The 288358-nt window shown below is 44.7% G+C and overlaps 2 protein-coding genes across 2 annotated transcripts in view; one reads left to right on the top strand and one right to left on the bottom strand.

Moving 5' to 3' along the window:
• The first annotated feature begins 6937 nt into the window (after positions 1-6937).
• Positions 6938-143633, top strand: robo1 (roundabout, axon guidance receptor, homolog 1 (Drosophila)). The gene is made up of 29 exons (XM_071524662.1): positions 6938-7034; positions 24664-24990; positions 96635-96792; positions 102130-102250; positions 103982-104120; positions 104320-104447; positions 110146-110270; positions 111022-111193; positions 112906-113111; positions 114967-115048; positions 115571-115739; positions 115833-115999; positions 116415-116536; positions 118322-118553; positions 119497-119618; positions 121503-121674; positions 123819-124022; positions 127347-127373; positions 129106-129148; positions 130976-131130; positions 133487-133888; positions 134694-134810; positions 136070-136214; positions 136528-136758; positions 137343-137848; positions 137966-138127; positions 141256-141531; positions 142011-142213; positions 142356-143633. Exons 1-29 carry the CDS (start codon positions 6974-6976, stop codon positions 142368-142370), a joined length of 4989 nt encoding a protein of 1662 aa, XP_071380763.1. The 5' UTR covers positions 6938-6973; the 3' UTR covers positions 142371-143633.
• Positions 143634-164297: 20664 nt separating this feature from the next.
• robo2 (roundabout, axon guidance receptor, homolog 2 (Drosophila)) overlaps positions 164298-288358 on the bottom strand; it is a 164206-nt gene continuing 40145 nt past the window's right edge. The window contains 28 exon segments of the mRNA XM_071524663.1: positions 164298-167463; positions 167605-167799; positions 168663-168674; positions 169688-169954; positions 170737-170895; positions 176056-176270; positions 177394-177657; positions 179160-179316; positions 183923-184048; positions 185172-185434; positions 186504-186656; positions 190908-190950; positions 195137-195325; positions 196494-196665; positions 196846-196970; positions 199998-200229; positions 202138-202259; positions 203663-203829; positions 204013-204175; positions 204312-204393; positions 205583-205788; positions 208532-208703; positions 210452-210576; positions 214755-214766; positions 216056-216179; positions 222783-222925; positions 223561-223681; positions 223769-223926. Of these exon segments, the coding sequence (XP_071380764.1) occupies positions 167462-167463; positions 167605-167799; positions 168663-168674; positions 169688-169954; positions 170737-170895; positions 176056-176270; positions 177394-177657; positions 179160-179316; positions 183923-184048; positions 185172-185434; positions 186504-186656; positions 190908-190950; positions 195137-195325; positions 196494-196665; positions 196846-196970; positions 199998-200229; positions 202138-202259; positions 203663-203829; positions 204013-204175; positions 204312-204393; positions 205583-205788; positions 208532-208703; positions 210452-210576; positions 214755-214766; positions 216056-216179; positions 222783-222925; positions 223561-223681; positions 223769-223926 (4169 nt within the window). The 3' untranslated portion in view covers positions 164298-167461.

Here is a 288358-nt window from a genome sequence, read left to right on the forward strand (position 1 = left end):
CATTTTCTTTCAGTAGACCCCTGTCTTTTTTATCATGTCTGAAAGCTGAACAGAGAGGCTATAGTGAGGAGAAGAATGTTCTCACTATTCTGTTTATATTTTCTTTCACTCTGCTTTGCATCTTACTTCCTTTGTATAGCCTCTCCCTCCTCCCCGTCTCTTCTCTTACTCTCTCTCTTTGGCATTCCCTCAATGTAATGTTGACAAGAGACATCTTTAGCCTTGTCCAGTTTTGAAGACACTTTTTGGCTTATTTGTTAGGTTTGTTTCAGTGGGATTGATGTATTTGCGCTGGGCCGGAGCCCAGGCAGATACATTCTTGGGCTCTCGCATAAAGCTCAAAGACCAGAGTATTGTCCATGGTGGATAGAAAGGAAAAGATGGCCTGACACTCACTGAGGTTTCGGCCTCAGATGTTCCAGAAATATGACAGCACTGCACTTAGTATTTCACCTTCAGTCTCTGCTGGTATGTATGTGTCTTGGTCTGTGATCATAGACTGACCAGCCAACTGTGTTTTCAATTAACCCCACTGGCTGGAATCCCTTGGCCATGTGTCAGGCAAACCTCCAAATATTGATGATGTGTGTACTATGCTTCACCCAGTATTGATTTACCTAAACCATGTAATTTGTACTTGTTGACCATCCTAGCTATTAATCACAAGGCATTTTTTGTTTTTTCAAAGGAGATAGAAATCAAACTGTTTGGCTGGTGTACAGTTCATTTCATTTGCCTTGAAATCAGACATTGCAGACTTCTAATCATGGCTGGGGCTCATGCAGTCAGTTGTGGCATGCTTTGCGCTTCCTGGAGCTTCACCACTCCCTCAACGTCCAATCAGAGATGATTTATAGCCTCCTGGAGGGGTACAGTGACACCAGTATGATTTGTAACTTCCTCAGGACTGCAGGTCATCTCCCTCTGAGCAACAATATGAGTCTGAGACCGCGCCCAAATTGTCCTCCCTCATCCAACTTCTTTTCTACCACCCCCCTCCTTTCGCTCCTTGTCAGTTCCATGTTAAGCATCTGTCATGCCACTTGAAATTCATCTCTCTCTCTCAAGAGTGCCATGACAGAATGTGAGAGTTTCTCTTCCTAGTGAGCCCGCTGCATGACAAAGCACTCTTCATTCAACATGATATATCCTGCAGATTCAAGTCACCACACCTATCAATCATGCAACAGTTACTGCCTACAGGAAGTTGTAAAAATGAGAGATCTCCATATGGTTGTAAGAGATGGAATGAATGTTGGCTTAGTTGGGTAAGCGTAATCCCATCTGTTTGCACTATTGTATATTCTGCCTCTGGTCATCCACTGGGGTTGGTGAAGAGAGGAGGACCGAGCTTTGAAATTATGGAAATTGATGCCATCAGCCAGACGATGTTTTATCCAATCTCATAACTTCTATTCCACACAAATTCCAGTCTGTCTGTGAGCATAAAACAAACCATAGAGTGTTGCCCTTTCCTGACGAAGGACAACAAGGTCCTGATGGCTCACTCAGTCAGCACAGACACTGCCTCTGATTTGTGATGGGTTGCCTATATGTAACTGTAAAACGGATCACAGCCCAAAAACAGAAACATGACAAATATACCCTGCAGCTATTTACTGATTGTCTTGGAAAATGTTGAAAGAGCTCAATCAAATGCAATCCTTTTACCTCATGTTATTCAAGTTTATCTTTCCAAAACACCTTGGAGACGCGCTGCCCATTGGCAACTGACAAAGCCTACAAATTTCGATTCCTGTCTTATAAAGAGGAAAGTATCACAATAAATAAATAAATGGATGGTTCCTCAAGGACAGGACCTGAATGATAAAAGGCTGCAGTGAATGTGAGGCGAGAGAAGTATGGTAAGCATCCAGCGAAAAGTGACTGTGAAAGGAGCTCAAACATACCTGTGACTCCCACATTCTGTCCAAGGTGACTCTAACGGCAACTTTGACAACTTTCTGTTTACCTACTAACTTATTTATTTTTGGGCATCATAAAACATCTTAGCGTGTGGAGTGTCAAGTCCCAAAATGCACCATTCTCTCTGAGGAGGGAAAAATGGTCTTATTTTTCTGTCTCTGGGATAGAGTGCTATGTTTGCCTCTCAACAGGGAGTATCTTTTTTGAGGGGGGAAAGGTTTTGTTTTATGCCATCTTGTTTTGTGAGCTGGTGAGCTGGGAATGAAAGCCATTAAATAGTCTTAGTCAGGGGGAAGGGAATGTGGGCTTGCCTTGCCTCGCCCCGCCTGCGCGTCACCCCATCACCTCTATGCTGAGGCGGCCTAGGTTTTGTGAGAAGTCCAACACATCTGAAAGGGACTCACAGCATGTAGTCTACAGGATCCCCCATCCTGCTGTACGCATAGACACATCATAAGAAAAGGCGGAACGTCCACAAACTCCCTTTGAATATTAAAAGGAGAATTATCAGAGATAATAGGCCGGGAAGATGAGAGACGGTCGGCCCATTGAGCGATGAGATGGTGAGATGGAGAGGGGAGTGAACTTCACCATGCACATTGTATACAGGGTTCCCCTCATTAAGATCCCATCGTACTCTGGGGGGAAACATTGTCACTGGATTTAGGAGACTAGCGAAGCCTGCAGGGGTTTATGTATTTGGCAGATCTCAAGGGTAGCAGCATCAAGGACTCTTGCTGGGAAGTACGCCACACTCTTTGCAGTTTATAGCTGTTATAGAACATCTTCAAGATCATTGGAATGGGTTCTTTCTGCATTTTTCTTAATTGTTACTTTTGAAGGAATACCTGTGGTGTAATGGGATAAAATATGGATTTTGCGTGAGATTTTGCGTGAGATTTTGCGTAAGGGAGCAATCTGCAGTCTAAACCTCGTGGAGGACCTATTGAAGTAGCACCATAAACTTGTTTTTTTATGATAGTTGGATCAAGCCTACCTAGACTTGCTAGGTTCTGTGTTGCCAGTCACCATGCAGCTTGTATGTTTGCTGGTGGTGCTGCTTGCCATGCTGGTCATGCTGGGGGTCCCTAAAGACCATAAGGGACTGCATGGAGCCCATCGCCACACTGGGTTACAGCACTCCCAGTCTCACTGGTGCAAACGGCTGCTGGCTAACGCTCTTGGACTCCACCAAAACCACCAGACTTTGAGGCATTCCCACAACAAGCCACACAAATGTAACCAGGTCTCTCACAGTAAGTAAAATAAGTGCTATATTACATAACCAGCATACCAAAAATAATGACTCTTCAAATGTTTGACAGCATCAAAAAGTTGTTTTGGTTTCCTTTAGCGGTTGCTACAAATGTAACAAGTTAAAGCCCCGGAGTGCTTTGCAGTCAAAGATGGAGAAGTTTGTTGTCCTTTTATACCTTTTATATTCTTGGAAGTTGTTTTGTGGGAAAGTGATTTGGCGGTAGTGTTAAAAAGCTCTCTGCTGTCTCCACCTCAGGCCCACTGCCATCATAGCCAAGACAATATGTCAGTTTTCCTGCCTCTGTGCTGGTCTGATCAAGGTTTCAAGGGAGGGGAAGAGAGAGAACAGAGAGCCTCACTGTTCAGAGAGCTCAGCTGTCGCAACTTGTGTACTGTGTGGCTTTTTTTTTCTTCTTTTTTTTGACAACCAAGGAGAAGGGTTCAAAAAAAGCAAAGTACAAAAGGGCTTGGTCCAGCATTTACATTCAATTGGTGGTGGTGGAGGGCAGGGCCAAAGAGTAGCCTACATGTCACCATTTATTTTATATTTTTTATGATGGAATGTTTGTATAAAATTTAGCACTGTGCTTTATCAATCTTTCAAGAAACAGAAATTCTTTCAATTCCTACATTGTATACATTCCTTTTCCTTTCATTCTGCTGTGTGCACACAATGAGAGAGCGCCAGAGAGATGAATGTACTGTGAGTGAACTGTGACAACTGTCTGTTTTCTGTGGCACAATTTTATTGTGCCACAACATTTCACTCTTTACTGTGCAACATCAAAAAAAAAGTTGAGCTGCTCACATCCTCCTGCAGCAGCCAGTCCTCCCATACAACACTCCTATGCTGGTGGGTCTAAGTGGGGGCTTTGCTGATAATTGCTTCTATGTTACAGTTCCCTCCTGCTGGCTCTGGGAAAATTTACTATTCAATTGGAAGTGTTCAGCTGAGCAGCCAGTTACAGATCCAGGACAAGTAAGAGCTTTCTAGAAAACAGGGCACAGGAGGACCAAGTGGGAATGGACTGTGTAAAACTGTAATATAATGCACATATGGATGAATGAGAAATAAATGCATGGTAGGAGATGAAAGCTAGATTTTCGTCCTAATATGTCAGTCTGGTAGGCCTCCCTCATCACTCAGCATGAGGTAGACTAGATCAGTGGTTCTCAAACTGGGGTGCAGAGACCTCCAGGGGTCCAGCAGCTCTCAAAGCAAAATAACAACTAGTTCAATTTCACTATTATTTCATTAAATAGATACACTGTAAGTTAGCACTCTATGAGAGAATGTATAGCAATGGCATTTCTTGGACCAGGTCTCTCTTGAAAAAGAGATTATATCTCTATCTATATAAATAAATAAATTCTGATCAAAGGTTTCACTCTCTCCGCTGTTATCGCCCGCCTAGCATATATACAGACAACAACATTTTTAACAGGGGTCCCTGAGACAAAAACCTTCATCAAATATGGGTCTGTGGTCTGAAGCGTATCTATTTCTGGCATTGAAAATTGGAATCCCTGGACTAGTTGCCTAATAGGTTCATAGGCCTGCATATATCTTATACCACAACAGATACCCTCCATAGAAGGTATGGTGTGTGCATTCCTTGCTGGTGAAAACAGCCTTTGTTAGATCAGGTTAGATAACCTTCACTGGAGGGCGCTGTTTGGTAACGAATGTTCAGCATGGAGTCTGAACTGCAGCTCGAGCGAGCTGAGCTGGGGAACTGTGAAATTCCCTCTTCAGGTTTATGTAGTCATTTTTTTCCCCCCCCCACATTTGTGATCTATCTAGACTTTTTTAATACAAGATTTATAATACGATGGCGATGAATAATGTATATCCGACCTAATAAAGTTACTGTGTCTAAAGTTGGTTATGCCTCAGAGTGTGTGTAGGGTGAAAGGAATTAGTAGACCATAAATTTTTATCACATCATTGAAAATGAATGTTCACAGATAGGCCTATTCAAGTCATTCATTGAGATCTGAATTGAAGGACCAGATGAAAAACCCTTTGTTTCTTTTTTTCGGACAGTAAAAGTTGATCTCACATAACTTAAATTAATTTAAATTGGGAATATTGGCCACCGGATAAATCCTTAGACCAAATTTTAATTTTAACCAATTGCACTCACTCATAGAGCACTATACTGATGTATGAATAACCTCTCTTGTACTTTGGATTGTAACAGGGAAATATATAGGGTGTGTGCCATAACAATAAAAACCCAACAGACACCTGGCTAACCCATGAAAATCGCAAAGTACCACTGTAATGAGGTCTAACTTGAATTATTTGCTGTAGGCTACACTATGCCTTATTGTAAAATGAGAAGATCCTTATATTTGAAGCAGGATGGGAGCTTTGTAGAAGCAGTAAGAATTAATCTCACGATGTAAAACAAGATATAGAAGCTTTAAACATTAAGCTCACGATGTAAAACAATACATATGGAAGCATTAAGCATTAGACTCACAGTGTAAAACAAGATATAGAAGTATTAAGCATTAAGCCTACAATGTAAAATAACACCAAGTTGGTTAGATCTACGTTGTGTTTGGCCAGCCTTACGACAACGAACCATAGTTAGCCTATAATACATTTTAGATGGATGCTATACAAATCTATAGTCCCTAATATTGGAATATTATAGGATTATTATAGGATACCATAGGAGATCACAGACACACGAAGTCCCCTGTATATTATAGAAATATTATAGTGATTTTGCGTTAGGGACCACAGAAGGATTATAAAAAAAACTTGTCCGGTTACTTTCGCATGGTTTCCCTCATCTTTTGGTTTAGTTTACCAAAATCCAGTAGTCTGCTGTGCGAGCTGTGACTGCGCTGCTCTGAGGGATCCAGGCGGGAAGAGGTTAAATTTCTTCTCTGTGAAACATTGTCGGGTCTATGGAGGGGGTAGAAAGGCACATACCAATTGACGAGGCATTCCGCTCTCCTTGAATGAAATGCTGTGAATGTGAATCGTATTTCCCCCCTTGCCTGAGGTTCGGGGTCTGCGACGCACGTACGGATCAATCGGAGTTGCGGCAGAAGTGAATCGGGGGAAAAGTGATGGAAAAGTTGGACTGATCTTCTGTCTGGATCTTGCGGATGAGGGAGGACAGGACTAACTTGCAAAGTTTCCGATCTCAAGTGACAGATTCAAAACTGGACTGAAATAATGTGACTGCAAGGACAGAGAGCCTTTAGCCTGGACTACAGCGACCGCTCACTTTATTTTACCCACTTGTGACTTAACTTTCAGTTCCAGGGGTTTTATTATTTTCTTTTTGCTGTTTTTTTTTGCACAGCACAAAGGAACTAAATGATTTGAATGAGATCGCCTGGCTTGGCCATTGAGCGCACGGCAGAAACGGGATGAATTCAAAGAAAGGACAGAGCCGCGCTACTTATCTGCTAAAATATTCTTGCATACTTTTAACATAATCATTCAGTTCAGTTGGACTACTGATACATTAGATCAACAGCGTATGTTTTGAGTTTTGGGACCGTTTGGAACTGTGTGTTTTTTATTTTTTTTTTTTTAACCATTTTTCTCATTCATAATAAGAAGCCAAAGCAAGCTGTTCTTGGACTGTAATGATATATTGCTGTTTTTTTTTGTCTAACAAACTAAAACCTGGGTATTACATTTTCAAACTCTGGATTCTGAATTTTTTGTTTGGCAATTTGACATGAAGGAGCGGATGCCTAAATTGTTTTTCGAATAATTTGGATTACACAAGACATTTTCTCATACGAGAGACGTTGAATGATGTCTCCAACTTCTATTGGAATTGTATTTCTAGTAGGAATTCTCCATGTGTGCTCAGGTAGGTAAATGTTATTCTGAAGTAATCTGGTCCTGGTATATTGTGTGGGTTTTACACGCTTGATTTTGAGGGGTAAAAAAAGAAAAAAACATGGAAAAACAAACCAGAAGAGAAAAGTTATCCCAATACAACTCTTATGAATGGCATACACCCCTTATATAACTTTATTATTCAGTTAGACATGCAGAACAAAAATATTTAATTGCAAATCAAGTAATGAGCTATGTTTTAATTACTGAAATATCTGCCTGTACAATGGGGTAGGTTAGTTGCATGGCAAATGTAGACACAGACTTATTTCAGGAGAAACAGGAGAAAATATTTTTAAACATTAGACTTTGTTCAAGCTGAGTGTGATAAAGGCCTTGGCCTGATGTTCGCCAGAGGCTCATCTCCAGTGTGTGTTTAGAGTTGCATGCTTTGAAATGAAATGAAATGAAATGAGAAAAGCCTGTTTTGATACACAAAAGTTTAATTTTCTCTCTCTTGCCCAAGAAAAGTCAACTGTGAGGGTGAAGGGGATGTCTAACTTTAAATAGCTGAGCACACATAAAGTCACACATAAAGTGCTGAAGCCATGTGGGATAAGTGGAGAGAGCAGCTATCATCAGTCATATAGACAGCAGGAGCCCCGCTGGAGACCAGGTTTCCATGTTTGTCATGATTCTGCCCATGGATGACCATTATTGCTGAGTGCAACTTTTTTTTTTTTTTTGTAATTGGTGGCTATGCAGCACATCAAATGACACATAATATAGCTTCTTATTGTTTTAAATCAAGGTTTTTGTTATTGTGTGATTGTTGAACTTGTTTTACTTGTCTTTTGCACCTTTTATACAACTTACTGAATATGGAGCTACAGAAGCTTGGTTTAAATTCTCATTTTCTTCTAATGCCCTCTATATCATTCCTTATTATCTAACACATACTGCCTCCCTCATCCATCACATGGATGTCTTTATAGAGTCTTTATAGAGCTCCTGGATCATGCTAGCTGGGGTTTTCCAGGTCAGTTGCTCCTGTGTTGTGAGGAAGCGAATGCCTGCCACCCCATTATGAGACTTTATAGGGGAAGAGCATCCTGAATGTAAGCCAGTGGGGCATTTTGGACAAAGAAAAAGTTGTACAAAACCTGTAAAAATAGGACAATTTAAGGCGAGAGGAACATTTGTGTAAATGTGAAATGGATGTTATGAACAACTAGTCAACCATGACTAGTTGTTTTTTTAACACTACTGTATTTATTTATTTATTTAGTTTTAGTACCCATAGCAAACCTACTGTAGAATAAGTCACAGTGATGACTTCCAGACTCTTTACTGCAGTTTATTATAGCCCTATAGCACAGCTATGTAATTACCTATAAGTAAGAGTCAGGGTAATTGTTTTCAAGTTTAAACCTGAAAAAGCATCATGGCTTACCTGCACTAAATACTTAGTCTGGTTCTTAATGTGCCTAAAAGCAACATCTTTCAGCACCTAAAGCACCTAAGCAGAATGACAACTCAAGACAAGAATATGAACACAATATACCCTCATTAATTTATATTGCCACACCTCTTATTGTAGCTCAAACTGAAATTATTGTATTTTTCCCCAATGGTTTTTAATGGGGCATCTTAAATCATCCCAGGAAAACGCTCTCAGCTGAATTGTAGTTAAAACTCAATTCAGAAACTGAAGGCCTCCAGTCTCAGTGTCCTTCTGAAGGATTTTATCGTTCCACAGTTCAAATGTTAGTTGTGCTTCCTGATTGGTTTCCTGAATTGCGTCTTTGTTTCCTGTGGAGTTAAAAGAGCTGGCGGGCCGGGCGCAGACAGACAGAGAGACAGAGGCAGGGATGTGGTGGTGAGGTGGAGTGTGGGAGCCGCAGTCGATTGAGGAAACGCTGTAACACCTAAACAGGATGTAGGGTCAGAGGTGAGAGCGGAGAACGAGGCGGCGGCTCCCTCTCTGCTCCGGGCCGCTCTGCGCCCGGGCCGAGCCAGGAACGCTGCTGTCCCGTCTGAGAGGGACCTTCAGACACCAGGGTTTCCAATTACACCTGGCAGTGGGGATGTCTGTGTTTTCTTGGGGGAGAGGCGTGAGAAGGGGAGAGGCGTGAGAAGAGGGCCCGCTAATAGAGATGGACTGGTCAGCAGATGCTCAAAGGATTAGATACTAGTTGTCAGGAAAATTGGATTACACGCCACTTGCCAGAAAAATATTTCATATTTGCTGCTAATGGGAGGGTTAACGATTTCATTTTAGTGTAGGGATGATATCAGGTCTCTGTAGTGAACTCCTAATGGTGTTTAATAACATCTCTGGGTTGTATTGTATCGGATTATTTTCACGTTGCTCGCGCTGTTGTAAAAATGTATTGTGTTTGCTTTTGTGAAATATATTCTTGTGTGTGTTTGTGAGAGGGAGAGAGAGCAGGGGAGAGAGAAGGAGAGAGATGGGATGATCTTTGCCCTTGTCAGACTTGTGGTGACTTGCTTATTGCTGCCTTGGTCTGTCTGAAGGTTGTAAATTGATGCCTCCATCCATCACGTCTCGCCCTGTTATCAGGTGATCTATCCTCCTGCTATACACTAAATGGTTGTTATCTCTCCTCCAAGCGCTCATCAGACCTTACTCACCTCAGAGGGAACGAGGAGCCCACACTTCTCACAATGAATATGAGACTCTGGATTCCTTTGCTGAGATAAGGAGTGTTGGTAATCACATTTGTTACCGGTTTGATATAATTGCACGGCAAATACGGCAGAATTAATGGAGCTTCTCCCTGCGCAAAGTTGCATCAGTGTTGCTGGAGATTCTCAGCGCAGTTATTTCCAAGCGTAGCGATGTGTGTGTGTGGTTTGTGTGTGTGTGTGTGTACAAGTGTCAGAGTCAGAGTGTTGATAAAGATATGGGCAGTGGGAGTGGTGCCCTGTTAATCAGCCACAGCCCCTGCAGCCCCTAGCAGTTGAAGTCTTGACAAATTGACTCTTAAGTGCTGATAAATTGCGGAGCCCTTCCACCTCCTACATCATGATGATATGACAGGACACAGCAGGCTCCAGAGCCAATTAATGACCAGAGACCACAGGTGAGACCTGTCTCCGTCTCTTGCCTTCTTACTTTCACATCCCCACTTGCACTGAACACACACTCATTACAGCCAGCCTCTTTCCCTTAACGTCTCACACACACACTCACTTTTAATCGGTGTTGTGAAGCATGCTGTGGTAACAAATCACCCAAAAATGTGATTTTGAAAGTATTTCTTTCTGAATGGATGTTGTGTGAAGGCAGTGGGTGTGCTGCACAACATAACGGGGTACCCTCAGGACAGCCGTGTCGCCCCTCTCTCTCTCTCTCTCTCTCTCTCTCTCTCTCTGAGGTGCGATAAGTGACACACCTGTGTGAGGTGACAGTGCCCACAGAGCTCTATCTCTATAACTTCCACTAATGCCCATTAATCTGATCCTAATCCAAATCAAGCAGGGTTTACACCCTAAGATCCAGGATTAGGCCGACTTTGGCTTAGTGAAACCACACAGAGGAATGTGGGAGGGCGGCCCGTGTCCTCTTCCCGCTCATGAGAACCATGGCTAAGTCATTAGTGACTGACTAGATAAACATTTCAAAGCAGTTTGTTTGAGGGGAGATAAATTAGGCGGTGACACTTAATGATCTGCTTTCTCCCAACTGCTCTTCCTTTAATGGGCCTAAAAGAGCTCCTTAATTGGATTAATTAACAGATCCATTTGACGTCAATAGTTTGTAATTTGCCGTGGCTGCAGTTTGACTGATAAGCATGTCTGCTAGGAGACTCTAAGGATTTAGATATTTGAGATAATTTTATAAAACTAAAGAAACATCCCCATGCCCTGAGCACCAACCTCTTGGCATGTTAAATCCCTCAGGAATGAACTGGTACTTCTTCCCAGGCTTTTTGGTTTGGCAAGTGAGAATTGGAGAGGGCGTATTGGTCACTGCTTGCTGATTAACTGTTTAAATGTTATTATAATTCACTTAGCCAGCATTACTTGGCCTGTCAGCTTGTCTGTCAGTCTGAGCTCCAAAAAATGTATGGCCAGACAGAGTTAAGCCCCCTGGAGTAAGAATAGCAGGAGCACTCTGACCATTTCAGAACATAACTTCACATAAGCTTTTTAGTCGGGAGCCAGCTGATAATAGCAGGCAGTAGGCGTGTCACTGCGACCCCACAGGATATGAGACTCACGGGTCAGTCAGTATAGTTAATGTATCTTGTTTTGACAGTTGACGTGGAGGACAAACATTCCCTATTGGCGCTGTGTGTGGAGGTGATAAATGGCATGTCCTTATAGGATGAAAGGTGTTGTCTGGGTTCTGTCTCAGCTCACTAATGGCATGCTTAGAAATCCCACGGCTTCGCTGCCTATAATGAAAAATGCAGACACAGTAATGAAAGAGCGAATTACATAATGCCTAATGTAGATTTGATACTACACTGAATATGCATATTTACTCAATGTAGCTTCACCACGATTTCGTTTCCACTAATATAGTTGTGAATGTGAGAGAGAGAGAGAGACAGAGAGAGAGAGATGGGATGTGTGTTTGTGTGTATGTGTGGAAGTGGGGGAGATTTAGTTTTCTCCTCATCCTCTTACCCATCCCCCCTTCTACATTTTGTTTTGGCCCAGTTTTTTTTAAGACTTGCCTTTTTTGTGGCTGGTCAGTGCAGAGCCTTTTCTTAGATAAAGCAGGCCGACATGCAGAAAGAGCCCATGGGGACGGGGATGGGGAGGCCGCATTGTGTCGCCTCAACAGGGCGATTGTAAGGCATGGAGGAGGGGAGGAGAAGGGACTGAGGGTGTGTGGGGGGTGTGTGTGGGGAGGGTGGTGGTGCAGGGGGGGGGGAGATACACAAAGGCTGCCCCAGGGTGTGGAAGGGGGTTGGAGGGGAGAACGGAGGACGAAGGGGAGGACGGAGCAGGCAAACATGCATGAGACACTAGCTCAGGGAATACTCTTGATCTGACTCTCTCTACGCTCACATTGCATATTCCACCGGTCCCTCATGGCACAGAATGTGCTGATTAGGGTGATAGTGGTGGAAACTGTGAGGCAAGGACATTGGTGTGTGTGTGTGTGTTTTTTTTTTCTTTTAAAGGTGGACATCTGGGAGGAGGTGAGGTTGATTTTTAGAAGTGCTGAGTAAATAAAAGATCCTGGTCAGAGGGCTTTAATGTGGCGCTGTGGGTTTGGTTTGGTGTAGTACGGCCAACATCCCTCATGTATCTAAATTCTGCATACTCAGGAACTCCCATAAGGCTTGCCCTGGGCCCAGCGTTTGCTGTGGTGGAGAAGCTATGCTACGGTGGGGTGCTCTGCCTTGTGCATTTTAAAAAGGCTCAGACCTCCCTTCCTTTCATTTTCTCCACTGGGGGAGACTGAGAGATGGCATTGAGGACAGCTTTAGCCCTGTATCCTTCTTTTCTTTCCCTCTCCCTGAGCTCAGGCCTCCTCCCAGCCTCGGTGACCATTCTATTGCCCCCCTCATTGCAAGGCCTGGATACACTTTTGAAATGCTAAAACCTCCCTTTGGTTATAACTGACAGGGGAAAATGCCATTAAAGAGATTGAGAGGAATAGATTAAATTAGCAGTTAAAAGAGAGACTGCTAATTAGTTGATTAATATCCTCGGTTCCTCCCCCTCTTAGCTGCTGTAGTCGAGATTCCCACTGGTGACAAGCCCTCTCCACCCTGATGCGTCTTGGGTTTTGACCATGTTGATGTTCTTGACAACTTTCCAAGATTTCATCCTATTTACTTTGCATTTTGAAACGTCACTTTTTAAATCCACACAGTGCAACCGAGGTTCATGTTCAGAGCCTGCTCTCATCCAGAGCTTCATCAGCAACTTTATGTAACAGTTCCCGTTATTCCAGTTATTCTGTCACACAAAAGACGGTGATAAAAAGAGGAGTATGCTTTATTTAAAAGGAAACGCTGGAAAACATAATTAACGGCAAGGTGACCTTGAAATTCACCACTACAGGCCTGCTGTTGGAGGAGCTCCCACCATTCAGCTGTAACCATGGTGAGGAGGCTTCAAATAACTGGGTGAATTTCCAACATGTAAACACACTGTCGCTCTGAGTTAGGAGATTAACACTAATCCTGATCTGTTATCAGCCTTACCTGCTTTCTGCAAATTGGTGACATTTTGCTTAAATCTGATGTCCCCATTGAATTGAACACAATAATCCCAAACATTAGTTGTTTTTTTTAATGCCTTTGGTCTAGAGAATGTGTGTGGTGCCACCATTTATCTGTAAAACAGACAGACACTGTAACCTTTTGAAAAGGAGTGATACATTTAACTCATAATAAAAGCTTCAGGATTTCCACCTCTTCAAAGAGCTTTTCAACTCTAAATACTGCTTTGAAAGACTTGCAGAGCTGTTTATCACTCTTCTCTGTCACCCCTCACCGTCTCCTTCAACTGTACTGTTTCCCCTTTTCTGCAACCCCTCCCCTCTCCCTTTGCTGGTACAGTGAAAGCCCTAATTGAATAACAATTGTAGTTGGCGGGTGAGAGACAGGTTCTTCAAGCTTTAAGCACAAGATTGCCTTTGCATTCCATTTAGCCTCTGTCACTAATTCTTAATCGGAAGCTTCATAGCTCAAACTATGAAAAGTGCACTCGAGTTTTAGAGCCTCTCCTCTATTTCCCCAACACACACTTGGCTTCAGTAATCTCACCTTTTTTGGCTCACAACTTATTGCAAAATGTCTGTAGGCGCTCTGCGATGAATGCTGTCCTACTTGACTGTTGTGATTCTTTCTGACATTCAGCCTTGACAGCCTGTGTTTTTCCCATCTCATTATGCACTAATCACAGCAAACTATTCCCTTCTCCCTCCACCTCTACACCCTTCTTTAATGATAATGATGGGCACCCTTGGGACATGCAGGAGTGCTTTTGGCCTCCTCCCCTAGTCTGGATAGCCACTGCTAAAATTATTTCAAAGCATTTACTGTTTGCTGCTGAAGTATGGATGATGTCAGAAATTCAGTGGTTATATTCAGAGACGTCAATAGCATGGGCCTTATATTATGGGCTCATGTTCTACTTGTCTATTTTTAGTATGGCAGGCCAGATTACACCCTTCTTGATAGATACAAATAAAGCATAAATGATAGATTACAAAGCATGTAAGTACTTAAAAACGTCTCTTTATTAGTTGGAGTTCTGCTGAGCATTTTGCCTCAGTGTTGATCACTTTTGAAGGGAGTTTTCTGGAAAATCAATAAAATATCAGTGGAAGGGAGAAGAGATATCTTCAGGGTGACTTTTTTTTCCATTTGCAAAACGGTTTGAAAGGCCGTTGGTGATTAGAATAATTCCTCTCTGGTATTTGTCATCACCGCTGATCTTGCACAGATCTGACTCCTCCTCCCCCTCTGTCTCCCGCTCTGGAGGAAAACAGGTTTTCTCTAAAAATTTTGGTCAGATGTCTGATAGTGTTTCTGCCGTCAAATGGAGAAAACCGACAGATGGGAATTAAGGAACTGGGATACGTTTATGATCAAGTCATTTTCAGTTATAGCTGGGAAAGAGAAGAGTGTTTGGCTGGACATAGTGTGTACCTGGACAGTTGGTATGTGTTCTGAGGAGAGGACGTGGTAAGTGGGTGCTGGAGAGTAGACAGGATTGTGAGCAGTCGTCTGGAGAAGGAAATTTCTTTTTAATGCCAGACTGGGCACAGTCTCCCCTCTGTGGACGTCTAGAAAAGGCTTCTTGGCAGACTTCGCCCCTTCATTAATTTTGACCAAATATTTACTGTGCATCACATGGCATGCCTTACATCCCAGTTTCATTTTTCCAGGCCAGGTTTTAAAGAGTTTGGGGCGATTTGTGTTCCATTTGGCTGGACCCGGGCCATGCCCCACTCAGCAGACCCATGCTGGTGTCTCTGGGATTCTGCCACAAGAGGAACTGGCTCCACTGAGTCTTAACCTACGGCATGCCTCTGGGAGCCACGTTTCGCTTTAATAGTACCTTGTATCCACAGCTACAGTATATGAGCCATTGTTCCATGTATGCGTGCATGCACATACGCAGGCATGCACACATTGACACTCCTATAGTATGTGCTCAGCTCTTACCCTTTTAACCTAAAGGGCACCCTAAGGAAATGTGCCAAGATTCTTCACTCAAACATTACCGTTGTACCCTTGACTGAATGCTGTAACTGAAATTCCCTTTCAACACCCAGCTGTCCGAGATTTGTTTCAGAATGTGTTTGGCTGAACATTTAGAATAGCCTACATAAGCAGCTAAGGTCATCAGCTCTGCTCTCGGAGACTGTAATATAACACCGCTCCAACAGTAGGCCTGTATCAGCCACTGCCATCAACTAAATAACATTTAAAAAGCATTAGGTGCTTTTTGGCCGTGCCTGCCCCGATTCACTTTGGCATCTCTTCAGAGCTGTTCTTTTTCTTGGCACTCAGCCCAAATGCCATACTCTCTGTGGCTGGGCTGTGCCAGCTGAGTGTGCTGGTCATGCTTACTCCCCACTGCTCCCCACCCCCGGCCCCTCCCCTCCCCTCCCCTCCCTCCCCTCGTTCCCTGCCACCTATCACAATCCCCTCATGGCCAGTCACAGGAACAGAAATACCGCAGCCAGTCCAGAGTGTGACCTTGGGAAGAGCAGACCACCGCGGACTCTGCACCATATCCTTATGGACACAAATCTGCATAGACAGCAGAGTTTAAACTACAATAAGTGTACTGTTTATTTACATTAACCCCAAATGTTGTACTATCACCATTCCTCCTCAACGGGTTGCATAATATATACAGTGTAGAGAAAAAGAGTCATATCCATCCAGCAAGTGTTAAGTGTGTTTTTGTAATTTCTGTTTTGAGCCATATATTTGTTTTTCAAAATAGTATACAAATTGTAGTGCTGAAATAGACTTCTATTAATCTCTTGAGGGTTTTCCATCTAGCAGCTCCGAAAGGAGAAGTCAGCAATGAGACTCTAGCTGTTCCCTGTTGGGAAATAAATGTACCAGTATATTCAATTACCCCTTGCTTCTCCTCTCCTGCTGCTGCAGGCTGCTTTGATGTATCACTAAGATCGCACTGGTCAAACCTCATTAAAAATTGGCAATGCTGGAAAACAAAAACAAGAAGTAATTGCCCACTTGCGCTCCCTCTCGTGCTTCTTTTCCATAATCCGCATACGCTTCCAAACATTGACTTTGCTGCATACGGTATAGCTTCCTTATCGAGGGTCTAAGCCTGGCATCTGGGCTCCATATTAATTACAGCTCAGGTCTCTTCTCTGCTGTGTGAATGACATCCTTGACACCGGTGTTGCAGTTCTTCACCGAGAAGTAGTGTCTGATTTTTCTTCTGGGGCCATCAGGGTAAATACACAGGGTCAACTGAGGAGTGGGCTGCTGAAGTCAGACAGACGCAGACAGACATACTGTGTGTGGATAGACTGATAGGTAGATACTAGACAGACAGACAGGCAGAGAGACCGACTCTTTGCTTACATCCGGCCTGCTCTGTTTAGCCCATCTGCCTGTGCTCCAGAGCCATTTTGACAGGCTGCTTCCTAACAAGCATCCTAGTCCCTCCACTACAGATTTCCTCCTTGTCTCAGTGAATGGATATAATAAAGCGCAGGAACTGCATTTATCCTGCAGGAATGAATTCTGCCCTCATGGCCTTCTGCAGAGTTTGACAGCTTTTATTTGTGTCTAATGACATTCACTGGAGCAGCTTGGTATCAGGAGGAGCTACAACTCATCCCCAATTGTGTCCCCTGGGTTTCTGTTAAAAATTCATTATTGTGTGGTATATTTTTTTCCCTGGCATTTCTCTTCACGTTCCCTGCTTGTTTTTATGTTGCTGACACTCTATGTTGAATTACTATAGATATTCAAAATATAAGAGGGAAAGCTTTATTTGTCATATTCATGAATGAGTCATCTTGTTATATAGAGACTCTGTTCATAACTCTTATCCATGAACTTGCAGAATTAGTGAGGAGAGTTTTTGTTGACAGATTAGACAGAGATTTCTTTGCTGTCTCCTGCTGACTTACGAGGTGTTTCATGAGCATCAGCACTCCCCTATCACACATGCTATCGTGCCTGGTGTCTTCCAAATGTATCAGGCCTGTATGGAAAAAGCCTGGAGCAGAAGGGGAAATACTGCGTCTATTGTCTTGGCTCCAGATGGGGGCCCCGGAGCAGGATGGGCCCCAGCCTCCCAGAGGAGCGCTCTGCTGGGCCGTCTCACTCCCGACCTGGCCTCCATCGCCAGGGGAGATCCAGGGATGTGTTTCCCAGCTGACAGAGCCAGGAGCTGGAGCTGGGGCGGGTGCTCCAGGCCTCAAGGCCTCCGCTGGGTCCTCTCCTGATGACTGATAGTGATTATGCCAGCGCCCTGGAGCTTATACTGGTACCCTGTGGCCCTTGGCAAGGGAAGGAGGGACGCTTGTTTATAGTATCGTCAGCAGATTTGTCACCTTTGAATTGCATATGACAAATGATCAACAGCACGCTCAAAGGCAAAGACTGTCATGATAATGTGATGATGATGGAATCTTAACAATACTGTTTTATGCCCCATTTACAAAAATATAGCTACACTATCAGAAGACTGAGGCAAGTTTTATGGAAGTGAACAACTCAATGGTCTGGCACTTGAATACTGGTTCATTTCCTGTGTATCATACTGTCTTTCTCTTGTTGTTTGCAAAAAAAAGAATAAAATCCAATCCTGGCATAGATCCTACAGTTGCTGAACTTGTTGTTCATTTGTTGTCATTACTGTTTTCAATGTCTTCACCTCGACAAGAATAGAGAAGCTTGGAGCCTTTGGCATAATGGCTGTCTATGGCTGACTTTGGAGAGGCCATGTTTCCTTCAAATATCAATGGAAGCATTGTAATCATCTATAAACATGGAGACTTAGTTTCTATAACAACAATTACTACAAAACAAACAAATAAACCACACTTCTTTTTCATTGCCCATCTGTTCTTGTAGTATTAGGTTGCAGTGTTGTGTATAAACCCTTAGGTAGTGTTTAAGGTGTGCTTTGATTAAAAAAGCAGTAATTTGGATGGTGGCACTATTTTTTGGTAACTGATATCTGTTCTCAAGTGCTGATTTAGTATCAGCGGGGTAACCGTACCCTAGTCTGTTTGGTAAACGGAGACAAAGAGATGAGGAAAGAAAGAGGCCATGAAGATATCCATCATCCCCCTCCTTCACCCCACCTCTGTGTCCCCATACACACTCACACACAGGGCTTTAATCCTGCCTCTTAGGAGTGTAAGTGATAGCCTTGTGTAACATTAAAAACAGGTCTGATCTGATGCAACTGGCAAAGTCATTCAAGCAGCGCATTCCAGGGTGGGATCCTGACGTTGAAACGGCGCAAGATTCTGTTTCACTTTCCTGCTAATGTCATCTGATCAGCAGGATTACGGTACCTGCCCTTCTCTCGCTCTCTCTCGCTCTCTCTCTCTCTCTATCTCTTTCTCAATCTTATCTCTGCCCTCTCTCTCCGTTATCTTTTCTAATTCAACAGAAGGGAGTGCTATTTATTTTGCATTCGGCCGTTTTGTTGGCTGGCCCCGTCCTGAGCAGGCGTGGCTCCTGTCTCCGCCTGGCTGCCCCGAGGGACACACCCTCTGCTCTTATCTCTGCCATAAATCCCTCTTAAGTCCCCTAATCACAGATTAATGGGCCTGCAGATAGGGAGTGCCCTACCGTGCTCGGCCTGCCTTATCGCAGACCCATATTCCATATCTCTGCCATTGCTCAGCTGGACGTCTGATATGGGGAGAGATGATCTGGCTTGGGTTCCGCAACGCCTCCCAACTCTTCAACTTTAGCATCTCTCTTTATGAGATTCTGAGACCTTGAGCATCTTTATGGGGGAAATTAAACTGTTGTACCCTTCATAATACATTTACCAGGCTATTGCTCACATAATCACATGCAATTCTGGGCTGGATCGTTTAGTTCTATGGGGAGAATCGGAGTGAATGACCTAACATTGTGAAGTTGTTTTATCGTTCAAGGAAGTAGACACATTATCCTGTCTCGCTGCCACGGGGGACCACACTGACAACAGATCTAAATTGCCTCACTGTCCTTCTCCCCTGTGAGTTCTCCGGGGTAAAGGGCAGGTGGCTGGCTCCCTTCCTCTTCCTAACTCTCTGCCAAGACAGGAGCCGTGAAAAAGGGCAGGCAGAGAATGAGGCACATTTCCATTTGAAGTTAGGGAAGTCACTGGACCTGAACTTATTACTGCAACCCAGTGATTTGTTTTTGTCTATTGCCTGCCTTCTTGCTTCTGTCAGTCTGTCTGTCTGTCCTCATATGCTCTTTTCCCCTTTTTTGTGTATATGGATTAATATAGCTGACAGTGAATAGTAATAAAAATGGAATATGCATGATTTTGCCTTGGGGGTACATGGATTTTTAATTGCAAAGGGCAAACGTGCTGAGTTGAAGGCAACACCCCGACTCTAACAGAGCTGACCCTGTCTGCCTCTCTCCTGTCCTGAGGCTGCTCAGAGTCTACAGTTCCAGTGTCTTCTTCTATGGTTTCCTACATCTAGAGTAGTCAGATCGATGGCTGCCTCTCAGACATGTAGCCTATGACGCTAGAGCACCACACCGATCCACAAGCAGCGCTATCTTATTGATCAGCCGGTGAGTTAGGGTTTCACAATTCTGGCTAAAATGATAATTGTGATTATTTGGCAAGATATTGTGATCACAATTATAAATCACAATTATTAGTAGTGATGATGCGGGGAACAAAATAATTTTATTGCATTTTTGGCGTCTTGTAGTTGGCATCTCAACTATTTTCTCGGACAGCAGGAGATCTAAAAAAAAAGAAAATAAATGAAATCTTGCCAATACACCAATATTCTACGATTATTAACTGTGGAAACTAAAATCGTGATATGATAAAATGATTAATTGTGCAACCATAGTCATAGTAATAGTGTTTGTAGTTTCCCCCAATGAAGTCTGTTACAGTACGAATGCCTCCATTGTGGGTCAGATCATGATAATACATATTTGCATGAGCCAACAGTCTGTCTGCTATGCATATTGTGTTGTTTTATCAGATTGAATCTTTAAGTACGATGGGTTATCTAGCAGAATATAGATACACAGTACATCGAGTCATGTTGCATGGTGAAAATCACGTTTCGCCCCAAGACATAGATAAATCAATATGGAGCTAGTAGCAATAATGTTAATATACAGTGAGTGCATGCCTAATGATCTGATGGAGAGCTGAATGACCTTGGTTTCATGAGAACCATCACAAATCTCGTGATCGTACACTGCCTATCAATGATTGGAAAAAAAAATCTTGATTTTATAGTGGGCAAATATCACAAAGGTCTTTATGAATCCAAGGATACATACAGAGAGTGTGAGTATATACTGTAGGTCATTGTCTAGGTCTAGGCCCTGGTGGTGGATGTATGGATGGGTCTGAAGCTGTTCAATTCTGTGTGCCTGATGTTGCTGTTGGGCTCCCATGGCGTGTTGTTCATTACTGAGATTGGTTTTTAGAAGTGAGAGAAAAGTCACAGAGAATTGTAGGTTTTTTTAATTACCTCCACATCGAGCAAAGGCTCCCTCAAGCCTAGTTTAACTTTCTGTGTGTGTGTGTGTGTGTATGTGTGTGAGAGAGTAAATGAGAAAAAAGAAAGAGAAAGCGCTCCAGCGAGCGAGAGGGTTAAGGGAGAAGAAGAATCTTGCCTCAGGCGCCAATCGATCAGATCCTTGCAGTAGAATTCCCAGCTTCCCTTCGGTGAGGCTGTGGATTGCATTAGCTCATCTCACATTCTCTGTCTGCAGGGGAGGAGAGGGGGAGAGGAGGGGGATAGAAAATAGGAGAGAGGGCAGTTGAAAGGAGCAGAGGAGAAGGAAGGGCAGTGCTTTGAAATAAAGGGAGGGTTAGACGACTTTAAAGCAGAGAGAGCAAGAGACGCTGAGCAGCTTGGTACAGTAGTAGAAGTGCATACTCTCTCTGCTGCTCTCCCGCTTCTGTCTCAGTTTTGGTCTTTCTCGTGTGTGCTGTGTGTGTGGGGGAGGAGGGAGGGGAGTTAGCTCGCTGACAGTCTTCTGAAAGCACACACCTGTAGAGGGGGCGTGGGAGCGTTTGTTCCATGACAGAGTAATCCCTTACACTGCCTGTGTCCTTTTTCTCCCTGGCGAGGGGTAATGGAGCTGAAGTAACCGAGGTCACACAAAGTGTCTGTGGGGAGCATGCGGAAGAACACACGCACATACACACACGCATACACACACTGAATTTAATCACGGACAAGGAAAGCATAATAGCATTGTGTAACTGATACATGCATGCACCCACTCACTGTTCAAAACATTACCACACACACCCACTCTAGAATCGCCCACGAAGCACTTTTGATTTATAAACGAATCACTGAACATTTGTTAGTTTTTGCCAGCTCCTCTGTGAAAAGATACTATATCATACTGTATACTGTATGCACAGTCTGTCTTTTAATTATGTGGATCAGCTGTAATCATCATCTACAGTAAACAGAGTACTGCGTGCTGCACAGCTCTCCTCACAGTGGGCCACATCTGAATAGTTAATGGTTCCCCCGTAAAACCCAAAGCTTCAGACCGATCCAAATTAGAGAGGAGCTAGCTAAATCAGGAGGGGAGCGGATAGAGCAGATAGCGGCGGAGCTCTTCAAAGTCATCTTTAATAAAACATATTAGCCTACGTTCTCTGGTGAAGGGCGGTGGTGGTGGTGCTGCTGCGGTAGTGATGGGCTTGGATGTGCTAGCCTAGCGAGGGGTGTTAGCGCAGCTCTTTGCTCCAATATGCCTTCCGACCAAAGGACTGGGCCTCGTTAGCATATGGGCTGGAGGATCAAAAGGCCTGTGATGGGGGCAGGTTACAAATGGGGGTTAATTAGCCTAGTAGTGCTTCAGACAGCTCTAATAGCCAGGAACCATAGTTACTTATTTTTTATGGACTTTATTCAGCGCTGGATAGCGGACTAATTCATTCTTGCTCAAGGCTTGATATCCCCCCTCTCTCTGAATCTCCTTTTCTTTCTGTCCTTACTCACTCTCTGTCGCCTAGACATGCTTTCATTGGCACAGATATACGTTTCACACCCACAGAATATATATGGAATGGAAACTCTGTATTAATTACAGCTGCAGACAAATCTAAAAACAATTTCAGAAACAACAGTACTTTCTTAGCAAGCCTTTCTCAGCCTTGTTGCCTCCTAGATAATGGAACTCCAATTGATTGGCCACCAACCTCTATCGGCAGATAATCACATAGTGGTCGGTCTGCCGGCAACACTCTAATGCAAATTTGTGAAGCATTAAATGTATTTTCCATTAGCGCATCTGTGACATTCTGCCACCTAAAGTGCAGGATCTCATTTATTTAAACATATATCAATTAAATGTAAATTTCTGTATGTTTCACTTGAACCTGCCTAGAAGATAAAATCTTGAAACTGTTTTATTAAAACCTTTTTGAATTAACCTCTTTGATTTAATTTAACTAAAATAAGTCACTATTGCTGCTTGAATCAAAATGATTTTTTACTGGAATAGAATAGAGCTCCTTTTCTCCTGCGGTAGCATGTTTATGCCTGCATGATATAGGGATGTGGATGTCAAAAAATGGTCTGAATGTGGATGCACAATCCCTTTTTTTTGTCCGATCATTTGTAACAAAATGCAGTCCATAAGTGGGTATGAGAATCACAGCCATGCAACATTTGGAAGATGTCATCCTAATTCACTAATGGTTCTTAAAAAGAATTGCTCAAACATGACATACGTACCTTCTTTAAACTCATAACTGTACCAGCAGAAGCTTTTCCATGGGTTGAGATGCAATGTACGTTTTCATTTTTCATCATATTTTATTCAATATTTTAATTGTTAAAGAGTCTAAGTTTTTCTATAGGGCCGTAAAAAGCTAAATGTGCAATAGCCATAATGTCCCGTCTTTTGAAGCTGGCCGCACAGCTTCAAAAGACGGGACATTATGGCTATTGCACATTTAGCTTTTTAGGGCCCTATAGAAAAACCACAGTAAAGTAAAGCCTGTGGTAAAAGATTGTTAAAGAATGCCTCGAAAAAAAAGTGTGATGATCATGATGTCCTACATAGGGGTATTGGATTAATTATATTTCATTGACTGCACTACACATTTACATTGAAGTGATTAATCTTGCCACAGAGCTGTCACTAATTATGCTGACTTTCCCTAAAATCTGTGGCGACCACAGGAAGATGCACTCTCAGCACCAGATTTCCAGGGTAATGGGGGATGGGCGGAGGGCACTGAAATGAGGCAGTGTGGCAAGTTCACGGGATGCTGGGTAAATTAATTGCAGGCCTGTGCCTCCAATTAGACCCAGCTCCCTTTAATTGGTGCTGAATGGGCTCCAAAGCCCTATGCTGGTAGATATGGCGAGTAGGGATGCACGCGCGCACACACACACACACACATGTGCAGGCACACACAATACATTCATAACCACCATGTCCCACCCTTCAGGAATTAACAACAGGAAGCTAATTTGCATGTAAAGCAGGTCTGATAGCCACAGCTGACTGGTCTGAGAGCAGTAGTAATGACCTGCGATAGCATTAGGGTGTTAACCCCCTTGGCACTGCTGTTGGCACTGCTCTTTCTTCCTTGCATAGTGTAATCAGTGGCTTTCTGCTCATGCTTTGCCGCAAAGCTATGAGGTGTATCTATATCTTATCTTTTATCTCATAATTTCCTTTTACCTTTAATGTTTCCACCCTTGTTTACTGTTGCCTTCTTTTTCTTCTTTTTCTGTTCTTTGATCTATGAAATGACAGAGTCACATAGCTGGAGCATTGCTCAGCTTCACTAAAGGACACGTTACTGTAATTAAAGGGTGACTTCACTCACAGACTGGTAGTTTATTTGCTCTTCGCTACTTGTATCAGTAGTACCTGTTTTCTTACCTAAAAGAATATGCTCCACTTCACATGTGGTTTCTGACCTAACAGAACGTACTGAAATTGTTCCACATGTACTGCATTCAAATTTCATTCATTCGTGTATCTAAATTATCAGTAAATAGTGACTGCAGTGGAGTGGAGACAAGCACATCCTTGTGGAATCAGAGTCATGAGTCTCTAAAGCATGTTACTCATCTTAACAAGTTGCAGCTGCAGCTGGTCAAATAGTTTAAAAGGCAAAATAATATTAAATACTGAGCTCTAGTTGATGAATAGAACCTGAACATAGATGCAAGAGGCCTTTAAGTGCTGCAGAACAGAGTGGGGGCACAAGGACACAGCATCCGCTACACAACTGTTGGCCCTGTGTGGTAGACTGGGTCCAGCTCAATATTTCACAGATTGGTTTAAACTAGCTGCTAATCACATATATACAAGAGAAAGTCGTGTAATGACTAAGTCCAAGGCAACAGGCCTGTAATCCCTACCTTTCATATTTTTATCATACCAGTGCTAACTATCCATTCAAGGGGTACAAATCCTTGCATGTGTAAACTGAACTTTCCAACCCTTTTTCTCTTCCAGGATCTCGTCTGCGCCAGGAGGACTCCCCACCCCGGATTGTGGAGCACCCCTCTGATCTCATCGTGTCCAAAGGGGAGCCTGCCACCCTCAACTGCAAGGCGGAGGGGCGGCCCACCCCGACAGTGGAGTGGTACAAGGATGGAGAGCGGGTGGAAACAGACCGGGACAATCCCCGTTCCCAGCGCATGCTGCTGCCCAGCGGCTCCCTCTTCTTCCTACGCATCGTCCACGGACGACGGAGCAAACCGGATGAGGGCTCTTACGTGTGTGTTGCCCGCAACTACCTGGGAGAGGCAGTGAGCCACAACGCCTCGCTGGAAGTAGCCAGTAAGTGCAGCATGTGTTCGGCCTTTTCTTATTTCCGCTTTGGCCTCTAGGGTGGGTGTGAAAGGAAGAGTTTGGGTTTAGTTGTAGCTGAATAGCAGGCTCCAGTTTCCTCCAGTGTTTCTGTCTTCAATGTGCTCATTGAGTTGGATAATCTCTCAGGAGATGGGCAGGATGTGTTTGGCCCAGCGGTCTCCATAGGCCTGGGGAGCCTTGGGGGAGAAGTGGCCTGATCATTCCAGGGTGAGTGCTCCTCTAAAGAGCCCCTGGTAGGTGGTCAGGAGCCACAATGGGAACAAAGCTCTTTCTGTTTTGGCCCTGATTCTACTTTTTGTCAGAGAGATAGATATGAGGTTTTATATACAAACCAGTACAATCATTGTATCTGCGTTTGGTCATCTTTTAATGAAGCGCTTTCTCACTCATTTCATTGAAGTAACAGCGATGCCCTTCATTTCCTGTTACACTCATATGACAACAGGCTTGCTTTGATGTAAAGTGGATTTCGCCATCTCTAGGGTCAGCAAGCAAGCTGAAAGACTTAGTAGCCAAGAATCTTAAGCAGCCAGTGGGTATACAATATATGAAGAGAAAATAATCTTTCTAAACCATTTAGCCTTTTTGTGAGCGGTGTCCTGTGTTGACAAATTTGTTCCCATGATTCTTTAAAGGCTACTTTGGTTGGTGAGGTCAGCCCTTCAGACATTATCTCTTTACTCTCTTGACTGGCTGAGAGCGAAGGCTGAGGAGGGGAGCTCAGATATCAACCACTCCTCCAGCATGCCCAGAGGCTGTCACCAACCCGCTCATTGTAATCTAATCAAGATGGAGAAAGAAAGAATGGTGTGTGTGTGTGTGTGTGTGTGTGTGTGTGAGTCTGAGAGAGAGTGAGTGAGTGAGTGAGTGTGGGGTTGGGGGTTGGCTTTTTTTTAGGGGTGATGGGTTTGGGTATGAGGTGTGGATCAGATAGATAGTTGGGGTGCATGCTATGTGTTTCTGCTGTAAACTGTATGACTGGGGTCTCTGGAGTGTACAGAGGAGACTTTTTAGATATTTACAGTGTTCAATGTCAGCTAAGTGAAATGTAAAGCAAGAATAATCGGAGATGTTTTTCCTGACCATAAATTGGAATTAGACTGGGCTTTTACGGTTTATTCCATGAGCTCTGCTTTTGAAATGAGAGAGTAGGAGACATTCTTGGGATGATCACAGATGAGTTGAGCTGCAGCGATGCAGCGCACGATGGTGGTAAAGATGGTGCCTTGTCTTCATATATCCTCTCAGATCTAATGCCAGCCAGGCTTTGCTGCCCAGGAATGAGGGCTAAACTTATGCTCTCAATTTGAAACTCACTTATTTCAAACTGTTAGAAGCCAGTGAAATATAGAAAATATAAGTATCAAGGAAGGAAGAGAATCCATGTGCTTTGGCACATAATTCAACTTTCCATAGGTCAGAATGCTAAAAATGTTTCTCCCTAAAGTAGATGATATAGGGTGTTTATTTCAGAGGTGGGTTTTTCAAGTAGAAAAACAAGAGACTTGGTGGGACTGGTGTAGACCAGAGTAGAGAGCGCCACTGGCTCAGTCTCAAAATTGGGCTGCTTATTCTGTATAAGGTTCAAACAGACCCATAATGACAAGCCACTGTGCTCCAGCCCTCTCTCTCTTTCTCGCTTCCTCGGTGTCTCTCACTCCCCTCTCTGCAGCTCATGCTTAACTACATATAATTATGTTGTCGGAGCAACCAAGATGGAACCCTGCCGAAGAAAAAAGGCCATAGAACAGAAAAAGCAGAAAAGCACTGAGATTTTTTTACAAGGCCTCATTTAAACTCTTGGGTAAAGAGACTACACGCCATAAATATAACTCAAGATGGCACATAAGAAAGTTTTAAAGTTTTGGATTCTGTTTGTGTTCGTTAAAGATGCCTGTCATACCTATATTCTTATGAATGTCATGAAACATATTAGACACGGTGAAAACTATGGATAACTGGATGTATCCCACAGTGAGTTGAGGGAACATGCAGGCTTTTAATTCCCAATGAAACTCCAGAGAAGGAAGTCATGGTTTTAACTGTGTTTACTCTGCCTAGCTCTTCCAGCCCTCTAACGTTTTCACTTTAAAACCTAAAAACACAGCTTTTTGGAGATGTTATTCTAAGAGCCTGGCTCTTACAGTTTCCCTTACTCACCAGCGATTGTTAACATAATCCAAGTTTCAACAAGTCCTGTTTTGCCAGGCTAGCAGAGCTAACCCAGTTTGTTTGGTTTATCATTAACCACATGTACTGTACAGCCCACAATCTCTCTATCTCAGCCTCTTAACCCGAAGGCTGGGTTAATGCATTTACCGTGAATCCTGTTTGCCTTGTGTATTCAAACAAGCTTAAGATAGGATTCTTTCCCGCTTATGTTATTGTTTTCTTTGTATTAGAGATGTAGACGTCAAATAATGAGCTTCCTTTGCGCACAATGAATGCCATTTGTTAGAGAACTAAGAGTAATAGAACATTAAGGTTTGTCCTACATTGTCACGAAAAAGTAGTCTAACACTGTGATTGTGTTTCGAAAGTAAATATTGCAACCAGGCTCAGAAGTAGAGCAGGCAGGTTGAAGGTAAACCCACAGTGTGCTGACTCTGTACATTTTGAAACGCCATTCAAGTTCTCTGGAACATCAAACAAACCCCCCAAAATGCTAAAAACCTTTGTCTGAATTTTGGTTTGAGCTAACTACAGCTAACAGCAGGACTTCAAAATAGCAGGTGCTATTTTTCAGCAATTTCGGCAAACAGAGTGAGAGAACAGCTAAGCAAATGACAGTTTCATTATTGTCCTCCTATTCACTTATTTTGTGAAGCTGTGTCAATACAGCTATCATATCTATAATATCTATAATATAAAACGGCCTAATGCTTTTAAAGAAGGTTGCACAGAAAAGTAGAAAACACTGTGAGGCGTGTTACATGTTACAAACACCGTCAAGCTTTCTCCACCACATTTTTTATGTGTTTCACTTCAAAATCCTGGGATGTTTTTAGCTGCACTTGTGAAAACAATGATCAAAGCCTGTTACCGTTTTAAGCTGGAAATAATGATAAAAATACAGGCATTAATTCATATATTTAGCTTTTTTGTGTATATCAACACAATGTAGCTGCCAGTAAAAAGGAACTGTCCTCCCTCTTACTTATCAATCACTGGCACATACACATATGCATTGCAGAGTATGTGTACAGTATGCACTCTGTGATCTATCAAAGTAGTTTCCTCTTAGCCACTGCTCTGCATGGGGCCCTGAGAGGCTCTATGAATAGCTTGTTTCCCTTTTCCTGGACGGGGAGATAGTGAAGTGAGGTAATGGACGGCACACTGCTCCACTTCAGCAGGCGATAACCCTGGGGCCGGCTGTCTAGTGGCCTGGCTGACTGCACAACGCTGACCGCACAGCGTTGGCTGCAGGCCTCACATCCACACACAGACTCCTCTCTCCACGGGCTGGGTTCACTCTGCAGCCGCTGACAACAGAAGCAAAGGGATGTTTACTTGAATGTGGTCCATTGCAAATAACTCCATCGAGCCAAGTTTATCTCAGAATCTCATTGATCCCGATGCTCCTGTGAAGTCTCAGTCACCGTGTGCAGCCAGCGGGCCACGCCGCCTCTGAGCGGTGGGGGAGGGGGAGGGCTGAGGATGTGTTGAGGGAGGCAGGGTTCATCCTGACAGACTTGGGGCCGTGCCTAAGGGTCATCTGCAGAGCGGAGGACAGTTGGCTGGCATGCGCCAATCTAAAGGCAGCACGGCCACCTCCCACTGATCTGAGCACCAGCCTGTCTCTCTCGCAGGAAATCCCTTGTACTACATCTGTTGGCTCTCAAAGACCCAGGGGTCTTCATGCTGTCCCCCCCAAACCCCTCCCAAACCCAACCCCTCCCCTCCACATATAAAATCCAAGTGGTTTTCATCTCATATTTCTTCATTTTGTCTTTCCTTCCCTGCCCTCTCCCATTTATCCTCCATTGTTTCTCTCCTCTACTACCCAATGGCCTGTGACTGAGACTGCTTCTTTCACTACCTGGTGGCAGAGTAATTATTTATTTGCCTCTCATGAACTTATTGCAAAACTCCTAATATAGCGTGGCAGCTCTTGTGTGGACCTTTTTTTATTTCAGTTTTAGCTCACATCTCTCCCTCTCTTTTCATTCTTTTACTTATCACATAGAGTTATTTCACCCTCCTGTTTCCTCATTCCTTTTTGACAGGACATTGTTAATTCTAAGGTCCAGCAGAAAATGAGACCATGAGGGGAGAGAGAGAGAGAGAGAGAGAGAGAGAGAGAGGGAGAAAGAGAGAGAGAGAGAAGAGAGAAGGAGAGAAGAATAAGAGAGCAAGAGCATTGAGAGAGAAAATCAGGACAGCCAAACCCCAGCAGAAGCAGCAGTGAGCGTGCTGGCGAGCTGCCAGGGGACTGGAGGCAGAGTGTGTTACAGCTCTGTGGCAGTTATTTGTCTCAGGGAGGTTCAGAGCAAATTGGTGCAAACGGCACAGCCAGGGTCTGCTTCATGAGTCAACACGCAGCTGAGGCGTGGGCTCCACACCACAGACACTCCTTGGCCTCCACTCCAATCTGTTTTATGTTGGAATGCAGACCCTCTCCGCAATCTTAAAGGCCAATGCTGTGTGTTGTTTTGCGGCTGAGAAAACTGAACTGTGCCTCGCTGTGAAAACTCTCAATTTCGTAGCAGCATGAGAGAGTTGTGCATGCCTGCTGTTGGCTTTAAAACATCATTATAATGTTTTCATTACGCAGTTGGCTTGTCCTGGTTGCTGGGTGTGGGCTGTAGTTTGGGGCTATTTCAGTCAAATACTGTTAATCCTGAAATTACATGGGAAACAACTGGCTACTGTCTAATTACACCCCCCCCCCCACACTCCCATCCCCAGCACATAACTGTCAGCTCCGTCTTTGTGAAACCTCTGTAGGGATGATAGGAACAACACATGCATTTCAATTAGTCTTCTATTAATCCATATATGCAGAGAGAGATTTTTATCATGCATGCTGCATATGGTCTGTTGAACTTAGCCTATTTTGCACTTCAGGGTGTTTGCATAAATCAATGCAGGCCATGTAATTAAACTTGCTTCATCTCTTTGCTGTGTTTGGTCGATACTTATATGCCATTATGAGGAGCGGATTTGTATGATACATGACAAGTCTGGCATTACAAAAATGTGTGGTGCTCCTGTTAGCATGCTGTGCTTGCTAGCAAGCTGGATGCATACTTTAATACTCTGACCATGTTGACTAAATATGCATAAGATAGATAGATAGGGCAAATATTGACTGAGCTAATTGACCCAGAATGCATTTTCTCGCTCCCTGCCGTGACAACAGCCTGAGGTGTGGAGCTGGACGATGCTGTTGTCCCTTTCATTTATGTCATGATGTGTCAAACGTCACACTGATGTTGGGGTTTTTAGAGCATGGTTATCACAAACACGCACAGACACACACACACACGCATAACCACACCCACTCACACCCCTCCCCCACACTCACCATGGGAAAAGGAGCAGGGACCCAGGGGTTAAGGGCCAGAGAAGGCAAGCAGGACGTCCCGTTAACAGAGTACTGGGGGCTTTGTGTTGCTTTGCGGGGAGTTTGACACCAGGCCTTAAGAGATCACACACTTGTGCTATAGAGTGAGGGGCCGTGGTATGGATGGATGGGTTGATATAAGAATGAAGCCTTCAATAGAACAGGATCGGGTGAGGCAAGACACCCTTTATTTGGGGTTGGTGTGTGTATGTGTCCGTGTATGTGTTCGACTTCATCAATCCGTCAGTGTGTGCACACTGCTCTGCTGAACAATGTTTGGTGGAGTGTTGTGTGAAGGAGTCTGTCCACCAGCTAAAGGAGCAGGTGTACAGAAGTGGGTAAAGGAGCCTGCCCAGAGTCCCATCAATCACTGCATGCTCCGCCCGTCTCTGACAGCCTACTGGGCCGGGGAAGACAGACACATGCCCTCCAGCAGTACAATACAACCCCCCTTTATCCTCCTTTTCTGTCCCTTTTTGTACTTTGTCCCAGAGAAAAGCAGAGGGCGATGACAAAACTAGGCACAGTTGGAGATCTTGAGACAAGCCAAATTACATAACAGAGCAAGAAACGATTTCATGTGATTTCATGTCTATTCTCCGTATCTGATTGTCTCTTCCCCATATCATCTGCCTTATCAGATTGACACGGGTGGAGTTTAGGAGGAAACAGCACCATGAAACAATAAACGCTCGTCTTAGGTGATTGAGGAGCCGTTTATAGGAGACCCAGATTACTTTTCAGTGGATGAAGCTGAAGTTAGTCTCTTTAGTCTGATAGATATCTGGCTGTTTGATCTGTCTCTATAAAAATAGAGAATGAAATGCATTAGATGAGCTAAATAGGGTACCGCCACACTGATGTCCTCTTCTCTCTGCCTTATGGTTCTACTCTGATGGTGTGCACTCATGTAGGAAATGGCTTGTCCCTGTTAACAAGGAAGGGTGCGTTGACTCACCGAGTCTGCTTAAAGCACTTTCCTCGGTTTCCTCGAGTATTTTTGCAGTCTATCCTCCTACACACTACGACATTGCCCAGATATCTAGGGATGTCTTTGAAAGAGCAGAGCTAATGCGTAGCTTTCCGCCTGGGTGCCTGGGCGCTTCCCTGAACCCCTTTTTGCGTCACAGCTCTTTTTCTGGTCGCCACAGTGACTGCTTATTCATCACTATGTAATCCTTGCCTCTGGCTACAGCGCAGAACAGGATCGTGGGTAGGATGGGTGCTGGGTCCCAGGAAAGTGTGGTATGATATTAACATCATGAAGTACTGGCCTACGGCAGATAAGAGGCAGCATATGTGCTCTTGAGTCCAGTGGTCCTGTACTAGCACTCAGGAAAAGCTCTGATAGCAAAGTACTCTCACTCCCCTTCCTCTTACGATGTAACAGTGTCTGTTGTTTGCGTGTGAGCGTATTTCAGTGTGCACTAGGTGTGTATGCATATTTTGTTTTTGGTGCGTTTTTATTAACATGTTCCCGTATTTGTTTTAGGTGTGTCCTTGGCTATACTCCATATGTGATAAAATGCCGTTGGTGGTAAGCTGTGTGTCAGTGCGTGTGAGAGCCAGATGAGTGTGTGCTGCTGACTCTAATCTCCACTTCTTCTGTGGAGGCCTGGGTATTACTCTTGTTGTGGGGTGTAATCCCCTCTTGGTCTGAGCCGCTCCTGTGGCCAGCGGGGTTGTGAGGACTGCGTGAGTGTGTGTGTGTGTGTGTGTGTGTCTGTGTGTTTGTGCATGCGTTCCTACATTCTGGTGTCTGGTCATATGACGAGGCGTTCTGCTCTGTGGACATGCTCTGGTTATTAAACCTGGGTTAAGCCCTCACTTGAAACCTTCTATCAGGCTCCTCGATCCGAGACGATGGTGTTACGGAGGATTAAGGGGTTTGGAGACTGGAACTTCAGGGATTTTCAGCCAACATTTTGGCAAAGTTCGAAAAATGTGCTCAAGGTGTAGACTCAAGTCCACTTGAGGTTAGCTTGTGCTGAGCTTGTGATGACTGTTTTTTTTGCTTGTCACTGTTTACTCCCAGGAGCCCGACCACCAAATCACCCCCCACTGATAAGTTTCAGCTACCCTCTAACTCTCAGCCAGAGAAAAGACATCTAGCTGCAAACTCTCTGGGAAAGTACAGCAAGATCTCTCTCGGGTACAAAATAAGACCGGTGCAATGTCAGGCACGTATTTGACAAGTTTAGCTCCAAAATAGAGATATACACCATGTGAAAAAGTGACACTTGCTCTTGAAAATGATTGGTAGCACAAAACTTAAAACATGTTATGGTACTTTTTAAAGGAAGTCTGCAATTGACAAATTGGTAACAATTACAGACTAGGTCCTCTATATTTAAGAGATATTGTTAATGAACTGAGATATGTTTTTCCCAAAATTGATTTATATAGCATACTCTCTGTTTCATCCGTGACATGGACTAAGATGCTGGGTGGTACATGTGTGATTTGTAGATTTGTAGGGTCAGTGGGGTGTTGACAGGCAGAGTTTCGGATGCCCATCGGTAGCCACAGGCAGGCAGACTGACTCTCCTAATGTTCCACAGACTGATAAGACAGGAAACAGTGTCTGTGTGTCTTGTGCTATCTCAGCCTTTATCTGATAGATCTGCCCTTCCAGCCTGCTATCTTCTCTTTTCCTCTTCTCTTCTCTTCTCTTCTTCTTCTTCTCTCTCTCTCGCTCTCACAAGGCAGAGGGAGAGAGAGAGAGAGAGCGAGAGAGGGAGAGAGAGAGAGAGAGAGAGAGAGATTGAGTCAAGAGACAAGGTATATTTCCAATGCTTCTGCAGGGGGGAAGGGAAGGGAAAAAGGGGGGAAAAAAAGACATCTGAAATTTTATCACAGTTGTAGCATGTTGCTGAGCCTGGAGCGTGACAGGCAGGAAGAGCTGGTGAGGTAAGCAATAGACCCAAACAGTGATAAAGATCTGCCTTTTGCTATCTGACTACAAATGAAATGCAGTCTGCCACTGCTGACTGTGGATAGTCAAAGCACTGCCATCAGTCATTGACACATGCCAAGGGGGGAGTGCATGATGGCATTCAATTGTCATCTAATTGTCCTTGGTTGCTGTGGTAGCTAATCTGATCATTAAAGTGACAATTGAGAGAAAATTAGTTTCTCCTTGTCGTGTCATGGATACTAGAGCGCGTCCTAAAATAGGACTGGTAGGAGAGAAAGTGTTGCTCATTATCACAATGTAGCTCTCATGCAAACTCTGTTATCCTGACCTCTCTGTAATGCTCACAGTTCCCCTCTAAGCCCCAAATACTCAGCATACTAGGAGTCACATTACAAATGTTGGGGTTGTCTCCATTACTACAGTAATGATCTAGTAATGACAGGGCACAAAAAAAGGATCAGATGCGTAGGAAAGGCAACACTAAACAAAATGGAAAGTACGCAATTCATATCTGGAAGGCTTTGTTTGACTTGTTTAAGCCTCTGTCTCTTCTTATTAACATACAGAATGTTGTTTATGCACCTCAGGCTTAACTACATGTGTGGTGAACATAATCATTCTCAATGGAGTGTATGTAAACATATACAATAGCCTAATTAGGACCATAAGGGGAGCTGCGGCTTGACTGCGCAGTGAATAGACTAGATACACCCTCACCTCTGCTTTGTGTCGACATGACCTTTCTGAGCAGGGTGTGGCGTGGACACAAAAGCATCTCTATGTAACCATACACTGCAAAGAGTTGGATAAAAGACAGACAGGGGGACGTCATGTGTAAAAGGAGAAAAGTAGAGGGGATCCATTCAAAATTCAAACAGAAGTCAATGTTGCTGTGGGTAAGTTCGAAAATAGCTGACATCTGAATCAGAGAGGCCCGGTATTATATGACCATAGTGCTGCTGTTAGGCTTGGGGGTGACATTTCTACTCTCCCTTATATCTCTCTCTCTCTCTCTCTCTCTCTCTCTCTCTCTCTCTCTCTCTCTCTCTCTCTCTCTCTCTCTCTCTCTCTCTGTCTCTCTCTCCCCCTCCGCCTTGCACTGGTATCAGATTCTAATCTGTCATTGGTGCCACAGCTCCATTTAGCCGATTGGCTCACGTCTGATGGATGGGATAGAAAGCCCTTCAGTGACAGGGTGTGATGCAGCTAGTCCTCTTCCCAAAGCTTCTACTCTTCACTACTAAAAATAGCTTGATCAGGATTTGACACTCACCTATGCCGGTTTTTCAACACTCTTTTAACCATTTTCTTTTTGTACTTGTAGCAGTGTTACTTTCTACAGGCCCACACAAACCTACTCACTCACAACAGGCATCGTACTACAGGCCTAACTTGATGAGTGGCCACTGCACCACAGCCTTACAATGTAAACACTAGTGCAGTGGTTGAAGTTGTGTTTTACCTTGCCCTATTTGGGCCTCAGAACCAGTGCTGCTTTCTCTATGAGCATCATAGCATCATCGGGGCGTGGTAGCAGATGATCTCGGGACCTGGCCTTTGCGTCCAGTCTCGTTTTACCCTTCCAATGGGATTAGTGGAGAGTGCCGACTCTGCAGGTGGGGCCGTAAGTTAATTTGCCCCACTGTTTGGAGCTATAATAGCTTATTGATTGGCTGACAGAGATGCAAGAAGCCGCGTGGAAGGGCACGGAAAGGGGAGAGAATAAGTTAATCATCGCTCAGTGTGTTGCCAGGATTTAATCACATTACCCAAGGTTCACCACTGCCATGTAAATTCACTTTCAACCTCCGAGGAGTTGGAGTGACTGCTCTGAGACAGCGAGGACCCTGCTGACTCTCTGAAACTGGTCCTCAGCTGCAGTCTGGTCCCTGCCGTCCTGCTACTCCCTGCCTGGCTCCTGCCTCAGTCCTGTGGGAGACAGGCTCCCTGCCTGGGGGCCCAGCTTAATTCATGCTAAGCTGTTGGGTTAATTTTAGCCATGCTGCCCAGTGGTGGTGACCTCCATCTGTTAGTGCTGCTCAGGTTGTCTGAGACACATCAGCTTGCCCTCCATTTCTCAGACCCCTACTCCCAAACAGTTAGCTGGCCCTTCACTCACTTCTTCCACTAGTGCCTCCCGGGCCAAAGTGCTCCTGTGTGTGTAAATGTGTGTACAGTATGTGTGTGAGTGCGTGTTTGCAGTTATGTGTGTGTGTTTCTCCAAGGAGCCCTGGTCCATTAGCGCTGCCATCATATGCACATTCTCACACTATGGCCCGGTTACCTGGAAACTGCACATGCTGCTTTTATTTGACTGGTGGCCCTCTGGCTCCCCATGCAGTATTAAGTCTGGCTGCCAGCACAGATTGAGAGAAAGCTCCCCTGCTTCTGCGGCTTAAAGTGAAGCTGCCATTCACACTGCACCCTTAAGTCAACACATGGACTGTGGCTCTGTTGATCAACTCTTGTTTTAACCTCAGACTTCCAAACCAGTACTGATTGTGCTTTGAGAGTTGGGATCAAACTCGACCGCCCCTCTCGACTCAGTCTCATGCCCCTGTGAGGGTATCACATGGGCTGGTGTTCAGATGGAGGGCTGCAGACTGGGTTTAGCTGTGGTTGGACGCTCTGCATGCTTCAGCCTGGCCTCTATCAATCTGTCTGCACTCAAATGCTCAGTTAACCGAGAGAAAAACAATTGCCGAGGGAGGAGAGAGGAGAAAGAGGGAGATAATGTAAACAGAAAGGCAGAGATGTTGACCTTGCACCTCTCTCTCCCCACATACACACACACACACAGACACTGACCTGATGGCCAAATTCTTATCTGGCATCAACATGTGGCAAAACCTTGCAACTCACCCCTCATCTAAACCTCACCTCGTCTCATCTCTACCACCATTAGATTACTCTCTCGTCGGGAAAGGCTTGACGCGATTTAAAATAACTGCGTGGAATCTGGGGCTTTGAGATCAAACGCGCAGAAGGAGAGATGGGAAGGAACAACAAAGAAAGGGATAAATCGTCGAAGAGAAAAATAGGGAACAAGCTGCCATTAACCGTGGGATGAGAGAGTGGAAGGAGGTGGCTCCAGTTGGACGGAGAGTCTCTCTTGGCTTGCGAGGGGGAGATAAGGGGACAGGTGGTGTTCTGTTCTCTCAGAGATCTCCGACAGCTGGCAACTCTCTTGCTATTAGCTTGTTGTCATAGAATGTATGTGTGCATCTGTGTGCCACGTGTGTGTGCGCGTGTGTGTGTGTGTGACATTCATGTGGTTATGTGTGTGACATTTGTTTGTGTGTGTGTGTTTATAGATGCATGTGTCTGCATTTGGTGGTTGTTTGAGCCTTTGCCAGCTGAGACATCTCCCTTAAGTCAGTCTCAACTCTTATACCCACGCTTTTTTTTTTTTTATCCTTTCTTTTTGTTTGTTTTTTGCTGGCAGCACTTGGCATTGGGCTGGTTAATGCCAGTCTGTTCCACTATAGAGCATTTTTTCTTCTTAGTGGGCAGCAGCAACGTTTAAAAGCCTGTCAGGTTGATTGCTGTTCTGACCCAACTCAGACTTTAAGGAGTGGTTCTGCTCATGTTAATGAAAGTGTAATGTTTATTTTTCCTTGCCATTACTTCCCTGCCCCTTTTTTCTGCGGCTTTGGACTTTGCCTCTGTCGTGCTACTAATGACTAATGTTAATATTTGTGTCATGGCTTCGTGGCTTCACAGTATTATATCATTTTAAAGCTGACATATAGAATATACATTGCTGGGCAACCTAGAAACCTCTAAACGTCTAGTCTAAACAATCCAAGGTATTCATTTGTGTTTGGTTTGTTTTTCTTGTAAACTTGATTTTATGACCAATGAACACATTTCCATGCAAAGCAGGCGCTGGAATAAGAAATGAGCCAAGACAGAGGGGACTCTTAAAAATGCCTCTCTGCTGGCCTGGCAGTGTGTTATATTCATGTACTCTGGTTAGTTCAGAGTTCTTTACTATGTTGGCTTTGGGCTCGTTCCACATACAGCACTGTGTTTGATCGGGCGGTGTAGTGGTAGCCACTGAGAAGAGCTCATGTCATCTCAGTGGCAGAGTGCTTTGTTTGCAGAAAAGAAAAAGAGATGGTACTAAATGGGCCAGAGGCGGTTATTTGCTGTTGGCAAACAGACACTGTCCTCAGCGGTGAAGCACTCTGCTGCCACTGTGGCCTGACAGCTGGCTTTTATCCCCAGCGCTGCAGAGTCTGGTCACAATGCAACTTTTAATTCATGTTCTTTAACTCTTTGAGGCTGTTGTGCTCTGGTGGAGGCTTAGAATAAAGATCAACTCATATTCCCCTCTGGTACTGCTTTGCCCCAACAGAATGGGAATCCATTTCTTAGGCCGTTATTGATTGATGTCAACTATAATATGTGTCCTCTTTTTTCTCTGTGTTGCACCAATGGTCCCTTTGAACTTGGTATGATTCCTTTCAGCTTCCCACCTTCAATAGAACAGTTGGCCTGCACCTGATCCATTGATGTTTCATGCCCCCAGAGTTCACCTTGAGTGGGACTTCCTCTTTGTAGGGAGGAACTTTTTCATATGCAAAACAAAAATTAATTATATTGTTTTTAGATGAAAGCAGTCTTTTATGTGCCACCAACACTATACCACCCGTCACTGTATCCAGTCTCCCCCTCCTTTCTCTAAATATTTTATTCCACAGCTGTCTTGATTATTTGTATAATCAGATAAAGCTATAGCCTTTACCTATGTATGGATAATAGAGATGGCAGTGTATTCCTGATCTCTAATCAGCTGTTAAAGTCGTCCCATAATGACACTGAATATCCCTTCAAGACCATAATTGACACTTACCTTCAGCCCATCAGGTAGACGCATTTCATCATTTACGCACATTGACTCTATCATGATTCCTGTAGGCTGATACTCTCACTGAAATGTGCATCTCATCAGGCAACCAGTTAGACCCAAACTCTTCCTAATTAACAATTGTAGACTCTATTCTGCAGATCAATAATTCCTAATTGCTTGGGGGTGGTTTGCTTACATCCCACTTCTTAATAGTAATTGCGTATAAAAATTAATGTCCTTTTTCAACAGTTGCAAGATAACAGTTTAGCTTGTTGTTCTTTAATATTTCACAGCACAGTGAGCGCTGAGATTCACTCCCTAATGTCCCAGTCGCTTCCTGTTACCCCATAACAGAATCATACTTATCTGTCTTCTCATCTTTGCAGTGCCATAATATTTTGCACTGAAAAACAACAGCAGCCGCAGCAGCAAGGACAGAGTAGAGTCTCATTAATGACACTGGCGCAGCCATGCTACAATAACAAATCCTTAGGAATGACTAGATTGCATACTACTTGGGTTCTGTTATCGATTCAGACATGGTCACTTTTTCAGATTCAATTTGCTGCAAAAAGGATTTCTGCTGCAGTAATGTCAAACTTGAATTGTTTTAGGAAATATGGTTTTCTTTCATCCCGCATAGGATTCCTACTATTTCCCCTAGGGCTAAGCCACTTAAAGCCAGCTTTGTCCTCCAAAAACCCCAAAGTTATTATAGCTGTCCTCATGTTTCAGAAATGCATTCATTTTGTACATCAACAGTTATTCATCTTTACCATAAAGTTTTAAGGAGGCCTATAACATTCACTTTGTCATTTAAAATGAGCGGAAATGTCAGCATTTTTTGTGATGCAGACTAGTGTACATTTATAAGCTTGCTGTCTGTGCATATTATTATTATAACATTGTGCAGTGTCAGTTAATTATGGCAGAGTCATAGTTAGTTCTGTAGCACTTCTGCTCACCTGCCATGCATTTGCCTTGGTGAGCCTGTAAAATCCAGTTTTTGCTGGCTCTCTGCTGTTTATGTGTGAATCTGGAGAATCAGATGTTGTTTTCCCCTGCCTGGCAAAAACAGCAGGTTTTCTGATTCTGTTTAGACCACAAAACAAGCATACGTGACAGGGCCTTAAGGTGTTCCCAGGAGAGGCGAAAAATCAGCGGCTGGTCAGAGAAAGAGAAAAACTAGGCCAGGTCCTCAGCAGAGAGCCCTTTGTCTCCCGGTGTCTGGGAAGTGTCACGGGAGAAGAGATCAAGGTGACCATCCTGCCTGTTCCAAACAACCGTGGAGCCCGTGGCCCTTGGCCGCTCATTCCTGGGGGCAGGCAGAGCAGAGCATAAACCCATAAAGCAGGTTTAAAACAAACAGTCTGGTGAAAAGGCTGTGTGTGGCTTGTCTGTTCCAGTGCCTCTGTCTGTCTCTCTGCTCCTCTGCAGAACAGTGTGTGAGCAACGCTGTGTGTCCCCGTCTGATTTATCGCTGCAAGGTGAGATAAGACTCTCCTTCAGCCCGTCTGTTAATCCTCTCAGCCATAGTTGAAGAATTGGTGTGAGAGAAAAGGGTTATATAGTGGTTGCTGGACGGTAAAGGTAGACTAGACACTGAACACTGACCTTTATTACCTGCACTATATGGCTTTTCTGAGGAATCCAATGAATTGATAGGAAAATAAGTTATCTTAACAGGGTTTCCTCATTGGTCCTGGAATTTCTAGAATATCCTGGAATTTTAAGAAGTGTATTCTACACAGGGAAAGTAAGGGGATTTGATAAATTATCTGGGGAAGTCAGAGATTGTCAGAGAATTTTACAAACGGGTCATTCATTTTTACAGGAATATATTATCAGAGTGTATTTCCCAACTCGTTTCACACATCCGTTGCATTAGATAAGCTGTTTTTCTCCACAACAAGCCCAACTGTAGCAGAAACCAGATGGTTTACCCCTTTAGAACTTTTCTGAGCTGAAAAACAACATTAACAAACCAAGAAGGAATACATTTTTTAGGTTATGGAAATGCTCCATGCTTAGTAGTGGAAAGCGATGGATTTTTACTTCAAGGCCATGGTGGGAACCCTGTCTCAAGGTGTACAGTGCTGTGTCTTTTTTTTCCCCATAATCGTACTTTCTTTGTTCGTCACATATCCTCGCTCTAGCTGCAGGAGTGCTTATAACTGTTATAGGGACTATTCATTGGTCATTTTAAGTCACCGTGTTTGAGGCAGAAGAGTGCTGGGTCATGCTGGGTCGCACTCCTTCAGCACTAAGTTAAACAGATGCTTGGTAAGATTTTTTCAGCAAAGGCTTGGAAGTGAGTTTGTGGACCAAAGTGAGACGGATGAGACCCAGGGGGAAATCTTTCAGCAGGGATGTGTGTGTGTGTGTGTGTGTATGTGTATGTGTGTGCGCGTGCATGCATGCATGTGCACTTTGTATCCATGGACAGTTTCCAGATGAAGCCGACTGAGTCCCTCGGCACGCCTTTATCCATCAGGGAGCTTCTGCATCACTCCGCCCTGCTGACAGCATTGGCCTGTAATTGGTTGACACAAGTTACTTGTCACTGGACCGGACCAATAGAAGAGATGCTCAGTCCGATATGGACCTCGCTACTCATCCTGCCCCTGGGATCAGGAACACAGAGCATCACAAATGTAGCCAGCGTACAGTGGTTAAGTTAGAAAGAGAAGAAAAATTACTCATATTTCTTCGACTTCATTTCGCCCACTATGCTGCATCACTGAACTATAACGATTGCCCCCAGCTGTCCTCTCCTTACCATTGTTATTCCTTTGTTCCTGATCCAAAGAAGTGCCATCACCGTATTAGCGAAAATTACAGGGATTGGCGTCGAGTTAATGAAATTGTGTTGTGCTATGAGTATAGCTCAGGGTGAAATTACTTTACATGCTTTGGGCTGAGTGAAGGGTGATGGAGGCAGTGTGTTAATGCTGTACAGCTGTAAAGCATAAACCTAGCTGGATGTCATCAAGGTAATCAAATGAACTGTGTGATCAAGCAGGGTTCTAATGAAATACGGCCCGTGTTCCCTCGTTCACAAATAAAGTACAGCTTTACGAGACTCTTCAATTATTTATGGAATCCAAATGTGCACTGTCAAGGACTTAGTGCCTCTGATAATATGGAAGCGGACATAGCCAGGTACAGGATCATCCATTTCAACAAACCTATGCACCTCTCGCACATGCATATGGTTACTGTCAGAGAGCGGGATATGGCGCTTCCATAGACAGCGAAAGTACTTAGTGTGCAGCAATGGAAATGGAGGCTCTTACACTGCTTCTCTTTGATGTAGTAGACAAAAAGCAGGGATTGTATCCCTGAAGAGCACTTATGTTCAGGACACATCCCTCCCTCTCTAAGGCCCAGCTGCTATCATTTGTAAAAGCAAGGTTTTTACTGTACAATAACCACCATTTACATGATAATGCTCCCTGGGCATATAACCCACTACCTCTACCATGTATTCCACTCTTTTTTCCCTTTTTTTTCCTCAGTGTGGTGCTTATCATTATATCGCCCATACTGGTACAGAACTGAATGATAAAAGAATGATAAGAATAGATGGAGCGCTTCCACACAAACATGACTGTTCCTGCAGTCCTCAAAGTAGTTTTTCTACAGAAACGTGGTCTTTGTGAGCCACTTCAGCTTTCATCAGTTGGCGCTCTGCGGCGACTGGTATCTGTCAGTGAGAGAGTTGGGGGTCCTCAATCTCCCCTTCCCTCCTCTGTGACCTCCCTCCTTGCACCTTTTAACCCGGTCTGTCTCTGTTTATAAACTTTATACATTTTGACAACCGGTGTAGGGAGAGGGCGAGTTGGGGGGCAAAGCCACTTTTTTTTTTTTTTTTTTTCTCTGAGCCCCACTTCTCTGTCAGCGGGGAGAGAGACGTTAAGGGCTTAAAAATAATCACTAGCTGTTTTCAGTGAGGGGCTTTCTAATTGAGCCTGGACTGACCTCTGAATGTGACCGTGCCGTCTGTTTTCCATCCCCGCACTTGATTGAAATGGGAAAAGTAGGCAGAGACTCAACTCATTCTTATTTATTTATGTTTGGTCGTCCCCTGTTTTGCATGGCCCAGCGGTGGATTAGCACTCTATAGATGGATCCGCGGTGGAGGGGCCCCACTTCCCTGACACACTCAGGGGGGCTGGAATGTGCAACACACAGCCAGGACTAATGGTGTATGAGAGGGGGGTGGTATGAGCTGTCTACCTCAATACACCTCTTTACTGTGTGGGGGCTGTGCGCTACGTATACCCAGCCACACTCTGTGATTCTAATGTTTTGTATTAATAGCTCAAGCATAATATTTTAAATGCTGTATTAACCCATATATGCCCACAATTGAATTTTTTATTTTCCTTTTATACAATTATTCTCTGTGCTTATTTATGCACAATTCTGAAATAATTTTTGAAATTGGTGGAAATGTTTGCCTAAAAAGTGATTTTTTGTAAACATACTATATTTAATACATGGGCACAAGGGGTAGCTGTTTTTTTTAAAGAATGACAGCATAAAATATAACACAATGCAGCATATGCAGTATGCAGAATGAATGTGACTTCTGACACTGGCCAGAGAGCGGAAGTATTTAGGCTGTGAAAAAGACCTCTCGTAAACAAGGTTGACAGCATGCTTGTGTACCAGGAAGTGCAAGCAGGATGCAGGATCTGTGCAGGTTAAACACAACCGACTTGACCACAACACTATGTCCATTTATCCCTGCTTTACATGCTGCATATCCTCAAACACTGAGTGACAGCTAAATCTGCTAGCAAAATCTGTTGGCTTATATTAGAACTGAGCTTGTGTGTAATTGAATATTAGTTAAATCCTCGCCATACTACTGGGATCTGACCTCAAAAACCCGATCTGTAATTGGAGTGCAGCGCCGCCTCAGGCACCGCAGTTGGCCCTCTACCGTTTTCATTCATTCACCACACCCGCTTATTCTTGTTCAGGGTCACTATCCCAGCATGCATTGGGTGGAAGGCGGGGAAACACCCTGGACAGGTCACCAGTCCATCACAGGGTCACCACATAGGCGGACAAACCTACCCAGGTGAACATGCAAACTCCTCACAGAAAGAACCAGGACCGAGATTCGAACCCAGGACCTTCTTGCTGTGAGGCGACAGTGCTTAACACGGAGCTGCCATGCCGCTTTTCTCAAGTCTCAAATTTATCGTCTGAGCTCTGCCTACAAGGACTAATAGTGTGATAGATGAGCATATGTTTTAAATTTATTTTAAAACTGGAACTAGTTTGTTTACAGTTGCATTGTTTGACATTGTCAAAAAAAGACTTATAATCAATCCGAAAATTGCGAGCAGATTTTCTTCCATTATTAGCTCCTCCTTCGAGAATCTCTGCACACAGTATATATCCAAATAGATAATGTCACGGGTTTTAATAACCTTTATTATTATTTCCTTTGCAATTTTGCAGCAATGAAAACCTCGCTGATCTAGATGCCATGCCTTTTTGTAAAACCTCTGGAGTAATATTCACTGTAATGAGGACAAAGTAAGAAGTATTGTCATTGCCGCTGAAGTTAAGTGAAGAAAAAGCAGAGAATTGGTGCCATGCTTTAGAATACTGTGGAGAGTTACACTGACATCTCCTGTGCATAATCTACTCTACAGTGAGCCGCCTGATTAATACAGAGGAGTATTTAAATGGTGCCAGGAGGACATGGGCAGAGACGCTAGAGTTGTTTGATAAAACATCTCTAATTAAAATCTGTGTTTCCTCTCCGTTGTTCTTTGTATATATTATCTGTATTTTACTTTGCTCTTGAGGGAGCAAGATAAATTGCATTAATTAAGTTCAGCTCCAAATGGACCATCTTCCTGTGTTTAGTGATATTTGTTGCTGTTGCTGTAGATTGCCAAGCCTGCTAATTGAAAGGCTTATTAGCTAGGTAACAGCCAAGAGACTTCAAAAACCCCATCTGTATCCGTCAGTTGTTTCTCCACATCACATTCCCCATGCAGATGTCTGCTGCAACTGTTCAGTTTGTCCTCTGTTGATCTGCCGAGGTGTGTGTCCTTCAGGGGTGTATTGGGAACTCTGCGGCAAATACACAGGTCAGTAGTCTAACCGTCCCTCTGGCAACAGCCAAAGGAAAAGGCAGAGAGAGAGAGAGAGAGAGAGAGAGAGAGGGCTAGAGAGAGAGAGAGAGAGAGAGGGTATCTTTGCCAGAACTGATCGTAGTGAAGGGTTTTTTAATCATCTTTCATTTTGTGCCCTGGGGCTCCATAAGTTTTCCCTGCAGATTCTTCCCCCATTGCTGTCTCACTTTCACCCACATTCCTCTCAAACTTCCCCTGCAGTAGCATTAGATTTTATGATTTTAGGTCATTGCAGCCTCTTGAATACTGTATACCAGGTTTGGATGGCCCCCTATACCTTGAAGGTATACGGACTGAAAAAATTCAAGGCACACATACCCCTCGTCTACTGAATAGCATGACACATTTTGGAGAAAAAAGGCCCCAGATACTTGTACTGGAACCACCACATTGTGTGAGTAGTTTTTGGCTGGGAAAAATTGACCAAATCCATGTTTTGAATCTTCAGAGCCTCGGCAGCTAGGCAATAGGAAAGACAGAGAGACTTTAAGTGACAGAAAATACAGTAATAAGGAATGATTAAAGAAAAGAAAAACAGACAGACAAACAGCAACCAAAGTGTCCCTCAGCGACCCATTACAGTAATTTAGTAGGATCTGGATTGCAGGGGGAAGGGAAGGAAACTGACATGATGGATGTTTGGGGAGACTCATCCTAACACTCCCAGCAGGGGAGCCAGATAATGCGGGCCACTTAGTAACTACACAGGAAGAAAGCACTATTCCGTTTTTTTTTTCACTCTGCCTATTGTTCGCGTATTCTGCCAGATCTCCATCTGTTAAAGCCATATTACGGTAGTGCTGTATGTAATTCCTCTGCATGCAGAAAAATATATGCATTTAGTATATTTTATCACTGGATACATCTTACAATATCTTAAAATGTAGCACAGTAAGGGAGAGAAATTTGTGATTAGTAAAACATTTTAATTGAAATCTTTCTTTCTTTCTGTCAAATGCAGGCTCTTTTCTCTCTTGTCTCCCAATTTCTCCTCCTGCCTGTCTTCCTCTCAGGACTCTGTCCAAGCAGTGGTTGAGTTGACATTTACCCCTCCCCTTGACAAAGAGGGCTGGCAGAGTGAATGGGGAACGGAGGGAGTAGCTGGCAACTCCGGGGCACAGGCCAGATGGATTAACTTGAAAGGCATGGCATTGTAAACCAAATTTAAATTAATCCCTTTTTTGTGTCCCTCGATGGAACAATGCTTCTTTCCTGGGCCTCGGAGAGACGTTGACGCTGAGGGGACAGAGTCAGGCCTTCACCATATCCGACACTCTATTCACATCACTGCTCTCAATTACCTGCCTCAGAAAAAAAAAAGGCACTTTCTCGGCACTGGCAAAAAAATTACCTCACGTAATTCAAGACAGAAGCCCTGAACTGAATCTCTTTGAATATTAAATTGTAAGTCACATCTTATAGTAAATATGCAGAAATCCGGTTTCATTAGCTGTGCAGTATACGTGTTTTTGGTCTGACTGTTGCATTTTTAATGCAAACACAGTGTCAGGATTTCCATATAAAGTAGTTCTCAGACCGTTTGGCTCTGTCCAGTTTGCTGGTCTGTTTCTTTCCCTTGTGGCCTGGACCGGCTCCTACAGGCTGACAAAGAAAAGTGGACTCTAACACCCCTCTGCAGGACAAAATCTCTGCCCCAAACCACTGGGGTTGACTATTAACTCATACCTATTTTTTTTCAAATGCAGTGTGGCCTAACCATCATCGTTGCGAGAATGTCCCTGACTGCCAGCTTTTCTCTGTTTTCATTGTCTTTCTCAATGATCCATGCTGCTTCATAATTTTCTTTCCTGAGGACATTTTTATGGGAAAGTCTGTTGGTAAATCACTATTAAATGCCTTTTGGAACTGGTTCTTAATTCTTCTTCCTCCCCCATATTTTGTCTGTGTGTGTGTGTGTGTGTGTGTATGTGTGTGAGTGAGTGTGTGTGTGTGTGCGATATTCAGCAGAAGTAGGACAAGAGGTCCCACTGTTACAGCTTGTATTATTTGACGCAGCTATTCATTAATTATCTTCCCTCCACAGTCTTCCTTATCGCTCATTGTTTCCTTTTTTTTGTTTTTGCTTCAAGCACCTTGTTCCACACTGTTCTAATCCCAGCTCATTGTTAAATCATTTGCCTATACAATAGCCTTGGGAAGCTCTGACAGAATAGAAAGAGCGTGGCGGCACATGCGGCTGCATATCATGAGGCTCTGTGTCTCACTCTTTGTGCGTGAGTGGCCTGCCATCCTTCCATTTGAACACAAGTATTATCGCGATCCTCGTGCGCTTGCTGGGTTTTCGTCATAGTCACACTTATAGGAATCTGGAGAGGATAGGGATTGCGAGTTTGAAAGCTTTAGTGAGATAAACAGTGATTGCTCTAGCCACGAGGGGGGACACATTGAGTGGAGGATAGATAGCTGGCTGTCACCCTTAGCTTTTTTACTTTACACATCTGTCCCTGAGGCCGTCTGTTGCTGACTGGCTCCGAGGACAGATTTACGTTGTGTTTAAGTTGGCCAGAAATGTTTGGATTTATCACCACAAGCTTTGGATGAGTCTATGAAAACACACACACACACTCACCTCTTACTCTCTTGAATGTCACCCACGCTCTCAGTTCTGCTGGCCTACTCTGTTGATGGTAGACTAAATGATCCATGGAGCCGTGTATATGGACCGCACCTCCTCTCATTGGTCACACACACTTGCTTTTTATTGAATCTACCAGGTCAGTGTATATGAATGTTGACTCATATTTTATCGTCATAGCCTATCAATGCAGCACCATTTACTGTCGTGTTATTCACAGTGGCATCTCTTGTCCTCTTCCAACCCTTCCTCAAATATCAAACAGTCCCAAAGTCCCACCCTGTGTATTAGACTCCCAATCCCCACCTGCTGTACCCCCCCCCGGGCTCCGGAGCCATTCTCTGGGGTTCGGTCCCAGAGGTGACCCCTCAGGCATCCACCACCACCGCCTATGTGGCATTACACTAAACCTCTAATGGTTTAACCAAAGAGCTATTAATACGAAACCTCTGTGACGAGCACATCAGTGACAGACAGCAAGCATGCATGGCAGTCAGGGGGCGGCATACAGTCAGTAACGCACGGAGGGAGAGAATTACAGAGAGTGGCAGACAAAAGTGTGCTGAAACCTGTATGTGTGCGACAGAGCCGGGGGAAATGTTGATGTTTGTGCCCCCGCTGAGCGCTGGGTGCTGTGATGAATGGCGCCGTATAGCGTTTTACTGCCCCGCACATTCCTGTGTCTGGACTGTTTACTGTTACCGCACCTCGCTCCTCCTGTCCCTAGCGGTAACCGGCAGGGTAACACACGGCTCTGTCCGTGCCAAGAACATCGCCCCACCGCAGCTATTCTGACCCCGTTTCAAACCTGTTTCGCTCCAGTGCCCGGAGTAGTCGCATACCAGTGGCATAGCTTCATAGCATAAAGCTCAGGAGATCTGAAGTGTGGAAAACAAAACACTGATGCAGCTGTAGGAGGGAATCAATGGGCACATTTGCGGACATGACAGAGAGGATTTAGTGTTCAGTAGCATTTTAAACCGTTAGCTCTCTTGTCTTAGCTCAAATGTACTGTATGTTGCACAGCTGTATGTTGTTTTTTTTTTCTTCTGTCAAATAGATTCCATGGCTTGTTAAGACAGGATTTAGTGTCAGTAAATCCACATTAGCTGGAGGAAAGACACCCTGGACCTTTCTAACTGTAATTAGACAGGGAGTCAGCTCCAACTCTGTCCCTTCAAGTCCAGGAACAGACATGACTTCCATCCTAATGTGTGGACATTAGCTGATGGGCCGGGGACAGGTGGGGATGTCATCATGACCTTCAGTGTGCATGTGTGCCTCTGTATGTGTGTGTGTGTGTGTATGTGTGTGCGTGTGTTTGCATATGCGTGTGTGTCTTTCTGAGGAGTCCCTTGACTTGGTTCTCTGGCTTCATAGAGGGTCTCTTGTCTTGTTAGTGAGATGTTGATGGTTATAATATCAAGTGAAGGACATGAGCTGGTGTGACCACTCTTCTGGCTCACTAAGGGACAGCCATACCACTTTTCACCTGCTGAACGCACAGACATGACACTGTTAACTGATTTTTTTTTAACTAAACGTTCTGGAGAATGCCAACAACCGTCAGGGAAACATTTGCCCGTTTGAGAGACACTAGCTTATTTTTCCCTCTCTAGCCAGCCATCTATCTTGGCGCCATCTTGGCATCTCCCCCAGTTAACATTTGTGGGAAGAAAGAGGAAATTCAGCGTTCAGTGACAACTGTGAAATCATCTGAGATGGAGGTAAAGTGGAGGATTAGGCTGGGCTGGGGCCAGGGGAGAGCAGAGTGACTCAGGGAGACAGGGAGAGACAAGGAGGAAGAACGGTTCCCAGCAAAATGCACTGAATAGATTTTTAGAGCCTCTGTAATTGTTTTTCTTTTTGTCTGCTGTCCTGGAAAACCACCCACTCCCCCTCCTCTACTTCTCTTTTTCCTTCCTACTTAAACCCCTTGGGCTTTGTAGTGCTGTTCCGAGAATCAACCCTGTAGGTGCTACGCCATAACCAATTAACACCGATTAGTTTACTCTTTTTTGTTTGTTACAGAGACATTTTTACAAATCCCCTTCCAAGTCTGAATAACTCATGCTTATCATGCGTTATTACTTTACTTTGTTGTTGTGATGTTGTCTCCCTGCTGTCATATAGTGCACTATTTCTGGGTGCTTTTTCATTGCATCTTCTCCAGTTGTTTATCTCCCCCCTAGCTTTTTCACAGGTACCACTGTACACACAGCTATGTGTTGTGACACACCACACACTTCCAAGCTGCTCTCTTCTTCCCTCTCGCCTATCTGTTCCCCTTCCCCCAACATCTCTTTTACTCAGTCTTTACCCAGGTTGTTTTCCACTAAATTTATTCCACTTTCTTTCCTGTGCCAAATAGAGAGGAGGTTCGTTTTGAGTTATTAGCCCACCAGTGCAGTCTCTGCCTTCCTTTCAGTCTCCCTTCACCTTTCTTCTCTCTTTCTCCAACCCTCTGTCCATCCTGTGTCCATTCTCCCTCTCTGTTTTTAACTCTGCTCCAATGTTTCTCGTCTCCCTCTTGGCGCAGGAGCTCTTGACTCCTCCTGGCACCTCACTGTGGTAACGTTTCTTCCTTTCCTTCCAGCCTGACTCTAGTGGATGACTGGAGCCCTTGTTGAGGTGTTGTTGTGGTTGTTGGCCCCGGCCATTTCTCAAGGGGCTCCTTCAGCTTGTCTCTCCTCCCTGAGTGTCCCTGGCCCCTGGCCCCCAACTCCCACCCCCTCTGCCTCTGCCACAAAGCTGCTGTCAGTCCACAGGCCACATATGTCAGGTCTCAAGCCCTTATTTAAGGCCCAGGCCCTGCCTAGGCGTCACTGCTCCAGCAACAGCGAGGGCACCATGAAAGAGAGGGTGTAGGCAGCTATTCAGCAGCCCGGAAAGACACAGAGGAAGACTGGACCAGAAAAAAAGGATGGAAAGAAAAGCAAAAGCACTCTCACTGGAACAATTGCTCTCAGCCCAGCTGACACTGTGAACTCTAAAAAAGTAGTTTGTGTGTGAAGAGGTAGAGTGACTATTCACCCACACAGAGTGCCCCCAGTTCATAAGGCTTTATAAAAAAGTGTGAATATGGTAGTTTGGCTGGAGGGGACAGTGGAGCTCAGCCAGACCCATGCACAACAGCCTCTCTGTTAGGCTTTCTCTCTCTCAACAGAGCAGGAGCCCAGACACATTAACAAATACAAGCCTCCAATAAAACACCACCGCTGGACAATGTTCCGCCAGCTCTGCCAGTGGTCTGATAGGCTGTGTATGAGGCATAGAAAACTCATGCCATTCATTCCATTCTACTCTATTCTGGGGTCTGTTTTCCTTTATTAGGCTTTGGTTAAATAGTGATGACTCATGCCGTATCTGACTGTGCCAGTGATTTGATTTTGTTTTATTATTTTTAACACGCTGCAGTCATATCGATTTTCTTGCCATCGGGCGCTGGCTTTGTACATAATATTGTTGGTAACAACATTTGAGACAGTGACGCAGGTCTCTTGTCCCGGCAGCTCTGGAGAGACTCAGCAGTCTGTGGATGCTTTGAGATGACGCAGTCTTTAAAGAGCACCCGTACTGTGACTAACCAGGTAGAGACGACTGGGCCTGTCAACAGCTCCTTAGAGTGTGTGTTGGGGTCACAGGAGACAGAAGCTCTAATTGACAATCAGTGATGAGTGTCCAAACAGGCTGTTATTAGAGGGCTCCTGGGGCCTTGATCAGCCGGTGTGGAGAGACAGACGGGCTGGTGGGGGGGCAGGGGGAGGAGAGAGGGACAGTCAAGACGTAAACAAAATTGTCCTTTGGCTTCGTGGGAACAGCGGCATTTAAACCTTACGACTGCTGTGGCTGTATACGGTACAAATGGTGTGTGGTGCGAATGATAAAGGCTATGTTTAGGCCTGACCCTCGGATGTGTATGGGAGTGCGACTGGGTTTTGTCTCTGCTGTTCCCCTCCTCAAAGGAGCAGTGTAGTGTGGGTGGGAAGGGTGGTTGGCAGGATAATGATGGTTTCCACAGCCATAAAGGAAAGAAGAAGGAAGGAGCGTCCCTCTCAGTTGCAGGAGCAGAAACAGCAGCAGTTCGCACACAGAAGTAAGCACAGAGTAAAAGAGGGGCAGGGGAAATTAACATTTTTGCCAAGGCCCAATTTGACTAGTCGTTATACTTTCCTCGCTGTGGCCAGGAGGCAATATTGGGCATGAAAGGTTTGAATTAAAATGTCCAGCATGAAGACTGGTAGATTTTTGTGGGTAATGCCTATGATGGTAGTCATTTTTGGTGGTGTATTAGTGTTTTTGTGTGCTTTCACATTTCATTACCTCCCTAACCGATAATAATAATCTAGTAATTCCGAGCAATATGAGGTTTGAGCTTTCTGTCACTTAAGCACTCAGATATGCAAAGCCAACAGCTCTTTTTTCTCATGTTGTCCAGTGAATTCATTTGTCCTTTCCAAGTGCACCAATTCCACAACACTTCTCCATTGTGAAATACACCAGGACATAAAATATAAGTACACGCTTCACACATTCATTTCTAGTTGTTGTTTTGCATGCTAACTGGAAGCTTAGCAATCATGGATCTTCTTTGCTGGCAGGTCTTTCAATACAAAGCCTTTATACCCTCCCTTGTTGCCTTCCATTATCCCCTTTTAATTAATGTATGTATCTCCCAGGGCACAATGTAATTAAGGGCTAATTGCACCCAAGGTCAGTGGATTTATACATTTATCCGTTCATTTATTTTGTGATTAGAGTGATAAGGTAATCTTATCTCTCTTGCTGTTGTTTTTAGTCCTTGGCCCCAGACCTCCTGTTCCAGCAGAACAGTCCCTCAGCTCCGTGTGTTGAGCAGAAGTGGTGATGGCCGCGAGGAGGGAGCCAGTGACACGTGAAGGCGACACTGGTAGCCAGGGAGGCCCGAGGGCCGGTGTGGGGTGGCTGGCTGCCTCAGGACCAGCAGTCCCTAGAGGTGACTTGGGGCGGCTGATGATGTGTTAGGTGTAAACAGTGGTGTGTTCCCGATGCTGCCGTTGCCTGGCTGGGGTCACTGACTAACGGAGCCGCTAACGGATTCCTGCTTTGTTCAACAGATTGCTCCTTTCTCCTCGTATTAATCTTTTCGAGGCGGAGAGATTTGTTTTGCCTCCTGGTTTCCTTTAATCAAGCAGCTCTTTTGTCTGTGCCAGATGAGGAGAGGGAGGGAGGGAGAGAGAGAGAGAGAGAGAGACAGAGAGAGAGAGGGAGGGAGAGGGGTCCCCTGTGATCCCCACTGCTCGCATCTCTCCCTCTGTCTGAGTGCTTCATTGTAGTCTGATTCATGTTCTGCCAACACAAACCTTGGGGTTTATTCTCCAATATGACTACATACAGTACATGGGTCACAATCACACAACTACACACATGCATTCTTGCACACCACCCACACATGCACGCATACATACTCAGGTGCATCCACACACACACACACACACACACACAAACACAGACACATGCATATTCCCCTCCATAAAGGAATGGCCAAACAGACAACCCGCATGCCCTTGCACGTCGACAGTCAGTGGGGTTCCTGCTCAGCGTGTGCGCAGTAGCCCACCTTGCCTCTGTCATGTTTTCCATATTAAAGTGCTGGTGTGGTGGGCTCCTGCTGGTGGCAGGGTTGGGGGCTGTCCCACGGCTGTGCATGTGGGCCTAATCCCCTCATTAACTCAGCCAGTGCTGGGCGCAGATGGCAGGCTGGCACTGGAACAGGGCGTACACCCCCCCTGTCTTTCTGCCGCTGTCAGACACCGAGATCCCCCTGACTAGTATACGCTCATTACTGTTAATGGATCGCTGTTGCTCTGGCTGGACTGTGTTTGCGTTGTGTGTGCGCGTGAGGGGCGTGCACGTGTGTGTTTGTGCGCATGTGTTCTGTTCCTGTTGTTTCACCGAGGGTGTTCTGTTCAGTTGTTTATTTAATGAACACTGATGAGGGATTTGATTTGTACAGGGCCATTGCTTCAGCCGTCACTTATAAAACTTTTACCAAAGCCCATCTGTAGCTACAGGAACAGCTCATCTTATCTCAATGATGAATAAGAAATAGAAAATTATGAAACAATAATGGCAGAGGCGCTCTAATGGCACCTAATTCAAAATGGCCTTGCAAGAGGCATGGAGAGGAAGTTTCACATACTAGCAGGAGGCTGATACACACACACACACACACATGCTCACACACACACACACCCTCCAATTATTTTATTCCTTACCCTCTGTGTCAGTATGATAGATTATTGGAAACTACTACTTCCTTGTCCCTCTTGTACCTCTCTCTCTGAAGTGCCCATAGTCCCCCTGACTGTCAGAGGTCCTAAAAGACATTTACTAGGCTCTCAACAAAACTGACTCTGCCAGCTCATGAAATAACAAACTGTTAAACACGTTCTTGTAAATTTTCCGCCAACAGGCTGGGGAAAAAATGAGCAAACTGACAATCCAGACAGAGCACTTGAGGTGCTAGGAACTATTGGATTGACAAAAACCAGAAGCCCTTCCCTGCTCTGAGAGGCTGCATTTGTAGGCACTCTGCTGTGGGGTACATGGGCGGGCTCTGCAGTTAAATATAGTACATGTTTACAAAATGTCCAATAGCACTTTTTCATTCACTTAATTCTCATAGTGCACTGACAGAATTTATTTCTGTAGTTCCATTTGCTATTGATTCATAATAATAACCCAGAGTGTTGCTGAACATGGCTGAATGTTAACTTTTATCATGAGTATGTGGAACAGATATATAGTGCTGGTCTTGGGCCAATTATGGGCAGATGAAAGACTGGTGTGTGTGTGTGTGTGTGTGTGTGTGTATGAATGTGTATGTGTCCCTTAGAGCATGTGTGTGTGTCTGTGGAGGTCACTCTGGGCTTCCTGTTGACAGCTGCAGGCTGTGGGCAGATTTACTCCATGGCAGATGCTGCTGAGGGACACAACTCAGTCTTCAGTTTATGTTGAACCATTTGGCCATGTCTATTTATGGACCAGGACTATACAATGTAAATAGGTAGACTAAGCAAAGCTGCTTGAACCGGTACAAATGTCTTGATGGATTTTGTGTGTGTATGTGTGTGTCTGTCTATTGGGGTGGCAGTTGTAAGCTTGGTTGGACACCCTCATTACCAGATGTACACAGGAAGGCATGGTTGATTTCCCTCTACAGTAGGGCACGTTGATCTCGAAGGAGTCCACAATAGACTCACTGTGACATCCTGGTGCCTCCTTTCATCTTCTCCTTCCTCCAGTCCATGCCTCCTTCCATGCCACAGTTCTGCTCAATGTCTTTCCAATGGGATGTCACATGTAATTTGTATCCCTGTCTGACATTTTCTGAAGGAGGATAAATCTGGATATTCTCAGAGGGGGAGCGAGCATGGACATAACATGAACACAGCCACATGACTCTGAGTCTGGGCAAGTATGTTTTAGACTGGTACCAAGCACGTTGTCCCTGGAGATAGGAGGGAAGATCTGGCTCTCCTCATGTAAATATCAAAGCCTGTTTATGTTGCAGGGACCTCAACCAAATCTAGAAGACTTTAGATTCGACAACCGAGGAGAGCAGTCAATATCTGTCCTCTCCCAAGCCTTCATCAACTTCGTTTTTTCTTCGCTCAGACTAAAAAAAACACTCACAGTGGCTTGGTTCCCTCAAGGAGCCAGCTGAGTGACTTATGGATTTGTACTGTATGTGTTGGCAGTCTGAGATCAGGGGCCCAAATCCAAACAGCACATGACCTTGACCGAAAAGTTAAACTAAGGCTTGTCGTCAGAGGGCCAAATGTGGAAATATGGCCGTCTGGTAAGCAATAAAAAAGCTACATCCCGCAAACAACGTCTTCATTCCAAACTCTTAGGAATAAACAGGCAGTCTGATAGAGAAGAAAGAGGGAAAACAGGTGAAAGTGACATTAGCTGGTTATTTAGTGAAGCAGTGGAAATGTTCTTGGTAAGTTCTACCGCTTTGCTTTACTTTCCTCTCCTCTCCCCAGACACATAGAGAGCCTGCCAAATAACTGAACAGGTTAGGCCTTGCTTTGAGCAATGAACACGGATTCAGTTTCATTGCTCAAACATTTACCATTTTGTTTGCTATGTATCAGCCTGCAGATTGACAAAGGCCGCCATTGTACCAGAGGGACATTTTTGGCTTTTCTTTTTCTTCTGAAGGCTTCAGTGCTGCATACTGGAAGGGGGCTACATGACAGATACAGTTTCACTTCATGGCCACAACAATCACGGCTCTATTGTTCGAACGAGGCGGTTTTGTTTGCAAGCCCTTGTCAAGAAAATAGATGAAATGGAGAAAACAAGTTGATTGCACGTTACTCTAAACCAACAAGACACATGCCAGGCTTTTGCTGCTTTTTCTTTCGCTACTGTCTAGGTTTAATTTTAATGTCTTGGCTCGCTCTACATTTCCTTTTATTTTTAGATTCTTGAAGCTACACTGGCCAACTTCACACGTTAGCGGCTCCAAATGGCAGCGAGAGGTAACTGTTTGGAAAATGTGAACTTTAACACCCAGAAATCATGTATCGGCAGTAAAACATCAGTAAACTGCACACAGCACGCTTATGTTTACTATGTTTACCAAGCGAGTCTGTCATGTTTTATGCCAAAGTATACTAAAGGGACGAGAACGTGGGTGAGTCCAGCTTTCTCTGGAGGGAATGTTCACTTGCTGCTGTTTAGGAGACATTTTGTATTTCACTCTTAGGTTTCGGAGAAGTGTCCATACATGACACCAGAATTGAATTTGGGCAGTCTACACCATCTCAATTACAGGGAATGGGACACTCTTCTCTATTGTGATTTAGTATTTATGTATTTTTACATAAATGTATTGCCTAGTACAGATTTAAGTACATATTGCCATTCAACCAGTTGGTACTGTAATCAAATCCTGATTTATATTAATTTTTGGTTTGTGTTTATATACATGCATACACTGCTCAATTTCCCCATGGGGATCATTTAAGTTTCATCTGATCTTACATGTGTACATTTGTTTAATATTTGCATTGGTTTTGAAATATCATGAGTCCATTATCCTAGTCCCTTAATCATCATTATGCTCTTGACCTAATCACCTATCATATGTGGAACGGAAAACACACAGCACATCAACGAAACCTCTCCATTTTGAATATCCATTTTGAAGTGCTGTTATGTTTGTTGTACTACGGTTGCACTTTAAGAGACAAGGACAGGCTAAATGAGAGCCAGACTGTTTTCTGTGAGCCCTGTGGGGTTAGTGGTGTTGACGAACAATATCCTGGCCCCCTTGGTCCGCGGCTCCTAAGTGCCTCTCAGCTATATGACCTCCTTTTCTCTCCGCATCACTCTGTCATCATACTACTTATGCTGGTCCCCCACTATGACAGCTGTCCTTTCATCAAACATGGCCCTTTCAGATAGATGAAGCCTGAATAACAGTGACGTGGCTTTGTTGATGACAGTCAGAATGAATGATTTTAGCTGCCAGTTAGGAGCTCCGAGTCAGATAAAGTAGCCTCAGGGCTGGTCTGATCCTGTCCATGTTTTATCAAATAGCAGTCAAAGCTCTCTGAGCCCAGCCAGAGCCATCTATGCATCCTCTCAGATACAGGGGCTTTGATCCTGGCCAGGCAGACAACCATAAACAGGATATGAGGTCATCTTATTTATGAATCAGGCTGACTGGAAAGTACCGCAGTGTCAACTCTGCTCGTCCCGCCGCCTCGACCTCCTCTGCCCTCTCTTTATCACCCATTGGTTCCTTATCAGAGTGGAGTGGCTCCAATATTGACCTTGTGGGAGAGGCTTTCGGCCTTGCCCTCGACACAGAGCTCACAATGATTGTGGGCCATTGTTTGCCGTTCTTTACTGCGCTGAAGGAATCGATTAGGCCATTTGTTGACTCCATGGGCAGAGGTTAAGTGTCCTAAGGCCGCCTTGACTAATGCATGCTCCCCTAATGACGGGGGTAAGGGAGATGCCCTTTGAACACATGACTAACATGAGGGATTACAATTTGTAATATGTCAGAAATGGTTGTACTATTGCTTGATCACTTTCTGCTTCCAGCTTCTAACGTCTTGAATAGGCGAAAGATCTCCTCCCTCCCTGTGTCTGTTTTCTTCAGGCTCCTCAGAGGAAGTGTCAGTGCACATGTCAGGAGATGCTATCTTGTGTCGTCCTCCCCAGGGAGTCCAGCTCCTCTATGTTTCATTATAATTAGGACCTTATATTTTCCACATACACTGACAGCTGAGAGACAGGAAGATTGGATGCATACTGAGACAACCTGTCAAAAAATACCTATGGAAAGAAACCAAGAAAATAGAGAAAGCCCATGTGTTTAATGGAATGAATCAATCCCCCTTAGGAGAGTATCAGGAAGAGGCACCTTGTGGCTCTGCCTGTAATACCGTTTTGTGTATAAGTTTGTGCCTGTATATATATCTGGCAGTATCATTTTCTCACAATAAAAAGTTTGGGTACTCTCTGTATTCTTGGCAAGCCAAGGCAAGTTGTCTACGTAGTGTGTGTATGATTGGATTCATTGTCCTCCCAAGATATGTAATATCTGCCTCTAGATATTATCTTTTTTTTTTGAGTGGTTCTGTGATTGGAGTGCTATGGACCATCCCTTTGTGTGAAAGAGAGAGAAGGGGAATTTGGACCGGCTCACGCCACAGAAAGGATTCACTCGGCTGGCTTATTGATTTTCCTCCCTCTTCCAGCCTCCCTCCCTCGCTCTGCCCTCCCCTCTATCCATCCATCCTTCCTTCTCCCTCCAATAGACCTCTGATGAGCCCGCTCCCCACAGACCCGCCGTGAGCCACAGTCAGTCAGGGTCTCTCCGTCCATCTCCAGCCCTGCTAGGCAGTAGATTTCTCCCGAGGCCGGGGGAACAAGGCATATTCTGTTACAGCCAGCGCAGGAGAAAGAAAAACGCACTGTTACTAGATATGAGTGAAATCAAATCTGTTTGACTTGCCCGGCGGCTATGACCGTTTTCCACACAGACAGAGAATGTCAGGATTGAGTGAACGGAATGCAGTTACTCACAGTTCACCTGACAGATTTATAGACTGTCAGTATTTCAAGTAGATCTGATAAAGAATTATTTTATTTCCATGGGGAGCAGGTTAAGAAATGAGCAGCAGCTACACATACCATTCAGAAGTGTCCAATATAGATCATATTTTAGCGCTTCATTTTTCTTTAATCACGCTTACTGTTTCCTCCCTGCTGGGCTGCTCCGGTTGCAGTCTTTTCTTGGTATGAGCTGTATGTGTAGGAATGATACAGCCAGGGTCGGCTGACGGTCAGAAGTCTGAGGCAGTGAGTGGTGGAGTGTTTTTCCTGCGTTCCTCATACTTGGAGTGTCCTCTGTGCTGGCAAATGAGTGTGTGATGAACGGGTGCAGAGCAGACAAGAGGGGAGAGCGCACTCATTCTAAAGCTGCTCTCAGATGTCTAAACTAACATTCAGCCTGCACTTCAAAGGCCTGTGGGCGTTGACACACTGTCCTCCTTTGTGTTAGCGTGTATTTGAGTAAATCGAAATTGAGGAGCGAAAGACAGGGCAGAGAAAACAATGGCCTTTAAAGCAAACTTAGAGTCAGGGCTCCGGAACAGCTGGTGGTGTCTTGTGAGGCTACAGTGTTTGCTCCAGCAGTGTGACAGATGTAAGACTCTTGTCTGCTTTTTATTGTCTGTGTATTTTGTGTGTGTGTGTGTGTGTGTGTGTGTGTGTTGTACTGTTCTGGGTAGATTGGAGAGGTTGAACGAGTATGGTAAGGAGGAAGAAAATGGGAACATTCCAGAGGAAGAGCTTGGCAGATCAAGCCATTATGTGCACTTCGCTGACCATCCTTGGCTGTATCAAATCAAGAAAATGAAGTTCTCTCTTTGTCTCTCTATCTCTCTCTCTCTCTCTGTCTCTCTCATGCATGCACACACACACACACACACACACACAGCTGAACCAGTACTGCTGTGGCCCAAAAGAGGATATTTTGCTAATGAGAGCGTGTAGAACAATGACAGTTTTTTTTGCTCCGTGGCTCAGGTTTGACAGAGTCCCGCTCAAGCAGTCATTCTCTTTTTTTTCCACCCACCAACATGAGGCTGGATGGCTGGCAGCCCCACTAATTGGATGGTGCTGTGTGTGTGTGGAGCTCAGTGTCCCTCCATAGCCCTTCATCTGGGCAGATGCTGCGGATATGGTGGATGTTAATGTGAGAGGCCACAAGCTTCATCATCTGGTATCAGCCACTCTGTAATTGGAACAGCCCCGGTGGTTGCTTGTAGCCTTCCCGGGCCTGTTATAACCCAACCCACGCCCTAATAGTGGATGGGGCTCTCCATTGCCAACCATGTGTGGAGAGAGACTCTCTAGGAGGAGGAGGAAAAAAGAAGGGAATGAAAGGGACCCAGCGGAGGAGTGTGATCTCTTGCTTCCTGTTCTGGTCTTGATGGTACCCGTCTGGTTGCCAGGCTGCCTGCCCAAATCCAACCCCCCCCCCCCCCCCCCTTCTCTCCCCCCCACCCCCCACCACCACCCATCCCCCTCCTTTCTGCCACTGAAATGATGATGGATTGAACTCGCATAGCGGAAATGACTTTGTAACGCCCACATTTTCGGGTGGTATTTGGATGGGGGTTGGGCTTTGTGAATGGCATTTGGTTTTTTTGTGTGTGTGTGTATGTGTGTGTGTGTGTGTGTGTGTGTGATCTACTGTGACAATAAAACAGTTAACTCAACAAAATTCTATTCACCCATTCAGTTTTCGAAGTCTTGAAATTTGGCGCTGATTGCGGACTTTCAAGATGCACGATTGTGCTTGTGTGTGTGCATGTGTGTACTGTATATATGTGTGTGTGTGTGTGTGTGTGTGTGTGTGTGTGTGTGTATGTACATGTGTTTGAACATATGTGGATATAACCGTGTGTGTGTGTGTGTGTGTGTGTGTGTGTGTGTGTGTGTGCACGCGCTCTATAAAAGGCAGCTTGTGGAGCTAATTAAAAGGCCTTGTGTAGGACAGAACCATTCATCTTAGTGATGGGCCCAAGCTGTCACTAACCCACAGTCCTGTGGGGGAATGAACTGCCGTTATGGGAGTAAAGGACACACCACTCTCTCTGTCTCTCTCTCTCTCTGTCCCTTTATGTTCAATTCAGGCATCAGTCTAGTTTTGATTTCATTGGTTTGCTTTAAAGTATTCAAAAGACTGATTTTTCTTTTTCATTCTCATCTCTCTTTTGACACTTTGCCATGATGAGGAGGCACACCCACCTGCTCCCATATGCAGAATCAACCTTCCCTCCTAAAGGTGACAAGAGCAATTAATGTCGAGATGTGCCGCCTTTGACGCAGGGATCAAGATATGCAGATATTCTCGCTCTAGATTTTCTCTGCTCAGCAGGGTTTTATGGATCACAGGGCATTTTTATTAGCTGTGATTGGACTGACAAGGAATGCTGGCGCTGGAATTCCTAATGGACGCCTGTTTAGTATGGATCTCAGGCCCTCATATCCTTTGGCCTCCTCTCGCCTGCCCCCTTGCCCCTTGCTCCATGGGTGAACCCAGGCTGCCTGTCCCCTTGCCCTCTCATTACCACCCCCGGCCCAGGGGTTCTGCCAAGGGCGGTGAGAGGTGAAGACGCGGGGTCAGGGCAGTGAGACCCAGCTACATTGTTACAGATCACATGTCACATTTTCATGGCTGAGCAAACTTAATACTGTCCGTTATTGATTATGGATGATGAAAATTGATCGAGCCTCTCTTCCCTGCATCATATTATCCGTGTGCGTGCATACGGTAACCGCAGTCGCCGGTGTAGCGTAGCAGTGTGTACTCCTCTGTCACGACTGGTTGGTAACGACCAGCCCTAGGATACACACATCCATCAGTCCATCAGTGGCGGTGACACTCTGTTCCCCACATGGAGGGGGTGGGGGAAGAGACAAAGTGACACAGTCTGGGAAGAGCAGAGGTGATGGGTGAGAGGTAAATGGGAATACACACACGTCCCGGATAGCATGTCACACTGCCAAACTATCCTTTATCACGTGTGTCAGGAGACAGGCGGTGCAGTGAAATGTTTGGTGTTTTAAACACATTGTGACGTTCTGACTGATAGTTCTCTCTGCAGCACTGGGTCATCCAAGGTCCTAGGTCCCTAGGCCCTTTGCCCTAGAAATCCCTTTCACCAGTTAGTTTCTATTCTTTTATCTATGTTGTTGCACCATTCAGGATCAAATTACCACCATTAACTTGTCTGAACGCTTTACGGCACACCAAACACCGTCTAAATCCTTTCAATCCATTCATGGACAAAAGGGCACATACTGTACCTGCCATTTGAATCGAAGCCCAGTATTTTTGCTCAGGTCTTTTGCCTTGTTTTTTTCACCCAGGCTCAGCATAGGTATTGTCAATTGGGGGCCTTACCAGATTGAAAACATGCAGAGTAAGAGCAATGTCAACTCCTGCCTCTTTTTGTTCTTAGAAAGGGAACAATGCATGTGGTCTGTCACCCTGGTCTCTTTTTCTCTCGCTCTTTGTGTGTGTGTGTGTGTGGTGGTGAGGTTATAAGCTTGGCTGCGTGTTGCAACACCTGCAGAGCACGGCAGAGCGAGATGTGTGTGTGTGTGTGTGTGTGTTTTGTTTGTAGGGGAAGGAGGTCGAGCCCTGAGGGGGTCTGTTGCATGAGACACGTAGGGAGCAAGGGGTCACCAGAGAGGGAGGGGGGGTAGGAACCCTCACCTCCACATGAACCCTAAACCAGAGAGAGAGAGAGAGAGAGAGAGAGATGGGGGGTTGAGACTTGAGCTTGAACATACGTCTGCAGGGCCCTAGACAAATGATGGGGATTTCCTCTGCCTTACTGACCACGTCTGACTGTCTAAGCCCTTATCTTTTATCTGTCTGTCTGCTGTCTTGAGGAATGGAAGTACCATCTAACTGCCCTGCTTGATACCTGTAGTTTGGAAATATAATAAACAGAGAGCGAGAAACAAAGTCAGACAGATCAGCGTGAACATTGCCCTTATCTTTTTTACAGTTCATTTTAGCCTCCTCTTTATGTTTTCACAGAAAGTTCTGGCAGGTGGTGAAAAGTCAAAAGAAGTTCCAGCTAGTAAGGAGATTTTCTCATGGACCCACGGGTTTTTAGCACAGCACGCATTTTATATTCCACGTCTGTTAACAAGCAGGTGGAAAGCCATTAAATCTGTTTTTAGAGAAAGAAAGTCTAAAAACACTGTTCAGTTTGAAGGCTGCGGATTCTCAAGCATCTTTTTTTACTCTCAGCCTGATCAAAGCATATGGACGTGCTTGGCCGGAAGAGCTCTGCTGGATCGTTCATGGTGTGAACTCTGTGTGTGTGTGTGTGTGTGTGTGTGTGTGTGTGTGTGTGTGTTTTGTAACCGTTAATGGAGTGGAGCAGCATGAGGCTCTCCACAGGCTAGGCCTCATGTCGACAACGCCGAGATATGGTCTTCAGTCTGAGAGAGGTAGTGGTGTGTGTGTGTGTATGTGAGTGTGTGTGTGAGTATGTGTGCGGCGCTGGGTGATGGATGGACAGGGCCAGGGTTAAAGCGGGGTCACCCTGTTTGTTTTGTTGTGTTTGGGTGGGGATGAGGCGAGGAGGGCCTCAGAGCTTTACCCTGTGTGTTAATAAGGTCTGTTTGCCACACTTCATCACCATACCTCAAAGTCTATTGGGGGGTGTATGCGATCTCTCCCTACTTCTCTCTCTCTCTCTCACGCTACCCCCCACCCCACACACACACACACACACACACACACATAAACACACACACCATTCTAGATAAAGCAGGGAGTGTTGAAAGATACTTAATCATTATCTTCAGGTAAGTGTGAATGATTCTAGTTCCTAATAACTAATTGGTCCCACTTGGTTGCAGTTGGCAGGATATCAGTAGAGTGCCACACTACTCGTCATTCTCCCCATTTATCAGTGGAGGATCCTTGAGCCTCCCGGTCTGTTCTTAGACTAGCTATTATTTCTAACTGTAATGTCTTACCTTCACTGAAATCATCAAGTCTCAGCGGGACAGGAAGAAGCGCACTGATGGAGGGGAGACTGATGAAAGTGAAGACGGTCCCACGCGCTCAGAGGGATAACCTAACCTTTCAGCCCTGCATATCGTCTATTTCATCACTAAGCTATTTTTACTGATATATGACGGTGAAATCGGTCACCAAGGTCAGCCTTATGACCTGGGCTAGCTCCACTACAGCGCTGTATGAGGATCCGTTATCCATAATGGTTTATAATTCACTCTTGCTTCAGTAGGTGCCCTGCTGTACACTTTCAATCACATACGTTACATTGACAGGACGGGCTACCAGAAGGTTAGAGGGAATTGCTGACCCATCATCGTCAGATTGAGGTTCCCCCTCTCTGGCTCGCTTCACCAAGTTTGCTCTCTTCAATCAATGTTTTTTTCTCGGGCATGAAATCTATATACTATATTGAGAGAGTGAAGAAAATTGTTCTCCAAGTTGTTAATTATGGGGAGGTGGTAGCCTGAAGATTAAAGTAGCACACCTGGAACTGAAAAGTTGCCTGTCTGAATGCTAGGACCAGCTAGGTAAATCTGGACAGGGAAAGCAACACAGTAACACTCTCTACTCGCTCAACAACTGCCGTTGAGGTGCACTTAATCCCCAGCTGCTCCAGTGGAGCTGCTCAGTGGCTAACAGTAGAAGACTGTTGCAGCTCCCAGGTGTGAATGTGAAGCATTGCTGAAAAAGAGCCCACATGTCTGCCCAGTCAGCTTTCCCTAGATAAATAAGGGTTAAAAATCCTGCTCTTCAGCTTTCGGGAATTATTCCAAAACATGAAATCTAAGACTTGAAAGCTATTCCCTCGTCATCATCTGTGTGAGGGTGCTCCTGGTCTATCTTTGCTATGGCTCCTTGTGCATGGATGTCAGCTGCCGCTGTAATTGAAACAAAATGTAATAGCCAAAGCTCTCACCCGGAACAAGGAAGTTCACTGTGCCATATCCACACTTTCACGCCAGACTGTCCCCGAATAAACTCCGTATATGTAAGCAGTGGTCTCCTGCAAACCCTGTCACATTTATCTTTTCAGCCTGACTTGGCTTATCTAGTTTCCAGAATGTCAACAGCAGCAAATTATCATATAAAGGGAGATAGGCGAAGCATTTCATGTCATATTTTTTGAGCAGCGATTGGAGCTATGTGGGAATATATCCATTATTAGGGGTTTATTTGGCTATTTCTGTGTTTGCGTGAACACATTTAAATGTGTTTGGTGTCTGTGATTGTGTGTTCACATGTGACAGAGCATTGTTTGCACCTACAGAATAGTTATTTGTCAGTTTTCTTTAGGATGAAATTTGAGATTTTAGTGAATAAGCAGACTCAATGAAGATGAATCTGTGTGGCATTGCTTACTCCAGCCTGTATCCACCTATGGATCAGATAAATGGATATAGATACTGTTAATTTGTCTCTGTCACCTTTGTGAACCAGGACACCTGTTATCAGCCGACTCCCGAAGCCAAGTGCTAGTCAGACAGCTGGATTAATCCGCTCTTTTTAACAAACCACCTCCCTCTTAACCTTTCAGAGAAGAGCAAAGGAGTGAGTGAGAAATGAGAGGGGCAGATTCGGACGGGAAGATAATGGTGCTATTAATTAGCTCTGTGCTATCATCGGGAGTAATGACTTTTCATGGAAAGGCTTTTATTCATGTCTTTCTGCACAGCTACCTGTACACAGTCACCTCTTGGAACCCAGAGCAGTCCATTTGGTCTGAACTGTCTGAACCTTGCCATCTCTTGAAGGGCAGAATCTCTGTGTGTATCCAAGGCAGCAGTGTTATGATAAACTCTGTACAGAGAGAGACAGTTTTCCGAGGGATGAAAGCATTCCCGTCATATATTTCCCTTGGGATGCGGTTGCTCTCAAAGCGGCCCTCCTGCCGACAGAGATTTGGGAGATTCCAGAAGACCTTAAAATCTCGCTGAACATGAGGGAGGGTAATAAAAATACGACACGGGGGAAGACGTCCATAACCAGCATAAATGTGTTCTCATCAAAGTGAATATTTCCCCCTTTTGACTCGCTCGCTTCATCTTTTATGTATTTTCTCTGACAAAACGCTTCTTTGAGGCCTCGTCTTCTGACGGATGTGTTGGTGATAATTAGGTTTAGAATAACAGAGTGCCAGACTTTGGAGGATGTCCTCCCTCCTTTAAGCAGTTTTTCCGAGAGGAACTTTGGGTTACTTTGCCTCTTGAGATGCAAAGTGATATAGGCCGTTGACAGCAACAGATCTGGCTGTGAGTTCTTCCTCCGTCTTCCTCCCTGCTTATTTAGCTCACTTGTCTTTCCACATCTTTGCCCGCACCTACTCATTTTGAAGCCCTGCTCTGTCATTACCTGGGACGGAGGTGGGTTCATGGTGCATTTTGCCCTCTGTAGTTTCCCTTCCTTCCTCTCCCATCTGCCTCGCATGCAAATGACTGCCGTGCTAATGGAGCACAGCTTCATGAAATGTTAGCATTTTCTCTCTCTCTTTCTCTCTCCACTGCCCCTCCAGTGAGAGAAGCAGACACAGCTGGGAGTGAATGGTATTTACACTCATCTCTGTTCTGTTGGCCATGAGCAGCTGCATAGCATAGACTCATTACATGAAAAGAAGCAGCCAATGCTCTACAGACTGGAAGAGCACCCACTGCCTCGCTCAGAAATGATCCACACATTATATAGGGAGTGCTTAACCTACTTACAGATCAGTCAGGTATCATTTTTGTGTGATTTACGACTGGTTTATTAATTACAAGCTGGATCAAGCCTATCTTTTTATAACAATTAGTCATTAGAATAGGCTCAGAGAGTCAGCGTATGGTTTTGTTCAAAGTTTGACACGTCGGTGTCTAAAGGTGAGAGTTCACGTCTTAAAATAGTCAGGTCAGTGTGCGGTGTTCTTTTCCACACTTTGACACTAAAGCTCCTCTTAAATAGCTGGTTCCAGAACGTGCTTGCCTTTGAAGCTAGGTCAATACGCATGTGTGTTAAACATATGCACTAGCTGGACGGGTTTTTCTATTTTAAAACTCTCCCAAGGATGAAAGCAAGGTCAGCGGCATTACTGTTCAGCGCAAAACAGGCATTTGAATGTTGTGCCGCATTTAGACAGGTGTTAAAAGGGAGGTAAACGCGTCTAACCGGTGTTTACACACATATTCTAGCAAACCCACCGCCTTCCATGTGCTATATTCCCTTGGTAAATCATCAACAGTGTCTCTCCTACAGCGCTTTCCACTCATTCTATTATGCTAATTGCAGTGTATTCATGGTAGTTTTATGCAAGTGTGTGTGCGTGTGTGTGTGGGTGGGTGTGCACCCTCACACATATGTGGCAGCGTGTGCACATACGTGTGTCTGTGTGTGTTTATGTGCTCAGAATTTGAACAAGATTTAAGACTTTGCCTACATAAATTCCCATGAGCTCTTGCTTTGCCTTTTCATTACTGTGTTCCCCCCCCCCCTACTCCACCTCCACCTCATCTCATGTAGCTTCCCTGTTTTGTACATCGCTTGCTGAAATGCAGCATTTGGCTACTAAAAGCCTCAGTTTTAGACAATGGGATAATAAAGCATTTGGAATACATAGAAAGTGAGTCAAGTCGAGGATACAGAGGCTAGCGGGGTACTGGCCTAGAAGTGAGAGCTTTGGTAGAGATAATCTCTTTTATGCCTTTAATTTGGGAGGATTAGTATCCTACATTCTCTCCACTCATCTCTCATAGGCCAGGCCTTTTATGGATGGACACTGCTACCCTCCTCGTTCCTCGCCTTTTTGTACGCCTCCGATCCTTCATTCTGGCACTTGGCAAAAAAACATAAAAATGTCCGGGACTCTCCTTCAGATATTACAGATTTGGATTGCTTTTAGGAATTTGGTGAAGAAAATACTTGCACAGATTGAAGCATTCAATATTTATTGAGTCATAATATAAATTTTCATAAGATATTAATTAGTTCAGATGAGGCTGTAACTATAGCATTTTATCAATTTGTTACATATTAAAGCACATCATTACATAATAATTTGTGTTTCTGTCTTTTTTAATTGAGCTGTTTCTTTGTGTGTGTGTGTGTGTGTGTGTGTCTTCATGCTTGTATGTGGATGTGTCTCCTGGGGTGTGATTAGTCAGGGGAAGATAGCCGGCCATCCCTCATTCTTCTAGTCAGCCACGTGGGTGTAGATGGAGGGCTTTTTTAGCGCTGTTGTAGCGCATGAGGATGTTTTGTGATTATGTGACAAACTCCCCACCCCCCAAACCACTCACCATGATAAATCCCTATCACCTGCTACTGTCCTCCATTGATTTGGCAGACAGAGGCCTTCATTGATTGCGGTCGTCCACAGATTACAATCAGAGATGCATGGCCTGGCACACACTGAGATCTTCTTTAAGCCCGGGGACAGGGAGGAGAGACGCCAGGCTGTAACATTTCTGCACCTTAGTCTCTCCAGCTGACACCCTGCGCGCTTCTTTTTTCAGTGTTGTTTTATCTGTCTCATTTTTTTTGTTTTGTTATGTAGCCCTTTAAGTGACTGGGAAGGGGATGAAATTATTAAAGCTATTTGGATCTGCATACACCATAGTATTTGATGATGAATGACTCTGAATGAATGCCCCGTGCAGCTTTGTAGTTGCTGACAGAGAAATAGCTATTTTCCCCCAGCATAGAAATAGATTGATTTATGAAAAGCATAGTTCATAATGTCCTTTCAGTCTTTGTACTAATTTTTATTGATGTCTTCATTTGATATCCCCATCAGCACATTATACAAACTGCTGCTCCTCTGATGATTTATACTGAACCCATCTGTGTGCCTGCTATAATTCAGCTCTTTATTCTAGTGACCTGAAATGGAGAGGGCCCATTATAAGCCCTTTTCGTGGCTGTATTTCTTATAGTATAGGAGGGATATATCCCATTATATGGGATTTATATGTAGCTTTAGTGTGTGGGAAATCATTTACGTGGTTTTAAGAGCCACAACACAGACATTAGAGATAGATGGAGTGAGACAGGAGGCCAGGGGATAAAGAGGGAGGCAGGGCACGGAGAAAAAGTACAGAAAATTGAGAAAAAGAACAAAAGAGTGGATAAAACGTAAAACAGTCGGCAATGGTTAAGACTGAGGAGAAGTAGATCGGCACAGATTGACTAGTTTGGTTTGTGTGTGTGTGTATGTGTGTGTTGTACTACACACAGCTGGAGCAGCTGCACATCACAGGAATCCTCCCCTCAAGTATACACAAAGTTTTGGGCAAATACACATTTTCTCAACACTCATCTCTCAGCTGTATCTTCTTCCTCTTGTGTCATATACAGGCACTCACTTATAGATTCACAGCATGCTTAATTTCAGCCTATTCTCCGTATGATTTCTATTTAGCACAATTTTGCACACACCAGTGGCTATGGAAGTGGATTTTATGCTCTCCGTTTCAGGTGAGAGGGGGGAGTGGGCTTAAGACTGATGACCCTGTCCTTTCCCCATTGACTTTTAATCTCTTTTCTGACGTGATGTAAATTGCACTGCTTCGCACGTCGCCAAGCAGCCCCCTGCCCTTCCTTTCTCAGCCAGCGCACCAGCTCTCCTTGAAGAGGCTTGTTAAAGGCTGACCACTGATCAAGCACCAAGGCCCTTCCCAGGTCAGGGCAGAGTGCCCTCTTGACCTTTGTCTGCTTATCTCCAAATTATGATGTATTAAACCACAAAAGACACCTAATGGCTTTGCATGTATTAAACATCTGTGCTGCTCCTTGATCAAAGGGCCATTTACAACAGGACCCTAAATATGCTCACAGGAAGTAGTGGTGAGTAAAAAGGTCAGGGGTCAAGGCGAGCGTGTGAAGTGGACCTGTGGCTAATTATTGGCTTGTGGGAGCCTTTGTACTGGGAGCCAGCTGTAAGACCAGGGGACTAAGGTCTATAATATCCTGTTTGCTGCCCCTAAATGTTTCCTTGTATGAGAGAGGAGCATTCCTGGAGCACAGAAATGCAGGCTGCTGCTTTGATGATGATTGGGCATGTCCTCCAGCCCTGGAAGCAGATGATAATCTGCAATGCAGGTTGCCGGAGAGAATGCTGCGGTCTTGATTGCACTGGAGACCATTTTCTGTTTTTGCCATGCATGATAGTAGAACGGCAGTCAGAATTCAGAGCGGTGTTGCTCTCTTCTTCCAAGGCGAGTGTGCATTGTCTCAGCTTAGAGCTGCGGCTCCATTCCTGTGGTGTTAGAAATTATACAGTTGGTCTGAAACTACCGAATCCGCTGTTTTGACTTGACTTGGCCATGCAGTTCAGTGCTGTTTCGATCAAAACCCCTCAATTTGCTCGAACTTAAATGAGACATTGAGAAGTCACCAGACATTCCTGAAATGAGTGAACAATTATTCTCTATTCTTTAGGCATAGAGATGATAGAATAAAGTGATCAAATAATTGAAGGATGGTGAGGGTGGAGCACAGGTCTATGGGTTACCGCAAATAGAGATTGCGTTTACTGGAATATGAGGTTTTCCGGGAACTGAGGTGTTTAAACTGTTGGGGATTTTCAGGCATTTCAATCATGCTTGTTGTGGGTGAATGACTAAGGACTTAAGTAAGTAGTGCAAATGCTTGATTCCATTATTCATGTCTGTGCCAGTGCGCTGCAAGTGAGTAATCCTGAGTAGATATTTGTTAAAGCCATCGTTAAACTTGGGAATTCAGCATGTGCTTTGATTTTTGAATAAGTCTCATGTGTTTACAATAGGGAACAAATTATACAAAATTGGAAGTCCTTGAAAGAGTTGCAGTATTTTTTAACCTGAGCAATTAGTCATGTTATGAAAGTCAACAATAAACCAACCACCCCCTTAATTAGAAAGTGGGAATGGATGATTCTTGATTGTTCCATTTATCATATCTCCAGATGCGGTGGAAGGATTGTGTAACGACAGCCGCTTGCCACTTCAGAGGGGATGAATTTCTCAAAAAGGGGGGATGGCATTGCCTTAGTGAAAAGCAGACTTTGTCTTCATCTCTGTTTACCCCTGGATATAATCCCCAGTCACTTTGACAAGTCTCCTTAAGAGATAGGGTAATTATAGTCAACCTCACTGTAAATTATAGTAAACCTCATAAAGACTGGCAAAGGCACAGAGAACTTTTGTAGGAGTGGATATATGACATTCTTTATTAAGTAATAACCCTATTAAGTGATATTCAGTCAAGGATTTGGCTGACTGTATATATTCTCATAGGTTATAATCATCATTTTTCTCAGGCTGACTGTCAACACATGGAGCTTGCAGAATGGTAATTGTAGTGTATCCCAGTGTTGCCCCTATATTCCTTAAACAGTGGCAACACACACAGCAGGAAAGTTGCTGCAAATTGTTGCTGAGAAAAGAAAAAAAGGTCAAACATATCTTTTTAACTACTTGTTTAACCAAATAAATCCAATATAAGACTATTATAGCAGAATTTGTCAATTTATCATGATAAAAGAATTAAATATAAAGTGTTTATAAACCACAACAGGAACTGGAACAAGTCCTAGAAGCCACATTATTACCTCTTTCTTTCTTCACCTTTTGTTCCCTGCACCTCTCAAAAAAGTATTAGAGGGCTGAAGGTATCGTTCTGTCTCTTTCTTTCTCTCTATCTCTCTTGCGCGCATGGTTTGACCTCCCATATCTCTCCGTGCCTGTCTCACTGTAGGGTATGTTTCTGTCTGGCTGCCTGTCTGTCTCTCTATGGGGGTATATACCAGCTCTGTGGCAGAGGTCTCTCCCCTTTCCCTCTAATTGGCCAGCTCCCCTCTCTCCTTGCCTGCTAGATAATTGGACATGCACCCCCAACCCCCGCAACCCAATCCCTGGACTCTCCAGCGCCCCTCTGCATTCCACACACTTCTCATCCCAGTGTGAGGCTCTCTATGGGCCTGTCTTTGACCACTGGATCAAAGGGAATATACAATCCCGCACCGTCCAAAAACAGCGAGGCTCAGGCAACTCTCCCCTCTCCCACAATGCCAAATATCAGTATGAGACAATGTGCGAGATGGATTTTTATGTCCAATATATCGCATCCAGCATCTCCTTCCCCTACCTGGAACCCCTGGAGACAGAAAGCAGCATCTCCTTCTGCAGTACATGGAGAACAAGGTAATCCATTTTAGGGAAGTGCTGCTGGAATTATTCATAAGAGGGGGTTCAATATCAAAATATTCTGCTCTGCTCTGGCCCTTAATAATGCATGCTTAGCATTCGTCTCCATTGCTATAGGGAGCAGAGGAGTCATCCGTCACTATGGGGAGCCGCGGTTTAACTAGTGCACTCCCCTAGTGTTGGTTGTCAAGGTTTATGGAGGTAGGGCAGGAGGGAGGGAACAAAAGAAGGAGGCGTGTGGCTTTGTGACGGTGACGAGTAGGCCCCCCATCTCTGGGAAGGAGGCGGCTTGCAGGAAGAGAAGGCTGGGCTGTTGACCTTTGGGAAAGGACCATTGGCTTCAGATTGAGTGATGGTGTCAGCCGCTAGTGTAAAACACCTCTATTAGGAATGCCTGGCATGCTTGGGCGCTTCTAATTATGAAGAATGCAAAACAAGAGTCAGGAGAGACGAGAGAGGTCGGTTCGCGGCCAGCCATACGCCAGCCTTGCTCACCAGCTACTGCTGTGTGGGACCCACCACCGCGTGACGACCTGCCTCGCCTCACACACTGCTCTACTCCAGCATACACACACACACACACACACACACACACACACACACACACACACACAGTCATACATGCAGACAGGTCAGACACATTCCCTGCCTAAGCTTTGTATTGCAGCCTTTTTTCCCCCCTCCCCATTATAGCATTATAGGCCTACCACAGACTGCCACCCATTGAGAGTTTTTGTTCTGCAACTAACAGGGCTTTGTTTACCTAGGTGTAGTGTATCACTAAACCAATTGCACAAATGTGACAGCTCTATGCTGTGCTGTGTACTGAGGTTAGTATCGCACAGCCACACAGTGCAAAGTAGCGGGCGGGCAAAGCCAAATCCACTCACACTGAGCTAACTGTGGAGCATTCAAACAGTCCCTGGAGTCCATGTAAGAGCAAACTGAGGACAAGCCAAAGACCCTGGACCCAAAGACAAATAACCCAACATTTGTCTGTGCTTGAAAACAGCCAATGACATAAGCCATCTGTGTGCAATTTGGCTTGACTGGTGTTGTCATCCCATTTCTCTGTAAGGTAACATTACCAGCAGATATGCATAGCTACCGTGCAGACAGCGATGAAGGGAGGAATGGACATGGAGGATGGAGAGACGGAGAGTAGAGGGGGGAACCCCAGAGATTTGCCCACTGAGAGACGGAGGTCAACAGCGGAACACAAATAGGCTTTTACTTCCAGGAGCTGTGAGGGAGTGAGACAACCATGCCCCCCCGGCCTCCATCTCCCAGTCTCCATCTCCCAGCCTGATCAGCCACTGAGAACTGAGAGCTCATTAGCACAGACCACATACCACAGGAGAGGTGCTGGGACCAAGGCAGAGGCCAGGAGGAGAAAGGCAGGAACATGGACATGCCATCGCTAGCTGTCTGCTGGCTGTTGTCACTGTTCAATAGGACAGTGTGAAGCCAGTTTACTGTATATCAGACTGATATTTCTACCATTTCACATCTTTCAGTGAAAAACAATGTGATGGAATTGTATATTTTCCAAAGAAGTGAATCTGAATAGTGGTATTATTCACCATCCTCGCTTCAGCTGTAAAGAAAAAAAAACACATATTTCCCCTGTGCATATTCGGAATAACCCAGCAGGCACATCTGTCATCTCACACTGCTTTAGTGTCACCAGCGACCATAAAACATCTCTATTTATTTAGTGGCAACCAAGCGTTGCAAAGACCTGTGCCTCTCTGCTTCTCTCAAAGGAATGTCCTTGTGCCCGCCCCAGTAACCTTGAGAGCCTAATGGAGGAGGTCAATCTGAAATAGAGGGAGGGGGGGCAGTGCTATCAGGGAAGAATACAGAATAGAATAAGGGAATAAAAGACTCAGGGATGCTAATGATAGCAGGAAGGAGGGCAACGCTGCGAGCCAGGTGATTATTCAAGATCTGGAAATTCATCTATTGCCCTCTCTCTCTTTCTCTCTCTCTCTGTCTCTCTCTTTCTCTCTCTCTCTCTCTCTTTCTCTCTATTTCTCTCATTCTCCCTCGCTCGCTCTCTCAAATGGGTCTGAAAAAGCTATTGTTGGAATTTCTCAAGTCTCAGCAAAAAATTAATTCCTTTTGCATTTTTGTCTTCCATTAGAATTGTTGTCTTGGTGTCTTGGATTTCATATTCGAATACTTTATATGCATGTCCCTTTAAAGCCTTTTTTTTTTCTGTTGGTGGGAAATGAGCAGGGCCTGACAGAGAGTCACTGACAGAGGAGAGCGAGAAAAATGGAGTCACAAATGAGGTCCAGGTGTGTGGGTAATCAATTTCATGCAGTTTGGTTTTGCAAGGCTGCATGCTGAAGGAGACTGTCATAATTGGGCCACCATTTCAGACAGGTAATAGGTTTACAGCGTTCATTCTTTTTGGGACACACACACACAGACACACACACAAAAACATAGAAATCACAAGCCATTGAGCACAATTGAGACAGATAGGTTTGTGGCATTTCCTAGTAACCCCCATTGCTTCAAGGACTCTTGCAACCTTGTTCATTCATCATTAGGGAAGGGCTGGTTGGAGGAGCGTCTCTCTGGCAGTGGTCAGATTTATCACAGGGTGCAGCTCCCGTATTGCTTGTTAACATTAGCTAGATGAGCTGTCCAGAACTGCAGGTGCTGCAAAGTTAAAGGGGCTTTTATTAAGGCTAAACTGTAAAGGGATTCGCTTCACTGAGCTGGCATACACAGGTGGACTGCCCACGGATCATCTCAATCCCTTACTCTTATTTCTCCGCTCTTTCTCCGCAGGCTAACAGGCTAAACCTGCTACGTTTTAGCCACTAAATAGTACGCATACAAACACACATGTATGAGTCTATTCTGTACATAAACCTCCTGACTGGCTCATTAAATTGTACAGCAGCTGATTATATGACATAATAACATCATTGATCATTGATGATTGTATCCTCTACTTCAGTGGTTCTCAATGTGGGGTCCGGGGACCACCAGGGTCCTTGAGGGGGTTCCAGGGGGCCCCCAGCAAATTGCTGAATTGTTAAACTAAAACACAATTAGAGAATGTAGAAGAATGACTATTTTCATATCTAACAATAAATATAATCTCATCAAATGGGGGTCTGTGGCCCTAATGTGTAATAAATTAGGGGTCCTTGATATGAAAATGGTTGAGAATCACTGCTCTACTTCATGTCATAAAGAATATAGTGAAAATGAGAACGTGTATACATAAACTGTTGTTCTCTTCTTTCTACAACACACTCTTTCTCTAGAAGCTTTTCATTCTCCTTTACAGTGCTAGATTTTGAAACAGTCTAGTATCAGATCAGTCCCATGTCTATATACAGTATTATTACAAGTTTTGGGGAGGACACAGTTTTGCACAAGAGGCTTCTGAAAGGAACAGTATCAAGCTTAATACAGAAGCGTATGCCTAGAATTTCAAGTATATTCTTGATTATATTCTGTATGGTGCACTGGAGCCCCAGTAGGCATCGGCGTCGCTCAATGATGCTGGAGTGGATGCGATGTAATGTGGGAAATCTTTTTTTAGATGTGTTTTCAAAGTCACAGAACCTCTTCCATCAGGCAATTCATACTGCTAGGAATCCTAGTTTGACTGGCAGAGCCTCATTTAGACGTCTGTTCGCTGCTGCTGTTGTTGAGAATTGTCAATAAAATGACTTGCTGCCTTTGCTTTAAAGAACATTCTAAATTAAATTACGAAACTTTGTCTTAATTTGACCCAATTAACCATTGTTCTCCCACTGCTACACAAATAGTCGACAGTAATAGACAAGTACTGGTACTTACACAGATATGTACTGACACACACACACACACACACGCAGAACATGCATCTCGCATTCTCGTGCATTTTTTTCCTGCCTTAATGGAGCCAATTACTCTCTCAAACACTGGTAACGCTGCACCTTATGGTGAGCCAATTGAGATGGTAATTCGGTTGTTTTTAATGGACACTCTCAATAATGAACCTGTGGGGGGGAAAGATTTTCCAGACAAATTGCAGCTCGTGTGGTAAACGTAGAATATGCTAATGTGAGGTGTAGAGAGGCTGTCATGTCTCGTGAGGTAGGGGGTGTCATATAGTCCCCTTTTATAATGGAGGAGCCCTTTCTATAATTGCCCCTAGTTTTGTACATTAATGGGAAGCGAGGGGTTTGCACAGTCGTGCTAAAGTGTGTCACTGTCACTGTTAAAATAGCACAGAAATGGCCACATCTCTGTGCCCATCCCCTAGCGAGATATGGCATGTTTTACCAATGAGCATCATTTATTAGTCTTGGATCTTAGATATACTCTACTGCCTGGTTTGAAGATGACAGCAGAACAGATAGAATTTGGTCCAGAGTTATTGAGGCACTGTCAACATAAACTCTCCGCAGAACATTCCTGCTGGTCCATTTACTGAGGTCCAGTATCATATCTCTGCGGTGCCTGACAGGCTCATGTTCTAGGCCTTTCTCCTGGCCGGCCATCGGGTTACCTCCCCCCACCCCTCCCAGGTTCCCGTTCTCTGACACTCACCAGACAGGAGCCTGGGACGGGGACCACTGGACACAGAGGAGGTCACTGTCTCCCGTTTCACCGGAGAGGATGAATAGATCTGGGACAACCAAACACACACTGCCCCAGACTGCCTAGGGCACCACAGTCCGGAGAAAAGAGGGAGGAAGAAAGAGTGAAGTGCATTCCTGAGAGGAGGAGAGCTGGGATTGAATGACGAGGGAGGACGGGGGGCCGCTGGTGACACTGGCAGTCAGTAGGATCGGGTTCTCTCTCTGAAAAGCAGGCTCGCAGCAACAATGACTTTGGCATCTGTCTGGAAGGGGGAAGCAGAGACTGGGATCCTGTTGCCCGTGCGATGCTGTGGAGTGCTGAGGGTTCACGGGAATGCCTTTAATGTAACCCTGCCCGCGCTCTCATCCGATACTTCATGGCTCTCCTTGTAGAATGTCACACAAAACAAACTCTATCGCTACATCAATTAAAGCGGCACACTCTCGCTCGCTCGGCAGCTCCCCTCTTGAAGTCGAGAACAGCCCGAATGAGAAGATTAAAGTGAATAACAGAGGTTTGTGTGCCAAGATGACTTGTCTTTGTCCCCGGGCCATATCCTACATTAGATAAGGATCAGCATTCCTCCACTCTACAGATGTAGGTCATGTAGCCACAGTGGTGCAAACACCATTTGAGTCTTGCTTCATTTGTTTTATTACCCATCACTGTGTACTGTGAATTTTCTGCCTTTGCACCTCGTACATCAAATCGACTATCTTGCTCCACTTTGTCTCTTTTGTGTATCTTCTATTTCATTGCACCCACAGAGCTTAGATACACTCAAGAGCCTCTCTCTCTCTCTCTCTCTCTCCGGGCCATACATGCATTATACACACACACTAACACACACACACTGAGGAAATGTTACAACATGATGCCGGAAAGAAAACTAGGAAATGATCCATGCGGAGGAGGGGGCAGGCCTTGGGGTAACTCCTCTGATGAAGTATGGACGTCTGTATGAGTCTTTATGGTGGGAACTGCCAGAGACAGAGATGTTTATCAGTCAAGCCTGCAGAGTAGAGGCAAACACACGTCAGGGCCTCAGCACCCAGTAGCCCAGTAGCCCAGCCAGGGGCCCACCACACCCTACTGATAGGGCAGTCAGACACACAGATACAGCCTGGGATCAAACCCAATGTCACACTTCCCTGCTGCTGATTGCTGCTGTGTGTTGGTGGTTCTCTGTGAAGTGGGCCAGAGAATATTCCCCCAGTGTCCCCTACTGCTCCAGGACAGGAAGAGGCTAAATAGAAGCCAATTATGCTTTGATTTCAGGTCAATTAGTTGCTTTCTTCTTCCACATTAGAGTGTATATTATCTTTGGGGAGAGGAAGTCATGGGAGGGCTACGAGGGAGTCCTTGGAAGGCTGTTGGGCTCATGTTGTCTGTCCAAAACAAGTGCTCAAACACAAACACTCTCAAAGGAGTAAACAAACAGATTGGGATGTAGACCGAAGGCCGGCACAAATCCCAAGATGTATTCCCAGGTGTTTTTGTATTTTTGTGCGAAAAAAAATGAAAGCCATACTGTTCCTTTCCTTATGTTTTGAAATGGAATGACTGATTTAATAGAACATAGTTTTAAGGTATGTTTGTTGCTACAAGGCACAGGGATATATTTGGCACATTTTGCAGCGCACTAAGAGGTGGTTGACATGGGAGGAGGGAAAGTTTGGGCTATGCTGAAAAGGAAATTGAAAAGAAACAGAACATTGGGAGTCAGATTTCATGAAATAATAGCTGTGACAAAAATGGCAAGGGAAAGGCAAGGCAGCGCGGAAACCAGAATCATTTTCTTCTTGGCCCGGAGAAAAGAGAGACAGAGGGAGACAAATATATCAGGGCTGTAACAAATGTGCCATTGTGTAGACAACTGAACTCACACACAGTGTAGTTAAATGCAAATATTGCTTCTGTGAAACTATTATTGTGACTTAAGGCTGGCCCATTAGAGTGGGTATCTTGGATCTTGGATTTCTTTGACTACAGTGCAGCAAACTGCTAGACTGGGCCGTATTTCCTTTTCTTCCATGATTTTCTAGAGGGGACGGTTTAGTATTTTTTTTCTCTCTTTATCAAGAGAGGGTTCAAACCAAGCGTGGCATCCTGGATCAGGTCCATGTGCCTGTGGCTTTTGTGTTTCATGGTGACCTGCCAAGGATTCTGTGCCAGAGGGAGGAACTAACTGCAGACCAGCGCTGCTGTCTTATGCTAGGCCTTGAGGCTGCAGGTCAGAGGGCCACTGGCTGGAGCTGTCAACCATGCTCCGCTCCTCAGAGCCACACACACACACACACACACACACACACGCTCACAAAATGCACACACAAGTGGTCAAGCTAATCAGGGAAGCTCACATCATAGGATACACAAACACATCAGCACAGTGAGTGCTCTCTAGCATGCTCATGCCTGGACTGGAGTGGGGAGTTGTCCATTTTGGCTTTGATTGTGTTGTTCTATGCATTAGCCCAGGGCTCATTATGGGCTTATACAGGGCGTGGGTGGGCGAGGATGGATGCAGGAGGCAGTGACAGCGGGCTTTTAGTGGACAGATGAGAAGGTGGAGGGCCTCTTCAGCCTGGGCATGGCTCTGCTATCTCATGTGGAGTGGCCATGGATTGCTCTTATTACACCATCATGTTTGATCACTACCAGTCCTTACTTTGGCCATTCAAAACAATTGCCGTTGTCAGTGGTGGTAGGGACTCCTCTGAAGCACATCATCTTAAGTACATTAGTGATGGATGCATCAGTGTTGTTGTGGCAGTACATCCAAGGAGATTAGATTGGATTGGATTGAATTATATTTAAAAAAAAAAAAAAAAAAAATCTCTTGACTCAGACCAGAACAATGCTCTGCTTTAGAAAAACACAATGTTCTGCCAACACCTACATGGCTTGCATACATGTGCATATATGTAGGACCATGTGAGTGTTAGTGAATGAAACAGAGAGTGAATCAGAGCATGTGCCCTACTTGGTGAATGGATGTCATGCTCCATCTATTCCTAGAAGTTATTTCATTTTATTTCTCATTACTGGGGTTATTACAGAAAGGAAGAAAAAATGCGCTTTGGCTCAGGAAATTAACTTTTCATGGATTTTATCCTGCTGTTCTCCTCTGGCTGGCCCTGTGCCCGTGCGTACTGGACTGGCACAACAGGGGCATGTGTAGGTGATTTAGTAGGAGGTAGAATAGAGACACAGCGGAGGCAGAGGAGAGAACAAGTCAGGACAAACGACTTGAACAGAATCATATTGTACTTAGTCTCTATAGAGGCTACATAACATACAACAGATACTCAGCGTCTGGCCCAGGGGGTAACTTGTCAAAGAAGTGAAAACTTGGAAACATAAACACTTGTAGAACACATTTTCTTGGTTACGTTAATTACATCTATATTCAATAAAACGTGTATTTTGAAGTGACCCCAAGTAAATTCTTGTAAATTTTTGTCTAGGGTTCAAGTTGGTATGCTGAATCTGAACTATGCAGGTTAATACAAAAGGACTTGTTTACTACATTAATTTCCTTTTAAGAAGTTCGACGCAAAACATGATCTTGGTGCAGTGAGATATGCAGTGGATATTGGTGCAGTGAGAGCAGAATACCTGTTTTGATCAACATAACTTTGACTTGCCTCAACCGTACACCTTAAGCTAACATAGTGCTTTCAGCCATTTTGCTAGCAAAGTAAAGTGACAACCAGCAACAACCACTGAGAACAGACAGCTGCATCGGCTTGCTCCTGGCCTGCAGTCAGTCAACAAAGTGACCCTTGACCCTATATGACTGTCACTGCTGTAAGACTTAGGAATTGAATCATTTGCAATTAATGTACTGTAGACATTATATGGCTTTAATCACTGACATCAGCAGTATATAGTGGAAAAAATCATGAGACATCAACAATAGGTGCTATACTTGTGAACAGGAACTGCCTGATTTTCATTTTGTGCAAAATTGTACAACCTGAAAGCAGGCTGCACAATAAAACCTACTGTATGTTGTGAGTAACAATGAGATACTGAGAGTCAAAGAACCCCAGAGAGATCATTACTCATATCTGAGGGGAGACGTATGGCCTTATCTGTCACCGCTGAGGGAAGGTGCACTTCTGTGACTGTCTTATTCCCCACTGGCTCCTATCACGCTTAGGCAAGCACAGCAAACCACTGCGATACACAATAAGACGCATATTATTCTAAGGCCAAGTGCTGATGGTGTGTAGCTGTGAGGCTGTGGAGGTTGAGGAGGGATAGTAAAATAGCTGGTGACAGACAGAGGGTCAGACACAGGGATTGTAAGGAGAACACTGCGAGGCTTTTTAGCCCCACGATGACAGAGTTGACGCTGGAACAGTGTCTGGCATGCTTGGGATGTCTCTGTTCGCTAGTCAAGGTTTCCACTCACTTGACTTTGTTGTAGCCCGGAGTGGTGGCACTGTCAAGAGGTGAGGTGTCCACTTTAGCACCAGTCAATCACAGCGTTACACTTGTTTTCCAGACACTGATCTTGTTTTTTTTTTGTTTTTTTTCCTCTCCTCTTTTCCCTTCTCTTCCCTCAACACTTCTAGAAATTTTTAAGAACCGCAATTTTATTTTAAGCCCATCTCGGGAAGCCGGGTGGTCGGAACAGTCGTCCCACTCATCCCGCAAGATGGAGAGAGAGAGAGGGAAAGAGATAAAGAGAGAGCGAGAGAGAAGAAAGATTAGAGGAGAGAGAAAAAAAACGAGGGGAGTGATACAGAATAAGATATATAGAGAGAAATTGAGACGGAGAGACTGAGAGAGGGAGAGAGAGACAGATGGAACAGGGAGAGAAACAGAGCTAGAGGGAGAGAAAAATATTGCCATCAGTGCTTTTTGAATAATTCATAGATTCTTCATAATCGAAAAACCCACTGGCTTTTATGATGTCATATTTCACAGCTAGTTGATGCTTAGGAGGCCTGTTAGACAGCACACTAACATCACAGACTGTTGGAGGAGAAATTAGATGTAGCTGTGATATTCTGGTGTGAAGTTCCCTCTGTATGGCGTCTAACCCTCTCCCCAAACCCAAACACAGCTCTCGGGTCATCTTCCATGATTGGCTGCAGCAGCAAGCCAATTCACACTGTTATCTCCCCCCCCCCCGCCCCTGATAACCTGGATATTTACACTGTCTCTGTTTTGATACCTGACTCCACGCCAATTCACTGTGCTATGAAAATTCAGCGTATCACACCCCTTGTTTCTCAGCAGATCTCGATTGTAAGCAAGCATGTATCCCTTTCAGAAACGTCTGTCGTGATTTTCGCTTTGTGTGTGTCTCATGTGAACACGTCGTCTGATGTGGAATTGCTGGTCAACCAAACTCTTGAATGTCCTTAAAAGCTCCGGTCGACTCATCTCAAAGCCCTCTCTCATCACAAAGGCTGTGCGCTGAAACCACAGTGTGATGTATGCGATAAAAGAGGTCCCGGGGTATTGAGCTCACATCCATCGCCACTTCAAAGAGCCGGCAGCATCTATAGGAGCCACTGCCATTGTGTGTTGTGCAGGTGTGCTGCCTACCACAGGCTCTGGAGGTCTAGGAAAGCCACAGATCTCCGCAGAGAGGGCTTGCCGAGATGCTATCTCTCACAGATACAACTTGAGAGGGACTCAGACAATAAAAGGCATGTGCACTTTTACTGTAGGGGGAGAGAATGTTTGCAATCAAGGCTAAACTTTGTGGGCAGATCCAATTGGTTGCAGGGAAATTGAATGTTTTGCTTTTAGTTAAGTTGAAATATGTGCAGTGTTTACCAGAGTTTTTATTCTGACATAATGCAACCCGGGTGCTCCAGTTTCCATCCACATTCCACACACATGCAAGTCAGGTGGATTGGAGACTCTAAATTTCCCATAGAGTGTCTGTCTATCTTTTTTAGCCTTGCGATGGACTGGTGATCTGTCCAGGCTGTCTCCCTCCCTTCTGCGCAATGCATGCTGGGATAGGCTCCAGCCTCGTGCGACCCTGAAAAGGAATAAGCAGGTAGAAAAATTAAATGAATTACATTGCAACCCCATAGAATAGATTTTACACTATTTACATATGTATTTTACACTGATACACTACACTCAACAGAAATATAGGAGGAATATTTTATAGACGTGACCCGTATGGCCTGTGCTCCCAGGCAGGTCTCACCCGCATAACATGTGAACTGCTCTGTTTTATTTTGCTCTTCTCCACAACAAACTGAACACCCCCATCGGCCCGTCTCCAGAGGGCAACAAGCCCTATCACATCCTTGCCCTGATTTGTTTTCCCCCTTTGTTGAGCACAATGTAGCTTTTTAGCTCCACGCTCTCTTATCGTGCCTTTGTTGTCATATTTGGGTCTGGCAGAAACTAAACACGGGATGATTGGCCCGGAGAGCGGAGGCCGTACGTGGCAGCAAACTGTCTTCCCCTGTGAGGAACGTTAGGCATGCCTTATCTCAGGAGGGCTGGGAAGCAGAGAGGGAGAGTTTATCTGTTCACTGAGTCCTGACCTCTTTCTGCTGGGGATGTTCAGTTGGTTGAAGAGATACTGAGGGAGAGACCGGAGCGGCGGTGGTGGGGGCTGCTTCCTCTGTTGGTTAATCTCATCCTCTCTCTCTCTCTCTCTCTCTCTCTCTCTCTCTCTCTCTCTCTCTCTCTCACTCTCTCTCTTTCTCTCTCTCCCTCTCTCTCTCTCTCTCTCTCTCTCTCTTTCCCTCTCTCTCTCTCTGTGCCAGGGGACAGTTTGTTTGCTGGCAGAGGAGTGTGTTTGGTGTTTGGTTTAGCGCTTGCTTGTTTTACGCCCCTGCCCAGTGAGTGTGGCGAGCCGGTGGGGTCAGCAGGTGCTAATGAGCTGTACCACTGACCACACAAGCCGGCAGCTCTTAACACACCGCTGTGTGTGTACACACAACTACTGACCTCAAACACACACAGAGCCCTTCACCGCCTCAAACCTGTGTGTGTGGAAGCTGGATGCACAACTACCCACACTACTATCTCTGCCAAGCATCCAGCAGCAGCAACAGTTCTCTACAGGTTTATATGTGTCATCTTACTGGAGTTCATGAGATCATATTTCATTTCTAATTGAATGATGACAAGGGTTTTTTTCTCTGAAGTACTCCAAACTGCCAACTGTCCTTCAAATGAGCTCCTATTTTATCCTGTCTTGCCTTTTTCATGGCCTGATTAGTACAGCACACTCAACTCGGCTCTCTACCAGTCCAGATCTCTCATGCATCCCTGCATCCCCGTTTGGCAGGAAGACTCGAACATCTGCCCCCGCCCCCACCCCCATCCCGTCCCCCCCACCCCCCCACCCCCCCCCTCCCCCAACCCACCCCTTCATTCTGCCCTGCTTTCCCTTACCCTCCAAATCATCCAGCCTGTTCTTTTTCTTAAATTTCCTCTCCCCCTCGCTCCTCGCCCCTCCTCTGTTCCAGATGGGCTCCTCTTTTCCTTCCAGAGTAATCCTTCTACGATGCACAGGGGCTTTGGGCTGACCACATGCCTTTGGATGTTGGGAATGGCATCCACGTTGAGTTTGATTCTTTATGAAGGGGTGATCCAGAGGTCCCGGCTTCCGGTGCTTGTCCCTGTAGACACCTGCTCAGCAAAACGCAGTGGAGAAGTTGTTAGGAACAGACTGAGAGATGAGGCCCAAGGGTCGGGTTTTAAAGCTTGTCCATTGCACAGCCTTGCATGATAATGTCAAGAAATATGAATATGCATTAAGCGGTTTATGGCTTTGCATGGGAAGACGCCCTTTGGCATTAAATGTCGCACAGTATTACAGGCTATCTGATACATCTGTATCTTTAAAATCCATTTTTGTTCAAAGAAAAACAACAGTCATACATGCAGGCAGATTAGGCAACAGAGAAAGGAAGAAAAGAAAATAGAACAGGGGGATAAGTTTTGCTTATTAACAGAAAATTGAAACATACATCAAATGTTTAATAAGTTCATAATACATTTGACAGATTTCATACCATCCATGCCAGGGTTCTTTCCTATTTGAGAGGATTTAACTGCCATGGGAAGCTTATTCTCTGTGATTAGGTGTTCATGTATTAATTTTTGAAGAGACACATCACAAAATGTATTACAGAGAGGAGATTGGTGGGGATGAGAGGGAAAACATTTGAGAATAATATTTAATATTTTCTTTTAATATGTCACCCGATGAAACCAGCATTTGTCCGTCATCTTTTAATCATTTCTGAATATTTTTTTGCTTGTTTTAAAAAAATAACTTTTACATCTCATCATCATGACCATCACCATCATCACCATCACTATTGCCAATACCGCTTGCAAATTCGGAATTACCAACCTGTACTTGTCACAATATAATGACATAATAACACTGTAATACTAATGTAATAATACGTCATTTTAATGGACAATTCTATGGCTAAGCTGACTTTCATTAGACAAACATGTCTTGACTTGAGGACTGGACGAATAAACATTGTGGGGGACGTTTCCTCCTGCGGTTTCTGAAAGATGAGCTTGGTGAAACGGTTGCCAACTCCACAGCAGGATAAAGAGATGGAGTAGACAGATTTTGAGTGGACAGGCAGAGTAAACACTGAAGCAGAGGTGCATTAAAGAAACCAAAATTGCCGCTACAATATATGTTTAGACAGAATGCACGCTGACACTCCTCTCTCTCCTTCAGGCCAATCCCAGCCTGTATTCAGGGAGTGTGCCTCTGAGACACACAGTACCTCAGAGGAGGGACGAGAGGGAACGATTTCTCTCCCACTTCTATAAATCTAGTGGATATTTTGGAGTCCTCTGTGAGTGTGTTGGTGTAGTAGCCTTAAATTTCCCCCGCTGTGGGGTTGGGCTGTGTGCCCTAGGGAGACGGATCATAAATCAGTTCGCCAGGATGTTTCAGCCATGTTAACAGTAGCAAAGAAGCCCATAAAACAAAGGAGAAAAACTATGAAGGCACTTTTCCCGGTTTTCTTTTGTCTGTGCCCCATCTAATGAAAACGTAAAGATGGAAAATCCAGGGCTTAACATCAGTCTTGAAACCTTACACAGTGTCAATTTCACAGGGATCAGGGTAATTTTTGGCACACTTACAAAACTTTCTCCTTGGCATCGGCCATGCTTGATATTGTATGTTGGACAACTTGACAACTGTAGTGTAAATCTATAGCACCAAAGTGTTTTGGCATTGATAATGCAGGAGTACATACCCATGTGGTAGGGCTAAGCTAAAGATGAAATTTCAACTCCCTCTTTCTCTCTCTCTCTCTCTCTCTCTCTCTCTCCATCTCTGACAGTGTTCCCTCACTCCGTTCCCTTCTGTATCTCTTCCCACTGTAACAGATCCCCTCTTAGATAGGGATATGGACATCTTTTCATCTTCTCTGGGTCCATCTGGGAGAGTTTAGGGTCCATGTGGAAGCCATTGAGATGGGGACGCCGACTGATCAGAGAAAGATGTGCCCCTCTGGAGCTGCAGCACATGTTTGGATCCCAGGACCCTTATTTGCTTTGTCTCACCCTCTTTAACATTCCTGTGCCCTATATCTCTGGAAGACCTCGCCCCCCCCCTCTTCCACAGTTTTACTTAACCTCCTCAACCTCTTCCTCCCTCTTTCTCCTTCCTTCCCTCTCTCCTTGTCTCCCCGGTGCCTGGTAAAGTGATTGGAGAGGGATCAGCATGGTGGAAATGAAAGTGGCCATGACGAAAGGCTGAAGGATCTGCTGTAACATTGCATTGGATCCCCTTGTGTTTTTTCCTTCCCCATTTTCCTCTCTGGCCGCCTGTTTCCCTCCACACAGCCCCTATCATGTTACTCTTCCCCAGTCACCTCCGCAACAGCCGCTGATGTAATCCTAGTTTATGGTCCTCTCCCAACCAAGAGACAGCGTTCTCCACAACAATCGCTCACTCCTACTGTTTTCCAGCCTTCTTAAACCTCTATCAAATTAGACTTTCATTGGAAACTAAGTGTATTAGGCTAAGATTTCCATTGCGCCAAATTAAGATGAAAGGGAGACTTCCAACTCGTCTGCTTTGAATTACATTGTTTGACATATGCTATAGAGAGAACATTTGCGAACCTCATGTCCACCGGATCTCATTAAGTATGCTTTAATGCCAAAGCCCAAATAGACTGGCAGCACAGGCAGCAAGGAGTACTAAATACAAGTAGTCAAACACACCTGCCTGCAGCTGAGTACTCAACAGAAACACACTACCATACAGTATATGCCATATAATGGGATGCTGGTGAGCGGTGGAAGCTGTCATGTTAACCACTGGGAGGTCCAGCTGAGCCGAGGCGTGGGCAGGAGCTGGATCATGTTTGTGATATCCATTATCTCTGACATGAAACACAGCCAGAACCTCAGACACTGTAGATGGCCTCCTCTCTAGTTCCACACCAGGATCTCATTCCCTCTGCCCTGGTCCTGTTTGCACAGCACCACTATAGAATAACACTATATCAGTCTCCGCTGTTGTCGGTAATATATCTGTGTTTTTGGAAGATGAGTGAGAGACTGGGGAAGGTACTCTAATCTGATCCCGAGATCTCGGGCTAATAGAGAAGTGAAAAGATCTGGAGCAGATGTTTGTATTCCAGAAAAGCGGGATGAGGGTAAGCGCGGGGTCAAATGCCGCTCTACAGGAACACACGCTGTGTTTATGGATGTAATTTCTCTGTGGTGTGAGTTAGCCGGCTGACAGGCTCCTCTTACAGTATTCTTCCTGCTCAGGATCATGAGGTATCCACCCTGAGTGAGCGAGCCTATATCATTGCATGTCACATCATATTAGGAGCCTTTGTGATGACTATACAGTCCATAAAGCATGCTGACTGGTGCACTAACTCACTTATCTACCCCTCTAGAGTCTGTAGTTGCCCTCTCTCTCTCTCTCTCCCTTGCTCTTTCTCTCTCACACGCAGTATACTCATGAAGAAACATGCAGACACACACAAACGTGTACAGACAGACAACCACACACACATACACTGCTTTTGGTTTCTCCCAGGAGGAAAAAGAGGATAAAGGTGCCTCACATCCCCCTCCCAGTCCAATCACATTCAAGGGTCCCGTGGCTGGACTGGGTCCTACACAGCTGCTTTGTGGTCGTAGGGATGAGGAGGGGTGACGGGGTCTGGAGGAGCAGTAGAAGAGGTCCAGGGGGAGGGCCGGTGGGGCTCCAGGGGCCAGGAATGTTAATTGGGAAGATTGTTTTAATAAGGCCCTCATTGCAGATGCTGGGAGAGAGCTAGCTGGTGGGGCCACACAGACAGGGGAGAGCAACTCACAGAGAGACATTGTCAGCAAACATCACTGGCACAATATGAACTGAGTTGCATAAAAACACGTAGCGGGAATTTGATAAGTGTCATTTGGCAGAAGTGGATTAAGATATTCTATGGATGTTTGCATGTTTATGCCTGATTTTCCGGAAGTAAAGGGATTTACTCTAATGAGCATGCTATGGTTACAATTGTGTGATTTGCATATGCTCACCAGTTTTCAGTTGTGGAAAATCCTATTACACTGGGAAGACCCATACAGACTAGTGTAGCATAATACAGTTACACAGAGAGAGATGAGAGAAAGATGGAAGAAAAGAGACAAAGCAAGAGAGAACGAAAGAGGAGACAGAGATACACTAATTAGGAAACACTTGCACTGAATAGTGGATACACTTCCACTGAAGTGTGACAATCATAGAGCCAGTACAATAACAGACATAGGGCATGCCAAGACAGAGAAGGTGAAAACCAGCATGCACACATTTGTGCACGCACACTCTGATACATTCACATTGTGGCAAGGTATAACAATGGAGCACTTTTCATTTTTCCATTAATAAAGAATGGTGTTTAGAACCTGGAGATGTGCAGTATTCAATGTAGCTGGCATGGATTTATTCTTCTCTAGCCTTTAAGATTTTCCTTGATGCCACTACCACAATGCACAGTGTGTATATTGTGTGTGTTGCTTGTGTGTGCATAAAGCAGTAAATTCCCTTGCCCCACTTCACAGGGGGCAGATATGTTGTGAACAGAGCTCCATTGCCTCTGGGTACCGTGTGTGTGTGTGTGTGTGTGTGTGTGTGTGTGTGTGTGTGTGTGTGTGTATGTGTGAAAGAGAGAGCATACATGCATATGTGCATGTTTTGTGTGCGCTATAGTGTTACATCTGCTCTTTTGTATCTCTATGAAGAGGGCTTCAGGCTTGAGGCTGTACAGTGAGTGGGGAGAGCAGGGTTACTGGGGTTCTTGATTCCTCCTCCTCTGCAGGCAGTGAGCTGTAGAGCTCCACCTATAGACAAGCCTTGAAACACTGCGAACAAGCTCCACTGTCTCAGTCAGTCGACTCGTACCACACTGACATCTGTTTACCGAGAGCCCAGGCCGAATGAGGACATATCACTGACATGCTTCTGTATCTACTGAGAGATGCCATGACAGTGCGCTTCAGTGTTGACTATTGCTCTGTCATCAAGTCATTTGCTGTGAGGGTGGTGCAAATGAAAGCAATCCTCCGCTTGTAAAAATACATTTATTTACCTGCCTCTCCCTATCTTCATCTCCCTCATTATTATTTTACGGCAGTGTGAAACTCCCCAAGGCGCTGTTTGAGAATGGAAACAGAAGGAATTCCACTGGCTTCAGCTCTATGCTGGGTAAACGGAATATTTGATTTAGCTTGGCCAGTCCCTAATGAGAAGGCTATACTTGTCTGAGTGCATTTAGTAACCATGATCCTTGACGCAGTGTTTCCACAACAGGTAACATGCTCTCCTCCAGAATCAAAACAGCCCTGGAAATCACTTTCATATGCAGATAGAGAGTATGAGCTGACTTCTCAGGAGCGGACAAGACTATAAATTGTTCCTCTCTGTGTTTTTCAATCATAAAATTTAAACGTGATAATGTCGTGCAGATGTTTGTTACACAGTTTGCATTGTGGCAGCGGGTGTTCCTATCAGGACTTTATGGGGATTGTATTTTTTTTTTTCTGTTTTTGGAGGGAGGGGGAGAGTAGTTCTTCAGTGAGGTTTTTTGCTGACATTCCTGCCCGCGTAGCTCCAGCACTTGAAACACTCTTTATTTTAGTCCAACTCCTGCTCACCCAGCACTCCAATCAAATAGGCACTGTTTATTGAACTATGAGGTGCCAAGTCACTCACTCACTCACTCACTCACATAAACCTGCCTCCCCGCTGCCCTCTGTGCCTCTCGCCGTGTTCGCCAAACGCCATCTCTCTCTACGAGCCTGACGAGAAGACTTATGACCATTTAAACAAACACAGGCACTCAATGGCCTCTCTGTCTGTGAGGCTGTGGGGCAGGGTTTCCTTTATGTGGTGCTTGTGTGTGTGTGTGTGCGCATGCGTATGTGTGCCTGTGTGCCTGTGTGCGCACACATGTTAGTGTATATCCACGAACGGACATAATTGCTTTTGGGATTCTCATGCACATGAGGCCTGCATGTGTTTGTTGGAGTGTATAACACAAAGAATGAAGCTGAGATTGAACCCTCTGCACTCGGCTTCCTCCAGCCTCACTGTGGCATGGCGAGTGCTGACATGCCCTCTGCTGTGCCACTGAAAGGTCCACGAAGCCATCTGCCCCGACTGCCGGTGCCAGGTATAGACTGTAATCACCTCGCACAGCAGAGTACAAATGCCTTTACCCCCCCCCCCCTCCTCCCTCCTCGCCTTACCCCGTCTTCCAACTACACACACACCAGCAGGGCCAGCCTCGCTCCTCTCCCTACATGGCATGGTTTACATTTGTATCTGTAGATCTCTGGAGCTAGTAGCACATGTGCTGCTCATTCTCTGGACGCTGATCAAAACACAGTGTCACAGTCTCGTCTCGACATCTCTGAATGTCGAGACGTCTTCGAGTGATTTTGAATCTCAGTATGTTTCTCCATACAGTCCAGTATTATATCGTAGCAAATTAGTAAACCGCAGGGAAAATATTGATGGGAACCTTTTGAGGGTCCCGTATTTGCCCACGCTTTGTTTATTTACAAATGGAGTCGCACAGTTTATTGTCCTGGCTCTGAATGTTTATAGGAGTTAATAAGGGGCATCCTGTCTGTGTTCTGTGACATGACATCACATCTCAGTCTAATGGATGACCTCATGGCATTCAGAGTGTGCAGGTGCAAACCCTAAAGGCCAGTTGGGTAATAGTGTGTCTGCCCTTGTTGACATATTTACGGGTGTCCACAAGGCGTCTTGCGGTCAACCAGACACTTAGGCTGTCAAGCGTTTTTAACCAATGTGACTCTGCAGATGTGACCTCATATTGAATGTCACGGTTGTCTTGAGAAATACTATTATTTTGAAAAGGGTTCATCAATACTGCATTGGAAAAAACATCTGAACTCCATAAACCCAACACCAAGGAAATAAAACATTTAGGATTGGAAAATGCCTGATGGTTTTATCTGTGGCGTCCATTAATCACAGTTGCCTTTATACCAGTGGTTCTCAACGTGGGGTCCGGGGACCACCAGGGGTCCTTGAGGGCGTTCCAGGGGGTCCCCAGGCAAATTGGTGAATTATTAAACTTCACCATTATTTAATTTACAAGAAGTTAACACAGTTAGAAAATGTAGAATAATGACTGTTTTGATCATAGTTTCACTGGTATCTCTCTAACTAGAAAAAAGATAGTCATGGAATTCTGGACAAAATCATATCTAACAATAAAAATATTCTCAGATTTGGGTCTGAGAGCCAAAATCTCATCAAATGGGGGTCCGTGGCTCTAATGTGTGCAAAATGAGGGTCCTTGATATGAAAAATGTTGAGATTTACTGCTTTATACTGATCGCCTGTGTGTTTGTCTACGCGTACATAGCTGAACCATACTGTAATGTTTATAACTATAACCCTAGGACCCTCGACCCCTCACAGACAGCTCCGTGGGCATGCTCACTGAGACTTGCGTGCTGCAGGATAGAGTGTCTGCAGGGTGGGCGAGAGGGCATGAGCTCAGAGCCGAGGAACGAGAGCCAGACTGAGAAAGAGAGAGGGGAGGCTGCCGTGTCCAATCTCATCTCCCTGGTGGTGGGGTCAGCGGGGGAACAAGGGAACGAGAAGGAGGAGGAAGAAAGGAGGGGTTAGATCTCCAGAGTACAGTATGAATCCTGTTATATTTTCACACCCACCAGCGAAGCTACAGATTTATGCAGTACAAACACCTCGCACACACTGTACGCACGCCTCTGGCAAATTATCCACCCCCAACAGCCTTTGCAATGGCGTGGCAAGGGTTAACACACCATCGCTACGGGCCTCTCTTTGATGTAAGCTGTTGAGAGTGTGTGAGCTGAGAGAGAAGTAAGAGAAGGGGGTCAAATGCTGAGGGGGTAGAGAGAAATTTAGAGACAAAGTGGGAGATATATAGAGGGAGAGAATGAGAGGTGTTTGTCCCACAGGACAGAGCTGGAGGCAAGGTGAAGAGCATCAATATGGAAGGGCTCACCACACAGCACAGCTGCACTGTGAACAAGCCGGCTTTTTGCTTATGGCATAAACAACACTTATAGAGGAATAAAGTATTGTGTTTTACAGTAAGCAGAAATGGGTTGTAGGGTAGAGTTCAACTATTATAAACCCCATTTTACTACATGTAAATCTGGCATTTGACCACACAAAATGGGTTCTGGCAGATATTTATGTGCTGCAGCTCCTGTGAATGTGGGACATGTCTTTTTTTTCCCTCCATCAGGAGGTCAGATGTGGAATGAATGATTGACAGCTGAAATAGCACTCAAACATGGCTGCCTCCACCCACTCTTTGATCTGTTTTACATATTTGTGTGTTTCTATTTTGCCGTTGCTCAGACATCAGCTTGTCTTGTTACTGCATGTGACAGAGACCTTGGCGGTAACTCAGGAAGAGAGTGAGCTTGTGAAAGAGACTGAATAAGAGTGAAAGAGAAACAGAAATTCTACTGTAGTCTAGGCCATGAACATGTGGGGCTGATTAGCCATTTCATATTTTCTCAGTGTTTGCTGTACTGCCCATTCATCCCCACCTTGTATCCTCAGGTAATATATGACCATGTTATATGGCCATGTTTGGCCAGTGATAGCCTCACATTGTGCCGCCCTGTGGCACAAATCAAGCAGATTCCTTCAGTTTATTCAAAGCACAACTAACCTCAGAAAAGAAGGGAGGGACAGAGAGAAGAAGGGAGAACAGATTCACTTCCAGTATATGGAACAAATTTCCTCTTTTCCCTTGCTCCTCCCCTTCTCCTTCCTCTCTTGCTCATTCTCTTTTCCTTTCCTCTCCTCTCATCATTCAATTTGTATTCCTTTTTCTCCCTGTGGCTAGCCATGTCCACTCTGTTTCGAGGAAAAACCCTAAGCCAAAGGCTAGACCCATGCTGTGCTCTGTGTCTCTCCAGGATTGTCTTTGGGTGCCTTCAGATAAATCTTTAAGTCCCCAGTGGGCCTGTTTTTGTATACTCTCAAAGATTTAGGGGGAAGCTTGCTGTACTCTGTTTAATTTCCTCCGAACAAAGCTCATTTGATCTTCCCACCCAGACTTGTGTGTGGCATTAAGTCTTCATTTTCATTAATGTTGGAGGCGCAGCACAGGAATCTCATTTTAATTTGACATTTCAGCATCTGTTTTCAATTTCCCCGGGAAAAGAGTGTGTGTGTGTGTGTGTGTGTGTGTGTGTATGGGGGATGGCTTGTGGGGGTGATGAACCTGAGAGTTTGGAGAGCTGAGAGCAGCCATCTCAGCTGACCTTTAAAGGGAGTGTGCGAATGTAAGAGATGATGGCAGCTAATTGTGTTAGCCTCAGCACAGCTCCAGCTTGCTACTGTGGACCTGGACAGTGATTTATCATACAGTACAGTAGAGTGTGGTTACACTGGGCTTGGCAGGGCCTTACAGATGTTTGCCACTGCAGACAGAAGCTCTGCAGTGATAGATATGGTTGTTTTATGCACAGTCAGCTGTTTGTCTGGCAGTGAGGCATGCCAGCCAGATGAGATAGGATATGTCTCAGTCGTAGCCCATTGAAAACCAAACAGAGAAAATACATTGCAGTGTGTATCGCTTTACCTTGAGATTGCATATAGTCAATGATGTACGTCCAGGTCCGGATACTCACACTGTTTCATCCCATCATCAGCATATTTGAGCAAATCCAACTCGGACAAAGAGGCGTCTTCATGCTGGGACCTGTGACTTTGGCCCATTTCCACATATTAAGCCACAAACCGAGAATCTCTCAGTACACACACACCACCCACACACACACACACACACACACACACTGAGCTTGGCCTCCCTGTTAATAGCGCAGGAAATATTATCTGCTAGGGGACAGCTGCAGGCTCACTAGAGAGAGACAGAATGGTAGAGTAGGCTCATTATCCCAAAAACAGACACAGACACACACACACACACACATACGCACATACACTCGGGACAGCACACAGCGTGAGAGCCTCTTTCCCATTTTCTACCCAATTCTATGTCCCAGAACAGAAACAGCCAGGCAGGCAGACAAACAGGGCCTCATATGTATAGAGGAAGGAGGCATGTGGAGGTGGATCCCTTACTGAAACCAGGGGGGCCAGAGGCAACCGGTTCTGCCATGGCTCTGGATCTGATAGGGCTTCTGGCAGAAGAGTTGGGGGCTTTGTACCTCATCCAGATCTACTGTATATCTGTCTAACTGTCGGACAGACTGTCCGGCTCTCTCTCTCTCTCTCGCTCTCTCTCTCTCTCTCTCGCCCACTCTCCCTCCATCCCAGAGGATTTTGTTTTCCACTGCGCAGATGTTCGGGGCTGTCTGCTGTGCTGCACTCAGCTGTGTTTATAACAAAGAGGTGTTGGCTGGAAGGAGGAGAGAGGGCAGCGAGGTGGGGGGAACGAGGAGGGGTGGAGGTCACTGTGCTGTTGGTGTAAACACTGGATGATGCCAGCTCTCCCCTGGGCTTCCCACTAGTCAATACAGCATCCCTTTTTCCAATTTCCCTCCCCGCACATCCCTCTTTTATTTTTCCAGAGAGACGGATGCGTCTGAATGTTAGCTTGTAGCGAGTGTACAGTGGCGGCCAGCAGGGGAGGCAGAGACCCACTGAGAACAGATGAGGTGCACTTAACGTCACAGTCAAACTTACTGAGCTCGCTCACCCGAGCATCTCTGGCTCCCGCCACCAGCAGAGCAGGATAAGATGAAGAGAGAGAGAAACAAACATGCATTCACACAAACACACACACTTTCCTTTTAATTTCTTCAGTACACATAGACCAACATAGACCGACAGGATGTGGCTCACTCACCATCTGCTGATATGTGTACACTCATTTCAAAAAACAAGAATGAGGCATTTGAACACACAAATACACAGTCCAACATTATAAAAGCTCCCCAAGGCTGAATCGTTGGCTGTCGCAGATGAGAACACCTTGATTTTCAAGGCTGACTCTTACAATAGCCCCTTCAGAACAGGCTGACCTTGCTGATACAAATGGAGACAGTGTTTCCACAGATGGAGCTGGCACTCTAATGAATCGGATGTTTACTGTTTACGTTCGCATTCCTGGATGACCATATCTGCTCTTGACCGCGGCAAATGAGCTCACTCAACACACAGCTGTATTGTTGAGTTTGAGTTGGATGAGAGTGAGTGAAGCAAGAGTAGGGTGTCACACACGTAATGATTATTCATCTGTACACAGTACGGTGAATACATGTCTGTGAATGTGAATGCATGTCTGCCGCTCTCCTCTTCAGTGACACCATATGAGGTACAAAACATTTAGTGAATTTCTTTGTTGTTGTTTTTTGGGAGGGGGGGGGGGGGGGGGGGGTTGGTTTGTTTTTTTAGTTAAACAACAAGATATCCATGCATCAGAAGTGAGTTCATGTAGTTTTTCAGCTCTACACAGGGAGGTGTGGGGGTGATTTAGCAGCAAAGCACTGGGGAAACCATTACCTCCCATCTTCTTCTAAAACCGATTTCCTACTGTGGGAGTGGGTTCCCACTCGGCGTTACAAGAAGCAGAGAGTAGTATCTGGGCTTGGCAATGGCCAATTAAGTGCTTAAAGGGTTTAGGCAGGAATTTGTTGGCTGTCAGTAGGTGAGGGCTCCTGGGGTGAGCCTGACTTTGATCTGTGGCGGAGGTGACTTGGAGCAAGTTGAGGGGCGTGAGACGATAGACTACGAAGGCTCTGTTCATCCTTCCAACAAAGACAAAATAACGCACACTCACTCGCATACATGATAGACTTCTTTAGGCATGCATACTTATGACTTTCTCACAATGCCCACGCACACATTTTCATGTTTTTTTTTTATTATTTGTATATGCAGGGGAAATGGAGCTGGGAAAATGATTACTGGCACACTGTCTCTAAAAGGGAGGTTGTTGCTTTTTCATTACTTTCTCCCCTCTCATAAATCTCTTCAGTTTATCTTTAACACCAGAGATATGGAGGCAGCGCGTTGCATCTCCGACCCTCACAACATAGATATACATTGCTTTGCTTTGTTGCTACTACTAGTTTGTAATGATATTGATGTGATATACTGTAAGCAAAAAAGATTAATTATTCAAGTGGGGTTCATTTGCGATTTCAGGTGAGGCTGGTTTTATCATTTTGCACTCAGCCCACATGAAAATCTGAAAAGCTCAATTATTCTCCTTAAGCCCTCACATTTACTCAGCATCAAGCTTTATACCTTTTAGACGTGGATGGGAGGCTATGGACCTCCTGTGTCCACATAATAATGTGAAAATCCATCGCTGGGTGTCATCTTTTTTTTTTTTCCATGACATTACAGCACTTCCAGCAGGGAAAATCAATGCAAATAGGAATCATATCCAACCATAGTCTTCAGCAAGGCAGCACTGGTAGATTGGATCTAATGCAGATATCCATCTATGTCAAGATATCAGGGGTGTGTGAGCGCAGGAGATGTAAACCTGGTGTCTCTGGGGGAGATGAAGAGGTGATGATGGGGAGGTGATGATCAGTGTGTATTGAGGTGTGTGTGTGTGTGTGTGTGTGTGTGTGTGTTTGTATGTGGGTCTATGTGTGTCTGACGGTGACAGTCACAGTTTACAAAAAGAAAGGTCAATGCTATTGGAGATGTTGATATGTGTTTATCACCACCGGTATAAAGCTTATTGACAGTATGGCCAAATGGAAGAAAGCAGGCCGTTCAATGTAGTGTGTGTCCAACACACTCCTAACTATCTGCAGAGACATGTTCATCACATTGTTGTTGATTTAGTCGCTGTGTGTATGCTGTGAGCAAATCCACGTTTTGATGGGATTTTTATAGTGTCCAATAGCAGGCTACATTTAGTAAATTAATAGCAATTTGTGTCCAAAACGTTTTGTCATCTGTCTATAACTACTGTAATTACATGCATGTCAAAACAGCTTGACTGCCATTTAACTAGCTGCCTACAGGTTTATGAACAGATTTAAGTGTTGTGCCTTTTTTACCAACGCAATTATCTGCTTCCTCAACTGTTCCTTTGCTGTACTTTTCCTAAGCAGCATGGACATTTTGACATTTTGTTAACCTTTTCTTAATCTTTCTCTGCCCCTGCAGTTCTCCGTGACGACTTCAGACAGAACCCTGCAGATGTGATAGTGGCGGCAGGAGAGCCGGCGGTCCTGGAGTGTCAGCCCCCACGTGGCCATCCTGAGCCGAGCATATCATGGAAAAAAGATGGTACCAATATTGACGACCGAGATGAGAGAATCACTGTAAGTAGATGTCGAAATACTGACCATTCACTCTTTATTTTCTTCTTTTCTCTGTAACAATGCTTTACATATATATATAATATACTACTGTCACTGCAACGTTAACCAGATCTATCAATGCCTGAAAACTGCCTTGTGTATAAGGATGATGTGTTTAAATGTATTAGATAGAATGACCCAGTGAGCCAGGTCAAGTCATTACCACCACTTCAGTGTTTGTTGAAAGATTGATTCTTTTGGCTCATTATTCATATATAGCAATTACCAAACCCAAAGCAGCCCATTTGGGTGGCTGCAACCTTTAATGAGCGAAGTATAGAACCAGTCTTGCTTCATTAGTCAGCAGCAGTGCATTGATTGGAGATGGCTTGCTGATGAAATCAACCAGGAGACGCACAGATTGGGATGAGCAAATGAGCTGACTGGAATCAAAGTGGAGAAAGTTGTTCTCAGCAGCAGGAGCAGCAGCAGCGGCAGCAGCAGCGCCTGCAGAATACAAACAACTCTCTATCTGATTTAGAAGCACACCAACCACCAATTAGTCAGCTTTAATGAAGACAGTTGCACACTGAGCGCTGCAGAATCAAACAACGCTGCGTGCTTGCTCACCAAAGGTCTGGCCTGAATAATCCTCCCTCTCTCTCCGTTTCACCCAAACATAACTCTCTATACATAGTAATTCTCATCGCGCAGGAAGAGACTTTTAGTTGTTGTGTCTGATTACTCTGATTGGATGTGTGCTTTGGGGAGGGAGAGGCCCTGAGTCAGCACACTGCTAACACAAGCAGGCAGTGAGGAGGAAGTAGTTAGCAGTGGGTCTGGATCTCATTCTTATAATCTGACTCGTGGGGTTTTAGGGTTCTGGCTGCACATTGGACAGTTGTTAAGTAGTCAGATAGTTTGGCCCTCAAGTGCTCACCACGGCCAACTTTACAGTACAGTTATGGAACATCAGATCTCCCCAAGACAATAAATACAACCTACGAATAAAGATGTTGTTCCACCTTCTATGCCTTTAGCACTGAAATCCTGCCTGGGCTGGTTGTGCTCAATACATTTTCATTACCGGCCAAGTCAAAACAGTGATTTATCACTGTTGGCTGTCTTCAGCATAGGATTGTTCATGACTAAACACAGGGTCTTTGCTCAGTGAGGTTTGGTCGAGGTTGGGCGCATTGAGCCTTAATCACAATTCTAACTCATAAACAGTGTGAGCTCTCTCTCTCTCTCTCTCTCTCTCTCTCTCTCTCTCTCCTTCTCTCCCTCTCCCTCTCCCTCTCCCTCTCCCTCTCTCTCTCCCTCTCTCTCCCAGTTTGTAAGATGTACTGGCAGAAGATTAAGAGGCCACGTCTGGCTGCTGAGCAGTATAATTGAAAGAAACAAGCGCATAATCTAGTTTAAATTGAATCAAATCATATCCGTCCTGAATTCAGTCAGTAGTCACTGATAAGCACGCAACCTCTACACCAACTCCTGAACTCTCGTGGTCTTTGAGAGCTTCACTGTCGGTCTCTCTGTGTTTATCGGCCTACATACTTGCATTGTGTGTGTATGCACACCTGGCTTTTCCTTGTCTTCATGACACGGCCACTGTCACACTCTGGATGGCATATTTAGCAAAATGCAACAAGCCGTGGCATCCTTTTTTCTGAAATTTAAATGCAAGATGAATCATTTTAGAGATCTGCTCTTGCTCTTCTGTAAAATAAAAAAAAAAATAACAACACTGCGGTCATTAAGTGCTGCTTTATGTTGTGTCACATTTTCAGTTCTGCTTACCATCAACTGGCAAACTAGCCTCACGCTGCTGACTGTAGTGTGTTAAAGGCGAGGTGCTTTGAGGACAAAGCAGTGCTGTTTCGAATATTATGCATGGCTCTCTTGCACATGGCCGTAATTGTGTTGCAGCCCCACTAAATAAAACACACATCAGCCAGTTCTGTTGTATATAAATGGTTTCCACAATAACATCCGTCCCACCCCCTGCATGGTGGAAGTGAGAGCTTATTCTCACTGTTATATTTGTGATTTTGTGCAGCGATGTGTGAAATCCTTAAACGTTGTGAACAGTGCGGCTTTGACACAGGCTCATTGACTTAAAGCTGTGTCCTTGTAGCCTGCAGCAGTGTTGGGCCTTCTGAGGAATTGAAAACAGGGTCTGCCTGGTTAGTGATAGATTTAACAGCACCGCCTGGACCAGCTTGTATCACTCCCTGTAAACTGCCTGGCGCAGACGAGATCTCGCACAATGAGTGTTCCCACATGAGCACTTTTTAAGTAGCGCTAGACATAAAGTATGACCATCCATGTGTAATGTGTCCAACTGGGCTGACAGATGGGAGAATGGACGTTGTCTTGTGGATGCCCATGTTGACAGCTCAAGCTGTATTCTTAGAAGGCTGATCATGGGATAGTGTCTGGAGTATGTTTATAGTGCTGGGAGCTTGGTCTGAGTGAATATAAGTTTGTAGGAAGGGAAGGACAACCAAGGCTCCATAATGTGATGAACAGCTGAGCTCATCAAAGGGCCCCTCAACCAGCCCGCATTGTTGGGTTCGGTTCAGACCATTCCTCCCCACCACGCAACGTGTTGGAACGTGCCGTCGCCTTGGTGATCACTGGTGATCAGAGTGAGCTCCCTAACCACCTGCAGTGGGGATTTACTCTCTGTGCCGCACTCGACTGGGATGAGTCGGCCCGGCTTTGGTGGCTGCAACATGAAGAGCAGCGCAGTAAACTTCAGAGAGGCAGAGACATCAGAGGGAGCCCTTCTGTTTTCCTACCTATTTTAGTCAGCTGTGTGTAAACACCAATGACACTCTGTGTGCCATCTTGCACATATTCATGCCTGCATATGGAGGGGTGGTGAAAAGTTTCCCACTGAGCCATAAAGAAAAGTAAGCAATGTCTTATATCCAGTAATGCTGCTGTGCCACTAGAAGCAGCTGGATATGTTTTTCACACCTGTGTTAAACAGTTCTTCCAGGAACGATGAGGGCAGGATAAAGGAACAGAAAGAAGGGAAAAAAATCTCAATATTCTCAATATTTTGAGTCTAGACCACAGTCTGCTGAGAGCGAGAATCAGTCAGCGGCATCATAAATGGCCAACATGCAGCGCATTGTCCTCCCTCCTTTTGTGTAATAGTTGTGGCTAATTATCAGTCTGGAAAATGAACTGCTGTGTGAATACCAACAGAGTGCATGCTGAATGGGGGCTTTTGCATTATCAGCATTGCCAAATGACGTGAGACAAAAGGCAGCGGGATAGAGCCATCTCCCTGTAATGCAGGGATAATGGTCAGATTGTCGGGGCTTTCAGCAGTTCTCTATGTGTTGTGTTGTGTGGAGAGAGGATATGCATGCAGAGAAAAAGAGGACCGCTGCTGCATTCATTCACTTTAGGCGACTCTCCCTGCTGCTCTGGCACTCCAAATATGCCTGTGGAGAATGGGAAAGCGCCACAAACACACAGAGGTAAGAAAATGGATAGAGTGGACTGAGCCTAAAGTGGATCCTCATGTTAAAACTCTATGGAACCGACAGTACACCCCCGTCTTTCTCTGCTGTATGGTCTGCCCTGACCTTGGGCCTTTGTGAGTGTCACAGTGTTTTAGCTGTTAAGCCTTTCCTCAAACAAACAGTAACATAATGACACTTCAAACCCCTCCAGCACCACGGGGTGTCCTAAATAAGCCTGCCTTCTGCAGCCTCCTCATGTCTCCCTGCCTCTTGTTTTACCATGAATATTAAACAGTGGTGAAGGGCTGAGGAATGCCTTGGAACCCAGAAGAATGTGTCCGGTTGTGAAATGGGTTGAGTTGTCCCTCAAGGATCCTTGACTTCCCCTGGCTACTCTATAAAAAATAAATCCACTTTTTTTGAATATATCAAAATTTAGTATATACAGTACACATTGATCTGAGGGTAGGGACTGTTTACAGCAAGATACATTACAAATTCACAACTGAGAACTTAAAAACAAGTAAATATTTTTCAGAAAGAAACCCATCTTAATTCCAGTAAAATGAAGACACTGGTCCACAGGAGTGCTACAGGGGGCGCTATACTCAAATTTCAGATTAGTCCTTTAATAGTGAAATAGGCTCTATATTTAAGGCAACTGATTACCTGTGGCATTTTGAAATCCCTTTCTAGCTTTACCATACACACAGCCTTTTAAAAACCACTCACAGAAATTCTTCATGTGCCAAGGATGAAAACAGCTTTGCGCTCGCCTACAGTGTGGAGTGTGGGCATGTGGAGTGTTTACTACAGTGAAGTAGATTGAGTGAGACATAGCATAGCATGCAAGTCAACACACATGTAGGAGGGCTTAAGGAAAATACTGTAGTCAAGGGGAAAGCAGATTTGCAGTGCTTTTACAATATGGTGTGTCAAGTACTCAGTGATCAGTGGTTCTCTAATAAGGGGATCGATTACATGCATGCAGATGGTGGTCCCGGTCTTGCGGGCTGAGGTGTGCATTTAAAACCTTAAGCCCCATCAGAGCAGAGAGATCATTGGTGCACCATGCTATTGTCTGTCTCTGCTGTGACTGGCATGGTTGTCAGCTGAGAGAGGGGCTGTGGGGCCTGTGCCGGGGCCTGAGCTGCCTTTCTGACTGCCTGAGAACAAAGCACCTCCTCTGGCCTGTAATCAAAGCCCTGGGAAATAACAGACATCACATTCACCTGGACAAACACACACGTTCACTGTTGGGTGTGTGCGCCGTTCATGTGTGCATGAGTGTACGTTCGCTTGCTCTCACTCGTAGGCGTATGCGCGCAGAAAAAAACCCCCAGGAAAAGCGTTCTTTGAGCAGAAGATGGAGCTGTCCTGAAGCTCTTTGCGGCAACTGGAGAATCGCTTGCAGTCCTGCAGTGCCTCAGGTGTTCCCTCAGGGAGCTGCGGTTGTGTTGGATTGGGAAAGTGATTTTTGGCTAGGCTTACCCTGAGGAAGAACAGGCTGACTGATAGTGATTTAGACCTCAAGTGGAAGTTAAGTGGGAACAGAACAAAATGGGTAGAAAGATATAGTGGTCCACTTGGTCTCTATCTGTGTGCGCTCAGAGCAAAGGCCAATAAAAAGAGTTCTTGAGCACCGGGACATTTTGTTTCTGTGAGTGCATTTCATTGTGGTGTTGTAATGGTCTTTTGGTACGGGAATGCTTACAGGCAAAAGAAGAAGATTACAAGAAATGCTGAGATCAATCAGGGAATGTTTTGAAATGTTTAAACTTTGCTGCTTTCTGTTCTCTTCAAGTCTCTCTCAGATTCTGCCATTACTGTTAGTTCTCTCCAGGTTTAGCCTCTCACCTCTTCTTCTATTCCTCAGATACGTGGAGGGAAGCTGATGATCACCAATGCCAGGAAGAGTGATGCCGGGAAGTATGTGTGTGTCGGCACCAACATGGTTGGCGAACGAGAAAGTGAAATAGCTGAACTTACCGTGCTCGGTAATTAACCCTTTTCTCTCTATTATCTCTGTCTGCTGTCTCCTTCCGTCTCTCTCCACATACGAACCCACACACACATTCACACACTCTGACCTTTCTGTTTGTCTGCAGTGAGAAACAGAGTCCAGATGTTGAGCTTTGAGTGTCTATCTCCCAGGAAACTAAATAGTGTCACTGACCTTTATCAAATGGAGTATGAGATGACCTCCAATCTCACATTTACCTATGAATCCCCCACTGACCTCATCAGCCCCTCTCCTCTGACCAGCTGTACCCTATTTCATCACGAGTGACCTCTGACCCCTCCACTCTCCTGTGTCCCAAATATAGAGCATGGCCACACTCCAGATTTTCACTTCCTCTACTTCTTCTCCCCATAGAGCTTGTATAATCTCTGCCAGAAGGAACAACAACATAGTCTGCATAGTCCTTCCCTTATAAGATAAATAATTATACATACCGAAATAATACTGTCACGGCTTCAAAGAGGACAGCTCATAGCTAATGTTTTTGTCTGTCTGAGTGAGCATCGTAAGACAGCAACTCCAAGAGTTTTGGGGCCAAGTCTGAAGGGAATGAGAGGAACTGAGAGCTGTGACTTTTGAGCCCTGGGAGATATTACAAAAACAAACACTGGAAGAGAAAGAAATTGACAGAATTAGGAAATCTGCTAAGTACTCCCTGTGCAGCGTTAGTGTACTGTTGCATGCTTTTAATGTTGTGTTTGGTGTCCAGAGAAAGAGTCGGAGCTGGACCTTAGAGGGCTGGAGTTAGCAGGATGGCTGTAAGGGTTAGATCCTTTTGTGTCAAGCCCTGTGCAATGTCCTGTCCTGTATAATTTAGTGTCTTGTCCCGTGTAATGGGGGCCTTGTACCATAAGGTAGTTGTGTCCTGCCTTGTGTCCATTTCTGTACCTTGTCCTATGTGATGTGTGTCCTTTACCATTAGGTGGCTATTGTCTCATCATGCCATATCTTTATATGCATTTAGATTGGCAGCCTTTATTTACACATTTGGAAAAAATTTGCAGATTTATGAATATTTTCCAAGGTTGTAAATGTAGCAGAATAATGCACCATTTGACAGTCTGATTTCCAGTGCCTTTCCCAAATAAAAGTTAAAAAGTGCTAAATGTCAGATGTGGCATGACAAGACAATATACACCTAATGGTACAAGGCACACCTTAAATAAACTGTTCTGCAGCTATTTCGTTCTACCATCAAGTTGCTTAAACAAAAGCATAAACCAGAAGAAAAGAAAATGTCCAGCAACGCAGGTAGAATATAGAGTCCTTTATTTAAACCAACGTGTCTCGACTAAAGTAGCCTTCATCTGGGTTCAACAGGACACGCCTTACACAGGACAAGACACAAATATGGACAGGACAGGACAGGATACAGTAGCCACCTAATGGCACAAGACCCTTATTACACAAGATAAAACAAACACTAAATTACACAGGACACAACACTGCACTGGAAATAAAATGGTCTAACCCTCTCTCCAAGATGGATTTTTCCATTGTGCTTAATCCAACATGCAGTTTGATTTCAAACCGAGCTCTAAAACTTCAGAATAAAAGCCCAAAGCCAATATTTTTTTATAAGATTTAGTAAGGGAAACTGACTCAAAGCCAGAGATTTGATGACTTTAATTCAATCATAACATTAGCTCAGTACCACCACACTGTGCTCAGTGTTTTACTGTGTGTACTGTCTATGTGAATGCAGAGCGTCCCAGCTTTGTACGTCGGCCGGGCAGCCAGGTGGTGTTAGTGGACCAGAGTGTGGAGTTCAGGTGTGAGGCCCGCGGTGACCCAGTTCCCACCGTGCGCTGGAGGAAAGAGGACGGAGACCTGCCCAAAGCAAGGTATGACTCATCAACTGGTCCCCTTTCATCGCACAATACATTCCTCCCTCATTTTCTCCCTCTCTCTGTTTGATCCGTTGCTCGCTTTTGTCTCTGTCAGCTGATGCATAGTGCATGAGTAAGCTCTGTGGCTCTGTTTGTACAAAGCGTATTCGTACCTGACCAGCTTTGTGATATATGAATAACCATTTTGATGCAGATATGAGATTCGTGAGGACCACACCCTGAAGATCCGTCGACTGACCTCGGCTGACGTGGGCTCCTACACCTGCGTGGCAGAGAACATGGTGGGCAAGGCGGAGGCGTCGGCAACGCTCACCGTCCACGGTAAGACCAAAAATCTCTGTTACGGACCTCAGTTTCACACCCAGATGGTTCAATTGGCCAAATCGTTCATTTATAGTCCCTCTGAGTTAATAGTTCTGTATGTTTTAAGCCATATCCTACGTCATTTGAAATTCCAATTTCTGGGTTATTTTGTGGTTTGATTCCGCAATTTAGCCCAGCCACATTGCAATAATAGCCCTCAGCTTTAGTGCTACATGGTCATCACTTTCAACTATTCTCTCTCAATTAGCTGATTGATTTCTAATAAAAAGAGAATGCAAAAATCCATAACAGCCGTAGTGTTGTGCACAAGGGAGCTCAACAGTAATCGATTTCATTTGGCCTATACAAGTGGCATTTCTCCGGAGGCCGGTCTTCCCTCATGTTTAAGACGTACAGTACCATTTGTGAGCCTGTGGAATATCTGTGTGTCTCCTGTGGTCCCTTCTCCATTGGACATCCTATTAACACAGTTAGAATATAAAGCAGCCGGTCACAGAGCGTGAACATTCAGAAAGAAACCATTCAGTAGAACTGGGGGCTGGGATCACCCCCAAACCCTCCTGAGAACCAGAGGAACACAGGGGCCATTTAACGCCAAACTAATGGGAATGTTGGGAGTAGGGTGAGAGAAGGAAGGGGGGGGTTCAGTGCATGGGAGATGGGGATTGGGTGGAGGGATAGTGAGTATGTTGGTTCTGGTGGCGGCTCACCACTGGTGCAGAACGGGGTGGGAATTGGGACTGGGGGCGATGGTGGTGGAGGGGGATAGAAGGGGGGAACGAGGTTTCTGTGGTGAGGTCAGTCATATTAATGTCACTCCCAGCAGTCTACCCAGCAGAGATATAAAGAGACAAGATAATTCTATTCTACTGCCAACCCCCCACCCACAAACACAGATACTTCATCTTCACATGGCTGCCCTTTGCAATTATTTCTTCATTTTCTCCACAAGCCAGCAATCTTTGGATTGCTTTGAGGAGAAATATTAGGTACACCTGTCAATACACCCATCAATATATCTACCTCTCTTATTGCCTTTTTTCACTCTTCCCCTCTCCCTGATGAAAGCTTAGCTAATGAAAGGGAACAGCATTGATGCGCTGGTTCGATAAGCTGTTCTCATGGCTTAGAATCATATTTGAAAGGCTAAAACCTCCTTCCCTTGTCTTCAATGGAGCTGACTGTCCTGACCACAGGCTAATTCCCCCAGGCCTGCATGCAGAAGCAAGGAGAAGATATGGTAGTTAATGTAATTGACCCTCTTTTCTTACCAATGATTCTGCAATGCCATGCAACTCCTTATCTCAACTCCCCGTGTTATGAGAGAGTTAAAAAGGCATGGAGATGGAGGAAAAGGCATTTCAAATTGAATAGACCTCAGCATCGAAGAAACTGCCACAGGTTTAAAGGATGAAAGCAGATGCTTTCCTAGAGTGCAATATCAGGTGAAAGGCATAAAGGTTTATAAATGGTAGTCATCGTCTTTCTACTCTCATAGCTAGATCGGACTGATGCCTCGGCCTCTAGAGTGTCAAGCTTTTAAAGTTACTAGAACCTTTTCCATCTACTGTAAGATCCACGAATTTCATCCAGACTGGGACACGAAGAGGCCAGGGAGGTTGTGGGCACTAAGTAGTCCAGCTAATTAAAGACAAGCAGGCCACAGTCCCACGCCCGGAAATGACATGCTTCTAATTACAGATGCAGGCATAGGAAAGGAAAGGAAAGCCGGGTAATTGTAGGTCTAAATGGGCCGGAGTAGCAGAGCCGATGTGTAGGGAGTAAGATGTCGTTGAAGTAGTGAAGATAATGGTAATGTGGGGGGAGAGGGGGGTAGTCTGTTGGTTTAGTCGTGACCTATTTGTCTCCTTCTTGATGGCTGTCAAAAGAGTAGGTAATGAAATGAATGTGCTGTCAGCAGTGTCATGGGATCAAGAATATTCTTGCCCTATATCAACAGTCAAAGAACAGCAAGCTTGCTGAAGCATTGCGTGAGATTTGCCGAATACTTGAAACACTGGCTTAATAATATAATTTCAGTGGTAGTGAACTGCTGGCAGAGATACTGCACCGCAATATGGGTAATCAGATTTTTCGAGGCCTACAGTAAGTGGAATTAATGTAAATATTCCTATAACTCAATTTTCTGCCACATCTCCTCTGATGGATAGATGCACAATAAAACCAACTGAATTTAAAGTGAAAAAAACAAACAAAAACAGTAAAACATCAGAAATCGTTCCCACAGGAACCATTATGCAATTCATTTATCATGGCAGTACAGTATGTGAAAATAATATAAGCAATATAGTGTTGCACAAAATATTGAAAGATATGATCCTTTCAAAGCAAATCCCCTGCAAGACTTGGACAGTTTATAAGAAGAATCCAGCTCTGTGTGGACGGAGGGGGATTTTCACACCTTCCTCGGCCAGATTGTCAGTGAACAATGTGGACATTGTGCAGCAGCGCCCCGGGCTGTTTTTCTTTCTATGTGCTCTGCTCTCGTTACTAACTTAATCAGTGAATTATTGTCTTACACATGTGTTTGTCGGTCTACTACACCTCCTTTGGACTTATAAATATGTCAAGTCAGATATTTAATTTATTGATGGAAGAAACACATAATTGGCCAAGCCACCAGTCATATTTATGGTTTCATTGTAAAATCATTAATCTAAGCCACATGAGAATGTAGTACTGAGATGGGCTGTTCGGCTATTCAGTAGAGTCTGTGTGCGTGTGTGTGTGCGTGTGTGTGTGTGTGTGTGTATCTGCGTCTATGTCTGTGTGTATGTGCGGACGTGTGTGTATGTTTATAGATATCAGAATCAGATAAAAGTATTATGGTATGGTCTGGTTGGAGAGTGTTTATGTTTTGTTAATTAAACCTCACCCAGGGATTTTCATCATATAGGAATGTGAATACATTATTTCCGAATGCATTGGAAAGACAATTCTGAAACCCAGTGTTTTTTTTGGGGTTTTTTTTTCTTCTCAGCTGGTTAAGTTTGCCGTTAGCAGTGATTTATATGTAGAAAGGCCTTGAATGGAATGGTAGTCCCCAGAGCAGCGTTGCTAATAACCCATGTAAAGGGACTGGAAGCAGACTTGGAACTGGTGCCAAAAAAGACTGAATGGGAGGAACCTTCTTGTCAGCTGCGCTCATATTAATCAGGTCGGCAGAGGAGATGATAAATCCCAAAAAGCGGTTAGGTGCCTCATACGGAACTGACATTCTTTGCATCACTTCCTCTCTGCATCTGCGCGTTTGATTTGTAAGAGAAGGTCACATTTGTCACATTTAACCATCAAATTTAGCCTTATTGTGAAGTGTTGGCTGTCACACAGTGTTGTGATAGCCACGATACAGTTGATATACAGTACAGTATACAAGGTCTCAGTGTGGGGCGGAGCATTTAAAGCCATGCACTCGCTGCTACAGGCCTCCCAATGGGAGCTCCTATTAATCACGCTAAATCCTCAGCGTGCGGCTCTGCTCTAGTGTTGATGTCAGGCCCGCCGAACAGCAGCGCCCCTCAAATCCCCATTAGTATCTCTGCTGTGGTCTCTGGCACATAGCCTGCCCCCCGGTGGGCCGGAGGCCACACTGCTCAGTGCGTTTTCTGTATTCTCTCTGATCAGCTTATTGATAGAGACTCCCCTCTGTGCTGTGTGCCAGCAGAAACCCCACACCACAGTAACCCAGTCAGATTTAAGGCTCACCTCTCCCTCCAGGTCCACTACTGTGATCATAGCAGCATGGGAGAGGTAGAGTTACCTAATTAAAGGCTTAGACACACATGAATGAACGTGTGTAGGGGGTGTGGGGGTTTGTGTATTTGTATGGGTGTGTGTATGTGTGTGTGTGTGTGTGTGTGTGTAGTCAATAGCCTCTCGTCTGGTCCAGCACACGGATAGCGTCTTCTCCTAGGAGCTTTTGATGTGAGCCTTATCTGCATTTTAAAGGCCAGCGATAGGCAGGGGGAGGAGGGAGGGGTCGGTCATTACTCTGACTGACAGCGTTTATGTTTCCGTGGGAGCCGTTGAAGCAGACAGATTAGATAAGGTGAGTGATTGGCTGGGGGAGATTTATGGCCAAAGAGTGACAGTTAACATTCACCTTGTGTTTTTACGGCCCAGGCTTACATATGCAAGGCTGTGTTTGAGAGACTGTGTGATCTAGCTGCTCCTCAGGGTGCTCTAAACCTCATTAAGGGCGCAGAGACGTTCACCTTCACACAACACCTGGGAAGAGAGGAGGAAAAAATAACATTATGTCACAAAGCATACAACATCTGTCTTGTTTATCTCATGATGATGTCTGTGTGCCTGCCTTTGTCACTTTATTTTACTAAATCCTATCTACTAACATTATTTCTGTCCTTGAGCGTGTCCCAAGACCTAGAAGGAATGTTGAATCAGATGTTCTTCAGTATTTTCTTGTGTCTGTACATTTTTGAAATGCATTGCTCATCAATCTGATTATTATTTGTGGTTTCTTTAGTGTGTGTATCATGTTGTCCCTAGGGTTTGAATGAATACTATACCATGTCTCATATTCACTGAATAATAATGACATGATTATTTTTACCCATGAACATCACATTGTTATCTTCCTTATCTCTCCTTTTTGTGTCGTGGTGTTTATTATTTATTTATTCATCTTTGGGTTTCTGTTGTTGTGTTTTTGTTTCCTTTTAGTCGTGTCTGGTAAGTTGAAATGTCACCCGTCACCTATTCACCGCCCTGACAGAGACAGGAAGCTGTCACAACCCCCTCCATCCTCCTCCCATCACCTCTCCACCCTCCAATCAGCACTCATGTTTCTGTTGTCATGGGCAACAGTGACAAAAGGACATTAATGGGTAAAAAAAAAAAAATGCTCAGCTTGGGCATCCAAGGTAAAGCCGCATCATTTCATTCTATTATTTCCCCCCTCTTATGTGTTGCTTTATGCATTACCAAACACCCCATCTTATACATGGACAAATTATGTCTGTATTTCAAATGACAGTTTTCAGATTGCTTTTATTTATGTGTTACACGGCCCCTGAATAAAAAGCATTAAGATGTGAGCAGAAGTATGATATTTCAAGGACGTATCTGCTGTCCTCTGAAATGAAGGTGTAAATCGGCCAGCCTCTGGACCTTTGCATTCAGAGTGTGTCTCCTCACATAGATGGCCTATTAGTACAGCAAGGCCTAGTGTCACCGTAGAGCAGCGCGGATGACATTGGGCTGTGACACCACGCTTAGTCTGAGATGGAATTCGTCATTAAGATGCATGGATACTGCATCCTGGTCGAGGCCTGCAGTATTGGAGGGTGTCAGTGTGGACAGATGGCTCAAATTTATCCCCCATTTCCATGTAAATTTTAATGGTCCGTGCCCTTGCCCATGCAAATGAAGGGGCATGGGAGTAACCCTTGTTTTCTCTATTCATTACATCTGAAATATATATGCCCGCATTGTGGGTTTGATCACCTCTCTGTTTAATGTTCTGTACACGCGCCATGCAAAGTTAAAAGAGAAACAGCCTGAATCCTCACAGCCAATTTGAATACAGGCACCATAGCTGCTGTCACAGTCAAATTTCTTTTGTTTTTCATTCAAATAACTCAGACCATTTGTAACTGTAATAGATGATACAATGCCATTCCCCCAGCTAATCATTCTCATGCCTGTCCCCCAGTGCCCCCAGCATTTGTGGTGAGGCCCAGGAACCAGGTGGTGGGTGTTGGCAGAACCGTCACCTTCCAGTGCGAGGCCACCGGAAACCCCCAGCCGGCCATCTTCTGGCAGCGGGAGGGCAGTCAGGTAAGGGGAGCAAGCGTACATTACGTTCATTAAATATGAATGCTTACAGTATAGAGGGTGATGATGCTAAAAACTAACAAGTCCTACTGAAACCAGGTGCACTAAATACAGAATAAGATAATTCAAGATAATTCCAAAATGCTCTGTATCGACACTACCAGTCAAAAGTTTGGATACAGCTGATTGAATGTACTATGTTTTTCATTATCCTAAAGCCATTTTGATCTAAAGGCTTATGCTTAAAAGCTTGAAATTTGTTTCTTAGGAAAATATAAATAGTGAAGTTGATGCCTATGTATGCATTTCTTTCCAAAGCCTTTGCCTTTTCCATCAAGGCAAAGGGCGGCTACTTTAAAGAATCTAAAATATAAGAAAGTTTTGATTTGTTGTTGTTTTTTGGTCATTGCATAATTCCATTTGTGTTATTTCATAGTTTTGATGTCTTTGATTGATAACTTTTATTCTAAAATGTGGAAAATAGTAAAAATTAAGAAAAATGTGGTGTGTCCAAACTTTTGACTGTTATTGTATTCTGAGAAAAACTATTTTGCAGACATAGATAGCTAATAGCTCAAGATAGATGCTTAAATTTCATACCAGGAATCGTTTTGTAAGAGTAAGTTCCAAGTTTTTCAAATGGTGGATATCCCATTTTGGAGTGAAAATATTTAATTCATCCTCTGTCATTCTAACCATATAGCCCATGAAAGTACACGTCTGAGTTCATGTGATCTCTCTTCATCCCCGGCAGAACCTGCTGTTCTCCTACCAGCCTCCTCAGCCGTCCAGCCGTTTCTCTGTATCCCAGACCGGGGACCTGACCATCACCGACGCCGAGCGCTCAGACGTGGGATACTACAGCTGCCAGGCTCTCAACATCGCTGGTAGTGTCATCACCAAGGCTCTGCTAGAGGTCACCGACGGTGAGCGACAGCCCTTTAAACAGTTTCTGGGTACAGCAAAGCCTCAGAGGGAATAAGAAAACTTGAGTGGATAAATATTGGTATTTCAGTAAATCCTTGGCTCATAAGGATAATACTGTACATCTGATATGCTGTGGTCGTGCTGTAGAGCATATTAATATCCGAATTGAGGTCGGTGAGGTTTGGTCTGGCCTGCTCAGTGTGTTCCTGTCAGAGGTAGAGACTCTCTGGTGCCTGTGCACCCAGACCCTGGCTCACTGTTTGGCTTCGTAGCCTTCACACTGGCTAGTGTCTCCTACGGTATTCCATGGCTGGCTTGCTGCTGTCTACCGTTGGAAGACTGCGGTCGTGTGGTGAGGTCTGGATTGGGTCCTCTAATTACTCTGCTGGCCAATCCCCGTCAGCCTGGTGGACTCACCTTGGCTTCATTCCCACCCATCCCACAGCGATCTGGGCGGCTATTATTTCGTGTACGACACACCTAGATGCATCCCTTCATTTACCAAGTGTCCCTCTTCATTTCAAGCTTAGACCGGTACGCTCTCTCTTTCTCAATCCTTCTCTCTCCTTCTCTCTCATTCTGTCTTGCTCTCTGGATAATAATAACAGTTATTAAAGTGAGCAGGCCGCTCTGAGGCCACCACTTCTCCGCAGGCAGATCTGGTAATTACAGGTCATGCTGACAATGTTTTAGTAATTGCACCATCTCCCTACCAAAGCAAAGACAAAGCCGCCCAGAGATTAGACCACAGTATGGTTCTGAGGATCTATGCACACATGCATACATCATTATGCGTCGCCTTTACACTGCATTAGGTATTAATTTGATTGCTTCTCACTGAATAGAACTTGCTTGTAAATCAGCAGGGCTGGCAGCAATGGTCATCAATAGCGGTATGAATAATAATGATCAGAGCCAGCCAGATAACCTACAGTAGCAGGAACATGATGGATCGCACTCACTAGAGACAAAATAAAAATGAAAACGTGGTGGGGTGCATGTAATTAAATTCTCTCTCCTCTCCCCTCTCTCTCTCTCTGTGTCTCCCCTTTCTTTTTCTCTGTTGTGCATCTCTCTCTGTATCTCAACCTTTCTCTCTCTGTCACATGCATACACACTATCTCTCTCTCTCTCTTTGTTTGTTGTGTGTGTTTGTGTCTACTGGTGAATACCCAGGGTTCACAGACTAGCGGGGGGGTGGGGAGTTGAAATGTCCTCATGCTAATAACATTGTCTGTGCTGCCTAGATGGGTTTTTTTTTAAGCATTTCTCCCCTTGTTCTGTGTTTTATGGCTGGGGGATGGGCCAGGGGGTTGTTGGCCACGAGTGTTCATGTGCGTAGAGCCAGGCGTCTGCTGGAGCTGCAGCGAGAAGACTGAAGTATCTGAGGCCGTTTCATTTTAATTACGCTGCTTTTATTTGGCTAAGGTCAACTCCTGCTGCTGAATGATTAGAAAATTGCTTCCAGTTGTTAAAATTGGATTTCATTCTCTCCCACTACCCTTGCGCTTTTCACATGCTTACATAGCTCTATGCTGTTTGTCAGATTCTCACCCTTCTCTGCCTTTTGTGTATTTCCTCAAACATCCTGGATATAATTGTCTGAATCCTCTGTTCCTCCCCCCACTTACAGCACATCATTCTTTGCCATTTTTCTTCTCGTGTTCCTACCTCTCCGCACAATTGCTCATACTGTTTCGTTCTCTCACAGTTGTGTCAGACCGCCCACCGCCAGTTGTCCGTCAGGGCCCGACCAACCAGACGGTGGCTGTGGATGGCACGGTGGTCCTGAGCTGTCTGGCGTCGGGTAACCCCACTCCCACCATCCTGTGGAGGAAGGACGGTGTGCTGGTGTCCACCCATGACTCCAGGGTCAAACAGCTGGACACGGGGGCGTTGCAGATACGCTATGCAAAGGTAGTACACTTGTACACATAAACAAACATGCACAGCTTCCTTCTTAAAGCTACTCCAAGCAGAAATATTGCTAAAGATAAAGGAAAGGCACAATGTACAGACATCAAATGTTGCACATGAATAACAGAGCATCGTGTACTGCCCCAAGCCCGATATTCACTGTAGTATTTGGAATTGGAAAACCATTTATTACTTAATGTATGATAAGACTGAATGTATCAAATTACTTTAATATGTTTGGCCTTTGACGCCTCCCGGTATATTTATATATTTATATACAGTACATATACGTAGGTTTTCAATCAAGCTTTTCCATTAGAATGCCTTTAATTTCTAAATTCATCCAAATTAACTTCAAAGCTGTCCATATCAAATCCATAATGTGGCGGGCAAACCCCTGCTGGCTGGTAAATAAAGCATGTGTTCCCTGCCAGCATCCAGCCTCAGTGAGCTGTCAGTCAGTTGTCGTGGGTTTGAAGCGGAGTCTGTGAAGTCGAACACTCTCTAGTTCTGTCAGTCAGCAAGCGCTGTGGGTTTTGCACGTGTGTGTGTCTGTCTGTGTGTGTCGGTGTGTGTATGACGGCAAGCTGTTTTAGGCTGAACACACTCTTACGGAGAGACAAGTAGGGGGTGCTGACGTGTCTTCCAGATGGAGGCGTCACAGGGTCAGAGTTCGCGTCAGTTTGCGGCGTTCTGAAGAAGGCTGGCGTGTCTTGTGGTGACAAGACTGCAGTGTGATTGGGCCGCCAGTGAGAGGCAGGCGGGAGGAGGGGGCGCGTCTGAGCCCCCGCTCACGTGGAGCCCAGCAAACTCCGCAGGCACTTTACATTAATGAACTTGTCACTTGTCCCTGAAAATATTTTAATGAAGATGTTTTTTGATGTGTGGGGTAATTTTTTTTCCTTATTAATGCGGTCATGATGTTGTGACCGTTATTGTTATTGAGTTTTAATACATTTTCTTAGCTGTCAGTCGGGAAAATACTCCGCTCACCTTGAGGGTCGTCGGCAGGACAGGTTCACACTCAATTATGCGAGCAATCTATCTCTCTTTTTCTTTTGCTTACACACACACACACACACAGTGGTCCTTGCCTTGGCATACTATACATCACCTACAAACCACAACAGATTTATTTGCCGTAACCACAAACTTCGACTGAGCAGACATGTTGAAAAAAAAATGTGAAAATATATTTTTTCTTATGTTTAGTTATTGAAATGATGTTTATACAAACAACTAAAAGCTGCTTCCAACCTACAAATTAGACTGCAGAGAGCGTTTCAGCTGGTGCATGAATGCACGTTTTGGATTTGAATAAGCTTTGCTCTGGAATTTCAGCGTAGTGAACATTTCAACCACCCGAACAAACTCTTTTCCAAAGGTCTGGGAATAAACGAGGTTCCACCATATATCCCCACCACAGATTGTCACCACATCTGTTGCATGAAGCAGTTACTTCCATTTTTGGTACTCAAGGGGATGGTAGAGAGAGAAAAAGGTCTCCAATTAGTCTATGATCCTGTGAAAATCTTTTCCATTTGACTGGGAATGGTCTGCCACTTGGCCTTTCCAGCTGCTTTACCCCAGTTTCTGCTATGAGAGAGATGATAGTGAGATTACCAGGCAATGACAGCTGCCTGCTAGAGACTACACCAGAATGTCAATAAGCAGACGAGTGATGGTGAGGGAGGGAGAGAGAGAGAGAGAGAGAGAGAGAGAGAGAGTTAGCAAGAGACAAACAGAGACAGAGAGAGGGAAAGACCACTACCACTTGAGGAAAATGTGGCACACGGTGCAGTAATTTGCATTTAACTGAAGGCAACCAATAATTTCTTCCCCTCTCTTCCTCCAGCTTGGAGACACTGGCATGTATACCTGCATTGCCTCCACTCCCAGTGGTGAGGCTTCATGGAAAGCCTACCTGGAGGTCCAAGGTAAGCCTAAGAGACAATGTCTGCTGGCTGCGTTCACTGATGCTGCATAGTAAAATGAGTCGGAAATTAAATTCACTCTTGTAATTGCTTTTCTGTTACAATCTTGGCTGAGCATAATTCTATGTATGTATGTATGTAAATGAAGGGTTTCATATCTATTTTGTAAAAAAAAAAAATGTTATCTGATGTTCAAAGAAGCAGATTATTATATAATCTGGAATTATTATATGACATTATTATATCATGTTACTAGAACATCCCCCACCCCTATCCACTTTATTTTAATGTCAGTGTCATTTTCATGTCATTTTCAAAGAATAGGTGTCACGTTTTTCAATTTGCAGTCATGATTTTGTATTATGATTCTAACAAATGCAAAATTTGGTCCACATATGTGACAGAACAAAGCAAAAAGTGAGAGAAATATAATGAATGAAGATGTTTATACCTTTAGTCACTGGGCAATAGGAGTGTGCACCAAATTCTCACCTCTTTCCTTCCCTCTCTCTATTCCATGTGTAGAATTCGGCGTCCCGGTACAGCCAATCAGACCTACTGACCCAAACCTGATCCCCAGCTCTCCCTCCAAACCTGAGGTCACTGACGTCACCCGGACCTCTGTCACCCTCTCCTGGAAGCCCAACCTTAATGCTGGAGCCACGCCCACCTCCTATATCGTAGAGGCCTTCAGGTAAAACTAACCAACTCGGCCACCCACAACCTCATGAATACGTGACCTCATTAAAACCTTTTGACCTTATCTCTGTCTGCTGTGTGTCCACAGTCATGCGTCAGGGAGCAGCTGGCAGACCCTGGCAGAGCATGTGAAGACTGAGTCATACGTACTGAAGGGCTTGAAGCCCAGTGCAGTCTACCTCTTCCTAGTACGGGCAGCCAACGCCTATGGGCTGAGTGATCCCAGTCCTATCACTGATGCTGTGAAAACACAAGGTATGGACCCTCTTTCCACTGGTATCAGTCTAATATATACACTACCAGTCAAAAGTTTGGACACACCTGATTGAATCTACTATGTTTTTAATTATCTTAAAGCCATTTTGATCTAAAGTTGATGTGGATGTATGAATTTCTTTCCAAAGCCTTTGCCTTTCCATCAAGACAAAGGGCGGCTACTTTAAAGAATCTAAAATATAAGATAGTTTTGATTTGTTGAACACTGTTTTGGTCACTGCATTATTCCATTTGTGTTATTTCACAGTTTTGATGTCTTTGCTATTATTCAAAAATGTGGAAAATAGTAAAGAATTAAGAAAAATGTGGTGTGTCCAAACTGTCAAATATTTTTTTTTCCTGTAGTATCAGGTGAGGTTATTCATTTTTGATGTATGTGTGTGTGTGTGTACAGATATCCCCCCCACCAGTCAGGGTGTGGACCACCGTCAGATCCAGAGGGAGTTGGGAGAAGTGCTCATCCACCTACACAACCCCACCATTCTCTCCTCCTCCTCTGTCAGGGTGCAGTGGACGGTGAGTGTCTTTCTCTCCAAAAACTCCCGAACATCGATGACTTTTCATAACACATGTGCAGCCAGCCACGGATTGTCATCTGGATAATTTGTATAGCTGGTCTCTAAAGCACCAAGGGTAGTTCTGGAGCGTTCTGTGCCTATGGTCAATTTGTCTGGCCACTCAGCAGAGCTAATGCGCTAACGTCCTAGCGCCCTACAGAGGAAGGACACTGCGGAGAGAGCAGCCTGGAACACAGTCCAAGTGTTCTAAGTGTCCATCTGGCGTGGGCCAGAACCGGTCGTCTGGCTGGAGACCAACTGACTCCATCCTTGCCCACAGCGGGCCACTCACAGCCACCCAAACCCAGACTACAGAGCCCAGCCTTCTGCCATAAGCCATGCAGTGCTGCATAGCACTGTGTGGCGTGCCAGTCTGTGCCCTCTCAGATTGAAAACACTTGACGGCTGTTAAAATAATACAAGTGAGAAGGAAGAGGCGGCCAACTCATGCTCTTAAGTGGAAATAGCTTGCAGATGTAAAAGCGGATAGGTGGAGGAGGAAGAAGAGTGGAGACGGAGAGAACTGGAGAAAGGTTAAATGGAGCTAACGTGTTCGGACTTTGCTGGTGCATGCTGAATATGCAACACTGTGGTCCACCTGCAGATCAACTGGCTAATGGTCCTTCTATTTAGAATATGACAAAATACAGATTCTAGCTCTCCACTTACACAGTAGATATTAGACTATAAGATGGCCTCAGTTAGAGCCTCGGAGTTTAACCCAATCCCTGCTTCCCCCTTTGACATAAGGCCACCCCTACATTCCCAGGTATAATGAAGTGCCATAGTGAGTGATGAATGGGACCGGGGAAATGTGAAAAGGATACTGACATGCCAAGACTGATTTAAAACACCATTGCCCAGTTACCCTGTCTCACTGGAATGTTACAGAAAAATTCAGGACTTTTTCATGAGTAACAACAAAACACCATGGTTTCCTTGTTTTTCTATGGTATCAATGTGGAGTTTCTTGGTTTTACATTTGCCTTTGTGTTGTGGTAAATGGTTGCACAGTTTTCAGGCTAATGAAGACCACCTGAGCCAGCAGCATATTTTACAGGGGAGGGATAAAGAAAATCACTAAAATCTTTACAAGTCAGAGCTGCCTGCCTTCCACAGGGACTGGTAAGGATATTAGCATACTGGTTAGCGGTTATCCTTCGCTCCAATCATGCTGGATCATATTGCATTAATTATTCCTAGATAAAACCAACCAACAAATGCCTACCAACCATCCCCTTTTTATTAAGATAAATCGGACGCGTTTGACTTACCATTTCACTTCTCATATTCTCATGTTCTGGTATTCTCAGTATAATGTGGCTCAGGATAAAGGTCCCCTCTACCCCCCTCCCCCTTGACTCCAGCAGCCAGTCAGTACACTAGAGAGCAGGACAGGATGAGACAGGCTGTTCTGGGAGCCCTGGCCCTATTTAACCAGCTCCAGACTTAGAGGAACCTCTGGCCGATGACCTCATACTGCGGTTTGCACAAATCGCTGCTGCTCCAAATGGCGCATAGACAGACAGATGAAGAGGAAGATGGAGATGTGGATGGATAAACAGAGGAGCGATGTGATGAGTTAGCACCCCATTCCAGCCAGGGCACGCTCTATCAGTCACACTGCTGTCTATTGATGCTATATTCCAATACACTACTGTAAGAGTTTCCACTGTAAACTACGAAGCACCTAATCGAGTCAAGCTGACCCTATCTTTTTCCGTGTTCCCATGCCATCCACTAGGTGGAGCAGCAGTCTCAGTACATCCAGGGCTACAAGGTGATGTACCGGCCTTCCCCGGAGGGGCTGCAGAGGAGCGAATGGGCCGTGTTCGAGGTGCGCACCCCCGGGGAGGACAGCGCTGTGGTGCCGCAGCTCCGGAAGGGAGTCACCTACGAGTTCAAAGTCCGCCCCTTCTTCAATGAATTCCAGGGAACAGACAGTGATGTCAAAATTGGCAAGACGCTGGAGGAAGGTGGGAGGGATTTGTCTTTGTAGTGTGTGTGTGTGTGTGTGTGTATGTGTGCATGAGTACTTGCATGTGTACTTGCATGTGTGCGCATGTTTTCATGTTTACACAATTTTATATGCACAGCTTGCATGTGTGTGTGAGAGCATACAACAGCTGTTCGCAGCAGGCAAGGAGATGGCAGGATTATGCTATGTTAAAATGTGGTGTATTCAAGCATGCTAGGGTGGATTCTCAGGCCTTTGAAAGCCTCATGGAAACCCATATACAACACTCCAATGAGTGCCGTACTAATTTTTCGTAGGGTGTGGTTGTGGGAGTCTCATGAGGTTTGGTCAAAACCCAACTCCTAATTTTAATCTGTAGTCAACAGTTTTGTGGAATTTAAGAGAATGTGACTAGAAAGTGTTTACTAGAGAGTGTTTACTAGTGTGTGTGGGAGTGTTTTGATCTCTTTCTGCTGCATTCTGCTTTGTTCCCAATTTCGTTGATAATTGTTTTCTGGGCTCCAAACATGATGCTTGTTCTCCCATGAGCGGAAAAATGCCTGCTTTCATTACACTCAATCAGCCTGCGATTAAGACGTTTATGTTGTGTTCATAATTAATTCACTTTAATTACCGTAGGACTCATCAGGGTGGCATTCACACAACACCATACACCCTGTCGTCATAACTCCCACTCTATTTTGAGTAAATAGTGATTTCCCTTTATTTACCCTCAGAAACGCTGTTTTCTGACAAAAGCATCCTAATTATTATTATCCTAATAAAAATCATTCCTTTGTTCTCACCTCCGCCTCAGTCTCACTGGGAGATAAAAGAGCCATTCTGACAGCTGAATGGGATGAGAGAAGACGGGGGAGACTTCATGCAGTTATGAAAAAAATACTGTATATTGTATGAAGGTGTGTTTTTATCTTTTGTCTACCCCCCCGCCCCCCCTCCAGCCCCCAGCGCCCCTCCTCGTGAGGTTACGGTGACGGAGAGCGGGGACAATGGGACCGCCATCGTGGTCTCCTGGCAACCCCCTCCAGAAGAGGAGCAGAATGGGGTGGTCCAGGAGTACAAGGTAAAAAATCAGCCAGCAACCACCTCGGGTCTGAGCACGTGGGACTCTTACTGTAGAGAGACACAAAGGAGACAACAAACACGGAGATAGACGCAACAGGGATGCAGGCGCTGTAGCGATAACAGAGAAACAGACAATGCCCAGACACGGCGAAGTAATGAATTCCTGGTTGAGTCACACCTTTGTAGGATCATCAGTTCTCCTCTGTGCGCTGACAGAGGCTCAGGGAAGGGGGGGGAGACAATGAGACAAGCGGGGCAGCTGGTGGAAATTGTTGTGAAACAGTGCCATCTGGTGGAGAGGGCAGACTCACACATCTTGTGGTGATTTACATTAAAAATGCATAGCAGTAAAGGGTTTCTGTGCTAGCTACTAGTGGGTTACTTTATTTCACTGATGGTAGTTTAGGTGGTGATTACAGATGAAATAGCATTACAGGTATAGTTGAGATCAAATGGTTAGTCATGCATGACAGATATGTTTCACGTGGAAACTGTAATTACTTGAACATGAGTAACATTAATCTTTACACAAGCATTAAGGGGGCGTAATTCAGTGGTCTAAGGCATGTACCATGTAAACGCGATGTCCAGGGTTCGAATCCAGCCTGGGACCTTTGTCGCATGTCATTCCAATCTTTCCTGTCTCTACTTTCATCTGTGGAATAAAGGCAAAAATGCCAAAAAAAAAATAATCTTCAAAAAAATAAGAATTGAGCATTTAAAGAGCAAGAACTATACAAAACTTGAATAAAGATATGAGCAATTAGTAGAGGCATTCAAGTTAGAGGCAGTGAAGTAGAGGACAACAAGCTGAACAAGAATAAACGAACAAGGACAAAAGAGTGAAAAATGCAGATCTCTGTTATTATAATTCCAGTCATTTCTGAGGTCTGGGCTATGCTAATGCATCCTTCAACCTATAGCACCTCTCTCTAAGCCCTCTTTTCCTCTGCCTCAGTTGATAATGTATGCTCTTTGTGTAGTGACCTCACTTTGGGCAGCACTCTCCTCCTCTCAGCACTCATACATTATGCCGTGGAAGTCCTGCCATTTTAATTGGAAAGCCTTTTTTTGTCACAGGGAATATAGGTTAGTGGTGGAGGGGGAGATGCGGCACAGTCAGTTAAAAAGTTAAGCCACTGTTAATTTTCCAGGTAAATGTTTTCTGGCGATAGTGTTTAGAGTAATTTCATGGTTGTTAAGTCCAGCTCGAGAGCGTTCCTCGCTCATTACTGCGCCTGCTCCCTAGCGGCGCTTCCTCCTCACCGCAATTCAAAGATCCACACAAACTTTCAGGGCTTTGTAGCGCTACCACACACATACACACACACACACACACACATGTATACACACGCCCAAGGAAGTGTGTATGTTAACCTAGTTAACTGGTGGGAGGTGGTGGGGGGTAAAGAAAGCAGAATGTCACAGGTTCAGGATGTGGAGGTCTGCAGGCCGCATGCTGAGCTGAATGTATGCGGCTCTTTGTGAAGCTGGTTTGAGTTAGCCTGGGAGACCAGACTGCTCTCCTTCCTGGGAGTGACAGCACCTAGCTCCCGCTGTAATTGGGTTATGGAGGTGATTACTGATCCCCATTTGTTTTTCATGGGCTTAAGGCTACACTCCGACATGTTATGGCTACTCCAGCTAATACTGACTCTGTGTTGAGCACAGCCTGTAAAACATAAAGCTATGTTTTAAAATGTTTTCCTACCGAGGCGACCTGAGAGATGTAAGGCAATACCTACGGTGTGCTGAAATGTGAAATAGCAGCACCAACCAATTGTCAGGACAAACATTAGTGGTAGCTACCAAACTAAATGTTGTCACGAAGCCTTCATAACACAACCGTAATCTCCTCTCCACTGTTTCTCTGTTCTGGCAGATCTGGTGCTTGGGGAATGAGAGCAGGTACCATATTAACCGCACAGTGGACGGCTCAACCTTTTCCGTGCTGATCCCCAGTCTGGCCCCGGGGATCCGCTACAGTGTGGAGGTAGCAGCCAGCACCGGGGCGGGTCCAGGGGTGAAGAGCGACGTCACCACCTTCCAGCTCGGTGAGTAGCGACAACCTTTAAATTCCCTCCATATTTGTATCACAGGAAGCCACATTATCATTTCATTTAGCCTCAGGTGGATGGATTTGCTCTATGGCAATCATTGCACTATACAACCCAAGCCTAATCATCTGACAAATAATTATGGCATTACTGCAGTTTTCATCTCATATGAAGAGCACTTAATCCATAGGAATTCTTGCCAGGTGAACATTACATAATAATTTTCTTTGTAGCAGTGGACGCTTTCAAGCCTCTGCCTGTTTCCCTTTCCATTGTCAATAGCAATGTTTAAAACTGTAATTGAAGTAATTACAATTCAATTATACCAACATCAACATGATGAGTTTGAATGACAGGCAGCTCTCACAATGTTAATCTGTCTAAAAGGATTTACTATACAGTCTGTATATCCTGAAATGCCTTTTACCTAGCTGGCAGTGTGATCAAAACGGTTGCATTAGGTTCCTGTGTGGCGGAGCTGTTCAGCTGGCTGCCCCACCCTGTTCTGTTCTCCAGTCAAGGATGCAATGTTTTCTGCCTCAGCTCCGCTTCAAACAACAAAGGCAATAAACCCGGCAGTCTGGGCTTCGACATGACATGCTATTAATGCTAAGAAACGCAGTATAGGCTGCATCAGTGCTACTTGTTATAATCTTTCCCTGGTTTTTGTCTTTTCAGTCTAGACAGACAGAAATTTTTAGATATTTTGTCAGTTTTATTCCCCGAAGCTGTGAGCCAGCCTACTCGAGACAGGGATGGAAAACACATGAATAGCGGTATAAGGCAGGGAGAGAGAGAGAGCTCCATCTGGTTTTAAATGTGTGTGATTGAGTGGGCTGGGATGGGCATGAAGAAGCATCGGCTGTGACTGATACAATTTCTCTCACTTGAGGAGTTCCTGTGGCGATTGTTGCCATGTTCCAACACTGGAGTGGAACAATGTGCCTCAGGGACCAGGCGCTTCACCCAAATGCATTTGTCACACTCGGAGCTTGTATGCGTCATCCCAGCCTAGATACCTGTACAGTCCCTGTGGGCTGCTTAGTCACATTGGCATACTACGTTCCCTCGGCCATGATAGAGCCACAAATTGCACAGAGAACTGAGAAGAGACACAGATGAATGGACAGACAGCGATACAGACTGACTGACTGACTGAGGCAAAGACAGACAGAGGGAGACAGAAGGTTAGAGGCAGAAAGCCGGTTTCTTTGGAGAAACGTTTTTTTTGCCTCTGGCTGGTTAGAAAAGCCGTGGCTGCAACATGAAACACACATGAGAAAAAGAGATGAAGACAGACAGAGAGAGAGAGAGTAACATGAACATGGCGAAATTTCAGAATGGGGGGTGGGGGAAGGCAACTCGGAGCGGTCTTTCATGTATGACGCATGAGGGAGAAGCACAGAGAGAATAGACAGATGAGAAAAACAGACCGAAAGCTGGTTGTTGTGAGCGATCGTACAGACGGTTCCTTTACAGTGCATTTCACAGCAGAAACAGCTTCGAGACATTCACACCCCAGCTATTCACAGATGTGCTTCAGTTTGCTAATTACTGTGGTGTCTGTGTTTGAGGATGATCTCATTGCATGTATTAATATGATTATGAAAGCGGCATTGCTCGGTGTAATCATGCCTCTCCGTGTTTTCCTATCCTGGTTCATCTGGCTTGTCTAGTGAACAGGCCCTGTTTGAATCTCTTTTGGTTGAGACTAGCTTTTGTCTGCTCACCTGCCATTGTTGACTGGGATTTGCTATGAAAGCCTTGTGAATAATAGAGAGAAACGACTCCATCTCCACAACCCAGCCTCATACTCACCCGCTGAGATGAAGAAGCTTTTTGTGTGTCAGAAGAAAAGAGATTGTTCATATTTATGTACTCTCCTGACTCCCATTGACTTTACTTAAATATAATTTCCCCATTTGAGGCTTTTCCATTTGAGTTTTACATTTTGAAAAACATGCCTTTCCCTTTCCTCTCTCTCTCTCTCACCTGTTTCCCCATTTCCTAACTCTTTATTTCTTCTCATTTCGTGAGCGCCGTCCAATTCTTGCACCACTGTATCTGCCTTCACCTCCACCTCATCATTTCTTTTCATCCCCTCTAATCCTGCTCTTCCCCTTCCCGCTCCCCCTCCTCAGATGCATCCGGCCGTATGACGGAGAGCGTGGTGAACCAGGAGAACCCCCTGTCCCAGCAGATCTCAGATGTGGTCAAGCAGCCGGCCTTCATCGCGGGCATCGGAGCCGCTTGCTGGATCATCCTCATGGTCTTCAGCATCTGGCTGTACCGACACCGCAAGAAAAGGAGCGGCCTGTCCAGCAGCTACGCAGGGATACGCAAGGGTCAGTTCTCTGCAACAGCACACATTTTATACTGCCAGAGCTCTACACTTGAATGTAAATTTGCTGGTTTAAAACTTGCAGGGAGGTCGCTTGGTTAAGAAAATGCAGGGTGCAATATTTGTTAGTGCAGTTCGGGGGTTTATTTCTTGCTTCAATCCCGCACCCTCTACCCTCTTCATATGAAATGCCATCAACCTATCTCACATCTCCCCTGTCACACACACACACACACAGAAGTCTTTGTAGAAGTCACTAGGTGAAGTCTCTAACTGAAAGTACTCTCCACTAGAGTACTTTCAGATGTGATGTGAACTCCCGCAGAGAGTGCTGCATGAAGACGTCTTTTATTTCTTTTTTCATATTTCTGTCACACTGATTCTGCCGGAGTGTGTGAAGAGTGTTTTCAGTGAAGTACGTTTTGAGGTCCAACAGCTCCCTTTTTAGCAGCTCCCCTCTGACTGCGCCGGGAACTCTGGGAATGTCTCGCCATAATCCTTCTTTATCAAGGACATACTGACATTTTCACATGCTTGAAGTGCTCTTGCTGTTCTTTTAGAGCCATAGCTTTTGATGTGGAGGAGTTAACAAGTATTGAGAAGTCCTCTTAATAGCAAATACTTACCATATATTTTTGGAAGCCCAAGAATCCCTGCCCATGTGTGTTTGGGCTGCGTTTCAACTCTCTCTTTTAGAGTGGCCTGCAGTGGCCGGATAACCTGCACTGGGTTTGTACCTGACTTGAGTTAAAGTGACAGAGTTCATGACATGCACAACCTCTGCCCACAATGGTTATATTGAGAGAGTATAAAGAGAGCTATTAGGCTTTCTATGTGAGTCTCATTTATGTGTGGGTTGGCTTAATGTGTGGCCTTGGGCTGTGCAGCTGCTGCCTGTGAGCGCTACCTGCACCATCCCCACTCCAGGGCTCAGGTTTACTGCTGACTGCCAGGGTTAGAGGAGATCCAGCCTTCAACCTTGAGACACACACAGACAATAGGCTGGCTTAGCTGTTGCCGCTGTTGATCTGTGGCTGTCACACAGAGTATACAGGCTGAATCCCAAGTTTTGAATCCACTGCAGTCATACGGATACTGGGAGTTATGAGTCACGAGAAAGACGGAGACACCTCAGCTAAGCTTTTCCTTAATCTGTGGAAGACTTTGTGGTCTTTTTACATATACCTGTGTGGTCTATAATGGTCAAAACTGTTGTCTTTTCCATTATGGTGTAGATTACATTGAGCACTCTCTCAAAGACAAAAATAACATTTCAAAGGATCTGATAGAGCCTTGATGCCAGTGTCAGGTTGAACGGTTTGCTTTCTAGTGTCAGTGTTGCTATGGGAAGAGATGATGTGCTGGCAGGCTGGGACATTTTCGTACAAAACGGTTTGCCTGCCACAATCAAAATAGAACAATACCCATATTCTTTTAACTGAAGTTGCTTAAAAACAGAGGGCAGTTAAAGGGAATGTATGGCTATAGAATGGGACCTCTGAAGACTTTATGAGTACAGTAATGTTCTGTGGCCAGGGGAGAGGAGTATACTGAGTAGGCTGAGGTTTACCCTCTGGTTCTATGACTCTATAGGTCGATGTTTACTCACATAAATGCACAAAGCTCTTCAAGGGCACAGTAGGCAAATATGTTGCTCCCCCGCCTCCTCCTCCTCCTCCTCCTGCGCTCCCAAACCACAAGAGGCCATGGTCTTTGTTGGAACTGGTAACTAAGAATGTTTTCAGAAGAGGAGAAGAGTATAATTGCAACCACATGAAGCAACAATCTGCACTCAGGGTGAAATAGGTTGAATTGGGAGGCTGTACAGAACTCTTAAGTGAGTGTGTGTGTATGTGCATATATGTTAGTGTTGTCTCCAACAAATGAAATTCAAATTAAATAGTCCCTAATAAAAAAAAGTCCCTTAACAAAAAAAAAACATGTCAGATTGCTTTTTCCTCATTATTTCCCTGCCAGTGAATGCAATCATGCAAAATAACCTCTTAGTCAACCTCTAGTGCTCTAGTGTTTGTGAAAAACAACACAAATACAGTACAATACTATGCAATACAAATTTCTGAATATTAGTGTGATGCCACAGATGTACTCATGAATTTCCATTGTAACTTAAAAAATCCAAATTAATCAACTAAGTAAAGTGAAGTCTAACAATAACAAGTAAGAGGAGAGATATGCGTCTTTTGGAAGTGTGTTTTATTTTGTGACAGTTGTAACACAGTCACTGTTTCATCCGGCCTGAGACTGAAAATGTGTGACAGTCTTGTGTCAGAGTGGTAATCTGATTTATTTATTTCAATCACGTTAGCACTTCTCACAGAGTGTCTTGCATACCAAGTGTCAGTATTTTCTCCCCTTCAAAGGCTTGCATCAAACAGATAAAAACCATCCAAGCACTCAAATCTGTTAGACTCCTTTGAGCTTCAAGGGGCGAGATCCAAACATGATGAGATGATTGTGGCATTTACAGGACATTTGTTGGCGCAGGTATGAAAGGATTGTTTATAGAAATGAGAGGAAATGAAAATGTGACAACAGCAATATCTCGGTTCTCGGGTGTCTCAATCAGATGCATTATTAAGTTGAAGGCAGACAGCAGCAATCTTAAAAAAAAACACATATCTATGGCAGTATACTGGATGACAACATACTGCAATGCTGTATCAATTATGATGTTTATTGTAGTATCACATGTTTAGTACTTCAAAGAGGCAACAACAATATACTGAAACTAATTACAGTTTTATGCTGGTACAGTATAGATACCCAGAGGCCACAGCAGCCGTAACAGAGGCAAACCAAATGTACTTAGGTTGAAGTTTTGCACAAGTGCTCCTTCCATGCCAAAGTGTGAGTAATTGAGCTGTGTGGGCGATGATGTGTGTGTAAGAGATAGCAACAGATATCTCCCTGGTGTGTGACCTCCTCCCAGCAGGCCTCTGACAGCCTGGGCCTGAGTTTGAACCAGCAGCTGGCTCCACACTCACTTTCCCCAGTTGGGGTCCGGGGATGTCTGATGGGATCAAAGAGTAGGGGGCAGCAAGTAGCGTGTGAATACAGCTCAAAATACACAAAATACTCAATATACTGTTTTGTGGAAGTGCAGTAAATAACTGTGTTATGCTTGTAATGAGTGTTTGTGTACTGTAACTGAAAGTCTGTGGTAATAAATGAGAGAAATAATCTCACTGGAGCTAATTCCAGAGAGTAGAAATACATGCTGTTCATGTCGGTGTACAGTAATTGAGTGTTAATTCTTCCTGATGTTATTTCTCCTTTTTCTCTCCTCTGTCTTTGCTTGGACCAACAGTGCCATCCTTTACTTTCACACCTACAGGTAAGCACTCAGATTTTTCTACGCTTTACCTCACAGCATCTTGTATACAAGTGACATCTCTTTTTTATTAATTTCCCATACCTGTGAAACATTCCCTTTCATGCTCTGAACAGCCGCAGTTACAGCCGATTAGAGCAATTCAGTGACTGGAGAGAAGTCAGAGAGGGACACTCACTCAGGTATCACCAGAAGGAGCCAATAATTGTCACATTTTTAGGATCTACCAAGAAAAAAAGATGTTCCACCGAATGTTTGGGTCATGTCAGAATGTAATGCTTAAAGAGGAGCACACCACACTACTAAGAAGCTGTTAAAACTGGTGGTAACTTGATCAAAGGGCTGCTGGCAACCTCAGACGGGATTTAAGAGAATGACACACCACTACTCCAACACACCAATTAGATAGGCGAGGAGGAGCGGAGCTAAGGAGGTTATCTGTGAATTGAATTGACATGGCGTAAACAGATAAAAGAAAAGCGTGCTCTCTCTCTCTCGCTCTCCTTCTCTCTCTCTCTCTCTCTTTCTCTCTCTCTCGCTGTGTGCGTACGTGAGCGTTTGCATCTCTGCGGTCCACTCCTCCTTTCTCTTCTTTCTCACTCTCTCCCATGCACTTTCATCCATCTGACATTCTTTGTCCCATAGAGGTGTGTCAGAGGTGCTGGCAGGGCTTGGTGTGAGGGAGAATGTGAAACAGCGAATGGGTGAAAGGTAGTAAAAGTGAGAAAGAGAGAGAGAAAGAGACTTAGTGTGCGTGTTTGTGGTTGAACTGACTAATCCTGTCTGTGCAGAGGCTGTGTCTAAACTGTAAGAGCGTTGTTTTCCTCGTCCGCCTCGAGGCTTGCGATCAGGTCTAATAATTTTACTGTTGCAATCTTGTTTCATGAACTGCTGGAACTTTTTCAGGTGGAACGCATTTAGTCAGCTGGTGTTTCATTGGCTGAAGTCCTGAGTGCTTGAGGTTAGGGTTCTGTCTGTTTAAGCAGAAAATCCCCCCGTCTTGGCACCCGGTATAAAACCAGGCTGTTACAGTATATTATGCTGATTTTAATCTAGAACCAGATTGTGATTGGAAAGGCTCGACTTTGGTTTGCATTAAAGAGAGCTAATCTGAGAGCTCCTCTGGCTATCTGCAGAGGCCAAGTCCTGCAACTTTTTTCTCACTTCCTGTTTTGAAAGGGAGTCAGAGAACCAACACAGCTGAGGCCCTGCCACTCCCCCCTCCCCCTCCCCACCTCCCCGCTCCCACCTTCTCTCCTCTCAGGGAAGAGATTGTAATTAAAGTTGGAAGTTTATCTCTCCTTCACACACCGGCAGCTTAGAGCTCCTTGAAAGAGTCCAAGTTGCAGTGCAAAGAGCTTCAAACACACTGAACCCATGCCAGACGACCAAAGAGCTCTGCATCTCCGTTCTTCATAAGCCTCTTACACATCCTCCCCCTGTTGCTGTGTGTGACTCAGCCTAAATTATGCCACACACATACACAGCCTCATACGCACAGACACACACACACACACACACACACAGACACACAAAGAGAAGCATAACTGTTATTACACACTAGGCTGCCAATTCAAAATCAAGTTAATGTTATTCTGTTTACCTTGCACTTAGTCCCTGGCTGATGATGATGGCGATGATGATGATGGTGATGATGATGATGTGATGATAGTGGCAGTAATGATTAAATCATATTGGAAACTCATTATTGTGCTAATGTGTTCCTTTTCTACAGTGGCATATCAGAGAGGTGGAGAAGCTGTAAGCAGTGCTGGGAGGTAAGGAATTTATTAATTGTTTGTAGATATATGAGTTTGTATCGTGATATTTCAAATATTAAAGACATTTAGAGGAACTGGATGATGATTGGAACTGAATCAAGTTTAGGAGCACAAATAAAATAGGGTGTTAAATCCCCTGAACAGATGAGGATGGGTAAGTGTACTTTTGCCAAAGGAACACTAGGGGGAGTGCTGTGACTTCCTAAATCAGCATAGAGCAGAGGAGGGGTAAGGAGGCGCATTAAGTATGTTATGATACTAACAGGAACAAAGCACCATCTAGTCTGCCAACCGCCCATCCTCATCCCAAATGGAGGAAAGCCACATCTAACCACAAGGCTGTGCCATAGCGTCACCATAAAACATGAATGGAGATACAAGCACCCGCATAGCAGTGATAGCTTTTATGTGTTGTGGAATGGCGCATTCTACAGAAAGAGTGAGAATGTACAGAGAGAGGCTTGGCAAAGACTGCATGAACTTGCTTAACACCCACATTTGTTTATCCATAGGATGACGTTTGGCATGTTTTCATACAGTTGGATAATACAAATGGAAATTGAGTACTCATAGAGGCAATATGTATTCATGTGTTGCCCTCTCTTTACTCACAGGGTAGAGAATGCACATCACAGTATGTGCGTATGTGTTTATGGGTAGTTTGCGTCGAGCCACCAGTGGTGAATCTATACAGCCATCGTATTATCCAATTCTATGATTGAATCCCATACGCAGCATGGCTATGTCGGCTCTGCACAAAGACAATGGCCATTCAATATCAACACGCAACTGCCTGGGTGATTGAGGAGCTATTGTGAGATTGTATTTGGCTGTACAAGACAAATGTGTTCATTACTAAAAATGAATCCAACAACTGAGTCAATTGAATGGGAATAGGGAAAAGAGAGAAAATGTAATTCAATGCTAATTTAGTGTTGGAATATGCAAACTGGGAGTCATTCTGTGGAGATTTGAATACTGAAACAATATATGGCTCTGGTAGAGTAGCCTGCGGGCTCTTTGTACGGTAGATTGATTCATTTCTTGAGAAATAGGAGGCTATTTAGTCTCAGCTCTTCAAACATCCAATGTTTGGCCTGAGGTCAGATTGTAGAATCCTGTTGAACAAGTGATTGTGTAGTGTGTTGGGATTAAAAGCAAAAGAAATAGCTGCAGTAAGGAGTCAGACATGGACACAATGGAGATGAATAGCCAGATGATCATGTGAAGGACTGGTATCCATTGCTTTCTCTTCTGTTGCTTGAGTTTCACTTCTTTCCTTCTGTGTAGCTACAAAACTTTTAAAATGATAGAGATGTTCTGTGACACCATGGAATCTACTGGGGGAACTTTCGTGGTTCACTGGCTGTTGAGGACGTGCATTTCGCAACATTGGGAGTGAATTCTATCTGGCTGTCTAATCCAAGCGGATCGCTAATGCTCACGAGGGCTCAGGGAAAGTGTCATCGGCTGTGGGCAAGTCAAGCGCACACAATCTATTTAGCTGGGCTTCTCTCTAATGTGCACCCTGGGCCAATGGAGGAAAGGGGGGGTGGTGGGAAGGAACAAGAGAAGAAGTTGGGAAAGGCGATATTTATATATAGGCAAAAAGTACTGGAGCAGGAATCCTAGTTTTCCTATTCTTAGCCCTGCTGAATAGATAGACTGGGTAGATAAACAGAACACAAACTCAACCCTAGTCTTCTCTTTCACATGTGTTCTATATTTTGTTACTGTAGGCGTTTCAGTTCACTGAATCCAATGTCATTGTTGTGTTGGCCCAGTCCCGTGCTATTGTTAACCATTTGGTCCCATTCACTGCAGGCCTGGTTTGCTGAACATTGGGGAATCTGCTACTCAGCCCTGGCTGGCTGACACGTGGCCCAACTCCTGCTCCAACCACAACGACTGCAGCATCAACTGCTGCACTGCAGGCAATGGCAACAGTGACAGCAACCTGGCAACGTACAGCCGCCCAGGTATTTTTATTTATTTTATTTATTTAACCTTTATTTAACCAGGTCGATCCCGTTGAGATACAAAGACCTCTTTTTCAAGGGAAGCCTGGCCAAGATAGCAGCATAAAGAGAGATAAAAGTTGCAACAACATTAAAACAGGCAAACATTAAGACACAGAACATGCAGTAAAATAAATAAAAACAATTACAACGTTCATGGTAAGTGCCGTAGACCCTGCCAGACTCGGGCAACACACCTCATCAACACACCCCTCAACTGCACTGATGCAGTCCTCGACAAAATACTCACCGCAAATGTAAAGATAAGAATCACAGAGACTAGCGGATCTGCAGTGCAAAAGGAAGTAAAATCTGATATCTGGGTTAGCTCCCCGGAGAGTTGTTCTGTGTATCTCTCTTTTCTTCAGGTCTCCAGAAGAAAAACCTGGAGAAATATTAGGATTAAGAGTGCCTGTGTGCTTGTGTGTTTGATTTATTTGAGGTTAAAGTGGAGCTGTTTTAGGCAGGAAATAAAAGGAGCTCACTGGAAGGGGCTTATGGCTTTACTCTGTTGCTAATCGAATTGCTCTGCTGATTTCCATACTGTTGTTATAGCCGGTAATGTAATTTCCCCTAAGTGCTCAGTTATTTAAGAAATGTGGAGCGGGCGTAGAGGTCAAGGCTGGACTGCAGACGGTGGCCAGAACCAGAGAAAGAGATGGAGCGAGAGAGAGGGAGAATGATGGAGGGAGAAAGGTGCACCTGGAAGAGCAGATGGAAGGGGGAGGAAAAGAGTGATGAAGAATAAATTGTATATGCTGAAGCATACACTGAAATGTGTAGGGAGAGGGAGAGAGCGTGAGTGGGGGTAAAGTAAAGGAATAGGGGAGAGATGGACAGTAGCAGAGGGAGAGAGAGTTATGGTACACCACCAGGTGGCCTTTTAGTTTAGTCAGCACTACGGCAGCTTTCACCAACAAAAGGGAGCAAAATCTTCGGAAACGTGGACGCCTGTGCACATACGCTAATGCACACACACACACACACACACACACAGAATGGTGACCTATCTGGAAATAGAAGAGAGCAAAGCTGGCAGCAAAACTCTTGATACAGATTGGATGACACAGGACTTAAGGTTATTAATTTTTACCCGTGACCCTAATTTTAAACAGCCTCATCCTCGGAAACTTGGACTACATTGAGATGCTTTATGTGCAAAATTCTGCACGTTGGGACTATGCCTTTGAGGGCAGCCCATAATTTCTATCCAGCTGTTCTGCCTAATATCCATCCAGCCATTCACTAGTTTCTCACTCCAAACCTTTCCCAATGAGGCTTAATAATTCATGCTGTAGACTTAAGCCAGTAAGTTTTGTACATCATTTGCTTAAACATCTTACCCTGGGTCTAAAAGACATTGTGAAATCCAGGTGTAGGCTATCTGTCAAACCAAACCCATCACCATCAGGATAGGGAAAACCCTAATCTGACTTCTGAGTTTGAAGTGTTTAACCTTAACATGGTGTGAGTTGTATGAGAGGGAATAACATGCTACAGGCAGCCCTCACTCATCGCATGACACCCCCGTTGTATGACACTAAGGAGCTTGCCAGGCGCATGCTTTGTGTGCGTGCCAAACCTAAACTCTGTGAACATTAAGAGGATCACTGACTAGGTGACAGAGCAAAGAAATAGGAGTTAATGTCCCTTTATCTCAGCCATAGGGGCCCTTTCACACATCAACCTTTGAAGTGTTGAGCTATTCCGCGCTGCTGAAATGTGAGGCGGGTGGCACGAGCAATGTGCACCTATGGCTGTCCTTGGTATTTACCGCAAGGCTGGCTCTCAGATCTGCTGGAGGATTTGAATATTTTATGAGCCAGGGAAAATTGGATCTGTCAGTGGAGCTGTGCTTTTACTGCGCGCCTCATTCCAGGTCTTTGATACAGACATGTCTCTCTGTCCCTCTCAATGAGCAAAGCCGCCCCCACCGTCAGATGGAAAAGAACAGAGATGACACCCACGTTGAGTCATGGGTGAGACTAAGAAGAGACTGAGATAGAAAGGCAGAGCAGAAAGGTGTAATACCGACCGTGTCACTCACCCAAAGCAGATCATCATTTGGCAAACAAAACGGAGAGTTTGAACTGAAATAGACGTGTCTATCTGAGAGTCACCTTTCAAAAGCTAGAAATGAATATGTAAATTGTTTCTCAATTTGCAACACTCGCTTTCCTCTAGTAACTTCTGTCATTGCTACATCTGATGATCCCCTGTTGTTTCAAACTATACACCCTCCTGGCACACTGCTACTAAGATGATCAGCAGTAAAAGCCAGGCAAGATTGACTAAATACCCTCCCCATGTTCTCCAGCCGACTGCATCGCCAATTATAACAACCAGATGGAAAACAAGCAGACCAACCTAATGGTGCCAGAGTCAGGAGTCTATGGAGACGTAGACTTGTCCAACAAGATCAATGAGATGAAGACCTTCAACAGCCCCAACCTGAAAGACGGGCGCTTTGTGGGGCCGGGGGGCCAGCCTACACCTTACGCCACCACCCAGCTCATCCAGTCCTCCATCATGGGCAACAACATGAACACAGACAGAGGAACCGGAGGGAGCGGAGGAGGAGGAGGAGGAGGAGTCGGGGGTGGAGGGGAGGTGAATGAGAAACATTGCTGGAAGCCCCCCCCAACCCAGCAGCAGAAACAACAGGACTTGGGCTCCCAGCTCCAGTACAACATCATGGAGCAAAACAAGCTGAACAAGGGTGAGTGTGCGGAATCCCCAGCAGCCATGGTTAAAGAGGTCAACTCAAAGCCATGATCTTCCTCCACTTGATTTTTCCCTCCGCCCTCTCCTCTCCCGGCTCTTTCAGCCTCACTGTGGAAGCCTTTAGAAGAATTTCATGTTCATATTTTCCTTGGTTCTGTCCTGCTCCCTTTCAGTCCTATCAATATCAACATCATCACTCTTTCTTTCTGCCCATCTTTGTCTGTATGGCATTCATGTAACCCCTCGTCACCTTCTATGCAATCACATATAATCTCTGCCTGGACTAAACTGTGGGCCAGGCCTGAATTTCTATCTCTGTACAGTATCTGGGTTGTCTTTCTGTGATGAAGACAGGTGTGAGGGTTTATCTCTGGTGTCAGATTTCTCAAGGAAAGACAAAGATAACTGGTGGCTCTTAGATGCTTTGATTGAAACTATCATCACCTTGTTTCGCCTGCAGAAAGGAACCACATCTGGTGTGATAGTTTCGAGATTTATGTGCAGATATTGCATGTTTTATCTCTAGTACTCACCTGGAAATGCATGAACTGCATGTGTGTTGCCTTCAATAACATTCTACATTGTGTTCGGTGTGTAATTTCAATGTATAGTTTCACATTGCCAATGTGAAATACTTTTACACTGCTAAGAACAGAGATTTCTGCATTCTCCGTTCTCCTTCATCTCCCCCTCCATTACAAACTACAAAGTGGATGCTATGCTTTGCTTTGCTTTGCTTTGCTGGAGAGATATCCGCCCAGGGCCGTACTAACCATACACTCCATTCTCCCCACCATCAGACCGCTACAGAGGAGGTGACAGCCCAATGCCGGCCACCATCCCCTACAACCAAGCCCATGAGAGCCACACTGGGGGCTCCTACAACAGTTCTGACCGCGGCAGCAGTAGCACCTCCGGTAAGGGGGGTGGGGCTAAAAGGACAAGGCTGGCCGGGGGGGAAGGGCAATCAGAGGATATCAAATCCACATTTTTTCAACACATCCAAAGACTCGCTCTCTTTTAAAGTTGTTTGGAGTTTTATTGTTGAGTTGAGGTATTTTTTCTCGTTTTTTATTTAATTGCCTAAGTGTTTTTCCAGCTTATTATTGTTGTGAACCACGTAATCACATTCACCCCCCAAGCTCCATTTGAAAATCCCAGTTTTCCTCAAAAGCAATAAATCACTTTGAGACGCTAATAATGCATGATGCTTTAAAATGGTAATTTGATTAATTTCCATGTCAGCCTATCTTGAAGAGAAATTGAAAAGGAGATGCCTTCAGAGAGTGGAAAATTGCTAAATAAAAAGAGATGAGGAAAGCAACAACAATGCCTCCACACAAAGGCATGAGATCCATGCCAGGCATTTGCTTGTCCCATTGTTTTGTGGGTGCAATGTCATCCAAGGGGTGTTTAAAGTAAATTTGATAAAGGGAGCTTTTTTGTTTTCTCTCTTACTTGATATCATTTTTTTTTCTTTTGCATTCAACTGCTTTCTGGCTATTTTATTTGTCTGTTTGTCCTTGCTTAGTTTGTGGTGCATCCATTAATTGGCTTTACTTTAATTCTGGTATAGAGCAGCTTAATTTCATCATAGCCTCAGTGTCTGTCTGTGGACAAGGACAAATGATAACACATTGCAGACGGCATGCAACACTGCCACCTTAATGCCATGTATCCATTCTGATATTGCATTTGAAGTTCAAGCCATTAAAGAGAAGCCTTTAGTGCTCCCAACACCTCACAGCTCATTGGCTCGCAAGTCTAATGCTTTGGTATTAATTGGCCCCTTTTCTACTATTTTCTACCTAACCTTTCTCTTGGCTGTTGAAAAATTGCTGTGTTTTTGATAATATCTCCCATTAATTACAAACTGAGAGGTATGTGTGCACATTTTGCAGTGACTACATAAAGTGGGGGGGGGGGTTGCATTAGCCTTAGCACTCTCGTGTAAAATGACAATTTCTTTATCAATGTCAATCTTTAGCCAAAAGGCTTATTAATACATTTTATCTGCTGTCAATTCTTTTTTTTCTTTTTTTTGCCTTGCAATTTCATGGACATTAATAATGGAGGTGTTTTTCACAGACAGAGAGAATATAGGAGTAATGAGGGGTGTGCATGTGTGCGTGGGTGTCTTTTGACTGAAGGAGTTCTTTTTTTCATTTTTGAGCAGGGAGTCAGGGTCAGAAGAAGGGAGTGCGCACCCCCAAACTACCCAAACAGAGCACAATGAATTGGGCTGACCTGCTGCCCCCTCCCCCTGCAAACCCACCTCCATGTCGGAACACAGAGGAGTACTCTCTATCGATGGATGAAAGGTGGGACATGTCTGCACAGACACATACAGACACAAAGACACAGACAATCAGACAGGCACACACATGCACACACACACGCACACTGCATTTGAATACTATTTCATTCTTCCTGCCATTTTTCCCGTGTCTTTCATTCATTGCAAGTATTTGCCCCAAGGGTTTTTCTATGTATTAATGCTAGGTATGTGTCAAACCTTGATAGAAGGACGGCATGAATATTTAGTGCATGTTTTCCTGGTTTCAGTATATAAAAACGTTCATGTTTTCAGCGAGTGATATGAAGGTAACGAGGCTTGTTTCTCTGTGTTGACAGCTATGACCCAGACATGCAGTGCCCCATGCCCCCCTCCCGCATGTACCTGCAGCCCGATGAGCTGGAGGAGGAAGAGGAGATGGAGAGGGGGCCCACTCCCCCCGTCCGAGGGGCGGCCTCATCCCCTGCTGCCGTTTCTTACAGCCACCAGTCCACGGCCACCCTCACCCCCTCACCCCAGGAGGAGATGCAGCCCATGCTCCAGGACACAGCCGACTGCCATGAACGCAGGTACACACACATGACGTCACATGGTCTACTAAGAGTTTTATGAGCCTATGTTAAGGTGTTAGGGAAATGCATCTCCTCTGTAACCTCCTGCAACATGGTCTGCAAAGCATATAAACAGTCAGTGAATCTAAAATGCCTTTTATGCATATATATATACTACAAGTCAAAAGTTTGGACACACACATTATTCCTCATTTTTCCTTTTTTTCACATTTTAGAATAATAGTAAAGACATCAAAACTATGAAATAACACAAATGGAATTATGCAGTGACTAAAAACATGTTTAACAAATCAAAACGATCTCATATTTTAGATTATTTCAAGTAGCCACCCTTTGCCTTGAAAGGCAAAGGCTTTGGAAAGAAATTCTTACATAGTCATCAACTTCACAAAACTCACTATTTGTCTAAGAGGCAAATTTCAAGCATTTAAGCATAAGCATTTAGATCAAAATGGCTTTAAGATAATGAAAAACATAGTACATTCAATTAGGTGTGTCCAAACTTTTGACTGGTAGTGTATATATAAAATATTCTGGGATTGATGGGATTCTGATGCCGTGTGTTTTCACATTTTATGCAGACGCCATGCTGTGAGCCCCCCACCCCCTCCGAGGCCTCTCTCTCCCTCACACACGTACGGCTACATCTCTAGCCCGTTGGCCCTGGACACCGACGGCATGGAGGAGGAGGAAGAGGAGATGTTGGAGGAAGAGGAGGAGGAAGGCGACGAGACAGACGCAGAGGTGGCCAAGATGCACCACCACCACCACCACACCCACCCCCACCCGCACCCTCACCACCCCCAGATGCATCCGCGGAGGTTGCTGCTGCGGGGGCTCGAGCAGACGCCCGCGTCCAGCGTGGGCGACCTGGAGAGCTCGGTGACCGGATCCATGATCAACGGATGGGGCTCGGCCTCCGAGGAGGACAACGTCTCGTCGGGGAGGTCCAGCGCCGTCAGCTCCTCGGACGGATCCTTCTTCACAGATGCCGACTTTGCCCAAGCGGTTGCCGCGGCCGCAGAGTATACAGGCCTCAAGATGGCCAAGTATCCCAACACGCAGGGCCCAGAAATGGGAGCTTCAGGTAAAGTTTATATTGGCTAAAGAGGACCACATCCACAAGAAATGGTACTGCATGTCTGTTCAAGCATTTTGAGGATTGGAATAATCAAAGTTCCCCTTCTTTTTTTGTTCTTCTCAGCACGAAAATACCAAATGACCCCGTCGGGCCACCGTCCCGGCAGCCCAGTGTCTACAGACAGCAACATGAGTATGGCAGCCGTACAGAGGAGGCCTCCTAAAAAGCAGAAACAGCATCCTCCAGCCCACCCAGCGAACCAGCGACGTGAAGTCTACAACGAAGGTACACTTATTATTACTACACTACAGGACGTTTAAAAAAATACAATCAAAAAGTAAAATAAATTAAAATACACTTTGCTATGTCAACTCCAAACAAATTCTGAAAAAAACAACACTAGCTGGATATACACATGTCCCTTGCTTGTAGATTCCTCCCAACTGAAGATATTAAGATTGTCAGTGAGCCAAATATCTACTTTGTATTTTCTGTGTGATTGTCTGTGCTGTCAGACTGCAAAATGGTAAGTATTAAGACTTTGTAATGCTAACAGGCTGAATGAGAGCCTGGTAGCATCAGTAGCTAGTTAGCTGTATCCCTCCAGTACACAGATGGCCAGTTTGTATCTATGGCTCTCCCTCTAGCCCCTCTACAGATATGGAAGGGAAAAGTGCGGTTTACTGCGATGCACTGTCCACAAATGACTGAGTACGGGTGTGTCGTAAGCCAGAGTTTTAATCATCTTCCCTCATGTGTTTATGCGCACGCATACATGGCATCACTCCTAATCTGTGGCAGTGCTGAACAGATCGGGCTGGCGGTGGGCTGGAGGCCAGGGGCACGGTGGGGAAGAGGGGGGGGGGGGGGGGGGCTTTGTCTCAGGGGAGCTGTGCCCAGCCCGGCTCTGCTGACACCGGGATGTCTCTCCACCCCAGCCACTAATGAAATTGATCCAGGTGCTCTGGCTCATACAGAAGTGCCACCCTCCACTCGGCAGGAGCCGTGCATAAACCAAACCGGGGCTAAATACAGGAGCAGCAGTACACAGACAGAAAGGGTTTAGCCTTGTTAAAGTAAAGGAGAAATTGACTTTTCCCAGCATCATTCTTTGTGACGAATTCCAGTAGAAAGCTACTCTTTTTCTGTCCGTTTCCTCTTGTAATTGAGCTTGTGGATAGATCATTCTTTAATTTGTCAATGTGTGAGTGTGTATGCGTGTGTGTGTGTGTGTGTGTGTGCGTGTGCGTGTGTGTGTGTGATCGTGCAGCCACACTCATACTCATGTGTACAGTATGTGCTGTCCCAGAGCTGGCTCCCCTCTTAGTGTCAGGTGTCCTTGAGTGTTGGAAGCACTTGACAGGGAGATTTAATATCCAGCTCACTGGGAGCCAGACCAGCTATATCACTGCAGAAAATCCTACACCCCCCCCCCCCCCCCCCTTCCACACACACACACACACACACCCCTCCACTGTCCTCCACCCTCCTCCTGCCATCATCCTTCTATCCTGCCTTCCTCTCCCCATCCGCTTGCCCCTCCCTTTGAAGTGATCTCTCCATCCCTCTCCACTCTCTCCTCTAGCTCTGTTCGCTCTCCTCCGTCTTTGTTTGAGCGGTGAGGGGGCGGACTGACAGCTCCGCCGCTCTGTCTGTCCATCAGTCCTCCTGCTGATTGCATTTGATCTGAATGGATTGTTTTTCATTTGGAGGTTATTGCCTCAACCCATCCCCCATCCCCACCCCCACCCCCGAATACGCCGTCTGTGGTCTGGAAGAGTGGTGTTGAGGTGATAGGTGAGGCAAGGTGATTTAATGAAATTTAAAGGAGGGCGGAAAAGAAATGAAACACTGACCATGCGTACTAAACAAACACACACACACACACACACAGTATGTCATGTTGTGTATTCATATTCTTATGAATTTTATGCATTTCTGTGATTTTTTTTATGTGTCTCCACCTCTCCAATTACTCTGTCTGAAGTCCATCCTAGTGGAGGTCAGACTGAGACCAGTATCCCGCCAACATGACCATAAATACACATAAATACCATTGGTTAAGACAGCGGTAAAATGGCAGAGAGACAAGTGGAGCAGCATGGGAAGCAACCCCCCGCCCAGCCCATCTCCCCCTTACCCCTCTTTGACCTACTCATTTCTCTCTTGTTTGCACAGTGGATGTGGAAACGCCCAGGTTATATTCCCCACATAATTCATATATGGCCCTAATGCCTTTGTCTACCTCCTCTCTGAAATTAACCCCCTCCTGTCTCTTTTCATCAGTCACAGCCCTCCTGCCCTACTCATCCTTAGCCATCAGCAGCCTCCAATACACCTTCCTCAGCCCAGAGATCCTCTTCAGACCCGAGCTCTGTCCTCACCTATATTTCCTCATAAATCTAACCGGCGCCCCACTCCTGCCTTGTAGTGAGCTATATCTCACAGACAGTGGCATTGATCGGACTCTGACTGAGGCTGGACTCAGGAGGCAAGGGAGATATTAAAAAACTGCAGACGCCTCTCTGCTGTATGATATTGACTGGCCCCTTTTGTATTCAGGAGGAGTGGATGGAGGTGGAGGATAATCAGGAAAGTGTATTAAAGATGCCTGATTCAGCCAACAAGACACGGCAAAGACATCACCTGTCCCTTTAGCCCTGAGTGTTTAAAAAAGCGAATAAAAGCTTTGATTCTCCTCAAAGTCTCCCCCGTTTCATACAAATGTTTAAAAATGCAAAAAGGTGGACATTAGGATGCTAGATGTAATGAGTTAGCGGCGATGCTATGTTTATTAACTTTCTAATCCGGTGTGGATTAAGGGTCCGGCCACCAACAAAGCCATCTTTCAAGTCGGAAGCTGATTAGAAGATGAAAAGCCATCGATCGCAGGCGTTTGCTAGCAGACAAGGCTTTCCTCTGTGTGTGTTGTTTAGATGGCTGTGTGAAGTGTGAGTGCTCGGGCGGCCCACTGGCTGGCCTCATATGAATAATGGCTCAAGGACAAGCGGCATTGATTCATCGACGGGGGAAGTAGTGCAGGTCAAAGAGCCAGCTGCTGACCGTCACGCTCCCCTCTTCCCTCTCTCTCTCCCCTCTCCTCCACGGTCTCTCTTTCTCGAATCTCATAAGTCTCTCCCCAGATTCCGCCTCTCTAATGTCATCTGCTCTGTTTACTGTGTGTCTGGAGGAGTTTCCGCTCAGCGTGGCTGTGCGTACAGCTCTGAGTGCATGTACACACACTGCAGCTGTGTTTGCGTATCACCTTGCAGGTGTGGGACAACTGAGTGACAGATAATACACATTAAAGTTCCTAGAGTACACAGATTCATGTTCCCCAGTTTCAGGCAATAAAACCAGAGTTTTTGATCTTGCCGGCTAATGTTATCTTGCTTCCTGTGTTTATCCTTCAGATCTTCCACCTCCGCCCATCCCACCTCCAGCAGTGCTCAAGTCTCCTACACACCCTTCCAAGGCAGCGCTGGAGGGCCGGGGAGTGATTTCCCCCAAGGGAAGTGAGGGTCGGGACAAGAGAGGAGGGTCAGGGGGCTACCGGCCCAGAGAGGGCTCAGACCCCAGAACCAGCTCGTCTGAACGCAGAGACGCTCAGGAGAGACAGAAGGCGGCTCACGGAGGGAAAGGGAGTAAACATGAGGGTAGCACCGCCAACAAGGCACGCCAACACCCAGGTACAGCACCAAATGCAGTGTTAAAGGGGAATGTCATCCATTTTAAGAACTCACAAATGTTATTCCTGTGCCCCAGGACAGTTCAGTCAGTACTTGTGAACATGCACCACTCTTTCCTGAAGCTAGAAACTGGAGAACTAACCCTTGAATTTGTGATGTCACTGAGTAAAATCTGGCACTGCTCTATAGACAATGAATAGGGCACAGACTTTGTTGACCCATAAGGTTTTCTCTCTCATTTCTGGTTTTCGGAAAGAGTGGTGCAAGTTCACAAACATTAACTGAATTGTCCCGAGGCACAGAGATAACAAATGTGGATTCTTAAAACGGGTGGCATTCCCCTTTAAGGAGTCCCTCTATTCATGATTTATCAATGCCACGTGCAATATGTTGGATTATAGGCTTCTTGCGAGTCTACAGGGATAGATTTTATCTTGATACAGCATACAATGTAAAGTAATTGTGTTTTGTGTCCCTAGGTTCAGAGGACATTCTGCCCTACAGCCGGCCACAGTTCCCCACAGTCAACAGCCCGCGGGACCCAAGCTCCTCCAGCTCCATGTCCTCCAGGGGCTCAGGGGGCCGGCGGAGAGGAGAGGGGGGTCCGGGAGGCCGCAGGAACCCTGCAGACATGGGCCTCAACACCACAGGGGCCTTCCAGCCAGGAGATGAAGACCTAGAGGTACTGGACGACATCAAGTATACAAGCTATGCCTCAACAGATTTGACTGTAGCAAATTTAATCACAGCTGACAGTTATGAAAGATGAATGCTAACCGAAATGTCTGTTTTGTTTGTTTTTGTTTGTTTTTTTTTCTCCCCAGATGGTGGAAAGCTGAAGAATAGAGAGGAGGAACAGGAGGAACTGTCCTGAATTTTCCCAGAGTGGAGCGCCATTGTTTCTCTTACAAGTTTAAATATCTCAGTATTTCACCATCATGTTGGCTGACATCATACTGTACATCAATAGTGTTTCTTTACATCCGGAAAACAGACCAATTGTTTTTTCTAACTTATCATTTTCTATGTCCATTTTGAAAAAAAAAAAAAAAAAGAAAGAGTGTCAGAGGATAAAAGAATGGTGCATTCAAAGCAAAATACGCAGTAGTATATTTATGTTTTATTCCAATGCAATATGGAGTGAAATCGTACTCCAGACATTGACATGACTCGGCTTGCCTTGACAAGAACTTTGGAGAGCCCATACAGTCAGAAGTTACTGTAATAAAATAGCTGCAAGCAGAGAGGGGTGGACTGTCCTGTAAATATACGTGTAAACATGATGTCCTTTTGTTTCACCCATTGTGGTACCTCAAATTTGTCTTCCTTGTTTTATTTTGCGAATTCTAATTTTATTATGCCAGTAAATATAATTATTTTATCATTTCCATCCATGTTGTAAATTGCTATATTATTTAGCCGCCCCAAGAAAGTGCCACTTTGGGATAATTTTTTTTTTTGTTTTTTTTTTTGTAATGCACTGTTATGTTTCGTGTTGTCGTCAATGTTTGTTATTTGTTTTACTTTGGTTTTAAAAGCACAATCACTAAACTTTATTTTAAACCATTCTATCTATTAACCTTTTTGTCTTACTGGAGGAAAACAGGTATGACAAAAGAGTCTAGTTAATCCTGATGATGATGATGATGATGATGACGATGATAATGATGTAGGTAAAGGTGATATTCTGTTTACGATGGCTGTGTTTGAAAGGAGACTCCTTGCGTTATGATTGTCTCCCTCTCCGGTCCTGACGCTAGCTCAAGTGATGGAAAAAGACAGTTAATGTGAGTCATAGCTGCAATGTAAATATCTTTTCGCATTGACCATAAATCCAGCTATTGCACATTAATCCAAATGGTTACGTTGTCTACTAATGCACTTAAACGAATGTTAGATACAGGAAATAGGAGTCACTTTGGGAATCTGGAGAGGTTGTGATTGGACAAGGAGAGTCTCTTTTCTTGGAGAGAGAGGGGCGATCGAGCCCTGTTCTAAAGGAGAAAGGGTGCTGTTGTTTATTCATAGGACATCTGCAAACATTTGTTTCGTAAAGCAAAAAAGTAAAAAGAACTAAAAAAAAAATGATGAATAAAAAAAGTTCAAACTACACATGTTCCTTTGGTCCTTTATCATGATTCTTTTAAGTCTAAATCATTTACGATGCAATATCATAAACCTCCTTCACCCTGAACATGAATGCAGTATCAATTTCTCATGATTTAGTATACAAGAATATGAACCGTGTGTGAGCAGTATACCAGATAAAACACCATAAACACCTGTGGAGATATGAAAACCTATTCATAAAAGTAATGGCAAGGGAATATTCTGACATGAATTTACTTTTATTGACACGTTTATCATAGCTATAATTGAAAACCATTGCCATCATAAAGCTCAATGTCACTGCATCTATTGCATTTTAATTTGAAATCCATTTGAGCCAGCCTCGCCCGATAGACCACAATGCACCTCAGCATCCTTACACCCTGTCAAGGGTACTAGGGAACTATCAATATCCTTGGCTCAGTGGCTAAACAGCTATTTCTGTTCTATATGGTAGCTATTCAAATGTATTACCCAATGCCAATTCCATTAGCGCTCTCCATTATTCACAATATCAGCATCCCATGTCATTCAGTAAAGGCATTTGGAGCCATAGAGAGCAGCTAAAACCAATGGTGAAGGGATTATATCCAATTTGACAGGCCTAGATTGCTGCCAATTAGGCGTAAGGAGGCTTCAGTGAGGTTACATAAGAGAGTGCATACAGTAGTCATCTTTTTTCTCTCATCACTTACCAGCCAGTGAGATGGCTGCTGACGCGGCACAACAAAATATCCATAAAATCAAAAGATGACATTGTCGCCACAGAGCGACTCTACGCAGCGACTTGTCCTAATTGGAGACCGAAATACATTTGTTCCAGTTTATTACATCTAACCTGCCTACCGCTTGTTCTCACAGAGGCAATAACCTGGCCTATGGGAGTCTTTAATGTCAACCACTCTCTGTCGGGCTTATTCAAACATCAGTGATGGAGAAAGGGAGATGGTTCCTCCCCTCTGTACTCCCTTCTGAGCCTCAAAGAATTGGAATGGAAGTCCTGTTTTTACAAGCTAATGACTAGTGCTGCCCACCTCAGATGGCGGAGTCTCCAGAGACGCTCCGAGTCCTCCACTGAAATCCAGCAGAGCGATGAGAGACTCTACAGTTATATCCAGTGGGCTGATTTATGGTGACAGTGGTAGATTTTTGGCCATTTATAGATATTAATAATGGACTCTGGATGCGGGTCATTTGTGTTGTGGCCGCACACATTTTAAATGTGAAGGAGGAAGCAGAAATTAAATGTGCAGATTATATCTTCTAATCAAAAGCATAACAATCTTGTTACTATATTTATAAAAAAAAAGATGCATGGCTTGTTATCTTAAGAAAACAAAATAATCTAATTTATGTTGACATTTGATGTTTACAGAAACAAACTAGAAATTGTAAAGACAGCAGTGTGTTTCAGTAATGGTTTTATTTTAAACGGTTTAGGCATGACGACTGTGGTGTGTGTGAATTCCCACTCTCCTCCCCTCCTCCTCCCTCTCGGTCTGTGCTTTTGGAGCTCCTTTCCCCCCTTCATTCCCCCAGGTGTTCTCTAATAAGCACCTTTCTAAACAAGAACAAATTTGGAACAGGGGAGAGCATCCCCCTTATGCCTCCATCCATCATTTTAATGAGTGGAGGTGTGTCCAGGCCTCACAATGAGATGCAGGTGATTAAGGATATTAGGCGGATGCACATGCTGCCAGGGTTACTCGCCCCATAATGGCATGAATATGCAGGATGTGGAGATGAGACTGGATGGCGTTTGGTTCGGTCTGGTCCTTACAGTTAGTCTACCTGTCTGCTGGTGGAAAGGCTCCAGGATGCAGTGGCATGTTCAGGGTGTGTTGAAGCGGGGGAAGCGGGGTGGAAAACCTGTCTGTGTGTGTGTGTGTGTGTGTGTGCATGTGTGTGTGTGTGGTTACATCCACGTCTGTGAGCACATTTAAATATGTTTAGCAGGTTGTGTAAGCAGGTTGTGTAACAGTATGTGTAAAATAGCATTGCTTATAGGTTAATCTTTTTGCATTCATTATATTTTTTTCCCCATTTCCTCCTATAATGTGTAACAGGCAGAATTTATGTATATTCCTATCTTATTGTTTGCAAAGTATTCTCAAGTTTGGTACCATGGTATTTCACAACAGTTTTCATTTTATAGTGTCTTTCACATAGCTTTATTGCTGATAAAATAGATATTCACCACTTCCCTATCATTAAAGGGAATAAATGTTTTTCTATAAACCTTGAATTATATTAGAAAAATTCCTCCAAGGCAATGATCCTATGATCCTCAGCCTGGGGTTTTTGCAGCAGGGAGACAATGGCTCTGAGACAAAGAGGTTGGGAATCACAGTTCAAGGCAATTTGTTTTAATCTCACCGTGTAAACAGTGACTTCTAAATTGCGGACTAAGTCATCCAATGAGCCTATATTTTTGCACGTTTAAGTTGGCAAAGATGACAAAAAATGGCCTGATTAGCCGTAAATCATTTTTCAAAATGATCTTTACAAATTTAGAACATGCAAATAAGGGTGAAAATGAATATTCTTTGGAACTATTTTAATAGATTCCGTGGCTTAAAAATTCCTCCTTAACAGATGAGGTTCATGGTCTTCTCAGGGTTAGAACATGTGTAAAACAGTGTACTTCTCAGTTGCAGATTCCCCGTTCTTTACACCTTCAATTTTTTGTTTCAGTTTTTACAATCAATAGTTTAAACCGCTGTTGCTTCCAACTCCTTCACAGTTGCGACAAACTAATTTCTTTTGTGCAAATTCAGGCAGTCTCTCAGTTCTGGTCCCCAAACTGCTTCATTAACCTCCTTCCCAAACTAGAAGGTAATTAAGTGAACAGCTGTGTACTGTCTGACAACTCATCCTGCTGTCGCTACCCTCCACAAGGATGCCAGCGAGGAACCCATCATCACAGGTGCACACTGTTTAGACAGCTTACCAGCACCTCTCCACAGCCATTTACACTGCAGCTGCAGGTCAAACGCCACCTCTTCAGACAATCAATCAAAACTCATTTAGGTTTAATGATCTTCCCAACCAACTCATCACAAATTCACATCATTACAAAAAGTTGTTTTTAATCAATGTTAAACACTTCAGCTTGTTTCAACTTCTAAAAATTTAACTGAGATGAGTTATTGTAAAAGATAGCCGTCAGTGGCGAGACTCCCAGACGTAATGAGAGAGGGAGCGTGGAAGCAAGCCAAATCCAAGTTTTTTTAATAACTGGGAAGTAATCTGGGTGATTTGTACATCCATTTGTCACTTAGCCAGTCATTCTAACCATCCTTATTTAGTGCCGATGGGGTCCGCACAATTAACCCAGAGGAATATAGCCTCCACATCCCTCCCTCAGCTTTTTCTCTACTATCCTCTGTAGGCTGATCTCACCCTCCTACATTTAACATCTCCAGTGAGTCACGGACATAGTCGTTATCAATATGCTTATGATATTCATTAATAATGATATAAGCCTTTTCATTGGTGCAACACATAGGACAAATTCACCAGATTCACTGCACCAGTGCTGTAGATTCTGGATCATGGCGTCCTGTCCGAGACAATTTAGACCATGTTTCTCATTTTACAAACCTGATTTCTGCTTAATTATCAACAATAAAAGCACACTGATAAAAAAAAATACCCTCCCTCAGACAGAAAGAAACAGTGTTGCAGAGTGAATCTGCCATCTAAAATTATTCAGGGAACTGTTGCAGCTATGGTTAGTCGTTTCGTGTGATTGGGAGCAGGTGCGTAGGTTCCAATTAGAAGAGATTTCATGAGAAAAGGCAAGGAATCCGCACACTACTTAAAATCACAAAAACGAAAAAAGGCATTTATTGAGCCATGCTCTGCTCACAAAAAATGTGCAAAAGTGAAATACAAACGTTTTGATACTACGTCTTCATCAGTTTATTGCCTGTCACAAGACACTGATGAAGCACATTTTTGCAGATTTTTGCGAGGATTCTTTGCCTTTTATGAATCTGCCATCTACCCATTTTTCCCTGGATCCAAATGAATTCAAACAAATCCATTAGAAGACGGCTCTCAGCTGAGGTCTTAGGTATACCCATAATGACAGCGCTGAAATAACCCTTGAACCCATGTGACACCTCCTCAAGGTTAGGAATGTCCAATGCAAACACACAATCACACCATTGAAAGCGGCATGTTTTTACAACAACGCTGCCGAACGCGCTCCGCCAAAAAAACCTTGACACGACCAATCACAGAGGCTAAATGTAAATGATGACGGACAAAAGCCTGGCGGTGCTTGATGTTCGGCGAGGGCACATAATGGGGCTAAATTAGAATGTTTTCTTAGTCAAATGACCTGGGGAGCGGTGGTGATTTGAATGGCGGGTGATCTTCAGGCATTGATGGATGGAAGGTGAGGACATGGGTGAGGGAGTGTGCAGGGAGGGGAGGATCGTGCTGGTGTTTTTTTGAAGGGTGTGTGCACCATGGGGAGTTTTTCTGCCTCCACCCCACCCTCTCTCTCTCTCTCTCTCTCTCTCTCTCTCTTTCTGTCTCTGCCTCTCTCTCTCTATCTTTCTTCCTGCTGCTGACAGGCTGCTGACTGACGGAGTCGGGGAGATGAGACATGGGTTCATCACGCTTTGTGTGGCCTTGGGGCGGTTTTCGCTTCACATAAGATGGCTGCTGTGCTTGTGTTGCCGTTTTAGCTGTTGTTTCACGGCCCCGGCTATTTTTCTCTTTTATGACGGTGACCTACTTGAGAGCACAAGCAACACCCCTTTTCCCTTCATTTTTCTTTTTGTTTGATGTGTTTGTATTTGAGCCAATTAGAGTAATGTGGATCAAGGGGATAATTGCGAAGGGCAGGACAACATCATATCAATGGCTTAAGGTTGTATGTTATTGGACTGCAGTATATTTCTAGATCATGTCCAGAGCTTGTTTTATCGATTATTATTTTTCTCCCCCTCAAAAAAGACTAATGAGCGCCAAGAATTCCACTAGAAAGGTTAATACAATATTGAAATGTCAGGAGATTAATGATATTGTTTTTTCTTCCTATGGACCTGCAGAAGAGGGTGACAAATGTCTTGCCCTTTTCACTCCGTACCTCCCTATTTGTGATCTCTTTCTCCCTCTCATTCCCTTACTCTCTCTCTCTCTGTCTCTCTCTCTCTTTCTGTCTGTTCCTCTTTTATTCTCCATCCCCCTTTTTTTTCTCCCTTTGTCTCTTCCTTGTTCTCCTCCGCTGACCATGGTCTCCAGACACCAAGGACTTATCCCCACTTCTGTGCGTAAATGCTGTTGCTATATGCGGTGACACAACACAGGAGATGGGCTGTGCTGTACACTGTGTGCGGTTGTCAGTAAATGAATAGCATTGATCCATCTTCATTAGGAGGCTATGAGATTTCAACACCAGGAGTTTGCCTTCTGTGGAGAACGGAAATGCTTCCTTATGCACCAGACCATCAAGCTGTATATTGTTACTCGCTGCAGCTTCACACCATGGCCATTGAGACTTCTGCCTTGCTAGAGATACAGAAATTCCCTCTCATGTGTTTTGGTCTTCATGGTGCAGATGTTAACTGGTCTTATGTGGTCTAAATTTCTATGGTCCAGATCTTGCCTGAGACGATTGACTCCTCCCATGCTCCTTCAGCACCCTGGCATGGGGTCCAAGTTTTAATCAACTCTGCATAATTGGAGTGATTCCCTGTCTTGCTGTATATTTCAATCCATCTGTATAATTACGGTGAATTAAAGTCTTTGTCAGAAGGAACGGGGAGGGAGAAGGCTTACACAGACCCTCCCCTGCCAATTCCCCCTCTCTGTACCACACACAATTACACACCATCTTGAGAGAAAGAGGAAATTACCTCTTTTGTCATCTCATTTTTCACTGGTGGGGGCTCAACATGCGCACGACTATTCACCGCTACTGAGCGTCAACAATAATTAATGCTTTTCTACAACATGTGCGTGTGAACATCCCCTATATCCATTTCAATACTGCACATTAAACAATTAGCTCCAGACTTTACGTAAAGTCTCACAGTGTGTGTAAGGTATTGTTCTTAGAAGTGTTTTTCTGCTTTAGGACTAGCGGCACGAAGGACGGCAGGGAATTGCGGTCTTCCTCCTTGCTGCGGGGGCTTCTGCCCAGCCATGCCTCAGTGCAGTAATTGCATCGATGAGAAGAAAAGCAGTAGCTTGAAGGCGAGCATGGGTCATCATTACTCTGCGTGAAGCTACCAGCCCTAAGGTAGGCCATTACTGCAATGTGTCAATAGCTGATGCTGCTCTATGATAGAGGCCAAACGGTAGACCTCACAGTATCATGTGATCACTTCCTGCCTCCAGGTTGAAGGTCCAGGCAATTACAGGTACAGCAATTTATCTTCTGTCTATACGAGGTGATCGCCTGAAATGGTGGAACTAAGGTCTTGTATTGCTGAGAATCGGAAACTGGACTAAAAATGCTGTCTGACTCAAAAGAGAAGTAGAGATGTGACAATCGCATCTTTCCTCTGCTCGCTGTTCTTGGCATTGCTCCTTGGAGAGGCGTTGCTTCACTACAATGTCACTGGCATCCCAGTCGTGGGCCGATCCCTGGTCCGCGTCTCTCTCATTTCCTCATCTCATCCATCCTGCAGCAGACAGCCACTATCTCTACCCCTATATGCCAGACATCTGCGGGGCATCGCTAAATCACTTTACTACCCCACAAGGGGAACAGTCCCCAATAACTTCCACCTCAATCCAGGAAGTCCTGCATTAACCATGAAGCTACTTTGCCAACTCAAGGATGAGGTTTCCTCGCCTTATCAGACCTGCCAGGTCCTTTGAATAATTACTATATTGTAGTGTGGCTCTATTCATTTTTGTTATGAATTCAAGCTAGTCATTGTGCAACACTGAGGTTGCGATAGTGTTTATGATTTAGTTCACAGGAGATAAGGTGTATAATTGAAAGCATATAAGCAATAAAAAAAACATGGTTATTATGATAATGCTAATGGTCGTAGTTGCAGCAATAATAATAACCATTTTGATGTTGACTGTAGATGTATTTCATCATGGAAATATAACTCCAATAGCTATGTGCTTTCTTTGTCCGTAATTGGATATAACATCTTCATTCATTCATCTTCATTTGTTGTCCTGTCTCTGTTATCCTCTTCATATCCTGGCTGGAGCATCAATTCCTGTCTCTCCAGTTCTTTTAACCTGCAGCAGTCCTCTCCCAATCTCCAGGGCTTCGGTGAAACATTTAACACTGACCTTCCCCTTTTCCCAATTCTCACCTCACTCCCTCTTCCCTCTTCTGACCCTCGCCCTACCTTTCCCCCCCTTTTCATCTCTCCATCAGTGTCACTCCCCTATAACTTCCTAGCAATTGCCACGTTCCTAGCACAATGGTTTTGACAGCCAATTTACACAGTGGCAGGATGCATCTATCTCCAGTGTGGCTGAAGAGTGCCTGGTCTGTCTCCTCCAGTTTCCTGACTCGCTCAGAGTCTTACCTGGGCCCACAGCTCTCCATGACTTCATCTGAGCGCTCGGTCTCTGCTGGCTCTGCTTTGAGATCAGCATCTGTGAATTCAGTGGCATCAAATGGGAGGCAAGGCAAGTCACAGAACCAGCAGAAATGGTCAAGTATCCATCTAGGATCGTTGATGCAAACCTGGACGAGGTTAACGAGTATAGATGCACTATACTTGCATAAGTCTATGAATTCTAGGTGAAGTTAATTAATTGACTGATTATTACCAGAAAAGCGAATTACTGTCTATACCTCTGTTGTTGCTAGATAACAAAGGTTTCAATGAAAATTAAATGAAAAAGTGAAATCCGTTTCAAGACAGCATCGGAGGTATTAAATAAAGAAAGCGAGGCGTAAAATGTCATAGTTTTAGTAGGATTGGAACAGAAAAGATTAAAGAATAAATTACTTGGGTATGGTGGAAATAACACATTTTCAGCAGACACTAGTTAATCAATTATGCAGCAAGAGCCACCGCAAAACTTTTTGTGCTCAAAATGATACCTGTACTTTATTTGAGACCCCTAAACCTCCCATCAAGTCCTGTGCATAACAGTTTCAGCTTTTGTAGGTTGGCCCTGTCCCTCAGCGAGACTCAGCGTTAAGAACAAAGGACCCATTGGATGTGACTCGGAGTTCACATGCATTAATGTCCCACTCAACGCTACTGGTTCTCTCCTCAGTTACACCGCGATTGGCCCTGACTCCCTTGCTACCCGGGTCCTCTGTTACTCCAGGCATGACATTTGTGCAGCCAGCAGAAACAGCGACACTGCAGTGAGCTTGTGCAGCAGCAGTAAAAAAAACAAAACAAGCTGTAAGTTTACACTGGCTTGTGGTGTCTTGTTAAAAGTTAGCTCAGACAAGTTCTTTGTTTCTCTGCTTACAGCCTTTGTAGCTTTACACAGTGCTATGAAGCACTGCACTGTATTTGACACCCTCATGTTCTGTCACTCTCTCAGTGTATCCTATTAATCACTCGTGTAATGAACTACAATGGTACTAGTGTTTAGAATAATTAGACATCAGTTCAATTAGATACATCCGTGCTACAACTTTATCTGATTACAAGACCAATAGAAAGATCAAATAAGTCTTACTCATCACATTTTATCATAAGTAGGCCTACTGCTTTTCAGAGAGCAGTTATCTCCTTGAGGACACAGAGTCGCAGTAGATTAGTGTAAATATTTTTCTTAGAAAGGAGGACAAATCACATGCTACATTTTTTGTCACAAGTTGCGTTTTTCCAATGTGTGTTTGTAATTAGGGTGTGCAGCACCCAGACATCCAGCGGATAATCTGGCCTTTCTGTATTAGATGGGAAGTGGACCGTGAAAGTAATTGGTGAGTGTAGCACAAATTGGATCTAAGCGTGATGCGATTTTTATTCCTCTGAGGCAATATTTGCAAAGCGATTAGAACAATGCTGCTGCTGCACATTTTCAAAAAGCTTTATTACATACATGTAACGTTTATGATCAAATGTTTAACAGGTCCAGCAATCAACCCCAAGGTGGGAGGTGTCACACGAAGCTTACCTTCAACTGGGAGGAAGGGAAAATCTTGAAGTTTACAACCATAGCCTTGGCTGCCTTAAATGAGGATTAAATAAATAATGAAAATAAAATTCAAATGGTTTTCACCACTCAACTGTTTCCAAACTGTTCCAATTAGAATTCCTATTAGATGCCTCTGAAATAAACTGCCAAATCAACCACAAAAAATATGGATTGCAGAGTTGTGTTACAACAAATCCCACAGAGCGAAAAGGGCTTATTTCTGTTGCGTTGGGAACCAGGGGGAACTGCAGCATGTTTCACCGAACGTTGTGTGAGACACTTACAAATAACATGATTAGAGACAAATTCATTAGCCAGTAACACCACTCGGTAATGAGATCTTGAGCTTGAGCGGTAATCACTGGGGGGTTCGGTAAGCCAGCCAGAATCATACTGGTGTGACCCTGGCATCAAAAGCACAGAGATTGGATATATCTGCAGTCCACGGACGCTTCCAGCTGATAAATGGGGTTTTATCACTTCGGCAGAATCCTGGCCAGCATGTCTGGATGAATACTGAACAGGACTATTGTGTGGCGAGGGAGTGAGGACTGTTCTGTTGGGAAGTGGTTTTACTCTGAGGACAAGGAGCCGTGGGAGAGCTGATGTCACCTGAAGCGTATTGGTGCTGTGCTAACACACAGGTAGAGATGAGCTCCTTCACAGATATAAGAGAGGGACTGCAGTGGTGGTCAACAGGTTTTTGTATACAAGAGGAAGTGGAGTTTTAGCTTGCATTGGCAATGTTTTGCAGAGCCCCCCTCTCTCTTTCCAGCCTATTGCTAATCTAATTGGTGGGGTTAAATTGGTAGAAACTGGTGGGGTTCCTCCCACATTGTGCTGGGTGCCTGTGGCAGTAAGCCCCCATCAATTACCTGCTACAGTCTGTTTCATGCTGAACACGGAGGAACGTGTCAACACCCCTAGATACTGTTCTGCACACACATGAAAGCCTGGCCATCCAAACAGAGGAAAACCCCTGACAGCATAAATTACTGGATGAAAAAAAAAAAAAAAAAAAAGGTGAAGGCACTGTACATGTATCAAGCCTTGTCTCCTGTCAGAGATGGAAGAGAGGAAAACAAAGGAAATGCAGAGGAGTCCAGCAAAGCAAAGAAAAGAAAGAGCCGGACAGAAAATGAGCGGTAGAGAGGAACAGAAGCGTGGGGAAGGCAGATAGAGGAGGGCGGGCAGAGCGGCAGACAAGCAACTGGCCAGTCAACAGGCAGAAAAATCCTCCGGTAGTGTCTTCCAGGCGACTGCCAGCTCCCATAAAAGTAACATGGTAAACAGAAAGTAAAAATAGCCTTCAGTCTCGTGTGGTGGCAAGACAAACAACCCCCAGCGCAAAAACCGAGTGTGCTTATTGTGTAGTTTGTGGAAGGAGGAGCGGTGGAAGTATTTGATGAGAGCTATGTCTGGGTGCCTCTGCCATTGTGAAGGCGCAGTTGAGAATCATTTATCACAATGGGAGCACCTGGTGTTCAGGAAAAGCTTCAACAGAGCAGGAGCTGGAACACCACGAGCAAAGCATCCCCGGCTGACAAAGAGGGTGAAAATAGCGACGCCTCTCTCGACATCCGCCCCTGTTCCCCTTCGCATCGCTCCCTCTTCCCTCCATCTCCTGCCGTTCCCTCCCTTTCTCTGATCCTTTTAAACGTGCCTCCATCTCCTCATGTTAATTTGCTGCTTCAGTGACACGCATCATTGGGGGAGTCATTTCTAATAACCCCGCCAGCCCCCATGCAAGTGCCTTTGAGTCATGCACAGAGATGTCATTCAAATTATTAAGCATAATGGTGACAATGATGCATCTCTCGAAGCCTTGACTGCAGTTAGCTCAACACCGCCAGCCAATCCTCCCAACATTTTCCCTCCCCCTGCTCTTCAGATGTGAACCCCATGTCCTCCTTCTCATCTCTCCGAGGAAGAGCACGTACTGAGCCGCTCTTTAGGGGTGAATCATTTCATTTCCCTGAGCGGCTTGCCACGAGAAAAATCTTTTATTTCCAAAGGATCTCCGCATGTCACAGCCTCCTCAATGTCACCTTCTTATCACGAGTCATGATGCAGGGTTTTTTTTTTCCATTTTAAGGGGGTTTGGAGGAAAAAAACAGGGGTTTTTCTTTACCTTCTTTTTCCTGACCTGAGTCAAAGTAGAGTAATTATTCATTCTCGCAGGGCCGTCAGGGATGATGTGCCGGTGACATTTCCTCTCCGCTGCTTTGTTGTTGCAGATCCAAGGCAGAAAGGATTGTCAGAGCCCAACATCTGCTGCCTCCTCCCTCAGCCTCAGCCCAGCACATACCGTATCAGCTAAGAAAGTACCTGAACAGAGCCAAAGGGATTCTCTTTCTCCCATATACATACTTTTGAGTGTAAGCAACACATGTGTGGCAGATGGTTAGATCCAAACATAACCACACAATAACATATTAGATTTCATTAGGTTTTTTTTTTTTTTATTGGAGCAACACAAGCAGAAGACTCAGCTGGTATGTTATTGTGGCATCGTATCAAATTCAGCAATTCTTCTGCCCTGGAAAAACAACTTCATTTGCTGAGATGTGTTTTCTGCAGTGTCCAAAACAGTACAGAGGGGAATTACCGCAATCTGATTGAGGAACTGTTTCCAGAGGCTTTGAATTCATTCATTCGTCCGTGTTTACTTTGCAACTTCTCAAAATGGCCTTGACTGCCTAGATCATGCTGCGGTGTTCGGGATTAAAAAAGCAGAAAGCAGATGCCTTGGTAATAAAGACAATTAAACCGGCAGCTGCACCATCTGCTATTGTCCGTGACCAAAGTAATGAGTGGAGAAGGACTTGAAGTGGGATTTTGAGAGGACAGCGGTGAGCCGGCGACAACCAACATCCTGAGTCTCAAGCAGCAAATAGCCTACCCACAATCCCTCATCAGCACCAGACAGACACGAGAACTAAAGGGAAGAAGCACAAATTTAGACAGCTCAAATGTCCGCTTAAGATTTGTAACCTGTAAAAATATATATATACACTATAAGTCAAAAGTTTGGATACACCTTATTGGATGTACTGTTTTTCATTATCTTAAAGCCATTTTGATCTAGATGCTATATGCTTAAATGCTTGAAATTTGTTTCTTTGCCTTTCCATCAAGGCAAAGTGTGGCTACTTTAAAGAATCTTAAATATAAGATAGTTTTGATTTGTTTAACACTTTTTGGGTCGCTGCACAATTCTATATGTGTTATTTCAGAGTTTGTGATATCTTTACTATTATTCTAAAATGTGGAAAATAGTAAAATGTGGTGTGTCTAGGCTATGTACTATATTATAAGATCCATTTTAAACAGTTAAACAGTGCTGACAAGTACCTTCATCTATTTTTGAGGAACCAACACAGATTATAGATGTGGCATAATATGAAATAGCTCTTTAACCCCGTCTCTTGCTTCATCCCTCTCTCCCCCTTCCCTCCATCCCCAGCCCCTCTCCTGTCTCCTGTGTGGCTTGAGCTGGAACAGATAAGTGGCGGGGCAGTGTGTGTCTACGGTGACCTTGCCCGTCTGGGGGTGATTAAGCGATTATGCCTCAGAGAGTGGTGACGTTCATGCTCGGAGGCCAGCGATTGTCCTCCTCACAATGGAGCTGCTTTGGACAGAGAGAGACCGCATCACTTCCCAGGAACATGCAGCAGGTAGAGAGGACACAGTGGTGGAAGAAGTATTCAGATCTTTGACTTAAGCAAAAGTAGCAATACCACAGTGTAAAAATACATTCTGCATTCAAAATCTTACTTAAGTCAAAGTACAAAAGTATTAGCATCAAAATATACTTAAAGTAGCAAAAGTAAAAGTAGTCATTATGCAGAATGGCCCATTTCAGAATCATATATATCATGTTATTGGACTATAATTATTGATGCATTAATGTGTTCATCACTTTAATGTTGCAGCTGGTAAAGGTGGAGCTAATTTCAATTACTTGATATACTGCTGGGGAGCTTAACCCTATAAAAATATATCATAATTTATTAGTTGATTTATAATTTGTATTAATAATCTAAATCTGCAAGGTAACTAGTAACTAAAGCTGTCACATAAATGTAGTGGAGTAGAAGTATAAAGTAGGATGAAATGGAAATACTCAAGTAAAGTACAAGTACAGTACTTGAGTAAATGTACTTAGTTACAGGAGGACAGACTGTTATCTGCAAGACAAGACCAATGTGCTTTACATTATGACTCTTCTTTTACTGTCACTATGAAGTGTGTTTTTTTTTTCCAGTAAATACCTCATGCAGCTTTGATTGTATTCCATGAATTTGCTTGAACGAATAATGATCGCCATATGAACTGGGCTGCAGACAAAGCTTACATCATCACACATGGAAAAAAAACACATGTGAAAGTATTGTTACTGTGAGAGCTGAAATATAAAGCACTGTGCATATCTGATGATCTGGAATGAAGCCTCAAATTCGTACAATAAACAACAGTATAGGAAGTCGTGCATATAAAATATTGTGGACTCTGCGGTGAATTAGTCCTGCAAAATGAGGCGAACATCTACAAATCTGTTGGGTTGGTTATTAAAAAATCCAAACTGATTCAGTGTGAGATGATTGTTCAGCTGTGTCACTGAAAACAAAGCCACAGCCTTGGAATAGTCAACAGCGAGTGCAGGTTGTCACTAAGTCCTTGTCAAAGTATTCCATTTGCAAAGCTCTGCCCATCACACATGATGCTGGAGCGCTATTGTGTGGAAACCAAGAGCAAGCCTCCATAAAAGTTCTGGGGGTTTTTTCTCAATCTTATCTTTTATTCTTAAGTGTGTGTGTGTGTGTGCGTGAAAGGGAAAGATGGATATTTTTGCATATTTCCACCCCACTTCTTGCAACAGGAGACAAAAGCTGGCCTTGGCAAACCAAATGCTGCTTCCTTTTTCCTTGACATGTTTTTCAAGTGTAGGGAGAAGCGCCGGTTTAGAGAAATGGCTCTTTATGGAAGAAAGGATTTGATGGACACACCAGACGCACGCATGTAGTTTGGGCTCACATTCAGTGAAACCACTATTGAAGTTATCCTTTCATTTACTGTTTGATTCCTTTAGATATTACGTTACCTTTACTGTATAAAAGAATCTCCCGATCTCTCCCGATTGCATGCTTGGCCATTTATCAACCAGAAATCATCAGACAGAAGATAATAGAATGATAATAAATTCCAACACTAAACTGGCCTGCTTCACAGTAGTTCTGCCTTACAGCCATAACACAGACATTAAACTGAGGATATCAAATATCTCTCAAATTCACTGCATATTCTCACTGACTCGCCATACGGAATAATCCAGTCCAAGATACTGTGGTACCCAGCCTTTAATTAACGAGAGTCAGTGAAGGTTTTGGGGTGTCTCCCACTGTGTTCGTTAACACACATCATTAATCAAGGGGGTTTTCCATTAAGCGGGTCAGTCAGGATCATGCTAAACAATTAGGCCTTGATTAAGAGATTGTTCATCAAGTCATCCCACTGGAAGACAATGGCCTGTGAAAGCCAGAGGGACAGGATGCCTTGTACATAAAGCAATGTACACAGTAATATTGCTACAGCCTGTCAGTAAATATCATGTGTACTCACATTCAAACGTGGAGGCAATGTGTATGTAGTGCACACACACACACACACACACACACACACACACACACATACACACACACACACACACACATACACACACACACACACACGCACACACTCATTCACATGCAAACACACACATGCACAAACACACAGACCATTCAAGCCAAGCAAAGTTAAGTCATGCAAAGTTTCTTCTCAACATCTTTTACCTTCCATGGATCCATTACAAAACATGACAATCAATTACTGTTTATTTCTGCCAAACAGACTTTTCTTTTTCCCTGAATAAAATCTCTTTGCTTTCATGAACATCTCTGCTCTCAGCGTGTCTGAATAGTCCCTTTTGAAAAGCACACAAGGTGAAACATAACCCCCCTCCCACTCTCCTCCACCTAACTGAACCGCAATCCTCAAGGAGAGCAGATGAGTAGAGAGAAAGGAAAGCGAAAGGCAGACAAGAATATTGGTGAATGTGAAAAGAGGAGAGTGGGATGAAGAATGAGGTAGAGGAGTTGCATGGAAAGCCAATCTCAGGGTTACCATCACATAGAAACAATATAGCTCAGCGGTGAAGGATGGGGAGGAGGCACCTGTGGGAAAATCATAGAATCTATCTATCTATCTATCTATCTATCTATCTATCTATCTATCTATCTATCTATCTATCTATCTATCTATCCATTTTGTCCATTTGTATGCTTTTCAGTCTATCGTCAGTATAAGGGACTGGTAATAATTATGATACTGTCTCCTCTGAGAAAGATAGAGTGCATTTCCTGCATGTCTTTTGGATATTAAAGAAATATGCCATAAAATATATTTGTGGTGATTAAGCTCAAGACCAATTGCTTAATGTTTTTAAAAAAAAAAAAAAAAGAAAGAGAAAGACCGTTTGTGGTTCAGGCAACATAAATTGGTGTCATTTCCTTTAGACCTATAGCAAAGGCTTTGTGTAATTAAGCCACATGGCCTTTATGCGGTCCTCAGTTGGTCATCCTAGAAATACCAAGTGTCAGTAAAGATGTATGCAGATGTTTCCCAGTAACCTTAGCATGAAAGAAGACTTAAATGAGATCATGAGAGAGAGAGACAGCGCTAGGAAATACAGTGAGCCTGCAGTATCACAGCCTCTTCCTGAAGACCGCCAGCTATCAATAGTATCAACAATTTTAAAAACATGCATCCAATGATCTGCTTCATGCTTTCATTTTGGATAATTTGGGAAATTTTGAGTATGATATTGGGTATGTTGGGATTGTTTTTTGTCCCTATGAAATTGGGGGAGGACAATGGATTGTTTCTCTTCTGTTTGTTCGTTTGTTCATCCATTCATTCACAATATCTCAGCCATATCTGATTCACTGATCAAATTTTGACAAAACTCAGAATAATGATGCATCTCACCAACGTTTTAGCATTTTTAAAGTTGCACCAATTCGCATAAGGGGGGCACTAAAATTGCAGATTAAAGCAAGGTGACATACTGTATTTGTCACTGATTGGCTGTGAGGGAAGACTGAACATGTTTACCTTTATTTGAGGTAGAGACAGGTAAGAGACATTTCTAAAGCAACAGAGGGATGAGAAAATGAAATATATTGATCGAAAGCAGCTTGCTTACAAGGGGCTTACAAAGGCTATGGAACATAACAGTGATAGTCATTATAACATTATATTTTTCTGTGATGAACATCGTACAAGTAACGTTTTCCATTTCTATACAAGCGAAATGTTTAGGTGGGAATACATTTGTGCAGTGTGTATGGAGAGCTCGGTTTGGCCACTTAGCCCTGGCAGCACATGTATTACCCTCCACATTAACCAATAACATGGTCATTATCATTCCCACAGCCTGTCATTAAGGACCATTGATCCTCCCACAGTCAGCAGGACGGGACAGTGTCTTATCAGAGGGGAACTGCATGGAACCAACTACTCTGCTGTTTGACACTGGGCTCAATACATGGAAAGTGTACAGATGATTCTCTACTCCTTGGTCAATAACGTCATGTTTTCATCCAAACAGGTGGAAAATTGTGTGGCTTCTAGAGTCATTTATCAAACGTGGGCTGTGAAGGTAATACATAGAGAGATAGAGGCTGAGACGGACAGAGAGAGAGGGAGAGAGAGAGAGAGAGAGAGAGAGATGAAATGCTAATTTTCGGTGCTTGTCCCCAGCAGCTGGTCTAGCTGGTTGACATGTGTGATGAATGGTGTTGCATTGGTACTGCTGCCCTCTCACCTCCACTCATTGTCACCAGTCCAGAGACAAAGGGGAGGAGAAATGCGGGAGGAAAAAAAATCTCCCAGCACCAGCAGTGGATGCTTCCTTTGATCAACACACACACACACACACAAATACACACATGCACACGCTTCCTTCTCTCTGCGCAGACACATAAAAAAGTACACATGCAGACATCAACACACACCTACACACCTACACACACAGACGCTCCCTTCTCCCTGCACAAACACAGGTACACTAGTCAAAGCATAAACACATGCCACACACAGACACATGCTCACTCTCAGTCACACACACACACACACACACACACACACACTGATAACTGTATCTTACTGCAGTATGCATTTGCTGAGCAAAGCTTATTCCCTTCTGCCTGGCTAACCGCTTTCTGCTCTCTCCACAGACCGCCTCCGCCTGATGTCTGATGCAACAATTACACAGCCATATAAATACACTGTCGAGACAAAGACGCATCACTGTGAGCCGCACACTTGGGTGAAGGAGGTGAGAAATGAGGGAAGTGGAACAGCGCACACTGGCAAACAGTTGGAAATAAAAGATGGGAGCGGAGGGGAAAAGTTGCTTTGTTGGCAAAGAGCGGAGCAGTCATTACTCGTCCGGCCCCCCAGGCATCAGCAGAGGCAGAGGTGTGAAATAGGAGCAGCTCCTGCCTAGTCTCCGCTGATGGGTTTGTTTAAAGGGTCAGGATAGATTGGTGAACCTTTGCCATAAATATGAATGCAAAGATTTCCCAACCATTCCAAAGAAATATGTCTTATATCACTCTGAAGGCCCTGATCACGAGGGAGTGTGTGTGTGTGTGTGTGTGTGTGTGTGTGTGTGTGTGTGTAGGGGGGGGGGGGTCTGCCACAAAACATCCACCATTGGCTGTTTTCTGCTTATACACACTGTTTAGTTGGAGGGAGGAGAGTCAAGAGGAATAGAGAGAGAAAAGGTGATGTAGTGGCTATCAGAAAGAACAAGATACACATCAATAATTGCTGCCATTTACTTGATGAGGAACAGAGAGAGTAAATTAAACAGAGTGAGGAAGTTAAAACAATCCTTAATTAGTTTGCTTCACATGTGTCATTATTCCTTAATGCCAACAAATTCTTTAGTTTATATATTTAAAATGAAGTGGGGACCTCCTTCGAAATCTTGATCAAACATCATGGAGAGAAATGGCACCGACTTAAAGCCATTGCAAAGTAATCTCACGTGCCTGAACAATGACATTCCTCATTGATCAGTGTAAAATACAAAATTAGAGATGTAAAAAAAAAAAAAAAATGCTTGTGTTTAAATAATAATAATATTCATAAATGAGAGGCACCAGAACAGCTTTCCTTCAGGAGCAAAGATAAGACCAAACTGAGAAGAACAAGCTTTCCATGGCGGCTTCCAAGCATCAAAGGAGCAGAGCCTTCATGTGCATCTCACACATGATGCTGATATAGTTGTTCCTGGGGGTTTTTTTTTTACTTCCATTTTTGCAACATTTCTTTCCCAAGTTATTTTTCTGTGAGTTCCATGTAAGGGAGCTTGAAAGCTAGCTGCCTGTCTCAGTGATTTAAGAGATTTGGATTTGTGTTTGAAGCTGGCCCTCTAGAAGGATCAAGTTAGGGATTGGTTTGACATAAAAAGCACAGCTGAGTCAGGAACTCTTTCACAAACACACCCAGTGCACATATATAGCCGTCAACACACACACACAGACACAGACACACACACACACACACACATGTACACACACACACATACATGCACACATACCCATGGACACACACACACACACACAGGCACGTACACACACACACACACACAGACACACACACACATGCATGGACACACACACACATGCATGGGCACGGACACACACACACACACACACAGGCATAGTGTCAAAATAACACAAAATCACACCATAAAATAACAGTGGAGCGAGTCACAGTCAATGCCAATTTTGATATTGTTGTACAGTATAAGGAAGTACAAAAGCTGAAATATTAAGCTACAGCTTAGAGATGTAAAGACGTTTTTGGCCACAGCAGGAAAAACGGGTCTCCAACATCAAAAGTGAAATGTTTCCAGCACACACAAAAGTGCATGAGGATGCAATGAACAGCTCAGAGGGGATTTTAGCCTCTCACAGACGAGGAGCAGCAACATGGGCAGCTTGCTAACTTCTACCCCGAACCTGTCCTCAGCTAACTCCTGGCTGCTGCTGATAGCTCCTTTGTCCCCCTGTCCATCAAAGCCCTAAATGGCAAGTTAGCCTGAGGCCAACCCCTGTAAAGCTGCTTTTAATTTTAACTGTACATTTGTAGATTTTATGAAGACTCTATGTTGATGAGGCTGTTTTATTTCGACTACAAGGGGTGTTGTACAGTGGGCAGTGTGCAATTTGTTGGTTGATGGCAGTCTGTGCATGTACTGTGTGTGCATGTGTATAGGTGACAGCCTGTGTATGTATGTTATTTGTATTTTAACAGCAGATACTGTGTCCAAGACCAATTTCCTTCAGGACAATAAAGTCTATCTTATCTTATCTTATCTTTACAAATCTCCTGCCATAGAGACAGTGTAAAAGACAATTCACATCTCCTTATCTTGTATTTTATTTACTAAATATGAATCAATTAATACATTACATATAATTATGTAACTATTTACATTTTGCAATGTAATTTGAACATAGTTCTACATTATCGGCCTATAAGTTGTATATGTTTGTTTGGCTCCAACTTCCACTGAACTAATAAAGAATGGAGAAGGAACTGTCAAAAAATTACAGTATTACAATGTGTGGAACAGGAGCACCTGCTAACAAAATTGTTTTTTACTAACTTAATACACGTCTGGATCTCACACTGCTATCCGTAGCTTAACATGACCTTAAACCTTTCACTGTTTTACCCAAATCAAATAAGCCTCACAGATAAAAGATATTGCTCTGAATGTGAGACACTCTCACTGACTCCCAGCCAAAAAAGAAGCAGTCTAGTCTGCCTGACGGTGTTTTCAGTGAAGATGGAAATAGTCAGAAATGAGATCTGCCAATAACGTAACCATGGAGACTGCATTTTTGGTGTAACAGTTTGCTGACTGTTTGGAAACAGCAGTGACAATTTTGGGCCTAGATTTTTGGTGTTACTATTTTTTAACAGGTGTAGTAAATGTGCAGATTTTGAAATTTATTCAAAATATGGGAGGAATTTGGGGGAAAAAAAGAGATCATCATGTATATAAGGAGTCTCCCGGGAAAACTGAGAGTGTTAGTGTAAAAAGTGTGTCCATGGCACTGTGCCTGTAAGACAGTGTTGAGGGCTCGAAAAGCCTTTGAGGTGGTGCTGTGGGCGAATGAGCATGTTCTCAAGCTTTTTATTGATTGTTTTATAATTAGTGGTCAAGCCAAATGGGTTCTCATCAGCTCTCTAACAAGCCACCAATCAATTAAATAAAGGAGGCTTAAAATGAATTTTGCAAAAAGTTATTTAAGAGAGGAAATTTATTCAGGTTGTAGACTAGGCAACAACAATAAACAAGCTATTTGGATAAAATAGTGTAAATATATTAGCAGTACCTTGGAAAAACACCTCAGTGTATCTTTAACTCATCAATCAGAGAATTTGAGGCATTTTCATTTTTCAAAAATATTTTATTTGATAGTGATCCAGGTACAAGGAAAGAAAAGAACATGGATTTATCTTACAGGACATGGGAATGAGACTGTAAAAGTTTATTTTCTTGATCCACTCTCTTCTTGGACAAGGACATGCAAGTGAATACAGAAGGTTGTTTACAGAAAGAAAAAAGCAGAATGTACTGTAGAAATGGCATTGGAGCGGGGCGTCACCTTGCCCCATACTGTACAGAAAGACTTCACCCAACAACTTTCTCTTTTTGTCATTTTTAATCCTCTTTTATAGCAAAAAGGCAACACACAGATAGGCTACAAAGAACCAACAATATTGAGAAAATGAACAAAAGAGAGGGAAAGCCAAAGTACTTTCATCCTTCCAAAAAGAATTTTTTTCTATTGTCTTGACAAGCAAATTGTGAGCGTTTTTGCTCCTTGTGTTCAAAAAGGTTTTCAGTTTCTTTAGTTCTGACATGAGAGGAGCAGTGTGGTGAACATGCAGGACAAAGAGTGACTCAGTATTTTGGAGGACTACTGACCCGGCATTTCACCGTGCTGTGAGCGCAGAGAGCCTATCAACTCCTTATGGCCTTGCTTCTCTGCTCTGACAGCAAACTTTACAAGGAACAAAAAAAAAGACATTTTATATTCCACAAATCTTTATGCATATTTCACAATATACTTTTATTATCATTTTAATAAATACAAAACAACAACACTGTGATTTAAAAGAAAACAATGAGTATTAAAGAGACACTAAAACGCATTAGACATTAGAAATATCAATATTAATTTGGTATGTTCTTTTACTGACATCTTGTCTTAAGGTGGATGAACCAGCACATTATACTCGGAATCAAAATCCACAGCCGAAAAATAAAAAGAGGGGACGACAGTATCGGACATGAAAGGGATATTTTTCAGCAATGAAAATGGAATGGCATAATCAAGTGGAGATGCATATGGATATATACACATATATACACACACATGAACACCACCAGAATGTAAAATAACCTGAGATACTCTTTGCACCTCATTTCCAGAACACTGGCCACTGGGTGGATGATATGAAATGACGATGGCGTAAAGACAACAGTACAACAGCATCTGACGGCCTTTAGTTTCCACCCCCCTTTATCAACATTAGCAGTACAAAAAAAGACAAAACAAACAGTCATTGAACCAGAAAAATCCTGAACATTAATATCGAAAACATTATTGTAAGCAGCGTTTTGGAGTCCATAAAAGGCATACAAAGAAACAAGCTTTTCATTTAAAAAAAAAACAAAAAAAACAAAAAACAACATTGTCTGAAAAGATAGAAATTGAGAATCAGAAGCTGAGAAGTTGAAAGTGGCAGATAGTAAGTGTGTGTGTGTTGTGGCGGTCAGGCAGATAGAAAGTGGTCTGCTCCAGACTGTGGCTGTAGAGACGGAGGCAGTGGGACCTGCTAGTTAATATACAAGGCTTTTTCTCCATAATCACTACACCTTGCTGTTCGGGATCAAACAGCGGCTCAAAGCTTCACTGTAGACTGTACACACTGCCATTTCTTCTCAAACGAGACTGAAGGTTATTGACCCAACACTGTGCTAATCATAGTATACTGGCAACCGAGGCACCAAGCTTCAGAGCGACGGCTGTTTTAATAGATCAGCTGATATACATACAGCACTTCAATTGGACCGAGCAGGTCATTGTGTTGTTTTCTTGGATGATTCTGTACCATGGAAAGTATAAAAAAACAAAAAAACAATAAGTGCTCTAAAATAAGCAAACAATATTGAAAATGGATGGAACTAAAAGACACAAAAAATGTTAAAATGGGATCAATGTAAACCAATAATGTTGCTCCATTGATGATGTTTTAGGTAGTGTGTCATCTCTACTGTCAAATCTAATAGTTACTGCACATGGTCTACAGTGGGATGATCGTAAGAAACACTCCTTTGTCTGTAATGTCTGCTTTCTTATTAAGGCTATTTGAAGAATCACAACTTCTCGAATGTACCGATCGTAAGTGCCATGACTGAGCTATGTGGAGAGACGCTGCCTCCCTTCCTCTTTTTACTGCGAGCAAGCTGCAGTTATGTTGTGTAGGGGAGCGTAAACTCGGTGCAGTAATATTACGTAGGCAGTAAAACATATAAAAATGAAATAAAACTTGAAATGCTCGGAGACCCTTGTATAAAAATAATGACTACACTCCCTCAGTCTGTTTCTGAAAACAAGACAATGCCTGGAGTCGCCCCAAACCTTTTGAGGGCTGCATGATTCTGATATCAAACTTCTTTTAGGACAGTTTGTAGGAATTAAATAATCAACTCGCTCGCCCAATACAGTACCCCTCTGTGCGCAATTCTTCCAGCCTCACATCTGCCCTTTTCCTAAAAAGACCCTCAGGAACTCTATGTCTGCCACCCAATTAGTCGCAACTATGGAAATGGGCGTCTTATTTGTTGCTGTCCAGGAGCAAAGCCTTACTCTTTAATATCTCTCTGTACATTAGTATATATTTTCTTCTCTCTACTTTACAGTACAGAAACTCCTCTTCACATATTCTTCCGGTTCTTCATGTCAGCAGGAGCTATGTTTTTGTGCTTATCACCAAAATTGCAGTGCAAAAACAATAATTAATAATAATAATGATAATAATTAATGGTAACTATTAACAAACAATGGATTATAAAACAATTATTTTATGGCACAACAGCCACTCAATTCACATATAATACAAATAACCAGATAAAACCAACTGTACCTGTATATGGAAATAAAAAGCTCAAACTGAATTAGGCTTGCATAGCAATGCAACAACAAGGTAAAGAATATATTTACAAGAAACAAAATTCCCTTTTTTCCCCAAGGGCAGTTACTCAGAAAATTAGTTGTTCTCATATAGATGTTTTCTTTTTTTTTTGTTTAACTTGCCTTTTTCTAACAAAAAGAAAATTACAGTAAGGTAGGAGGTGGAAAATATTTTCTTGAGGACGAAAACATAGTGAGATGTACAGTATGTCTGTGTCTATACATCACATTTACAGTTCTGTGACACTGCCGTTCACTGGTTCCCTCCGCTGCACTCCTTCCCTCTGAGAACACACAAGGTAAGGACAAAGTTCATTGCCCCAACTAGCGAGGCATCTTTCTTCCCAGGACGGACCAGGCTTTCTCCAGTTCACACCCCAGGCAGGTCACTCTGTAAGAAGCAAGGGAAATGAAGGTTAGTCTGAAAAAGGTCTGTTAAAATGAAGCGAACAACATTTTCATTCATAATAAGGAGTACAGCCAACAAAAAAATGACTCATTTAATCATATTCGAAAGACTTGAGTTACGCACATAACTCCCCCAAGTATTGTCCCTGTCCATTGGTCCCCAGGAATTCGGCGTGCTCTGTGGCGGTCCACTGCTGCGGCTGTCGTGGGCCCTCGGCCTTGCGCGGCCCCGTCGAACCCTTGGAGGAGGCTGTGCCGGAGGAGCTGTGGCCGCCGGGGGAGGGGAAGGAGGGTTTACTGTAGGGCAGGCACCCTTCCTCTGAAAAACACAAGGACCCACAGAAACCCATTAAGTTGGAAACTTAGCCAGAAAAATTGGACTTTAAAGTGATAATACACAAGATTCTTGTTTTTCCTGATTTTGGCGACACCTTTGGTGATAAGCGGTCATTACATTGGTGTTTTGCACTGGCCCAACATACTGTAACACTAAAGACACTAAATGTAGACTGCAGCTTCTTACATTTCTTCAACTTTCTTATATTTAGTCCGAAAAAAAAATGCTGTTGTTGCTTCCGTAAACATAAAACGCATCACTTTCTGTGCAGCAGAGGATTTTCCCGCAAAATATGGACCATATGGTACAAACTTGTTTTGGTTTTTAAAGCGCTATATAAATAAACTTGAACTTGAACACCCTCGTAGGCGTTTAGAATGGCAAATGTAAAAGCTTAAATGGATAGAGGTTGAATCACTATTGTATGGTATCAATCGGTGATAGAGAGTAGCAAAATTTGCATTTATTATTATTAAAAAGTTGCTGATTATTACTTTAAGTTTTATCAATGCACTGAAAAATGCCTGACTAACTAACTACGTGACCTACGCGCTGTAGAGATTAGCTGTTTGCTGCAGTATGGCGGGCTACACGGAGACAAAGAGTCTGCACTTCGCAAACCCCCACTCTCCCTGACATCTGCAGTGTGATGGTGCCAGCAGACAGTGCCAGGGCGTGCCACAGAGAAGACTCTCAGCCTCACACATGGGCCTTACAGCTACCAGCCTTGGGAGGGGGTAAATACAATAACAGAGGGACCACTGGCTGCTGTGGCACCCCCCGCTGCAGGGCAGTATAACATTGACCCTCAGCAGTCTCCCCCGTTGCATGAAATCTCATCATACTACTCCCCACCGCTCCGCTAATGACTGTAATAGAGCCTGCCTCGACCTCAGTGGATTCTACTGTGCATCAGTCAGCGCTGGGAGCCGTATGGGAATTCACTTATGTTTTTTTTTGCGAAGATGCTGATTGTGGCACCTGTCTTTGTCTCCCAGGCTCTCTGTCTGTCAGATTGACTGTCTGTGAAAGTCCTGGCACAAGGAGGGCAGGGCGCACAGCATGGAGATATCTAATGATCACACGCACGCACACACACGCACACACAGATGGGGTGTGTGGTTTTCAGAGTGGCTGCTGTTTGTGTGAGAAAAGAAAGCTGAAGCGATTAGAGTGCGTCTCAGTTGCTGGGGCCTCCTGCCTTGGTTGGAGTGGAGCAGGCCAATGTTGGCCACAGTAACAGGGGGGAGTGGGGAGGCTGGGGAGGGGGGCCGAGGGGGGCATTCTGGAAACAAGCAAGTGGCAGACAGTGCAATCTGTTCATGGGAGCACAGTCTCGACTCAGCATGAAAGCTAACTTCAACACAAGAACTTAGTGGAAAAATCCCTCACTGCCAAAGCTGCAGCAGCAACAAACTTCGGTGTCCTTGTTTTGTCTTCTTGCTATTAATGCAATGAAATCACTCTTTAACACAGTGAATGCTAACTACAGACAGTCAAAAAAAAAAGTCCTCTTCCATTTTGATTTCATTATTATTGTTAGATTGTGAAGCCTAGAAGTTTTATTTCCTTGTCATCAATAGACTCATCAGTAAGGGGAATTATGTAAAATGTATGATCAAATTTAAAAGCAAATTGAACACTGATACAGCTGATGGATGCTGCCTTGTTTTCATTGGTTACCATGGCATTTGGGTTAGCAGTGTACCAGCTTGGCTTTAGGATTTTGTTGGGCTGGGAGGTGATGCAGAGCTGGCATAAATCACACATCTTTTTGACATCTTTATAAAGAAATAAATGTCAAGTAGACGTTTATGTAAAGCCTGTTTATGTGTTTAGCTTCTTTAAATCTTATTCACTCGTACAGTACCTGTTTTGTGTCCCCTGCGCCCATCGTCCGCTCGGTCCACGGAGCCCAGCCTGTCTTGCGCCTGGCGGTGATGTTCCAGAGAGGTGCGTGTCTGTCTGTCAATGGAGCTCTTCATCTCCTCCAGCCCAGACAGGGGCCCTGACATGGGCTGGCGCTCCAGGGATGAAGCCTTCCTGTCTGAAGGGGGTCCCATGCTGCCTACACTGCGGGCCCCCTGGATACGGCCCTGTCCCTGGCAGGGAGGAGGCTCAGGGGGAGGAGGTAGGTCTGCACGGAGGGAAAACCACAAAATAATCAATTACCTGTCCATAACATGCTACAAAAATGCATGCATTACTTTAAATTGTAGTATTACTTGCAAATAATTGTGAACAAAAATCGGAGACACTCATCACGTGTGGAAACATCTCCACTGGGAGCTTTATAATTGCTACTTGTTTAAAGTCATTAAAACAAAAGAAATAATGTTTTTCTCTGTCAGTTTTGTATTTTCTTTTCTTTTCTTTTCAAAATCTTTTATTGAGATTTTCAACAAAAGTTCCCAGGGTTGGGCAGGCATATTCCACATTGTTATAATATATATATATATATATAATATAGTATATATAAAAGTATATATATAATACACACCAATGTAGTATCATATAAAATAAAAACAGTGACAATAGTGACAGTAATAAAGTGAGACGTCCCCCCACCCCATCCTCCCGCCCCCTTGATTACCTAGAATAGGTTCGAGGCACAGTAACAAGAAATAAAGAAATAAAACTAAAGATGTAGCTATTTCCATGAAGTCAGGTGTTATTATATATAGAATTTCTCCCCAGAGCATCAGTTTTGTATTTTATGATTAACAAAATATGAAAAAAGCAATTTTGATCAAAATGTTAACCCATGCTAACCCAGTTCCAGTGATAAATGATCAACAGTAATAGCAATTGTGGCAGTACACATAATAACACAGATGAAAATGTGAAGATCAGTTAAAAAATGTTTTAAGGCAATCTCTACATAAAATATCTAAAATGTGTCTTAAGCAACGGACTGACCGTCTGCGCTAGCATCTCTCCGGTGGGGTGCTGTGCCCTGGCTTCGTGGCTTGCGGGTGGGCCGGGCGGCCCTCTGGTGGCCCAAGCTGTGTGTGCCCACTGTGCTGCCATCTGTTGAGAATGGACTGCTGGGCCGGGGCCTGTGGGACAGGCCTTTACCTGCAGGCAGAGACACAGGCACACAGGTCAACTTGTTAGTGAAGATACAGAGGAAGGGAAAAAGCAAGAAACGAGATAGTAGGGCTGAGGCCTTAGCTGTAGACTTAAAAAGGTGCAGTTTATTAATCAAAGATCCAAAAACCTATTAGAAATCAAAGATAGAGCTTTTTTTTTTAGAAAAGAAGAAACACTTGTTAGAAGCCTGTAATGAGGTCGCCAGTGTAACATATCACCCAGTTATTCCTTCAACCCAAGTAAGAGTGCAAAGCCAGGGGAGTTAAAGGGGAGTTGAGTCAAAGTTAAGGATAGCGAGACATCCTCGGTCCAGCCAGGTACAACAGGTGCCATGCACAACCTGGGCACAGCATCCACAAGCGGCAGCAACAGAGAGGAAATCACCAGCGAACAATATGGGGGAAAACACCAGCCAAAGGACGACAGAAGAGGAGCAATCAGAGGAGAAAAGAGGAAATCTTCATCTTCCAGTAGTAGAAGTTCCAGACCAGCAGGTTGTGGGCTGCTGGGCTCCACACACACACCAACCTCTCTTGCTGAGGCTAGTGCCCTCCAGGCGGTAGCCAGCCTTGTCTGCAGCGGCCACCAGGGCCTGGGCAAAGCTGCAGTGGGTAAAGATGGAGCCATCAGACGAACTGCCCAAACTGGACCTATGGCTGGAGAAATTACGCTCATCCTCCGAGGCCGAGCCCCACCCGTTCACCATGGATCCTGTGGAACACCACAGCTATAGCTTCAGCAAGTGTGTGTGTACAGTATGTGTGTGTGAGAACTTGTAAGCCTCTGTCTGTCTGTGTGTGTGTGTGTGTGTGTGTGTGTGTGTGTGTTTTTTACATATTAAAACATTCAAATTCCACCACGTCATATTTATAGCTTCTGGCTCAATTGGAGGAAATTCCATGGCCACAACTTTTATGAATGTATGACCTGCCATACTGAACATCTGTGCAGTGACTATACATTTGGACGGATGAATGCATTGTGTAATCTTATAATGAGAGGTAATATTAAGTCAAAGGTCCCAGACTTAAATGGTTTTCTGTTTGCTGCAGGGCATTACTGTTCTTGCAGGTGAAGAGCGCTTTTGTACAGTCATTCTGTTCTGGCCTGCCCTCTTTCATCTGCTACAAACATATGCATACAGTGCATACAGAGCACACACACACACACACACACACACAAATGCACACAGTGGGACAGCAGGTCTGGGATCTACTGAGTTTGCTCTTCTTTTGATAAAGAAGAATGAGCGCACCTGTGCAGAGCGGAGTTAGCTACAGCACTGCCTCAGGTGACACAGATGAAGCAGCTCACAAAACAGTGTGTTGGATCAAACACCTGGTGGTACACACACCTAGCTCTCTTATTCCTGTTTGAAAACGCACAGGGACTGTTGTCTAAAATGGGTTGCATGTTTAAGGAAAGATATAGTTTGAATACAAAATCAAGGTAGCTCAGTTATAGCTACCTTGATTTTGTATTCATGCTATTATGTTATAAAAACCCTGAAATATGGAACCCCATATGTCACTTTCAGGATTAAAAGACAGGAGGAAAATGTTGCACGGCTGATTTAATCAATAGCCTAGTTAACATGCTAGCAATACTGAAAAATGATGGAAAATCTGACAGGACTGACGGGGTTCCTGGAAGTTCTTGCAGCTTTCTGCTTGTGTATCTGTGCTACTGTAAGTATGTCTTCATGCTCTGATTTTTTTCTCATATAAAGAGCCAAGCCAGCACTTTAAATATAAAAGTATCAGTCTGCCAATAAAAATATGCCACTTTGGCAAGCAAGAGCACAGAGCACAGTCGGCTAATGTGACAGCTTTCTGTGGGACTGGTTTGGCAGACTTTGCAAAAGTGGCACTAACCCAAGTGCTCTGTTCACACACACATACACACATACACAGACGCACACACACACACACACTCACAGTGAGGTGAATGAATAGAATGGTGGTACAGAGAACTAGGGAGGTGTGAGGGTAAAGGTCGTGGAGGGAGAGAAGGGGACAAAAAGTTAGCAGCGGGGTTTAGAGGAGGTCAGCGGAGTACAAGAGGTGACAGTCAGAATCCTGGCCAAGACAGGCTGGCAGAGCGGCTGAGAGATTCAAATTAAGCCAACTCACACATGTATCAGCTGTGGTGAGAGAGTTTGGTCTCTCAGATGGCACTTCTCATTGGAACACAATACAACACATTTAAAAATGGGCATAAAACTTAAGAAATATGATTGTGGTTTATTAAGCCAAATACATCGGGATATCCCCTTGAAAGTGTTTCCATTTTCTCCATCTGCGAGTCTCTACATCTTCAACCACATATCACAATGATGTGGTTATTCAGCCACTACATGTGACCTTAGGGAGTTGCACCTTCAACGGCTAACGTTTCAACAGCTTCCCGCCCCTACTGCAGCAAAATTTTCACAGATTAAAGGAAACTCCTATAAACTATAAGCTTGCATAAGGCAGAGAACCCCTTACACATTCCATTTTTACAGCGCTAACTGAAATCCACAGGCAGTAACTACTTTCAGTCCTCTATCTTGCCAAGCTATTTTCTTTGAATTTCTTTTCTCAGAGTTTTTCTCTAAGAAAGAAAGACAGCAATTCCGCTGGGTCCAATCCTCCCACAAAGAATAGAGCAGATAATGAAGTATAGGCAGTGCCAGCCAAAGCACTGAAGCTTCCAACTCCTCCGGCTCAGCTAAGGAACACTGCCTCAGCAAATCACATCACAGAATGACTTTTCAGTTGCACTAACTGCCACTTTCTACTGCTGCACCTCTGGAGCACTTCTATTCTCAGAAATCACACTCCAATCAAACTGTAATCACTGTAACATAATTTGATAAAAAATTCAATCTAGTTTTCTCTTTTTGCCCTAGAATTGTGGATTTTTTTCTATAGCCCTAGACCAAGGTTTGCATTATGGATCTGTCATTTTATCATGTCTTGAACCAGAGCAATGGGCCAAGCCATGTACTCTAAAAACCACTAGCTGACACCTTCCGTGCTCCACGCACTAATAGACCAAGGCCAGTAAATGGGAGCTGGTTGGGGGCAGTAAAATCCAGCCTAGGTCCCTCCTGCCACTAAAACTGATTTATACTGACGGAGACCCTCATCTGCATGTCGTTAAGCGGCGAAATCATTCCCCCTGACGAGCAGGCGTCTCTACCTGCCGTCAAGAGACGTGACCCTGCTCCTCACAAACCTGGCAAGGCTTTATGGGAGAGTAATCGCCCAGAACAGCCCAGCTTTCAGCTCATTGTAGACATAACAGCCTTACCGCTACCACATCTCAGCTTTACGCGACCTATACCTCCTGCTCTACACACAAAGCCTGGTAATACCTGTGTGTTCACTTCATCTCTCTGGCTCAGGCAAAACATGGGCCCGCGAATACCCACCAGAAGATCGGGATTTACATTTATCTGCTGAAAAATGTGTTGTATTATCTCAGAGCATAGAATAACACATTGGAAAGCCCGAACAGACAATCTGCTGGTGAAAAATGGCCCCAGAGGAGAGGGTTGGCTTTTTTCTGGGGCAGCAGGAAGAATGTTTGATTTACTGGCCTTTGGTGTAACATTAAGAAAACAGACCTATTTCCATATTATTAAAACAATGACAAATCTATCAAGTGGGGCTCGACAGGAGTCTCACTCCTAACCCCCTCTTCGCACAGCCTCAAAATGGTGGCCACAATAAATCTCAGCGGTTTTCCCCCCTATCCTCCCTGTGTTCCTCCCGCTAACCCTGGAGCTGGGACCGTGTCTGTGTTGTCAAACGATGGGGAGCGAGGCAGACTTGCAGAGAGATAAGAAGAAATAGTGCTGTCTTCAGAGTAATACAGTGGAGGAGAGATGCAGTAGATTAGGGCCCAGTTGCTGCTTTATATTCCTCTAAATATATCAGCAGTAGCATGTGTCAGCGCTACCAAAGCCACTGTTCCATCATCCCATGGAAAACTAGTCTTTAGGGCTGCCACCGACAGGGAAGACCAACAAGCAGCGCTGTCAACCCTTCTACTCCCATTCTCTCTCTCTCAACTAGCTCAGCTCTTCTAGCTTCAGATATATTCTCCGCTCCCTCCCTGTTCCTTTCCACTCATAAATTTCCAAATACCTATAATGCGTATTCTTTTTTTTTTTTGGTATCCATCAGCCTTGTTGGAAGAGCTGGAAGATAGATACAAGATGTCCCGGGGTCGCACTGCAAAGGCGTTTTGTATCACCTCCTGTCCCCACAGTACATGATAGTCCGATCCCCGACATTATTCAAAAACACCCCTGCAGTTTTAACCTGGAGTTTACGGAGGGCTAGTGTGGCCTGGTCAGTTGGTATGAGAGCGGCAATGCGGGACCCAGCCCCGCTGTCTCCACCGTTCCAATGTCATGCCCTTCATATGTCCCTCCGACAGACGGCTGTAAAAGCTTTCAGCGAGTTGTAAAAATGGAAATGGTGCCTCTGGTCTGGAATGGAATATGCCGCACGTGAAATTTATTTCAAATCTCCTAGGGAAGATATGGGTGGCGCTGGCTCCGGTGCCGTGTGCGAGTTAAATCACAGTCACTCTCCCCTGCTCGCCTTGCCTCTCCCTCCTCTTAATTTCCCTCTCACTATCCTGTTTAAAATTCATGGACTTTCTTATCTCTTTTTGGGAAGCGATAATTATAATTCCCCAGAGTCTGCCAAAAGTGCTTAAAAAACTTGATTGAGGCATACTCAGTAAGCATGTTCACATACAAATTAGCACATAACAGGCTCATGAAGAACATGTTACGGACAACAACCTGTTCACTGCAAAACAAGACAAAATAACAACGGAACCTGAATACATTTTACTTATACATAACGGTTAAATCACAGTTAGTAGCATTAGAATTAAAACAATAAAATATATAACATGCTGACTGAAAAGTACCTAAAAATAATGGCATCATAATTTTCTGTTTTGGTGAAATGAGTTCATGTTTGTTTGTTGAAATTTTGCACAAAATTACCATTAGGTGTTTGGAAAATATAAGGGGAAAACCAGAATATACTACAATACAGTTCACATTTGTGTACATCAGAAAGACAGAAAGGTAATACGGACTACAACTAAACCATACGGCTATGTTGACTATCTCACCTGTTAAAGAGCTGTCCAGGTTGTCCATGCTGGAGCCTGGTGTGTGCTCAATGCCGCGGGGATGCCTGGCCCCGTAGCCTTCATCCTCCTCCTCCTCCTCCTCTTCCTCATCCTCATCAGGCAGGTCAGTCTCCAGGTCAGAAACCAGTGTGCTAGACACATAGCCCACTGGAGGAGCCGGAGCCTGGGGAGGAAGAGAGCCGCTCTGCATGTGCCTGGAAGACAGAAAGAGAGCGTACTGTATGTAATTACCCGACTGGTATGCACATCTGTACACACCCAGGAATGTGGAGGGGTGATGAATGCAGATAAAATAAAGGAAATATGACATTCAATAAAAGATAGGATGGCATGAAAAAAGGAAAGACGGATGGAAGTGGAACTGTCAAGCTAATTTTAGAGACCCCTTTCACATCCGACGCGCTGAATACATTTGCACAATTTCACTAATTCTACGGTGCTGCTTGCATGCTAACACAATGACCCACTAATTGCAGCTGTAGACGGTACAAAGGCACGCTCTCCAGGCCTGTCGACACAAGGCTGTCACCTCACAGGCAGCCCGCTCCACTGACAGCCGCGTTTGTTTGAGGAGTGCAATGTCTTTGACGCGGTTTGCACTGGGATTTGGTTGTAATTACTGGCCCTCTCCTGTTGTCAGAGATGCTCTCTAACCAACATAGTCATTACTGGGTAACATGACATCTCCTTCCTGACAAGGCTTCCATGTCCCCCCCCTACACTATTATGAATGGATGCCAGTCTCTCATTCTCTTTGCCATGCCGACAGAATGAAGCATGGCCTTCATCTGACTTGCATGAGCACAACAACAGTGGAATGTGCCGTACGGGTGTGGGGGGGTGGGGGGAGTAAACAACCGTGGGTAAGAAATTGTGTCTCTTAGAGTGAGCAAAATACAGTAGTCGCGTAAGTGGTAGCATTGGCCCATTAAAATGAAATGATTAATGGGTATATCGCCACAGCACAATGCGTGACTACACACTTGACATGAAGAATATTGTAGAACCAAAATAAATCCTTGAAGCAATAAACACAGAACAAAATGTACAGTAAGCACTTTAAAATAACAGCAATATTTTTTTTTAAATAATAACCATATTTATATGGTGCTTTTCTTAATAAAGTTACAAAACTGAACAAACCATATTGGACTCCCAACAAACAAATTAAAGTTACTATTACAGTGTAATGCAAGCAATAACACAGCTGAAGAAAATTCAGTTTGGTAACTGTATTTCCTCCAAAGTTTTGGGGTCAAAAGTAACCCAACTTGACTCTTTAAATGCCGTTTTAACATGACATTTTAACGTGCTTACCATGTCTGTTTTGCCATGTCCAGTTGGTATGCTCTAGTCAGCTCATCCAGATGTGCTTGGAGCATGGGCTGCATCTCCTCTCTGGGGGAAGGGGTGAGGGTGGCCGTGGATTGCTGGCCAAAGGACACTGCTGCTGGGGAAGAGGCAACCCCACGGATGGGTGGGGTGGGAACCCTCTCCTCCTCCTCCTCCAGCTCATCCTCCATGCCCTGGTGAAGGTAGGTTTGCACGGGCATGGGCGGGCCCCAACCATCACTCTCATACCTGAGGCCCAGAAGATAAGTTTAATTCACAAAAGTTCTCACAATCACTTGATGTGTGAACGTGTGTGTGCAATCTTTTATTCTGATCATCTGCATCCCACAACCAAAGGTGACAACTAACTATTAAATGCACCTCATCAAATTATTACTTATTCTAACTGAACAAAGACATTTTGATTGTAAAATATCTCCTGTGGACAGAAACAGAAATAGAATAAAGTGCAGCATCCATCTCCCAAAAGTCACCAAATGTAATGGGGGACAAAATATAAATATGGGTATCCATGTACGCTAAACAAATTATTACTCATGTACTATAAACAAATAACTTACACAGGAAGCTCTGTGACCTTGTCAAACTTTGCACAGAATTTGTTATATGACAGTCCTGAGTGGAATTACAGAGGTACTCAGGCTTCCATTCCCCATAACTGTGCTTATACATGCTGAAATAATACTGGTCATAAAGAAAATGTTCATTAAAGGAATTTGTCAGTGCACACTCCATAGGACATAACTGTTTTAATCTGCTGCCATTAAGAGCAGCCTCAGATTTACAGTGCACAGGACTCTTCATTTGCCAGATAGCCTATTAAAGCAGATGACTCTCCCAGATTGGAAATGGGAGTGAGAGGACAGAGCACCTACTGGACCAGAGAGAGACACACACACTATCACTTCAATAAGCTACTCTTAGTGTGCACGTACTGTATAGTATGTTTGGGAATGTGCAGGATTTACTCAATGAAAAGTTATAGTTTCAGTATACCTTCTGAGTTGAACCAGTCAAATAATTAGCATAGAGTTAAACAAAAGAAGTGATTGGTTTTGCATCAAATATCTAGAAGGTTTTTATTTCTACTTCAGTCTCAGTTCGTGGATATGACTCCCTGTGGATAAATTCCCCAGTCTGTCTCTCTCTCTTTCTCCTCTCTGTCTCTTTTCAAAACAATGCAATTATGATTTTTTTTTTTTTTCCAGTGTGGGATTCAGCAAATAGATTAATCTGAAACCATCTGTGTGCCTATGCGGTAGTAGCAGCAGGAGACTGCTAGAACAATGTTTTTTTTTTCTTTTTCCAGTCATGAAGTTTTCCCTTAGATTGAAGACAGGATCAGCAGAGAGATTGATCTGCAACCATCTGTATGTGAGTGTGTGTGTGTGTGTGTGCGTGTGTGTATCTGGCTGCCTGAGGAGACTGTACACACATTGATCCTTCAGGTTTTCTCCAGATGTACTGTAGTACAGTAATTAGCTGCAGAGAAAACAGACAGTCTCGAGAAAAGCAGAACCCTGTTATTACACACAGCAACTGGCTGGTGTTGTCATTCACATTAACATTCACATTCACAAGCGCTGTCTTGTTCTTTCAAGCAAGCGAGCAACTTGTTTCCCTACTACTAAGGTGGCCAGGGGGAAGAAACATTTGTCATAATAGCAAAAATGATGCGCACACAATTTGTGGTGTTGAATATCTCTGTGAGTAAAAGTTAGCAGGCATACCCTCCTTCGTGGTGCTCATTAGGATAGTGGTCCATCTCAGTGCCAGGGAGAGGGTGAACAGGGGGAGGGGGCAGGGGAACGTTGGCCCAGTTGGACCCGTTGGCCTTGGTGGGTTTGGAGCCAGCCTTGGTCTTCTTCTTCTTGCCTCCCTTTCCACCTTCAAATGGAGAGACAGATTCACATTCAATAAAATTGTAAAAAAAAAAAAAAAAAGGAAAATCAATTCTAATATACAGGTGGGATAGCTTTGCGAATTATTTGCTGTCGCCATATAACAAATAGGTATTCTAAACAAACCACATACTGTACTTCGAAATACAGATCCATTTTAAGTCAAATGCAGCATAGCCTACCCTTGGAAAGTCGTACACAATTTCAAACACAAGATTTCAATGGGCTCCTGCCTGTCAGCGCTTACATAGAAAATCTCAAGGTTGCTTGATGAAAAGCATGCTTCCATTGATTGATTGGCTGAAAAGCCTCAAATCTCCATAGAAACAGGAGAAAACGACAGTAAACGAGGCTGAGGCAGACCTTTGTGCTCCACCCATCCCTCAGTGTCCCCTTTCACACCAGGCTTTGGGTTCCACAATGAAATATCTCACTTCACGGCATCATCATAATGAATGGCTTGTGTAGTGTCAGTGCGGCCCTAATGGAATTCACTGAGAGTCTATTACTACTTTCATTTCTTTTATTACACCAGAGAGCCGCTAACCCCATCCATTTCCACTCATATCCCTCCTACACCAGATTCTCCTCTGCCCCATCCATCTTTATAAATCTGCCAGCTAGGGCCAGGTCAATACTGGGTTTTATACGATTTGGTCATTGTGGAAGAAACCCTTTTTTTTCTCCAAAATGACATTTGACTTAAAGCTCAAAGCTGTTTTCAAAGCAGAGGTATATACACATATTCCTGAAGGGCAGAACTTACTGATGGAAAACAACCTCTTCACCAGGGTCAGATCCCACCACAACTCCAAAATGCAAGTCTATTTTGCTCCAAAGCTTACAAACGCAAACAGCTTACTTACAACCTCAAAATACATTTAATAGGTTTCTTTTGCTGTCACATACTGCCAGTCTTCCTATCAAAAAATCAGTTAATCAGTTGGAGAATAAAATATTAAGAAAAAAGAAATCTCAATAAAGCACTCAAAATTATCTGTTTCTGGATGGGGCCTTTAACGCTTCTATTCTTTCCTAGCCAGTCTATTCAGCTGACAAACTGTGGCAATATACTGTTGATGCCTCCACTAGGGCAAAGCGCTCTCCCTTTCTATAATTAAACTGTACCTCCTGCCAGTCCACTCCCTGCGATTCAAAAAACTATAAAGGTGAGGTACTGCAGTCTTGTGCAACTCACTGGGTAGAGCATGTCATCCATGCTCAAAATGTATTCACTCATGGTTTTGTTAGAAGCTTTGGGATAAAAGCAACCACCAAATGGCATATACTGTACTATTATTATATTACTTTCCTATCCTATGTTTCTCATTGTGTGCATATGGAAGTGGTGAGAGAAATTTGCATGTATGAATCCATTTGTGGCAGGCTACAGTATTTCTCTGCCAGTAAACACCTTACATCTCAATCCAGAAAACACCCCGAGCTGACGTCGCCAGCCACACAGGCTAGTGAAAGCCATCTTTGGGAGACTCTGTTGTACACATTTGTATCTGTCATCTGTTGGTTAACCCTCACTGCCAAAGGCCTGTAATCACTTTTCCCAGTGCCACAAAAAAGCTCCCGTTGAAGGAATCTTGCATCTTCTGCAATATAACATCATGTAATCTAATAAACTGACTTGACTCAGGCACAGCTACAAGTTAGGTCAATGTCATCAAAGGAAACTTACAGAATCAATCCGATACATTTCTATTGATCCACATAGAAGCCAGATGACAGACAAATCAGAAATGCTGTACGATATGGCAATTCTTTTTGCACATTTCTTTTTCAGGAAATGTATATTATTATTCTGTTACAATCTAAAAAAAGGTATTTTCTTTGACCAGGAAAAAGATGAGTGCATGGCCAAACTGTTTGGGCAGGAGACGAAATATCGGGCATGAGGAGGAGAGAGAGGTGTCAGAATAAGATTAATAAAGAATGGGAGTAATAAAAGAAACAACTGTAAGCCCAAGGCAGGAGGCACCACAGTGTAAGTACAGTCTGAAAGTAATTGGGTTTCCTAATCGTACCTCTGGGCGACGCTCGACTTTTACCAATAAATGGTGAGTTGACGTGATTGTTCAATCACCCCCAGTCCCCCCACACAAGACAAGCCATCAATATTGTAAATGAGCCTCTTCTGGGGAAGGATGGTCTGGCACTGGAATTACAACAGCTCACCCCAAATATGAAAAATACAGAGAGAAAAGCTGTGGCTAGGAGCTACACAGGAATTACACAGCAAACCCATCTCCTCTGACAAAACTGGGCCTCTCTTCAAAGGGGAGCTAATACTAAATATAGATATGGAGTTGGGTATTTATACCTAAGGTTTGGGCGCTCCCAGCCTATAACTGTAGGGCTGCATAGCCTTGAGCTTGCTTTGTTTTCATTGGGTGCGTCAGTGCTGAGGGGGAAAGCCACAGAATGGAGACTCCAGAAGGACTCTGCAGCCAGATATAACTTAGGAGTGGGAGAATAATTTCAAATAGGGCGTCCAAATAACTGACAGTCATTTATCATAATTCTTCAGCATACAAATAGGTTTGTGCAGTTTATGGGTTACTGTGATAACTTTCACCATTGTGAAGTCCAACAAAATGAACCCAGAATATTACATGTTACATAATGAGATGAGATGTAACAGATGGAGAGTGCAGGAGCACAAGCAACTGTCTGTGTCCCCCACTCATATAACCATGGACTTTGTATCTTTGTAGGAAGCCAGAGTGAGAGTGAGTGGAGGGGAGAGGGGATCTTTGGGGTCTGAAAATGCTACAGAAAACACCAGCTACCTCTTCTCTCCTACACTAAGATAGTTTTTAATGAGCAGCTCCGCGTCCCCAGTGGAGATCTATGCTGCCATGAAAGCTGCTCTATTTCTAGTTCCTTTTCATCCTGCTCTCCTCCTTCAGACCTGACATTCATTATTCCCTCCATCTCCTTAGAGGGAGAGCAATGCGCTGGAACTTCAACTTTTCCCCTCTTCAAATGCTGAGCTTTACTTTAGTTGAAGTCTGAATCAAAGCTCAGTTTGTGCTGATTCAAATGTCCTTTACTGCTGTAAGCTGTACTGTATGTAGCACATATTGTGCAGAAGAGGCATATATTTGGAAAATGATTTTGGTGCTTACTCCTTGATCACTACGAGGGTACTAGTGAATCAAGTACATCTTTTGTTCAACAATTCACTCTTATGGCACCATTAATCCATCTATCCATCCATTTTTTTTTTTTTTTACCATTGAAGTAGCAACGCCCTTCACCTGCATCCCTAAAATATGGCAGGTATGAGTGCTGTGTTTTACTAGCCAGCATTATATGGTGTACATTTCTGCACTCATACCAATGCTTTAGGGCTACTTTGCAAGGGTAAGTGGAAGGGCATAACCCCTGTTTAATTACACAGGTGAATCAAATTATGATATCCAAATATACTTGAGATCTCTGACATTTCAAGGGAAAATATCTCAAGGCATGCAAATAAAATGCATGTCAGCTTAAAGTAATAAAGCTCTTCTTGTCTTCTTCTCTGCCCTTCTCTCTGGAAATATTCACATAAGCTGCATTTATCTTCGCTCCATCTACATTAAAGCATATTCTCTGCTACAGTGTCATCTACGGTTTAGCAGAAAACTCTCTTATCTTTCTCATTCGTTATGTTTGTCTCAGTCTGAGAGAAATGAGTAACACAGCCTGTGCCAAGCCCAGTCAGAGCCTTCACTAACCTGCGTGGAGTCTAAGGGAAGAATCTGCCTGCAAGGCATGGCCACTTCACATCCCCTCTCCAACCCACTGTGTGCCAGAGCATTGAATTAGAGACCAGTTAAGGCAGTGGGTTGTAACTAGATTAAAGAGGAGAGTGGAGGGGAGGCAGGCAGAGGGCTGCCTCTGTGTCCTATAAATGACATTGTAATTCTCTGAACACAGGTTTTAGTGTAGTCGGCCACCATTAGGAGAAGAGGGAAAAAGGGAGGTATTTTTGCCACTTTACGCAGCCAAGCGTCTCTAATGGTGTGTGTGTGTGTGTATAGTCCACTCTGTCTGAAAGAGTCCCTCTGCCCCTATTCCCGTCTGCTCACACAGACAGTGAGAGACAAAGCCTTTGCAAGGCCCGGCAGTGATGGCAGAAACCCAGCATTAGCGCCTGTAGCCATATCAGCAGATCATAGTAAATTTTTTTCTCTCTGTCTCAGATTTAAATGTCTTGTTTTTTCATACTCCAATACTGTATCAAGTCATATCCACCTTCAGAACATGGCTGTATGGTAGCCGATGTACTCCGAACCTCATATTTGAAAAAAAAACAACAACAACAACATAAATTTTCATCCTCATCAACATTTGTTTAACTATATATCATTCACACGCAACGAACTGTAAGCAGTGGGAGCTGAGTGAGCAAAGCATTATTGGTGAGGGAGAGGGGCTGTGTTAATAAAAATTCCCTTAGATGTCAGGTTTGTACATGCAAATAACAGATCGATAAAGCAATTAAGAAATCAGTCAATCATAAAGTCAAGCGGCAGAGCCCCAGAGACGTCCCAGTTTGCTTCACAGAGTTCCCTGCTGCGTCAGAAACCAACCTGAGAGACTGCCGCTTCGCTCTGAGCTGTTGTGAGAGCTGGTGGTGCTGAAATCTTGTGATTGGTTGTGTGGTATTCTATTAGACAATCCTTCGGCCAATCGGTAGTCAGGAATGAAAAGGAGTGCTATAGTGGAGGTTAAAGGGCAAAAATTACAGTGGCATCAGGTGATTGGCAGTTAGCACAAGCACATGCAATCATGCAGTTAGAGCATCAAGCAAGCAGTAGACATTCGCTTTTACACACGTCTCCATTTTTTTGGGGTTCATATATTCAACAAGGCTAATTTATTTAACCATTCATTCACTTTCTCATTTGTACGCAACGTATCAAAGACACTATGTTTGCTGTATATCTTTGATAGAACAGGCTAAAATTAAAAACATGGAAATAATCATTCACAAAACTCTTCAATTCATGAAATGGGATAAATGAGTCCAGCGGTGGAGTTTTTAATTTATTACTGTTTCCCTTCAAGAGAGATATAATCATATATAATCGCATATAATCTTACTTCTTAAAATAATGCCAGGGAGAATTAGGAAAGGAGTTTTTAAAGATTCATTGCATTAGGGGGACTCTGTAAAAAGTATAATTAATCTGTTTTAGACTGTTGGAAAATGAGATCATAAATATGTATTAGAATACAGCCTAGGAATACTCATTACTCCTAAAGTATGAAACTCCACTCGGCTTTAAAAAATCCAGCATCAAATCCATGGTAATTAATTTGGATTATTTTCTTAAATATTAGTCCAGCTAAAATGGATAGGCAATTACTCTGAAACTGAAGGAGGAGTAGTGCCATCATGAAAACCTCAAGGAAATGGATGGTTGACTTAACTGCACTACTCCTTCATGAGGTGTTTACTCAACCTTGGAGAGTAACCAAGATGATGTCTGCTGGGGAAAAATTACTCTTTCAAACACAACCTCCCCTCCACGGACAGTGGGGTTAGAATGGCTTCAGAGACTTGTGGTGAAATAATGGGCATTAAACTGCAAACTGCTGTCACGTCACAACACTGCACTTGCGGCTTGTGATCCGGGGGCGAATGAGGTAGTGTATGAAATACACTCTTTCTGCTCTTTCACTCAACGGGCTTTTTGATGCCGTCATACATGAAGAACAGAGTGGCTGCAGCTGATAATTGCATACATCTAAACATTTACTGAACCTCACAAACACAAGGGCACCAACATCCCCGCAAATGGATATGTGCAGACTGACTCCCTCCATGTGACTTACTGTTGTTGCAGGAGTTCTTGTCGGGCAAAGAGTAGCCCAGGTTGGCCATCTCCTGCTTGGCCTGGAGCGAGGCCTTCCACTGGGCCTCAGGCAGGTCCACAGCCAGCTCATGGATGCTACTGGAGTGGAGGATCTGGGTGGTGGCGTAGGGAGTGGCCTGGGAGGCTTGGCCGGGGCTGTTGTAGTTGGCCTTGGTGGTGAAGTCTATGCTGCTGTAGATGGCTCCATCAGAGAGCATGGTGCCCGTCTTATCCCCTTGGCCACTGGGGAGATCTGGACAGAAAAAGGGAGGGAGAGAGGGTTCAAAAGAAATGTAGTTGGCTTCTACAAGAGATGCTCACATCACCTGTAACCCCAGAGTGTGTGAATAAAAGCTGGTAGGTAGAAAAAGAAAGGAGACATTGACGAACAAGCCCGGTCTTCATCGCAGATTAAGAGCAGAACACTGTCTAACTACGCATCGGGCCTGGAGTGACCTGGGGTTCACACACAGGAGGCCCTGAAGTGTCAAGACATTACATTCTGTGGCTCAGCACTTTCGGGTCAGCTCGTCTCTTAACATCCACCACTTAACATATTCATCTCATTGAAAAATTCATCCCAGTTATTCATGCATTCCAACCCTCAGACTCCCAGCCTTGGTGTCCCGTTCTCCCTCCTCCTGTGCGGATCTCTCCGTCCCCTCCCTTCTCTCTTCATGCACATGAGCGATAACGCTGCCGCTCTGCACGTGTGTGTGATGAGAGAGAGAGAGAGAGAGAGAGAGAGAGAGAGAGAGAGAGAGAGAGAGAGAGAGAGAAAGAGAGATCGGGAGAGAGAGAGAGAGCAAGCAGACCCTCTGTAGTGCATGGTTTGCATGCCCAGTGAAGGGGAGATGATGTAGAGCCATGGCGGAAGTGTCCGCATCTGCGCCAGTCAAGCTGCGCCTGTCCTTCACGACTGGCTGCTCAAGACCATCCTTTCAAACACCCCTCCACCCCCCACCCCCCTCACTGCCTCCTCTGCCCATCTCTCCCCTCACATTCTCTCGCTCTGAGGTATGGGCTGTGACACCGGGCTGGACTGTTTGCCATTACTCAGCCTGGTGACAGTGGAGGCCCTGCTGTTAATGCTCTAGCTGTCCTCTGATGTGAAATATAAATGTATATCCAAACACGCACATGCAATATGCATACAAGTATACATCTATGCAGGCCTGGTGGGAGAGTGAACATGATTAACAACAGGAGCGATAGTACAATAGAGAGGAGGGCAGGGTGCCTGGAAGATCCTGTCATCATCCTTCATCTCTTATGGTCTCTTCCCCATCTCCCCCTGCGCAGCACCTGGGACGGCACCGGGGCAGACCTTCACTCACCTCCTCGGCCAAAGTTACTCAGGTCGTTGGGTCCCCCGGAGCTGCTGTTGACAGGCAGGCTGGTGGCTGGCCAGGAGTCCGCTAACCAGGGGTAGCCTGGGTCACTGGCATTCAGTAGGCCAGGCCGGCTAGGGAGAAACACAGGGTGGGACATTAGATTAAATGTGAAGTTACTTTAATACCAGAGGTTATAGTACACTCAGAATGTCCTGATTTACTAATTATGCAAGGTTTATTTCTGAATCATGAAGTCGTTTCATCTTCCCTCACTAGATTGAGAAGTAATAAATAAAAAAACATGACAGCAATCAGCAGGGAGTCAATGTGAAGACATAAAATCAAACATATGTTTCAATGTTAGTGTGTGCACATGCATGTGTGTTGGAGGGAGATAAGCTGGCAATAAGCCTCTGGTGCTAATGAGACATTTCTGAGATAGGGGGAAATACTGGATGGATACATTTCTTCACCCACAAAGTTGGAATTCCTTCAGGCAAACACAGCTCTTTATCTCTCTGTTTCTCCTGCTGTGTCTTTGTCACATTCTCTCACTTATTAATGCAAAACACACTGTAGAGACGCTAATGCATGCATTTGCACTCTGCATACATGTGCACACATACTTGTTTCCTCATTCATTAATATCCTGTACTTTCTGCTGTGTTTTCCCATCAACCCCTTGTGGTGATGTCCAGACAGTCTAAATCTTATTTGATTAGACGTCAAAAACCTCGGCCCTCGCCCCACCCTGATCCCCTGGCCCACTTGTGGGATGCCTGCATATGGGAGAGGGCAGCTCCATTTAACAGGTGTTGTGTCCCTCCTGAGGGGGTGGGAGTCATAAAAAGCAGCCATTAAGACTTTAACCTGTCATGGGTGACTGCTGGGAGGCCATTAGGGCCACTTTACTGTACAATCACGTCTGAGGCTCGTTACCATGGGCAACACAGATGGAGGTAGATGAGAATGAGAGATGGAGCTAAACGCCATTGTTTATGTGTCAGTTCACTGACACATTGTACTCCACTTGTTTCTAATGACTGGCCATCGAAACGGATTACGGTGAATGCACTCTAAATTCAACAATGTGTAATGGCTAATTTACTGACCGAAGGAATCCAAGCACACACATCAGAAGTAAAAGGAGGATAGCTGAGTAGTTCATTGTTCCACTCAAGGTCTCAACAGCGGCGTCTCTTTCGCTCTTTCATCCCTGAGAAATCGCAGGCTACTATGGTCAGACAAGCAGCGCATGTGATAAAGTGGATGGCTTTGGCTTCCCAGGAACACGGCACACCCCACCGTCAGTGCCCCGCAGTATGTAGCAGGCTCACAGATACACACTAGCGCTCCGAGAAGCCGTGGAGCACAGCACTTAGCAGCCTGGCTGCCTGATGGGGCTTTTTGTCTCAGCTCCAGCGGGGTGACGTGCTGGCTCTGGGGGACTGGGAGAGAGGCGAGCCCCGAGGACAAGGGCAGGTAATGGGCGCGCGGCAGTCAGTCTCTCCCTCAGCCACAGGTTCTAATGAGAAGAGCTGTTCCACGGAGGGGGAGTCCAAATGAACTGCAGTCCTGACAAGCTAAGAGCCCGCGCCGTGGTTCCTGAATGCCAAAACAGGCCCTCGGGGGAGACGAGTCATTCAAATTGATGGCTGTGCATCAGACACATGCACTTTTATAGGGTAATACATCTCTCCCCCTCCCTCCACTTCTGTTTCTGGCTGCCACGTTCCCCCACCGCCATCATTCTCTCCCTCCCTACCCATCTCTCCCTAACCCTATTTTCCTTTATTTTCTCCCCATACACCTCCTCTTTTCATCCCTCCTCCCTTCCTCTTGTGCGCTCAACATCTGTCAGCCTGGAGTTTCCAGGCAGTTGACAAAGAAGGAGAGAAACAGAGGGAGGACATTGTTCTCTCATGTTGACTGCGGCTAGACTGCACCATGAAGGTACTGTATACTGTCTACGCGAAAAGACCATGCCTTTGTCTCATTAACAGTCTCGCTTGTCCTATGTGCTCCAGCAAGCCCTCCCCCAGCCCACTAGAGAAAGACCATTTGGAAGACAAGGAGTTGACACTGGAAATGGCTGCATCGTCCTTGTATTTATCACACAGCAGTATTCCTGCAAAGGATAATTAGAATAAGACTGATTTCTACTGGGGATATTTGTTATATGTGTGTGTGTGTGTGTGTGTGTGTGTGTGTGTGTGTGTGTGTGTGTGTGTGTGTGTGCCTGCGTGGTAGGGGGGTGGGGCGGTAGACACAGGGTCATATGTCTAATGAAAACCTGACATCTAACTTTTAATCCTTGTCCAGCCTGGGATGGATGGCAACCTTGGCAGATAAGATTTGATTTGGAGCTTTTTTCCTGTCAGACATTTCAGTTGCGTGTGATAGGTAGGAAACCTTAAATACTGTCTAAGATGGCTGACACTAGGCTTGCCATAAACAAGCCAAGTGAGAGATATTAATTCAAAAGCAAGTTCATAAATCAGGTGTGTTTACAGTCCCACACACCTACTAGTGACTGGAACTTGCACTAAAAGCCCACACATAAGCTAATACTTACAGCATGGGGAAACACGGATTACTTTTCTAGATTTACTTTCTGAGAACATTCTGTCACTTAGCCTTCAGATCCTGGGATGTAAAGGAATCTCCATAGCAACAGTCTTGGTGAAACCTGTTCACTGCACTGCTCAGCCCACTCTCCCTCTCTATAGGAGCGAATCTGCTTTTGCTAAAATATTGATCAGTGCCAAGATAGGAAGTTATTACTACCTCCTAATTACCATCTCCCTATTGGCAGGGGGATAAGGAATGAGCCCTTATCGGCTTTTATCAATTTCAATTGAGCAGCCAAAGTCAAACCGTCCAGGTCTACCAATCTGCAGCCTATTCATCTTCCATGAATCATTTATTTTGTGATCGATTAAGTGTAATTGTTCAGTCAGGGCAATTTGGCAGGAGCCAATGAGGGACTGGAAACAGACGCGGCTTCATTTGCTATTGTCTAATTAATGCAATAAACATCTCACGTAACAAATGAACACATTTTCCTCTGATACCCTGCTACACATTTTCACTCTCAGGGCAGATGGGGAAGTTGCAACATCTGGGCTTTGATGTCACTAGAGTGACTAACGGATCAGGGGTTTATGCTTGAAAAACAGCTCCAGACTGCATCCTATTCCAATGTTGTGAAAATGTGGCAGTCGCTGCTACTGACTACAGATATGACAAATATAGAGCGCCACAAATACAGACATTTCAAATCCCATTCGCTGGAGTGAGAATCAGAACCACTTATGTGGAAAATTGAAGGAAAAACACTACAGCAGAAAGTAGATGAGAAAAGGCATGGCAAGTGGCGTGGCTAATTCATGGAGAGGCTGCTGGCAGCTCACAGAACAATATAGGCAAAAATGCCCACTGCAACATCCAGTCATACACACACAGTACGAGACAAAAATAAAATACATACTGTAAATATATACAGTATATATAAAAAAAAAAAAAAACAGCGACCAGACTGAAAGACACACATTCCCAAAAGCCCAGAGACACATAGGGTCAGACTTAGTTGGGAATCTCTTGCTGAGTGTTTGAGATCTGGAGGCTTTACCTAGTCAGGTGTGATAAGCAGTAGATAGACAGAAGACCGGGATTCTCATGGGAGTCTCTTGAATACCCACAAAGGCTCAGTAACTGGTGTCATTGAGATGTGCCCTATTCTCTGTAGCCCCTCTCTCTTTCACTAACGCACACTGAAATGGAGCAGGCTGTATGGGGGTGCGAGCGGGGTACCTCCACACACCTCTCCCCTGGGTAATTATTTTTACATTATTACATGTGCTCAGATCCCAGCCGCCCACGCAAGGTGACAGGCAAATTTATCACTCCGGAGGGCTTCTGGGTTGCCTGTAGCCGGCAGGGGAAGATAAATGACAAAATAAAAGCCCTCTCTGCTTAAATTGTTTCTGTTAATTCTGTTGAGGAGATTTATGAGTTCATCTATCGATGCGTGAACGGAGATGTGGTAGAAATGTGTATTTGCAAACAGGTTTGCATGGAAAGCACACAAACAGGTATTGGTTATTTATCGATCCATCAGTCATTTATCAGTGTTAGAATGAAAAGCAGCCTTCTGTAGACTTCATGCATGACTTATGCTGTTGAGCTAAGGTTATTACAGTGAAGATATGTAAAGCATAGGGCATAGGTTTAGAATAAAACAAACAATGGTGAGCTACTGTTTGGCTATAATAATGCACATTTTTTAAATAGTTCTGCTCATGTGTATGATAGATTGGAATATTGATGATAGGTTTGGTGATGTGGATAAAAGGTTTGTCTGTTCCTGGTGGGACACTCACCTTCCATTGCTCATCAGACCACCGTCAACTCTCTGGAACGTCACTGAAGTCAGAAAAGAAAGACGGGAGAGAAAGATGGAGGGAAAAAAGACAAAGCAATATATTAAGTTTTTCTAATATATTATATGTCAAATAGCACATGGCTTTATTTCCATAATCAGGATTATAAGATGTATGGCTATTTTAGCAGCACAGTCTAGATTTGCCCGTGTGCCTGTATAGCAACGCATTCTTCTGTTCACTTAGGCCTGTCTCTTACACAGCTAGATAGTTGATGGATTCACTAAGGGATGCAGATGTCCCTCTGTGTCCATTCCCTTTCATGAAAATTAAAAAAAGGTGCAATGATGAGGATTGCAGATTGCTTTGCTTTGCGCAAGCTCAGACGTCATGTGTTCCTCTCAAGGACAAGATGCCTGATGAGAGGGAAAACTCATTTCATCTCTCTTATTTTGCTCTTGAGTTATTATCAGATTTGTGATTAAATCTCAGCCAAAAATGATTAGAAAAGGCAGAGGGCTCATTAATCAGGTTGAATCTTCTATCTGCAGACGTGGAGGCTGAGTTACTGATCCTTCAGCTAGCAAGGCTCCCCAGAAGCCATGCATGTGGCCTGTTCTATTACAGTGATCTATAGATAACAAGGACTGCTCTTTGTCAGCAGCTAGTAAAACTCCATGGCTCAAAGTGAGAGACGGCTGTAGAGAATCCATTTCATCTCTGTTCAACGACCATGATGACAAAAAGCATCAGACTTCCAAGCATGTAAAAACTTCAATGGATCACAGGAAACACAAAAAAGCAGGGTTTTGGAAATCACCTCATACCGAGGAGGGGAAAAAAAAGAGGGAGGAAAAAAAGAGAGAATGAGTACTGGTTGACTCAAGAAGAGAGAGAGCTGGTAGTAATTTGGCTCATTTGTTCCACAGATGGAGATTAAAGAGAGAAGGAGGCTGAACATTCCTCCACTCTTTTCTGTTTCATTCAGGTTGATTCCACAACAAGCCCAGGCACGGGCGAGAGAGGGGGCTTTCCGAGGGTGACGCAGGAATACTGATGATGGGGAGATGAAACTCAAGGGAAGAGTCTGTAGGGGCTGCTACCAGAACACTTACGCATTATCAACATTACCTAAGCTTAATTAATCTAATCCTCTCTCCCATGACCATCAGAATTTATTGTAGGATATTGAATGTGAGAGACACAATGTAAAATTCCTCCAACTTGCATGTAAGAACAATGGCTAGTTTATTTACTGCATTATCTGTTTAGCAAATCAATCAATCAAAAATTAAAATACCCATTGCTAACAATAGTTCCAGCCAGATAAAACCAGCATAGCAGATCTATTTGAATACAATGCGGCTTTGACAGCTAGAGACAGACTTGGCATTCTTTATTCACTCATAGCCAAAGCCACTTCTCTTTGTTCCACCACCAACAAACTTGCATTAGAGAGTTCTCTCTCTTTGGAGAGAGGACTGAGAGGGGAGGGAGGTGGAGGGGAAGGGGGGAGCTATGCAGCGGGGAAGCCTCTGAAGTCCCTATCTGTGCTCAGGCACATTTCTGGGCCGCTGTGGAGGACTTTAATGTTAGCCAGAGTGACGTGGCGGCATGGCTGTGCCTCTCGCCTCCTTCTTCCAGATAAGCACTTTCTCCAATATGAATACAGATTAATCCCCTTTAATAAGCATTAAGGGGGGGAGGACATAATCAGCGTATAAAAATTCCATCAAATCTCTTTCCCGCTGGCTGTGCGCCTCCACAGCGTAGTGATTTACCTCTCCTGTACTGACAGCTTTAGGAGGCTGAGACAGGACACTCTCGATACATCAACTAATCGTCAATACAGAGAAGAACGGCACTGTACGACTCTTCAGCCACACTCTGGCTCATGTTATGAACACCACCTCAGTGACTCTGTAATCAGTGTCTTCTTTGCCATTATTTTGTCCTTGCCTGTTGTCCTCTTATAGTAAAGTAACAATTACCCTCCTCTCTGGCTTTGGCGAGTTGTGCTCACAATCTGATACCAGCCCACTCACCTCGGTTTCACTAACATATTAATGTGTTCCATTTATCTGTTGTTAGAGCTGCTGTGCAAAGCCCAGAGTGAAATGGGGTGCTGGATGTGGGCTCCACAGGGAGCACATAGCTATACTTTACAGAATGGTGTTAGGGTAGTGAATAAACCTAAGAAACTGAGGCAAGGGCGCTGTGTTGACCCCTGACTCATTGTACCACACTTATCTGCTACACTGATATTGGACCAGGAGAGAGAAATCCCCTGATTCTCAGACTCATTTCATCTGTAATGTCTTCTTCTTCTTCTTTTTCTTCATCTAATCTTCTTCTCCATTCTCTATCTCTTCACATCCCACTACTCCATCTCTAAGACAGGCGATGCAAGCTACTCTCCTCCTCCTCTAATTCCACCTCCGTTCATCCAGAGACAGTGGCAGATGCAAGGTTCGTACAGCGGTGGTGCCAGTCAGGCTCACTTTAGCAGAGGACAGACTTCCTTTACAGTAACATCTAACATTGTTACACTTATCAAATTGGCTGCAGTTAGCCAATAAGCCAAAGATATATAGGCAGATTAGCCAAATATATATAGGCAAAAACATTTAGTAGTGGAGGGAAATCGTGACAAGGAAAGAACAGGAAAAATAAAGAAAATAGGCAGAGGGAAAAATCAAATACACCACCCAAATGCCTAATCAACACCTACGGAGGAGAACGGACATGTAAATTACAACACAATTTGAGTCAATTTGAGAGAACAAAGAGGAAGAGGATGATTTGAGGAAGAGGAAAAAGCAACAGTCTTACCCTGCACCACAAGACTGCCACAAAGTAAGATAAGACAGGATGGAGCTTCATTCAAAAAAAGATAGCCACAGCATACATACACACAAATACAACACAGTATGGAAACAAGGCTGTAGGTTGGGCAGGGAAAGGGTTTAAGGTTTGCAAGACCCTGGTCATGGCCAATAACAAATCCAGCTCTCTTTGATTTGTAAGTTTTGAGAAATCTCATCACTTAATAGGCAAAATTGTCTACCTCAAAAAGAGATTTAAATTTGCATTAGGCATGACCATGAGTCTGGAAATCCAAGCATACATATACTGTAAGCAGGTGGGGGAGGGATCTGTGGCGAGATGGGGTGAGGAGACGGGACAAATGAACAGTACCTGCAGGGGTGAAGGTGAAGGACTGAACTGCAAAACAAGAAGACAGAGAAGTTGTGTGTTAAAAGCCTGCAGAGGTAAGCGGTGCTTTGGGGGCATCTGCACACTGGGGAAGGGGGCATGCCGAGAGGTGTTAAGGGTCAGAAAATACAGGACCACGCCATCACCCAGTGTGCAGAGCAACAGCCAGGAAAGCAGCCAACTCAGAGGCCACAGAGATGTAGAGACAGCGGCACAAACCAAAGAAAATACACAAACACATAAATATGTAACAGACAGAAATGAAGAGCAAATTATCCCCGCCAGTCGACTTGCTGCAAGACACTCTTTGCTTTGACCTGCTAATGTCAAAAGAATAAGATGCAGAACAAAAAGAATAGACAGAGATTTTTTTTTTTCAGAGAAAACCTTGTATTCTGCTTGCTAATAACACAATAAATAATGTTAGAATACTAGCCACTGTCATACTAATATGTCAGTTTATTACCATTTCCTGCTCTCTAATTAAATATTGTACTCTTGGCAGGTTATGTGTACTTGCTTGTTGCTAGTATTGACTGTGGGTCACTCAGTGAGATGTCAAGGTCAGTGTGTGGGAGGAGAGCTGGACGAGCTCCAGCCTCAATGACCAGCAGAGAGTCCAGTCAGCCCACTCAGCTCGACCACCCTGGGCTATTAACCAACACTGTGGGTGGACTTGTCAAAAACTACAGCCCTCTGGAAATGATTCACACTGACATCTGTCTCCCTGTTGAGCTTTAACTCCTTAGCCCTCTCAACCTCATTGCCAGCAGCATCTTCAACATCTCATCAAAACTGTTTTAATTAAGACCAAAAGAAGATAGTGTACAGCCTTGCACATATTTGTAGTAGTAGCAAAATGTTCTTGCTATGACAGATAAAATTAATGATCCTGTTTAGAGCGGTACGTTGCAGAGAAATTTTCCATAATTTGCTTAGGCAAAAGAGCAGAATGTGTGTGTTAATTTGCATATGTGGCTTGCACATGAGTTCCAGCCTCTGATCAGTCTAACCTGCGTAGTTGCTCAGGCCCTTTCTCTTCTTTCTCCTCCAGTAGAGCCAGATGCTGAAGCCCATGAGGATGACCCAGCAGGCTCCTCCGATACCAGCGATGAACGCCGGCTGCTTCACCACATCAGTGATCTGCTCCGTGATGCTGTTGTTCCTGTTGCCGCTCATAATCACGTCCCGAAAGTCCTTACCTGGGGGCACAGCAACAGACAAGGGACATGAATGTGATGCTGAGTGTGTGCTATTAGAGAGAAACGGGAAATAACAATGTTGTTGCTGCTTCAAGGTGAACATGTCATGAATGTGGACCACACCCCCTAAGGACTTGAAAATATTCATCTCTTTGTCGCTATTCAGAAATAACACCTATAGATACAGTATGAAAGGGTTTAGGTTAGATTAAGGCTCAAAGAAACTAGGCTCTGATGAATTACAACTGAGATATTGACCAGGAGAGCAGGGCATAGATCTAGCGGGTGTGCAGTGAAATCTAATGTGCAGACTGAAGGAGACAAAGCCTAAAAGCTTATAACAAACCCCCAGGTGAGCATGCTGTTTGCTTAGCTCAGCCCCTAATTCACTCCATGGCCAGTAAAACACACCATGTGAAATGAGAGGAGAGGATCCTGGTCTGTATTGATCTCCAATCGCAGCTCACCCTGACTAGTGTGCTTGACACTATTTCTTGGAGCGTGATAAGACTCAGAGCACACACAAATGTTCCCACACACTGACAGGGACAAACACACACACACACACACACACACAAAGGTGCAAACACACATATGTGCATGCATGCAAAGTTGCAGAGATGCTCTCTCTCTCTGTGTTTATCTCGCTCTCTCCCCCTCTTCCACATACACATATAACCACACCCATACACACCCGCAGACACACAAACACACAACATATTATATCTGCAAGCTTAGGGCTGTGCTCCCTGAGATGGATTATGTGAGTGACATTGGGGAAATAAGAACATGCTACAGGCCAAGCCATCAGTTATGGGTCAAATCAGACACAATCTGCCTCAGCTCCACATAAATCATATATGGCCAGGCCACATATCAAAATAGTATTTTCTAAATATTATCCATCTGGCAATTCCTGTCAACGGCATTCTAACTAGAAACAATGCATCAGGAGTGAAATAGAAAACAATAATCTGCAAGCTAGCTTCAAAAACATACAGACGAAGAGTGTGATTTCAGAACTATATCTTTTCTTGGAATTCAACCATAAATATAAAAAAATTCAAATGATTTCATCCATAAAATATTCCTTTGTAAATCTTAACAAAGGTAATCACTTTAACTGGATGCTGAGTAGTTATGAATCACTTGGATCAATCAGCCTTACCTATGACAATAGGCTGGGGTTCACTCTTGACCCCCACTCCTGCACTAGTGCTGGCAGCCACTTCCACCCGGTATAGCACTCCCACCTGCAGCCCGCCCACCACCACAGAGCGTATGGCTGCATCCACTGTCTTATTCACATGGAAACGTGTCTCATTCCCTAGACACCAGATCTAAGGGGGAGAACATGAGAGAGAAAGAGAGAGAGAGAGAGAGAGAGAGAGAGAGAGAGAGAGAGAGAGAGAGAGAGAGAGAGAGAGAGAGAGAGAGATGTGTTGATTCCATTGGGCTCTGTATACGTTAAGTAAAATACTCTGAGAATCCATGCTGATTAGCTTTTCGCTGTTACCAACCTTGTACTCCTGGATGATGCCGTTCTGGTGGTCTGGGGGAGGGGGGTCCCAGGAGATGCTAATGGAGGTGCTGTTCTGGTTGCCCACGGTCAGCACTGTTACCTGCTGAGGAGGGGCACTAGGAGCTGGGGGGTGGGGGAGCACAAAAAGAACAAGATGGACCATCAAACACACTATTCTCCAGGTCAAGCAGGGAAAGAGCATTCATTTCTTAGCAACAAGAATATTGAGATGCACAGCAGCACATGGATAATGTATGTGTACAAGAGCTCACACACGCACACACACACACACAGACAGACACACAGATGCAGACGCGCACACACTTTTCCAAGGAATGCTATTCTTCCCTGATGGCACAGGTGGCTGAAGGCTGTCAGAATGTCTCATTAGAAGGGGATTTACATGAGGACCAGGAGAGGTCTGACATGACTAGACTATCTTTAACATTTCACTATGATTTAATATCTCATCCTCGGCTCCAGTCTGGTGGATTTGCACAGAGAATACTGCTATTGATTTGTGGAATGACAGCCTGGCACAGTCAGGCAAACGCTCTCAGTCAAGCAAAGACTCCAGCATTGACCCAGCCAGGGTGGCATGTGGGTCAACAAGCTTATAGGATGAGACACAGACGTGAGAGAAATATGAAAAAATATATATATTTAGAGGAAAGGAAACAAGGTCTCGTAAACATATTGACATATAGACTTCCATCGCTCAGCCAGATGGAACTAAAGCCAGTAGGTAAGGATCAGGGGGAAGCTTCAGAGTGAAGCACATCTCAGTGAATAGGCTCTATCCACAAAGGGAGGGTGGATAGAAATGAGACAAGACCGACGTTTCATAAACCTCACTTTGTTGTCATTCTGATGGCAACAATCTTTTGACCCCACAAGGGGCAGGAGAGGAAAAATAAATAACAGCAGGTCCAACTGGAAATAACGTTTTAAAAATAATGTTTTCTCATTTCCGCAGTGGCTGGCAGGGGAACGGCACCACAGCAGAATACTGACAGGTCAATTACTCCTGGACTGCCTCTCCCTCACCTCGCCTCCATCCAAAATGGCACGTGTCACCCAGCAAATCTGTGCTCATCCCTCAGCGCGATTGGCCACAGTGGCCCCCTGAGAGCCAAAAGGCCCTGGCATGGTGGAAGATGAATGGGTCCAGTGATGAACCCAACACCTTGGCCAGATTAGAAACAATCTACCAAGGGAGCATCTGATCAACCATCACGCTCTGGGCCCTCCACCGCTGCATTAGATCCAGGTGACAAAGTGCTATGTTGGCGCGCGGCAGCCATCACAGACAATGTCGTTCAAAGTTAATGTTATGAATGATTTAGCAGCTTATTATCATGCATATTTGCGCTAAACAATACACATTTCTCATTAGAGGCCCCGAAGGCTGTGCTAATAGAGCCATTAGCAGAGTGATGTATGGCAGGCGGGAATGTGACCCCCCGTCTCCAACACGTACACAGTGCTGTGCTGGAGGCTAACATATCACAATCATACCAAACAGCCCAGTGCTAATATGAGCCACTGAGTAGTCTGGGGGAAAAGCTGTGGGCTTTGCTCTCCACCCCCAGAGACACTCGTCCACATGGGTGAAGATCAGTCCACTACAGCTGACCATTTATACCGACATTACTGTTTTCCCTTCCCCATAAATAAGCATTGTGTTTTGCATAATAGATGGGCCTCCCTCACGGCTTCTCCGACAATCAGTCAGTGGGATTCAAATGGCAGCGAGAGTTCATTTATCAGCCATGACTTGAATCGCTGTCCAGATGGAGAGTGAGAGAATGTGTGAAAACAAGAGGAGGAGGGAGAGAGAGCGAGAGAGACACTCAAAAGAAGGGGACACAGCAATGGAGTGCTGAGCATAATCCCTGCATCCTCCTGGACCTGCTCTGGGGATGCTCTAATTGTGTTAGCTAATGGACACCCTAAGTTTTAATCACTCTCTGAACTACACTTCGCTATCCATCTAGCTGCCCCGCTCAGTAGTCCCAGGGTCTCCGAGGAGCCTAGAGCAGTGTGTTTGACGGTGTATCAGCTATGGCCACAGCCGCAGTAGCAGGGCTGTGACAGAAATAGAAAGTGGTAGCGCTCTCTGAGGGACTGGGATGCAGATAGAGCAGGAGCAGGGAGCTTTATCAGCCTTGGTAATAGCTGGGACATGCAGGTGCTGGGGGCCTTAGGGAGAGGAGGTGTGTTTGTGTTGGTGTGTGTGTATATGTGCGTGTGTGTGTGTGTGTGTGTGTGTTGGGGGACAGCTGTAATGTGATGGCAGCTCCGGTACAGAAGTGCGTACACTGGCTGGCCACAGGAGATATGGTCCCACTGAGAAAGGGGAAATAAATGGGCCTGTCACCTCCGCAGGATGTGAACTGTCTCCTATACATGCAGGCCTGGAAATGTTGTGGCAGCACGGGCTTTGTCCCCAGTATGAAGAGCGGCTTTGAGTTTGTGTTTGCCTTTGTGTAATGTTGTGAGCACGTATTGTTTGTCTTTCTCTTAGATTGCATTACAGTTTTATTTCAATCATTAGACAGAAAGGTTGATGTAAGGTTGATGCAGTGCTGTTGGAACCATTTCCGTTTTGTTTGTATCAGAGATCACTGGCATAGTTCCAAATGGCAAATTTATCCAAACACAGACCTGTGTGTGTGTGTGTGTGTGTGTGTGTGTGTGTGTGTATGTGTGCCACACTGCTCTGTGGCCTTGTCAGAGCCTGTCTGAATCAAGCTTTGGGCGACAGATCATCTTCGCAGGAGGAAGTGAATGCTGTGTCCAATCACAGCTCAGGCCTGTGGCTGCTGGGTGATGGATTAGGAGAAGGTTGGCAGCAACACCACCAATCATAAACAAAAAAGCACAGCAGGAAGGTCAGCTAGACAGGCACAAACACACTCATGCATGTACACACACAAACACACACACACACACACACTATTCTCAGTGTCAAAGGGAGGGACCCATTATATTATCACAAAAACTAAAATGAAAGCAGCCTACGGGGCCATGTGTCACTCATCACCCCAAATTTGTGTGGACAGATACCGCTTTGACTCAGTATATTCTATTGGCCCTGACATAATGCATATCATCTACACATCCTCAGTAAGTTCTTCCTCCTCGTACCTTCCTCAGTAGTGCGTGCCGTCCTGGATTCACTGTCCATGCCTTGAAACTCGTTGAAATAAGGCCGGACCTTGATCTCATAGACGATGCCCTTCTTGAGTGCGGCGAGGACCACGCTGCGCTCCGAGGGGACCTTCACATCCTGGGTCTGCCAGGGTCCTGGGGAGGGCAACCCTGATGTCTGCCTGTACAGAACTCTGTAACCCTGGATGAACTGGGACTGACGGTCCACCTGAGAAAGCGGATAGAGAAATGGTAAGATCAGTGTTACGTTTCAGTGCAGAAGGAGCAGTGCAGAGGAGATCGAGAGGAGGCGCAGAGGAGATGCTATCTCTTGCCAGCGACTAGATAATATAAAAGGATGTACTTTTTCCTCCCCGGCATCGCATCATGCCACTTTAGAGGCCGTTACAGCTTTAATGGGCCTTTTATCACCAGCTCTGACACACTTAGCTCAATTAGCACCCTGACATTACCTCACACTCCCAGCTACCAGCCCAATGTGTTGCCTCCTCCATTAAAGAGACTTTCAGCAATGCCACCATAAAGGACATATGCATGTCTCCTATGTATTATAAATACTAACTAGTGACACACAAAAGCAAGTCGAGGACTGGGCTGTGAGTGTGAGAGACTATCATGCAGCAGCGATCACAGACACCCTGGGGACATGAGGAGAATACACACCGGGGGCCATAACGACGGATCTGTCCCATAGAGAAGACAAAGAGATTGGAAGTGTGATAGCCTCCTGCAAACCAAGAAGGACCCGTCCCTCCAAAGTTGGACCCATTTAGCTAGACAGGAAAAGTTGAATTTATGCAGAGGAGGAGTGTGCGCATAACTCACTGTAATGGCTTGTTAACAGTAGGAGAAGTGAGCGGGGCTTTCAAGTGGGATATTAAGCAGCTGTTTTTCGCCAGTGTAGCCAGAGTAAATCAGCAAAATGGATTCCCTGCTTGGTGTGTAACTTTCATTAATGGAATGATTTGGGAATATAAAAGCGCTCTGAGAGTGGCCCCTCTGTTTACTGAAAGGGACCTGATTGATTAGGTGGCCATGTTTTGTGCTGATTATACATCACACTCATAAAGCAATGCTTTAGCATTAAATTAGCTAGCAAGTCTTAGGGTGAGACTTATTATAGGGGTCAATAAACATGTCACGAGGAAAACTGCTAATGTGGTTCATTTGAAAATGAAAACAGGCACCTCATGCCACTTAATGATATGTGTATAAATACTTGCAACTGACTGATTTATAGCACCACAACACCAGGACAAATAAACAAGGACTATATTTAACTTAAGACTGAGAACAAGTCAGATGAGAAAGACAGCGTTAGCATTTTTGTCATTATCATTATCGTACAATTAGGGAAAAACATTTTAGTCCAGGTCATAGGTGTTTTTCATTTTTCAGAATTAATAAAACTGTCTAATTGTGGCACATAATATGCCTATCCTTATGGTGAGGCAAACACCACAACGTGTGTGTATGTGTGGTGCAAGAGTAGGTGTGTGTGTGTATTGTATGTGTATATGTATGCGTGTAAAAGAAGATTGATGCATCGTCTCAGGGTGGTAGGAAAAGGCCTATACTCAAGATATGCTGAACCACAAACATGTCTATTACACATTAATTTCAATCTAGTTTTATCTGTGCGGAGGCTTTGTCTTAACAGGGAACTAACTAAAGATGTATGGAAGATTGATGAGCAACCAGATGTCCCTGACACTTCTTTTGATGTTCACTGCGGCTAAAAGAAACCATTTTTCAGCTATTTGATGTTCAGTTACTTTTAAGTCAGCAATTACAATATTTCAAAGCTGCAGTCTTAGGGAAGAACCTGACTAAAATTTCCTAACATAAAAACAAATGGTCGCCCTGAGGAACACCTATCTGGCTTCAAAGACGAATCATCTGTTAATATCAACTCTCTTGACTTCATGACTCAAGGTTGTAAAATCAAAGATGTAAAAGAACGAAGTAAGAAGAATATCAGGGGCGGACTGATTGATTTCTTATATTCAGGGTTTTCCAGTAAGGATTCAAGCAGAACAAATAAAGCATCTGTACTCTGTTAAATATAGTTATATATACGCAAAACACATGATGGGGTAACAGCAGCAGTACTTACTGTCCATGTGACCTGAATGGTTGTGGGACTCAGGACGACTGGGTTGTGCAACCGAACAATGACTTCGCCAAGCTCCTTCTGTACATGTCTGTGGTCCACACCCTGAGCTGGAGGACTTATATCTATGAGAGAGAGCGAGAGAGAGTGTGAGAGAGAGAGGGAGAGAGAGAGAGAGGGAGAAGAGAAACAATTTTTTCCCATTTCCACTTGGTTTTCACACAGCTCACTCAATTTCTCACAATAAGCCTTAGTCCATCACCATCAGAAGTAGTATTGTTAAAAGAGTGACTGAATAGACCAATCAGATTCAACAAAGAGGCTTACACTCAGCGATCACGACTTCATTTGAAAAGAAGCAACTTCATCTGCATTAAAATGACCTCATTCCGTTTTGTATTAGGGTACTTGTCTGGTTTGGAGAAAAGAAAGGAGACTTGGGCTGGAAAAGTCCTTAAGATCTGCGACTTGTCTGCACTTACTGGGGCCTGACTGAACAACCACATCAACGAATGAACTCTGAATGCATGACCCCAGACATATTGGATAGAAGATGAATGGACACTATGACACTATTTTCCAGCTCATTTCCGATTTAGCACATGCATGTGTTTTCAGTTAAAAGCAATTAAAAAAAAAACAGTGCATGAGATACTGAATGTGGTTGAAGAGAGGCAGTCTACTGGCAATTGAACATATTTTGGAATTATTTACTGAAGGAAAAAAAGAGTAGCAAATAGCTCACAAGTGGAAATGATATTTCAAAAGAGCTTCATTCAGACAACCCAACACAGTCATGAATCACAGGCCACACTAATGGGGCAAGACAGGCCAAACACAGTTAAGAGGACATGAAAAATCAATTCATCATCAATGGCTGCCATTGTCAATAAACATGTCTATGCATCATCTCAAGAAATTCAGCACAGCAAGCGAGAGATATGCTGCAATTCAAATTGACTCTCCTTCTCTCTATGAAGAACACACTTTTGGCTTGTGTTTGACAGTGCTTGGCCAAAGGTTGCAGGGCTATTTTGGCGGAGGACTTATCATATCAATGTAATCTGGAGACTGTGGTCTGTCCGGCACCTTAATCAAATCTTCTTTGGGTTCGCAGGCAGTCATTTTCTCCTGTTATGATCATTAACATAGCAGGGATTGCTCTAACCCAGTTAGGCCTTCCAAAAGTAGACATGCTTATTTTACATAATTGCCTAAGTGTAGCCCTAATGAGCTGGGCTGAGATGGAGAGTTTGACCTCTGGAAAGTTCTGCAGTATCTCACTATAGCTATTCACCGCACATTGCTGAGAGGGGCCGATAACTATCACACTTTGAAGGGGAGCACAACGACCTTACCCTATCAGTAGCAGCAGAAACTACACTAAGTGAAGAAACTTTAGAAAAGAAAACTATGCATAATGACAGTGAAAGTGACTATGACAATTGAAATAACTGCACATGTATTCAACAAACACTGTTATTACTGTGGACATTCCTTGTAGTCTTATTAAAGTTGTGTAAGGTACCTTGTGTTCTGACAGGTTCAGACATGGGGCTGGGATCACTCAGGCCCTGATTGTTGACCGCTCGGACCATGAACAGGTAGATGGTGTTGGGACGGAGACCTTTGACCGTAAACTGGGTGGTTTTGACATGATCTGCAACTGTTTGCCAGCTGTTGCTCACTGACTGGCTGTATTAGAAGAAAAAGAGGATTGTTTCAAATATTGTTGCAATGTTATTCTTTTTTTTTCGTCTGGTACATACAGTATTACCGGAACATGGTGTACAGATATTATTAGATCTGCACCTGAGAACCATTGCATACCCAGGCTTCTGCAGCGAGGGAGAGTAGGATGTCATTGATAAGACAAACCTGAAGGCCTCAATGACAAAGGAGGAAACGGGTGACGCTCCGACCAACCCAGGCTGCCAGGACAAGGACACACTGTTCTTGGTGACATCAGTGACCTGAGGCTTAGATGGCGGGCCGGGAAGCTCATTTTCATCACGGTTCTTTATGACCAACACTCCGGATTCTGAATGGAGATTCAGAGAAGGAGACACTCCGAAAGTCACATTCTCTAATATAATGAAAAGTAGAGCTGACCAGTAGAAAAATGCATTTTTTAAAATCCTTTTTAAAATGTACAAAATCATTATGCCATGCTGTACCTTTGACTTCCAAGAAAGCGCTCCACGATGTTTCCCCACTGGAGCTGGCAGCCACACATGTGTAGATCCCAGAGTCTGAGAGCTGGAGTGGAGTAGAAAACATAAGCACACGTGTAAACACACACACACACACACACACACACACACACACACAAAACATCAAAACGTGTCGCTAAATGACTCCACTAATAACACTTTTAGTGAAAGGGACATTTCATTTTGTGTATCCAGAAAGTGATAGTAATGACTGAATAAGAGCGATCTTCCCATCACTGAAATGTTGAAAAACGCTGAGGTGACTTCATGATCTCGTCTGGTGCCGGCCAAATTGTGTGTCATTTGTGAGTGCCTCAAAGTGCTGACGCTAATTTCCTAATGAATTCCATTTTCTACTCACCACTCCTCCATCACTTTCCCACTCCCCCCACCTTATTTCCCCACTGTCCTGCCGACCACAACAAAGCCAGGCTAATTCATTTAGGGTGGGCTGCTGGAACCCCCTGGACCGATGACAGCTGGCTTGTCTCTCCATCCCTCTTAGGAACTTCAGTTGTTTGTTGGTTTTTGTCCCTGCGCCTTCCTTCCATTTATTAAATAAAATGTCAGTGGTCGGCAGCTTTGTCAAGCGTAATAGATATTCCACTGAGGCCTCAGAGTGGGGAAAGGAGGATGTGAGCGTTTTAAATTTAATCTACTCTAAACGTGTATGTGTGTGTACACACGTGTGTGCATGTCTGTATGTGCATACATGTTTCTATCGTACAGCTGGAGTCCATCCAGCCTGCACAGCTGAGCCTTGCAGGAGCTGTCGTTCCACTAAGTGATAGTATCAAACAATTTACAAAAATCAATACTACCTATTCATCTCTTCAAGGCATTATGATTACTCTTGCCCATCTACGTTACACTTAAGCCATGTACTATTGAATTCTTCAAAGCTTGTATCCCGTATTGTTGCATGCTTAAACATGTGCACACAAATGCACACAACAGCACATATAGTACACATCCTAAATTAAGATACATAACACATGCCAGTCACAACAGTGAGAGAATAGAGTGGAGTGACAAGGACATGATGCAAAGAAAAGGAAGGGAGAAGACGAGCATGATGGAGGTTGAAGTAGGTGGCGATGGAAAGGAGATGATGAGAATGATGTGAACTACCTGTGTCCAAAATGTAGTTTTGGACAAAGTAAATGCAATAACACACGGTATGGTTGTACATATTGATTAATGGTTCTTAAGATAAGACCAGTAAAAGATTTCACCTTGATGCTCTTGATCTGGAGGCTGCCCAGCTCCTGGAGGGACATGCGGGGGTCCTTGCCCAGCAGACTAACCCCATCCTTCAGCCAGCTGATGGAGGGGATGGGGTCTCCTGACGCCTGGCACTTCAGCAAGGCCACACTGTCTACCCCAAGAGTCTGATTGGACGGGCCCTGGCGAATGATGGGCGGCGGCCTGTCTGTGAGCACTGGGATACAAAGACAGAGTTGGTGAGCAAAGCGACATAATAGTATTTACACAGTACGTTCAGTGACACAGTTGAAGCTTAAATGAGGGGTTTGACTGTAAAATAGCGTATTTATCCTAAAAAAGTGAGTGGTGGATGTGGGTATCTATCATAAAGTAGCCTATTTTCTCAGCAGGTCTTGTAATTGTACCACAGAACAATGACTATATCCTAGATTTCCAGGAAGCAGGGGAAAAAAACAGCTGACTAGTGTTCCAGTTTCATTGATGTGGCAGGGGGGATGCAAAGCAGTTTCCAGTTACTGCATGGATAGCCTTATATTTATACACTACTCTAGACTCTGTGGTACAGTGTGGTGGTGAGGCTCCTGCCTATTGACTCACTGTGGTTCAGAAAAATACTTCATCATGTTCAGTGCGGGAAACAATAAAAGGTGTATTTCAATACCAATGGTACACATGAATGAAACAAGCCCATGACACTCTTCCATGACAAGATGGGCTCAGTGGGAACAATAGCTTCCTTAATCTCAACCACAAACATAAATACTCTGAAAGAAAACAGCCCGTTTACAGTTTGCTATAGTTTGTCTTTAGATTAATGCTAATGTTATGTTGAATCCCACTTGAATGAATATATGCATTTGCAATAATGTGCCGAGAGATGCCTGCGGGTCCTGTCTATGAAATAGTGGATATGTCAGAGGTGATCTCTTAGTGAGTTAGCACTCTAGCACATAGGCAGTTTATATATTTAGAGCTGAATAATGTGGAGTCCCCCTGGCGTCACAGAGCCCACATTAATTAGAAGGTATGGATTAATGATGTCAGACCTGCGGGGGCTAATTACCAAGTCTACCTCGGTAACCTTTCAACACATCATCACACCCTCTTTTTCCGCTCCTACTTTCTCTCTGGCAGTGATATCTGAGAAAAGGAAGCAATTCCAAGTAATAACACACTTTTGCTGTGTTATGGTCGCCCCTTACTTTGGTTCACTTAAGAGAGAGGAAAAACTGTACAGAAACCCCACTGTATGATCTACTGCAAGGCCAAATGTATTACATCAATTTCAATAATAATATTTCACTTCTTATTTCAGTCCTCTGGAATGTTAGTGTTGGAGCAAAGGGTGGTCATAATTAATCAAAAGTGATAATCTAAATCATAAACTAAGCCAAGAGAGCATTCAAAGCACCCACATTTTGCTGTAGTTCACCATATCTCATTAACGCACCCATGCACTTTGTCTGTCTGTCTGTCACTGCTTTCACCTTTAGATTCACACTGTAGGCTCCAATGAAGCCTTGTGTTTCACTTCTACATAGCCCAAATTATGGAGTGCATCCATGTTTACTAATAATTCTTTTTACTCTGGTTTATGACTTCCAGACATTATTTCTTGGCAGTAATCTATGACTACTCCTGACAAAAGGCACGCGCACGGAGAATGCTCGGTCCAGGGAGTTGATGGTGTACGGATTGATGGCATGAAGGAGTGACAGAAGGGAGGAGGCTAGGCTCGACGGAGGCCTTGGGTCTCTGGATCAGGAATTTCTCATTACAGATCTCCTTGAACTCCACAGGCTGTTGTCGGGTCCCAGGACAGTAAATCACCTGAAGACTGCAGCAGGTGTGGCCATGACCTCACCCTGGCCCTCCCCTACTCTTTCCTCCTCCCTCCTGTCCTCTTAGCCCTGACTAACACCCTTCCTCCTCACATGCATACACACATCTTACACATTCCAGCAGTAGACAACCCCACAGATCTGAACTTGAAGATATACAACCTTACAAAAACATAATATAAAGGAGAACAGGAGATGAGCCAATATATTTGGGCGCAAACTGTGATGAAATATTATTCTGAGCAATTAAAAGAAATACTGATTTTGTATGTGCTGTGGAATCATTCCAGTTTCAGCTGATGTACAAAAAAAGAGCCTTTAATCTTTCTGCTAGCAGGTACTTCAATAGACATATGGATGGCCGTCTATCTTCCCATCACAACAGCTGAGTAGATTAGATGCTCCCACACCTCGCAGGACCCCATAATTCATTCCACAGAAAACCATTGTCACTCACTCGCTCAATCATGTCCCCCCTCTTTCTCTCTCTCTCTCTCCCTAACACATACACACATACACACACACACACACACACACACACACACACACACACACCCACGTGTACCCTCACCCAAATGCTGATCATTAAACTTGGAGGGACTCAAGGGCAATGCTTTATTCCCTCTCCAGAGGAAAAAAAATAGAAAATTTTAATTAACTAGTGTCTGAAAAATTTGAAAAGAAAAACTTGCCGCAGAAACACAGTAACTGAAGGTCATGGGCAAGCTGACATCCAGCGATTTCTCAAACAAAAGCTGAATTTATTCGTGCACATGGAAAAATAACTATTTAATTTGGGCTTCTCTTTCTATACTTTCAAAGATGCTAAAGGCCAAATTCCATATTAGTGACTCAACAGCGTGAGAAATGTGCTCCAATTAAACCACAACAAATTAAAATCAGATGTCATTAATGTGAGGATAAATAACGTATTCGTTGAGGGGTAAATGCCTGTGTGTATGTCAGCGTGAATCAAACACACATGCGTATTAAAAGCACATGTGTGTGTTTGTATGCCTGTATGCACCAGCGTCACTGCATTTGCACTTGCGCTAAGGCGTGTGTTGTGCCTGTGTGCTGGCATGGGAGAAAGTTGTGCGTCAGTTTTCCCCTCACCATCTGTGACCTCCAGTTGAGCCTTGGCGAGTATGCTGCCTGCAACGGTCAGCGCCTGGCAGATGTAGTAGCCAGCGTCTGCCCGCTGCACGGCCGAGATGGTGAGGTCTCCGCCGGGCGACACCGAGAAGCGACTGTTGGGCTGCTGGGGTTGGTTGGGAAACAGCAGATTCTGGAGGAAGAACAACAAACAGCCAATTAGTGAGGACATGGATCCATTATAACCCGGAAAACGTCCAACACACTCATACCCCTCCTCCACACCAAACACACACACACACCACACTGTTACAGCTAGGAACAATTCCATCTTACTTGGTTAACAAACGACATGAATAATTATACAATCTAATGGTTTGGCTTCATAAAGGGTACTGCACTTATTCTTGGGCCAAGCCAGAGGCTCCATAGTGTTCTACTCTTGGTATTGTTGGCTTTGGTGACTACTTTCCTCTCTGCCGCAGTCCCATAATGGCTATGGGCTGCTTTGTTTACCCATAGAGACCACCCCATTTGAGTTGAGCTTATACTGAATATAATAGTTTATCTTCAGAATAGCTGAAGTGGGAGGTTTAATCAATCCTGGGTATTTGGAAGTAAATAGAGGTAATGAGAGGCGATCAGAGCTCTGTGACAGCCTGAGGGAGGACTGATGACATTGACAAAACATCACCTCTACCTCTCCGTTTTTTTGTTTTTTTTTACTGTTCAGCCACCCTACCCGCACCCTTTTCTTTGTTCCAAACCTTTTTTCTTCTTCGGGCCTCAAAGCTAACCAGCAAATAAAAAAAAATACATTAGCTGGATTCAATTACACCTAATGACTTTAATGCAACAAATTATGTTGTTTTTTTAATTAGGCCCTACCCACCTCCACCACATGATAGATGTCCAATCCATTATCCTCAAGTGTGACAAAAAGGCCTTTCTCTTGCCTAATTACTGTACTTAATTACAGCTTTAATTTGTTCTCTTAACAAATACCGTCATATCTTATTTAAGTCAGTGTGTGTGAAGCAGAGAAACTAACGAGCATCAATAAACACAAGGACAGAGACAAGTGCCGAGATGGCGAGGACGTGCATCTGCAACTGTTTGCAAGGCGTTTGCTTCAAAAGCCTCATCTATAATCACTGCTCAATGTGAAACACTTACGTCCCGTGTAGATCTGCCCGATGTGAGTAAGTTCACAGAATGTATCACTGAGTCATATACTGTAGGTCATGTACTGGTAAGAGGTAGAGTGGGTGAGTAATACACTGAATGTTTGTGTGAACATATAAGTATGTGTTTCACTCCTGTTCTCCCTCTGAGTAGCACTTTGCTAGAATTGTTGGCCTGCAGGCTGTGTGTGTGTATGTGTGTGTTTGAACCCTAGCCAGACCTGAATCATATCTCTGGCTCATCTACAAGCCCCAACAGGCTCCTAATTGGCACTGTTGTTGAGCATTGTGAGGACACCCAGGTATTTGAATGGGTTATCTGCTTGAAAGAGGGATAGGATCGTTCTTATCAGTGCAGGGTCACGGGAAACTGATTAGCACTTTGCCAGCAAGCCATACTGTCGTTTGGCAGCTCCTCTGAACAAAGGTGTATCTGTGTGTCTGTGCTAAAGATACTGATGACAGATAGTATAGTTTGAAGTGCCTCTGTGTGTGTGTGTGTGTGTGCGTGCGTAAAAGCGCAGGGCAAAAGCATCATGACCCACTCTCAGCAATTGAGCATAGAGACAAGGGAATCCAAACAAAGTGCTGTGTGTTGATAACACTAGACACACAGCAGATAATGAAAGCTACCTACTAAGAGGGTAATACATTTTCACATGCAAGAAATAGTGTAAAAAAGCAACACAGAAACTTTGAGGAGAAAATGGTTACTATTCCCTGTGTTGTCTTTTGAGGTGAGTTTGTTTTGTCTTACCTGACTTCCCTCCTTCTGCCAGAAGACAGCAGGCTGAGGGTTTCCCTTGGTTTCACACGGGAAGGTGGCAGTACGACCCTGAGCCACTATCTGGTCCCTTGGACGGATGACAAACTGGGGTGCAGCTGGGGTCGAAGGGTAAAAACACCAATGTTAGTAGAGTGGTGGCACATGGTGGGGTCAAACATTAGGGTTGGAGACCATCGGGGCTTGGGGATTTCAAGCAAAAACAAGCACTGTACCACATGGTCAAATCAAAATGGGAACGCTGTACAGAGCTTCCATGCAGCATTATCCATCTTTCGCTCTCTAATGGCTCTGAACAGAGGAAAAAACACCAAGGACTGTCATGACTATCATTGCCATGGTAACCAGGTTGGCCATTCATCCAGGTGAGGCTGAGGCTGGATGAATGACAGTCACATCTGCATTCACAAAGGGAAGCGCCTTGGTCACAATGCCATTTAGATCTGAAACAACACATAGGTACACCCATGCCCTGGAAATGTCCAAGACTATGAACAGGTATAGACACACACACACACACACTTCTGTCTGAGTAATCACTTCTGGCTTGCCATGTTTCAGATTTAGTCCGCATCAGTATGCATCTCATACTAAAAACAGGATCTAAGGTAGCTCAGTACTTCAGATCAAAGTTGTATCAAAAGTGTGTGAGAGAGAGAGAGAGAGAGAGAGAGAGAGAGATGGAAAAGGCTATTTCAATGTTTACCTCATCTCAAGCTAACACCTCTCCATCAAAGACAGAAGAGGCTAGAAAATCTATCATACTTGAAAATAGTACTGTGAAACTTTCTCAGTCAATATTCACGACTCCGTCAGAAAGCCAGGCCAGTTGTTACACTCTGGCAGCCAGGCCAGAGTGAGACATTTGTGACTGACAACTTGACGGATGTGGTTCAATAACAAAGAGAGAAAAGTTTCTAGATAAGATACGAGTTCTTCTGTGCTCCGAGTAACCTTTCCTCACTCCCTGACTGATCTCACACCACACTTCCCTCACGCCAAACATTTCCACTTGTCCAAGCAACATTCATGACGATTCTCCACAGGACAATTAACAAGCAAAGCCTGATGAATCACAGAGTGCACAGTTGGGACGATAATGGAATCCAGAGTGTTTCCTTGTCCATGATGAAATGTATCACTAAACATCAACATCAACAGAGGTGTTGCTATCGTTGGACAAATCCATTTAAAATTCCCTTGTTTCATCCCAAATAAACAATTACTACAGTGACTCGCAGGAATACAGATCACAGTACGTTCCAGCATGGAAAAACAGTAACTTTTCAGCCTTCATAATCTATCTTTATAAACTAACCAGTTTGCACTCACAAGATTTTTCACACAGTTGATATCTGGACTGTGTTACTTGTAAGTGCAAATGCTGAAAATTACCACAACTGTCTCACTTGCGAAACTAGATCTCTGCAGATGTCTGAACCTTGACCTCAGTTGATACATGACCCCAAGACCTCTGCTTGTTTATTCTATGACTGTCACTGGTGTCTGGCCCCATGCTGACAAGTGCCATGCTGACCATGGGAAGACATCAACACATTCCTTACAGGAAGAAAGAAGCTTCCTGCAGAGAAAATGAAACTCAACAAATTACAGACTCCCAGTTAGCTATAACCTTGAGGTAGTGCAGACGTTGGGTGCTTTTAGCAATATTTCTTTGATCCAACCTTTTTAATGTTTAATATTGCTAAGGCCTATCCTCCAGTATGTTTATCATGCATAATTTAGCATATTTTCCTCTTTGCTGTAAAATGTTATTTTTTAACTGCCTGACAAAAAAATCTGAATTGTTGCAATGAAACATCTTGCACCCTTTCTGTTTCTTTTGATTTCTTTGTAAGTCCTTGCACTGACAAGCCAGCTGGTTCCAGTAAGGGCAAACTCTTCCCATTTGGCTGGTTTCTCCATGTAATCCCTTTTCGGGAGTGTGTATTTGTCAAAGATACACACAGTTGGGAATGCTACAGATGGCTACAGATTTACTGCCTTCCCGTTTGGCCTTCTGCAGCTTGGATATCTTGTGGCTCTCACAATGTTGGGCCTGATACAGAGCTTCTAAATCATGCTCTGGCAAAGACTCAGTTTCCTCCCTTTTATTCCTCTGCTCTGGCCATCCCACACACTGCATTACCACTAACCACTCACTCAAAGTGTGGTTTAACACCTTACAGACTGGTCCCCATCACTGCCCTCACGCCTTTCTCACACTCTCTCTATCTTGTCTTTCCTTGTTATCTTCTCAGTTTACCTAGCTTTTTATTTGTGGAATAGAATTTACCCTCCATTTTAGGCTGACCTAAGTCTTTATGAGGTAAACTCAAGTAGTGAGTTAAGTAGTGTCAAACTGAAGTACGTTATATGAGAATAGGAAAAAAAACCCCCAGCATGAATCAATGCTTTTGTGAAAGTATAACTGATTTTTGTTTGTATTGGTAGTTTTTTGGCTTATGTTCACCAGCTAGAGGTCATAGTTTACCCACTTTTGTTACCATTATTTACCATTTACATCTTTTTTGTAGGTTTACTTGCTTACTTACATCTGTGATGTATAACAACAACAAGCATTTAAGGGGTGTTAGCTAGATTTAATCAGAATGAATAGAATAGAAAGAAATAGTCAGTGAATCATCTTTGTTGTTGCTAAAAACTTGGCATCAATGGAGGCTGATTTGTTTTTCCTAATTGGGGCCCTCTTTTAACAATTTAGCAAAGAGGTTGTTTTTTATAATGCTTGGCTGTGTGACATCCTGATAAGTGGTGTGGACAGCAACTGCACTGTTTAAATTTAAATTTGAATAATTTAACCAATTAGCTATCCTCATATGACTTGGCACAGCAAGATATCACAATTCTCTTACAAGACCAGCACTGTACCGTTGAATGTAAAATATGTATTTCTTGCTTTCTGGCTTTTCCTGGTGGCATGAATTTAATCTCAGGCTCATGCTCTAATTGTAGCATTTCTTTCTATCTCCCTTCGTATATTTTAAATTGTTAACTATCTGAAAAAAAAAAATAAAATACTTCTGGGATGGGGGAGGGGGTGGACTTACAAAAAGCGGAGGGAAAGCCCACACAGAGAAGCATAGATCAAACATGCAGACAGATCAAGAGGAAGCCAGTGTGTGACAGTTTCACAGCTTGGCTCAGGGCTAACTCACACTGGTCCTGTTTTGATTCAGAGACCCTTAATGACATGTGAGAGGCTCCTTCCTGTCCCCTCCCAAGGAAACACATGATCAGGCCCCCATATTTAATTCATGACAAGTCACATCTGCCCGGGGTTGGAGAGGGCTCAGCACAAAACTCCAGTGAGGGAGAAAAGAACAAATGGACAGATAGACAGACACTCATACAGTACACCCAGGCACACACACACTCAGAAGCATTTCTTTTCCCCCTTTAAGTCCCACGTTCAATCATATTTTATTCAGAAGTCTACGGCAATTACTGTCTCTTTCCCACAGGCAGGGTGAATGTGTAATTTCCTCCATCTTCTTGGAAGCTGACAGTTTGTGACAATCGTAGGACAGCCACTGCTGTTTTGGCAACCAAGGTCCTGCCATTGAAGCAGTGTCTGGGCTCCTTCTGCCAGTCAAGCTTGTCTTGACACACAATTCTGCCACTCTTTTTCGCTCCCCTCCTGTCTCTCCTAGCACATATCTCTCTTCCCTGCGTTCCACCTCCCTCTATCAAACAGCACACCTTTTTTCTCCAGATGTCTCTTCTCACTCACTCCATCTCACAACACTTTAAAGATCTTAAAGTGTATCAAATTGCTGTCACTCACCCTTTTCCCAATCTATAGAAAAACGTATTGAGATTCCCTGCTCTATCTCGGGGCTCAGAAGGAAAGAAGCCCGTCCAAGATACACAGATCTCAGCTTTGTGTTCCAGGGCCAAAAATCCACAGATGGCCTCAAGACGTGCAAGTTAAACAGGTCCTGGTACAGCGGGGGGACAACCATATGAGACGACAGACAAGGACAGAATCTACAGTCTAGAGAGCTAAGAGTTAGTGTTTTGTCAGGTTAGTAAACCAGGTAGAGCTATAAGGAGTATAGGACAAAATCTGCAAGGATTACGTAACTATTTGCAAACAAAACTTTTGGAGTAAACCTGTTACATTGTGGTACAACACCTTTGTTAGTCAAGAACGCGTTACGTCAATGGTCATTGATTGTCAAGCAGTCAGATGCAGTAGTGTGTATGGGGAGAGCATGCAAGATGGAATCAGATCAGAAGGATGGGTACTTACCAACGGGGCGAGCTGGAGACACAACAATGGAGGAGTGGATACACAAAACAAACAAATTAAGAAACAGACACACAAACATATAAAACAACAGAAGAGGAACAGAACAAACACAATAAAATAAGACAAAAAGAAATCAAAGTCAGAATGAATGACATGTTGTGTTGGGGGCCAACACATTTCTGGCACAGGGTAAGCATGACAGAGCGGATCCATTAGAAGGCTTTTGTCCACCGCTGAGCAGTTTTATTGATAAGCTCAGAGCCCTGATGGACACAGACAGCCTGGTATTAGCGCCCCCAGGTGGTCAAATGTCTTCCAAATCAATGAGATTTCTGTGGGGCGGCAGCATCCAGTGCTCAGAGGCAAATACACTATTGGATCTTCTCTGTCTGCATTAATGAAATCTACAACTCTATGGGTGGCGTGTGTTTGTAATAGCAAGGCGGGGTGTGTGTTTATCTAGTGCTGATGGATAGAGCAGGATAAAGAGAGCGAAGGAGGGAGAGAGAGAGAGAGAGAGAGAGAGAGAGTGAAACAGAGTTGAAAGACTAAAGGAAGATAGTATGAGGGGTACATTCAGGGGCCGCAGCTATTGAAACCCAACACCATATCCAGAAGAGTTAGTGCAGCTAGTGACTGACTCCCCTGTACATGTGGCACGACTCTTCCACTACAGTCAGCAACGTGTCTCCTCTCCTTTCAGCAAAACACGGAGACACCGCTCTCAGAACCCAGAGTTCATATAAACCCAACATCCAGACGGGGTAAAAATTCAACCCAAAACCTCGTTTTATCTCCCTCCGGCCCCCTGTGTGGCCTTAAAGCGCTCCACAGAGACCTTAAATACTCAGGTTTAATGGGAAGACGAGTGGTGAAAGAGGGAAGATTATGGTTAGAATGTTTTTATTAACCTTGCAAACCTCGGGTGCGGGGCTGGCGGTGTGCACCAGTAAACTGTGAAATGGCTTTGCTGACTGGGTGGTTACAGCGCGGAGGATAGCGTGGCTAGCAGACCACCGTGGGGTGCGGGGAGCGTGGTGGGGTGTGTCGACGCTGCACTAGGAAGTGTAAATAATTAAACAGATTCATAGACTGTCCACATCTCTCTTGGCTGCGCAAGTCAGCATTCTGGACTTCCATTTGTGTAGAGGAGACCCTGTGGACTAAACAGCCAATCTAAACCTCACACTGGTGTAAAGGGACAATAACCTCAATGGCCCGTGACTTCTCTAAGTGTGGTTGTGTGCTAGCTAATGTAACAGAACAACAGAGGACAAAGGGATGGCAAATGGGTTTCGTACCTCTGACGGTGAGTGTGGCGGAGGCCTCCAGCTTGCCCACGCGGTTTTCAGCCACGCAGGTGAACGTGCCCTCGTCGCTAGTCGAAGCCTTCTTCACTCTCAGCACATAGTCGTCCTTGTCGTACTTGATCTCGTACCTGTCAACAAGGATGTAATATCATGAGATTCAAGCTGCCTGTTCAGCATTAACAGCAGATACTGGAAATCCAGATAAAAATTTGATCCCCCGACAAATAATAAATCAGCTTCAGTATTTCACCCATGCCTGCTGAGGTATCTGGCAGTAGCCATGAAAAGTGTATTTCTTCTTGGAGAGGTAAACAGTACTCAAAAACACAACTGTTCACTCTGACAAATGGAGATTGCAAGGAGGAGGATCAATTATTCAACAATGATACGTAGTACAGAGAGAGGTGTGCTTTCAGCTGGAACCCCCCAAACTCTTTCAATATTCACAAGATGTTCCTGTGTGTGTGTGAGCTTGCCTGTGCCTGTGTCTGTGTGTACTACTTGTGTTGGAAAGCACAATTGCGTTGTATCTTCACAGCGCTACAAACTTCCTATTGTCAGGAACTTTAACTGAGTCGATAAAGCAGTCATACTATTTAAAAGCAAAGTTTGCCCTGATTTTTTTTTCCCATCGCAGTAGTCAAATGTCTGTGAAATCTGTGTGTGTGTGTGTGTGCCTGAACGTGTAAAGAATAGTATGGCAGTTGACAGGGGGATGATGCTGGTTTGGTTTGTTGTTCTAGTCTGTAATTGGAGGGGTTGCTGGCATGGCAGTGTGTAAGTGGTGTGTTGGTGGGAGTGGTGGTGTGGGTCTGGGATGTGTGACTGCGGCCTGACAGCCCGACAACCGTCTGCTGTCTCCAGCCTGTCACTCACAAACACTGAGGACAGACTCGGTGTGTCCGAGACAGAGATGAACAGATAGAGAGTCACTCCATTACAGCTTGACACAACAACGGCTTTCTTATATCAACACATCAAGGAACTGAACTGAAGGTTTGTGCATAATGTAAAATAGGTTAACTGTCTACACTGGATAATGAATATGGCTACAAACTATGGATTGTGCCAATGTTTTCTGAGGTGACTATACAATAACAGTATGCTATGGTCCATTTCCCTTGCACTGGGAAGGACCCCACTGCTGCTGCATCAGGTGTACTGATGGCTGCTTGCCACTGGCAGCTGCAAAACTAATCTGTCCTGTCTATCCATGTCTCACTTTTTTCCCCTCCTGTTATGACATTTCCTGAGCAAGCGTTCAAAGGCAGCTTTATTGGAGCGCATTCCTCAACTCTGACTGCCAGTTCCACCTCTCCACACAGGTACTTAAAGAGCCATAATGATTATTTCACTGAGTCATGACTAAATGCTTTGTTCTAGAGAGAGGGGATGTACAGTTCAGGTAATGTCGTGTATAAAGCGTTTATTGTTTGAGCAGGGTGAGTGGCATCTAAAGGGATGACACAGCACCTTCTCAGACAAGCCTGCTGTCTGATGAAAAACAAACAAGCTAATGGAGAGAGCATCCTCTCGGACTTTGCCCTCCGGCAAGGATGGGAGGCACAACATGAACTCCTGACTCGGGAGAGGAGGTAGAGGCAGAGTGACAGGAACATGTTAGGGTTTAGAGAAAACAACAGAGCGCTACAGATACCCATTCTCATCGCTGGCAGGAATGAGAGAGAGTCATTCTGCTCTGACAGGTTCCCACAGACTGGCATCTGCATGACCGTGCCCTCGCAGCGTGCAGGACACACACGTAATGCACATACGAGGACAACATGTGCATTGTTCTTGGTCCTGTCTCCATCAATCTCTCAAAACAGAACCTCGGGCTGGTGCATGACTTATTAGAGGGAAACATGAGCCCAATCAATCTGTAATCAACTTCCTATTTGGAATCAGCTTAGATGACAAGATGAGTGGAAATACTCATGGATAAGAGGTAGTTGTGGCCACACACGCATATAAATACACACAGCGAGGGAACAGTAGCTCTTTATTGTAACTGGCTTGGGGTTGGGCTCTGTTCTCCATTAGAGGAGGAATGTAATTACACATGTAATATGGAAGGGCTGTGGAAGGGATAGGAGAGCCAAGTTCACCCTGCTGGCCTCTCCCTCCATTTCAACCAGAAAACACAGACACACACACACACACACACACACACACATACAATAAAGTATACAATCATACAGCGCATATCCACACATGTGCAGAGTCATTCACTCATGCAGGGAGATGTGGAGTGATGGGAATGTAAGCAAATGCCAAGACAAAGCAGCATTTTTCTGGTTTGTTAACTTGATGTGTTTGCTACTCGCGGCAGGCCGTATAGAGATGAAAACGTTATTGAACACACTTTAAGAGCATTACATCTCCTTGAGATCGTCTTAGAGGCACGGACTTCAAACTGTCTGCCATATAAGAACACACTCACCCGTGTTCCACCTAGAGACTCGTGCCAACTCACTCATGTTAAGAGCATCTTATCTCTTGGTTGTGTGAATGCCTGTGTGTGTACAGTTCTCCACAAAATGACTCAACCTGAGAGAATCTTATCTGCCTCACCCTCTCTGTGTGTACATGTGAATGTCGGGGTGGGTGAGAGGTTGGGTGGCTGTGTGGCAACTGTGAGCAAATGAGTCAGACTCAATATACAGGACTGATTCCAGCTTGCTCTCTGGCCTGACTGCTCTGACACAAAGCCCCCCTCTCTGCTTCGTTTCAGTCTGACGGTCTGATCCAGTTTCACACCATCTGACTGCCACTTCACCTCATCCCGATCAAAGGAGCTCTACCTGTCCAGGCCTCGTCAACCATGAGAAGGAATCAATTAACCGTTATCGCCTCTCATCTTCCTCCGAAAGGCCCGCAGCCAGAGCTCCACTCCCTCCTCGCACCTCTCAGTTCCTAGGAGGGACAGGGCCTTCCCCAGAGTCTGAATTACATTTATCATGTTGTCCCGCACTGATCAAAGATCAGTTTGGCATGATTTCAACCCCTATGATTAGGTTGGGGGTTTGTGGAGGGTAGGCTGATGCTAAATCTGCCCCTGACTTGACAGAGTTACTTCTACCCAGGGCCAGAGCGCCATGGTAACGGTGGCAGCAGTGGAGTCTTTACTTAGTCGGAGCGGTTTGGAGCAGACGCCGAGGCTCTACTGGGAGATGTTGCAGATACAGCAGGAAAAAAGGAACAGCAAAGTACAGCTCACTGACAGATGCCTGGAAGCCTCTCTTACTCTCTCTCGCTCTGTGCGAGTGTGTGTGTGTGTGTATGTGTATGTGAGGAACAAAGGACGCGCAAACACCAAACGCACTGACACACTCACAAGCATCGTGTACGTGCAGAGATATTCAATCGCTTTCTCAACATAGCAAAGAAGGGAGAGGAGGATTCCTCCATCACTCCATGAAGATAAATGAAAAACATTGATACATAATGAATGATCTACTGTACATCTGTCTTTAATTGTTGCTATGCAGTATTTCCCATATTTTCTATTATATATTTTATTTTCTGAGGCTGACTTTGTTGTTGACACTCTCAGTGTCAATACGCACTGAAAGATAAAAGACCCACCCTACCCGCCATCGCACTCCCCACCCCCCCTTACACATGCGCACTCATGAATACCAGATGTATCCACTTATATATCAGTGGAAGTAATGGAGACAGGAACCATAGCCTGCCGTCTTTTCATTCTGCTGAGTTGCAGAGGTGAGAAATTACTGAAACTGGATGGTCAGCATAACACAGGCGCTCCTGTCACACTAGCTTTAACAGCTCTCTCAAACAGAATGACCCACACACCTCTATCATACACACACACACCCGCAGACACACTCAAACACACTCACACACACACACAAACCATGAAAGACTGATTGCGTCAGACAGAAAGGCTTTTCTGCTGGATGGTGGCTGGTGCTGGGGCTGTGTTGCAGGGGTCAAGGGGGACAGAGGGCCTGCATACAGATGGACTGCTGGAGCACAGGGGCTCTGATAAGGCAGAGAAGAGGGCACGAGGGGCCAGAGCAAAGAAAGAGGGAGAGGGAGACCAAAGGACAGAAAGATTTGGGCCACACACAGAGCTGGTTGGCAGTGGGAGATAACACACACTGGCCAAGTCTTTTCACTGGGATTTACAGACTATGGCTGAATCTCTTCCTTCTGGAGACCCGGGGCTCTCTAGTACTCCCCTCCTGGCTCTCTGATGTGGGAGAGGCAATTCTGCGCTTTCCCCGTAATTCTGCAGAGATGCTCCACAGACTGTTATGCAGACACTGTTTCCTTCACTACACTAAAAAAATGTCTTAACTTATAGTCAATTAATACAGCTATTTATACAGCTATTCTACATCTCTGTTAACCCTTACTAAATATGCGTTTAATTTGCTATTTTGATTTATTACATCGCAAAACCAAAGCCTGTAAATTCCAACAACTAAATTAGCTGCATGACCTGAATTAGATGAGCTGGTTTGATAGACATTTTTTACAGTCCCAGTAACACCCACATTGAGGCAAAAGTGCACCACCGTTGTCTTTGTCCTCTAATTGAAACCACTCCTTTTCTGTCTCTATCTCCTGTTCTACTCCACAGAGGCTGATGCCAGTGCCATCCTGGCACGGTTTATGTCTATGTGCCATGTGTGTGTGTGTGTGTGTGTTTGCCTGGGAGGCTGCTAGGGCCACCGAGCACATTAAAGACCTGTTTACTCAGCTGAGGCTCCATTACCCTTCTTCCTAGTATGAAAGTTACACACAGACACACACACATGGATAGACACAATCACACACAAAGCAGGGGGAATGGGGGGCAGCAAAGACAAGTAGAAACAATTTGATGGTAAGGAAAGGGGGGGGGGGGTTGTGGTACAATAGCTGTTTTAATTTTTTTTTATTTTTTTTTTGCAGAGTACTCGCTAGTTATCAAACTGGAAAGTACTCTTATGTGGGATTTTGTCCAATTCCTCTGTCAGTCAGAGAGAAACTCTGTTTGATGTTTATTAACTGGCGATAAGCAGAGGAAAAAGTAGGAACAGATCCTCACTTAACAATATTAGGAGTCTTGACTTCGGCACGCAACAAAGACAGCGGAAAATGTCAGAATTAGAATATCGCAGTCTTCATGCATGCTGTCTGCTTCAAAGAAAAATTGGGGAAATAAAGATAGCGCAGGAAACAAAAGCTCTCGCGTTGTAATTATAAACACTGTGATATTTATCATTTAATAATTTGGCTGTTTCTGTTTCCCCTGTGTTCATTTCTTTTTTCACAACCAAATAAGATTGTACTTCAAAGGGATGGTACAGCGAGCAAGGACGCAGGCACATGAGAGTCATCCTCCTCTATTATAATCACAAGTCTGTTAATTAGCATACAAAAAAAATGAACTCATTTCCAGAGCCAGCTCCCTATATCAAAGACTTGAGTGAACTACTTTTATGTGTATGGTTTGGCACAGCGCTCAAGCCCCACTGCCCAGTGAACCAAATCCTTATCAGATACAAACAACGCGCCCACGCTCGGCTCTGCGGCTAGCCTTGAGAGATGTCAGGTCCGCTGTGTGTATGTTTTATGAGGTGATCCAAGCAGTGTGTGACTGGGCTGCTGGCTGGGGACAGAGCGCTGGTCTCTTTGAAGTCCAGTCCTGACAATGACACCGCTGTTGACTGCTACTCCAGTGAGTCACAGTGAAGCAACAGCAGCAAAAAGCCAACACACAGGACCCGACACGAACGCTATCACTATATCATCAGAGTCAGTAGTTTCTTACAGGAAGAGATAGACTCGCTGGCAGCGTGCTAGCCTGCCTCTATAAATTGCAGACTTTTATTGCTTTTTCTTTTTCTTCTACATCAGTCTTTGTTTGTGCAAGTGTGCGTACTTGCTTGCGTGTGTCATGTCAGTTAGGGTATGTAGACTGAATGGGGTTAATGTGTATGGGAGGGAGTCATTATCTTGAAGGTTTTTCTGAGGTGTCTGTGCCAAAAACTCACCTGAACAGCTGCACCTGTACAGACAGACACTTCGGGGTCACGTCAGCTGCTACACTCTGTCTCTTTGTATCTCTTGTCATTCTCTCCTCTGCTGTCTCTACCTGTCTGCCTCGCAATCTGCCTGTTTTTTCCGTCTTTCTCAACGTCTGCCTTTCAGCCTTTCTGAATCTATCCATGCCCACTTGCCAGTCCGTCAGTTTTAATTGTCTGGCACCATATCTGTTTGTCTTTTTGCAAACCCCTTCCCTGAATTCTATCAGATACCTCTGTTGTGTCTGTCTGAGCTGTCTACCGTGGCACCCGAGGGTGGAGCAGGGTCAGTGAGAATGTGTAATGTGTGTTGTGAACAGCCTAATAGGGCTATTTAATGCCCCCTGGCAGACAGGCAAGGTGAGAGCTGGCAGCGTGAGTTATCATCAGCTTGAACCAGACACTCAGACTGACAACGATTCCTCCACAGCTCCTCTGCATTGAGTACAGCCTGCCACATCAGTATCACACACACATCTGCACATAGGCATGCCTGCAAACGTGCACAAACACATAAACACACACACACACACACACACACACACACACACTTAACCACTCTATTTCTTGCATATAGCATAGTAGTCTTAAAAGGAAAACTCCCAAGAAAAAATGAGGAGGGTAAAGGGGTCAAAAAGGATCATCAGGTATTCTTGAGAATACTTTAGTAGCGGTACATACCTCCCACGAGGGACATCGACGTCATCTTTCCTCCAGCGTACGTTGGGCTGGGGGTCTCCCTGCACCTGGCAGCGGAACTCCACCGTCTCCTCCTCCAGGACCACCTGGTTGATGGGCCTTCGTAGGAAGGTGGGCCGCTCTGCAGGACAGGCATGGAGGGTAGATGTATGTAATTCAGAGTTTTATGTAAATGCATGAATATATGAATATACATGTTTGTATTTCCCACATCGCCCTCTTCGCACTTAATGATTCCCCCTCTCTACTCACTCTACTTGCTCTCTAAAATGTATTTATTTTCTTAGCATTTGTTCTTATGATCATTCTATGGCCACATGAATATTGTAAGGGCACTAAGGACCTGGCATTTGCACTCCTTATTTTTGGTTGCTTGTCATTTTTGGTGATATAGGAATTGAAGCTAATTCTACTGTTCTACTCATTGTCTCTGGATATCACCGTCAGCTAAATGCCTAAAATGTCAAATGATGTAAATGTATTCCTCGTCCTGTGTAGCTCAACGGGTAGCGTGTGGCAATAACACCGCCAGCAGTAGGGGTTCAGTTCCCACTGGGACCACACATGCTAAAAATGTATATTTTAATTTTAATATACATTAAAAAATGCTGTACAGTGCTGTAAGGTGGCTTTGGATAAAGGCACATCATAATATGTTATGCATGTTACTTTACTTGTACTTACACTCTAATAGCCATGTGGTGGTTAGGCATTTTCTTTAGCACCAATGAATAAAGGCATTTTCTTAGAGCTTACCAAACACTGTGACTTGTGCTGTCTCACTGTCCCTCTCTCCCACCATGTTGGTGCCCACACAGATGTACATGCCAGCATCACTCTTCCTTGTGTTGGAGATCATCAGCTTCCCTCCTCGAATCTGAGGGGAAAAACATTGTCCATTAAATACACAGATGTCCTAAACCTTCACAGTGATTCATCCTGATCAACAGACACTGACACTCACAGTGATCCTGTCATCCTTGTCGTCGATGCGCACTTTGTCCTTCTTCCAGTAAATGGTGGGTTCAGGATGGCCTCTGGGAGGAACACACTCGAGGATGGCTGGCTCTCCTGCTGCCACCACCACGTCTGTAGGGTTTTGTCTGAAGTCATCCCGCAGCACTGAGGGAGAGAAGGAGGGACAGGTTCAGGGGGGGTATATATACAAACCTTGCATTGTACTGCAAAATATACATGTTTGAAAGTCTGAACCACCATTTCAAAATTTCTTCTAATGGATTAACTGTATAGTGTAAATGTATGCGGTATTTGTCCCGGCTATTTAAATGGGATGTGTGTCATCTGACTAGGCTAGCACAAGTGGAAGCTAATTGGAGCTAATGGAGGTCCCTCTGGAGGTAGCAGAACAAACAGAGACAGAATGCCCTGAAGCTTGGTGTCATTCACATGTGAGAGCTCACAGGGGTGCAACATTGCTTAGCTCTGCTGGTATGCACACACACACACAAACACACACACACACACACAAAACCAGTGGGTGGTCTGCTAAACAACTGTGGCCTTGTATCTAATCACCCTCAGGTAGGCCTTTCATCACAAAGATAGCCTCTCACCCTGCATAGTGTTCAGTGAAACACACAACGCCAGCTCATTATCAAACAGGGAGAGCTGCTGTCACACACAAAAACACACACGCAAACATGCAAATGCAAACATGAAGGCATACGCACGCACCCACACCCACACCCACACATACACACACACACACATACACATACACACTGTCGGAAACTGAACCTTCAGTAGATTCAGCATTAAGAGCCTGATGCAAGCAGCATAAAGCCTTCAAATCAATGAGCACACATGGAGAGAGATCTGGTCCAGACAAAAAAAAAAAATACACCTCATGTGGGGTTTAAAACCTACAAACTGGGGGTCACTCTGGCTCATTGGCTCATGCAGTGTGCACTCAAACAGATCTTTCTCCATTTGATCTACAATAAAACAAATCCATGGAATGCCACTTTAGGAATTTCAGTTTCAGCAGTGTGTCCATCCGCACAGCGGCAAAGGACACGTGATTCCTCTGATGGATGAAAGCAGAGTGTGAGCTTGTTGGAGGATGTTTGAAGATGTTTGAAGATGTTTGAGGAGGGCTAAATTAAGGGCAGCACCACAGGTCCTTATGTAAATTCCACGTGGCACTGGGGAGAATGGGAGAGGGGGCCTGGATTATAGAGGGGATAACAGGTCCCTGCGCTCCAGGCTGCTCTCATCTCCTCTCTCGCTCCTTTCGCCCTCTCTACAGAAAGCCACACAGCCATTGTCCGCTTATTTATTTATTTAGACCAAGGGGATGGTGGGGGGTGGGGTGGAGGAAGAGAGGAAGCTTTCAACCCAATTATCCTGGGGATGCAAGGGGGTACAGAGTGGGACTTTTGTGTGACACGAATTCAAATGAAACCTTTACACAGGGGAAACGAGAGAGAATACAAAAGAGAGCTAGAGGAGAGTGGCAAAGACAGAGAGAGAGAGAGAGAGACAGAAGAGAGAGAGAGAGAGAGAGAGAGAGAGAGAGAGAGAGAGAGAGAGAGAGAGAGAGAGAGAGAGAGAGAGAGAAGCAGGGCTGCCCTCTAATCTAAAGAGCTAAGGTAATTAGCCAGCTCCAGAGTGGTGGACCCCTGGTCAGGATGGGCATAACAGCCACCACCACTGGGCTCTCTGTATTTGCATTACAAACAGATCTCCTGCTGTCTAAAATCATAGCCTGGTTTGGACCATACACAGCCTGTTGTTTTCATGACTGCGCTGGATTTAATTGCTCCTTTCCATTCATTGGTGATAGCACCCATGGGATTTTGTCAGAACCAATTTCCTTTGAAACAGAACGATGACAACAGAAACACACATATTAAGGTGCGCCATTTTGATGCTTTTGTCATGCTGTCTAATCACATTGTAATACGGCACAGTAAGTCACAGTAAACGCATCCTAACCCCTTAAACCTGAACAAATACAAAGAGTAGCCACACGCTCTGGCGAATAAAAACACACACACACACACTTGTTGAGGACAGGATAAACACTGGGTTACAAACAGCTACAAGCAAACAAACATATGACACATTACTGGCGAAGGGATTATGCCCTGTGTGTTGGTTCAGGGCTTGCTAATACCAAGACAACACTTTCAACAGATACATTTACTAAGTAGATGAGGGGAGGGGCCAATCCAAACACACTTTAGGACATTATCTAATCCTAACTGCTGGGCCATTGTCATCAAGGTCATCGACCTAGGATTTATGTCTTTATCAACTCAATTGACCATTTGCCTCGCTTCATTTCAGTATAAACATGTATTTATCCCATGGTTACCTCAAAACACAGGTACATCCATGGGCAGAACTTTGTTGAAGGCCGTAAGACGTGTAAATACTTTTTGCATTTGAATCACTACATTGCCGTATTCTCTGTTAATCTATGTGAGGTGCATCTGGTATGTGTGTATAATTGAGTGAGTCTGTGTATTCACTGTCAGAAACTGAACTCTGGCTCTAACTCCGAGGCCCTGTAGGCATTCAAGCCCATATCAGCAGACAGACGTAAGGTAATTGCATTTCTATCCCCCTGAAACACTCAGCTCTTCTTCCACTGAAAACATCTCACCTCCCATGGAGTTCCAGCAGGCCCCAAACTCTGCCGTCTTGCTTACTGCTTATTAATATTTATATATTTTTACATTCACACCGCTCTGTCGGCAAGCGCTACATCTGTCAGTCCGGCTGCAGGCTAAAAAGAACCCATATCTGAAAAATATTAATCTGCCTTTGCCTTTCCCATATTTTATTTATTTATTTCTCAACTATCAGAGGAGCAAGCTGATTTGAATGAAGGAGCATCAGGCAGGGGACAAAGCATGGCACATTTGCAGCTCCCTCAGTTGGCAGTGTGCCAACATCTCAAACTTAAAGGGGAAGGAGTTGGGTTGCAACTTGCCCTGCGAAACAGCCAAGGGCTTGAGAGTGGAAGCCCTTGCCAAAATGAAAACACAGAGTAGACACACACACAGTCTACTTTGTAAACCAGATTGTCCTACACTGGCAGGGGGAGGCGTGTGCCAGCAGTCATTAGGGAGACGTACCTCTGTGTGTGTCCTCACCTGAGATAGACTCAGTGCCCTGAAAATCAGCCCATGACACAGTTACATGACAGCACAACACAGCACAGAGGTGAGCCGTGGCAGGGGCAAGGACAGGGTGAGGAGAGATATTTTGTACAGTGCGCCCTCTTCTCCCACCCAGGATATTACTCACTGGAGGGTGACACTGCTTGTCGGTAAGATTAGTGGGGAGCCTTGACTGAGGCGTCCAGCCTGCGTGCTGAGATAAGTGCTGACAAACACATTCACCTACAGGAATGTACCTACCTTTGGTTCACTAAGGTTGCGCTTGCTGTCACAATACTGCAGACTGATGTCTAAAACCTTTTTTTTTTTTCTCCTCTGCTTTATGACATTCACAACAATTTGATAGACACATACTCCACGCACACACACACACCTACACACAAACCCGATAAACTGTGAGGCATTCTTAAAAGCTGCGGGGCATGGTATCTTTTTGTAATACTGAAAATGTGAATGATTGTGTGTGTTTATGTGTTTGTTATTACATTTTCCCCCTATTTACTGCAGAAAAAGGCTCTCCATGCCTTCATAGTTATTCTCCTGGGTCAGGGCTAAGAAACACAGAGAGAGATTACAGCCGCTAGAAGCCCGGGGCCATACCACACCACCCAGACCCACTGCCTTCTATCCACACTCTGATTAGAAAATAAACCATGCACACACACACACACACACACACACACACTGTAAGAGCCGTGGAGAGCTAGCTTCCAGCTATAATATCATTTCATTCGAGTGCTTTCTGCGCTTCATCCAGCAGAGTGCTATTACAATACCACCATTTCCAATCTCACCCTTAGAGAAGAGAGACAATATATATGTCACTTGACAAAATATACCAAACCCACTCTGTCTGCTGTCATTGATGTTTTGTATTACTGCTGATGCTGAAGGCAGAAGACGGATAATGTATAGTATATAATAGTATACTATGAAGGGAGATGGGCTCCATTTGTCTGGATGCAAGCTTTTTCTCTAGCCCTGACCGGCTCATTTGCCCTCCCACTGGCCACAGCTAACCTCTGCCCCCCATCCAGATGCAGAAATTACCCCCACAGCAGGCAGGCAGGCAGCAGGTTCCCGCATATCCCCTATATTCCTCCAGTGCAGGGTCGCAGGTCAGATCAGAGAAACAGCTGCAAAAATATGGCCGGCTGGCGGTGCCCAAGGCTGCGCCTCCTCTGAGGACCGAGGAGAGGCTCTCATCATTAGCACAGCTCATCACCATCTCTCTCAGTCTGTCTCATTCTCTCCCTCACCACCGTCAGAGGCAGTTCTCTTTCTCTTCTCTTTCATTTTCTCTCTCTCTCTCTCCGCTTCTCAGTTCATCAAATTTTTCCAATCCAGCGGCGCTGTCCCACTCGTTGCATCTCGCCCCCTCTACTCAACCCCTTCATTGCCTTGTCAGTGCTCTCTCTGCATCCTCCCTCACTCTCGGTCTCTGTAGATCTGCAGATGAAGCCATATACACGCATCATCCTATCATCCTCCACACACCGTGGCCAAGCCTGATATGATCTCCACCACCATTCTCCCTATCTGCAAATCCTGAGCCAGGGGATTGTAAATAACGCTGTCACCTCCACAGATAAGAACCAGGAAATATGGAAAAGAGTGAAGGTAAAGAGAATCATATGGTCGGCAGTGATACCATAGTGGAAGGAAATCACAGGTGGTGATATCATGTGATATGTGCATCTTTAATAGAGCCTTGGAGGGAATGAAAGAGGGAGAGTGTGTGCTCTAGCGTGAAGGCAGAGCAAACAGAGGCAAGACACAACACAACAGGGGGATGATGAGGGGATACTTGATGAAGGTCAGACTTAATAAGTGGTGAGGAGTACAAGGGTGTTGAATAGATGGGGGCGAGGGTAAAGGAAGGTTGCACATTCCATCACACTCGTGCCTCATGCTGTGCTTGTACCCCTGATTATGTAGATAGGCCTAAACAAACATCCTTATTTAAACAGCAGCCCCCTTCAAAGCTCATTTTTCAAACAGCACCCCTAATTTGGCCTAACGAGCCCCCGGGCATCACAGTAATGACAGTAAGTCCACAGTAGGGGATTCTACTGGCCAATCCAGGAAAAACGTGTGTGGTGCTGCTCCTGTGAAACAATATAATTAACTCTTAATGAACCTCTTTCCTTTACACCCCTTCCCAATGCAAATACAAACACACACACACACACACACGCGTGCGCACACACACACACACACACACACGCACGCACGCACGCACGTGCACACACACACGCACACACACACACAATTCAATTTAGTCTAATCCATGCTTTATGGTAATGTATAGCTCATTAAAATGTTAGTTAAAAACTCATTAAAATTCACTTGGAGAAGTAATGGCTTCATTACAGTAATATGCTGAAAAGCAAAGAAAAAGACAAGTAAGGACAAGGAGAAGAAAGAGAGCAGAGAGCGACAGCTTTCTAATCACTTAATTGTGTCTAAAATGGAATACATTTGCATAATAAATAACGATGCACTGCATCCTCCTTTCTATCTTTTTCTCATAGCACTCTGTAATTAACCGGCACTACAATTAAAGATGCATTTTGCCCAAAAATTATTTTGGTGGCCACTCCAGTTTTCATTCTGCTGTCTTGTTTATGGCCATGAATGTGTATGGGGGGCTTGGCAGATGTAGTGTGTGGTGAAACTGGAACTGGCTGATACTGACGAACAATGTGCCCATGGGTCTTTGTGCCTGCTCTGATAAGGCATGGTGTTGTGCTGATGCTCGTGCTCAGCCCTGAATGGACACTTTACAGCCGGAAGGGGGAGTAAAAAGTGAGGGAAGGAGTGGTGGTGGTGGTGGGGAAGGGGGGGAGGGGTCGCAGACGAGAGCGGGATTGATTTCCTGCCAATTCCAGCACACAGACAGAGGCAGTGAGGCATCCTGATGGAGCAGGTGGGTCTGCTTACTGCAATGGGAAAGGAAGAGAGGAGAAGAGGAGAAGAAGAGGGGAGGAGAGGAGAGGAAGAAGTGCACTCAGGCAGAGAGGCAAATGTCTCCTGTTAATGTCTTCTCTCTAAGAAACTGTTCTCCTGTCATATCAGTCCCATCTAAACCTGCCTGAGATAATATGGCATGGGCGCTGCTGGAGTTATATGATTAGGAGTGTACTAGTGCCAGACAAGAGAGCGGCTGAGTAGGCATGTTGAGAAGTGAATAGCATGGTTTGAGTTGGAACACTTGGAAATATTGATAGCATACTCCTTTAAACAGCTGGAAAAGCTGCTCTCTCTGTATCTTGCTGTGACTGGAAATATTGATTCTTATCAAGAACAGAGCACTGTGAAACAAGTTGGCCATGGTTAGTGCCGGCCCTCTTGGTTTTAAGGCTTTCCTGTTTGCCCAGGATGTAAATTTAACTCTAGCGGTCTCTGGGCCTCCTGGTTTGGGGAGACTCAGGCAGACATGTCACTTTGAATCAGCACTAGCTGACACGTTGGAAGTGGGCTCAAACGCTTGGGCCTCTCATTAACTCTGACTCTTTGGTATGAGTTACCAAACGACTAGACTCTAATGCAGGGCTCAACCTTATATTATCTTTAGGGGGAAGCCGGGAGTCACAGAATAAGAAATGGAAGAAATACAACTTGACTCTCCCCTCCTGAGTATAAACTTCATTTTCTATACTTGCAGAAAAGATTTCTTATTTTTCGTCTGCCCTCTCCTTGTTCTATTCTTACACCACCTCAAACAACGTCTTAATATCTAATTATTCTTCGTCCTCGCCATGTCTCTCTCACCTGCGGTGTCATAGTTAATACATATAAGCCCCCCACAGAGTTTTCTCCTGTAGCTGCTCAAGTGTAAGAGATATTAAGTGACACAGGTCCAGCTGTGCTTCACACTGACTAGTGAAACACCAGAAGAATATCTCCCTGGAAAATGGGAATAATGGTAGAAGCCTCGAGGGCAGAAATTTGTTTGTTTATAATGGATCTGGATAAAAGTCAGAAATGCTGGGAGTTTAATATATACTGTATATGTGTGTGTGTGTCTGTGTGTGTGTGTGTGTGTGTGCAGCTCCAGTATATTTGTGTGAGCTCTGGCCTAATGACATTGAGGAAGTGACCTTCCACAGGGAAAGATAATCCCCAGGATGCTGCTGAACTGTGTCCAGGCTGAGAGCACAGGGCTGGATTCCCTGTGAGACTGACATGCGCACACACACACACACACACACACACACACAAGCTCAGTTGCTTATCCGGTGTGGCATACTTATACGGACATCTCTGGTGAAAATGAAACCCCCTGCAGCCTAGTTCTGCAGAGTCGACTCTGTGTGAATCTTTATATAATCTTTAATAGCTTCCCCCTCTTTTCCTTTACGCCAGCCTATTTGCAGCAGCTCCTTCCGTGTCTATTTTATTGTTTGGGCCTATAATTGGATTGGCAGTAACGGCGAGCTGAGAGCCGTTTGGAGCTTGTAAAAGGTGTCACTCCGCGATGGCAGCCCCGTTTTAATTAAGCTCTCGGCTGGAGTTGAGCGGCTTTTATCTAGCCTGCTCTGATGAGCCCCAAGTGCAGGAGTGTTCCACACTGAACTGCGGGACAAGCAGGAGGAGGAAAGGGGGGTGTTTACAACAGCTGTAGATAGCCCAGTTTACTGTACTCAGTGTCGCTCCCTAGACACCAATCTGCGTGCCTGGACCAAGCAGATACTGGGAGACATCATAAAAATCCTCTGTGTGTGTGTGTGTCTGTACCATAACTGTGTCTCCTTGTGCTCATTGTGACAGAGCCCCACCCTTCAGTGGTGTGCAGTCATGTGTGTAGTGGTGCAGATGCAGAGGCAGCCCTGCAACATGGCGGCTGCAAATGAGCACAAACAAGCATCCAAACAAACACAACGGCACAACGATCTCACACGCTGTTGTTGTAAATTCTAAAGTAATCCTACTTTATTGCCTGGCTGAATGTCAGTGTATGTGTGTGTGTGTGTGTGTGTGTGAGAGGCTGATGCTGTAGGCAGGGCTGTGCGTGGCATAATGATTAGAGAGGTGTTCATCACAGTCCTTCCCTGCCTCTTCCCCCCTCCTCAATCCTCCTAATGGCCTCCTCAGATCATCTTCCCTTCAATCAATACTGCCTGAAAGGAAGAATCCCACACCTAAGGACACTTTGTTCCTCGCTGTAGATCACAGGTGACACATTTTCCATACCGAGGATCATCCGCTGGCTCTGGATCAGAACCTTGCAGTGGACTTTGAACCAGTTCTGATATCCATCACATGTAAAGGTCTGACCATTCGCTGGGCAGGGGTTAGAGTGGCTTTGCGTGCAGAGGGAAAAGGCTGAGGTCTGTCAGTGCGAGCTCGGCCCGTGCGGGGGAGAGCAAGCAGGGAGCAGACGAGGTGGGGTGTTAAATCACATGCAGCTCAGATGCAGAGACATTTAAAGAGATTTATTGATCACTTTATAGATCTTAACTGTTGAGGAAGAGCGAAAATTAAACTGGATACGGAGATGACCTTTACAACAGCCTCACCCATGGATAGGGATAGTTTTTTTCTCTCTGTCGCCATGCCCCAGTGTGTATATGTGTGTGCTGTATATGTTTGAGAGCAAGGAGGAATTCACCATTTAGGCGGGTCTGAAAATTCTCTATGTTCAACCGGCACCGCCATCGTCCTGTAGATGTGCTATATACTTTATGTGTGTCTGTCGAAGCGTGTTTGAATGCTGCACATAACATCTAAATACTTGGAATAAATTGTGGCAGCGCTACTGCCTGCTCAGCAAATCACTGCTACATTAGGCTCACCTAAGTACCACACACGCATACACACACAAATCAAAACAGCATGTGTCTGTGCTGCAGGCTCTGGCAGGTTGTAGGGTGCGCTCGTATAGAGAGCAGTTGCGAGGCAGAGCAGTGCACCAAAAGCACTAATGACAAACTGATCACTCAACTCTTCTCTCAAAGGACCGGTATTACGCTCATATACCCTACATTGTCCATATGCAGAATATCCTACAAGGCAACACACACATACAGGATGTGTTGTGAGTCCAGCTGATTCACATATTTGTGTATTTACATGCAATGACAAAGAGTTTAGGGTCTGTGCCGAGGTGCTTTGTCATCAGCTATCCCAGTGGAGCTGGTAAATGCTTTATAGAAGCTGCAGCTTCTCTGGCATGACTCTGTGGTGGAGCTCTAGATCTTGAGAGAATCCACCTGACAATCCGGTCGCTTATTTCACAATCCATTTCATGTTAATTGTATTACAATGGGGTAATTGTGTTAGTTCCACCTGTAATCAGCTTACTGCCGCAGTGCAGCTGGATATATACCTGTACACCAGGCTTATGTAACCTGTGTGCTGATGGGGGGAGTCTCATTCATTTCAGGCCGTGGTGTAAAACCCCAGGACACCCAACCAGGTAATCTGGCCTGCTGGAACCTTCATTCCATTTGTAATAACCCCTGGTGTGTGTGTGTGTGTGTCTATGTGTGTGTGTGTGTGTGTGTGTGTGTGTGTGTGTGTGTGTGTGAGAGAGAGAGAGAGAGAGAGAGAGAGACAGAGAGAGAGAGAGAGAGAGAGAGAGAGAGAGAGAGAGAGAGAGAGAGAGAGAGAGAGAGAGACACCCCATGCTCATATTATCATGCAAATGGAAAACAATCTGAAACACCCCACTGGCTGCCATGCTCAGGATCAGTGCAGAGCGCTGTGTCTAAACCATCCCTGTTCTGCCTGCATCCTCCCCTCCCTACCCCCCGGCCCCCGTCCCTCAACACACACACACACACATACACATACACACACACACACACCCTTTCCCTCCACTCTTGACTCCTAACTCTCTCTCTCCCTCTCCTCCTGGGTTGTTTTTTTTCCCCTCCTCTAATTTTCTCAGGCAGCACATCAGAAAGGCAGATTAAACAGCGGTGTTCCATACCATGTTGGTATTACAGCTTGTCCAATATATCTCTGTAGGATGGGGACGCTTCTTCTCTGTGAGGTTAATCATTTAGGCAAAGGAACAAAGTTAATGAGCCAACTTCTAATCCGAGGCTATTTGGAGTTCTGTCAACAGTATTGACTGCACTGCAGATGGGATAAGATATCGTTGGAGGGCACCGATGACCTACATAGCAAGGACAAGACAGCGGCTCAACAGCAGCACAACACAGTGATCCCACAGCTCTCCAGGGCACGGATTCTGCAGCAAAGACACAGCAGTGAAAAGGCTGTGTACGTGCATATGTGTGTGTCTGTGTAAGCGTATATGTGTGTATACAGCATGTGTGTGCATGTGCAAGCATTTTCACTTCCTCCCACACAGTGTCCTTTATCCTTACAGTGCCTAGACTTCATATCAACCAGTGGGAGAATCCAGTTAGTGACCAGCTATAAACCATTACCTCTGAGCGACACACAATCAATACCGATTCACCTAACAATTAGCTAATAATTCAATAAGTTAGGACTAGTGAGCCAGCACTACTGGAGATAGGAGATAGGAAGGGGGTGGAGGGGTATGGCTGTGGTCTGCCACGTGTGGTTTGAATGATGCTCAAGAGTGCTTGATACTGACCCTTGAATGTGTTGTCTAGGGAGAGAGGGAGAAGATAAAATGAAGAGTGGTTTTCACCAGTGTACCTCAACCACAGAGCACATTAAAGGCAGTCTCTTCTGTAAACACACACTACCCGATAATGGACAACAAGGCTTTATTACTCTAAAATGACTGGGATGCTCCGGGTTTCTAGGCACAAAATGGTCATAGTATAATCTATAATGGAGGAAAGACCATATTATGTATTTTAAAATATGTAATACATGTGAAATGAATATTACAACTACTAGTACTACTACTAATAATATCACAATATACACAATAAAACTACTGACTTGATGACATAAACTCTTCATAATGTGGACCTTGAACCATCTTAAAACCAGTTTGATTCTGAACACTATTCTATCCAACGCTTGGATCAAAGGTGACTGTACTTGCCATTTAAGGTAGAAGGAACAATTCTTTTTTTTTGATTACTTCCAGGTCCTTGAAAGGTCACTGTGATACAATGACATTTGAAATCTTCATGTCTAACCCCAGAAAGCAGGACGTTGGGGAGCCATTAGGAGGGACCTCTGTAGTTTGGGGAGGGGGTGGGGGGACATTTAGCGCGGCTGCAGAGGCACCACTTGAGCCGTTCTTTGCCTCCGCTGGAATCCCTGATTGCACACTGGCATCACATGCTCAGATCAGTGGGGGTGGTTGACACACATATCCATGATGCAAGCACACACACACGTGCACACCCACACCCCCACACACACACACAAACGCTGCAAACCCCCCATATGTCTGAACACAGAAACAACCAGACACACTGTCCCCTGGGTAATGAAAGAGCATTGTGGGACTGTGGTTGCTGTAAAACCCAATTAGTGTGCGCGGTTTTATCAGTTCTCTCAGTTAGACCTACACATATAGATAACCCCTACCACAAGAATGCCTGCCTGGGTGTCTGCCCCCTGCTGGACACACACAGCCATGCAGGCAGATGCAGAAGATCAGGGAGTATGGGGGGAATAGATTACCATGATCATGTATTCTGGGTTAATGCGTTCTCCATAGGAGGCTTAATCAAAATAAATGAGCGTGAAATGACTGTGTGTCTGTTTTGGCAAAGGCTAATTCATAATGCTATACATAAAAACAGAGGCAAAGCCTTCCATGATAATCGACAACCCACCACACAATGAGAATCACGTGTTGTATGTGTGTATCTTTCTGTAGCCATAATCAGCAGTTAGATCTCAGGTGATGCAAGAGAAATGTCTCGCTCTGTATAGCAGGTAATTAAACGAAGATTACGGCTGTTTCCTGACGCAATCTGCTCGGCACGTCTCAGAGCTGGATTTCTTGGCTTCAAACGACTGTAGCTGAGGAACGGAGCGGTGGCTGACAGCGTCACGACACCAGCCTTATCCCTGTCTTCAAACACCTCCGTCTCCCACAGCCACATAAAAGAGCAGAACAGAGTGGTGGCAATCGCTCTGCCGTTCAGGCAGCCGGCGTGCTGTGCATGCCTCTGCTCCGCTGCAGCCGTCAAAAGAGCTGCTTCTGTATTCATGTGCCGCATCATTCTGGGCTCTTTGATGGCACAGATCACTGTCAAGATGCTGAGGCTCTCTCCAAATATACTGTATGGTTGGAGAATTGTGTAAAAACAGATGATATGATTTTGCGTTCTACGGACATACACAGACAGAGAAAGTGTGTGTGTGTACGTATGTGATTGTGTGACATTGATTTAGGCAATTATTTGATCAGTATAGATTAACTGATCAATTTAAATTTGCATTTAGCATTATTGAATATCAAATGTCATTTTAGTGACTTTCCTTCCAATAATATTGACTTCGCCGATGCTGGAGCTGGCCATACTCAAGAACTAAAGAGCAATCTAGTCAAGAGGAGAGAGACAGAGAAACAGACAGACAGACATAGAGAGAAGCAGAGTGAAGAGTTTTTTCACCATCTTCCATTATTCAGCCTCAAGCCATGAATAACTGAATAACTGAATCCATGATAGCAGGGATGGAGGGCTGTATTTTCTGAATGTGGGGGAAGCATAACAAGCCACAAGAAAGCATCCTCCTCCAGAAGATGTCTTTAAATGAAGAGAAGAGCTTTACTCATGCATGACTGCTTCCTATAGCTCTACATCCATCTCAGCACAGAGTCCTCTGCCCCTCCCTTCTCCTTCTTCTTCTTCTTCTTCTTCTGTATGCACTCAAAGAATATAATGATCCTTAAAACAAGTCAACCATTTCTCTTATATGTGACTTATATTACATTAATGAACCAGTGGACCCTATTTGATCAATGGGAAAGGAAGGCATTGCTATTTTAGCTAGTATTCGCAGGAGAAACAGAGCCAAACTAGCCTTTCTCAGTCCGGCCTTTGAGAAGCAGTGACCCAAACACAGTGGCCCAGCTCCCTGGACCGCCACTGAATTATACATGAGGGGAGGAGGGCAGAGGGGGAGAGATGGAGGGAGGAGAGAAAGGGGAGAGATAAGAGGAGAAGGGGCAAAGAGCCTCTGTTTAAATAGCAGAGTGGTGACATGTGAGCACTCTGCTGAGGAAAGGGACCCCTGACCCCACCATGCCTTAGTGACAGCCAGTACTTAGCTTCTCCACAGGAGCCCGATCAAGCCAGGTAATTGTTGCATGTTTTACACCAACATGACCCTGTGCGCTGCGCCATTGATAAACACTCTAAAATAAATAGCGTGTGTGGATCCAGTTTGTCACATCGGAGTGTGACATCCATGCCCACCTACAAACCCGCCATTAACACAGATAATTCCTGGCCGCACTTCCCCAGAGCACTCAGATGATTGAAGTCGATCAACTCGTTTGAGGAAAAAAAACATTGCAGTTTAAAAGTGCCTTTTAGAATTCATCTGCTGATTACCATAATCAGTTCATGGCTGACAACACTTTGTAAATGTGTATGCTATTAATGCCAGCAATTACAGGGGCTAAATGCAAATGGGCTGCCACTGCGTGCGGACCCATCGATCTGAGGAGATGCAGCACACACAAGCCCAATCTGCTGTTTGTCACTGTAGACTGACCCCTCTTCATCATTATCCTCTATGAGTTTTGTCCAAGCAATTGAGGAGGAAAACTTTGCTCGCATTTCTACTCTACGCACTCGAAATGGGTCCTAGACCAATTTATGGAAAGGTAATTTTACTGTGAAAATGGTTTCATTCTGAGTTCACAGTGAATGCCTTCTTGAATTGTAATGGCTGCTCTACTCTACAACACTCCAGTGTCTGCCTCTTGACTGTGCCTCAAGCTGTAGATCACTCTCCCACGAGCCCTCACTTCACTGTCAGGCCAGCAAATTCCACCTACATTAATAGCCACCACTCATGTCTGGCTTAAATTAACGTACAGGCTATCAATTAGCTCGGACGAGGCCAGGGCTAGTGCACTCAGGGGGAAAGGAGAAAGGCATGCTGGGTCTGTGGAAGTCAGAAGGGCTGGATGCTGGACAGCAGAGAGGCTCTGCCAGATAATATCTCTACCCTCATTCCACCTCTCTCTCCTCCATCACTCTCACTAAAGCTACTCACCTGTTTAACTACATTGCTTTTTTTCTTTTACGCTGGCCATAATTGACCTTCATTCATTATGTAGCAATGCATTCCTCTTCCCTTCTTGCCTCCCTCTCAATCACTTAAAATGGGCCAGCCGAAGATGAAGGGCTCTCTATGTCCATGCTAAGTGTATCTACTGTACAGTAATGCCGGTGAAGATGTAAAGGCTTATCCGATTAGCAGGAGGGTTTGTTTTCCCATGGTACAGCCCGGAACAGGACAGGAGTAGGAGGTTCATCCTTGAACGTGTCAGAGCAAACAAACAAACTCCCCCTAAAGTGGTGCCTTACCTTCACGATACCTTGCTATATAGTTTGTATCTAACCCTAACATATACATCCTTTTGCTCTCGATTATTCATACATCCATCCATCTCTCCATCCACCCCTTCCCTTGATGAGTTAATTTCTCTCCCAGTGCCTGTTGTCTGAGCGACCCTGACGACCCAGGAGAATCTCCTAACAGGCTCCCCTTGCCCATCAGGATCGATCGGTCCACAGCGCCCTGTCAGACGCGATCAATACATCATTCCTTCAGTAACGAGGCCCCGCTCGCTTGCCGCCTCTTCCTTCCCTGCATCGCTTTACTTCCATTTTATTATTATTTCTCGCAGCCGATCGATGCAGGCAAACAGGCCCCCTGTAAACCACACCACAATTAGAGCAGCCTCTAATCTTTCTGTTGACTCCATCTCCTACACAACAGCCAGCAAATAAACCTCCAACACAAATGATAATGAAATCTAATGGGATTCTGTGGAATTAAATCACTTAAACAATGAAGAAAGCCCTGCCACACATCTGAACCAATAAACAACCTGATAGAGGTATATATCAGCAGTCAATATGTTATATTCACATGGGCTTAACAAGCCTGAAGAGCAATTTCTCTTCATGCCGTTGCATCATTTGGCCCAACAGCTTTCAACAGGTGAGGGCCAAAAAATGCATAGAAGTAACAAACACATAACACAAATGAAAACACATTTGTCAGAGTCAAATACTATAAACCATCTTTTGTTCATCTTTTTTTTGTTTCAGAAAACAGAAGGACAAACACATAAGCATGTGCACACACACCTGCACACACACACACACACACAAACTTACATCAGAGAAAGTGATGACACAGTTGAGTGAACACGGTCGGAATTTCAGATCTATTCTCATCCCATTAAGTGGATCTCTGCAGAAGAAAATTCCATTTCTATTCCTAATATTGAGCGCAGAAAGATGACATGCTTCGTGGTAAGATAATTCAATAACGAACTCTAGCCATAATTAGGCCAATTTGGTTGGAGGAAGCACTAATGACATATTTAATGCTGGGATGTCAGCATTTTTTTCCCCAGAACTATAATGAGACCATATTTCTTTGTCTCTCTCTCTTTAACATGCATCAGTTCCTCATATGAACGCTAAAACTGGCACTGATTATGAGAAACCTCTGATATTCATTTCTGCAGTGTCATTGAATTAGCAGCTGGCTTACGGAGAGACGAAAATAGACAGGCAGCTAATTTGATTATTGAATTATAGATTTAACACGCCTGTGTAGTTTGGCCTGGGTATGAGGGTAGGCCTGTCTGAGAGCGGTGCTGGTGATGCGAGGAGAGCTGTCTGCTTGGTGCAGGCAGTGCACAGGGCAGCAGTGTGGAACTGCAGGAGTAATTAGCGAATCAGGCCCCCAGCTCCCTGTGAAGTCCGGCCTTTGAAGGAGGGAGCTCAGACCGATCAGGGGCCCCTCTGATGTATGTTTGTGAATCTTTCAAGGGAGTGAGAGCCGCTAACGAGGCCTCATCTATTACCATTTGAGATGTAATTAGCGTCGTTGGAAGGAATGGAGCGGGGCCAAGCAAGAGTGGCTCAAGCTGGGCTCTGTGTGGCTCGGTGTCCCACAGGGCAGCAACAGCAGGAGGACGAGGTGAGTGAGAGGAAGCAGACTCCCTGGGGAGGAGATGGGGCCTCAGCAGCCCTGACCCACAGGCCAACCAGACACACAGCTACCATACTGGGGCACAGGGGTGCAACAAGGCTGGCAGCACCAGGCTCTTTGTCTGAGAAGAGAGGGGCCTCAAAATGAACATATGCACACGTTTCTCAGCCCCATTTGCGATAATCTGTTGAAATATCTCCATAAATATGCATACTGGTCAATGCTGCTATAATCTAGCAATATCACACCAGAAATGTATTCTGTATGACATTAAAAAAGGTTATATGATTGCTGACCACAAAGTGGAGGATTACTTTTTTTATTTTTCATCTTTAGCTATGTTTGGAATGACTACAGGATATCAGATGTGTGATGGGGCTGCTTCTGCTGCAATGAAGGATTCTGACATCCTCCTTCTACCGCACCCCAGAGGGACGACAGTCTTTCTCTCCCTCTCTATCTCTGTCACAACATCCCCAAACCTCCATTTCCCACTCCCATGCGATTCACAGCAGCGATTCACTATAGCCTCCTGCAATGTTCACAACCTTTTTATGTGTGTGTGTGTGTGTGTGTGTGTGTGTGTGTGTGTGTGTGTGCGTGCGCATTGTGCCAAGATGGGGGGTCTGAAGTGACAGATTACGGGGGATTGTAAGAGGCGCCCAGTCTTTGCCTCTCAGGTCACGGTGGGGTCAGGTCAGGTGCGGCTCTTGCTCTGTTAACTGTTTTAACTGACCTTTAACCCCTGAGGGTTCAGGCCCCTGAGCCCCTGGGTGTCTGGAAGGGCCACGAGGGTCATGACTGTTTTCATTGAACATCAACAGTGATTCAGTTGAAGCTAATGAGCCATTAGTCTTCATCAGGACTGACCCCTACACACATACTAGCGACTCAGTACCAATCGGAGGAATGAAATACTACATGGGAGAGCAACAGACACCTGCTATACTCACCGCTTTGTTCTCAGCTCCCCTGTCTAAACACACAACATCAAGATGACTGAGACTCACAGACTGCCACTGAAACCTAAAGAGACCAAAACATGGACCTTGCATATTGCAGTCACCTCTCTGGAGAATGGTGGTGTAACTGGAGAGGCAAGTGGCGGCCTCCTCAGTAGGGGCGGCTCTCTGAGCTGGACCAGTCAGACCAAGACATTCCTCTTCTCCTATCTCTCCCTCTCTCTCCTTCTACCCAGGAAGGTTGTTGAACCAGGGCATTAGGCAGGGCTGCTTGCATCAGTATGCAGCAAGGAGACAGCGAATCAATGGAGCCTGGAGGACTTTCCGCTCTCTCTCTGTCAAGCCCCACTATTAATGAGCAGGACCCAGGGCCTGTCCACTCCCCTCGTGGCCACACGCTAAATTACCAGCCGTGAATCAACGCAGCATTTACGGGCAACCACAAATGAAAGTGGCCAAATCTGCAAGGACAACCAGACCTCGTATAAACAGGAGGATCATAAGGAAGGCTGAGAATGGGACCTGAGGAATCCAATAACTGTATAAACAAAAAGAGAAAACATAAAGAAGGATATAGTGTTAAGGGACAAGTGGCTTCCTCCAATTCTCAGTGGACGTATTTGGTCTGGTGTGTGTTAGGATCAATGGTAGACTATGTGTTACTGTCTCGTATAAATGCCAGGGCAAACACTTGCTAGGCACTTATGCTCATCAACAGACACAAACACAGGAAAAAACAAGCCAGATATAAAGATAGAAAAAAAAGGAGAGATAGAGTGATATTATAACAGACCGTATAAATCAGAGGCATGGTAAAATAATAAATAGGTAAACAAACAGTAAAGCTGGAGGGGAAAAGGCTTTAAACATTTAAGCGCAGCGGCGGGAGATGCCGTAGGATGACCTCTAATGGGAGAGAGGGGGAAGCGGAGGAGTGGTAAAAGCCTGATAAAATAAGAGACTGTAACCTCACTCCACTTAGCCGTCAGACAAAGAGATGCTTTAGGGAGTGCATGAGCAATATCACCATAAAGCCACAACATGCTGTGCGTCTGCAGCTGTTTTCTAAGCCTGCTGTCTGTTTCTGTGCACATTGAAATGAATGGTGTACACCATATCGGGCATAAAAGCCTTTCAGAAAGAATATTATATGCCACAGTGGGGAAGGAAACATGCGCGTGTAAGTATGTGAGCGGGTATGTGTGTGTGTTTGAAAGAGAAAAAAGGGGCTATATACACTGCTTGTAGGGAACACAAAGAGTGATGGGGTGTGCCAGCAGAGAGAACAAGAGGAAAGTATGGAGATTATCTCTAATTACCAACCCTTATAATCATAAGCTTGTGAAGAGCGAGGTTTGTCTGGGTCCTTCAGATCAACCTTGAGAATTATGTGAGACCCCCCCCTCTCCCCACCTCCCCAACACACACACACACACACACTCACACACACACACACACCCGCACACAAACAGAAAGATTAATCCCCTGAATCACATCTCTGCAATCTAAGGCTTCCAACAATACAGAGTCCTATGGACACATACAGTAGAGAAGTTTTTCCAAAGCTCTCTCCAAGCTTATTGCAAGACCAACACCAGGGAGATGGTCGTTTGGAATTGGTTTGCTCACATTATGTACAATCCTTTTGGCAGTGGAGTCTGCCAGAGGCTCAAGAATATGACTTGCATTATACTAACACCTCAAACCAAAAAACTCATAGTCACATTGTGTCTGAGTTACAAAAGGCATTGTCCCCACTGTGTCAGGCAATCAAATGGATTGGCTTACTGGAATTCGAGCAGCTAGTTTCTGAGTCGCTGCCAAATAGAGGCGTTTAGATGAAATAGAGACCCACTGCTTGCCTGATTTAATGGGTGTGTGACTTTGAGTATGTGGCCTTATGGCTTCGCTTTGCCATACCTTTTTGATGGAGAGTATGGCTGTTTGTAGGTCATTGTGCTTCTGACAGTGTGTCAGTGTGTGTCAAACCTTAAACGCTTCAAAATGGGCCTCCACTAAAAGTGCCTTGGGACCAGACCGCTCACCCTCCCTCCATCTCAATAGTGACAGTCCACCACTGAGGGAGAGACAGTGTAATTTCACTGCTGGCTGACGTCCATTCAACTTGAGTGATGAGGGAGCAGGCCCTCACGCACATGTATGCGCACACATGTCCGCACACATTGACAGAAATACACACATTCGCACACATGCACTCGCATAAAATGATACTAAAACACTAAACTCGCAGCAAGGCTGGCTGTGTTGACAGGCCCATTAACTGGCCTCTGCCTGCCATTTCAGTTTTGTGTTTCACACCCTCCAATTCCAGGGAAATATACAGGCCTGCAAAGCCCTACTGTATGCTCCAGTGCACCATAGCCCCTCCCAAGCCATTGTTACCCAACACACTGTCCTCTGCCTGCACCCCATTCCTCCTCTTCATTATCACGCTGAAAACAAAACCGTTTCAGTGTAATAGGTTGCCATTCTACCTGCCATCAGGTGCTTCTCAAGGTAAAGGTTGATGAGAATATGCATGGACCTCTCAGGGAAAGACAGAGGCAGTGAGTGAGACATGGCCAGCGATGGGGGGCCCCTCTGGGGCTAGGGAGACCTCCACTCTGATGGACCCTGATGAAGACAAATGGACAGGCCCAATATGGCCTCCCTGTGGCGAGGTATCATCTACAGGAAAAGGGGGGGTTGGGGATGGTTGGTTGGATGACGGACGTCCAACCTAATTGGTGACCTGCAGGGTTAGAGGTGGGGAGGGGAGGGCTCTCCAGTGACTGAGTGGCATGGGTGTCAATCTATCCTGAGCAGGGGTCACAGTTCAAGTGATCAGCAGAGGGAGAGTTGAAGGGATAGGGATGTATCTCTGAGACATCAGGCAGCCTGTTTGCTACACAGAGAAAGAGGGAGACATACAGTCTCAACACACCATCAATATACCAAACACTACAGCATCCCTTTGTTCAAGAGAGGACACTAAGAATAGCTGTATAGAACTGAAATTCTATAAAGCCCCAAACACTTGTCAAAAGAGAGTGCATGATTGTGTTTGGAGAGGGAAAAACAAAGAGTACAAAGTGATGATGATACCAGAGAGGACAGTTCTTTGTTTGTGTGGTCTGCCTGGCTAATTCAGCGGTGAATATTGTACATTGCGCCCACAGTAAAACAGAAAAAGAGAGCTCTTGTTGAACACTAATCCGAGTCAGGGTTTGAACATTGCCCTCTCTGCTCAGTACTGTAGCAGCAGCTGGAGGGAAATCGATCACACGCCTGAATTAATATTTAATCATAGAACCCCAGATGCTCTTAGCCAAGGCCTGTGTCCACTGCTAAGCAAACATGGGCGGCACAAAGGAAGAGGGTAGGATACGGGCAAAGGGTTGAGGCCAAGTACACTAGAGAGTGGGCTATACGCCTGTCTCTTTATTGTTAACATGAACACAGACACACAAACAAACACATAGAGACACATCCACATCAATGCACAAACACACGCACACATACTCAGAAATACCATCACCACCACCACACACGCATACATACAGCCACCAAGAGTGGGCTCGATTGATGTGGTCCAAAGTAGCTATATTTGCCAGTGAGCCGGCCAGGCTGTCTGACATTTCATCTCCTTGTCAGTCAAAGTCCATTCCTATCCCGGAGAATCATGTACCGAGCCCGGGTGTATTATTATCTGCTGAGAATAATATGCAGCTTGGCCTTAATGGACAGCACAAAGACTGACAATAATCCTGTGGAGAGGAATGTCAACATGTTTCCCCATACTACATTATTGAAGTGACACTACAAAAGAGGATGTGAATATGAATGGCTCCAGTGTCCGGGCTGCCACTGGAGAGCTTCCTCCCCAGTCTATTCACACAAAAAAACAGCAGCGCCACTGTATATGGGGGGGCTTTCACCAATGACTGACATGGCTAATCACACTGGTCTCTGATTGGGGAAGAATGAGACAGAGATAGCCATTAAGGGAATCCATGTGAGAAATTGTTGTAGACCCTGTTATTTGCTACCTAGGCAACAGATGGAAACGCATTTATTGTTGTTTCTCACTACAGACAAAAATAATGGTGGGGTGTTTGGCCAAGAACTGTCTATGGCAATGAATCATGGACACCTAGTGTGTCAAGGCAATACTGAGGAATTCTTCCATTTTTGAAGATAATTTTGCTTTGAGAAAGCAACTGGAATTATTTTTAACCTAGATTTATTTCCTTGTAGAGTACAATATGTAATGGAAATATGTTGGTCATTAGCATTTCTATATTTCCTGCTGTTGTAATTGATTGAGTTCTGGGTTGGTTGGGTTCTTTGACAGGCTTCACTCCTCTCCTGGAGGAGGTATAAAGTAAGTCTTGTGTTTGCTGGGAAAACAAAGAAACAAAAGAAAAATGAGACAGACAACAAACCCATGCGAATCAAAAAGGCTTTGGGGGCTTTATCTGGCGGCTCCATGTGGGAATGATAACGACCATCTTGAATCCAAAAGGACAACCATTCATCTTAACCCTGGTCTGCCTGGCAAAACTCATAATCCCCCTAACACCCACGACCCACCACTAGACAGACAGCAGGGGAAAATGGTACTTTGAAGGCACAATATAAGACAAAACAAAACCCGCTTCTCCCCTCTCTCTTTGGACTCAGCATGATTATTTAACATTCCCTGGAATACTCCCCATCTGTTAGCCGGCATTAATTCCTCCTTTTACCAAATCCTCACCTTTACTCCACTGAGATTATGTCGCTCCCTCTGTCCCTCTATCTGCCCCTCCCTCCTTTGCTCTTTCTTCCACCCTCCTCTCTTTATACTGGCCCTTCAATCAGACTAATTCCTTTTCCCCAGTGATGGATCATTTCATTCAGTCTTCCTTCTTTTATTCCCTTGCTCCCCCGCTACACTAGCCTCAACTGCTCTTCTCTCTTTAAACATGCTCTATCCATCATAGTGGAAAGCCTGGTCTGAGCCTCCCTATATGCTCTAACTGTCCTCCTCTCCAGCCCTGCTTTCTTTTTTCCCCCTCTTTCCCTCCTTAAACCAGTCATCAGGATGAACGATGGTGAAGGTTAGATGGGTCCATTTTCACCCCCATGCCTTCTGACCCCCTCCCCGCTTGCCCCAGGTGACAGTACTAAATACTGCTGTCTCAAGGGGAGTGAATAGTCTCTCCATTTATTTCAAAAATGACTCTCGCCTTCCCTTGTTTTTTTTCATTCAGTGTGCAAGAGTGTGTGTTTGTGCGCGTACATGTATCAAGACCTATGGCTCTTTTGCTGTATTACTGATGCAGCACAAAAAACCCCAACACTACACTTTTTTTTATTGTTTTCTTAAGGATTTGTCAAGTGTCATGACACTAAAGCCAGTGGAATCCATTCAAAGCCCACAGTATAATTTCAGAAATATATTGTAGTCACTAGTCCTGAAAAGTCAATTTAAGATGCATGTGTGTGTGTGTGTGTGTGTGTGTGTGTGTGTGTGTGTGTGTCCGATGGAACCCCTGCCAGTCAGAAACGGGGTCCCAGTCTGTCTGGAGGAGTTAGACAGCCCTGTGAATGATGAGCCAACCTCTGGTCATTCCCAATAGAATACAGCAATTAGCCGGGAGAGACTCCTCATGCATCTAATGGATCAAACACCATTGGATTCAATCCCCCAAATTATGGCACAATCCTCAAAGAGGCACTGAGAGGAGAAACTGGGAAATATAAAGACCACAAGAGAAAAACGAAAAGGATTAAGACAGAAAGGCAAAAATGATTGACAGTTACAAATAAAAAAGAAGTAGAGAAAGTCAGCGACAGGGAACAAAATGAAGAAAGAAAGGCAACTGAAACAGTCCTAACTGTGTGGTAAATCTGATTAAGTGTCAGAGGGAGGATGGCGAGCAAGGCTAAGTGACTCAATGGATGAGTAAGTGAATAAATAAAGGAGAGAAGATTGCGGTGGCCGCCTGCCACGGCACCACGCTATTTGAGCAGCCTCGTGTGTACACAACCCGGTTGCTACGGGCTGAGTTTCCACACTCAGCGCAATTACTCTGGCTGCGTTCTGTGTCGCTGAGCTAATTAGAGCTTGGCGCGCTCGAGACCGGTAGCCTGGAAGATGAGGTGAGTCACTGGGGATGGAGATGGAGGTGATAGCCTCTGTTTTCCACCTGAAGCCCTCCCACACCAAGGGAAACGGTCGCCTGTTTACGCCACAGACTGTAAACCAGAAATGGCCCCTAGGAGAAGGAGTCAATGTGGCGGAGAAAATGGTTGAGCAGCGGCTGTTACCGGTGCTCGCTTGCTCTCTCCCACTCTCTCTCTCTCTCTCTCGCTCGCAGAGACACACACACACACACGCAAATACGCATGCCTGGCCCCATCCTGTGGCACCAGAAACACCCAGATGTCCGCTCTCTGCCCCCATGCTAATCCGGGCCCGCCGTGTCTACTCCCACCCCCGTTGGAGTAACCCAATAACGCTGTGTGTACTTAAACAGCAGTGTTGGCAGGCCTCCTCCAGTCCCAATCCCCTTTCAGTGCCAACAAACACACAGAGCTCTCTTTCAACAGTCTTCCACTGAACCCAACTCCTTCAGAGAGTCGCTGTTAAAATAAACACTCCCCACAACGCAGCTCACTGTGATGTTTCTTTAAGGGGAGAGAAAAAAAGGCCGAAAATAAGGACTGATGATTACCCTTCTCTCTCAAGACATTATTAGGCAATATGTTATAATTAATTGAATTGTGGTCTTGTTGGTACATGAGGGTTTTCTGCTGCTACACTTTCTCATTAGCTTCGCAGATTCTGGCCCTAACCTAATGAACAATAATAATACTCGCCAGTAGAAATGTGTTAGGGAGATGAAGCCTGATGGCCTCTGCTGGTAATTGGGCTCCCTTGCACTCATTAAGAGAGGAAAGCAATAAAAAAGCAATAACACTTTCAAAGTGCCATCAGAGGAGGAATGTGGCACTTTCTTTTTGAAAATTCATCAGGAGTGAAGCCTTGCCTATTAGCTGAATGAGAGCCCAGGGCCAAATAAACATCTCCCACTCCACACAGACTGTTTGATTGGTAAACAGTCTTTGATGTGTTCATTGCCAGACACTAGACATTGTGTGTGGACATGGCCATCAGGGCAAAGACAGGAGTATGGGAGAACTTTGGTAAAATGTAGTTAACTATTACATTGATGTGGCAATTCAAGGTCTTCAGTGTTTATTCTGACTTCTTTGCTGATTCCACTTTGTGTGTTCGCCTCCTACAGCAGGTCAAAGATCATAAACAGACGGTGGAAGAGCGTAGAGCCAGTGAGAAGATCAGGTTAAATCTTGAGGTCAAGGCATGAACGCATTTCCCTACAGGTAACCCGGGCCAAAGATCCTACATGTGTGCATGTGCAGATGCATGTTCGTATATGTCTGTGTGTGTGTGTGTGTGTATGTGTGTGTGTGTGTGTGTGTGTGTGTGTGTTCTATGCACAGCAGGAACTCCGCCAAGTTCAGCACATGGGGATTTTCAGCTCCATTCATTACCCAATCTCCCTCAACAGCAGTGCTCATCACTATTTGTTTTCTGAGCAATCAACCTGGGGAATCTGTCGTGTACCGGAATATTCAAATAAACAATTACCTCTGACTGGCTCAGGCAACAATGTCAGGAATGTAACTCCCTGCATTGTGTGTTTCAGCTTGCCTCCTCACTAAGCCTGTGGCTTTCAAGGCGTGAAGGCGGAGGATGTAAGCCAAGAGTGACACAAAAGTCATCCTCAGGTCTCATTCCACCAGAGACCTCTGCCTGGTCCTGACAGGGTTAGCAAGCAGTCGGTGCAGAGTTCCACTGCAGTTAGGCGAGGGAGATAAAACCTGTCTCACTAACTCTTATATTCTCTCCTCCCCTCTCCATCCATTGAGTTAGAGAGGGACGAGGACTCAAAGCTGGAGGAAACACAGGTGATATTTCAGCCTGGGAATTCAAAACCACTTTTGGAAAGTTTTCAGGTTTTATTCCACCACTAAAAACTGAAGTGTGTTGGCAGAGATGACAAACCAGCATACGATTGAGTTGCCTACTGTCATCTGAGATGGCAACTCCTCAAGCACCAAGGAGAGGGGAGCGGAGAAGAGAGGAGCGAGGAAGGAGAGGATGAGAGCTCAGAGCCCCCTCTCCTCTCCAGCCTCTCTCTTTGCTGCATCAACAGCCTGTGATCTGATAGCACTATCGACAGGTAGAGACATTTCCATTTCACCATCACCTTCTCAATGGCTTATATTTAAAAGATATAATTTCCCAGTCCCACTACAGTAATAGGTCACTCACAAAATGTAGATATGATAGGACTGATACAATGATACAATTTTTTAGCTTCTCAAATTTTCATAATTTCACGTCACTTGCCTTTTGCCAGGAAACTCTTTAAAAAATGTACGCTAAAAGACTGGAAACAGCATCAAAGAGTGTGTGTGTTTGGAATTGGCCAAGGGTGTCCAGAATTGACCAGCAGCACTCATAAAAAAAACAAACCGAAAACGTGTCCCCATATCGGCTGGAACGATGTGGTGTGTTTTGCGAGCAGCCACACTTCTGAATAGCGGTGTTAACCACAGGTAGAAACCAACCCAGAGTGAGCTCACCCAGAGTAATTGTTCCTTTGCAGTAGGGCTAACCCTAACACTCACACAGCTACTTACTCACACTCACACATATGTTCATTCACTCCAGGCACTCTGTGATGATTCTCAGGGGAGCGCTCCCTCTGCAGGGGAGGAGTGTTTTTAGAGGAGCAAGATCCATGCAGCGCGTACATACATGGTTGTGTATACACCCACGAACACAAACACGTGTACACACGTGACTGAGCATGTGTGTACATAAAAACAAACACACACACACACTATAGGGTTAGACTGATATATCGGTGTGCCAATATATCAGGCCTTTTATTATAAATGAAATATCGGCCAGTCAGTGTCGTCCACCTCCGATATGATGGATATGATGCAGTTTGTTTTATTACGTATTTATTGAATAACCAATCAATACTACACTGGTTGTCTGTGGGAAGCCCTTAACCTGAATTCATTCTAATGCCACATTTGCATATAAATGAAAATGTTTTGTATTATTATCATTATTATTATTATTGGTTTCAATGAACAGTTTTAGTGTCCCATGGTCTAAATGCTTTTTCAGAGACTTCATTGTTTCCTGGGGAAATAATGTATATATATATACAGTATATATACAGAAGATATATATATGTTAAACATGTTAAAACATGTTAAAATTTATCAGCTATTTCCAAAAATACTGGAATTAAAAAAAAAAAAGAAAAAAAAAAGACAAACAAAAAAAACGGTTGAAGCCTAAAACACACACACACACACACACACACACACACACACACATTCATGAGCACATACACCCATTTACACAACAAAACAAAACAAAATAGATACATACAGAGCCGAGTAAAATCTTTCAGCAATGTGGGCTGGGAGAAGCCCTGCTGACAGACTTGGACAGCTTGGCTGTGATAGGGGATGTCAGCTTGTCCAAAAAGTCACAGAGAGAGAGGAGATGGCCATCAAAGACTTTCTCCAGACAACCTCCTCTGCCTTCTCCGATAATCAGAGCGGAGCAGATGAAACATGTCATGTTTATGGACGCTCATTTCCTCCGCATCTCTCTCCCTCTCTCTCACTCTGGTTATGTCATCAAGTCATTCGGGAGAAAAGTGGAAAAAAGACCAGACTGTGTAAAGCCACTCTCCATTTGGCATGGCTACAGATAAACAAATTTCAACAAACACATTTAACCATACGTACTGTATTTTGTTCTTCTTCTTATTTTTTTTGTTATACTCTGTTGATAACCAAGGAGATATTTTTTGCTTGCCCTCCACAGTGAGGTCAGAGTGCAGCGACCAAGCTTGTTCAACACCTCAGCAGGGTGGCTGCTTGCTGTCACGGGGGCTTGAACGCAAGCCTTCCAGTTGAAGGACTCCCTACTGACCTACTACACCACCATGCTGCTCACTTCTTCTCACTAAAACACTAGCGTACAATCTGTGCTGGAATGATTCACTTCCTATAGGCTCCTCTGCTGCCCAGTGACTAGAACCACCTGTTCTGGACATCCTGGCCAGATGAAGTTGTTACCACAGACATGGTAATCACAGTATACGAGGTAGAGTAAATCACTAGGATTGCGACAGGCACTCCATATGGAGGGCCGCGTCTTTGATGTCCCTAGCAGCCCAGAGAGAAATCTATACACAGTACACCGCTCCCTGTAGCACCCCCGCCTCTCTGTCGCTCTCTCTGTGTCCGTTGTGCCTCTCTGTTCCCTTTCTCTCTCTCTCTGATACAGAAGGTCATCGGAAAACAAAGGAGCCCCTCACTAGCTGCTATCTGACTGTGGTCCAACAAGATGGAGTCTGTCTGGATCACCTCCCTTTCCCCACCGACAGCGACCCTGGGGAGATAACACCAGGCTAGGAGGAATGTTGTTTGTTGGTAAGACAGAGAGACACAGAGACAGAGGGGAGAGTGATAATCAACATGTGGATAAGACAGAGGAGACCTTTATTTGCCTCCCCCCTAAACTGGGAAAGAAATGACAGCATATGCACTATGTGAGTGGAAGAGGGCCAAACACAAAACAACATGTTGATGGGAACAAGACTGCCCAAACTCCAAATAATCGAGTGGAAGAGGAGAAGCAGTTGAAACAGTGACAGGAGTAGAGGCGGACCAGAGAACGGAGAGTAGAGGAACTCCTTCCTCTGTGGGAGTGATGTGTGTTTTATGGCTACAGAGGGGTTGGTGACCCTGCCCTTGGCCTCTTGGGGACCACGGATATGGGCTGAGCCAGCTGTGGAGGGCGGGGGGAGGGCTGCGGATGAAAGTTTAACAGCCCTCCCAAGGCCTCTATACTTCCATCCTCCTGATGGAGCCGACGAAGACGGGTCCTCAGTTGCAGCTCCACACTGGGCCTCGTCAAACCCCTCAGCTGTTCCTCACCCCGGGAGCCCATCTGGTGCCAAGCAGTCCAGATCAAACAGCGAAAAAAGGAACTGAGACAACACTAGCAACATGCTGTGGTGCCCTCCCACACATACACACACACATACTTGTAGAAGTGAACCGTGCCAGACAACCTCACCCCACATCCGCTCCAATTTCTCCTGCACTATTTTAATTTAAGCCAATTAAGCTGATTTTCTAGACTTTATTTTCTCTTCAGCGCCCCACTCTCACTCCCTCTCCACTCACCAGGATCCCAGCTGGGCTTAAACACACACAGACGGGTCCTCAGAACAAATATTAACTGCTCAGCCTGGGAGGATTGGGTAGGATCCTTGTTTAAGTGTGTAATTTGGGGGGCATGAGAACATATGTCGGAAATCCTGTTAAAGGCATTAGTTTTAAACCCAGTGCTTGCTCTTCTTAGCCTTTTGCTCGCTGTCATGATCTCGGTATCTCTATCAAGTAGTATGTCTTATTTTAGTTTCTGTCCATGTTGCTGAGTGTGTACATGTGACTGAAAACAAAATATTTTGTATGGGACTAATTATTTCTTAACATTGTCATTATTGAATATGTTTATCCATACTGCAATGCACATGGTGTTGTCACTTACCTATAGAAGGGAAGGTAGGTGTTGAGGAGGCAGACGAAGCAAAAGGAGTGACAGGAAGACACATGGAAAAAAGGAAAAACATTTTGTTAGTTAGAAGTACAAAACAACACCAACAATCTTCAGTAAGCCAGAAAGCCACGTAGACCATTGCATTTCATGGAGGTCTAAGATGAACTAAACGTGACCTGGGGTTACTGTTAGAACCCAGTCTGAGACCACTATCATATTCCCTACCCCACCTCAACATGCCCTCTACCTCTTCCCCCTCTATCCCTCCATCACCCCATCCTCCCAGCATTCCCTCTGACAGCTGCTAATCCCTGGACCTCTGACCCCAGGAAATTTACTCTCCCAACCTTGACCATTTTCTTTCTCTTTTTCTTCTTTATGCCTGGCGGATCCCCATTATCTTTTATCATTCCATTGTCTGAGGCCAAGAAAAACAATTTAAATTCCCGTGGACTGACATCCACTTGCAGGCTAAAGGCAATGGGGGGAATACGAGGGGATGTGGGGCTGAAAGGTGTTGTGTGTCTGCAGGGTGCTAAGCTGTGCCACAACATGGTGTCTGAGACCTTTCCCCATGCACAAAAATAAACTATAGTGCCTAGGCTACCAGAAAATGGCCATTTATTTCATATTTTACGGTTATCAAAGTCATCTTTCACACTTCCCACATACATTTTGTGGCAATTATATTTCACATAATACCTACAGACAGCAGGAATTTTCGTATGCGTACCGAGCCCAGTTGATGCTGATACTGTGTGTTAGCTTTGGCCAGGCTGGGTGTGAGTAATGTGTGCGAAATTCAGTGGCAGATACCTGCAGAGAGCAAAGTGCCTGGCCATTTCTGTCATATTCCACTGATTCAGGGATCAACACATGGCCCCTTCATCACATAATCACCCAGATTTAAGACTGAGGACTCTCTCCGTGGGTGTGAAGTTGAATACACAATGGAAATACCAAATGGAGAGCGAAGGAAAGGGCAAGAGAGATTTGCGCTAAGCTTTTTGAATGCAAAAATGAGACGGCTGTCAATGCCCTAAAAATGTCACAGGCAATCAGCGAGAAGATATTTCATAAGTGAAAGCATTACACCTGCATCCCCAAGGCGAAACTGCAGCTAAGGCAATGATAACCTATTATACCTTATTCTCCCTCTTTGCACTGAAATTTCAATCCATTAACCAGCACTGATTGCTACATAAAAGCAGCGGCTGTAAAGTGGTGAGAACACATCCAAAGTAGCTCTGCATATCAGAGGACATGAATGCAGGGACAGGCTGTGAATTATTCCCTGCCTTGTCATCTCACAGAACTGTCAAGAACAGATAGCTTTGACATTAAACTGAACGCCCTGCCACTGTCTGCTTTTAAGGGGTCTATGTTTGGTCAACTTCATCTGACCCAGATTGACAGAAGGTGATTTGGAAATGCAGTATGCTTATTTACCAGTTATTTATTTACTAGGGGAAGGCGATATAGACAAAATATCATATCATGACATTTCCAGATATTTTCATGATTCACAATATGCTTTTCTGAGGGTAACAAGGTTGAACAACGAGTGAAGATAGAAACAATAATAATTATTCGCATTCACACAATTTTCCCACAGGACTCAGTAAAGCTTTATCTAATCATCTAAACACAGAAAGCCAAACAATAACACATAATAATAAAATACAGCACTTTTACCACTGATTGTTGACACTGCTTCCATGCTTTTCATCCCTAAATGTCACATATCGGCAACTTGGGTATCATAGAAAATGAAGACTTTCCCAGGTGTATTTACCACTTTGTTGAGTTGATCATGTGACTTTATATCGCATTGATATTTCTGAGAGCACTTGAAGGCAGCACTGGTCGGTCTCCTTTGCTGTTCTCAACAATGCACTCGAGCGACACTTGGGTGAAACGTTAGATGAAATCAATCAATGTAAATGGCTATGATGAAAGTTATTAATGGAAATTACGCATGGATTGTACATTACTATAATATATCACAGTGTCCAATCTCCCAGTCAAAGCAAATTGTGACAAAATTGTATCTGGTGATGATGTAAGAAGATGTATTTCTCGAAATCAGAATAAGAATCACTTATCTGGCAAGTACAATGGGTGCATATGGAATTTAACGTAGTGAGCAAGTTGTTATTTTGCTTTATTTTTTTGGTTGCGGGTTAATTTCCTAAGCCTTACTCCACACCACCCATGCATACACACCAATTTACTATTGGGTGCAATATCCCATCCAGAAAAACCAAAAAAAACACAACTTCAACATTGAGTGCTGTGTCTGAGCTATGTTCAAACAAAATACAATAATAGCACAGGGGGGTAAGTTGAGCAACTAATCAGATAAAATTGGCTAGGCAGGGCTAAAAGAACAAAAACAGATGAGAGACAAAACAAGAAAATTAACAACATGAGGCAGACAAAGCTGAGAGAGTAGAGCAGGAGAAGCAGGATCCACCCCTAAGGCCTAATCTGGGCCAGATCAGAGCTACATCAGGGTGCTCTTTGTTGTGATCTAGCTGCGCTGGCACCACTTCCAACTGTGCGAACTCTGACCCCGGGGCAGAGAGGGCCTCGTACACCCCGCTGTTCCTGCCCCCTCCGGGATCCTGGCACCAAACGGCACACTCCCACATTTATTATTCATCTACTTCATTACCCTCCACAGCTCTTTCCCCCCCTACGCTACCCCAGTCCCGATGCCATCACCCTGGGGTGGGCATTATGCTGCCCCTCCACAGAGAGAGGGGTAAGAAAGAGGCAGGGGGAGAGGCACCACCCCAATCTCATTTCATGCATCTCCTCTCTCTTGGAGCAGAGAGAACTAAAGTGAATAGAAGCTGTGGACAAGTTGAGTGCTGCAGAGAAGTGGATTTGTGCGGAAATTGCCAAGAGGACACTGGCCTCATCTTTCTCAGGTCAGCATGCTAAGCGCTTAGAGAAGCTCGGTCATTCCTAAGTAAGGATATCCAATCAATTCCAACAGCCCCCGGGGCAGCCACCATCCCAGGACTCCATGCAAGTGCTGTCTTTCTTCCTCAGAGTGGCTGTGAGCAGGCAGCTTATGTGTTGAGCTGAGCCAAGTTAATTGCTTGAGATATGACCCTGTGTGGTTTGTGGGAGAGTTTTTAAGGGTCAGTTGTTGTGGTTGGGGAGATATTCTCTGGTCCATAAACTAGAGATTAGCCTCACAATGGGAAGGTATACAGCACAACTTTCCTGTGGGACTAAGAAGATATGAGCCATCCATTAGCACAGTAGGAGAAGCTGCGGATTTAGAGTCTCTCTTACTGACTCAATGTGTGTGTGTGTGTGTGTGTGTGTGAGAGAGTCTGTCTGTCTGTGTCCTTGACTTCAGAATTCTTGATGAGAGTCCAGAATGAAAGGAGTCTAATGTGAGAAGGCAGAATTATATGTTACTTGACAACTGGACAATACTACTGTGCATACATATCAATTTTTTGTCCCAGGAACCAGAACTATGCAGGACAGGAACACACACACACAGGAACTATACATGTCCCAGGAACTAGCTTCACTGTGCTATCCTTAAGTGAATATATTCCACACTGCACTCATGTTTTCTAAATTCTACAACCTAAAATTACACGTGTATGAGGAGACCTGATGCCAACTTTGTTGGCTAAGAAAGCAGAATTAAAACAAATTCTGAAAATCAACGAGGAAAAAAGGTGTCCCTTTTTATTTATTTTTAAATTTATTTTTCATCCTCTATTATCTTCCTCCTTCTTCTGTTATAAAGCAACAAACTGTGGTGTGCGTGTTTATTTTGGACACTGTCATAGTAATTCAATGTGAGCACCAGGCCGGCCCCATAATGACTTCCCTTTGCCTTGCTGTTATTTCTGTGCCATTGGCCTGTGCCAGGACGCTACAAGGCTAGAGTGACCGCAGAGGAGCAACTCTGGTCTGGTTGTGGTTCTTGGACCGAGCCCTGGGTCCCAGGCTGAGAGTCCAATTCAAATCCAGCCTCGCTTCCCCCTCTCCACCCCTCATTTCACTGGGGCAACAAAACGGCCCCACAGTGGGGTGGACAGGCATTCTCCTCCATTTCCTCTGCACTGGGATCCTGGAGACTAGGCCACATTGTATTCTAAACTAACAGTATAATTTGCACTATACAGAAACAGGCACACCAGCACACACACATGCACACACACACACACACACACACACACTCTTTCTTGCTATCCTTCTCTCTCTCTCTCTCACTCTTTCTCTCTCTCTCTCTGCTGTCTTTATACTGTATATATCTACACATCTGCTTCTGTGCTGATCATTAGCGCACACTTGAAACACATGTACTAAAATAAGCAGAGTCCATCTCCAAATGATCAAAGCCTCTCTGCTGTGGTTAAAACAAAGCCAACATCCAAGCTGAGCCCACAGAAATCACACACAAAAACGACATGTTTATCCGAGAGAGAGAGAGAGAGAGAGAGTGAGAGAGAGAGAGAAAGAGAGAGAGAGAGAGAGAGACCAAAGTACAACAGCTTCGAGCAAAAAAATGAACTTCTGATTGCTAATAAAACCAACAATGGAGAAAACACCACATTTCCTGTGTAGTGCCCATATATATATCTCAGTGGCGATGAAAAGTGAATTATGTGAGAGGGAATTTTACTCTCTTTGTTAAGAACAAAACATGGTTACAGTCAGCGGGAGAAAGGAGAAACGTTGTAAGAGATATTTTAAAAGCACATGTTCAGAGCCGCTAAAAGATTTCCTCCCAAACACCACTGACTCAACTTTGCTAAACTGGTGTGTTGGAACACTACTAGCTTTAATGGCATATTCATATTTTACATTAAACATTACAGCAGGATGAAGGAACAGACAAATGTCATGGATTAAAACCAGACAACGCAATTTAAATTTCAGATTATTGAAATCCGTGACTGAAACGTTGCATGACAGGATAATAGCTGATTGAGACTGCATACCTTTCCCCATCTCTCCTTACAATAGCAGAATGTATTAATCATAATAACGACCTAAATGCCTGCGGCTGTATAAAGGTCATAGGTGAGGAAGTGCATAAGGATGAGAGTGGGCCCCTCAATAGAGGCAGGAATATATACATTACAACACAACTAGTCAATATGCACCCATTGTTAAAGAGATCTACTGTACTGAGGCTGCCATTGACTGGTGCAGGAGCAGCCAAATAAAGAGAGGGGGCATTAAAGCGGCCCATATCAGCTCCCTGACAATTAAACTGATTACACCGTCTCACCTCCACATCTTTCACTGTCTCATAGAACTATAGGAGAAAGTGGTCTCACACACACTACTGCCTACTGCAGATTACACAGTCAATGGGAGAGGAGGATCTCAAAAAAAAAAAAAAAATACAGTCGGAACCCAGATAATTATCCTCTGCCTATGGAGCAAAGAGGGATTTGGTTACTCAGAAGTTCCTAGCACTACAGCCCATAATGATCTGCAAGCCCGCAGGCGATGAGGGGAGCTTATGTATTGTGTTCCTGTGGTGCTAAACCTGAGCTTGTTGTGCGGCACAATGGCGGTCCTTGCTAAAACCCTTCAATTACCCCCCACCCCCAACCCCAAAACCTCCTTTCCCCCCTCAACAGGATGTACGGCTTTCGCAGACCATCAAGTGGGGACGGGCTGATTTAAACCCTCAACATGCAGAGCCACGCTGGGTACAATTATAGACCACTGCCCGCTGGTCTGCCCTCTCGGCCCCACCCACACACGCACAGGGGGTCATTACCTCCACCCTTACCATCAGGCCGCTGGCATCCAGTTGGTCCGGGGAGTACGAGCTGTGGTGCCTACATGTGGTGCAAACAGGGGGAAAGCCAGGCTTCCATATGTGCAGTTTGCGGGACTAAAGTGGCATCACATGACAACACGGCAAAATGTTCCACAAGTTCTGCAGGCTGGAGAGCCAATTAGATCAGAGGGCAAAACTGTGGTTAAAGGAAGCCTGCATTCACCCAACATCTGTTGAAAGAATTCGGAGCTATACATGGTAAACTTAACAAGCAGACAACCGATAACTAATCCATAATATTGCTACTGGGTATTTCAACAGTCTAGAGAATAAAAAAAATAGGAATGGGAATGAGTGCTACTGAGAGCACAAGCTAAAAATATCGACCATGAAACAGTGAGAAACGAGACACAACGCCCCGTCATTCACTATGTTTGGTTTTTCTACGGCTGAGCCCTTTTCCTCGGCTCCAGAAAGAAGCTCCAGCTGCGTCTTGTGCCACCATGTGCATGAAAAAGGGCCATCAAAGAACATATTTCTTTCATTCCAGGCAATTTCCCTAATCCCTGATGAGCTGCAGGGGAGAGGGAAACATTATGGATGTGGGTTAGCAGGTGGCGGAGAAGGGATTTTGCGGGTGGTGCATGGCTGTGGGTGTGAGTGTTTGGATGTGTGTGTGTTTTTGTGTGTGTGTTTGAACATGAGCTTGTCTGAATACATTTGCATTATCTCATACCCTTGTTTAATGACTAAACCGTAACTTATTTCTGTTTATACTATAAGTGCATGTGTGTATACTGTGGGCATGTGTGTGTGTGCGTGTGTGTGTGTGAATATGGGTATTAGCGTGTCAGATACAGGCCTATGTTCCCCAGGGGAAGGGACTGAGGCCCCTTGAAGTAGCTCCCAAGGATTAGTTTATCCAATCTTCTACTAATCGCTGATAAATTCTTTCCACTGGTGAGTCCTGCTCAAGATCGCTCTCTCTGAAGAGTCCTCTCACTGCAGCCTCACAGAGGAGGCTGAGGAAAAAACGCTTAAAACACCATACAGCTGAGAGAGAATGCATGCCTTTTTTAAACCAACTCTGAAATAAAAGCGTTGGCTACCGCTACCTCTGGTTCAAGTACAATCACAATTGTTTCTCCAAGTGCCACTGCAGGTGATGGTCTAGTGACTAGTGCCTGGCCTTTCTCTCATATTTCAGGTCAGGGCGCAGTGGGGGAATGCCCTCCAGAAAGCAGTCGGCCCAATTTCCCCACGTCACCACCAGCCTTTCCTGACAGCTCTGAGATGTGGGCTGCAATAACGAGGAACAGCAGCAGCCCACAATGTCAGCGTTTTCCTCGCGGTGCTCTGACGAACCTCTGGGCTCTGGGAGGGGGTGGGGCCTGTAGGGGGGAAGATGCGGTGCCAAGGGCAGCTTGTTACTGCTGAATGAGTGGCAATTTGGGGCATCGTGTCAACTCCAGAAGCAGGCAGCACTTTCTATGCCATGCACTTCTTGTGTCCTTTAATGGTCAATGTTTGGGTGCACTTTTTTATGCTTTATTTATCCAGGGAGAGTCAACTGAGCATGGTACTCTTTTTCTGCAACACCCTGCTCAGTCCAACCACAGTCTTCTACTGTTGGCCACTGAGAAGCTCCACAGCTGGGGGTGCATTGCTCTAGGGCACCTCAGTAGTGGCTGTTGAGGGAGAGGAGAGAGTCACTCACTTTCCCCATCCACATTTACCCAGACAGTTCGGGAACTTGAATAAGCAACTTTCTGGTCACAAACCTGCTTCTCTAAGGTATTCTTCCTAGTTCTCTTCAGTTTAGGGTGCAACAGTTCTGTTGGATTTGGGTCAGGTTTGGTAAATGTGCAGTATCCCATAATCTACAATGGAGCTCATAAAGTTGTCTAAACCATCTTCATTCATTCATGTGATATTATTCAATGACTACATGTATGGATAAACATAACAACCATATCTGGGATTTTCATTGGGCTGATTTCATTGGTGATAAAAATGGAGCTGAGATGGAGTGGAGCGGAGGGATTGTAGAGTGGACTGCTAAAATTCAGCCGGTATGTTAAACTCAGCACCTGGGTCCTTTCAAAGAGAGTCAGATAGAGAGGAGATTTTTATTGACTCTATCACAGCAGACCTTAAAGAAAAAAACAGCAATCAGAAGTGGCCTCTCAACAGACCTGCTCTGCTACTCCACTATCGGAACACTAGCTACGCGGGAGTTTCCATTACTTTCTGGCAAAAGATCTTGGCACTGACAATAAACAGGGGGAGTAGAGGGGGGGGGGAGGAAAAAAAACTGTGAAATCTGACTGGCTGACTTCCAAGTCTCCTATTCTTCTTTTTATCTGAACCCTGCCCTCACACTCTGCCTGGCTGCCTGCCAGGGAGACTGTTTTATATTCTTTTTCCATCTCTCCTCAAACTCTTTTTTCCCTTGCCTTCTCTTTGGTTCTTCTTTACCCCTCTTTGCTACTGTGTTCTCTCCCACTTAACACCCCAAACAACCACCGATACTCCACATTGGTCAGTCTGTCTATATACACAACATGCATCTCCCTATAGCTTACTCATATCTATGACCATTGTAGTTATTGAACCGGTGTGCGTAAGTGTGTGTGTGTGTGTGAGTGTGTGAGTGTCTGGCATTTTACTACATATATTAACAGAATCATAAAAGAGTCTACAGTGGAAGGTTTGACAAAAAGTACCCTGTTTGACAGATTGGTTCCATTTACCCTGCCTCAGTCTTCACTTGTGTATGAGGAGGATCCCAAGTGTAGGACAGCTGAGCAGCTGGGGGTGCTTAAAGAGCGCTTTTTCACTGCCTGCCAGTTCCTCCGCTCCATCTACCACTGAGAAAGCCAATGATTTATGAAGCAAACAAATTTGTAAATGAGCACGCACCACTCCAACATGCCACACCACAAACCTGCTGATGAGAGACAAAAAGAGCGGAACGTGCGGCGTTCAGCCTGCTGGCTCCACTTATAGACACATACACTCCCGTCTCCGGGGCTCTAAAGCCTGTATGTAGCATGTAATTCTCCATTAAGAAGATGAAGCTAATACGAGCCTGAGACAAAGACTTCATCGCACCAGTCTCGCACAGGTGCCGGGACACAATGATCTCTGTGGGCAGGTGTTGAGAGAAAGAGATTATTTCAAGAGGTTCTGCTAAGCGGCTGCCGTATCATGGTAGACAGAGATGAAGATGATTCACTGAAACTGTAATATCTGATGCATAAATCACCCCAGTTCAGTAGGATGGATTATCATGAATCTTTTTTTTTTCTTTCTTTGTACTTTGTCAAACACATCATCTCCTGCTGGCATTTCAGCAGGAGGGGAATGGGTGAGGAGTAGGAGACTGACAGGTGGGTGGTGGTGATGGGGTGGGAGGGTTGTGGTGGGGTGGGGTGGTGGGGTGCAGGAGTATCAGTTCTGCTCTTTCCCTGAGGGGGCCTAGAAATGTGGAAGCAGGGGGGAGGGGAGAGCAGGTGCATGGGAATTCAAAACTCATTGCATATGCATGCTACTAGTTAACTTATACAGCAGGCTATCGCTTGAGGAAAAATAATGCTCAAGTGGGATGGCAAGCAACGGATCTGAAGGATTGGAGTGGAGGCAAATTACGGCCTTTCTGACCCCAGCCTTGGCCTTAAAAATCCAGCCTGGGAGGGAGTGTCTCTCACTCAGCCTAGCCTCGCACTGAGGTTTTAGACTAGCACCGAGGCACGGGCCACCCTGGTCCTCCCGAGTCCTCCCCAGTCAACACTGGAACTAATGTGCTTGAACAAGACATCTAATGGTTCCTGCCAGTATCAAAGGCCTGCCCCTGGAAAGGCCTGTTCCAACAGGGGTCCCCCCGGCAACAGCATGGGGAGACAACAGGATTGGGGCTCCCTGTGTGTTTAGATCATAGCGCAATCACACAGGGAACACAATAGGCTGCTATAATGACAAGAGCCAAAATGAGACTACACAGACCCCACATTGAGATCAATGCAGGATATTATAGAGTGTAGTTTTCTAGAGACTTCCAATAAAAGACTTGTTGTGGAGAGTAAACGCGGACACATCGATTTTTATGAGATGGATGTAATATGTTTGGATTTTTGGTATTTTTCTCAGAGATCATTCCTCTCAAAAACTATACTGTGTCTGTATAATCGTCAGAAACTAGACAGGATGGCTGAAGCGGACAGAATACAGAGAGATTTATTATAAAAATCAGACAGCTGAGAGAGAGAGTGAAAAAAGAGGGGGAGAATAGAAAGCCTCCTCTTCCCCACTAGGCAGTGTAATAACCTTTTAAATCATGTTTGACATTTTTAAGTTGGGCACAGTGGAGATTCTGGCAATATCTGAGCCCTGATATTAAAGCTGGTTTCTGGCGGTAATCTCATTGCTTTGTTTGATGATTTGCAATATGACACCCATCCCCCCTCATCCTCAGCCCCCCTATAGCCTCTCTCCTTCCCCCTTGAGACCACCCGCTCCCCGCCCAGATTTGCCCTTGCCCTGACACCGGTTGCTAATGGTGCTGCCGTCAAGGGAAGGCCAGTGGCAACAACAGGATGCTTAGACCCTTCTGTTGAGCTCCTGTTAAATATGCACATGGTTTACGGTCTGAATGGAGAAGATGAGGCCTCTTTGTACTGTGTACATAACAGTGCAGATTAGATGGTTAACTGTCCTTCTCTGACAGCTGCTAGACACGACTGTTGGAGTGACTAACTGTCCAACGTTCGAGTGTCTAGGTAGGAACAGTGTATGCACACTGACCGACACACAGCAATACAATCACCCACGGTGGGGGGTGAAAGCACACAGATGAATATCTGATCATAACAGTGTCAAACATCCACGCAACCATGTTTGACATACTGCCAGTCTACGCTGATTGTGTGCCACAGAACTGCTGATTTATTGTTACCCTTGATAAAGGTGGACTCAAATTAAATGTCAACACTCGGTTGGGGGAGTCATACCTGTGGCTGGGCCTGCCTGTCTCCACCCAGCCACAGTGTGAAGTCTACAATCTGGTACCTGCTACAGAGCGAGAGAGAGAGTCAGGCTGTGGAGCAGGTGAGAGACCACAACCTGGACTTGAGTCTGGCTGCAGGGACATGAGAGGAGAGGAGAGGAGAGGTTGAGAGGCAACACAACAGGCTCGTTAATTAGTGTAGCACAAATGTCTTCATAATGAGGCCTAATCATCTGAGCGTGGCATCAACCATACGGCAACGGCCGTGCAGCCATACTGCCTGACTGGCCCAGAGTGCAGCAGGTACCACAAGGGAGAGAGAGAGGGAGAGAGAGAGAGAGAGAGAGAGAAAGGGAGAGGGAGAGGGAGAGAGAGAGAGAGAGAGAGAGAGAGAGAGAGAGAGAGAGAGAGAGAGAGAGGGAGAGAGAGAGGGAGAGGGAAACAGAGAAAGAGGGGGGTTAATAAGAATGCAAAAAGGAAAAGCGGGAGAGTTTCTCTGACTGAAGTGTGTATGACAGCAGCCGGTCTGTGTTATGTATGCGTCTACTCTCCTGTGGCATAGTTAGGTGTTGTACCTTGGATTAGAGGCTGGTCTAATTGGCCCACTGGGCACTAAGAAAGGGGCTGAGAGGCTGCTGTGACAGCGATTTCCTCAGCAAATAAATCATCTAGTCCCTGCCTTCAGCATACTGCTACATCTCAACACCTCTGTCATTAACGCCAAGCCTGCTCAGCACAGGAGACATATTTACTGGCATCGATTTGATTATGGTTATTATATATGGAACCACTCTGCAGCACCACCTCACAAGGTGCACACATCTCCGAAGGTAGATGCTACTGCATTCTGAGCACTACGTGTTTTGCTTGCTGTTTAATAATGAAAGCTGTAAAGAATAAATTAGGCTTTATGAAGAGTATATTTGCATTTTTATCTAGAATATGCAGGGGATAAGTAGCTTGTCTTGCTTTCTGGGAAACACAATAATAGTAGTCACATAGGGAGCCGTTAGTGCTCCCACAGGTGTGCGTTACCATAGTGAGTCATTTGTGGTGAACTGGTGTGAACCAGGCACAGGAGGAGGCTTGTCCTCATCTGCCAGCTTCCATTCTCCCTGTCCCTGAAAAGTGGCGGTGGCAGGAGTAGGACCAGGGGGATGGGCTGAGCTTCTCTCATCCCTGCACTGAACCCTCTCATCACTGCTAGGCAGACAGCTAAGCTTTAAAGAGAACATCCCCACTCCCCGCCACTTACTCATTTCCGGATTACGCGAATGCACAACCAGCAGCCTGATGCATGGAACACAAGAAGGAGGGTCAACACATTATGTCATCAGAGAAAAGCTGCCACGCACAGACGGAAACTGTAGCCCGCAACCTACCACTTACTGAAGAGGCACGCTGAGATTTAGATTGGATGGGTTCAAATTATACCCAAGAGCTGGCAGCTTAGTTAGAGGGAGGATTAACATCTACTTCACGTCAAGAGCTTTCTGGTTGTAACGTCCACAGGAACATTCAAACACACACACACTTTAGTTATCCTCAACAGAATCGGTGCGGGACCACTGTCAAGCTGCCAACCATATACAAACTAAAAGCCATTTCTTAAAGCCACTAAAAACATTTGGAATCCAGGCCACAACATCCCAGGATTCCTTGGGAGCCTGGCGGATGGCACTAGGGACTGAATAAGCTTAGTGCGTGGCATTCGTTACCCTGAAACCACTGACCGTAATAGGGAAAAGCCACTTTGTTTCTGACGGCTGTAATTTCCTCATAAATTTACATTTAATTCAGTTCTCAAATTCACATTTTCAGAACTCTAAAACATTCAACCTGACAGTGAAATAACATTATTACATCACAGATCTGGGATCAGTGCAGGTAATGAAAGCTAATGCTACGTATACTCTGCGGAGTGAAAATGAAATCCTAATCTCTGTGGAGGGCTAGATAGAGGTTTAAGCTGTGAGCGGTAAAGCCTGGTAAACATCTTTGGCTTCTTCACTAATCAGCTACCCCCCCACTTCCCCCCACCCCTCCAGGGCGAGGGATACAAGCATATGCAAACCCTTCTCTCCCTACTGCTGCCTCTACCAAGGCAACCGGCCTCCTTCCTATCCCCAGCCACCACTTTATATCCTTCTCTCAACCTTCACTAAAGATGAGCAGCAACCCCACCCACCCACCCACCCCCCAAACCTCCCACCCCCCCTCCCCTCTCTCTCTCAGTGGAGCTGCCACCGCCTGGGCCACCATATTGTCATTAAAGACCATAGCATGGCAAGGGAGCGCAGGAAACCCCAGAGCCACATCTCGGGAGGCCCAACTGCACCGCTAAGGACGGCACTCAGTCCCAGCCGCAGCACTGCTCACACAAAGGCACAAACAGACAGGCAGAAATGCAGACAGCCAAGCAGACAGACATATGTGTGCACATTCATTATACGCGTCTTCAAAAGCAAAGCAAAAAAAAAAAAAAAAACATTAAAAAAACAGCTTTTTTTCAAGGGTTTCTTTTTATCTCTTGAGACAGACCATAGAATGGATCAGTATTCTATTTAGCTCTTCATAACACCTAAAACTGAATTCTCAGCTGCATATTTTCTTAGAAAATACCCAAAATGCTGGTTTCAACTAAAATCCCTCCTGCAGGCGTTTTTTTTACCAGGCGGGCTTGAGATTAATTGATTCCAAGCTGAATAGTCCGCTAAAGAGAAGGGTTTATGCAGCGATAGAACAGAGCCTCTGTCTGCCTTGAACTATCAGTAGGATCTGTCTCCAGTGGATACTAAAAAAACTGGAGGCAGGGCCGTAAGACAGGGAGGACTATAATCATCTCCTGCATATGTGTGATGTGTGAGAGTGGGGAGATGGGGCGGCGGCAGTGTCTGGGTGGTCTAGAGGGAGGAGAGGGAAAGATACTGGGAGGCTGAATCCAAACGAGGGGGCTTTTCTGCAGACTGAAAGCGCCTGTGTGTCTCCAGCAGATGGACTATTGTCTGTTGAGTCCTGGGGAGTGGGTGCTGAGGGCTTTCCTTGTGCCCAGGGTGGCCCATTCTTTATCCCATACTTCACCTTTCCCTGTCTCCCCTCAGCCTTGGGCTTTGTTACGCTCTGTTTTGTTTGCTGTTGTTTTGTGCTCCACTATGTATCTCACTTTTGTTAACCTTTTCTCACACAAAACAGAGGCGTTCAGGTTTTTTTTTTTTTTTTTTTTTTTGAGTAGGGTGTCCAGTTTTCTCTGTACGGGTTGTTTTGTGTTGTCTGAGGAACAAGTTGGTGGGCTGGTTGTGACAAGAGAAGAATGCTGAGTCTAGTTGTTCCAGCCTGTTCCATGGCTCTCCCTCCCTGGGGACTGAATGTAAAGACCACCACATAAATCACCAGCCACCCAAACAGGCAGGGAGGAAAACAGCCATCAGACAATACGACTGATTACAGCAGGGACCATCATCCTCATGCATATCATCCCCCTTCCATATCTGATCATCTCCACTACTACTGTAGGGAAACTCTGCCACTACACAAATAAAACTTCCATAAAAAGGAGGGAGAGGCAGTGGGGGATTTTTTGACTGTGCAGAGATCAAACTATACTGCAGCTACATAAAAATACGGCCTCTTCTAAACTGTTAACCTGAAAACTGCGTGTGTCGTCACCGTGTCCTATACTTTTCTCAGGGCATTATAGAGAAATCTGTCTTTACCTCAGCCATATGGTAACATTTTCCCGGCCTTTTGCGGTTTGCTGTCTTGCTCTGTTAGAGTCATTAATTACATCACTGTTCTACAGACAAGTATATCAGGATCATTCAGAAGGATCCCTTACCACACTTGGAAACATTTCCAGGAACACCAAAGACAACCCCCCCTCCCTCCCTTGTGTCAAGCATCCCAAAAACTGGCAAGGCTTGACAAGATGTTCTGACGTAACTTTGCAGGGTAACCCCATAAAATCCCCCCATGCAGTCAGAAATCAAAAAAGTCACTGAGGTCTGTATGAGCGAGATGTGACATGGGAGTTGGTAAGGGTGGGGGTCTAATCCCAGGTCCCCCCTTCCATGTTCCCCTGAAACGAACCTGGAGCAGGAGAGCAAAGAGCCGAGCAGAGAAGTTAGTTTTATAAAAAGGCCCTGGCATTATTTATGACTCCCTATAAAAGCTGTAGTTAATTACAGTGTTTTAGACTTATAAATTACAGATTGTGGAGCTCCTGGTATAATTAGAGTGGTGGAGGCAGGGCCCGGGCTCGGTCTCTGGGTTAGGAGGTGGAGAGGAGCAGGGAGGCAGGGCTGCTGGGGGAGGCCTCCTCTACTGATGTGGTGAAGCCAGGCCCTGAACGCAGCCCAGAACAGCCCTGCCTGCTGCATGTGGCAACACTGGGCTGCTCTCTACACAAGGTCCTCAATCTGTAATGCTTATCCTCTCTCTCTTTAACAAAATTGGGACCACCATGGGGGCTGCGATACAACACAGATGCTGCATGACACTGGCAATGACCCCCTAGTTCCTGTTTTCTATATTTTTATCTTAACAAAACCCAATCTTTCTTGTGAACTAAATGCCTCTTGTGGTTGAACAAATCATTGGCAGCGGCTCTGTGTCTCCTATCTTGGGATTATTGATTGTCTTCTTACCGGGGCTCAGTGAGGCAGATGAGGCAGAGAGCCAGTCAGCCAGATAGACAGTGAGATGCTAAAGAGGGTTAATCCTGGTCATCCCCTCACACTCATTAGCTGATTTATCAATGGCCTTTAGCACAGGCACACTGCAACATGTGTGGACAGAGAGTGGCCTCAGTGCACCGTGGGAGATCTCCCAACGGCCAGGGCGCGCCCCGAGGATGTTCCTGATGTCAGAGGTCAAGTCAATGGCCTGCCTTAATACACTGTGTATTGTCATCTATATCAGCAAGGGTATTAGGGAGAGCCTGATGACCCCAGACTGCTTATCCCCAATGGCAAAGAAAACATTTCTCAATAACACAAATTGTGGAATATGATCACATGGTAGTCTCAGATTCAAATTTCTTAGTTTGTGTTGTGTGTATATGTTTACTGTGTGTTTGTGTGTGTGTGTGTGTGTGTGTGTGTGTGTGTGTGTGCACGCGTGCAGTTGGGATGGAGTCCATCTGGGGCAAAGGAGCCGGTGGGGAGGTCAGCCTTGCCATTTCTGGTTTTAACACATTTGGCTCCAGTGCCTGAGGTAGGGAGCTAGGTGTGATGTTACACCAGAACACTCACACTAACACAAGGCTGAGGAGAAAGTCCCTCAGGTGGAGACCGGCGTAGAGAAACTACTCAGGTCCACAGAGCATTTTAAGGCTTAGTGTAAGACTCAACTAATCCTCGGGATTTTGCCTTGTTCGGGAAAACATTAAAAAATACCTTCGCACAAAATTGTTGATCTTCTGCATCTGTTTGAAATCCACAAACAAGTACTGGCAAGTGGCAATAAACTACAATTGTTAGAAGTCACTCCAACTGCTCAATTTTATTCATTTACTTTTTTCCACTCTGCATCCACAATTCTCCAGCATCGGGTTGTTACAGCTGAATTCTGAATCGATAAGCAGCATCATTTAGCCGAGGTGAGACAGCGGGGTGACACTGTGTGTCTCTGAGTGAAAAGGCTTCAATGCAGGCAGAGTCACACACAGCGCTAATCAGTAGTCGTCCTCAACAGGGTACAGCCACCTCTCACTTGTAACCGCATCATTACTGTATAGAGGAATTCAGGAGGGGCGCCGTGCATTAGCCACAGGGGCAGTGTCACTGAAGACAGATGCCAGCCTCTGTCGCCCCGGCCCCCCTTAGTCCCGCTTCACCCCCCCCCACCCATTCCTCTCCAATTCTTTCCCCTGGCCCCGGGCTACAGGCCCTCTCTCATTAGGGGTGCTGACAGGCCCTGTCCTCGCCCTGATCCCTCATCATTAGAGCATGTAAATCTCCCTGTCACACACACACGCACACACACATGCTGTAGACGCACAGATCTGACAAGGGGATACCAATCACGTTCACCTGAGAAATGGGAGCCACTAACCCCGGCACCCAGAAGAAAGGTTGGGTTCATGCATATGGTAAACATGAGTGAGGGAAATATTATAGGGGAAACGTACACCGAAAGGAAATACAATTATATGGTAGCGTAGCTCTGGTCCTGGAGAGTGCTGTTGATGAATGCTAATACAAACTGCTGTTTCTCCTCAGTGGGGACTTCCTTGTACCAAAATAACGGGGGCCGTTCTAAAATAATAAAATAAGACCACGCATAAAAACATACAGACACAATAGAAAACACACAGACACAGTTCATGTAAAGAGAGGCAGCAGAGACAAAAGCAGTGAATCTGGAGGGCAAGCATCTGGTGGGTCCCGACTGGATTGGTGCACTACTGCTGCTGCATGTATAATTTAGACTAGCCCTCTCCTCTCCTCTCTTTTCCTTTCCTCCAGCCATGTAAACCAGCCCAGACACGGCATATGGAGACGAGGATAGAAGGGAGGAGGAGAGGAGACAGAGGGAGCAAGGGGAATGTATGAGGGGAAAAATATGGAAACAAGGACAGGGAAGAGGAATGGGATGCTATAGGCAGGGGGAGAGATAGAACAAGGAAAAACAGAGGAAAGGGGGCTACAAGAGGCAGATGAGCGAAGCTGGTAAAACACGAACGCAAGAGGGGGGGGGGGGGGGGATAATGTGCTCCCCAAAAGGCTAGTCCAAATCCCATTTTATTCATTTCACTGCATTGCAATTTCACAGCATAAAATGCAGGCTCCATGCTGAAAGTGTTCATTACTTGGCACTCTAAAGGGGCCTTCAAAGGAACATCACAGTTATTTCAGCCAGCTCCCTTAGGACACATCTACTACCCATCAGCTTAGCTGTGGGCGTAGGTGCGACTGAGGTGTGTGTGTCTATGTGTACGTTAGTGTGTGTGTGTGCATTTGTGTGTGTGACTTTTGGGGTACATTACAATACAAATGCACTGAAAACCGAGGAACTGAATTTGCACCAGTATGATTTAAAATGAGCACCACAGAAAACAAACCTTATACAGTGATGTCTCATCACATCACAGAGAAATGTTACGATAATCAAAGTCTTAACGCAGTCATTTCTAAGTGCTTTGTCTTCTAAATAAAGATGAAATGATTATAGAGCTAAAAATGACTTACCTGAATGATTAGATGTGGGAAGGGAGGGAAAGGGCATCATCAGGCAGCAGTGGCAGGAAGGAGAGAGAAGAGACAAGAGAGAAACATTAGGCAGAGGCCTGGGGTTCATAAATATGAAATAAGAGTGAGTAAGTGTGTGAGTAAGCATTTTATGTTGACTCCAAAATGTGTGCTGTCTCCTAACTGCTGCAATTCCTTCCTGAAAAGAGCTATGGAACAGACTGGGCTTACACATGCTCCAAAAAACCACACATCATTTACTTCGCTGGACTTTATTCCTGTCACACAATCAATCAGGGGTGGAAAAAACATAGAAGCCATCTCCCTAACAAGACCTTTTAGCACCGCCTTTTGTAGTCACATTAAGGCCATTTAGCTAAAGCTGGAATTATCAGTTGCACATCTAAAAGACGACATAGATTGGCAAAGAGCAAGTGAGAGAGACAACAAGAGATAGAGAGCAGGAGGGAGATCAGCAGAGAGCAGGAGAGAGACAGAGACAGAGAGAGAGAGAGAGAGAGAGAGAGAGAGAGAGAGAGAGAGAGAGAGAGAGAGAGAGAGAGGGAGTGAGAGAGAGAGAGAGAGAGAGAGGGAGGGAGGGAGGGAGGGAGAGAGTGCACAGAGAAATCATTAATGCAAATGCAGCCCAGAAGCCTGATAGACTGGTGTTATCGGAGGTTACTGCTGTTTTTGGAGGGGGTTAATTGTTATTCATGATGCTGTTGGCTTGAGCTGGGACTGGGGCTGGCTGTTTGAAGTGCTGGATCAGGCAGGGAGTTATTGACCATCGCTGCTGGGGGTACAGGCCCACAGAGGGATGTCAGTGTGGGAGAGGACTTTGGGGGGATGGAGGCGGTGGTGGGCCGGGTCACACCTCCAACCTCACACCTACTCTCTCTTCCTGTATGCCTGTAGCTGTGTGGAAAGACCACCAGTAGTGTAAACAGCAGACAAAAGACGGCATCTGTATCTGCATCTGTTTTCCCCCACTAGGTAAATTGACACGCATACTTGTTACCTCAAAGGGCTCCAGAGGAAAAGCAACAGCAAAACGACGAAATCTTCAAAGGCATGTTGTTCTATGAAAATAACCGCTCAACTAAGGCACCTAAAGAGAGACAGACCGCTGGGATTTTATAAGCATTCAGATCAACCTTTGAGGCTATTCAGCAGGGGGTCCATTTCTACAACAGTCCCGTTACGAGTCTTCTATTCTAGATCATACTGTATTTCAATCACAATCTCTAACTTAAACCACAAAGGACAGCCTTGTCTGTCAGCTCCTTCGTCAGGGCTTTGTGTGTGTGTGCTTCTGTGTGTCCGTACACTCTGTTTGCATGCCCTGCTAATTGCAGGCATACGGCCATGTGTCCAGCCCATAAGCCAGGGTGATGAGAGAGTGACAAACCTGAGCTGCCCCCGCCCCTCCTTCCTTTCCAGGGTATGGACAGAGTCTGTCAACAGGCCTGTCAGACCAGATGACCACTGACAGTCACTCAGTCACCACCAGGACCGCTGCACTGCGCTAACAGCATTATCTGCATATTAGCATTGGTATCCAATAATATTTCCTGTCTCTCCGTCTCACCCGCTCCCTCACCAAACCCAACCTCTCATCTCCCTATAATCGATATACTAGTCCTAGAGTGAGGGAGGGAGAGAGAGAGAGAGAGAGAGAGAGAGAGAGAGAGAGAGTAGGAGGAAGGGAAGCATTGAGAATGACCTTTTACCATCTATAAAATGACCTACTTCAAAGGGAAAGAGAGGCCGGGACAGAGGAGAGACATGATCAGAATGAGAAAGGATGGATGGGTAAATAAATAAAGAGCTCCCCCGGATGATAACATGACAGTGGGCTCGGTATCTTTTTAACCACTAAGCAAATATACATACAGACAGGCAATGTGGGCTGGCAGGTAAGGCGAGGACAACAGCGCAGATAAGGAAGCTCAAGTGAGATAGCATCGAGGTGCACACTGCCTTGGCCGGTTACCAGTATTATCAATGTTAATCTCTTTCTTACCCACAAGTCTTACCAGGACATTCAGGCTTGTACATTGTTTTAAATAAAAGCCTTAGCTTTAAATCTATCCAAAATGTGGTGTTTGCCAGTGGGAGTACATAGAGCACACAGTAGAGGAATACATTTGTTTAAAGGAGATCTAATTCTGTTAAGATGGAGCGATAAGATGGGTCAACCAAGCTACCACGGTGTCAACAGCTTGGTCTGTGATGAAACAAGTGTATAATGCTGATGCAATGCCCAGAGGTTTTTGTTATGCATTTCTTTTCTTCTGTTTCTTTTATCTTATTTCTTTATAGCTCTCTCTTCACTCTTTTTATTTCTTTATAGCTCTCTCTTCGCTCTTTCTGTCCTTGTCTCTCGCTCTCTCTGTGTCCCTGTCCCTCTCTCTCTCTCTCTCTCTCTCTCTCTCTCTCTCCCTCCCTCCCTCTCTCTCTCTCTCTCTCTCTCTCTCTCTCTCTCTCTCTCTCTGCATGACCTCGACTAACCGACCATTGGGTTTTCCTCTGACGGAGGGGCAGCCAGGCAGAATTTATCCGTCTGAGATCAAAAGGGGGAAAGAAGAAAGCCAATGGGGGGGGTGGCTGAGGAAAGATTGCATATCCAGGCGTGAACCCCAGGACGGGCGCACAGGTCAACAGACTTCCAGGACTGACACTAGACAGCTTCCACTCACGCACACCGACACCACAGAGAGATCAGTGGTGTGCCTTTTTTTTTTTTATAATGAAAAATGGTACAATTGGTTTAAAACCTTGTTTGGTCATAAGCAAAATCTTTCAAGAGATAAACTAAATATCATGATGGGCCCTTAATCACCTTTACCTGCATCCCATCTCTTGTTTTGCGGTCATTAATGCAACACAAATGCATACAAAGACACTTGCAAACACACACACACACACACACACACACACACACACATACACACACGTACAGCTCTCATTCCTATCTGTATGACACTGGTCTCAGGGGAATGCCAGTGAGGTGTGAAGAGCGTGATGGGATCATAGGGAGCCCTGGCCTCTCTCCTCCAATTACTCAACAATCTGGCCTTGTCCTAATCTCCCTCTGAAAACACCCACGGTTGGAAATGATGCAGAAAACGGCGGGTCGCCCGCCAGGCCACACAAGCTAATCCTGGTGCACTGAAGTGTGTTCACTCTCTTGCCTCTATAAATACTAATACACCTCGATGTCTTGCGGGTTCATGTATACATTCTATGACACCTCTGTTCTCCTCCACGGAGCTGTAGATCCTGTCAGTGGCTCTGCCTCCAACCATGTAGCCCGTTCCCATCTAGGCTGCTGTGTCCTCAGGCCACCCCTGAATAGGTGAACCAACACAAAACCTAACCTAACTTTAACACCCAACATACAATAGAACAATATGTGAAAAATAAGAGAGATTTTACAGAACATTAACATTAAGTTATAGGGATGGAAATGTATGAGACAGTATGCCACTACCAAAGATATCCTATCTTATGAGTCACTGAGCGTAGCCACTGCTATGAAGCCCATTTCATATTGGCATATATGCCAACAGCATCACTTGACATACACTTTGGTCAGAATGCAACCACATATGACGGGCCTGTGTAATGTTCGTCTAGCTGTAGAGCTGAATACTGAACGTAAGAACCTCGACATACATATATACAGTAAAATCAATGGAGAATCCAATTGATTTTCAATCCACATCACCATGGTAATGCATCAGTCACCGTCTACCCAACTATAATCTAATGAGAATTAACACCTCAAAAATAGCTTGTGATTTCCATAAATTAATCAGGATTGAAAATGACTGATGGCTTTAAAGGCAAGACTAAAAATACTGAGCAGCCCAGAGGCTTGCCTTTGATCCCAAAGCTCAAATTAAATTGATTCTAACCGTCTCAGACAGCTTCCTCTGTGTCCTTCAGATTCAAACAATGATTTCATCAGGCTCTCATCACACGGCTCTGCCTAAAGCTATCTGGATGGAACCCCTGTTTCTTGATCCTTCCTCCGCCAGCAGGAGAGAAATGTCTCTGTCTCTCTGTATAAATAAGTGAAGAGCTGGGTTAGCCCAGCAAAGAGCAGAGCAAATAAATGAATAATAAAAGGGATAGTGAATGTCAGTCAGTGTAGGTGGGGTATATCATTTAAGCCACTGTGTGATAGAGTGGTTTAGACGGCCGGTGTGGACATGCTGTGCCACTTGCTGTTTGCACCTGACTGACTATACTTCGTCCCAGTCCGGTATATCCCAACCAAATCTATAGCCCAGCCCGACCTCTAGCCTGGCCCAGCCCAGCCCAACCAATGTAGCCATACAAGCCACCACATGCTATCACCATGGCCACTGAACTTCACAGACAAACATGCAGGGTATTTTTACCCAGACCATACCATTCCAACCCCACAGCAGCTGTTCCCCATCCTGTGGCTGACACTCACATCTGGTGTCAAGGCTCTGAACAGGCCAGAAACAAAGACTCTCCTCCTTTGAGCTGACGCTACACAGAGAGGGATAGGCAGCTTTCGGCATACAGTCATGTCAATATAGCCTGGGGCCCGCTGTGACCTCCATCATTCTCTCGGCTGAGCACCTGTCCTCAATGTATCGAAAAGGTGCTCCCCCACACTAAGGTGAAATGGTATTTCTTTTTTTTATGGTGAGGATTAAGGGCTCGTTCTCCCCCCGGCCTTTCTCTCTGCCACCACGCCCCCTGCACTAAATTACTCCACACAGCATCACCCTGGCTCCCATTAGCCCTTTCAATCTGCCTGCCTTCAGCATGACGAGCCCTGCAGCTATAGGAGATGGTAATGATGTGTGTACACTCCACATCATATACCCCCTCCTCCATACCTCCATCACCCTTCTCAAATATCTCCCCTTACAAGATACGTCCCAGCTCTATATTCAAGATTTGTCTCTGCGTCTTTGGTAACCCATGGCAAGGACTACAAGTCCACCAGATTGAAGAGGGCTTTCTTTATCTATGGTGGTGGTGGAGGGGGGTCTTCAAGAGGCAATCCTCCAGCCTATCTCAACGCCCCCCTCAGTCTCCGAGCAGACACCCCCATCCATTACTGACGGAGAGGGGTGGAGACCCTGTAAATTATAGACGAGTCCCACGCAGCGAACAATGGTGCAGCCATTCTGCATTCACCACCACATCTGCATTCCACTACAGACCGAGGCACAAGACTCAATCTTTCAGACGATTTCCCATATATGAGAGCCCACTGGAAATACAAAAATAGGAGATAGATGTGTAAGATTTCATCCTCTCTTTCCTCACAAAGGAGATCAACATGCAATATGACTATTGGTGAATACTAAAAGTATGTTTTGCACCAAACGTAGGACTTGCATGTATTAACATGGATTCTGATAAGCAGCCAATTGTGGGTGACATTAACATGCAGCAAGAAAGACAGACTGTGGCGACACACAAGCACAGGTTATGAGAAAGCAGTCCTGCCTCACAATAAGTCTGCATCATCTTTGTTCTGGTGGAACCATCCTTGGCTTTCCGCTAAGTGAAAAACGAATGAAGTGATAATTAACATTCCACTCTCAGCATCCTTTCCATTAAACCTGCATTAATGAAAGCTGAAGATAAAGACTTGAATGTTCTCCCTCACCCTCATTCTCATTTCCAGAATGAGGCCATTCTAAAGCCACCATTAGCAATTATTCTTTGCGCCTCCAGCATAATATTTTATCTTGTATAATCATGGAAATGATGTGAATCAACTGAAGGACAGTGTTGGTATATTTCATTGACTCTGAATGTGAGTGTGTCCAGTAGCTGTTGTTTGGGATGGAGCTCATCCTCTATTGCGGCCTAAGCCGTGCTGTTTTCTATCAGACTGTGACCAATAGGTTGTCTCCCAGAGAAAAGTGAATTTAGGATGAGGAAAAGTGAGAGGGATCTAGAGGTAAACACAGCATGAAGCACCAGCTACAGAGGGCTGCGACATCCCTCCGCCCCTGCTTACCCCACAGTTCAGCTTCACCTCTCTCTGCCTCTGCATGTCTATATGATTCAACATAGACATTTCATTTTGATCAGTCCCATTCTCTAGGAGCCTTTCACTGGAAACACATTCATTTTATTTCTCTATGCACCTCAGTCTCTATTGTGCACCCTCACTACTAAGACCACCAGGCTGCGTGATGTGATGGTGACTTGATATTGAAATGAGCTGGTGAGATGCCTTCACTTTCCCCAACCCCCCTCTCTGGCCTTTTCCTGGGCTATATTCCCTCTAGATAGGCTCTCGTCTAATCCTCAAACACTGCGTACGTGTGTATCCATTAGCAGTGTGGCCTGCAGGCCTTTCTACCGCCCCTAACCCAGGAGGTACCCCCCCTTCTCTCCACGGGGGAGATCAGGTTAATATTACATTGGTGAGGGAGACAACATTTCTTATTTATTGAAAGGCAGTCTAGCATGAAAGAGTGTTTGCGGGTAGGCCAGTGGATTACCTGACCCCATCTCGCCTTCTATCAGATCATTGTGGGCCCCAATAACTTCCCATACCATTCCACTGTGAGGAGGACAAAGGAGAGAATGGACGGCTGCTTTCTTAACCTCTCGTCTGCCTCATTTGACCACTTTTAAAGACTGCCGACTGTGTGGCCAAGAAATGCAGTGCAGCAAAGCTGATAACTGCCGTTTGCCGGTTGCTAGATGTTAAACACAATTTCAGACGGGCTGATATGTTTTATCTGACTGAATTACCTTTTAAGGGTCCTTGGTGACTCAGTTGTCTAGGACATGTACCACATACCTGGGCGTCCTGGGTACGGCAAAAGTCCCGGGACTTTTGTCATAATGTCTCCCCCAATATTTCCTATCTATGTCAACTATCAAATAAAGAGGTAAAATGCCCAGAAGACAATAATATATATATATATATATATATATTTTAAGTTAGGACCAAACGATCTGTTAAATCTCATGTTTCCAACATTTCAGTAATCACATGTACTGTATGATTGTCCCTTGTAAAAATAAAATCATCATCAATTTAGTTTGTCACATCATGTTTAGAGCCTTCGTGTACTGAGTTGCTCAATGCATAATTTTTCTGTCTCAAAATGCAAATATCCAAAGAAGTGTTTTGGCCCAGTGAGTAAATACTCAGTAAACAGTAACAGTTTGCATTTTAAATCATTTCTCAACTTCAGCTGGTGGCAGCTTATTTGCCACCGTGTGAGAGCGTTCTCTGTTGACATTGTAAGGGAGAGAGCAGTACCCTCCCTGTCCGTGTTGCAGCTTGTTAGAGTTGAAAAACATTTCATTTATTTTTCCTCGGCAGTTTCAAGGGCCATCGTGGATGACATACTGGAGCCGCACAAAGACAAGAAATACTTAGACTGAGAATCCACTCAGAGGATGGAGAAGGGTGAAATGATGGAGAGAATGAAGGAGGACGAAGGGGGCAACGAGAGAGATAAAGACAGGGGGATGAGCAGGAAGAGGAGGAAGAAGAGGCGACAGAAGGAATAATCAGGAAGTCTATGACCTTGAAATGAACACAACTTCATCTAGCAACACAGACTGAACAGGGCATGGAAGAGCTTGTGTGTGAATCATGGTCATTGTTCAGTTGAATTTATGATGGGGTGTAAACCAAGACATTAAGTCCTTGGAGAGTACCACATGGACACCCAACGGACCTCCACTCCCTGGGACGAATAGAGGGGAAACCACTCCAGAAAACGGGCACTTCATCCTGTCGAAAGAGCCAATCAGAGCGAACTTAACTTTAACAAACTCCAGGGGCAAAAGCCATTCCTCACTGATGCTACTGAATGTGAATAAGCTGACGTACCGCTGCTTCAGAGACTTCACCACTAACAATAAAGCTTCCGTGCTCCTGACCATTCATAGCACACGCATTTAAACCCCGTCCAACAATACCGTCACGTCACATGTGAATGGGCTTGATGTAAGTGGTGCCAACACAAGGACTCTCTGAATGAGTGTGTTGTGCTGCTCCTGGCACCATAAACGACCCACAGTGGTTAAAACAGCACCATCAATGAGATCTCAACAGTCAGTGGGCACTGAAAATAGGGGAGGAGGTCTCTGCAGGCTCTCATGTTACTATGCATTATGTAAAAGCACTTATTCTGTCCTTTCCATTTATTTCCCCAGCAGCGCCGGCTCCCCTCCCCTCCTCCTGAAAGTCCCCGGCTCTCCGGCTAGCCAGCGGACCTGACTGCTGTTTGACCCGTTTCTACATGACATGACTCTTTATTCCTGCTGTAGCTCCCTGCTCATAGTCCCTTTGTTTCCTAACAGAGCCAGTCAGTGGAGAATCAATGCTGAATAGAGAGCGTCTGGGGAGAAATGGCTCCAGGAACACTTTTTTTTTTTTATTAAACACCCCCCGCCAATTAGATACTGTTGATAATTTGCATTTTGAATTTCAATGTGCAGAGTAAGACTGTAGGTAAGGGATCCCCAACTATCACAGCAAAAGCCTCGAATGCTGACTACCACAGTACCACATGCCCTGGCTATATTTCAGCTGCTTGCAGGAATTCAATTTTGATGTTGATAGGAGCAAGGGCATTATCCACTTAGAGTTATTAATTTGGCTGTTCTCTGGAGGAGCTGAGGGGGGTTGGTGTTGATGCTTTCACACTGCAGATCCATAGATATTCACAGGCTCTAATTGATTTGGCCAGTGTGGATTCTCAGCTGATAAGATATTGTTTTGCAGGCGAGGTATGCATGGATAAGCAGCTGTGTGGTGTTCGCTCTAATGGCTGAGAGAGAGGAGGGGGAAGTGGCCAAACACCTTTCACTCCTGACCCATATATTTACACCCCCTTTTGACAGAGCCTCAGGCCAAATTAAATAAAAGCCACCAGAGTATTCGGTTCAAAGACCTTGATACAGAAGCTCTGTCCTGAAAATGCATCCGTTACAATTCCTACAGCATAAGGAACAAGTCACAAACATAAAATGACTCTTAAATTACACATTTAGACAGAAAACAATGATTATAAATAATCAAGTCTACTGTTTCAATGCTGAACCATTGTGTTGCATGCAGAGTACATATTTTCTTTTGGCACTGCAGCAAAACAAAAGCCAAGCCAACCATCTGAGGGAAAAAGATAAAACAAAGGCCTAACAAACCTACTCTACGCCACTTCTCTCTGTGCCTCTCTGTACACAAATAAGAAGGGGGCCCTCTCTCCAATTAGGCTTTTGTGTGCACTGTGGCGGGATGATTATCATGTATTTTTCATGTGCCCCCTCCGTCTCTCCGCTTGGCCTGAAGCTCTAACACACAACAACACAACATCAGCATCCGCACGACCTCACCAGAGCATGTGCACACTCTCGCACACACCACACACACACACACACACGCACTCACACATATACACACATAGCTGAGGGGTGAAACAATCATGGAGTCACATCAAATAATATCACTTGATTTCCATTCAGCTGTCAGAGGAGCACATACAAACACACAGCATACACCCACATCTTAAAAAAGTGAATTAGGTAGAGTGTATTTTGACAGGGAGGTAGTAGGAGCAGAGAAGCAAAAGGTACTCCTGAATATTTCAACAGGAAACAAAAAGGAGGAGTTGGAGCTTGCTGGCAAAAGCATGCCAGATGTCTGAGGATTTAATGGGGGGTAAATGGAAATCAATCCCCTTTCACTGCTCAAGACACCCAATCATAACACATTGTTTTAATGGTCCCTCTGGATGGCACCCACATTACATGTGGAGGGAAGACGGATCCACTGTTGACTATTAATATACCCAGTGGTTACCAGCAGAGATGGACAAATAAATGACAAACCCCGTGGAACACAGTTAGTGGAACACAATTAGAGAGACCATGTGAAGGACTAACGTGGATCTCTCATTTGTGAAAAGAGGTATGTTGCGTATATCTATTGAATCGCAGGGGAAGCAAATCATGTATTTCCCTGATGTAGTGGTGTGTTGCCAATTTGCCTGTCTTTGCAGTCAAGAACGCAAAGTAATTTATGACGAGAGCTGCATGAGAGAACTGCAAGTATGTGAAAGTCTAGACGCAGAGATGATGAAACCTCATTGTGCAAACACAGAGAGAAGATTAACAAGAGGTCACCTCCGTGATCTAATTCAATGTTGCCTCTGACAGGATCTGAATATGATCTGAAGTGGAGAGGGGGATGGGGAGACGAGACAGAACTGGTCAATTATTAAAGCGGGTTCTTCTCCTCTATGATCATTTTGAAGAATGAACTTGGAAGAATGACAAATTGTTCACATTTACTAACAATATTGTGGGTAATATAGGCGCCGAAGCATCAGCCACTCAGAATTTCATTGTGCCTACCTGACTTCTTTACTCCCTGCGTCTGAATAAAGGAGTCAAAGCAGAGCATTTAATGGGAGCCGACACTATGGGGAACTTCATGTCACCAGAGACAACATAGCAAATTAGCTGATAATTAAATTTTTCTCCATTAGGGAAAGAGCAGAGTAATAACTCACACAGTAGGACCGCCGGCTCCATTAACGTCTTTATTCTCGTCATGTGGGAGGGTGAAGGAGGGAGACAGGGACGATGTCTACAGCTCAAAAACACACAGGCAGGAGAGGGGAGATGTAGGAAGGTGCATTCTCATACAATCTTGATGATTCTATGAACGGTACGGGACAGCTGTGGATCTCATATGTTCATTGCTCTGTTCATGGAGTGCACAGCTCAAATAGAGAAGACAGAAAAGTAGTTGCTGGCTGTGCCGTTCATTATCACAGCGCTGGCCACTCGTCTCTTTTCAGTGCAGGTGAAGATAATCCTGGTGGACTGTGTGCGTGTGTGTGTGTGTGCGTGTGTATGTGTGTGTAATCACCCAGCTGTTGACAGGGCTTTAGCCTCCAGCTGTTAGCCCAGTGATGACAGCGGTCCATGGCCCCACCTTCATGCTCACTGATCCGGGTAATTACCTCGTCCATCTGACCCCCTCCCCTCCACACGCAACTGAACCGCCACCGCACCACTCTGACCAAGCTGGCTGTCACAGCACCAGTGAGACCTGGTGTGAGAGAGAGCTACGGACGATACGGTTACACCTGACATAACTCTATTAAGACCACCAACCTTAAAATGATCATCTCTAGATATTCTGTTCATAATGCAAGGGAGCAAAGAGCATGTGAATGAGAGATTATGAGGAAACTCCATGTCTAGCTTCCTCTGCTTATGGCTGGTACTGGCAATTGGTCAATGGCGCTTGTTTTGTTTTCATAAAGCCATCATCTGCATCCAAGCGAACGGGGTTCCTCTAAAGTAGAGTGACCCCCAGCAGTCCCCACTGTTAGTCTGGAGGGGGAGTTCACTGCCTCCCCGTGGCCCAATGACAATTTCTGTGCCTGAGGAGGTGGACACACAATCAGCCCGGGCAAGATTGGCCTCTACAAGCGATGAGAGGATGGAAGGTGGGCGACGGAGGACGCATGGTGAGCCAAATACCTTCCCTCTCTCTCCTCCTCCAGCGCTCCTCAGCACTCTCACAGTCTCCATCGCTCTCCCTCGGTGAGCAGAAACAAGAAAGACCCGGATGATCAGTAATTTCACAGCTGACAGACTTTCCTTTCCTCGATTTGATATCATTTGTAAAAAGAGGGAAAATCTCCCTGCTCTACGTCTCTCCCCAGTGAGATATAATGCATTCTGTTCTTCTCATTTTCTGGGATATTGAGAGTGTGCAACAGCAGGCCAATCTCAATTGGGCCAGCCAGGAGGTGTAAAGGAGAACAAATCAAGGAAAAGTGGGGAATGGAATTAAGACAATAGCGGTGCATCTGCCCCCCTGCATGCACTAGTGTGTGTGCGCGTGCGTCTGTGTGTGTGTGTGTGTGTGTGTGTGTGTGTGTGTGTGTACAAAACATAAGGAAGGGCACTGATCTCACTGCAGCCCAAGTGAATTTAATTAAGGCTTTGCATTCAGATACACCACACTACACACTTTCACCTGGACATCTGGCCTTGATTCACAACACCTTTCTCCCTTCAGAATCATGTTTATTCTAACACAGCATCTTGTCTGTCTGTGTGTGTGTGTGTGTGTGTGTATATTCAGTTGTGAGTGTTTGTATGTGAATTTAAACATACAGTGCAGGGTGATTAGCATGCACAGGCCGACAACACTCATGAACATCTGTGCTTATCCTAGCTTTCCCACCCTGCGCTTGACTGGGTAGTCTGGCTGTGTCCCAGTCCCAGTTCCCCCAGTGACCCCCCCGTCCACCCTGGAGGGGCTGCGTCAGCTGGACTGGACTGGGGATCAATGCCGGGGAAACAGCCTCATAATGGGCCGGATTAATGATGAAAAATTTGGCGTCACCCAGTAAGCTCCTGGACATTTATCACTGGGGAGGGGCAGGTTGCCAATAGGAGCCTCTTAGCGCCCCCCTGACCCGGGAGGCTGGTGGCCGGACAGTAGTGCAACTGTGGTTGCTACTGTCTCCAGCTGGAGCCCTAATGGAGGTGGTCTCGAGGGCATTTGCCCAGGGAAGGATGGATACTCTTAAATGGATACTAGAGCTGTTGCTGCTGCTTTTTATAGCCAAGAGCTGCAGCCGCTGCTGCCACTGTTTCTATTTGAGAATGCAGCTCGCTTGAACGAACTGACTGCAATCAATCTCACACACAGAAACGCTTTGCATGTCTCCCTTTTTCTCTCCACCTCCTCCGTGTAATAACCCTTGGAGGGCAGAAAAAAAGAAAAGTGCTAAGAAAGCACAGTGTAACATTCATTTCCTCCTACTGTGACATTTGCAGCATAAGTTAAAAGAGGAAAGACAGTGCAAAGGAGAATAAACCCGAGACAGCGCATTCAAGTGTATTTCTCAAGCAAGACAAATGCTCATCCAAGCACATAACCCCATCCTGGTTCTCCATTACTAGAAAGAGTGATAATACGCGCAGAAACAATCTCTTGAGCTACAATCATGGTCTCCTGAGAAAAAGGGCCTTTCCCCAGGCCTTGAGGATGGATTGGGCCCAGTCCACTGGCCTCCTAGTGACTGAGAGACAAGGCTATTACAGGCCTGTCAGAGGAGGAGCAGGGCTGAGGAATCTACAACTGCAGGACTTTAAACGGTCCTCCAATTACCTTTCAGCAACCACCCAAAGTAATGTTGCCTTGGAAAGAAAGATCTGAACAATAGGCCTGAAGATAGTCCCTGCTTGTCGGCCTTGCACATCCCCTCCAAAGCAATATATAATATCTGATGAGGTCTTCATTGTTCTCAGGCCAACGACTCTATCCTTCTTTGGATATATCAGAAAGCGACATTATATCAATTCAGTGCACACTAATCTAAGGTTCCTTAGAGTACCATGAGTGAATGCATTTTCAGCATGGGTGGCCCCAGTGGGACATTCATAAGCAGTTAAATTTATGCAAATTAAGAGGACTTCATAAACAAGGGAGGAGTCATTTGTGAGAGTCCTGAGAGAGCAAGTGTAAACATGTCAACCTGTGATGCCATTTGAATGCAGTGTGTGTGTGTGTGTGTGTGTGTTTGTCTGTCTGCCTAGCTGTTTGTCTGCTTGCCCGTCTGGCCTTCTGTCTGTCTGTCTGTGTTCAAGCGTAAAGTATGTGTTCATGCAAACAAAGGGAGAGGTATGCTGCAAAGTGAGCAGAGCCTGGTAGACCCAGACCACTGCAACCCCTTGTGCAAGTTTATGGCACAACATGCATGAGGGCCCATTGTTCTATTTCCATCCACCTCGTTGTGACCCTCACTCTGGGACTGTCTGTCTGGCTCTGTGTGGACATCACTTGAATGCCCCACCATGCCTTCTGTTGTTATTTGTTTTATGCTTTCCCCGCCTCATTGTTTTCCTCAATGGTATGCCAGCTTTGACCCCGAGCACTGGGGATCTGTCAGTCCAGAAAATCATAGGCAAATATCACCACTCACTTTCTTGAGCACATTCACTGCAGAGGAGGATAACACTGGCCTCTTCCCGTGTTCAAAAAGCAAGGCTGATAAAAAAAAAAGACCCTCCTTACCAATTTGCCCACAGAACAGCAGTCTCTACCCCACCTCGCCCTGGCAGGCCAGCAGGCTGATTCCCAGCTTTCCGGCCGTCCCTGGCTATGGCAAAGCTATAAATCCCATGCAACCATGGCACTAATGGACATAAGGCCTCTATCCAGGAATGCGGAGCGTAAGCAGATATCAGAGCCTGAAGCAGGGAGTGGGGGGTGTGGGGGGCAATTAAGCGTGTGGCGCAGGGAGGAGTGCAGGTGTGTGGACCGGTGATAAGGACAGTGGTGCTGCCATTACTCATCCCCCACCAACAACAGCAAATAGACTGCCAGCAGATGACGGGTCTGCTCTGGCAGCCTCCGAAAGCTTTTCCTCAGCCGGAGAGGAGAGTGTGTGGCGGAACAGAGTGGATAAGGAATAGATAGCAACGAAAAGCACATTTCATCACGCCAGGAAAGACAGGGGGAAAAATGGTTGTATGCAATATCGTTGAGGGGAGAGTCATTTAGAAAAACGAGGCGATTCTGCGGGCTGACTTGTTTCAAAGCAATTAAGATTAATTAAGTGTTGCTGGTGGCACTTCATATTTGAGATAGTGGGTTTTATTATTGCTAAAGTGCAACATTAAAGGGCCATACAGAAACATTATTCAAAAGGGATTTATTTACAAAACATGAAAAATATGAAAAAAGATTACAGCTTTAGTAAATAAATCAACCTTTTCAAGATAGTATGTATGAAGAAGATGCAGGATTTTCTCCCATTGTTAATGGATACCAGTCCAAAACCAAGACAAATGATTCTGATTATGATTAAGAATAGCAGTAGGCACATTTCCTCTATAAAATCAAATTGACAAGCAACACAAATGCAAACTAAGCATAAAAATGAATACTTTCAGCTTTAAATGGAATGCTGAAAATAAAATGAATTTGCATTGTCTCACTGCAAAGCTCCATACTCGCAATTAGCCCACTAAATGCTTAATTAAGCAAGTACAGTGCTATCCCTTCGGTGGTTATGCTTTATCTGTTTGACTGGCTATGATTAAAACATCACAACATGCTCTCTGCCTTCTAAATGACTCTAATTGGGGAATGTGTAAGAGGCTTTTCATTTTCACCATGCTCACCTTTAATGAAGCACTGCCACATTTCTTAGCCCCCTCGATGACTGCACACTCCCATAAGTGAGTGAATTGGTGAAAGGCCAGCAGAGGTCTATTTGAATATCTCCCTGCTGATTTGCTGACACAGTCTAAGTTGTCAGTCAGATACAGTAGTTCCATCCACAGTAACAGCAGCACCTCAGTCTGCCCTCAGGATCTTAGCGGCCCCTTTCTCCCGGTCAGCAGATCCTATGTCGGCTCCCTGGCCTTGGGCTAAGGACATCCTGTCTGCCTGTCTGTCAGGGCCATGGAGCCACGGAGCACGACAAGCAGATGCACGCTGTTTCATGTGTAGCAGCATGCATATGGATGTGCAGGTTCAACCACTTGACAAGGGATTGAGACCTGAGAAGAGAGCATCACTGCTGAGGGACTGGGGAAAAGGGCATCTCTCCGCTGTGACACACTCATTGTCATCTGTGACATTTGTCATTGTCCCCCTTCAAATGTGTGTGCCACCATTTCACTCCTCCGTTTAGCCAACCACGTGGGTGGCAAAGTGTCACACCAAATGGCTGCACAGCTAAAGATTTGTACCTGCTGCTAAAAATTCATAGGGGACACTGAACATAGTGAGGGAGAGAACAGGGGGGGAAAAAAAACGATTGCAGCCAATTCCAATTTTTACAGAAATAAATCTATAAGCAATTTTTTTTCACCGCGCTCCTTTCCTTCTTACTAATATGGCTGTTGGATGCTGATCTCAGCAGTTCCTCATCCCCAGCCGCAGAGCCTTGAAACCCGGCCCTCCTCCCTCTCACTGGCCTCCGGCAGTCCAGTGGCAGAGGCGAAGCAAAGGGAAAAACTATGCCTATTTAACCAGGGAAAGAACAACTTGGCTCACGAGACGGAGCTGCAGATATACTTCACTGTACAAACTGAAATTCATACAAGTACAGTAACATTACGCAAATCATGTATATTGAGACAATCCGTGCATACTGAGACAAGTAGAGCAGAGTCATTGGCTCAGGAGACGCATAGGAAGCCATGCAGATTCTCCTTTTCTGTTGGACTGGAGGACACAGTGCTGCGAGAGCGGAGCCCTGGCTTCCAGGCAGGGACTCTTGCCACCTCACTGTTCCATCCCTCTGTCACCTGCTTGGCATTCCCTCTGTTTAATTAGCTGGGAGTAATCAAATGGTAGGAGATTAAGACCCAAAAAATACTGTAGGCAGATGATAAATCCACAAGAGACATAAAGGCCTCACGGAGGAAAACAAAAGACTGAAATTGTTTATTATGCTGAGGTGGAGGCGAGAGTCAGTGGGTGAGAGAGAGAGAGAGAGAGAGAGAGAGAGAGAGAGAGTGCTTATCTTCAATTCACCAAAATCCCATTGGGAAAAAAAACAAAAAAAACAATGACTAAATCAGCTCATCAAAACAGAGGGCTGCAGTAATTAGGACTAAACCAGCCCTGTATGTGTGTTATGTTTATGAGCATAAGAACCATTGTAGAAACACACACACACACTCACACTAATCACTCACACGCAAACACAATAAGTTCGTGGCCTCACCCTTCTTTCCTACAGAATACATGGAGTTTCGATGCAGGTTTTATTGTTACATATTGTATATGCCAGGGTCCCACCACTCATTTGCAGTGATTACTTCCAGCTGCTCTCCATCATCTTATGTCTTCGTATGATTCTTTTGGTTCACACAAGAGGCACAACACTCTCACTAGTGTTCTCACACCTCCGCAGGATGAAAAGCTACTTGCTAATAATCAGCCTCTCACTCTGCAGATTTCTGTCAGTTTCCTTATATCAGGTTCAAATCATGAGCTCAACTGCCCCAAAATGTGTCTATTGATCATAGTGGTTGTTCTGTTTTTTTCTCTCTTCTCCACACAAGTGTGACTTCAATTGAGAGCCGCTTTTTGACAGGAAGGGTGTAATAGCAGTATAAACACAGTTGTCAGCCACATCTTTCCTCTGTGGCAAGTCTTGTGGGTTGATCTGTACTGTACTAGCGCTGGTTGCCATTATCATGAAAGCTTGCTAATATGTGTGTCAATGAAACCAAATACACAAAGGAAAAGCCTACATTAACACAATTATGTCTCTATTACAATTTGAGTGCTAAAACAATGATGTCATGACAAAAAATCCAAACGGAATGAATAAAAGGAATGTGTGTGTGTCTGTGTGTGCACATGTGTGTGCGAGTACACGTGTGCATGCATGTGTGTGTGTGTGAATTCATCTTCCCCCGGCAGTGCCTGATCCTCTGGATCCCAGTCTTAGAGCTGGGTGGTACGCTAAGCTCCCTTGTCTCTGCCCCCCTCTCGTCACCAGAGCTAGAACAGGTGTAGCTGGGCTTACACACTCCCTGCAGCCTCTCTCTGTATGCTCACCACACACCGCCCTGTGTGTGCCTGGACACACAACTGAGCGCTCACACACAACCTTGACCTTTTCCCATAGAAATAGGAGGTGCAGGGGGGGGA

This window comes from Centroberyx affinis, unplaced genomic scaffold (genome assembly GCF_046629955.1).
Source record: "Centroberyx affinis isolate AG114_WGS23_722 - 3 ecotype Tasmania unplaced genomic scaffold, CSIRO-AGI_Caff_v1 ptg001219l_1, whole genome shotgun sequence".
Lineage (NCBI taxonomy): Eukaryota > Metazoa > Chordata > Actinopteri > Beryciformes > Berycidae > Centroberyx > Centroberyx affinis.

What these genes read in the sequence shown, in the direction of transcription:
- robo1 (XM_071524662.1), top strand. Translation starts at nt 6,974, where the DNA reads ATGATGTCTCCAACTTCTATTGGAATTGTATTTCTAGTAGGAATTCTC. An exon ending in CGCCTCGCTGGAAGTAGCCA is followed by an intron (nt 24,991 to 96,634) that starts GTAAGTGCAGCA and finishes CTGCCCCTGCAG; the next exon opens with TTCTCCGTGACGACTTCAGA. An exon ending in TGGCAAGACGCTGGAGGAAG is followed by an intron (nt 118,554 to 119,496) that starts GTGGGAGGGATT and finishes CCCCCCCTCCAG; the next exon opens with CCCCCAGCGCCCCTCCTCGT.